This window comes from Trematomus bernacchii, unplaced genomic scaffold (assembly GCF_902827165.1).
Source record: "Trematomus bernacchii unplaced genomic scaffold, fTreBer1.1, whole genome shotgun sequence".
Taxonomy (NCBI): domain Eukaryota; kingdom Metazoa; phylum Chordata; class Actinopteri; order Perciformes; family Nototheniidae; genus Trematomus; species Trematomus bernacchii.
The window spans coordinates 256,242-544,599 of NW_022987402.1; the positions used below are offsets into that span (position 1 = coordinate 256,242).

At 42.2% G+C, this 288,358-nt stretch overlaps 3 protein-coding genes across 5 annotated transcripts; 2 read left to right on the forward strand and 1 right to left on the reverse strand.

The window, feature by feature from the left end:
- Nucleotides 1–47,945: 47,945 nt before the first annotated feature.
- LOC117487004 (protein mono-ADP-ribosyltransferase PARP12-like) lies at nucleotides 47,946–77,363 on the reverse strand. The gene is made up of 12 exons (XM_034135640.1): nucleotides 77,000–77,363; nucleotides 72,237–72,372; nucleotides 70,513–71,233; nucleotides 70,373–70,423; nucleotides 69,816–69,945; nucleotides 69,545–69,710; nucleotides 59,985–60,105; nucleotides 59,434–59,530; nucleotides 59,255–59,327; nucleotides 51,967–52,097; nucleotides 49,380–49,531; nucleotides 47,946–49,006 (listed from the first exon to the last, which is right to left on the reverse strand). The coding sequence occupies exons 1-12, from the start codon at nucleotides 77,275–77,277 to the stop codon at nucleotides 48,531–48,533; spliced, it is 2,532 nt and encodes an 843-aa protein (XP_033991531.1). The 5' UTR covers nucleotides 77,278–77,363; the 3' UTR covers nucleotides 47,946–48,530.
- An 8,928-nt stretch (nucleotides 77,364–86,291) lies between these two features.
- Nucleotides 86,292–118,676, forward strand: etv6 (ETS variant transcription factor 6). Of its 2 annotated transcripts, none has more exons than XM_034135560.1 (8): nucleotides 86,292–86,686; nucleotides 90,277–90,403; nucleotides 105,958–106,122; nucleotides 111,877–112,011; nucleotides 115,335–115,907; nucleotides 116,033–116,175; nucleotides 117,969–118,069; nucleotides 118,167–118,676. In XM_034135560.1, exons 1-8 carry the CDS (start codon nucleotides 86,657–86,659, stop codon nucleotides 118,267–118,269), a joined length of 1,377 nt encoding a protein of 458 aa, XP_033991451.1. In that variant the 5' UTR covers nucleotides 86,292–86,656; the 3' UTR covers nucleotides 118,270–118,676. The 2 variants fall into 2 exon arrangements, with proteins under 2 accessions (XP_033991451.1, XP_033991443.1); XM_034135552.1 differs by having other exon boundaries at nucleotides 86,293–86,686; nucleotides 90,274–90,403.
- A 184-nt stretch (nucleotides 118,677–118,860) lies between these two features.
- On the forward strand, nucleotides 118,861–206,942 carry LOC117486962 (chemokine-like protein TAFA-2). Of its 2 annotated transcripts, XM_034135581.1 has the most exons (6): nucleotides 118,861–119,741; nucleotides 171,431–171,534; nucleotides 193,092–193,247; nucleotides 198,835–198,959; nucleotides 200,304–200,360; nucleotides 206,034–206,942. In XM_034135581.1, exons 2-5 carry the CDS (start codon nucleotides 171,432–171,434, stop codon nucleotides 200,331–200,333), a joined length of 414 nt encoding a protein of 137 aa, XP_033991472.1. In that variant the 5' UTR covers nucleotides 118,861–119,741; nucleotide 171,431; the 3' UTR covers nucleotides 200,334–200,360; nucleotides 206,034–206,942. The 2 variants fall into 2 exon arrangements, with proteins under 2 accessions (XP_033991472.1, XP_033991463.1); XM_034135572.1 differs by lacking the exon at nucleotides 118,861–119,741 and having other exon boundaries at nucleotides 171,398–171,534.
- Nucleotides 206,943–288,358: the final 81,416 nt, after the last annotated feature.

Consider the following 288,358-nt stretch of genomic DNA (forward strand, 5'->3'; position numbering starts at 1 on the left):
CTCTTAACATCCCGATAGCAATGAATATCTTAAGTGCTTTGACAAAAAATCCATACAAAAATATCATCTGTGGAAGCCGTAGTACTGTAAAAAGTACGACCAATCCTTTTAGCCGGCCCGGCTAAAATAACTGGATGGCCTACCTGCCTGTCAGCCTTCCATCTGTGCACAAACTTATCTCGTGCCCTCATTGGTCATGTGCGCGTTCGTGTGTGTTGGAGGAGGAGCTCTATAAGGAAGTGGCAGATTTTCTCCGGTTGTGTATTTTCAAATTCTAGCGATCTCGAGCCGGTTTCTCAAACTTACCTACCCCACCTTTAAACTGGCTTTATTAAATGTCAGGTCTTTAGCAGGTAAATCATTTTTAATCAATGATTTTATCACCAAGGACAACCTGGATTTTATGTTTTTAACTGAAACAAAAGACCAAAACAACAGCACAGCTGTTCTTATAGAATCAACTCCTCCCAACTTTAATTCTATGAGTCAGGCAAGACTACATAAGAAAGGGGGTGGACTAGCTATTTTGTTTAATGACTTATTTCAATGCAAGCAGACTATGTATGGAAACTTTGCTTCTTTTGAATATGTGGCCCTTCAGTTGAAATGCTCCTTTCGAGCTCTTTTCCTAAACATCTATAGACCACCCAAATACTGTGCAAGCTTTTTTGATGATTTTACCGAGTTGTTGTCTATAGTGTGTATTGACTTTGACCGTTTAATCATTGTTGGCGATTTTAATATCCATGTTGACAACCCTGAGGACAGAGGGGCTAAAGAACTGTTTTGTGTTATCGACAATTTTGGACTGACTCAGCATGTCAAGGGTCCGACGCACAATAAGGGGCACACCCTGGACTTAATTGTATCAAAGGGTCTGAATATCTCTAAGCTTGTGGTGACTGATGTTGCGCTCTCCGACCATTCCTGTGTTTTCTTTGAGAGCTCTATTACCGTCCATACAATTGTTAAGAAAGAGGTAACCACAAGACGTCACTTAACTGAAAATGCACAAGAAATGTTTGCTCAGATCTTTACTCCCTCACTTGCCCATGCTAACTTATCAGTAAATGAGCTAGTTGATCATTTTAATTCTAAAATAACAAATGTCATGGATACCATTGCTCCCATTAAAACAAAGGAAGTATCTAGCAAGAAAATATCTCCATGGAGAAAAGTCATGACTGTGAGAACAGCAAAAACTGAGTGCAGAAAAGCTGAACGCAGGTGGAGAAAAACAAATCTCCAGGTTCACTTGGAAATATATAAAGAGAAACTCGGTTTCTATAATCAGGAAATAAAAAAGGCACGACAATCGTTCTTCTCTGACATCATTACCAAAAATAAAAACAACTCACGTGCCTTGTTTGCTACCGTCGACAGACTAACAAACCCCCCAGTGTCAGTAGCTTCAGAATTTCTATCCACCAGGGCCTGCAATGAATTTGCCTTCTTCACTGACAAAATCATGCAAATTAGACAAGCAGTCAATTCGTCTGTATCAGGTACAGCAAATGTACTGTCCCTGTGTCCATCTAAAGCCAATTCAGACATCATGTCACAATTCCGTCTGATAAATGCTAAAGACCTGGAAGACATTATCCAACATCTGAAATCCTCCTCCTGCTGCCTCGACATCATCCCGACAGGATTTTTCAAAACTGTTTTTCATTGCTTGGCCTCAGATATACTACACATAGTAAACACGTCTCTTCAATCAGGTGTATTTCCACAGGCCCTGAAAACTGCAATAATTAAACCGCTCCTAAAAAAGCATAACCTAGACGAAACCATAATGAATAATTACAGGCCCATATCAAACCTTCCCGTTTTAAACAAATTGATTGAAAAAGCAGTTTTTCAACAGTTGAGTAATTTCATGTTTTTAACTGACGGTTTTGATGTGTTTCAGTCGGGCTTTCGACCTAACCACAGCACTGAGACTTCACTTGTTGGATTTTTTGTCAAAGCACTTAAGATATTCATTGCTGCCTATCGGGATGTTAAGAGCATTCCATGGAATATAACAAAAAGTGTATCTCGAGCCGGTTTCTCAAACTTACCTACCCTACCTTTAACTGACCAATAACTGAATGAGTTTGTTTCACTCTTAGACCAGCAGGGGTACCAAATATATGAAGACTGCTGCAATAAGTACATTAATTAACTGTCTCATCGATGTTTGTCTGAATGAATATGATACTATTAACAATCATATTATTCCTATCAGCTGTCAATCACTGTTATGATTCACATATTCATTTATTATTGAATAAACTATTTTTTGGAGGAGTTAATGATGAATGTTCCTCAAGATGCTTGCTCACCCTCCTTCAAATTTGAAAGACAAGTAATTATATCATGTATCAAAATTCAAAAGATTCAAACGAACAGTTCAGCGCCCCACGACTTTACTGCAAACAGTTACAACCTTAACTTTACATCAGAAAGAACAAACATTAAAGAAGTGACTAACTGCATCAGTTAGGGTTAAAAAACGTGTATTCAGCTAAAACATATACATCGCTGCAGTAAGTTATTATCCAGTGGAAATTCCTTACCTACTGGCCTAGTTAAATCAAAGTGGTTACTTTGTTTTTGGCTGGGCAGTGTAGTTTTACACAGGGCCGTCCCTCCCTACAGGCCGATCATGCAGACTGCGTGGGGCCAAAATGCGGCGCAATTAGTGTTGCGCGGCACGGTTTCGCTGCGAGGCTCCACTAGCAACACCCCCCCCCCCCCCCCCCCCCCCCCCCCCCCCCGCCAACGCTCGCAAAACAGAGGGCCTCATCATATAACTTTGTGTGGGGCCTCATGTTGGCCAGGGACGGCCCTGGTTTTACAAACCTTTTGACTTTCTCAGGACTTAAAACTGTTTTTTGGGGGCAGATCCCCACAAAGAAATAATATATACAGCCTACACACATACAAGGTCATCATCTTAACAGTTTTGTATGCTCATCGAGTCATCCGTGAACAGAGCATCAAGTTGGCATGCCTATTACAGCTGAATGCGGCGAGTACCATCTTGTTCAGCAAAACGCCTCACAAACTGATTAAGATCCAAAGCTTTAGTGCGTTTTGATTCAATGCTGAGTACAGCCTAACTTGACAGTCTCTTCTCTGTCATTGTAGACCGCAAATACCTAATTCCTTCCGTCTAATTGAGTCTGAATGCTTCTCGTTTTGCGTCGTCCCAACGTTCAAATGAAATCGCTGCCAATAGAGGCGAAGTCCCTCCCCTTCCGGTGGACCTCCATGGGACCTTATTTCTGAAAAATTATGTATTGAAGTCAATGGCGAGAGAAAGATTATCTTTCGATCCCGTTTTAATTGTGCCACGAATTACACATATGATGTTTGTCAATTTAAAAGATAATTTTGCAAGTCAAAAAAATTAAAATGTGTCGTAAAACTGTGAAGTAACACATTTTGTGTGAAACGCTCAATGAACTACATCTCTGGTCTCGCACACAACAACACACGTCACCAAGATGGCCGTCACTACTGTCTTGACAAAAAAGGGATTGACTACCCTCACTATCAACACAATGAAACACGTCCAGAAGAATGTCATGCAAAGCTGCCTGCCTTCCTTCGATTCTCCCTGAACTGCCTGATCTTTTTAATGTCCAATGTCAACCATTTGTGCAGATAGCATGAAGTAGAAAAGATCGCCGATGCTAATGTAGCGTTAGCGTTAGCATTTCTCCACCGGGGGCATCCGGGCTCAAACGGTGTATGGAGTACTCGAGTCCTGGACTCGGACTCGAGTCGGACTCGCGCACTGATTGACGCGACTCGGACTTGGACTCGTGAATTCTCGCGCACGATGACTTGGACTCGGACTCGGACTCGTGAATTATCGCGTACGCTGACTTGGACTCGGACTCGGACTCGTGAATTTTCCCCCCCACGATGACTCGGACTCGACTTGTACATTGACGCTCCGACTTGGACTCGGACTCGAGCAAGTTTTCTATGGAGTCTGATGTCCTCTATCCTGACGTGTGCACCGGCTGCGAGCAGGGCTGGACTGGCCATCTGGCATACCGGGCATTTTCCCGGTGGGCCGACGTGCCTTTTGGGCCGACACGTCATTTTTTTTCTTTTTCTGAAGTCCCGGCCCATAACACGGGTAGATTGGTCCTCTGTTTAAATGTTTTTAGTAATTGACACTGGGCCGGCCCAATCAAATCTTTAATCACCTCCCCCTTTGGGCCGCTCGGTGTGCATCATTAAATCACGCCCCCAGGAGGTGAGCCGGCCGTTGAAGCCAAACCGCCTTTTTTTTCGAGAAAAAAAAAAGTTCGAGTTAGAAATGGAGAAGGCGAAGGCGAAGACGAAGGCCAAGCGAAAAGGGGGAGCAGAAAAATTGCGGGCAAGAAAAAAGCAGGCCCTTCGTGCTGATGTTGCCGCTTGTGTCAAAATAACCGACATGTTTAGTACAGGACAGGTGCAGGTCCATATTCAGCACCCGTGGCCGATATTGGTGGTGAGAAAGATGATGAGAGCGAGAGAGATCCGCGCGAGTGGGGAGAGGGAGGAGAACTCGCGGTAAGCAGAAGCTAAGAAAATTAGGAAAAGATTATTATTAAGGTTATGATACTCTGTAGTTCTGGAACCCATTAATATCCCCTAGATGAAGCACTAATAAGACAAATATTATAAGAGAAACATTCGTTAGCCTACAAGCTAGTAAGCTGGCTTTTTTAGGTTTTCCCTGGCAAGTTAAAATATAGCTTAATGGGGACTCTGATACGTTGTCTCATTGAAAGAATGTCATTATTTTGTTAACCACCATTCATGAACAATTACTGTCAGCTGGCAGCTTGTTTTGTTTTGTTTATTTACTTATGTGTTTATAAGGGCAACAGTGGTCTTTTGGGACCTGAACAAAATGTTTATAGTCAGCTTTTTGTGGTAGTTTTGATTGACAATATATAGAATGAATAATATAGAAATAGATAAAAAAATGTAGGCACACGTGTAGTTTTGACCATTAACTGTGTGGTATTGTTATGTCAATGCCTGGACCTCTATCAGGGACCAAAGAGGTCACCTGCATCCTTTTTGACTCTCCCAAAGCCCCCCAACTACGCACACACACACACACACACACACACACACACACACACACACACACACACACACACACACACACACACACACACACACACACACACACACACCCCGAGGAATGGACGCTGGACATAGTGCCCCTCTCCACAACAAGCATTCATTTTAGTTATTTCAGTCTAGTATATAAGTTACTTTGTATGTACAGTATATATATTTTGCTAGTTGTGTACTTTTGTAATTTATGTGGGATTTCTGTCAAATGTTGCTTCAACTCTCTTTGTAAATTTAAATCTGTCTCTTTCAAACCTATTCTCAGGAAAAAAAATAAAGACAGTGGATAGTATTTTTGGTTAAACCTGTGTTCCTTCAGTTCTGTGTGCTCTGTGAGGTTCTGAGAAACCAGCCGCCTAAGACTTGCACTATAGCCCCTTGCGTGCGTCAATCAATCAATCACATTTTATTTATATAGCCCAATATCACAAATTACAATTTGTCTCAGAGGGCTTCACAGTGTGTACAGGTACGACATCCTCTGTCCTTAGACCCTTGCAGCGCTCAAGGAAAAACTCCCCAAAACAGACCCCACAATTAACAGTGGGAAGTAGGAAGAAACCTCTGTGAGAGCAACAGAAGAGGGATCCCTCTCTCAGGACGGACAGACGTGCAATAGGTGTCGTGTGTACAGATGAAAAAGGCAATACAATTACAGCGATTAAAAAAAGGATGGAAAAATTAAATGAAAGTGTCAATGTATATAAAAAGATGCCGTCGACTCATCCTGTAGACTCATCTGGTCCTATCTCTATTGTGTTGTCATAGAAAGGGGAGGCAGGGCACTATAGGGTCCCCCCCCCCCCTAAATTCACTAGAAGTCATCATTTAAGGGGTTATTTAAAAAAAAAATCTTCTGTGGGGGGCATACCCCCCCAGACCCCCCTATTAGTGCTCGGTCACTGTTCGCTTTGTGAGGGTTTGAAGGTCTAATTTCTAATGATTGATAGTTACACATACTTGTGGTATGTATTAGTTTTGTTTGCCCCTGGTACGTAAAAAGGATAATAATAGCGTTTTTTTAAATTATACTGAGTTATTCTTCTTGTCAGGAACCGCTACTATTCGTTTGTTTTATGGATTTGGGCCGGTCTGGGTCTAAATGCCAGGGCCGATTTGCTGTCCCAGTCCAGCCCTGGCTGCGAGGCGAGTTCACGTACTGGGCCCCGCTATTCCAGTCTAAAGATGTCTAGAGACACACCCCGCATCGTGCTGTATGCTTTCACACATTCTGCTTCCACATTGGAAAAGAGCAGCGCAAAATGCTCTATGTGGAAACAATATTGAAGAGAAGGCTCCGTAACACATTACTCTAAACATCGAGTTCAGACATATAGGCTGTCTTGAACACTATCATCAGAGTAACGTGATCTAATCAATAAATAAAGATTCAGCGATAACACGAAAGCACATGGCTACTTAACATGCAGAATGACGTCATTTTGCATGCTAAGTAGCCATGTGCTTTCTGGGGCTAAATCTTTATCAGTAAACCGATTTAACCGGTAAAAGTTCCTTCAAAATAAGAGTCCCGATCTTATTACTATCAAAATAAAAGTGCAAAACGAAAACTTTACCATAGAAAAATATTGGCTTACAAATATAATCACTTCTCTAAAAGGTAACTCATTTTAAACATAGTTTATTTATATATAATAATAATAATATTAATATTAGTAATAAGCTTTATATTTGTATAGCACCTATTACAAGAATTGTAGCCAAACTGGCTTCACAGCAGTTCAATAGACAGATTAGTATAACATGACAGGATAAAAGCAATGTAGAGGAGCAGCTACATTTCAACACATATATCCACGAAGATTAATACATGAAGACTTGTGACTCGGACTTGACTTGGACTCTTCTTAGGTGACTCGGACTTGGACTCGGACTCGAACACAGGTAATGATGACTCGGACTCGGACTCGACTCGGACACTCCTTGGGTGACTCGGACTTGGACTCGGACTCGACTACGACTCTCCCTTGGTGACTCGGACTTGGACTCGGACTCGAAGAGTGGTGACTCGAGAGTGACTTGGACTCGTGAATTGGTGACTTGACTACAACACTGTTATAGAATGATCAAACTGGTGTGACAGTACTCTTCAAAGGGTTCACGAAATATGACTACTACTCTTACTGTTTAACATTTTGGGTTACTTAATGTTACTTCATGTTAAGGCTAATAAAAATGACAATGCTAAGGCTGTAATGCTAACTAACGTGCTTGCTACTAGCTAGGTAGCTAACTTGATCCAGCCACTCCTGGTCCTTTCATCAGACGGGAAGCAAAAGAACGAGCAAGACCCATTGCTAGTATGATAACAACCTGGTACTAAGCACACAGGCATCTTGTTAAAGTTATCTTATCTTAGCTATCTCTTATATTTAGTGGAGGAAAACAATTATTGTTAAGGAATAATTCTTCTAGATATCTAACCTTTTACTCTGACATATGTTATCTCCTTTAAGGAAAGGCCTTGGTGCCATATGTGTTGTTGTCACCAGTGTGTGACCGGTCAACTTGACTGGCACGAAGGGTAATGGTTGTGGGAACACTGAGGCACTTCTTTATCGGTGTTTGTGGGCTCTAGGATGTGAAATCCTTGAGGCCATGAGCGTCGGACGCAGGTGACTCAGTGTTTAGTCTACTCCTTCAGAGATGTTGATTTCTCTCTGTGAACCAGTTAAAAGGTCTAGCATAGAGAGAGGCTCTTCAGAATTGACGTGGCAACTCTACCGTGTAGTCAGAACCTCTGACTCTTTGACTTGTGATGTGAATCCTCCGGCCGAATACTCTGAATAAACCCATCAGTGTTTGACATCAAAGCTCCAACTCTCACCGTGTCTCCTTCCTGAGTCGGTGACTCCATGCATTACTACACAGAAGTTTCCTCCACAAATTGGCGTTGTCGGCAGGATACCAACAGATCTTCAGAGACTGGTAAGTGTGATTTCAAATCTACATTTGGACATTGCCTTACCAGAATCTGTGATTGACGGTATCCTAAAATTATCTGTGAAGCTAAGCGGCTGCGTTTCGTTTTGGTTAATGAACATTTGGGGCTAGTAACCCCAGGGGATCATCCAGGGACTCTGTCTTGGCTGATTCCCTCTGTGTGTGCTGCTCGGGACGTATGTGCCGTGCAGGCATACACGGAGATGTTTAAAAAGACCTTAATGAGGGCAGCAGTAAAGTGGAACTTCTGTGTGAAATCAAAATAGAGATTTGTAATGAACAAATCGCCGAGATTCCGGGGGTTTCAGCGGCCAACACTAGCAGTTGACTAAAGCAGCCAGAGATATTACCCCCAGCGCCTCTAAAAAAAACACGGCTCGAGCTGCGGCTCCGGGGAATGTGTGTAAAATACCTCCCCGTATCTGCATGAGCTGGTGAAGTGAACTCAGAGGGAGAAAATCACAGCTTTTGTCTATAACTTTAACTCACACCACCGCCGTCTCTATTAAAAACGAGACGGTTTAAAAGCACTCTCGTGGCTTGTGGCCGTTTACGATGTGCTGGCAGGTGCGAGGTGCGTGCATTACCTGATGCGACAGGCTCCCTACATTGCTGGAGGAGTTGGTGTCGGTCCGGGGTGCATACATAAAATTATAGGCTAATTGATCATGGGTGGGCAGTGGTATGCAAGTGTAGAGCAAAACTGTGTTTCATCGTTGGGATGAACATGATGGGAGGTGTGTAGGCTGGTCGAGTAGGACTACAGTTAACTGTGTGGTTTCGGATAGAAAGGGTAGAGGAAAACAGTCTATGTGCTCCAGATCGGGGGGGCATAGCACCACTAGAGCAGGGATAGTGGGGTCGCAAGAGGATAAGCTAGTTATTGCTCTTGGACGGTCTTCAGGCACCGATCTAAGGACTTGTATACAAGGGTGGAGGCACGAGTCAAGGTGCCCCACTGGATTCCCATTGGGAGAGATCATATAGTCCCTACCCCCTCTGAAACCTCTTTAATCCGGACTAAATTGAGCTGGATGAACTTTGCTGTCGCACTGGTGTTTATTACGAGTTCATCATGTTTGTTTGTCTGATTGTTTGTATCAGGGGTCTATATTGGTTTGTCTAACTGCCGTCTTGTGCATGTTTTGTAACAACTAATAATGAATCAGTCCATAGCCAGGGTAAAATAAACTAAGCTTTAGTTAACTCACCAAAAGTAAATGACTTGAGAAAGATAAATAATATATAGTGTTTTGCAAAATTCTGGTAGTATAGATGTGCTGCAAAATGAAAATAAATAGCAAAAGAGTGTTTTTATGTCCTGCATCTGAGTGTGCAGAGGAAATGTAAACAAGAAGCACACTGTTCAGGGTGTGCGCTGTAGGTGTAAGAAGAAAATAAGATTATATTATTTTAAGAATACATTTTAAATTGTATTGCTGTTATGTTAAGATATGTTTGTGACCTTTTATAAACCCTATGCCCCGTCCTGCACCCTGAGACCCTCAGAGGCATCACTGCTGGTCGTAAAAAACCTGCCTGAGGAGGTCAGGGTGGCAAAATCTGTCTGCTCTTTTAGGTCAATATTGTATTATTTGTTTCATTTATTCTTAAATCTATGTATTGTATGGTAATAATGAAAAAAAACGTAATGTATTGAACACATTCCGAAACAAAGCTGATAAGACAGAACTTGACTCAGACATAATACAAATTATTGTTGAAACCTTTTGCGCTGTTGCTGCAAAATGGAAACTTTGTTGATTATCTGTTCCAACTGGCCACTGGATTCAGATAATTAATATAAGTTGAAGTTTAATTACAGTTTTAAATATAGTTTAACATTCTTTATTAAACTGCTTCAAATGATTTCTCGTATCAACCAATTGGTCTCCATAGACATTACTAAAATTCTAATAGTTGTATAATAGTATACTACTGACAAGTTTTCTGAAACCGAGTTTATGAACAAAAGAGTAAAGGTCGCTGGTTAAGCCAGGATCAATATATTTGTTGACGTTTTCATTACAGTGTGCATAATAAATGTGTTAAATGAATTGAGCAATTATTTAAAAAGTATAATGTTGCAATCTCTTTACAATAAGTAATTACAGTTAACAAAGAAGTAGAGGTTGTTTTCCAAGGGCCTCTCCTTCACAGCCCTACACTTTAAATCATGAGACTTTCAAATCATAACAGACAGAGATCGGTATCACTTTGTGTTGCAAGCCAAATCCATGTAAAGGTTCTACTTGAGCCCAATTTAAATACCATAAAGAAAGTATTGAACCCAGCTCAAGCTAAATGTCAAATGTATTTAATTAATGTACAAGTGTTTTGATTTATTTCAAATGTTCTAATCTCAGCTTCTTTCGAGTTCAGTCTAAGCAACAAATTGTTTCTCATAACATTCTCACTGCTGTCCCAAATGTTTTAACCTTGGGCAGACAAGCTGTTCACACACCCACACACACCCACACACACCCACACACTTTGGATAAGTAGTCACCTTATCCACATTGTAAATTGTTGCCTTCTTTAAAGTTATTAGTAATTTAAGATTAATTATTAAATTAAATGTGGTACATAAGATAAAACAAATAAAATAACTTGACTTGATCATTTTGTTCACAACATTAGACCTGTCCTCTAATCTCTACTAGAATAAGATAAGTGTGCATGTTTGGATGTTTTATCACTCCTGTAATGTACCTAATCTTGATATCCTTTTCATTACAGAGCTGGGAAAATGGTGTATTGATTAGATTCTGATCCGTGCAAGTCCAATTTTGACTGACTTTAGTTCTAATGTTAATGTTAATTTGACTTCAACCCATAAGTAATTATTTAAATTAACTCTAAATGTCACATGATGATGGATTAGTGTTCCACATTTCTTCCACTAATTTGTTTTACAATTAGGCCAAAGGTAAAGAGAGACATTGATGACCTTGTGTCCCTTTTGTTAGTACGTGGTTCCATTTTGTCTATGGCCTTGGACGGCTTCACTAAAAGTCACCCAGTTCTGCCCTGCTGCAGTCCGGCTGAGTGCAGTCACAGAGATGCTATGGCTGCTCTACATGACATTAATGGTCTGGTCTGAATGGACACCATTTCCTGCTCCCAGAGAGAATGACACTCCTCAAACTGAACATTACAGCCGTTGATACTGTCTCACATGGGTCTGCTCCCCCCCACTGAGCCATGAACTGAAAGCATGACATCTGCTATGAACACTTGGAAGCCTCCCTGTCACACCAGCACCAACCCTTGGGTCAGTCAGATGAGACTAACGGCTTCACTTAGGGCATTTGGTTCAGATACATGACTCTCGTTACCGCAGAGTGGGTTGTTTTTAAGGCTATTCATACTGCTATGCAGAGGATACCTGTAAGTTGGCGAGCTGGTAAAAGCCCCTACTATTGTTTCAAATAGGCCTAATGTCAGGGGTCTCTTAATGTCTAGTTCTACATGTATTCACATTATATAGACAATGTTTCCACCTGGTAAAACTAAAGGCTGCACAAAACTCAGGCTACAATACAACCATTATGTTCTGCTCTAACGATTCAATGTATAGATTCTACATCAAAACAATTAGCTTTTATTGTTTCCAATGATAACGTCACCTTAAGTGGAGGAATGCAAACCTGTTTTCAAATGTAAGGTTTTGATTTTGTTTGACATTTCTCAGTAATGACACCCTCAGACACCCAGTATCATTCATGCTATGCCATCAGTAATAACTCAGATGTTAAAGGGATGAAACTTTTCCTCCCAAATCAGATATGCTTTGTTTTTCAACAAATGTATCAATTTCCTGCATAATATATGTTTCTCACAATGTTTTTTTGTAAGCTGCACACAGGTGATACTGAGTCTTCTCGATTAATAGATTATAAACTATACCATGCTTAAATAGACTCCTAAGTTATTATTTCATATGTACCATATGTAAGAAAAGGGAGGGAAGAGTCAATTATATTGAGTAATTGATTTTATATTGGGTAATTTATTTCTCAAACCTATGTTTTATGGAAGAGACTAAATATTTCTGATAAACTAATATTTTATCAAAAGGTAAATGGTGAATTAATATACATTTAGAATCATTGAGAAGGGGTTATATCCACAGGGACAAGCTCACCTTTAACTTACAATAACATGTCTCTGCTATGGACTGATGAGTATATGATTCTTGCATGTTCAATGACTAACACAAACCTTCAAAATGATAATGTGCATGTGTCAGGAAGGCTCCCAAATAATTCTGAGGGGCCTATCCTATTTTTGTAATTAAATGATAATGTGCTAATCCATTACTTTGAGTTGTCTTCACTCAGAAAAACATCCCTATCAAGTGTTAACCCAATAACTAGGACAGCTCTCAAGGCCAAGGGTCAGAGAGAGAGGGTCACACTCTCCGGGTGCAGAGAGCACCCCCAGCCACGTGCAAGGAAGCACGAGGTCGTTCGAGATGGGATGCTTCTCTTCACCTTTCTGCTGAGAGGGGGTTCTTCTTTTCATCTTTCTGCTCGGTGAGCTCTAGCAGACAACCCTGCAGGACGAGCGAGGGTTTCAGAGGCTTCTATAATACAATGTTCCATGTTTCTTGGAGGAGTTTGATGTCTTCCTAACCTCTCCCATCACGGGGGGGACACCTGGATGCATCAGGAATACGCAGTTGTACTCAAGCAGATAGCAGAAGGAATACTGGCAGATGAGCCTCCGTCTCACTGGGGGGATTAACTACAGTGCTCACTGAATGAGCCACACAAAAGCAGAGCAATTGGGGGGTTGAAATATGGCGCTCTGATGAAGAAGAGTTTGAGCCAATCAGCACCTCAGTGCTAATCTACAGTATCAGGATGCCTTTACACACCAGACACTCGGTGTCATAAAGGGAGGAGGAGAACGAAGACTGACGGAAATGTTCTTCCAGCTCTCGTACAAAGATGAACTTTGAATTGAATGTCCAGATGTTTAAAGATGTACAATTAATGAATGTTTTTTATATTTCCAATGACCAGACATGTGTTAAATAGTGGTGATAAATATATTTTGTAAAATCAGATTACACTTTCACACTAAACAAAATTAATAAATAAATATTTTCAGATTATAAAGTATTGAATAATAAGGTATTTCTAATATTATAACAGATAATGTTAATATCCTTAATCATCCAGCAATCAGGCTTAACAACACTACTCTGTAATGTATTGCCCATTCACAGACAGACCTACAATGATGTTTCAAGTACACTGGATTAATTTCAGTTTTGGCCCAAAACAAATATTTATAATAATTCATATAACAATTATGTAGCATATTTGATCCTCAAATTAGAGAAGTATAATTTAAAGAAATTGATATTCTATATTCAACATTAGATAAACACAGAAGAACCCTTTCCAAGTACCATAAGTAGATTTTCAGGTAAGTATGGCTAATAAGAATAATTGATAGACTTCATTTGGTACAGATCAGTTGTAGCATTTACAAATGTATGAATTAAAGTTTTAAGAATGTTTAATCTTTCCTTTCCAGGTTTTTACAAAAGTCTTTGAATATTAGCCTAACTTTTCCTTTTCAGATTTTGAACAATGTACTTGACTAAAATGAATGTATTGATTTTACTAAGACTAAGTGCCTTACTCTTGACTAAAGCGTAATGAAGTAAACGTAAAGTAATCCTAAAATTGAGGACACTGCAACTTTGGCGATTACAGATTGATCAAATCACCACTGTGAATTGTATACCTTAGCTGGATCTCTTATGATCCTAAGTTTTAAATGCTTTTGACTAGTGATTGCCTTAAAGCAAATCTTTAAGCTGTTTCTGGTTTTGATTTTATAGTTTGATAAATGACATTAACTAATGGTTTAAATGATAAAAGATATTAGTTTAAAACAAATATTTTGCTATTATGTATCTGTGTTTTATGTGTGTTTATTATTGTACTTATTGACAAAAGATGCTCCAAACACTGATGAGAGATCATTTTTCCTATTATGATTGGCTGTATCAATCATTGTGATTGAATGTTTCAATCTTATTCTACTTTGTGATGTAATTGAATGTAAGGTGAGACCACACTCGAATCTGAAGACGCCTATTGATTTAAGTATTGACCAGAATTACTAGACTAATGTTTTAAGGTTATCAAAAATGATAAAAAGAGAGGAACTGTTAAGGAATAATTCTTCTAGATATCTAACCTTTTACTCTGACATGTGTTATCTCCTTTAAGGAAAGGCCTTGGTGCCATATGTGTTGTTGTCACCAGTGTGTGACCGGTCAACTTGACTGGCACGAAGGGTAATGGTTGTGGGAACACTGAGGCACTTCTTTATCGGTGTTTGTGGGCTCTAGGATGTGAAATCCTTGAGGCCATGAGCGTCGGACGCAGGTGACTCAGTGTTTAGTCTACTCCTTCAGAGATGTTGATTTCTCTCTGTGAACCAGTTAAAAGGTCTAGCATAGAGAGAGGCTCTTCAGAATTGACGTGGCAACTCTACCGTGTAGTCAGAACCTCTGACTCTTTGACTTGTGATGTGAATCCTCCGGCCGAATACTCTGAATAAACCCATCAGTGTTTGACATCAAAGCTCCAACTCTCACCGTGTCTCCTTCCTGAGTCGGTGACTCCATGCATTACTACACAGAAGTTTCCTCCACAATTATGATTATCAGTTATGACATCACTTACGCGACTCTGGGATTTGTAGTCTTTCTAGTTGCGTATTTATCATAGTCTTATATTTCAACAGTTTTACGACAAACTGTGACTTTTTTGACATGGAAATTATTTTTTAAGATTGACAAACATCATATGATTCATGGCACAATTCAAACGGGATCGAAAGATACGTTTTCTCTCCCCATTGACTTCAATACATAATATTTCCGAAATAAGGTCCCATGGGTTGGAAGTAGATGGGCGGGACTTCGCCTCTCTATCATATTTCCAAGCTCGCGCCAGGGCCGGGGGAGGGGTTACAAGACTCGCATCTTGTGCTGCATTCACTTGCACTCGGACTATCCACATTTTCTCTCATAAATGTCCGATGAGCCACAACTTTTCTTTCAAAACAAAGATGCCAACTGGGGTGGCAAGGCTATTTTTTAGCCTACCCCGGTAGATCCGCCCCGGCAAAGGCGTCTCTGGAGCCTCACACACACTGTCGCCAACTTCTCCCTCCGTGGCATTGGGAACAAAGACCGGCCATCATAATTCCTGCCCCTTTTGTTGCCGTGTTACTGGAAGCGGCATTAATATTTTTTAATAACAGCTCGCTTATCATTAAGAAAAGTAGACTACGCTATTCAAAATAAAACGAATACCCCCTTGGTATTGAACATGTTGTGTTCAAAATTCCAGGAAAGACAGACGAGTTCTAAGTTTAACTATTTATTATGAGAGAGCAAAATATATATATAGTCACTTGGCCAAGGACTCCGTCCCGTCATAGAAATCACAGACAGCAAAGCTGTAATCTGTCAGTCTATTTCCGGACAAGAGCCTCGAACCTCCTGCGTGCATACATTTTTATTACACAGGGCGTTGCCCGTACATTTATGATTGGTCAAGAGTCAAGACTAGCTGAAGAGATACCGTGGTTTAGACTTGGTTCTCTTTGGTAGGTGCGCTGACTTAGAATAAAGTCTCTTGGCAACACGATCCTCCAATCAGCATTCGGCCGGCCTGTGGAAGTCCCTCCCTACTCTGGCACCATCATACGTAATTTTTTCTGAAGCTTTCTGCAGATTTAGTGGAATCTTCATAATGTTGCTTCCTAGCTGCGGGAGCGAAGCTCCCATACAACTCAAGGCCGGAGCGATGTCCTGTTTATGAATAACTCTTTGTATTCTGCCAGTGTCTGCACCTGACCTTGCTACTCTGTTATTGCAGGCTAAAACTTTCTTATGAGACTTTTCCCTTTGTTTTCCTATCCAGTCCATCAAACCTTGGGATTGGTGATCTTGTCTATTTATTTTAGAGTCATAGCAATCTCATGAGCACAATAAGCATATCGTGTAATAATAAGAATCCCTCTTGTAATGTTATATAAAAATAGCCTCCACAAATCCCTCCTTTCACACCTTTTAAGGTGTGAATCTAATCTACGTCTATTTTTTCTTTTTACTGCGTCTCTGGTGTAATTTATGAATCTCTGCTGGTTATAGTAGATATAGTTCACCCCATCCACATTCTTGTTGATTGTGGGACAGAGGAATATGAATTCAAAACCTGCTGATATCTGGTTTCTATCTGTAAACTCATCAGGAGGCAACCTAATGCTGTCTTTAGCTTAAAAACTCCCTCCTGGGACCATTTAGTTCTGCTGTCTGTGGGGTGTTCTGCAAGTATGGTTAATTTAAGATTGAGTTACAGCCCTTTGATTGTTCATTAGATATTCTAGTACCATTTCATACTATCACATGTCAAACACATTGTTACGATCTGTCTGTGTTGGGTTTTGTCTTGTCTTTTTCTGTCTTTGGTTTCCTGTTTTGTTTTGAAAAGTGTTCACCCCTGTCCTGCCTGATTGCCCGATTGTGTTCACCTGGTGCCCCTGTGTTTTCTCCTCCCTCCTCACCTGTGTCTTGTTTGTGTGATTGGTCTTGTGTGTATTTTAGTTCTGGTTTTTCTGTCTGTCATTGTTGGTTCATTGTTTGTAGTTGACTGTGTGTCACAGGGTAGTGTTCTGTGTTTCTACTTTGTACCTTGAAATAAAGGAATATTCTTGGAAATCTGCATTTGGGTCCTGCCTGCTACTCAACCCTGACAGAATGAACCAACCAGAAATGGGCCCAGCAGATCCATTTGAGGTGGAATTACAACATTTTACCTTTTCTTTGGCTTGCTGCTATAGTAGGTGGAGGGGAGCGTCCAGTGTTCAGCAGAGAGAGGCTGCTCTGGCAGAGGCTCACCAGGTGGCAACAGTGGATCCATCTCTAGTTAAGTTCTTACCTGACTGGATTTTGGATTTCCTCTCGACGTGTGATTCCCGGCCTGCTAGCCCCAGGCATGCTAGCCCCCTGCCTCCCAACTCCCAACCTAACACCATACATCTCGGTGTGTTCCGTCTGAAGTCAACCCCTGCTTCTTCCCCATTTCCTGCTCCTGTCCAGGAGCCGTTCGCGGGCACTCGTCTGGCTTTTGGAGGTCCACGGAGCCTCCAAAAGGCTCCTAGGAGAAGGAGTCGCAAGTCCAGGCTGGCAGCCCGACCCCCAGGGGCCATGCTTTGGGCTCCGGTACGGGCCCCAGCGGCCGTGGTTCCGTCTCCAGGGCCGGCCCACACAGCCATGGTTCCAGCCCCAGTTCTGGCCCCAACAGCCATGATTCCGGCTCCAGAACCGGCCCATGCAGCCATGGTTCCAGCCCCAGTTCTGGCCCCGGCAGCCATGGTTCCGCCCTCTGTTCCGTTCCAGCACGCCATTTCTCAGGAACATGAGCAGGCGTGGCGAGACTTTGAGGAAAGCCAGCGGTCCTTGGCTCTATGCTTCCCGGGCCTCGCTGCTCGGGTCTCGACTTTGACGTCTTCTGCTGCATTTCCTGCCTCCTCCAGTCCACCTGTGGATTCCACTCCAGCCCCTCGTGTCCTGTCGGTGGTCCGGCCGACTCCAGCACCCCGTGTCCTGTCGGTGGTCCGGCCGACTCCAGCACCCCGTGTCCTGTCGGTGGTCCGGCCGACTCCAGCACCCCGTGTCCTGTCGGTGGTCCGGCCGACTCCAGCACCCCGTGTCCTGTCGGTGGTCCGGTCGACTCCAGCACCTCGTGTCCTGTCGGTGGTCCGGCCGACTCCAGCACCCCGTCTCCTGTCGGTGGTCCGGCCGACTCCAGCACCTCGTGTCCTGTCGGTGGTCCGGCCGACTCCCGCACCCCGTGTTTTGTCAGTGGTTCGGCCCACTCCAGCCCCTCGTGTCCCGTCGGTGGTCCGGCCGACTCCAGCGCCCCGTCTCCTGTTGGCTCTCCGGCCGACGCCGGCCTCCCGTGTCCTGTTGGCTCTGCGGCCGACGCCTGCCCCGTGTCCTGTACCGTTGGAGGTCCCGCCGACTGCTCTTCTGCCGGGGGTCTTGCCAACCCTGTGTCCTGTGGTGTTGGAGGTCCCGCCGACTGCTCTCCTGCCGGGGGTCCTGCCAGCCCTGTGTCCTGTGCTGTGGGAGGTCCCGCCGACTGCTCTCCTGCCGGGGGTCTTACAAACTCCATGTCCTGTCCCGCCGACTACTCTCCTGCCGGGGGTCCTGCCAACCCTATGTCCTGTGCTGTTGGGGGTCCCGCCGACTGCTCTCCTGCCGGGGGTCTTGCCAACTCCATGTCCTGTCCCGCCGACTGCTCTTCTGCCGGGGGTCCTGCCGGTCCTATGTCCGGTGCCGTTGGAGGTCCCGCCGACTGCTCTTCTGCCGGGGGTCTTGCCAACCCTGTGTCCGGTGCTGTTGGGGGTCCCGCCGACTGCTCTCCTGCCGGGGGTCTTGCCAACTCCGTGTCCTGTCCCGTTGGGGGTCCCGCCGACTACTCTTCTGCCGGGGGTCTTGCCAATCCTATGTCCTGTCCCGTTGGGGGTCCCGCAGACAACTCTTCTGCCGGGGGTCTTGCCAACTCCATGTCCTGTTCCGTTGGGGATCCCGCCGACTACTCTCCTGCCGGGGGTCCTGCCAACCCTATGTCCTGTGCTGTTGGAGGTCCCGCCGACTACTCTCCTGCCGGGGGTCTTGCCAACTCCATGTCCTGTCCCGTTGGGGGTCCCGCCGACAACTCTCTTGCCGAGGGTCCTGCCAACTCCACGTCCAGTATCGTTGGAGATCCTGCCAACACCTGTTCCGCTGTGGGCCCTGCCAACCCCAGATTCTGTCCTGTTGGGGGTCCCGCCGACTGCTGCTCCGCCGGGTTTCCTGTCGACACCTGTTCCGCTGTGGGTCCTGCCAACCCCATGTCCTGTCCTGTTGGGGGCCCCGCCGACACCTGCTCCGCCGGATTTCCTGCCAACACCAGATCCTGTCCTGTTGGGGGTCCCGCCGACACCTGTCCTGCCAACTCTGTGTCCTGTTCCGTTGGGGGTCCAGTCGACACCAGCCCTTGCTCCATCCGGGGTCCCATTGACACCAGCCCTTGTCATGTTCAGGATCCCGTCTACGCCTGTCCCGTCGGCTCCGGTTCCTGTCCGGCCGATACTGGGTCTTGCCCGGCCTCCGGAGCTGTCCCGTCGGCGCCTTCCTGCCCGGCCTCCGGAGCTGTCCCGTCGGCGCCTTCCTGCCCGGCCTCCGGAGCTGTCCCGTCGGCGCCTTCCTGTCCGTCCTCCGGAGCTGTCCCGTCGGCGCCTTCCTGCTCGTCCTCCGGAGCTGTCCCGTCGGCGCCTTCCTGCCCGGCCTCCGGAGCTGTCCCGTCCGCGCCTTCCTGCCCGGCCTCCGGAGTTGTCCCGTCGGCACCTTCCTGCCCGGCCTCCGGAGCTGTCCCGTCAGCGCCTTCCTGCCCGTCCTCCGGAGCTGTCCCGTAGACGCCTTCTTGTTCGCCCTCGAGCCCGGCCCCCTGAGTGCCGCGGTCTTCGCCCTCGAGCCCGGCCTCCTGAGTTCCCCAGCCGTGGTCTTCGCCCTCGAGCCCGGCCCCCTGACTCTCCCAACCACTGCCTTCGCTCTCATGCCTGGGTCCCCGAGTTCGCCCGCTGTGGCCTTCGCCCCTTTTTGGACTCTGCCTTGCTCCCGGGCCCGTCCTCCGGACCCCCTCCACCCACCCTGTTGGTCCTGGTTCTCCTCCCTCCTCACCTGTGTCTTGTTTGTGTGATTGGTCTTGTGTGTATTTTAGTTCTGGTTTTTCTGTCTGTCATTGTTGGTTCATTGTTTGTAGTTGACTGTGTGTCACAGGGTAGTGTTCTGTGTTTCTACTTTGTACCTTGAAATAAAGGAATATTCTTGGAAATCTGCATTTGGGTCCTGCCTGCTACTCAACCCTGACACACATGCTCTTTCATTTACACTTTTCGCTTTAAATCTCCCATTCTCTTCATCTTCATTTTCTGTTTAAACCACATGTATGTCTTTTCTTATCTCTGTAAATTATAAATGGTTTGCTTATTATTTCTAATGTTAATGTTTTCTAAATTAATTTTAGACCTATTTTCCAGTGCAGCCTCAGAATCTTAATACTTGGACTGTGCCAACAAAATAAAACTCCAACATCTTTAGGTGAACTAAATCACATATTTTAATAGCTCTGAATTTCTGATGAGCATCTGTGTTATTCTTAAATCAAATCCTTGAAATCCTATTTCAAATCTAAATATAATAATGAACTGCTCATGTTTCTGGTAAAGAAACACACTCGTGTTGTAGATGAAAAACAACTAAAACTAGAGAATGCAATTCCTGAAGAAATTGCTAGTGGGAATGCTTTATGCTGAAAAGCTGACGCTAAACTGCTATGCTGAAATGTAATGTGTAAGAAGAAAGTGAAGAATTTAGATTGAAATGATACATGAACACTGGGGGCTTGAATGTGTGATGAGTGAAGAAAATAAAGTAAAAAGGCTTGGAAAAGCAGCAGAATATTTGAACTGCAAACTTTTGAACTAACTTGATGGTGAATGATCTGTCGCCATGGCAACGGCATTTGATGACACCCCATAATACGCTTAGATGCGTTGATGGCTGCATCGTTACCAAACCGAGAGAGAGAGACTGTGTGTGAGAGAGAGAGAGAGAGTGTGTGTCTGTGTGTTTGTGAGAGAGAGAGAGAGAGAGAGAGAGAGAGAGAGTGTGAGAGTGTGAGAGAGAGAGAGAGTTTGTGTGTGTGAGTATGAAATGAACAGTTAGAACTGACTGCTGTCAGTTGGAGTGATGACATCATCGTGTTCCATTACACAGGTGTTTATAGTTGAGCTAACGAGCTCTGTAGAGATCAAAGGTTTGCATTGTTCTGAATAAGATAAACCTCTTACATGTGAACGTTTTGTGGAAGAACCATAACAGATATCTGTGAAATTTCAAAACGTGAAGCATGTCAAGGAAGTTGAGTATCTGAAGTGTAATCTTTGTGTACTTTCGGGTTAATAATGTGGCCTTTTTGGCAGTTTAACTAAAGGTGTGCGGCTGCTGCTGTGAGGAAATATCTGCCTGAAATTACAATGGGTTTTAATGGAGACATGTTGAAAGTTTTTGTCACTTCATGCCCTTAAGAGGCATTTTGTTTAATTATTTTTGCTTAATTATTTGTCATCTTTCAAGCTACGAGATGTTTTCCTAAGTTTGTCATGAAAAATTATGTCTCAGGAATGTAGGGTTTGGGAATTATGTCAGTTTAAAAAAAAAATATGAAGGCAAATTTCAAGATTTCCTACCCTCTAGCTGTGACATCTCTAGTTAATGTTAAAATCTGAAGAAAGCCTCTTTACCAAGGTCTGAACAATGTTTAATATCTCTAAAAGTAAGAATCAGATTTAAAAGTTGTGTTACACGAATAATGTCAGAAAGATGTGTAACATTTTAAAGTTGGAATGAGGTTTCTGAGTGAAAGTATGAATGAACAGTTAGCAGTTGAAGTCGCATGAAGATTGTTCAAGTCTGAAGATTTTCTCCATTGACTTCAATGGTTAAAAATGTGATGAATTATGGGATGTATCTCTGGAATTATGAAAGTTATGAATAATCCAAATGATAGCCATCGATTCCCGACCGAGCTGAAAGTTTTGATGTTTGAACGGAGTTTCTGCGATGTTGAATGCAGGAGGAAAATAATCATTTTGTCCGCAGAAGAACATATATGATCATGATGATGATAATCATGATACTGTCAAAGTGAATGATTTCCTGGTGATACTGCTTCTACCTGTCAGTGCTTAAATATTATCAAGCTGAAAATGAATACAGAATTCCAACATACTGTAATCAAATGTCTTTCTATTATGAATTTAAATTGCCCTTGTGAAACTAGTCTTGTGTTCATTTCTATCCCCATAATGACCTAAACAATAAAGTCTATGGCTTTTACTTCTAATTATTTACCAGGCTAGAGACAGGATGTTGTCTAAGTTAAATTATGTCTCATTACATTACTATGTTTTAGCTTAACTTAACTTAACTGTAATATGTTCTTTCTACATTTCAAACCCTCAAAATCTGGTGCCGTGCACTCCCTTTAAAGCGACAAGTAAGATTTTTTTTTTAAACAACTGCAGGGTGGGTTGAGTAACCCATTCTCCCTATTGGTTGTCAATAATATGCACGTTTACAATGGGTGATCCAAGGCCCCACATTTTTTCCAATTATATTGCTTTTTCAAAATTAAATTTGCTGTTTTTTATTTTTATTTAATTTTAAACTCTACATTTTGGACGACAAACAACAGTTATTTCCCCATAATAAGTTCTCATGTGGTAATATATACTACAATGGTGAAACCAATACCTTAAATTGAATTAGTACTAGGTTTCCCTTTAACATGACCTGTACAGTATAAATATATATTTGTCTGATTTTAACTAATTTATATGACAGATTGGGTACTAAAACTCTCCCTTTAAACTGTAGATCAATATTAGCCGCGTTCACACCGGAGTACTTTTCACTGTACTTTTCGCGTTTAGTTCCGTTAGTACCCATTATGTCGCGTTCACACCAAAAAGAGTACTTAATCTCGGGAACTTTTACCCCCATTTTTAGTGCCCGCTGAGAGATCGTACTTTCCTGTGGGAAAAAAAGTGCCCCAGTGCTGATTGGCTGGGCGAATTGCAAACCACGCCCCGTACAACTGTGAAAATGTTGTGTAGAGCCGCCATTGTTTTTCCTCGCTACAAAAATCCAGCGCACCGACGGAGAGTAGTTTGTTTTTGAAAGCAGTTATGGCAAGCATCAAGAAATCGGTGGTGTGATGAGGTGTCGGCGCTTCTGGAGATCTACGCCGAGGACGCGACCCAGGGAATGCTACTGAAGCCAGTTCAGTAGCTTTCACTCGACCTGGGAATCGTGCACTGCCCCACGGCATACCGGCTAAAAATAAATAAACTCAGGCAGGACTACAAACGGCGGATTCAGTGGCCAACGATGACGACCACGACAAAGGTAAAATCAACTACATGCACTGGGGTTTTAATCTGCACAATAATGGTCTCAGATGTACTTTTATTTGCTCAGTAGATCAAGCTAGCCATGCTAGGCTGAAATGGCTAACACCGGCCCCGAGCTAGCTACATCTAGCTAGCTAGATATTCTCGGCCGCTATGAAAACGTTTTGACTTGTGAATAACTGTGCAGTGTTTCTGTAATTTGCTTCACTAACTCATGGCACTAATCGTCTGTTTCAGGCGAGGATGGACAACTCTCGGGATTGGAAACAAGCGAGCTTTGCATTCTAGATCACAGCGCTTGGTCGTCCCCCTTACCAGCAACCAAATGCAAAGGTACACACACTGTAACTTTGTCTTGAAAGAACGTTACGCATCGAACTGATGTTCACAATCATGTTTATTTCCTTCTTGGTACAATTATGAAACAGCGTGAAAACGTATTCGCCTAGACCGGCATTTACAAATGTTCGCGCCTTTTTACTCTCTCACAAACATTGTAAACATCCGGGCTAGAGGTCACATGACTTCCGGTAAGAAAACTTGCCTCAACAACATTAACCAAAGTTCAAGCATACATGAAGCACTCTTCAAAAATACAAAACAATAAAGAAGGGCACTTTGAGCGGCAGCTACACACACACACACACACACTAGTATGTTGTAAAACTACATGGCGACTAAACAGATCTTGTATCTTGCTTATTTTCCCCTCTTAGGAAAGCGGACACGGGATGCGAATTTCTTTGACACCGTCCAGGCGTTGGAGGACCGGCGTGCCGTGGTGAAAGAGTCGATGCACGGGGATCAGATGGTGCTGTTCACCAAGGCCCAGGAAACGGAGGACAAGATGCTCACCAGTTCATTTTATATTATTGTTATTACTGTTATTATATAGTCTTGATACAACTGACACTTTATTTTATATTGATAATGTTAATTTACATGTACAACTTCTATTTTATTTACATTAAAAATGGAAACTTCTATTTACTGTTAAACAGATCCTGTATCTTGCTTATTTCTCCTGACACTTTATCTTTAGTGACCTGTGTAGCATCCTATACATCACATGTAAGTGATTATTCTGATACCATCATGTTTCATCGGTTATAAACTGGCAAAGCTTTATTTGTCATTTATTTATCATCAATGTTGCAACCTTGTGGAGGAATGGCAGGGGCACATACACAAATATGATAATTTATATCATTTTAAATATTATTTGACCTAAAACTAAATGTTTTTATGATTGTCCTCTGAGGAGGACATGGGGATTTGCAAACTTTTAATTCCCCCCCCATTTTACACAACACAAAATGGAGTCCACTATGGGCCGAAACTAACATGTAGGTTTCCATAGTGTTTATGGCAGACGGATGCAGTGGGTCTCAGGAAGATATATAATAAATAATAAAGGTGTGTTTGCTGCTGAGCCTATTTACTGTGCATACAACACACCTGGCACAGTTTATTGTTATTATATTGCCACACTGTACACTATTGTAATGTTGCCTGTCTTGACTGGAAAATAAAAGAGAGAAACAAAAGCACTGTACAAAAGATCAGCTTTATTGTCAAAATGTTTACAATGTACAATTTACACGCTGTTCAGATGCCTCATAAAGCTGGGTCGCCGGTAAGGCAGTCCATTCGTCTCTGTACTCATTACTTTCACAAAGGTTATGTAATATGCAACATGCTGCCACCTGGATTTTGATCTTGTCCATCTTGCAGTCGTTTCTTTTCATCAAGCACCGCCACCTGCCCTTCAGTCTGCCAAAAGCGTTCTCCACCACCACTCGTGCTCGGCTTGTTTTGTTATTGTACGCAAGTTGCTCAGGCTGCATTAACTCAGTTACTGTCACGGTTTTGGATTGTTTTCATTTTCCACCTTTTATTTTGAAATGTTTTCCTCCTTGTGTCTTGTCTGATCCTTCTTCCTGTGTTTGCCTTCCTGTCGTTAGTTTCCCTGGTGTGTCTGATTGTCTGATTGTGTTCACCTGTTGCCCTTGTGTTTCTGCCTCCCTTACCCCAGCTGTGTCTTGTCTTGTGATTACCCCTCTCTGTATTTAGTCTTGTCTTCCCCTGTGTGCCTTGTCGATTCATTGTCTCTCCTGTCTCCCTCCATGTTGGTCACGGTCAGTTTTTGTGCTACCTTTGTGTTTCATGCCATGTTTTTGTTCAGCTTTTAAAATAAAGCTCGCTTTTTGTTTCTAGACCTTTTTACCTTTTTTGTAGTCTGCATTTGGGTCCTACCCTTTCCACGCAACCTAACAGAATGAACTGACCAAATATGGACCCAGCGGATATTGAAGATTTTGAGTTAGATCTGTTCGATCTAGACTTTTCCCTTCAATGTTATTATGCCGAGTGGAGTGGAACCTCGTCAAGAAGGGACAAAGAGGCTATCCTCAAAAAGGCACAAATGGAGGTGTCTAACATGCCATGGCTGAGGAGCTCGTTGCCTGAATGGCTCAGAGTTTTTTCGCGTAGCCCTGAGTGCCAGTCTCCATTCTCTGACCCTTTTTTGGGATCCCGCCTGGCGTTTGGAGGTCCACGGAGCCTCCAAAATACCTCAAAGAAACGCAAGGTCAGGAAGCCAGCTCGTAATCCAGTACCGGCCCACACAGCCATGGATCCGTGCACCAGTACCGGCCCACACAGCCATGCTTCCGTGCTCCATTACCTGGCTCACACAGCCAGGGTCCAGGCTTCTGTTCCGTGCCCAGCAGCCATTGTCACTGCTCCAGAACCGGACCTTACAGTCATGTTTCCGTGTTCCAGTGCCGGCCCACACAGCCATGGTTCCGTGTTCCGGTTCCGTGCCCAGCAGCCATGGTGCCTGCTCCAGTACCGGCCCACACAGTCATGGCTCCGGCTCCAGAACCGGCCCACACAGCCATGGTTCCAGCCCCAGTTCTGTCCCCAGCAGCCATGGTTCCAGCCCCAGTTCCGGCCCCAGCAGCCATGGTTCCGGCTCCAGTTTCGGCTCCAGCACTGGCTCCCCGGCCGACGCCAGCCTCCCGTGTTATGTCAGTGGTTCCGCCCACTCCAGCCCCTCGTGTCCTGTCGGTGGTCCGGCCCACTCCAGCTCCCCATGTCCTGTCGACGTACCGGCCGACTCCAGCACCTCGTCTCCTGTTGGCTCTCCAGCCGACGCCAGCTCCCCGTGTCCTGTCTGCGTACAACCCGACTCCAGCTCCCCGTGTCCTGTCTGCGTACAACCCGACTCCAGCTCCCCGTGTCCTGTCGGCGTACAACCCGACACAAGTCCCACAGGTCCCGCCGACTACTCTTCTGCCGGGGGTCCTGCCAACCCTATGTCCTGTGCCGTTGGAGGTCCCGCCGACTACTCTTCTGCCGGGGGTCTTGCCAACCCTATGTCCTGTCCCGTTGGGGGTCCCGCCGACTACTCTTCTGCCGGGGGTCCTGCCAATCCTATGTCCTGTGCCGTTGGAGGTCCCGCCGACTACTGTTCTGCCGGGGGTCCTGCCAATCCTATGTCCTGTGCCGTTGGAGGTCCCGCCGACTACTGCTCCGCCGGATTTCCTGCCAACACCAGATCCTGTCCTGTTGGGGGTCCCGCCGACACCTGCTCCGCCGGGTTTCCTGCCTACACCATATCCTGTCCTGTTGGGGGTCCCACCGACACGTGTTACGCCGGGGGTCCTGCCAGCTCCATGTTCTGTTCCGTTGGGGGTCCTGCCGACACCTGTCGCGCCGGGGGTCCTGCCAACTCTGTGTCCTGTTGGAGGTCCCGCCGACACCTGTTCTCCCGGGGGTCCTGCCAACTCTGTATCCTGTCCTGTTGGGGGTCCCGCCGACACCTGTTCCGCCGGGGGCCCTGCCAACTCTCTGTCCTGTCCTGTTGGAGGTCCCGCAGACACCTGTTCCACCGGGGGTCCTGCCAACTCATGGCTGCCTTCCTGCCCGTCCTCCAGAGCCTTCTTGTTCGCCCTCGAGCCCGGCCCCCTGAGTGCCGCGGCCTTCGCCCTCGAGCCCGGCCCCCTGACTCTTCCAGCCGCTGCCTTTGCCCTCGAGCCCGGCCCCCTGATTTCCCCAGCCGTGGCCTTCGCTCTCATGCCCGGCCCCCTGAGTTCGCCCGCTGTGGTCTTCGTCCCTTTTTGAACTCTGCCTTTCCCCCGGGCCGTCCGCCCGAGACCCCCTCCTTGATCTCTGCCTTGCCCCCGAGACCCCTTCCGGGTCCTCCGCTGTGCCTCTGGGCTGTCGATCCAGACCCGTCCTCCGGACCCCCTCCACCCACCCTTTTGGAAATGTTGGACTTTGTTTTTTGGGACGTCTGGAATCCGTCCCTTGAGGGGGGGGTTCTGTCACGGTTTTGGATTGTTTTCATTTTCCACCTTTTATTTTGAAAAGTAAGGGAGGCGGTGTGTGTGTAATGACTAACAACAACTGGTGCTCAGATGTGAAGATTATTTCATCGGACTGTTCCGCACAGCTAGAGCACCTCATGATCTCATGTCGGGCCTTCCATCTGCCGAGGGAATTCACATCTGTTGTGATAACAGCAGTGTATATCCCGCCGCAGCCACTCGCCGACAACAACACGGCACTCGATCAGCTGTTTGGGTTTATTGATAAAACCGAGACTTCATGGCCAGATGCGGCGTTCGTTGTGGCCGGAGATTTCAACACCGCCAACATGAAGAAGGTTTTGCCAAAATATTACCAACACATCAACTTCCCGACGCGCGGGGGAAACATACTGGACCATGTTTATTCCCCTTTCCGGAATGGATATAAGGCTCTCCCTCGCCCTCCCTTCGGCAAATCAGACCATATCTCACTACTGTTGTTGCCTGCTTACAAGCAGAAACTTAAAAGGGACAGACCGATAACAAGGACAGTACAACGATGGAGCGAGGAGTCAGATTCAGCACTGCAGGATTGCTTTGCATCTACGGATTGGAGTGTGTTTGAGGACAATAACATCAACACACACACGGACACTGTCATCTGCTACATTGGGAAATGCATCGATGACGTGGTACCGAAGGTTTCTGTACGGACATTCCCAAATCAAAAGCCCTGGGTAAACGGTGAGGTGCGCGGCAAACTGAAAGCGCGCACTCTCGCGCACACAGCGGGAGATTTGGAGGAGTACAGGAAGTCTAGGTATGATCTCCGGAGAGCAATAAAAAATGCAAAGAGACAGTACAAAGACAAGGTGGAATCTGACTTCAAAGGCTGTAACACTAGGAATATGTGGGCGGGACTAAGGACAATGACTGACTACAAAGGAGCAGCGGGGGGTGCTGCGGGAGTGTCTGCGTGCGCATCTCTCCCAGATGAGCTAAACAGTTTTTTTGCACGCTTTGAGAGCAGCCAGGCTGTGGAGGTACAGAGGGACCAGGAGCTACACTGCCCTTTTGTTTTAAATAGGGCAGATGTGTGTAAATCCTTTAAAAGGGTTAACCCACACAAGGCTCCTGGACCTGATGGCATCCCTGGCCGTGTTCTCAGGGTGTGTGCAGTTCAGCTGGCAGAGGTGTTCACAGACATCTTCAACAGGTCCATGCTGCAGTCTGTAGTCCCCACATGTCTTAAACACTCCACCATCATTCCTGTCCCCAAAAAGACAATCATCACCTGCCCCAACGACTACCGCCCAGTAGCACTCACCTCCATCATAATGAAGTGCTTTGAGCGGTTAGTCAAATTATTCATCACCTCCTCCCTCCCTGAATCTCTGGACCCCCTGCAGTTTGCCTACAGAGCAAACAGGTCCACAGACGACGCCATAGCCCTCACCCTCCACACTGCCCTCTCACACCTGGACCCGAAGAACAGGAACACATATGTGAGAATGCTGTTCATTGACTACAGTTCAGCATTCAACACCATTGTGCCCTCCAAGCTGGCCATCAAGCTCAGAGACCTCGGGCTCAACAGCGCCCTCTGTGACTGGATCCTGAACTTCCTGACGGGCAGACCCCAGGCAGTGCGGGTGGGAAATATCACATCCTCCACCCTGATTCTCAACACCGGTGCCCCTCAAGGCTGCGTGCTCAGCCCTCTCCTCTACTCCCTCTTAGGTGCCTTACAAACAATGGACGTCCGCTCTCGGGAGCGTCGGAGTGGTGCGGTCACCCTAAGTGACAGACCTAAAGTATCCGGGATTCAGGCATCTTCCCTGGCTTGTACATTTTTGGTGATGCGCCCTGGAGGTATCAGACTATTTTAAACAACTTTTCCCCGCCTTTCAAACACTTATTCCGAGGTTTTAGCCAGTCATTTTGCACGAAATCATTTAACATTGACGGTCTCCTGAAAAAGCACATATTCTGTGCATTTTCAGGAGAGCGTCTATGTTAAATGATTTCGTGCAAAATGACTGTCTAAAACTCTCTTCCAGACATTTAAAAATACTTTCCCCCGACCATTTAAACATTATTTCTGGCTTGTAAAGTGCAGTTATGCGCCCTGGAGATATTGCACTATTTACAAAATGTAGCACTCTGTTTATTTCACACCTCCAGGAGAGACCAGGGGGAAATCACCTCTCTCTGCCCGCTCACAGAGCCCCGAAGGACGGACTAGAGACCTCCAGCACCAGTCCCTAACAGTGGGACTCTGTTTATTTCACACCTCCAGGGCGGAGACCGGGAAAATCACCTCTCATTGCCCGCTCACAGAGCCCCGAAGGACGGACTAATTACCTCCAGCATGGGCCCCTAACAGTGGGACTCTGCACCTCCAGCAGAGACCAGGGGGAAATCACCTCTCTCTGCCCGCTCACAGAGCCCCAAGGACGGACTAATTACCTCCAGCATGGGGCCCCCTAACAGTGGGACTCTGCACCTCCAGCAGAGACCAGGGGAAAATCACCTCTCTCTGCCCGCTCACAGAGCCCCAAGGACGGACTAATTACCTCCAGCATGGGCCCCTAACAGTGGGACTCTGCACCTCCAGCAGAGACCAGGGGGAAATCACCTCTCTCTGCCCCCTCACAGAGCCCCAAGGACAGACTAATTACCTCCAGCATGTCCCCATAACAGTGGGACTCTGTTTCTTTCACAGCTCCAGCAGAGACCAGGGGAAAATCACCTCTCTCTGCCCGCTCACAGAGCCCCAAGGACGGACTAATTACCTCCAGCATGTCCCCCATAACAGTGGGACTCTGTTTCTTTCACAGCTCCAGCAGAGACCAGGGGAAAATCACCTCTTTCTGCCCGCTCACAGAGCCCCAAGGACGGACTAATTACCTCCAGCATGGGCCCCTAACAGTGGGACTCTGCACCTCCAGCAGAGACCAGGGGGAAATCACCTCTCTCTGCCCGCTCACAGAGCACCGAAGGACGGACTAGAGACCTCCAGCACCAGTCCCTAACAGGGGGACTCTGTTTATTTCACACCTCCAGGGCGGAGACCGGGAAAATCACCTCTCATTGCCCGCTCACAGAGCCCCGAAGGACGGACTAATTACCTCCAGCATGGGCCCCTAACAGTGGGACTCTGCACCTCCAGCAGAGACCAGGGGGAAATCACCTCTTTTTGCCCGCTCACAGAGCCCCAAGGACGGACTAATTACCTCCAGCATGGGCCCCTAACAGTGGGACCTCCATAACCTTGCACACCCTGAGTCCCCGGGCCCCCACAGTTAAGCACTCCCCCACGGACTAAACACAGGTATTCACACCCACCAGAACCTCGTGCCCCTGGTGACCTTACAAGGGGGTGGTTTTATGGTGCTTCTGTGTCCGCCCATCAGCATCCATATTCGGCCTTCTTCACGGCATCACCCCCCCTTCTGTGGAGGGTATTCTCGTGCCCCTGGTGACCTTACAAGGGGGTGGTTTTATGGTGCTTCTGTGTCCGCCCATCAGCATCCATATTCGGCCTTCTTCACGGCATCACCCCCCCTTCTGGGCTGGAGGGTATTCTCGTGCCCCTGGTGACCTTACAAGGGGGTGGTTTTATGGTGCTTCTGTGTCCGCCCATCAGCATCCATATTCGGCCTTCTTCACGGCATCACCCCCCCTTCTGTGGAGGGTATTCTCGTGCCCCTGGTGGTCTTACAAGGGGGTGGTTTTATGGTGCTAATGTGTCCGCCCATCAGCATCCATATTCGGCCTTCTTCACGGCATCACCCCCCCTTCTGAGCTGGAGGTTCAAACACTTTAACTTTTGTTCACCCTCCTCTGGCTTACACCTCCTCCGCCAACACTTGAGCGCTCATCACAGGGTTCAGCGCCAAGGAGAGTGCCTCCCCGGTGCTGATGGAAAGTGGCACTTTTTCTGCCCCTGGTAACCATCAAGGTTATTGTTTTTTTTTTATTTTTTATTTTATTTTAACAAAAAACACAGTACACAGTACACAGAGGCTAAAACATAAACTATTTACACGTACTACTGCTGCTATAACAGTACTACTAAATTTCTTAACCTACGTTTTAAAGTGCAGTTATGCGCCCTGGAGGTGTTGCACTATTAACAAAATGTATGCCCAGGATTCTGGCACCTTTCCTGGCTTGTAAAGTGCAGTTATGCGCCCTGGAGATATTGTACTATTTACAAAATGTATACACAGGATTATAATAATAATTATATACACGGTATACATATTCACAATGTTTAGCGGGATTCAGGGGACCAAATTAGGCGTCTAATTCTTACGGTGCACCAGGGCAAACAGGTTGAGTCCACGGCCCCTGCCCCATCATCAGGAGTGTCAACCAGCCCCGGTCCCGACTTCATTGGCCTCTTTCCCTCCCGCTTCCGCTTCCGCTGCTGCTGCCGCTCCAATGACCCATCAGGTGAAGATGATAGAGCTGTACTGTTATAGCAGCCCTCTTCGGAGGTCTCCCCATCTGACAGCGGTAGACATCCTTCTGATGATGATGCAGCTGTTGCCGCATCTGATGACGCCCTGAACATGGAGCGGATTCTCAATGCCTCCTTTATACCTGGCGCATTCGCGTAGAACCGGTCCGCCGTGGTTACGTCGTGACACATAAACCTGGCGAGAATCGACCGGCTTTCTGGATCTTGGTGATGCTTGATATTGTCAGCCAGGGCAGTGCGCAGGATTGTGAAGGTGACGGCTGTTTCTAGCCCAGCATCAGCCCATGCCCTCTTCAAGTGAGCGTTCAGGTTCTTGGAGGCCCGATTCCCCCTTGTGAAAAGGAAGAATTCATTCTGAGGACCCAGCAATGCCTCTTTAATCCCCATCCACCGCATGACCCAGCTAAACTCCTCTACTGTAAGCGCCAGCTGTGCTTCGCCATATGTCTTGGCCGTCTTGTGATCCTGCACATGGATGATGTAGCCCTCAGCAGTTCCCCTTATGGCTGCCTCTAAGACCTCACTGTTTTTCATGTTTGCGTACACGCCCGTACGGTGGCCATACAGGAGGCTCCAATGGAGGGTGAGATAGCCATAGAGAAGCTTCTGGGTGGTTGAGGTCGGCGTGCCGGCCATCAGGTCGAGGAGCTCCGGGATGCGCTTCTCAGCGGCCGCCATGGCGGCGAGAAGCTCCGCCTGGCTCGGCAGACGATCCAGTTTGTTCCTCTTCACCTTAAACTGATGTAGAGTGACTGCCTTATTCAAGTGTTTCATGTTGGCTTTCACCTCTCTCATTATGTGGGTCATATCAGACTGGGTGAGCTTGCACCCCCGGGGCTTTGACTCAGACATGTACCCCATGAACTGGTGCACATTCTTCAGGAAGAACTCTGATGTTGTGACTGCCCGGCCCGGCTTTACAATATACTCGCTCCAGCCACGGATCATCTTCATGTTTCTTAGGAACAGCCAGTCTGACAGGCGGTTAACACCATGGGCCATGTATACTATGAAGTTCTTTATCCGGCTGATCTTCGACACAACATTGTCTTTCTGTTTTACTGTCGGAGCGACACCCAAACAGTGATCCAAGTATGTCTGAAGGTACGCCTCCATGCTTCTAGGCAACGTGATTTCACACGCATGGTATTCCCCCGTCCACACCCAGTGGACCAGTAATTTGAGGGAGAGGGCAAGTCATTAGCCAGCTTAGAGGCACGGGTCTTCCGGCATACAGGGGTCTCGCTACCGGAGGCTACTGCAAACATGACAGTTTCCACCGGGTCTTCACAGGGGTCTCGCTACCGGAGGCTACTGCAAACATGACAGTTTCCACCGGGGTGTTCACAGGGGTCTCGCTACCGGAGGCTACTGCAAACATGACAGTTTCCACCGGGTCTTCACAGGGGTCTCGCTACCGGAGGCTACTGCAAACATGACAGTTTCCACCGGGGTCTTCACAGGGGTCTCGCTACCGGAGGCTACTGCAAACATGACAGTTTCCACCGGGGTCTTCACAGGGGTCTCGCTACCGGAGGCTACTGCAAACATGACAGTTTCCACCGGGGTCTTCACAGGGGTCTCGCTACCGGAGGCTACTGCAAACATGACAGTTTTCCACCGGGGTCTTCACAGGGGTCTCGCTACCGGAGGCTACTGCAAACATGACAGTTTCCACCGGGGTCTTCACAGGGGGTCTCGCTACCGGAGGCTACTGCAAACATGACAGTCTTCACCGGGGTCTTCACAGGGGTCTCGCTACCGGAGGCTACTGCAAACATGACAGTCTTCACCGGGCTCTTCTCAGGGGTCTCGCTACCGGAGGAAACTGGTAATATGACAGTCTTCACTGGGCTCTTCACAGGGTTCTTGACCGGTCTCTTTCCACCGGAGGCTACTGCAAGCATGACAGTCTTCACTGGGCTCTTCACAGGGTTCTTGACCGGTCTCTTCCCACCGGAGGCTACTGCAAGCATGACAGTCTTCACCGGGCTCCTCACAGGGGTCTCGCTACCGGAGGTTACTGGGGACTGCATGACAGTCTTCACCGGGCTCTTCACAGGGGTATTGCTGCCTGAGGCTACTGTGTTTATGCCGGAGGTATTTGGGATTGCCAGGCCCTTAAATCGTATACATTCGTCCTCTTCCTCAAGAAGAGCAGCACTCTGCTTCCTGGGTTTTAGCTCCTTTTTCAGCCTGGAGCGCAGGGTCTTCACCTCATCATTGAGGGCATCCTTCTGAGCCCTCAATGCCACATTTTCCAGCATCACCTGCCTGCAGTCCTCGTTGTCACACTCGGTATGTGGGGAGAAGGGTGGAGGGTGCCCGGGGTATTCCTCCTCATTGTCTATATCCAATGATGTAGCCATTCCAATGATGGGGTTAGTCTCACGGAGGTCATGGAGCAACTGCAGTGCCACACTATGCTTCAGCCTTGCCATGACCTGATGTGCCTCATGTCGGGACAACTCAGGGTGGTCATGTTTTACATGACGGTCCAGTCTCTTCCCAGCGTACGAACACCCAGCGATGGGACAGGGTTTGGTCCGAACATTTATCCTTCCACTGGCTATTTTCAGGAGGATTCCCCTCTCCTCCAAGTTCCGCACTGCATGCTTGTGCTTAAGGTGTTTGTTCAATGCCAGATAGAAGAGTCTGCACACCGGGCATTCAGATGACATCCTTCCTGAAACACACATAATGAATTTGATCAAAATTATGTTATAGTTCTCCGTTTATATGCGTTAGCGTGAGCGGTGGTTGCGACACTGGGTCCGATGCATCAATTCATGGTGCATGGACGAAGGGAAGTATTGGGTTACCACCGGGTCAGATGGTCCCACTTCCGCACCAACGCGGGGCTGGTGATGGCAACATTGGGTCCGATGCATCAATACATGGTGCCCCGACCATGAGAGGGTTTGGGGTACCCCGGAACCAGGCACCACCCCAGCAGGAAACGGGTTGTATGGTCAAAGGAGGAAAGAGTGATAGAACCGGGGTAAAGCAAAGAAAGTGTCCGACAATAGTGACTTGTGAGGCGGCCAGAGAGTCTGTCATATCTCGGTCCTATCCTCCAGGCAACGCTGTGGCCAAAACTGGGCTAAAAACTAAAAAAACTAAAAAATATTTCATCCAGGGAAATTTGGGTGAAAATGAAAAAAAAGTACCCGGAAGTAGTGCTTCATTAGCCAGCAGCAGTCCCCTGTCGACTCATGTGACATTCCTCCAGGGTTACATAGAACCAGGGTGTGGGCTCCGAGCCATCTCCGAGACATCTCTAGTCCGTGTTGATAATGGGGGAAATGTACCCCAAAATAGTCCTTCATTAGCCAGCAGCAGTCCCCTGTCGACTCATGTGACATTCCTCCAGGGTTACATAGAACCAGGGTGTGGGCTCCAAGCCATCTCCGAGACATCTCTAGTCCGTGTTGATAATGGGGGAAATGTACCCCAAAATAGTCCTTCATTAGCCAGCAGCAGTCCCCTGTCGACTCATGTGACATTCCTCCAGGGTTACATAGAACCAGGGTGTGGGCTCCGAGCCATCTCCGAGACATCTCTAGTCCGTGTTGATAATGGGGGAAATGTACCCCAAAATAGTGCATCATGACTCAGCAATCATCACACTCAACTTTGGTGAGAACCGGGCAAAGGGGTCAAAATCCGTCAATGTGGGGGGTGAAACGGCTGTACGCGAGCCCTGGGGGGGGCACCCGGGACCGGGCAGTGCCCCCGGCAGAAGGAACCGGGTCAAACGGGCCAAAACAGGAAAAAAAATAAAAATAAAAAGAACCAGGCAAAAGGGGGGAAAATGGGAAAAAAGTGTCCGAAAATAGTGCCTCATGACCCCGCAGGAGTCCCCCGCGGACTCCCCTGACATTCCTCCATGGTCGAAATCATCCAACTCAACTTTGGTGAGAACCGGGAAAAGGGGTCAAAATGTAAAAATTGTACCCCAAAATAGTGCCTCATGACCCCGCAGGAGTCCCCCGCGGACTCCCCTGACATTCTTCCATGGTCGAAATCATCCAACTCAACTTTGGTGATAACCGGGCAAAGGGGTCAAAATGTAAAAATTATACCCCAAAATAGTGCCTCAAAATCGGGTAGAGTCACCTGCAAAGTGCCCTCGCATTCCTCCATGGCTCAAAATGTCGAACTTAAACTATTTGGAGAACCAGAGAAATGTAAAAAATACGCCCCAAAATAGTGCCTCAAAATCGGGTAGAGTCACCTGCAAAGTGCCCTCGCATTCCTCCATGGCTCAAAATGTCGAACTTAAACTATTTGGAGAACCAGAGAAATGTAAAAAATACGCCCCAAAATAGTGTCTCATAATCGGGTAGAGTCACCTGCAAAGTGCCCTCGCATTCCTCCATGTCAAACTTTAAGTATTGAGAGAACCAGGCTGGGGGGTCCTTGCGCCACAAAATGAGGCCCACTCAAAGTGCTTGGTGAGCGGATACATTCTTCCATGATTTGCAACAGCCGTTATTTTTCTGAGTGCACCCAAAAACTGGGTTTCCGATTTCGTGCAGACGGTAGTTTGAAAAGTATGGATGAATCTTTTTGACAGAGAAGTGGAAATGAAGCCCAGGGACTTTTTCCCCTTCTCCGTTGTACCAACCATCGGAGAAGGGGAAAAATCGGCCCGAAGCGCCAATAGTCTGGCCCCTTCTCCCGTTGGCACTCTGTCATTTTTTTGACAATTTTTCAAAACTTCATTTTTGATTATTTTAAGTTATAATTAAGCGTTTTCTTCAATTTTTTTTGCTTTCCACGGGTGGGGGCGCCTGGCAGGCCGCCTATGAGCACCCAAATTCGGCCTGGATCATCCAGGATTTGTGGGCTAAGCTCCATAAACTGACTAAATCACCCAGAGAGGTCACCTTTCTAGCCCAAATATATATAATACAAATACATTTAAATAGTAAAAGGTGCACTTGTGCTCTGCATTACCCGGAATTTTATTTTCATAGCCCCATGATAGTGATTAAAAATCATTTTCATGGGAAAAAGTGTTAAAACGCCTGATTAAATTATATGCAGGACCCCAGTGAGCTCCAGACTATGTGCATTGTGTTGGGGAACCATATAAATGATAGAATAAATGCATTTAAATGCAAAAATAATGATTTTAAATCATTTTAGGGGGACAATTGTGGAGAGGAGCCTGAAAATGACTCTGCAGCAGGCTGCCTATGAGCACCCAAATTCGGCCTTCTTCACGGAACCACGACCCCTTCTGTGGAGGGTATTCTCGTGCCCCTGGTGAGCACACGTTGACCCAGGAAAGAGTCTTCAAAACACAGGTAAAAGTGTGTTAAACAGTGGGGTAACATGTTTGAAATGACAGCACACTGCTGCTTGTTGGCAGGCTGACTCACTTGACTTGTCTCACACACACCCAGGGGGGGAGAAAGAGGACACATTGACCCAGGAAAGAGTCTTCAAAACACAGGTAAAAGTGTGTTAAACAGTGGGGTAACATGTTTGAAATGACAGCACACTGCTGCTTGTTGGCAGGCTGACTCACTTGACTTGTCTCACACACACCCAGGGGGGGAGAAAGAGGACACATTGACCCAGGAAAGAGTCTTCAAAACACAGGTAAAAGTGTGTTAAACAGTGGGGTAACATGTTTGAAATGACAGCACACTGCTGCTTGTTGGCAGGCTGACTCACTTGACTTGTCTCACACACACCCAGGGGGGGAGAAAGAGGACACATTGGAGCACAGAATGACCCAGGAAAGAGTCTTCAAAACACAGGTAAAACTGTGTTAAACAGTGGGGTAACATGTTTGAAATGACAGCACACTGCTGCTTGTTGGCAGGCTGACTCACTTGACTTGTCTCACACACACCCAGGGGGGGAGAAAGAGGACACATTGACCCAGGAAAGAGTCTTCAAAACACAGGTAAAACTGTGTTAAACAGTGGGGTAACATGTTTGAAATGACAGCACACTGCTGCTTGTTGGCAGGCCTGACTCACTTGACTTGTCTCACACACACCCAGGGGGGTGAAAGAGGACACATTGGAGCACACAATGACCCAGGAAAGAGTCTTCAAAACACAGGTAAAACTGTGTTAAACAGTGGGGTAACATGTTTGAAATGACAGCACACTGCTGCTTGTTGGCAGGCTGACTCACTTGACTTGTCTCACACACACCCAGGGGGGTGAAAGAGGACACATTGGAGCACACAATGACCCAGGAAAGAGTCTTCAAAACACAGGTAAAACTGTGTTAAACAGTGGGGTAACATGTTTGAAATGACAGCACACTGCTGCTTGTTGGCAGGCTGACTCACTTGACTTGTCTCACACACACCCAGGGGGGGAGAAAGAGGACACATTGACCCAGGAAAGAGTCTTCAAAACACAGGTAAAACTGTGTTAAACAGTGGGGTAACATGTTTGAAATGACAGCACACTGCTGCTTGTTGGCAGGCTGACTCACTTCACTTGTCTCACACACACCCAGGGGGGAGAAAGAGGACACATTGACCCAGGAAAGAGTCTTCAAAACACAGGTAAAAGTGTGTTAAACAGTGGGGTAACATGTTTGAAATGACAGCACACTGCTGCTTGTTGGCAGGTAAACATTGTTTAATTGTTTAAGTGTTTTTAAATGTATGGAACAGTGTTTTGTCTCTTTCAAAACTCTCCCGTCATTGGCCGGATACATGGGGACGATTTTATATTCACTATGACCGTTACTATTCCAGTGAGACGAAGTACGTCCGGTGACGGGAGTGATCCCATGTTAATTTTGTCCAAAAACCAGAGCATTCCCTTATCCCTGTTCACCCACGACTGCGTGGCCACACACAGCTCCAACACCATCGTGAAGTTTGCTGATGACACGACCGTCATCGGCCAGATCACAGACGATGACGAGACGGCGTACAGAGAGGAGGTCGAAAACCTGACATCTTGGTGCCAGGATAACAACCTCCATCTCAACATCAGCAAAACAAAGGAGCTGATTGTGGACTACAGGAAGCAGCAGGGAGAGGGACACGCCCCCATCGCCATCAATGGGACTACGGTGGAGAGAGTCAAAAGCTTCAGGTTCCTTGGGGTCCACATCACTGAGGACCTGACATGGTCTCTTCACACCACCACCATCACCAAGAAAGCTCGACAGCGGCTCTTCTTCCTCCGCAAGTTGAGGAGGTTCAAAATGGATTCCAGGATACTCTGCAACTTCTACAGGTGCACGATAGAGAGTATCCTCACTGGCAGCATGACGGCCTGGTACGGCAGCTGCACCGACCTCGATCGTAAGGCTTTACAGAGGGTGGTGAAAACTGCACAGCACATCACCAGGACGGAGCTGCCATCCATGGAGGACCTTTACTCCCAGCGGCTCAGGAAGAAATCACTACGGATTATCAAAGACCCCCATCACCCCAGCCACAAACTGTTCTTTCTGTTGCCGTCTGGCAGACGTTACCGCAGCATCCTGGCAAGGACAAGAAGATTCGGAGACAGTTTCTTCCCGCGGGCAGTGAGACTGTTAAAAAATTGAACTGTTGAAACAACTTCAAACATTCAACTGCTACTCAGTAGTATGTATCTAATACCTTATATATATATATCATTCCAATAACTTGTATATAGACTCATACTGCACTATTCCACATCATAACTTTATTTCATTTTTATAACTATTATTATTTTTGTATTGCTCTTGCTCTTATTGTTATTATGTTATTATGTTGCATTGTTGGAGAAGCCTGTGACATAAGATTTTCAACTGCATAATTACTCTGTAGCTATGTCAGATTGACAATAAAGAACCTTGAACCTTGAACCTTGAAATGTTTTCCTCCTTGTGTCTTGTCTGATCCTTCTTCCTGTGTTTGCCTTCCTGTCATTAGTTTCCATGGTTTGTCTGATTGTGTTCACCTGTTGCCCTTGTGTTTCTGCCTCCCTTACCCCAGCTGTGTCTTGTCTTGTGATTACCCCTCTCTGTATTTAGTCTTGTCTTCCCCTGTGTGCCTTGTCGGTTCATTGTCTCTCCTGTCTCCCTCCATGTTGGTCACAGTCAGTTTTTGTGCTACCTATGTGTTTCATGCCATGTTTTTGTTCAGCTTTTAAAATAAAGCTCGCTTTTTGTTTCTAGACCTTTTTACCTTTTTTGTAGTCTGCATTTGGGTCCTACCCTTTCCACGCAACCTAACAGTTACAAAGCTGTATCACATGAGCACAAACAGCACAACTTCAGTCAACTCCATCTCCATCATGTCTGAGGTCGGAAGGTAAACAACAGACGCCTAATGTACAGCGAGTGGGTGGGCGTCGCAGTATACGCGGGAAGTTTTTCTTCTTCTTCTCTTGTTTTGTAGCGGATTGCAAACAACTTTAAGGTGCATACCGCCACCTACTGTACTCGCCGTGAAGTGGTTTGTGGCCTGCCAGTAAAGCCAAAGCAGAAGAAGAAGAAGTGACGTCAGCGGCTCATTTGCGTAATCTTCCCTCAGGGAAAAGTACTCCGGTGTGAACGCGATCTGTACTAAAAGCGCCGGGGCTCTGAGTGCCGGAACTAAGTACAGGAAAAGTACTTGGTGTGAACGCGGCTATGGTAACAAATTAAAACACTACCAAATTTACACCTGAATAAAAACACTAAAAGAATCATTTGTAAACATGATGGAAAGATTGAAGAATAGTTTCTACTCTATACTCCTAACTCCAAAACACCCACTGCTTAAAGTGTAGTGAATATTTCCATCATGTCTCCCCCTTTATGCCACAGTACCTTCAGTGTGTTTAGGTTCATTTTCTCATTTTACTTTAATAGTTTCCTCTTTACTGCTATTTTTAATTTACCAATTGATTAATTCATGGGTAATAACTTTTTATCTTTACTTATTTATCAAGTCAATTCAATTTCTTTAAATTTGGTTCTTTTTATGTGCGTTTGTGAATAAGTGTGTTTGTGCAAACTCACTCATTCCGATTGATTCCCTTCCCGTCTCCTATGGTTTATCTCGAGCCGTGACCCCGGCCTCCTCACATTCTGCTCGACCAACTCCTCTGATTCTGACTTCTCCCCAGTCATCAGCTCTTGAATCCATCTGCTGTAACCCTTTCATGCAGCCATCTACCCAGTTACATCTGCAGCCCCCATCATGCCACTGTTCTTGTACTGCTTTGCATTTCATCTCCTCCTTCACAGTCTCTTTGCTGTTTTATGGAGCTTTGGTTCTGGCTGCCACAGGTGGAGATTGTTCTGGCTGCAGTTCTGGATGCAGTCTTGTTGTTGGTTCAGCTCTGGTTCTCTGTCTGTTCGATGGAGAAGGAGGAGTCTCCTGCTTGGGTTAGGTCTTTGTTTGCTCAGGCGGATCGGGGTCTTAGCCGTCTGATTGCAGAGGGACAGTCCAGGTCTCGGGACGCATTACCTATAGAAAGTCTAGCACACTGAGGTTAAATAAATCCAACCCTTTCCACTTTGTCTTTTTCTAATCATACTATCTGTCTTGGTTGTTAAATGCCATCTTAACAAAATGAATGTCTCTTAATGATATAGAGCAAAATTAATTGATAAGTGAGATTTGTATAGATATCAGGGATTTCAATTTATAAAATTATTATTTAAGTTTATTTATTTATTGTTGCAGTTTCTTCATAATTTAATCAGACACACAGGTAATACCTGATTTATATTTCAACTCTATGCTTAAGAGTTTAAAATAGGATCTATATCTTTTCCCACAGATAACACTGATTGGATAATGTTTTAATGCTAATACACTGATAACATCTCTCTTATGTAATATATATAGATATGTTACACATATAACCTAATTGGTTTATTAATTGTGTTTTATTGGATGCCCTCATCAGTCATGCACATCCAAATATTAATTATTTTTACATTTAATTATGAACATCTCTAAAATTGTCATAGCTTTTTATTCATTTCATTTCTGTTTGGCAACATCACTGACAGTAAAGGGTAGCCAGCAAAGACAACTTTTACTTTATTAAGATTATTATTGTTTGAATATTTTTAAATGCATTAGATTATATTTATTTAACTATTATTTTTTGTGAATAATCTTGGTTTTAAAATGTTTTAATTTAGTCAATTAATAAGTTAAGTCTCACTTGTCAATAAATATACGCCATGAGGGAGGATATGACATGCATGTCTATATATTGCTGGTCAATGGGACACATCTTTTTCTTGTATTGGATTACACCGAACACTCCTTTTGAATGTAGGGAAGTTTATGTTGATTGGTTATGTTGGTATGTCTGGATCGCAAAATAAATACTAGAAAATGCATTTCCTGCTGAAAATGCGTGTGAATGCTGTAAATTGTGTACATTTGTCGCTGAATTTAGCTGGAAAAGCTGAATATTTTATTTGTTGAATGGTCTCTGTAGTTGCTTTTAGCTACAATGTATTTTATTTTGTAAAGCACTTTGAATTGCCGTGTGCTGAAAGGTGCTATATAAATATACTTGCCTTGCCTTGCCTTACAGAACTAAAATTATTTCAACCATTTGTAACATTTTTACTCAAAATAGCTCTTTCAGTAAACCATTTTCTCCTATAAATTGAAATACTCACTTGTTACAAACACCATACCTCCACACACTACAAAAAGAACATCTCCATATATTCCCCGTTTAAATCCCACCTTTACTTAGAACAACAGTCAAAACCAGCAGAGAGCATACTAACAGATCACAACAATGTAAATTGACTCAAGAGTAGGCCTATGTTTTCTTTCTATTATAATTATTAATATTATCACTTTTAGTGAACACTTATTCGTATTATCCAGGACATGGTTAAACTGTACACCCCAGCACGTGCACTCTGCTCTGCATCGGCCAAACGGCTCGCTGCACCAGCACTGCGAGGGGTACCCAAGTTCCCATCAGCAAAAACATGTTGGTTTGCTATCCTGGCTCCAAAATGGTGGAATGAGGTCCCCATTGACATCAGGACAGCAGAAAGCCGACACACCTTCCGGCGCAGACTGAAAACTCATCTCTTTCGATTCCACTTCGAGGAATACAATTACTAACAAAGCACTTATATACTAATAAAGGACTGGCTTATCTAAAGCCAGTTGAGTAGCACTTGAAATGTTTTGGCTATATGAAACCTGATGTACTTATATGATTCTGTTTTCTTCAAGTTTGTATCTTCTTGGTCGAATGCACTTATTGTAAGTCGCTTCGGATAAAAGCGTCAGCTAAATGCAATGTAATGTAATGTAATGTAATCTAAATGCCCTGTCCATAATCCAGACATGCAAATTGTTTGAGTGTAAAACTGTGTTTTTCCCTATCTGTTTATACTCTAAAGATTCTTTAAATTATTATGGATTAATTAATTACTAATCCCTTTTGTACTTCTGATCAAAATTATTTATGTGTAATGCTTTAAATATACAAACATGTGTTAAATGTAATAGAGTGGCGAAGTCACGCCCATCTACTTCCGGTCCATGGGACCTTAATTCGGAAAAATTATGTATTGAAGTCAATGGAGAGAGAAAACGTATCTTTCGATCCCGTTTGAATTGTGCCATGAATTACACATATGATGTTTGTCAATCTTAAAAAATAATTTCCATGTCAAAAAAGTCACATATTGTCGTAAAACTGTTGCAATATAAGACTATGAAAAATACGCAACTAGAAAGACTACAAATCCCAGAGTCGCGTAAGTGATGTCACTCATAACTGATGTCACTCATAACTGATGTCACAATTGTTTTCCTCCACTAAAATAGAGATAGCCAAGATAAGATAACTTTAACAAGATGCCTGTGTGCTTAGTACCAGATTGTTATCATACCAGCAATGGGTCTTGCTCGTTCTTTCGCTTCCCGTCTGATGAAAGGACCCTGGTTGCATTCGAATAGTCCATTTAGCTTAGGAACCTTCCTAACGGAGTGAAATGACCCGGAAGTCCCTCAGTGGCAGCCATGATAAGTGCCGTTCGAATTCTCTAAATTAAAAGGAAAGGAGGTTTCAAACTTCCTTTATAACCTCCTTTAGCCTAGGAACCACTGGACCTCCCTAACCGAAAGGAGAGGAGAAAATGCTGCCCCACAATGCCTTGCAGCCGCAGCATTTGCCGTCACACAACAGTCGGCCGTTCACGGAAACAACCGATTATGAACGAGAAATGATATCATGAAAGTTACGGTGCTTATTAAGCATTTTAAAACGTATGTGGTAAGTTGCCAAAGTGCTTTGTTTTGAACGTTCATCAGTATTATAATCAAAAAGAGAAATATGAACGTTAGTTTTTACTGAAATGATCAAATAAAGTCAACATTTCACAGTCTTTACTGAGCTGTGTGGGGTTTGTTCAACTTTTAAAAGATGTTTGAATGGTGATATACACAGTGATAGATGTTAAGGACTAACGTTTATAATAAATACATTTGTATTGATTTTAAGATCTTTTCATACAATCATATGTATTGGGATCATTTGTATTAATGTGGACCGGAGGGAGAGGATGACGAGCATAAGTTTCACTTTCCTTTTTTATTTCAATTTCAACTTTGGTCATGAAGAATATGTTTCTCTGTTGTCCCCGTTCATAAAGCATAAAACAACAGCATCAGAGCACGGTGCAGAGTCTCTAGATGAGTTTACAGTAGTCCCTCGTTCTTATTAAACATCCATGTTGTAGTCCGCTGTATAGAAAACTGTAGTTTCCATAGTTTCCCCACAGCAGCAGGCGCACATTTATGACCTCTGCTGGCGCATCATAAACACGTCGGATAGTGAAAGTGCAGTCGGATTCTCTAAAGTGCCGCAGTCTCTTCTCCTAAATCCTTTTGAATTCTCCTATCCACTATTCCTTAACCCCATGACGTTTCACTCCGAGGTCAAGGAATAGACGATAGGGTTAGAATTTAGGAGCTGTTTTTTTGGAGTATTCGAACGCAACCCAGGAGTGGCTGGATCAAATTAGCTACCTAGCTAGTAGCAAGCACGTTAGTTAGCATTACAGCCGGCTTAGCCTTGTCATTTGTATTAGCCTTAACATGAAGTAACATTAAGTAACCCAAAATGTTAAACAGTAAGAGTAGTAGTCATATTTCGTGAACCCTTTGAAGAGTACTGTCAGACCGGCGTGATCATTCTATAATACACCATTTAAGCCCGGGGGAGAAATGCTAACGCTAACGCTACATTAGCATCGACGATCTTTTCTACTTCATGCTATCTGCACAAATGGTTGACATTAAACATTAAAAAGATCAGACAGTTCAGAGAGAATCAAAGGAAGGCAGGCAGGCAGGCAGCTTTGCATGACATTCTTCTGGACGTGTTTCATTCATAGACTGTATAAATATTTCATTGTGGTGATAGTGAGGGTCGTCAATCACTTTTTTGACAAGACAGTAGTGACGGCCATCTTGGTGACGTGTGTTGTTGTGCAAGAGATGTAGTTCATAGAGCGTTTCACATAAAAAAAAATGTCTTACTTCACAGTTTTACGACACATTTTTTTTTTTTTGTCTTGCAAAATTATCTTTTAAATTGACAAACATCATATGTGTAATTCGCGGCACAATTCAACGGGATCGAAAGGTAATTACTAATCTTTCTCGATCCCGTTTCACTTGTGCCACGAATACATATATGATGTTTGTCAATCTTAAATAATCATTTCCAAAGACAAAAAAAAAAAATGTGTCGTAAAACTGTTGAAATATAAGACTATGAAAAATACGCAACTAGAAAGACTACAAATCCCAGAATCCCGGTCCCGCATGCTGGCTCTTACGGAACCGACTAACTCCCCTTGTGTGTATGTACAGCTCTCAACATGCCCAGACTTGGAGTGATTTTCACCTCGTTTAATACTTTTCGCCTCATTCTGAAAGAAAGAGGTGAAATGTGCCAACGTGACGGCCGTCTTGGTGTGTGGTGCGAGACGGGAGATGTAGTTCATTGAGCGGTTTCACACAAAAAAAAGTGTTACTTCACAGTTTTACGACACATTTTTATTTTTTTGACTTGTAAAATTATCTTTTAAATTGACAAACATCATATGTGTAATTCGTGCCCCGGAAGGGGAGGGACTTCGCCTCTCTATAGAGAGGCGAAGTCCATCCCCTTCCGGTTGAGTTCCATGGGACCTTATTTCGGAAAAGTTATGCATTGAAGTCAATGGAGAGAGAAAGATTATCTTTCGATCCCGTTTGAATTGTGCCACGAATTACACACAAAATGATTAATCGCGATTAACTATGGACAATCATGCGATTAATCGCGATTAAATATTTTAATCGACTGACAGCCCTAGATTCAACACGATGCAAAATAATGATACAATTCAATATGGTACGACAGAGGATTTTAGTTTTATTCCTTATATGCAGCAAATCATAAATTAACAAAAAAGTGCTTTACATATTTGGTTCTCTCTACTAGTACTGCGCATCCCATCATGCTGTTTCTTTTTTACCTTTTTTACCTTAAAAAAACTCTCCAGAGTACAGTACAATTGTATAACACCTCACAGCTAAACAATTTAAGGATGCATTGCCCAGGATTAACAATGTGCAAATAACAACTACCATAGTGCAATGCACATACAACTGCCAGCCTGATGTGCTTAACACTCATTCATAGGCTAACTCACCAGTGAGCAGAAAGCAGTGGTTTCTATATGAACAATAAAGAATACAAATAGCCTTTCACAAACAGGTATTTCATAACTGCTTACAATTGTAAGGAAGACATTTAAACTATTATTGGCAGTCACAGTCTGCTGTAAACTAAACACCACTCTCTCTGACCGAACACCTCACTGAGTGATTGAACTCATATGTCTAACTTTCAGGTTTTTCTTTTCAGCCACAGACCCCAAGTCGCCTCTTTATGTGTGTCGCTAAGTTCCTCGTACTACTTGTGTACTTTAAAGCGGCACGGCATCGTTTACAATTTGCGAGCGATTTTTCAAGTTGACCGTTTTTCTTGAAAAATCCGAAGTGTTGCCAAACGTTTGATTTGTAGGTATTTTTCGGTACGTTGTGTTTCTCTTTCTCCTCGACTTCCATGTGTGTTGATAACTGAGACTCTCAGCCTCCGTAGTGCGAAGCAAAGATCGTCTGAGTGCTGACAGGATGAGGGGATATTATATGAATGAATCGTTTTTTTAACGATGCAAAGACGCTACAATCGATGCATCGCGAGTTCAACCCAAACTGTAGCCGATGTGCACTCTTTCAACCGGTGCACTCGCATCTTGAACGTTTATGCCGGTGCACCGATGCGAATCGGTGAATCTTAACATCCCTAGTATTCACTCTCTGTCCTAAACGGCTTGTTGGAGCTCCTGCCCCCCCCCTCCCTATGAGCCCAGTGTGCTCTGATTGGTCAGCTTGCCCACTCTGTTCTGATGAGTCCACCACCGTTACAGCGGAACATCAGTGATTATGTGTTACAATGGCATTTGTTAGCAACCAGAAAATGACACCAGTAATGACAAACAGATGAGAATGCTGCGTGGGGTCTGGGTGCCGTGTTGGCGGGACGTTGCGGGGCTCGCTGCTGGAGCGGACAGTGTGAGCTGGATTACTGGGGTCGTTTCCTGGTTGCTGCATGGGGTCTGCGAGACAGCGAGACAACGCGAAACTCAGCCTGAGCACACACACAAACTCACAGCCAGGCTACGAGTGTGTGTGTGCTCAGGCTGAGTTCAGGCTGAGTTTCGCTGTGTCTCGCTGTCTCAGGCTGAGAAATCCGCAGAGCTGCGGCTGAGAAAAGATAAGGCTGAGTGAGTGTGTGTGTGTGTGAGGAAGTCCGCGGATTGGTCCATTACGTCACCTAGCCCCTTACGTCACTACGACCCCAGAAGAAAAAAATGGAAAAAGAAAAATCTCCAACGAGGCGTTCTGGGGCAGCATAGACAGGTCTTTTCTGTGTTAGAGTTTTACTCGCTACAGGGTGTACTTTGAGGGTTTGTGACTTTGCAGACCGTTTACATGCAGAAAAAGCTACATAACACACAAGGGGACGGGTAATAACCGGAAAAGCATGACATGGGACCTTTAAGATAACAATAAGCAACGATTCTTGACTCCAATACAATGACTCCAACTATAAAGGTGTCGGACACACATTTAAAACTGAGCATGTCAGTGGCACACAGTGACGGCCTGTTACCTGGCTGCCTTTTAGTTCATCCCTCATCACTAGACCAGTTAAAGACTGATGTACCCATTACTCAGTTAGACAGGAAACATGGGGAAAAGCTGTTTTCCAGGTTCTCTGAAGGGTGCTGTTCAGCTGTCATTACTATATTTAATCTATTCCTCAAATGACTCACAGCCCTCTGTACACACTAAGCTCCATAATCTCATCATGTGCTCACTTCATCCCTGTCCTTAAGAAATTAACTGAGGGGTAGTTTGTGGAGGTGCTGGGTTGGTATGACGATGTGCTGGGTCGCTATGACGATGTACTGGGTTGGTATGACGATGTATTAGTTTGGTATGTTGATGTGCTAGATTGATAACCTGTTACACTGCAATGAAAAAAGGTTTTCGAGCTCTAGTCCCTCCAATTTATAATTGTCCTTCCATTCAATTTAACATTTATTTTCGGTGTCGGTGCTGGTACTGGTGTTGGTGTCGGTGCTGGTACTGGTGTCGGTGCTGGTGTCTGTGCTGGGAATGGTGTCAGTGTTGGTACTAGTATCTGTGCTGGTACTCGTCTTGGTGCTGGTACTGGTGTCAGTGCAGAAGCAGCAACTAAAGAGACCAGTGGGTGCGTGCTCTTGTACTGCAGCAGGTACTCGGGGTAGATCTGGTTTGAATCGAACACAACAAAGATTGAAGGCTTGATTTCATCGTCGACGCAGCTGTCGTACAGGTTGATGACCCCCCCGTCTTTGGAAGGAGGTTTGCGGTAGCTGGAGCTCCCTCTGGTGTAGTCCCCCACCAGCACCCGCGACACGAACATGGATTTTACATGAGAGTCCTCGGTGTAGCTGTGGGAGTATTTTGCGTCCCGGGCAAAGTAACTGCCTACGATTGGACAGAGAAGAGAATCAAAATGTTAGTATCTTTATTAACTTTTTCTCAGAATTAAAAAGAAAATGTTATTTACGCGTGACCCTAATCCTCTTGTGTATACCGGTTTCTCTATATAATGATATTAAATGTACTACCAAACCAATGACAAAAACAAAAACAAAAACTAATGGACAGCTATAACAAGGGATATGGGGTAAAAAAGAGTCTGTGCCTTTAAATGTGTCTGCATGTTGACTGTGATGGTAGGATGTTAGGATAACCTACTGTAAGTTACACTCCCATCCTCTTAAGAGCAAACACTTTTTTATTTAATACAACTGCACGTTATGTTATCAAGTCAGGAATGATTAGTTCTTCATCTCACCTTGGCCAAAAGCAGTTCCATTAACTCCACACACTCTCCAGTCAAAGTTTTTGTGGCAGATGACGGCTACATATTCAGATTTAGTGCCATGAAAAAGCTTCTTTTCTGTCACATTGTGCCCGTTGTTGTTGTCCTTCATCTGTTTGTTCTTCCTTTATTAAAAAAACAAACAAGTTAGACTTTGAATTTAAATCTAGTTGATACATTGAGGAATGCATGCTAACGTAAAAAGCGAGACTGAGTAACGTTGGGGGTGTGGAAAGAATGTGCTATATGTGGACACAGGTCGTTACTCTTTGTACCACGAAACACAGAGGTTGCGGTCGAATAGTCCATTTAGCTTAGGAACCTTCCTAACGGAGTGAAATGACCCGGAAGTCCCTCAGTGGCAGCCATGATAAGTGCCGTTCAAATTCTCGAGATGAAAGGAAAGGAGGTTTCAAACTTCCTTTATAACCTCCTTTAGCTTAGGAACCACTGGACCTCCCTAACCGAAAGGAGAGAAAATGCTGCCCCACAATGCCTTGCAGCCGCAGCATTTGCCGTCACACAACAGTCGGCCGTTCACGGAAACAACCGATTATGACCGAGAAATGATATCATGAAAGTTACGGTGCTTATTAAGCATTTTAAAACGTATGTGGTAATAATAATAATAATAAATTTTATTTTTATAGCGCTTTTTCTAGAACCCAAAGACGCTTTACATTTGGGGAAGGGTAGACAGACAAGGACAGGCAATAAAACAACAACAAAACAAAAACAAAACAGAAAAACAAAAAACAAAACAGAAAAGCAGTCAGGAGGAAGTTGGTTGAGAGGAGGGGGGGTTTATGGGTATACAGACTTGAAGAGATGGGTTTTGAGGCGGGACTGGAACAGGGTTAGGGACTCAGACTCACGGAGGTCTTGGGGGAGGGAGTTCCAGAGCTTCGGGGCTGCCACAGAGAATGCTCTGTCCCCAAAGCTCCGGAGTTTGGCCTTGGGGATGGAAAGGTAAGTTGCCAAAGTGCTTTGTTTTGAACGTTCATCAGTATTATAATCAAAAAGAGAAATATGAACGTTAGTTTTTACTGAAATGATCAAATAAAGTCAACATTTCACAGTCTTTACTGAGCTGTGTGGGGTTTGTTCAACTTTTAAAAGATGTTTGAATGGTGATATACACAGTGATAGATGTTAAGGACTAACGTTTATAATAAATACATTTGTATTGATTTTAAGATCTTTTCATACAATCATACGTATTGGGATCATTTGTATTAATGTAGACCGGAGGGAGAGGGTGACGAGCATAAGTTTCACTTTCCTTTTTTATTTCAATTCCAACTTTGGTCATGAAGAATATGTTTCTCTGTTGTCCCCGTTCATAAAGCATAAAACAACAGCATCAGAGCACGGTGCAGAGTCTCTAGATGAGTTTACAGTAGTCCCTCGTTCTTATTAAACATCCATGTTGTAGTCCGCTGTATAGAAAACTGTAGTTTCCATAGTTTCCCCACCGCAGCAGACGCACATTTATGACCTCTGCTGGCGCATCATAAACACGTCGGATAGTGAAAGTGCAGTCGGATTCTCTAAAGTACCGCAGTCTCTTCTCCTAAATCCTTTTGAATTCTCCTATCGTCTATCCCTTAACCCCGTGACGTTTCACTCAGAGGTCAAGGGATAGACGATAGGGATAGACGTTAGGAGCTGATTTTTGGATTATTCGACTGCAACCAGAAAATCTGTTGTGGCAGCGGGGTGTGGTTGGAGCGCCGGATGCTGGAGTGATGGGAGTGGCTCAGCCGGAGACCAGACAGCTGATCAGAATCAGGTAATTAGGCTCTCAGTAAAAAGCATGCTGGTAACCTGGTTCTGGGCTCTTGCAGTAGACTGGGTCCTGAGAGGAGGACCGTGGGTGTTTCTCAATCTCGAGTACGCTTGCTTGGTAGCACATGTCTTCCGAGCGTCTTGCTTCAGAAACGAGGCAAGAATACTTCCTGGCATTCGGAAAACGAAGAGTGGAACAGGCGAGCAAGTGTGCAGGTGTGCGTCATATGAGAGGCCCCGCCTTACATTTTCCGCCACAGATTTGGGGAAATTGGTCCGTGCGCAAAGCATTGTGGGGATTTTAGGACCGCGGAGTATACACATGTGCAGCCTCGATATTTCTCCAAACGAAGTACGCCGGGCTCGGTAGAATTCCAAGTATGCTGGACATTGGAACAGTACTTCGGCGGCACTCGATGACGTAGTATGCTTGAAATAGTGGCTCTGGAGCAGCTTTACTCGAGATTGAGAAACACCCCGTCACTCTCCAAGCCACGTCCGGAAATAGAGGAGCAGACCGATGTTCCCTTTTGTGTTGACGCCCTCAGTTTGAAATAAACGTTGCTTGTTTTCCAAACCGACCTTTTTCATCCGTAATTTGTATCCCTATCGTGAGCTGGAACGCTCACATCTGTCTTTATTTCTTTATAATGCCTGGCTTTAACAACCAGAGAGCACATACAAAGATAAACCCAGCTATCACACACACAATCACACAGCTGGATAATAAGTTCAGATGCCAAACACAAATCTTCTCAAATCATATACGTACAACTGAAAGGCTTCCCAAAGAGCTTTGTTCTGAATCCTTTCTATTTTCACGATGTCAAAGCCTCTCATGGTGTTACAGAAGAGGGTTTCAATCTCCAAATATTCGTCTGAGGTGCGATGGAGGGAGACTGTCTGTAAACACAAAGGGAAAATAAATGATTATTACCTATGGCAAAAATGTGCATAGACCAGTATAGACCAGTATAGTAGGAGCTATCTTGATGGGCAATACAAAAATGTAAATGTCAAATTTACTCCGGATCCTAATAAATAGCTAAGCCTATCAGTGTCTCAACCCTTTTTGTTCTCTTTCTTGCCTCGTCATTTTTATGGGTCTTCTCGTTTATAACATCCAAAATGAGGGTCCTACCTTTGCTTGCACGTTTCAGTATTTTACCGTGAAATGTTTTGTTACCACCAGTGGCGACTGGTCATTAGGGGCAGGCACAGCCCCACCTAGTGTCAGCAGAAAGTCAGCAGAAAGTATCACAAATAATGATTACAAATAATGCAAAAAAAAAATTAAAAAAAATATAAAATATATTTTAAGATCATGTTTAATCATCTGATTCGTCTGTACCAGCGACGTGCAGTCAGTGGAGGCAGAGCCTCACCTGTCAAAGTCCAATGTAACGGAAAAACAATTAAAGAAAAACTAAATAATAATAATAATAAAATGTCTCCACTGATCTTGTGTAAATGTGATTTCTGTATGATTCCAATCGCTTTTTATAGTCAAAATCAGCAAATTTGCCGAGATCCGCTACGGGAGCGATGAGAAGTGAGGCAGGGACGAGCTCTGCCTAACGTAAGCCCACAGTAACTTGCTGGAGCGCGGGCACTAATTTAGCGCGGCCACTTATTTTGTGAGCGCGCTCAAGCCATTTACTGTGGGGTAAGGTGAGGCACAGATGAGCTCTGCCTCACTTCAGAATGCGTCACCCCACAGAAACTGGCTGGAAAGCGGGCACTAAGCGCATGCCTGTTACCATCTCACTGTAGGTCACCAATGTAATGTTTGTAGATCCGTTTATTACATTTATCCTCGCCATCCATAGTCTCTAAATAACTTATTTCACGTATATATGATATTTAGGCTCGCTGGTCTCATCGTACAACGGCAATGAAAAAAGCACCAGGAGAGGCAGCCATAACCTCTGCCGCACTGAAGGGCGCGCACGTGAGCCCACAGGTTCTTGTTGCTACTGTTATTCTACGCAGAGACGGTAGACGCAAACAACAAACTAGACTTTTGAAACTAGAGGAAGATAAGGAGGACTTTTACAAAACAGTAATAGAGATTGTTGTCCAGAAGGATAGCATGGACTTCATCTTCAAGTCAAGGTAAGACCACAACTGTAATGAAAATGGGATCTTACTAAGAAGAACAATCTAATATTTAGATTTTGGGTATCCTTTTGTTGAACGGTCTGTTAAATTAATCGAAGCATCAGACTAAAAAAGCTTTTGAAAATAACAGAATATTTCGATTAAGGTCAAAATATAATATTTGTAAATCTGACTCTGAAAGAGTCAGTGCCTCACCAGCCATGAACCTCACCACACGTCACTGGTCTGTACATTGCTGTTTTAGTCTGTGTTCTTCTAATTAGTGTCTACAGTGTGTGCCTATTGAGCCGTTTAGAGCCATGTGGGACAAAACCTGATCATGCCCCTCCCTCTCACTGTCTAAGTGAACGGTGACTGTAAAAACTACACTGCGCATGCTCAGAGTATTTTCCTATTTAATGTGTGTGGCAACAAAAATAATGACCATAGGGGCACTGAGCTGCCATCCCCACCATACGTCATCTCACATAATTCAGAGCTGATTGGCTGTAAGTATGTGTGCCGCGAAAAGTGTGGTGTGTGAAGAGGAGACGAGAGAGCTGCAGTGACGCGTCCTAAAACCCGGAAGTAAGCTGCGCATGGCTTCCCTCCACAAAAAACCAATGAGATTTCTCCATAGGATTTTAGAAAATAGCTCGAAATAAGATCTGTGGGAAACGTACCTGTTAGATAAATGCACGTTTTGTTCAGCCGGATAATATCCACATGTCTACCCTACTTTTATAATTTTTTAATCATAAATCTATCGATTAGATTTATGATAGACTTTTGAAACTACAAGAACATAAGGAGGACTTTTACAAAAAAGTAATAGACATTTTTGTCCAGAAGGATAGGCAAATGGACTTCATCTTCAAGTCAAGGTAAGACCGCAATTTTATTGAAAATGGGATCTTACTAAGAGAGAACAATTCAATATTTAAATGATAAAATTACATTTTTTGGGTATCCTTTTGTTGAACTGTCTGTTTAAAATCAATCGAAGCATCAGACAAAAAAAGCTTTTGAAAATAATATTATATTTTGGTTTAGGTCAAAATATAATATTTGTAAACCTGAAGAGTCAGTGCCAGTGCCTCACCAGCCATGAACCTCACTGCACGTCACTGCAGAAGCTTATATATAGACATCTAAGTTTTTTGTGCCCCACCACTTTTGTACATATAAAAACGCCACTGGTTACCACCCGTGTATATCTTAAGAGGCTCTATCATGCTTTTTGGGGTTTTCTTTTTCGTGTAGTGTGTAGCGCTCCAACACATTAGGAGTCCTCAGGTATGAGTTGGGATGTCCTCGTTCACTCCAGCGTCATCATAAACAACGCCCTTTACTTCTGGTGCGCGCAGTTTTATCACCTGTCACTGGACTTCACTCCACATAAATCCCTTCAAACCTGGGATTTAGTTTCACATTGAAATGATTTCGTCCATCTCTTCTATCCATCTCTTTTATTATAGTATTCTATGTATTACTTTCGGTCCTGTATTTGTTTTTCCAGGTATAAAATGTCATTTAAAGTTATAAAAGCAATCATAACAATAATAATAATTGATGGATTCATTTCATTTTTATTTGTTCCATTCATGGTATGCAAAACTTAATGTATAATAATTGTTAACCCTTAGATGCCCGAGTGACTGGACCCTACACTCTTCCATAAGTGGGTCAAAAAGGACCCGTATTAGAATAATATGTGTTTTTATGCCATTTTTGTCATTTTGGTTAAGAAAAAAATCTCTTGTATAATTATATTTTGGTTCACACTAGAAATATTTTATATTTAATTTTTCACTATTTATAATTTTAGACGTTTTTTTTACATTTTGAAAAAAAAACTAAATTCCATAGAAAATGCATGCGGGTCATTTTTTACCCACTTATGGAAGCTTGGGGTAGTAATACAAAAACTACAATTTCTTAAAATGTAAATAAAAAATTTGAATGGCATGATATCCAAAACATGTTTTGAGGAATAGCTGGAATATGAAATGATAAAAAAATATAATTACAAAGATACTTCAAGAATACCACCTCACCGGGTCAAAAAATACCCACTTATGGAAGCTTGGGGTAGTAATACAAAAACTACAATTTCTTAAAATTTAAATTTAAAATTTGAATGGCATGATATCCAAAACATGTTTTTTGAGGAATAGCTGGAATATAAAATGATAAAAACATGTAATTACAAAGATACTTCAAGAATACCACCTCACCGGGTCAAATAATACCAACTTATGCATCTAAGGGTTAACAAAACATGTCTCTGTAAACACACCATTGAGCGAAAAGGACCAGGGATAATTAGAGAGACACAAATCACTAATAGGATTAGTTAGGTATGCTACCCGTATTTGTATATATCCTTAATGTTTGACCTTCTGTTGGTTTTTATCCACACCTGCCTCAAAAACTGCAAGTAAGAACTGTTAGTTATTCTTTTATAATCAAAACATTATTATTGAATTTGTAAGTATATTTCACACACTTTAATGTTTTTATAGAGTATGATCTCCTCATTCGTTTAAGAGATTTATATATTTTACTCTTATTGAAGCACTTTAAACATTTAACTAGAGAATGCAATTCCTGAAGAAATTGCTAGTGGGAATGCTTTATGCTGAAAAGCTGACGCTAAACTGCTATGCTGAAATGTAATGTGTAAGAAGAAAGTGAAGAATTTAGATTGAAATGATACATGAACACTGGGGGCTTGAATGTGTGATGAGAGAAGAAAAGAAAGTAAAAAGGCTTGGAAAAGCAGCAGAATATTTGAACTGCAAACTTTTGAACTAACTTGATGGCGAATGATCTGTCGCCATGCCAACGGCATTTGATGACATCCCATAATGCGCTTAGATGCGTTGATGGCTGCATCGTTACCAAACCTGTGAAGTTTTGGGCCGTTTGGAGCATTTTCACTGAAGTTATGAGAAAACCGCCACCGTTTTATGGCGAGGGATGCGTTTCCATGGAAACGGCATATGGTGAGATGTCAGATTTGACGTAGAGCTGTTGAGGCATGGAGAGGTGATATACAGGTGAAGATTGTGGGACGACCGGACCGTGTCCATTGGAGCTACAGCGACATCGTGTTTTATGGCGAGGGATGCGTTTCCATGGAAACGGCATATGATGACACCCCATAATTGACGTAGAGCTGTGTTAACCATTATCTGAAGTCTGAGCAGAGGCTGTGCAGCTGGGGGCGGAGCTTTGATGCGCGAGTAGTGAAAACACCTCCGCGTAGTCTACACTCATGTATCCTCCCTCTTGTCTCCTCTGGAAGCCTTCTCCCTCCTCTCTCCTCGACTCCTCCGTGTGCATTTAAGCGATTGGGACGTCCTTCAACATGGCGTGTCCCGGTCGATTTCTGGGTCAAGTCACCAAGGAGAGAGGAGAGAGGAGTCGAGGAGGGACATTGGGATGAACCTATTGTATGTGGTAGGCTAAGGGGCGGGACATCTCTAAGCGGTTGACCAATCACAACAGAGCCGGCCAGCTAACCAATCAGAGCAGACTGGGCTCTGGTTTCAGACAGAGGGTGAAAAGAGGTGCTGCAGCACAGGCAGTATGAGAAAAAATAAAGAGCTTTTTGAACATTAAAGCATGGAGACATGTAGAGACACTAAATACTGATATGAAAATTAAAGCATGGAGACATGTCCCAGTAGAGACACTAAATATTGATATAAACCTGAACATCAGCAGGAGAGGACTCTTTAAAGTAGAGACACTACATACTGATATACACCTGAACATCTGCAGGAGAGGACTCTTTAAAGTAGAGACACTACATACTGATATACACCTGAACATCAGCAGGAGAGGACTCTTTAAAGTAGAGACACTACATACTGATATACACCTGAACATCAGCAGGAGAGGACTCTTTAAAGTAGAGACACTACATACTGATATACACCTGAACATCAGCAGGAGAGGACTCTTTAAAGTAGAGACACCACTACATACTAGGGGTGTAACGGTATACGTATTCGGACCGAAAATATTCGGTATGAGCCCTTCGGTTCGGTACACGTGTACCGAACGAATATAACGTTAAATGTAAACAATGGAGAACGTGAACAACTTTTTGGAAGTAATCTCAGGTGCTGCGTCGCAGCATTCGGTATAATTTTCTCACATTGGGTTCATCGCATCATAGAGCGACCAAGTCATTTCATTGGACGAGAGGCATACTATGAGAGCTGGTCACAGGGATGCGTTCAAATTTAGTCAGTAATTTGAGGAACTAGCGAAATGGCGAACGCAGACAAAGTTGAGCTCGAAAATCCTCCAGCATCATTGAAGTCTCTGAACATTTTGGTTTCGCAGTTACGTACAAGGATGACGGACAAAGACAGGTCGACCGAACCAAAGCTGTTTGTCGGCATTGTTTAACTAAAATTGGTTACGCGGCTGGCAATACATCAAACTTGCACACTCATTTGAAAAGGCATCACCCGAACGTGAATATCACCGGTACCAAAAGAAAAATGACTAAAGTGCAAACCCAACTCCCACTAGCATTTAAGCCTCCACCACTCAAAAAAAGTTCAGACCGAGCCAAAGCTATTACAAACGCCAAATATCCTTATGTTGCCATGTTAGCAAAGCGCAACCTGGCTGTATCTGCTACCTTTGTCCCTAGCGAGAGGGTGTTCTCCACAGCAGGAGACATTGTTAGTGCCAGCAGATCTGCCTTTTCGGCAAGCAATGTGGACGAGTTAATTTTTCTTAAAAAAAACATGAAAATACAATGACAAGCAAGCAAGTCCTAATGTCATGCTTAGGGGATTACTAGTACAGTACAGATTATTTCAGTTCATCGAAATGCTGCACCTTAATGTTTATTTTATTATATTTTGTATTTATTTGAGTGAATATTCACAGTTTAATAATAATTAAAAAACCAAAACAAATAGTTTAAGTTTTGTGAGTACTAGTACAGTAAAGTTCAAATACAGATTATTTCAGTTCATCGAAATGCTGCACCTTAATGTTTATTTTATTATATTTTGTATTTATTTGAGTGAATACATTATTTACAATTTAATAATAATTAAAAAACCCCAACAAATATTTTAAGTTTTGTGATAATTTTTCTGCTGTACCGAAAACGTACCGAACCGTGACCTAAAAACCGAGGTACGTACCGAACCGAAATGTTTGTGAACCGTTACACCCCTACTACATACTGATATACACCTGAACATGAGCATGATATGGCCTCTTTAATTCCAACACTAACAGGAAGCAGTTTGTCCACCAGAGGGAGCTGTTTCAGGTGTGGTTCATGTCAGCTGATTTTTCAGCGGGGGCACGTTGGACGGGACCTGTGGCTCTGCAGGGGGGGGGGGGCTTCACATCAGTCCCACTAGGGCTGCTTGATTATGGAAATAATCACAATCCATTTTATTTTGGTCTTTGTAAAAGGTGATAGTACACCAAAGAAATTACAGCCACAAAGCAAGGTAAACAAAATGGGGGTCTATAAAGGCTTTATCATACAGAACTGTGAAATAATAAGTGATTGGCCAGGACGCATCCCTTGGGCATGCAGCATGAAACTTACCAAAATACGATTTCATCTGAGTAACCAGACTGGCTTTTTCTGACTTCTGTTTTGTTGCTGTCTTGGAAGCTTGCTATTTCTAGTGTGATTCGAATTAAACAAGGTGTAACCTGGGGATCTATGTGTCTAAAGGTTTGAAATGAAATGTGTATGAAAGTATTCTTTATGGCCAGTCACCATTGCCTGTAGTACCTGTAGTATTAGATATGCATGTGTAAGTAACTAGAAATAAACTTGTTGGTGTTTTTGTGTCCTTGCATCTCAGATCCTTACCCTTCAAAGACCTGTGACCTACAAGGAGAACTTTTCATATTATTTGATATAGTCCAATATGATTGATGTTGCTGAACATTATGAATACCTTGTATCCTGTTTGAGAAATCTGTGTCTTGTCCCAGTGATCCGGTAAAGTGCCTGATTGAGCGAGAGGCCTTCTGTTGTTATAAAGCAAAGAAGAATAAGGGTTAGTTTCATCTTATGGTGGTTTGAATAACAATGTTCCATAAGTTGGTCCAACATATTTTAGTTTGGATAACGCACCTTGTGTTCTTTGCCCTAACATCAGCTGCAGAGACGAACCGGGGCCGTCTTTTCACAACCCTCTTTGTGCCGTACTGCTTGTTTGTTTGGATCAAGTCTGAGGAACAGTAAAACGATTATTGTACTGCTTTAAAGGTGGGGTAGGTAATTTTGGAGAAACCAGCTCGAGTGCGCTAGAATTTGAAAATACACAGCCGGAAAAAATCTGCCACTTCCTTACAGAGTCCAACACAAACGCGCACATGACCAATGAGGGCACGAGATAAGTTTGTGCACAGATGGAAGGCTGACAGGCAGGTAGGCCATCCAGTTGTTTTAGCCGGGCCGGCTAAAATGACTGGTCGTGCTTTTTACAGTACTGCAGCTTCCACAGATGACGGTTTTTTATGGATTTTTTGTCAAAGCACTTAAGATATTCATTGCTATCGGGATGTTAAGAGCATTCCATGGAATATAACAAAAAGTGTATCTCGAGCCGGTTTCTCAAACTTACCTACCCCAACTTTAATGTATGAAAATTCAAAAAACTCCATTGCACAATATTTGTTTACCCTGGAAACTGAGGGAGTATGGCTGTGAGCCAGCGCTGAACTCCACCACATCTTTGGCGTTGTCCAGAAACTTCTGCTCCAGCTCAGCGCTGCCAGTGTCTGCTGCGCTGTGCCCACCAGACTGAAACACAGAACAGTCCATTCCTCACAACTCTGCTGAAGGGGTAGGTGACCAATCAGGAGCCAGATGGTATGGTATGCAAAGAAGCTACTGCCTAATCGCCAACAACAATTGATCAAATATATACTGTCAACGTGAATATCAGTCAAATTACATTATGAGGTGCAATGGGGGGAGGGAGATAAGGGTGTTTATAAAGAACAGTGTGGGAACATCACTTGTTTGCGTTTTCTCTAAGAATTAAATGACACCAATTTCATGGTTGCTTGCCAACTATAAAAGGTAGTACCAGCAGCCAGTTAGCTTAGCTTAGCATGAGAAGTAGAAACCTTTGATGTATTACACGCAAGGGCCAACCTCAGGGTGTAAAAAGTGAAGCAAATGTTGAAATCTGTGTTGATGAACAGAACCAATCTAATATAAAGTCCAACGACTGTACTTCCTGTCTCCGTGTCAACTCTCTAACCGGAGTGCTGTTTTGGATAAAGCGGCTCCAGCACAAACATCACAACACACATAAGATTCCCCAATATTGGTCCTTCGAGCCGGAGAGCTTCACCCACGACAGCGCCATGGATGCACAGGAAACAGCAGCAGCTACGATTGGAGCTCATGGAGGAAGACAGCGACAGCTTCCAACACACCTGCAAGGCTATAAGGTCAGTTTACCACAGTCTCTCTTGCCTAATCCTACCCCCCTCCAATATGACAGTGCGCGACAGCTGCGGTCACTGCAAACCGGGTTCTGCCAGGAGCAGCAAATAAGGCACATTTGTGGGACATGGCACCATATGCTAGCAGCATGCCTGACCTGCAGAATATGTGTGTGATGCCTCGACTGCCATCTCCCTCAGAGCAGAGCTGCCACAGTCACCAATTGTCAGAATACAGCCTCAGTGAGAACGGATCTGGCCCCCTCTCGTCACATCCACTTCCAACCCACTCACACTGGTTGGACTCACAAGCAGATAACCGCATCTTACAGCAGCAGCCGTTATCCATCCAGCTGGGACAAGCCACCAAGCATCAGGATAAGCTGCCAACGACAACACTGCTGTGGACGACTACAGCGACATTCCAGTCTCAAGCCCTCCCAGCCTTCATGCCGAGTCAGAAGCAGGAGAGAAGCATATTAACTCAGTCTCTACCACCAACAGTCACATCTGCACGGTTGTTGGGAGCTGTTTCTAAGCCAACAGCACTTCTGGCTAGAAGCACGGTTATGTCGTCACCTATCGTCCAAGGGATGCAGGCAGCCGGTCACGTTGGCCAACAACTGCCGACAACTACAAGGTACCAGCCTGCTCACCAGCCATACCAGCCTGTGCCTCCTCCTGTGGCAACCATGTATGGCAGCATGCAGGCGGCCACACAAATCCCATATCAGTCTATGACGACGACATCCGCAGCAAATCAATATGTTCCGGCTGCACCACTTACTCAGTGACCATGTACCGTACCGTGTTCTCAACAACTAGTTCTGGATGAGGCCCAGCTAATAGCCCAGTCCTGCAGGCATTACGCCCAGCCTTACACGGCCGCCATGCAGGCCTTACAGCGGCAATATGGACAGCCACACCAGCTCGTACAAAGCGAGATCGCAACTATACTGAACTCTCCTGACATCAAAGCTGGAGATACCAAAGCATTCCAGAGCTTCGCGCTAAGCGTTGACCTATTAGTAGGTATGTTGACGTCGCTGGAGGGACCCAACGGGATGGAAGTGATGTCGACTGGCCATGTCGATCGGCTCCTTAGCAAGCTCCCTAAGCATTCAAGGGACGGCTTCGTGGAGCATCTACAGGTTCAAGGTCGCCTTAACACAAACAGCCTAAACCCGTACAACCTCCGCGACCTCTCCAACTGGGTAAGGGGGAAGGCCGAAGCTTAACGACTGTCCGAAAGGATGGCACAGCGCCATCGGAGTGAAGGTACACAGCCCCCTAAAAGAGACAATCAATTTCCTGCACCAAGGCCTCGCAACCATCAGGTCTCAGTTTACCATGGCTCTGACAAGTCTGAAGCTGAAAACTGTCATCCTTCAGAGACGACTCGGCCAGAGGCTAAGCAGCAGAAATTCAAGAGGATGTGTCTTTTCTGTAAGAGTGATGAGCATTACCTGTCACAGTGTTCAAACATCATCCAGTGCTCTCAGGAGAAGGTTGAAAAATGGATAGTAGAAGGCAAACGTTGTCGTAACTGCGGTCGCACCAACCACCAGCAAGAAGCTTGTAACTTAAAGAAAGCATGCAGTGAGTGCCAGGAAATACACCTCAGAGTTCTCCATTGTGTTACTAAGCCAAGTCCACGTGTCTACCTCATCACGCAAAAGAATCGTGCTGTGCTCTACAACTCCAAGCAAGGAGGGAAGGTCTACCTCAAGGTGGTGCCAGTCATCATCAGCCATGGGGACAAGTCTCTTGACACCTACGCGATCCTGGACGATGGAGCTGAACGAACGATGATACTGCCAGCTGCAGTTCAACAACTGGGACTCAAAGGTGAAGCTGAGTCTCTCTTTCTGCAGACCATCCGCAAAGATGTGGCCAGCCTCACTGGTGAGTCTGTTGACTTCCATGTGGCCTCTCTGACACAGCCTCTAAGCAGCATCTCATTACGGGTGCCTTTACAGCGGGTCAGATAGCCTTATCAGAGCAGTCCTACCCTGTGACAGCACTCCAGAAGCGTTATCACCACCTGAAGGGGCTTCTGCTGAAGAACTTTAGTAAGGTTCAGCCGCTACTGCTAATTGGCTCGGATTGCACCCACCTGATCACAGCCAGGGAGCCAGTCAGGGTCGGCCCCAAAGGTGGACTCACAGCCATCAATACAGCACTCGGCTGGGCACTTCAGGGTCCAGATGGGCTAACATCTCAGTCAACTTCATGCTACTTCACATCTGTCAAGCCAGCAGCAGATAACCTCAACCAACATGTTGAACGTCTCTGGCAGCTTGATGTACTCCCGTTCAAGAGTGAAGGCTAGTAGTACGGTCCCGATTTGACCAGGAAGCCGTGAGTATCCTGGAAGCCCGCACTGAGAGGGTGAAGGTGGGCGACACACTAAGGTATGCTACACCTCTTCCCCGCGTCAGGGACGCTCCACCCTTAATGGCCACTCCTGAAACAATTATGCCAATGCTTCGCAGCACCGAGCGCAGACTCATTAAAGATCCAGCTAAGGCCAAAGTTCACAAAGCAGAGATCCAAAAGCTCATCGATGGAGGGTGTGTGACCAAGCAGTTCCTTCACGGGGCGGCAACTGACCCTTCCTTGCCTCAGTCTGACCTGCGTGACACTGAAAGCCTCCTGTTGCAGCGCAGCCAAGCAGAATGCTTCCAAGAGGAGATTGAGTGTCTCAAGGCTGGCAAAACAGTAAAACCTGGCAGTAAGCTCAGTATGCTTTCACCGGAGATTGATCCTGCAATGGGTCTGATCCGCGTCGGCGGAAGATTTCGCCGCATGGAGACTTCCTGTGCTATGGAAGTTCACCCCATCGTTCTCGATCCCAGCCATGCAGTCACAAAACTCCTTATTAAGGACATGGACGAGCACTTGCTCCATCCAGGGCCCGACAGGGTCTTTGCTGAGACTAGGCGCCAGTACTGGGTCCTGCGTGGGAGACAGGCCGTCAAGCATCATCAGAGGACTTCCACTGGATGCAGGAAGTGGAAAGGGAAGCCAGTGATACCGATTATGGCCGACTTGCCTTCTGCCCGTCTGCGGCTCCTCAAGCCTCCATTCTTCTCTACTGGGGTCGACTGTTTTGGGCCATATACTGTCAAGGTAGGGCGGCGCAGTGAAAAACGGTGGGGAGTCATCTTTAAATGTCTCACCACTCGCTGTGTCCACCTAGATCTGCTTAATAGCATCGATGCAGATGCTTTCCTCTTGGCCTTGAGGCGATTCATCGCTCGGCGAGGCACCCCCTTCGAGATTCGCTCAGATCAGGGGACAAACTTCCAAGGAGCAGCTAGGGAGCTTGAGGAGGCGTTTGCTGGAATGATGCCCCAACTGCAAGAGGAACTTGCCAAGAAACAGATCAAGTTTCGCTTTAACCCTCCAGCATCTCCCCACTTTGGTGGTGCCTGGGAGCGCGAGATACAATCGGTAAAGAAGGCTCTACAAGTGGTGATCGGCACTCAGTCTCTCCAGGGAGAAGTCCTCCTCACCTTGTTAGTTGAGGTGGAAGGTATCTTAAATGCCAAACCCTTAGGCTATGTGTCATCAGACCTCGCAGATCCAGATCCTGTGACGCCAAGCATGTTGCTGATGGGGCGGCGGGATGCCTCCCTTCAACAAGTGTCATACGCTACAGACACCCTCAGCAAGAGGCGGTGGCGTCATTGTCAAATGATGGTTGACCACTTCTGGGTGCAGTTCATCAGAAGCTACTTGCCATCCCTTCAAGTCCGCCAGAAGTGGTGGCAGCACACTGATGGTCTTCTCCAAGGTACTGTCGTGATGATAGTTGATCCTCAGCTTCCACGTGCCCACTGGCCAGTGGGAAGGGTCGTCAAGCTGAATGCCAGTGCTGATGGATGCATCCGGTCGGCTGAGGTTCAAGTCGGGGACAAGACGTACCTGCGACCCGTGGCACGCCTTGTGCAGCTACCAGCTCTACCGGACGACGATGCTGATCCAGGGACTTCTGCTGCACCTTAGGGAATTTATTCTGTTGTACATAATAGCTATGCTATTCTGGGGGCGGCTGTTGTAAATTCCCCTTGTTTTCCTTGATCTGCGTTATATCGTTCGTGTTTTAGTCAGGCACATTAAGGGACAGCTAAAGTAGCGCAACTGCGGGTCCTCGAGCTGTTTGCACATGTGCGTTCATGACAGGACATTATTGCGGTCGCATCGTCACATGCATAATTACCATCGTCACAGAGAGAATGCGTTCGTGAAGAATAAAACATTCATTCTCTACTCTACGTTGTCATTATAATTATCATCATCCTCATCAAACCCATTCAATATCCTGTATGTGATTCCACATCAAACATGATGTATTCTGTGTTGATGATCAGAACCAATCTAATATAAAGTCCAACGACTGTACTTGCTGTCTCCGTGTCAACTCTCTAACCGGAGTGCTGTTTTGGATAAAGCGGCTCCAGCCAGTGTTAATTTTGGCAGCTGTTTTTGATTTAGTCTTAGTCTTAGTCTTTAGACGAAAATGGTTATTAGTTTTAGTCACATTTTAGTCATTTCTATCCTTCATAGTTTTAGTCTAGTTTTAGTCGACGAAAACTCAAAACGTTTTAGTCTAGTTTTAGTCGACGAAAACTCAAAACGTTTTAGTCTACTTTTAGTCGATGAAAAATTACATTTTAGTCAACTTTTAGTCAAAATGTTTTCTCTTTAAACCAATTCAGTTAGGCAAATACAGGTATCTGAAATTGTAATCAAGGTGACAGCATCAAGTGTTGAAATTCGTAAAGCAACATTTCACTCTCTTAACACTTTACTTGTGTAATATCTAGGGATGGGTATCGTTAAGGTTTTCTACGGTACTACTAGTCTTATCAATACTGCTTATCGATCCGGTACTTTAACGGTATTCTTGTATTTACTTTTTGTTATTTTTTAAAGGAAAAAACTAACAAATTGTTAACCGAATTAATTGCTTTATTTAAATGTGAAATAAATGAAATATATATATAATTATGTTAAAATATTGTACTGTACTTGAGTAAAATGTTGAGGTACTTGTACTTTACTGGAGTATTTAAATGTTTTGCTACTGTGTACTTCTACTCCACTACATGTATTTAATACCTTTAGTTACTTTACAGATGTGGATGAATGATGTGAAATATAATCAAGTGTTAACTCAGACTTTAGTAAATTCACAAGCTACCCTGCAGTATACAAAGTCCTTCAAACTAGCTGCACCTTTACTAGCTTTGAGAACACTTTAATGATCAATCATTATAAAACATATCATATATATTATTCTGAAATGGACCAATCTGCACAATGACTACTTTTACTGTTGCTACTTTAAATATATTTTGATGATCATACTTTGACTTGAGGAACTCTTCCTACACTATGGTATTTTTTTACTTAGCTACAATATCTGAGTACTTCTCCCACCTCTGCATACCTGATGTGATAACGTTACTCGTAATTGGGGCAACAGAGCTACGAGTTAAGGAAGTCAAAAATTGTGCATTTCTCCGACTGAATATGACGCCTTTTGGCCGGCTGTTTGGACAGACTACTCTACTCGTGTCAACGCGCTAACGCGAAAACATGGCAAACGAGCTTTGTCCACATCGAGCCTTGTAGTGTCTCTATACTCTCTGAACGCTCCGTCCCCGGCAGATCTGTGTGCCGCTGCAGCGTGTCTGTTAGGCCCCGCCCCCGCACACAGAGAGAGAGGGAGATCGCTCTTCTGGAGTGAAGAGAGCGGAAATAATGATATTGCAAGTTAGAAATGTAAGATGCATTTTGACAGACAAGACGGACACTTGGGGGGAAATACCCTGCATTTTGAATGTCCGATAGTCCACCATTAACACCTTAGTCCCGTCTCGTCTCGTCAACGAAAACTAAATATACATTTCGTCAAATTTTCGTTATCAAGAATCTATTTTTAGCTCGTCATCGTCTCGTCTTAGTCATGTAAAAAAGGTCGTTGACGAACATTTTTCGTCATAGTTTTCGTTGACGAAATTAACACTGGCTCCAGCACAAACATCACAACACACATAATATTCCCCAATACTAATAACACGTTATAAATGTAACCTTCAGAAACCTCAAATCCCTGTCTCCCTCAGCACTCTCAGCCTGCATTACCTGCAAGATGTCTGCCTCCCCCCCCCCCCCTGACAATCCATGTCAACTGGTGGACTACTACAACACCACCCTCTCCTCCTGTCTTAATAAACTGGCCCCCCAAAACTGTCTCTTTCACACATTCAGCTCCCTGGTACACCCCGAACTCCGCCAAATGAAATCACAAAAACGCCAACTGGAATGCCTTCACAAGAAAACCACTCAAACAGTTCATCTCTATGCCTACACCGACTAACTACATCAGTACAATAACACACTCAAAGCAGCCCGGTCCACCTACTACTCACAACTGATACACTCCGGCTCCAGCAAGGCTCTGTTCTCCACCATCAGCACACTCCTTAAACCCTGTGACAACGCCACCCCATCCTTCACAACCGCACAGTGCAATTCTTTCCTCTCGTTCTTTCAATCCAAAATCTACAGCATTTATAGAAACCTGACCTCCTCAGCAGCCCTCCCCATCTCCCCTCCTGGCTCCCCCCCTTCACCTCACAGCCCCTATCCTGGTTCTCCCCTGTGACCCCAATGCAACTGTCCACCCTCATGGCTGGAATGAACTCCACCTGCACTCTGGACCCCATACCAATACAATTTGTCAGGGAATGCCTCCCTCCCATCTCCCAACTCATAACCACAATCATTAACTCATATTAACTCCTCCCTCTGCTCTGGATCAGTCCCCCCCTCACTCAAACTGGCTGCTGTTACACCCATACTGAAAATACCTGAACTCACACCTGACATCATGTCCAACTTCCGGCCCATCTCGAATCTCCCCCAAAACTACTCTAACGTGTTGTAGCCTCCCAACTAAAATCCCACCTCAGCTCCAATAACCTGTTTGAACCCTTTCAATCAGGATTCCGCACAAAACATAGCACAGAAACAGCCCTCCTCAGAATCACTAACGACCTCCTCCTCTCCTCCGGCAACCTCAACATCCTCATCCTCCTCGACCTCACAGCAGCGTTCGACACCATCCTGCTGTCCCGCCTGGAATCCTCACTCAACATCACCGACACTGCACTCTCCTGGCGGAAATCCTACCTCACCAACAGACACAAGTTCATCCATATCAATAACTGCACTTCCTCCGCTGCTCCTCTGTCCCAAGGCGTCCCCCAGGGTTCGGTGCTTGGTCCCCTCCTCTTCATCCTCTATATGCTCCCCCTTGTAAAAATCATCCGCCACCACAACCTTCAGTATCGCTGCTACGCGGATGACATCCAACTCTACATCTCCACAAAAACCATCACTGCCACAACTCACTCTACACTCACCAACTGTCTCTCAGAAATTAAATCCTGGATGCAAACAAATTACCTTTAACTGAACAACGAGAAATCAGATATTATCTTAATCGGACCCACATCCCGCACCAACACCACCCAGAACTTCAACCTCACCCTCGTCAACGCCACTCCAACCCCCTCTCCTCACATTCGCAAGCTTGGAGTCATTTTTGACAGCCAGCTCAAATTCAATAAACACATAAACCATATCACCAGGAATGCCTTCTTCCACCTAAAAAACATTGCCCACCTCCGCCCTTCACTCTCCTTCCCGGCTGCTAAAACCCTCATCCACGCATTCATCACTTCAAGACTGGACTACTGCAACAGCATCCTGTATGGCTCATCATCCAACATTCTAAATCAACTGCAATATATCCAGAACTGCGCTGCCCGCCTCCTCACCCAAACCCGCTCCAGAGACCACATCACCCCCGTCCTTCAAAACCTGCACTGGCTCTCTGTCCGTCAACGAATACACTTCAAAATCCTTCTGCTAACACACAAAGTTCTCAACAACCAGGACCCCCCTACCTCACCGACCTGATCCACCACCACACCCCTTCCCGCAGCCTTCGCTCATCAGAAGCCAACCTCCTTTCTATCCCCACACGAACCAAGCACCGAACCTGGGGGGACAGAGCCTTCTCCATCGCTGCCCCCACCCTCTGGAACTCCCTTCCACAACACATCAGAGACTGCACCGACCCCCCCCACCTTCAAAACACTGACCAAAATACACCTCTTCAGACTGGCTTTTAATTTGTGAATTATGTTGTGTTGCTGTTTTAATATTTTTATTGGAAAGGGTTGTTGTACGCTTGCAAAATGTCACTGAAATAGAGGTAAAGTGGCAATTCTTTGCCCATATCAGCTTTACTAGCTTAGCTTTCAGAGGCATGTTGTCAGTATGCATATCTTCAGTTAACCATTGGCTTCCTTTTTCCTCTGTTTGCTAACTCACTGTTATCTATGAGGAACTGTTCCTATGTTCACAGGGTTCTTATGACAGAGTACTGACTTTAACCTTTGATCTGCCACATGTAATTATCACATCATTTACACCTCGATTGGCTGCTATCTAATGTTGCTGGCTGGGGAGACTGAACATCCTTATTGTAGAATATTTTCCATATGGAAAAACAAAACAGGCCGAATTTCTGTAAACATACTGATAAGAGGATCTTTAACAGAAATAACAAATGTAAAGCTCATCACTTCGTGTCAATCGACAGCTGCAATGTGTTCTGATGTCACAGTATTTAAATTCCTGTCAGAAACGTATGTCTGAATTATAACCTCTATGTCAAACTAAAAAGGACTCCAGTTACTCACACGTGAAGCGTACATGGTCCAGGATGCATGCTCATCCTCCCAGTACCAAACCCACTCAGTGGTGTGGAGGAAGCTGACATCCACCAGAGAGTTTGAGGTGGAGAGTCGGCGTACTCCGTTCGCTCCTTGGGTCATCGTGTCGAAGTGCACAGACGGGTTGCTGCTACTGGAAACAGCAAAATAATCATTTAATTTCTACGATTTAATTCATTTACACCACGGAATAACATCTCCTAAAACGACAGAAACCATTGATGTCAGTGGAGAGTACCTGTACGTGTTCTTTGGGTCACAGTAGTCCTTCTCAATGGTCTCATTATTAGGCAGGGCCGTCCACTGATCATCCAGCAGCACCTGCCAGCTGTACGGCATCTTGTTGTGGGCTTTATAACATCGCTCGTCTGAGAAGACATGGTCAAGGGTTGGGCAATATGGCCAAAATAATGTTTAACTCTTTGATTTTTTCGTATCATGGTAACAGTATATATCAAGATAGAGTAATTGTTCTGTAACCATAACTGTACTTCCTCACATTGTGTTATTTCCTCACACAAGACGCCACAACTTAAAAGCTAAAGGCTCAAACCAGTCAAACCAAAACTCTTTCAAAATGAAGGTTTTAACATCTCTGGGAACAATGTTTTTGTGTGTTGCAGGTTTAAAAGTGAACATATAAATAATAGCCTTACTTTAGTCAGTGCAATATAAAGTAATACAAAAATATATAATCACAATTTCCGTTAGTACAACAAAAGAAAATTTTCATAATAATCAGTATAATTATTACTGTTTCTGATAATGCTCTATGATGTATCAATGATTACTCACCCTCATGTTTACAGTGTCCTTTGATGAAGAACATGCATATCTCAGTTTTATCTAAAGGAAACAGACAGAGGTGCGTTATAAAGCCGTTCCATTTCACACAGCTCTTTCAAAAACACTCAATGAAAGCGGGCGTAGTTTACCTCTGACAGGCCTCGGTCTTCTTCTGGCTCCATCCTCACTGTTTGCGTCGTCGTTGACTGACTCAGGGTCAGCAGTAGCCCGGCTCCTGTTCAGCGGTTGATGGTCGCCTCTCCCTCGGACAGCGGCTGAGGTTTTATTCAGATTTGGCTTTCTGCTCTTTCCATCGTCGCTGCTGGCATCGGTGTCGTTGGCAGCAGCAGAGACGTACGGGGAGGTAGGTCTCCGATCTTCGCTCAGGCCATCTTCGGTGTACAGATCTAAGATTTCAAAGTCAGCCAAGACTTCATCAGTGGAACGGGTTGGCTGGTTGCCTTGATTTCCTCTGTTGCCCCGGTTGCCCATGTTTCCTCTGTTGCCTCGGTTGCCCATGTTGCCTCGGTTGCCTGAGTTGCCCCGGAAACCAGCTCTCCCTCTCCCTCTTTGCCTCTCTCTCTGTGGTTGAATCAGACCATCGGAGCCTCTGGCATCAGGGTCGCCCTGTCTGTCGGCGTACTTCAGAGCCAGCAGGTTGGCATAGGCAGACATCAACGAGGGAAAGAGTTGGTCCGGCACGCCTCTGTCAGACAGGCTCTTTTGTGGCTGTGGAGCGTTAAAATCATGGTTCTTGATGCAGCTGCAGACGCTGTTCAGGTACTTCTCGCAGATGTGCAATCTTGTGCAATTATCGCCCTCTTGACACAGGCCCAGCGGCCCACCACCTTTGTTGTAATTATGACATATCTGGTGTAAGGAGGAAAGGTTGCATGATTACAAACATGGTTACAAACATGCAAAGAAAAAGGAAAAATGCTGTAAAACAATAACAATACATTTAATATTAAGGATCAAATGTAAGTCTGTAGAAAGCTGATCCAGAATTAGCTTGATGTTAGGGTTGAACCTGATTCTGTTCCTTTTTATTCAAATCAGATTTGGCCTTTCATTATGAATAATTTACAATTTGTTATTTTCTTTTTTCAGCTCAGTGGTCAGTTGGCGTGGATTCCTCCACGATGCTGATTTTCCCCGGCCATTGCATTTCCTAATGCAGCGGTGGAAGATGGGCTTGGGAGGGCCGGGTGGGGGCGGGGTTATAACAGCCTTTCTCTGGACTTTGTCCCTTCCTGGGACTGTGGACTTATTGCTCGCTGCGCCCTCCCCCTTGTTGGGAGGGGCTTGTGTTGTGAATTATTTTAGCGAACACTCCCTCTGCTTGATACTAAACATAAAGCAGTGTATACTGACTTGTTTTGTTTTTTTTAAATGGATGATTCGACTCATGAACCTTTGCGAAGGTGCAGACAGACTAAAGTTAGGGACAATTTCAATGTTGGCACTACATCTTGGGACCTGTTGATCAGTGTTACAAATAACATTTTTTCCACACCTGGCTGGACAAACATTCTGAATCAAAAACAATCTGATCTGAGAAACGTCTCTGGATGAATCTTCTGAATGAAGTCAGACGTACCCAGGGGCGGACTGGGACTGAAAATCAGCCCTGGACTCTGACCCAGCCCACACCAATTGTTAGAGCACGCTCGTGAACTGCCAAGGGGGGGGGGGGAGCCTCGCTGCGGGGAAACTGTGGACCTCTGTCGCCTGTCAGCGCAACTCAAATGATGACGTTTAAAAAACAAAATGGGAGGTGCCGGCCGTCAGCGAGCCGTTTGCGGCCCGCTGACGGCCGGCCGTTCTGTGATTGTCCAGAATTCACAGATGGCCAGTCCGCCCCTGGACGTACCTGAGGCAGGAGCCTGGTGTCGCTCTGCAGCAGCAGGGTGCACAGCTCACTCCGGCTCAGGCTCTCCAGACCATGCTCAGTCAGCTTCGCTGCATTGTGGAAAGAGTCCAGGCAATGGGAGAATCTGCATCCAGTCCTGTCATCAAAAAACACAATACACCTTTCAGTTACATTATTTGTTTAAATATTAAATATAGATTTGTTATGGAAAATAATAAAAATGTAACAACAATGCATTTAATTAGACCAAAAGGACATATTATTGTTGCATTGTCTGACTAGTGCAGAAGGGTCAGAGTTCACATTAAATTGACATTATATCCACTATCTGACAAAATATCACCTGTTTTTCTACAGCCATTTTTGCCGGCGTATTTTCCTTTATGAATCTACTTGTGATAGTCGGACATGACAACCTGTGCAGCCCATGTATTGATTCCATCCGATAGCTGCTATAATACAAAACAACAGGAAAACGTCTGCCTGCTCTTCCCAATGATCAATAACAGCAAACGGATGGTTGGTGGTGGCGCAGTCCATAGGGACTTGGCTTGGGAACCGGAAGGTCACCGGTTCAAGTCCCCGAAAGACCTGGGTTGCGGTCGAATAGTCCATTTAGCTTAGGAACCTTCCTAACGGAGTGAAATGACCCGGAAGTCCCTCAGTGGCAGCCATGATAAGTGCCGTTCGAATTCTCTAAATTAAAAGGAAAGGAGGTTTCAAACTTCCTTTATAACCTCCTTTAGCTTAGGAACCACTGGACCTCCCTAACCTAAAAGGAGAGGAGAAAATGCTGCCCCACAATGCCTTGCGGCCGCGGCATTTGCCGTCACACAACAGTCGGCCGTTCACGGAAACAATCGATTATGACCGAGAAATGATATCATGAAAGTTACGGTGCTTATTAAGCATTTTAAAAGTGGTAAGTTGCCAAAGTGCTTTGTTTTGAACGTTCATCAGTATTATAATCAAAAAGAGAAATATGAACGTTAGTTTTGACTGAAATGATCAAATAAAGTCAACATTTCACAGTCTTTACTGAGCTGTGTGGGGTTTGTTCAACTTTTAAAAGATGTTTGAATGGTGATATACACAGTGATAGATGTTAAGGACTAACGTTTATAATAAATACATTTGTATTGATTTTAACATCTTTTCATACAATCATACGTATTGGGATCATTTGTATTAATGTGGACCGGAGGGAGAGGGAGACGAGCATAAGTTTCACTTTCCTTTTTTATTTCAATTCCAACTTTGGTCATGAAGAATATGTTTCTCTGTTGTCCCCGTTCATAAAGCATAAAACAACAGCATCAGAGCACGGTGCAGAGTCTCTAGATGAGTTTACAGTAGTCCCTCGTTCTTATTAAACATCCATGTTGTAGTCCGCTGTATAGAAAACTGTAGTTTCCATAGTTTCCCCACAGCAGCAGACGCACATTTATGACCTCTGCTGGCGCATCATAAACACGTCGGATAGTGAAAGTGCAGTCGGATTCTCTAAAGTACCGCAGTCTCTTCTCCTAAGTCCTTTTGAATTCTCCTATCCACTATCCCTTAACCCCATGACGTTTCACTCAGAGGTCAAGGGATAGACGATAGGGTTAGAATTTAGGAGCTGTTTTTTTGGAGTATTCGACCGCAACCCAAGTGCTACAAGAGGTGTCCCTGAGCAAGGCACTGTTCCCTACACTGCTCCCTGGGCGCCGTACATAATGGCAGCCCACTACAACTACCACTAGGATGGGTAAAATGCAGAATGTAAATTTCCCCTCTGTGGGACGATTAAGGGTATATCAAATAATAAAATTAAAAAATGGTCATTAAAGTAAGTTAAATATAAACAGAATCACAAGGCCTGGTTAGTGTTGCCTTACTTTATAAAGTGTGTTTTTTTTCTAAGTGTGTGGTCGCGTTCTAGTTTTATTTGCCGTACTCGCCATTAACTGTTATTGCTCAGGTTAATCTCGCCCCCCTCCAACGTAAGCGCGAAGTATTGGTTCTTGCCGGGCAGCCGAGTGGGGCCAGCTAAGAACCGGTTTTCGGTGCTTAGAGCCGGCTCCGCTGCGGTGGAAACAGGAAAAATCAGACCTAAATCGGGCTCTAGCCCGGAACCGGCCCTGGAACAGTCTCTCCAATGACCAACGAACAGAACAAAAAAAGGACCATGGGATTTCGTTTTTATTCTTTTAAACTAACAGCAAGAGATGCTGAATGTGTTGATGTCAGCCGTCTGCTGAACTACTGTAACAAAAACCACTACTCTGGGAATAAGATTTATAACAGGAAATATCGCGGTATACGTACATATTCATGTTTCTGTTCAGAGCTTCTCTTGGTAAGGGCTATTATATATATATCACGCATACTTTATTCATTTCGGACAGATGACCCGGAAATGCTGATATTGATGGCCCCAGAATCAGGGGCGTCGTAGTGGGGGGACAAGTGGGACTGACTACCCAGGGCCCAGATGGGGGGAGGGCCCTTGAAGGGCATGGAATTAGAAGTTTTTTTTTTTTTGCAATTTTTTTGTAGTAGATAGTGTCATAACTAAAATTAAACTAGCTCAATAAAATCGGTTGACTGACTGAATTTTGTATCCAAAAACAAATGGTGAAAGCTGTGTGGGGCCCCTCTCACCCCTCACAAAAGGAGGAAAATTGTTTATTCTTCCCACGCATGATATTCGTCTCATTATCATTAAGCACGGCTTCCCAGCCGCTGCGTCTCAGTGGCTCTCGGCTCTGTCACATGAGCTCAGGAGGGAAAACAACATTCTGGTTTCGGCTTTTAGCACATTTTACAACTTTTAGGATTTAATTATATAAATAAGGGCTATTCAAGTGTCCGTACTGGAAAGTTGATTTACCTCAAAAAACATAAGATTTACGGACGTCTTTTTCCCAATGTAGTTCAATGAGAAAAAGTATTTTTGGGCCCCATGGCATGTAATTCCACCGTTTGGCCACTACGAACATTTGCTTCAGCGACTGGCACACTTCCTGAGGGGCTTGCTCTGATAATTCAAAGAAGAAGCTTGTCAGCTAATGATTTTGCTAACAAGAAGACCCGTCACTGGGCATTTACTGGGGAATGAACTACAATATCATGACTGTCAGCATCAGTTCCATAACATACATTCAAGTTTGAAGTAAGATATTCTTCATATTTGTTCAATAACTTCAAGATCAATCATATTATCCAAAGCATAACTTGTAAAGTTTTTTCAGCTTTCTAAAGTTTTAATTATTGCTTTTTTGCCTATATGCTTTCTGATTTTTTGTGTGTTATTGTTTATGCAAATAAACATGACTAGTGAAGTCTTGTTGAGTTGTCTTTTATTATGCAGTATAGTAAGCACTTTCTCAATGTAGTGGTTAGAAACTAAGATGGTGTTTAGTTTTGTCTTATACCATGGGAATGATAAATACTTAAATAAACATGGATAATGTTCCCTTAAGCATGATACTCCAAGCAAACCTCATTTAACCATAGTCAAGTAATTGTAAGCTACAGTATGTTGAGGAAAGAGGGTCAACATGTGCACAGATTATTATTACCACTATTATTACTACTTATACTTTAGTTCTACTTTAGTTCATTAGTGACTACCCTAATAACCACTTCAGATCAATGTATACAGTTGTTGGCTCAATCATTTGTAAATACATTTCATAAGATGCATGAGAGACATGGATCAAGAGAGGAAGGGAGCCCACAGAGACAGTTTACGTATACAGTAAGGCCCGGAGTTTTGTGCTACGCCCCTGCCCAGAATGCACAGCGCTTCCCATTCCCTATAGATTGCCAATACATCTAAACACTTGATCTTTAATGCTACTTTATTAAAGTATAGATAAGCTGCAATTATTGCTCTTTAGAAGTGCTGGAACATGGATTTGGTTGCCTCAGAGAATAGCTAGCTAGCTTATTCCCCCCTGAAAAAACTTGAGCTAAACTAAACTGCAAAAGGAATTAGCTAGGCACCATATTTAGCTTGTAGACATATCATTAACCTTATAAACTATTTTCACAAAATCTCAGATAAGACTTAAGTTTCAGTATTCTAACTTGATATCAATTCACTATTCTTGAATAAAGGGAAGAAGGGGGGAAAAAAGCGAAGAGTGCCTGAACGCACCACGCCTTTAAAAACAGGTAATTAAATTATGCGAACACATCACATTAATAATAACCCTGAACAACCCTGTGATCGTTTCTCTGTTAGTTGAATCGCTTTAACAACACTGGGAAATAATGTTATTTAGGAAATCAACAATTAAAAACACTGAGACATGTCTGTGGGGGTGCAGGGCAGGCCTCTCCAAGTGTCTGCCCAGCAGTCATATGACACACCCGGCCGACTGTGTTTAGATAATATAAGATAAGATAAGATAGTACTTTATTGATCCCAAATTGGGAAATTGTTTTTGTTACAGCAGCATAATAGACAAGGCATTTTACAATAAAACAAAACTACAAAATAAACAAGAATAGAAAGAAAAATAAAATAAAATAGAAAATATACATGTTGAAATAGAAAATATACATGCAGATATTATATATACAAATATATATATATATTCAAAATATATGACATATGGAATATGGAGTATTAAATATTGAACATGTATGAGTAAAATGTACAACGTGGTTTTATTTCTAGAGAAACTATGGAGCAGAGAGTTCTCTTCCAGCCAGAGGTGATTTATTGTACAGTGTTATTGCAGTGGGCAGGAATGTTTTCCAGTATTTACCTCGTGCGGGTGAACGGACAGGATCCGGTAAGGAGGAACTTTTTACACAGGTGCAGCCCAGTGCACGCGCCCGGACAGTCCTTCATGAGGCACAGCCTCAGCCAGGTCCGCGCCACCACCTTCGACTGACCGAACGGACTACAGAAGGCGAACTTCTCTCGGTTAGTGAAGATGTCAGCCGTAGCGTCGCCTGAGCCGAGGTTACACAGCAGCTCCTCAGTGTTCACTGATCCCTGATTAGCGCAGATAAACTTTAATATTTCTAACTCCAGCTCCATTATTGTTCACCCTCTTCCTGTTGTCCTGCTCCCCAGCTGAACCAGACCAACCAGACAGCAACTGCAGCTCTGAGCAGCTGCTGCGTTCACTGCAGTAGGAAGGCTCGGTATCATTTCTGATGATTGGAAACCGAAACTTAAAGGGGACCTATCATGCAAAATGCACTTTTGTACGTCTTTTATACATGAATATGTGTCCCCGGTGTTCCAGGGAACTCACCAAGTGTCAGAAAACACAACCCTCTCTATTTTCCTCCATACCCAAATCTCTAAAAAAGGGGCTGCAACGGATCTGATAAAAACTGATCCAGATTCGAACACTGTCCTGACGTCAGGACGGTGGCGCTACGGCTATTGGGCCAACTCTCCACCTATCAGGGGAATGTGGGGTTGGGCTCGAAAGCGCTGGAGACGCTGTGGTACATATGCCAGGCCTGTAAGTGGCGCTGTAGTCTGCCACAAAAGCAGCGAAGAAGACTTCCCGCCCATAGTTACCATGGTTACCCTTCTGTTTATTCTCCGCTGTGGCTTTTTTTCTCCCTCCCCGAGGCAAGCGTTTTCTCCCGCTGCTTTAATTCAATGCAATCCCTCCCCGTCGAGGCAAGCACTGTAATTCTCTACGGTTAGTCCACCAGCAGATGACAAACACCCACCTCTCCGTCTCTTCCAAGGAACGAGGGGACCGTGCAGCAGAGTTTCAGTTTCAGTTTCTTTCGCCGGTCAAGATGTCCGTTAAAGTTTAAATCTTCCGGACAAAATTAGAAAAGTGCCGGTCAAAGGTCTTCTTTGTTATTTATTGAGCTTTAAAACAAATGAATAACGACTCTATATAATAAAACAGGAGGACGGAGATCTCTTTTTCTCCCCCTCTTCTGACAGCCCAGCAGCTGATCAGAGCACGGCTCACCTCTCCTGCAGGGGGGCGTGGTCAGCAGAATCAGACCCGTAGACAGCAAACAGCACATAGAGTGAAATGAGGCATGGCTAAAATGCATGATCTGTTTGGTATTTTGAAAACAGAAACGTATAAATATACCTTATATAGGTATGGCCCTACAATATATAATTTAAATATAGCATGATAGGTCCACTTTAACTATTTTCAGCCAGCAGGAATGAATGATGTAATGCTGCCCTCCTCCTCTGGAGGGTGTTGAAGGGTTATATGACCACATGCCATGCTGTTTTCATATCAGTCAGATTCATATGACACAGGGCATTTCCCTCTGCTTCGTGGTGGACCTGTCCTATATTAAACTTGTTGGACATATGTATATTCATCTTGATCTCCTAGCCTTAACAGTAAAGATGTTGATAAGAATGCATTAAAACATATAGTTAATGTTTTGTCAAGGACTCAATCCTATCAAATGTAATTAAAATAAGAAATGAAATAAGAATGAAACTGAAATGACACTGCAAAATCATAGTGCCTTACCAAATTATTGTGCTGCAGTATTTAAAAAAAGAAAGAAACATCTGTATCAAGGCCATAACCTAAAGTATTTGTCTGTTTGCATCTCACAATTTATTTATCAAAATGAGTTATCGCTGCAATAAACAGTATTTAATTTAATTTCACTTTACAATACTTAATTTTACATTCTGTTCTGTATGTCTTATTCTATTTACATGTATATAGACTCTTGCATTTACTTAGTCACTTACAACATTCTCTGCATTATTTGGCTTATTGTCATTATTTATTCTTATGACATGTATATAGTTTACTTAATCTGCATTACTTGCACATTGATCTGCAACATAATCTGCACTATTTGATCACTGTTTCTTCTTGCACTTGTTTTATGTCTTGTATAACTATGTTGCATTGTTGGAGGAGCTCGGGACTTAAGATTCTCATTGCCATTTCTTCAATGTAGCTGCTGTGCATATTACATGAAAGCCTTTGAATAAAAAATGATATCAATGGTTTTCAGCATTTCTTTCTGATTGTTCCAGTTGTTTGAGTGGAAATGACTTAATTGTGCAGCAGTTAATCCATTTAAAGCAGTGTCAATAGATGTTTGGCCACTGGAGGGCAGCGCAACATGCTTTAAATACAACGGTTGAACTTCATCAACCTGACCTACTAAATGTTATAACTCTTAAATAATCACATGAACTTATTTACAGAAGATAAAGAACAACTTAAAAATATATTTGAAGTTGTGTTCCTGGCTAGCCAATGAATGTCATTCTGATTAACCTCTCTGTTTTTTCTTCTTCTGGTGTGTTCATGCACTACATGACGGCCTGTAAGGATGATAAAACAAAGTGGTTTCTTCTTTTTCAGTCTCTTTTGCAAACTCTTAACTCAGAGGCACTAATTGTGGAGCAGTGAATTGAAACAAAAAATGTTGATCAATTTTTATCATTTTGTTTTTGTGAAGATTAAATGTGGTATGCTTTACAGTAAGATAAGATAAGACACAATGATCAGCGAGGTCAAATTACTGTGTCTGACAATGGAGTGTTGTGGCTGTAAGGCGAGTAAATATGTGTTTTTGTTTTGTACGTTAATCAAGTATAAGCTACCAATTGTCCTAATCCCTGTTGATTTTATTTAATATATATTTACTTAAATGCATGTGTGTTACAGCGGAAAAGGGCCAAAAATGATGGTGTCCATGTTTCCATCACAGCCAATAAATACGTGTGATTACTGCAGACTAATTTCTTGTTAAAATGATGACCATAACCATTCTCAGAAAAGACTAAAGAGAGATATGAATGCTTTGGGTAGGTAATAGGCATGATAGGAGCTCACCCTTTAGCTCTGTTTGAGCACCTCTATTCACAGTCATTTAATACATCGTTATTATAAAAGTATTTAGTGCAGTTTCCATTCAGATAGTGTATAGGGTGATGCGGTGATGATGTATTTTTGAAGGCCGACACAGAAGTTAGCTCGCAAGGGCTCCCTCTGCAAAAAAGCAATGGGATTTCCTCATTGGATTTCGGTATATATTTAGTGTGAATGCTGTGCCACAGCATTCCACTATAGTTCTTCGATTTCTTTATTCTTCCCCTTATTATTTCAGCCAATACTTTGGCACTCCATAACTTCAGCTTATTTTCAGCTACAGAAACCATTCAAATATTAAACTATTCAGCCTTTTCAGGAATCGATGGGAAACCTTCAACTTTTAAAAAAATATTTTATACTTTTTGAAATATTCAGCTTTTTAAACTCTTTTTTTAACATGGAAGTCAATGGGAGGAGCCTTCAAATCCTCTTTTCCTACACCTTACACCAAATGCTTCTCCTTCCACATACTTTCAGCTAGACACTTCATTCCAACTTTAAAATGATCACAAGACCTGTTATTGTTGTTATTCAGATTCTTCATATCATTTACACTTTTTGAGATATTTAACTTAGTTTGGAGCTTGGTAGAGAGGCCTTTTTCAGATTTTAACATTAGTGTGGATGGAGGAGCTTGTTAAGGCCCTGACACACCAGGCAGTCACCAGAGAACTCGCCGACACCGACGCCGACGCCGACTGTTGCGTCGGCGAGTTCTCCTGCGTCTTGGCCATGTGTCGCACTGGAACCAAGCCCCCAGGAAGTGCGCCGGACTCAGATGAAAATATTCGTGGTGGCCAAACGGCGGTACTACACTTCCTTTTGGTTGCCAGGCCCGGAAACACTTTTTCCCATTGACTTACATGGGGAAAGAGTGGTCTGTAAATCGTTGGATAATGTTTTTTAAATTAAATAAACTACCCAGTATGAACACTTGTATAGCCCTTATTAAAAACATTCGCTCCTCAAGTTGTAAAAATGTGCTAATAACGTTATTCTGTGAGTTATTTCCCTCTGAATTAAGAACGCGCATCTAACCCACGGGACCGCGCCGCCCGGCACGTTCATGTTACGTGTTCAGCACTTTATACAGTCTATGGTTCAGCACTACATGCGTTTATCTTTACCCATGGATGCACAATAAGAACGGACCCATATCGCCTTACTGCCAGCCCACGGAGCTGTAATAATGGATATATTGTACATGTTTGCTGTAATTCATCATTTGTAAAATATTATACTACATGGGCTGTATGATTAAATCTTGTACCGTAAATGTTGTATTAAATAAAGTTAATATTACCGACGTAGATTAACGTCCCTGTAGCTTCTTATTGCACTAAGAAGCTTATTGCACTGTATATATATATATATATATATATATATATACATATATACATGTATATATATATATATGTGTATATATGTATATGTATATATATGTATATGTATATATATGTATGTATATGTATATATATGTATATATATGTATATATATATATATACATATGTATATATATACATATATATACGGTGCAATAATTCTTTCATGCTAAATGAAGCTCTGTTGCTTGGATATCACTAGATCCTGTTACAGCGTAATATAAAAGTACATAACGATTGATGTGTAAATTAGCATAATTACTAGCTAACCGCTAGCTGCTAACTGCCGCCTCGTTAATATCAAATCTATCATAATAATAATAACAATTACCATGCTGTCATGAACGTGCGGTGCTGTTACGTGTACGCAAATTGACGTGCTTGATGTGAACGAGCATTTTGGGGGGCATGGTTAAAGTTGCGCATGCGCTATGAGCGCACATACGGGTACTTCTCAGGCATGCCGGGTAATCTGTGACGTTTCGCTCTCTCAAAAGTTGGGCCATTTTATCATCATGCGCGAATGAGCAACTCTCATAGGAATGAATGAGGCCCCGCCTCCCACGCTGTATCCAGTTCTTATTATACATCCATGACTGGAACACACCGCAAAGACTTCAGCCGAGCACGTACGAACTGCGCATGCGTGAGTGACAATAACTCTCCTTACCAGCAGGCGGCGGTAGTGTGTATTCGTCATTCAAAATAGGCAACAACCGGAAGACAGAGAGAAGTACACTTTAGACAAACTGCTCCCATCTCCACATTTTACACACAAAACCAAAAAAACAAACATATTGGTTCATTGGGGTTCCCTGATGCTCACGGTCTGGTATTTTTTTTATAGGAGCCATAGTTTTTGAACAGGTGGCAAAATTGTCATATATAATCCTCAATGCATTCTTAATGGGACTCAGTGCTGCAGTTGGTAAATCGTCATAAATCGTCACCATGGTAACCTTTGATCTCTGGGTTTACACACACAGGTGTTTGTAAACATTCATTCACTACGACTTACATTTAATATCTTTATTTAACTCCTTCAGCCTAATTTCAGCTGCAGGAACCATTCAAATATCAAACTATTCAGCCTTTTCAGCACATGATGGGAAACTTTCAACTTTTTCAAAATATGTTATACTTTTTAAAACATTCAGCTTTTTAAAGTCTTTTTTTAACATGGAAGTCATTGCAATGCATTTGAGCTGTAACAATTAACACACACACACACACACACACACACACACACACACACCACACACACACACACACACACACACACACACACACACACACACACACACACACACACACACACTCTCTCTCTCTCTCACAGACAGACAGACAGACACACACTCTCTCTCTCACACACACACACACACACACACACACACACACACACACACACACACACACACACACACACACACACACACACACACACACACTCTCTCTCACACAGACACACACCGGTGATGATGAATGAACAAGAGAAGAGAGAGAGGGTGATAGAAGAGTGAGAGGGTGATCAAGAGAAGAGAGAGAGGGCGATCAAGAGAAGAGAGAGAGGGGGCGAGCAAGAGAAGAGAGAGGGCGATCAAGAGAAGAGAGAGAGGGTGATCAAGAGAAGAGAGAGAGGGGCGATCAAGAGGAGAGAGAGAGGGTGATCAAGAGAAGAGAGAGAGGGCGATCAAGAGAAGAGAGAGAGGGCGATCAAGAGAAGAGAGAGAGAAGAGAGAGAGAAGAGAGAGAGGGCGAGCAAGAGAAGAGAGAGAGAAGAGAGAGAGAAGAGAGAGAGAAGAGAGAGAGAAGAGAGAGAGAAGAGAGAGAGGGCGATAGAAGATTCCGAGGGTGATCAAGAGAAGAGAGAGGGCGATCAAGAGAAGAGAGAGAGTAATGTAACCTCCTAATGTAATGTTTAACTCCTATGAAAATGTTCAAAAAGTGCTCAAACTTCACATGTGTGCTAACAGTCCAGCCGTGAAGACATCTACGGGACAGTTTTGAGATTTCTTCCATTGCCGTTACCATGGCAACACAATGCTCACCATGAAACACGGTTTTCTCATAACTTCAGTGAAAATGCTCGAAATGGCCCAAAACTCCACATGTTTGGTAACGATGCAGCCATCAACACATCTAAGCGTATTATGAGAGAGAGGGGGGGGGGGGGGATATAAGGAAAACACAGACACTCATTACATTACATGTAATTTGTTAGACGCTTTTATCCAAAGCGACTTACATACATTCAGTACTGTGGACAATCCCCACAGGAGCAATTTGGGGTGAAGTGTCTTGCCCAGGGACACAATGACATGCTGACTGCAGTGGGACACAAACTTGCTATCCCCTGATTCGAAGTCCAGCACACTATCCACTGAGCCACAGCCACTCATCACGGAGGTCACAATATCAATCGATCCAGCAGAGCAATAGCCTATAGGCAAAACACAGAAGATCAACAAAATATATGACATAAAATGAACTTACCAAAGCTGCAGTAGATGGTCAACTTCATTCATTTTCTTTCTGTTTTACTGATTTAAATCGCTATACGCTGCTCTCTCTCGTCTCCTCTTCACAAACAACTACTATTTTCGCAGCACACGTACTTACAGCCAATCAGCTCTCTGAATTATGAGATGACGTTTGTATGTCAGCACAGTGCCCCTATGGTGATTATTTTTTTGCCGCACACATTGAATAGAAAAATACTCTGAGCATGCGCAGTGTAGTTTTTACAGCAACCATTCACCTTTACAGTGAGAGAGAGGGGCTAGATCGGGGCTTGACCCACGTCGCTCAAAACGGCTCAATAGGCACACTGTAGACACTAATTAGAAGAACACAGACTAAAACAGCAATGTACAGAGGAATCAGATGATTAAACTTGATCTTAAAAGAAAATGTAGGATGTATTTTTTTTGCATTTATTTGCATTTTTTTGGAATTATTATTTGAATTACTTTCTGCTGACACTAGATGGGGCTGTGCCTAACCAGGTTAATGCGACCAACAACCAATCACATGAATCTCCCGCCCCGGACATACAAAGCATTAAAGCCCGCTTTCCATGCCTGGTTCCTCCGGTTTGTATCCCGGTGTAGAGGGACTGGTCGTATAAGACCGGGTGATTGCCTATACTGCAATTATAACTTTCTCCTCCATTTTTTGGAAAATGACGAAATTACCCGTGCTATGGCTCTCCCAGCATATTTAAATAGACGTGATTTGATTGGCTAGCGCTTACTGGCATATTTGCATAAACGGGATTTGATTGGCTGGCACTTCCGTCGACGCTTGAAAAGTTGAACTTTTCTTAACTTTCACCGCGAGCAACGCAGGCAAAACGAAGCAACGGAACCACAATTCAGTTCGGCAAAGCGTGACGTCACCTCATTCAAAGTGAATGGGAAGCGTCTCCGTTAAAGCTTCCAACGGAACCGTGTGTACGGGGCTTAACCCTTCTAGGAAAACTGGACCAAGCTGCAGGACCTGAGCCGGTCCCTGGACCTTACTTTGACACTTCATACCTAATACCTTCATTTCATAAACAGGCCTTATTTGTTGCCAAATTAATTTACTATTATTGTATATAAAATAAGTTATTTAAAATGTCAACACATGACATAGTGTTTTAATTTCTGGAATCACCATGACAACACACTTTGTAATCATAGAATAGGCCAACACAACACGTTACCTAACATTCATTTCTATTTTCATATAAGCGTAGTATTCCTTTACCTTTTGTTTAATATAAATAAAGGCTAGTTTTTCTATTTGCCTATCTCTTCTTGAGTCAACGATTTACTATATTCTATAAAGGCTATATTGTATATTTAATATGACCATTATAACATTGGCAATATTTCGTAAATGTAACTTGTTTTCCATGGGGATCGTAGGCTACATAATACACTGTACACTTTAGATGCTGCATGCTATGCAGAGCTGGGAGAAGTAGCCTACTCAGATTATTTACTTAAGTGAAAGTATCAATACTACAGTGAAACAATACTACTCTGTAAAAAGTAAAAGTACTGCATTCAAATGTGTACTTAAGTAAAAAGTATGAGCATCATAATAAGATAAAATGTACTTTATTGATACCAATTTGTTATAAACTGTATGTACCTAAAGTAAAAGTAGTTATTATGCACAAAGACACATTTAAACGCCAGTTTTTTAATGATTGTATTAAAATGATTCATTTTACTTTGATCAATCGGATCATCACTTGAACGTTTATTTGAATTACTTTATACACTACCGTAGCTTAGCCTATAATAATGTATGATAATGTGTGTTGATTTATATTTCGTATTAACCTACACCTGCAAAATAACTAGTACAATATGTAAAATAAATGTAGTTGCGTAAAAAGTATGATTTAGGTCAGGATAATTTGAAAATCTCAAGTAAAGTACAAGTACAAGTACCTACAGTTCTTGAGTAAATGTAGGCCTACTTGTATTACACCACTGATGCTACAGTGTGTGATTAAAGCATGGCGGGTTATCCTGTGTGTAACCGCATTTAAAATAAATAGTATAGAAAAGCAGTGTCTCTCTTGTTAGTGTGTGTGTGTGTGTGTGTGTGTGTGTGTGTGTGTGTGTGTGTGTGTGTGTGTGTGTGTGTGTGTGTGTGTGTGTGTGCGCGCGTGTGTGTGTGCGCGCGTGTGTGGGTGTGTGTATGCGCGCGTGTGTGTGTGCGCGTGTGTGAGTGAGTGCGCGCAACTGCGACCTGCCTCGATTTCCTGCTTCGGGTTTCCCTTTAAATGGGGGCAAGGCTCTATGCTGGGAATTCACGTCATTTCGCCGTTTTACACACATCCAGATCAATGAGAGAGAGAGAGAGAGCGCGAGGGGGGGAGAGAGAGACGTGCTCTTCCAGGAAGGGATTATTAACCAGCACGCTGCCGACCCATGAAGGGAAAACACACGCAGACAAAAGAAGTTTTCACACCGACAGCCGCGCTATGGAGCCGGCGTGCAGATAGAGAAGCAGCGGGGTGAATGAGAAGAATAAGTTCTCCGACAGCACCGAGCCAAGAGCGAGCTGCCGCTTCTTCTGTCGCTTTTTCTGCCGCTGCTGCTGCGTGGGTTTCTGTAGGAGAGGGGAGATAAAGAGGAGGACACAGCGGAAAAGTGGCAGGAGAAGGAGAGAAGTTGACGCGAGATAATGTCTGAATCCTCCTCCTCTGTGAACAAGGTAACAGCGTCCTCTTTGTTTCTATTCTCCCTGTTAGGTTTTAATCCCTCATATGACTCGCTGTAGGGATTTATATCTCCTTTAAACGCATATCTCACGAGCACGAGCCGTGGCGCCATTCAGCGGAGGTGCGTTTGTTTTGCTGCTCATCTGTTGCTCGCGGATCCACGCTTTCAGTTCGCCTCCGCTCTGCTGAGGAGAGCAGTCGTGACTGTGTGAGTGTGACACGTTCATACGGTTCATTTACCGCCTCGGATTCGGAAAAGTCACAAAAGCCAGTGGACGACCATGTTGTTACATGATACATATAACACGTCTATGAACGCGAGCTAAAGCATGAGTAATAACGCGTTTCAGAGGGTCCTCGCGCAGTCACAACAGTAGTGTTTGAGTCACTGTTTGATAGGCCCACACTACAGGAGCTTTACCTGTGTTACTCCATCAGAGGTGGGAGAAGTTCTCAGATATTGTACTTAAGTGAGAGTTCAAATACCACAGTCCAAGAATACTCTGTCCTGCATTGCAAATGTTATTCAAGTAACAATACAAAAGTATTAGCATTAAAATATAGTTAAAGAAGCAAAAGTAAAAGTAGTCATTGTGCAGATATTGTTATGTTTTATAATTATTGATCATTAACGTGTTATCAAAGCTGGTAAAGGTGCAGCTAGTTTGAATGACTTTGTATACTGCAGGGTAGCTTGTGAATTTACTCCAGGTGGAACTAAAGTCTGATTTAACACTTGGTTATATTTCACATCATTCATCCAAATCTGCAAAGTGCTAAAGCTATTAAATACATGCAGTGGAATAAAAGAACAAAGTGGAAAAAAAATATATAAATACTAGTATCTCAAAATTGTACTTGAGTAACTTAGTTACACCACTGACTTCCTTTGAAAAACTCTTTCTTATAAAAACTAAAGAATCAAATGAAAGGGTTCCTCTGGTTTAGAGTAGGGACCAACAGATGGACAGCAAAATACTTTTTGATCGATTCATTATAATCTATTGAGCAAAAATGCTAAACAATTGCTAAAATCAAAAAAGTTTGCTGCTTTTCTTTCTTTAATATTATGCAAACCTTTAGAATTGTTTCTATTTTTGGCCCTGTGGCAAATAGTGGTTGGGCATTCTTTGTAGATGAACTGACTTTTTGTCAGAAAATCAAAAACCCAAAAATATTTTAAAAAGGAAAATAAACCTTTGCAGCCTTGCTTTGAAATGAATGTGAATAAAGGATAGTTTGGCTTTTGGGGCTGCTGGTCAGACTGTGTAAACACGTTGAAGACACTTTGTGCTTGTGATGTGTCAGACTGTTTGACATGTTGTAATCTCAAGGATCATTGGTGAATCATTATTGAAAACAATCTATAGTTGCATAGAAAGAGGAAGATTGTTGTCAAATATCCTCTGGTTTTGGCTTGTCAAATGTGGGGAGTTTTTTTTTTATTGAATATATTCGTTTTATGTACTGTGGGTCTGAAAACAGACAGTTGGCACCTTGGTCCTTTAGAGATGTTTTTGTTAATCAAAACATCAGTTCTTAATATAATCGTAAGTTGCTGCATGAATGGAACCATTATGGAATTATTATTTGAGAAGTCATGGTCAGCTTAAATGCAAGCTGTTCAATAACCCATTATGAATATGGGATGCCTTCTCATTGAGGAGTCTGATGTAACTGCACAGTCTCCTGCTGGAGGATCAGCACTCCGCTCCGAGGAGGTTCCCAGCCGGTGGACAGGACTCCCTCTTCCTTTACTGCAGCCTCCATCTGTCACATCGCCCTCCTGCAGGCCCTATCACTGGCTTTGTCCTAACTGCCCATTCCCACTAACCTGACCTTTTTCAAGACAACTGCATTTTCACAAAGTGTGCTGGAGAGAAGCGTTTGCCTCTCAGAGGAGGAAATAGAAGACTGAGAGATTATTGCTGGGCTTCCACAGGAAATTCCTGCTGCATACAGTTGGTGTGCAGGTCTTAGTGTGGCTGGGTGGTGACAGCAGGCTGAAACTGGAGGCAGAAACAGTCAGCTTCATTTCCTCAAGAAACTAACATGGCTTCATGCTCTGCCCTCATTTAAAGGAAGGGAAACCAGTCAACAGATAATGTCACAAACTGGGAAAGCTCAAATACCTCCATACATGAAGTGTACACTAACAGAGCTTAGAAAATCCTGGAAATAGATGCAACTAACAACTGTCGTCATTATGGACACATGTGCTGATTGTTTTCTGAATAATTGATTATTTGTTTAGCCTTGTACAGTGGTCTTAATGAAGGAGTAATGCCTGTCACAACATCTCAGAGGCCAACCCTAACTCATTTATTTAGAAACATGAAATAGAGATGTAGCAAATGTTCACATTTGGGAAGCTGAATTGGGATAAATGCATGAATTATTTAATATCCCAATCTTTCATATACAGAAACACTTTTCAGTTATCCTCTGTTCAAACATGGATGGCTGTTCATGTCTGTGTCTGGAGATGTAACAGGTGTTTCTGTGGCAAAGGAAATTGGGAAAACTGTCACTGACTCATTAAGAGTTGATTCATTCCTAAAATGAATCATCTGGATGAAGAATTTGAAATGAAATCAGAAATCCATGTGGGTCACTCATTAACACTCACCTGTAGGCTAATACTATAGAATATGTGGGTTCTTTCTGAATATGGATCTTAATTGTTTTGGTCTGTCAAGCAGTTGAATACCAAAAGATCTTCAGTTTAATATAATATTACACAACGTAAAGTGGCAAAAGTCTCCGGCTTAAGAAGTTAAAACAAGCTATTGCTTGACATTTGTGCTGAAAAACAACCTATAGGACCAACCCATTATTAAAGTAGTTCCTGAATAATTTAATGTCAATCAACGAAACAATAAAAAGCCTTAGCGTTTTATATGAGTACATTTATCAACAAAAAATAGAATATAAATAATGATGGCATTGTGGATTACTAAGCAAATATAAAAAATGAAACAAGACATTGTCATATTGTTGTAATTGTAACCTAATATCGACAGAGTTTGGACTGTTGGTCATACCAAACAAACCGCCCACAATCATTAACAATAGCTCCTGGAAGTTCTGGGGCGTTATTTCAAACTTTAATCGATTTTTATTCAAACAATAATCAAGATAAAGTAAATCATTGCAGCTCTTATTGTAGATAGCCTTGTGTTTTGAGTGGCTAAATTGCAAAGATAGTGCTGAAATGAGTACATGTATAACAATTAAGCAAAACTCGGATTTTAATTCAAATGTTTAATTTGATCAAACAAGTATTTTACTTATCAAACGACTGTTGATGAAGATCCATGTGTGTTGTTTGTTGACACTGAGATTGGCATCTTCACTGGTTTATGACTCCCCTTCATGTGCTAAAGCATGTGTGGCCTCTGGATCTGTGCATCAGCAGAAAGTGTGTACACAGCATGACAGTGTGTATGAATGTGTATGTGCACGGTGCTGTGGGTGCACGGCGAGGTGAGGCGAGGTTGGCGTGGAGCTGTTTGGGTTCAGGGCCGGTGCGTTGCTGAGCTTTGTGAGCCATGCTTTGTGTCTCTGTGTCTATTCATAGCAGGAGAGGAGCTCTTTCAGTCCTTCCGCGAACACGCTGCCAAACTCCACTTCCTCCCCCGTCCATGCTCCCGCCGCCAGGCCAGCCAGCCGAATGGAGGACGAGCCTGCCAGGCTGCCTGCGCACCTGCGTGAGTCACACACACACACACACACACACACACACACACACACACACACACACACACACACACACACACACACACACACACACACACACACACACACACACACACACACACACACACACACACACACACACACCACACACACACACACACACACACACACACACACACACACACTACACACACACACACACACACACACACACACATTATGAGTGCACAGCCGGGAGGCGTTGAAGCAGATCCAGGGTCAGACACCTGAACCCTTCAGTGGAGCAGAACTGACCGAGCTGCAGCACTGGAACAACGGCAGGTCCAGCAGGCAGGGACACATTATGTGGAGCTGGACACCATAGAAGAAGAATGGAGGACAGACTGATAGGGGAGAGAAGGGTTGAAGAAGTGGAGGGCTGGGGTCAAGGAAACAAGACCCTGGAAAGATTAAGGACATAAACCCAAACATTTAGAACAACTTTAGACAACCCCCCCCCCCCCCCCAGAACTGGAGTGCATGACAGCTCGTCATAGTTAGAAAAGCCAATCAGAAAAACATAACATCAAACCATCATTATATTCATCTATTTCTGCAGGATCTCTACTTTAGGGTTTCTTTAAACACTATCAATACAGTGTATTTAAGGAAACGGCAATACTAATAATTGAATGAGGAAGGAAAACAAGGCATTCACTTGTATCACCATTAATGAAAACATGTTTTTATTGCTTCCAACATCTCAGAAAGTATTCTTTATACATAAAGGTCTGCTGATGAAGCTGTCATACAGAAATAACAACTGCTAAATCAAGAATAACCGTACTCCTTTAAGAAGAAATGATATGTCCTCTTGCAAAGTGAAATTCCTAACAAATCCACTTGTTGTGGTGTGGGTATTGCATATATAAGAAAATACAATATCAGCTTTTTACTTTATTTTCTCTCTTTTTTTCTCTATCTTTGTTCCACTTGTGCTACTGTTGTGTTTCAGCATTTTGTTTTTCTCATAATCACCAACAGAATATTTGGCTTAATGATATATGCTGCAGTGAATTACTCTCACTAAGACCCTTCCCAGTGTACACAGCCTGTACACTGATTGCAAACAAACCACTGCACAGATTCCTGTTTGTCATCAGGTGTGCTTGAGTTAAAGCTGTATGCAAAGCATGATAAGCTGCAGTGGTAGAATCCGATTTGTTTTTGAGATCATTTAATAATAAGCTGATTGTGCGCCCATGTGACTGATGTTCAGAGATTGCTTCAGACCATGATAAACCAGTTGCCGCAGCCTGAACACACTTTCCAGTCTGCAAGTGATTTAGTAAAGATCTATTGAAATATGTTTTAATATTCCAATGAAGCAACACAGTGACACATGGGTTTGGGCGACCAATCCCAGAGCAGGCGGGGCTGGAGCTGTGTCAACAGATAGGCTCCATGTTCAAAGAGTAACCCAGCTTTGTCCATGCACCCGTCAATATTTAACCAGTTTATTCATTTTCTTTTTAAGCTTGTGTGAAGTTCACTGCTGATGGCTGAGGGGGGGGGGGGGGGGGGGGTTGGCTGGATGAGATGCACAGGAAACTCCCTCAGCCCACTTCCTCTTTTGCATTGTTGCAGAAAAAGGAAGAAAGCTCAACAGGTCCGCGTTGAGTTTCCTGTCGAGCTAACCGATGGGTCACTTCACATCCGCAGACATGTGGAAGTCCTACGTGTGTTACAGGGGTTTGAACGCCTCACACAGACAGACATGTGGAAGTCCTACGTGTGTTACAGGGGTTTGAACGCCTCACACAGACAGACATGTGGAAGTCCTACGTGTGTTACAGGGGTTTGAACGCCTCACACAGACAGACATGTGGAAGTCCTACGTGTGTTACAGGGGTTTGAACGCCTCACACAGACAGAGCAGGAACATGTCACCTCCAGCTCTTCTGCTTAGTTTACGGCTGCTGCTGCTCCACGCTCACACACATGTCTTTGTCTCTGAGCTCACTAAAACTCCTCATCATCCTTTCTCCTCCTGCCTATCTAAACACACAAGCCGTCCATTAACCCCCACACTCAGAGAGAGTTCTGTCCTGAGGGGGTAGAGGGAGGAAGAGAACAGGAGGGAGGAGGAGGAGAGGGGGGGGAAAAAGACAGAAAGAAAAAGAATGAGGGAGGAAATTGCAGTGTGGGCAGAAATCCGCCTTCTCCATTTCCTGGGGAGGAAGTGGATTAGATCGGGGAGCTGCAGCCTGCTCCTCACTGAAGAATGCTACCAGGCTACATTTAACCCTTTCAGCTATCACACAAACCCTCTTTCTTCTATTTCCACTGCTCCTATTAGGGGTCAGCTTGAAAACACATTTAGAATATATCATCTTTTTTTGATTAAAGATATTCTTATAATATTCTTCTTTTCACCTTCATGTTTGTTTTTGTAACCTCTTTGGCATTTGAGCAGGTGTTTCTTGTTAATCTCTCTATATGATCCCATTCTTTAAAACACTTCATCTTTTATGACTTATTCTTAATTTTGATCAGAGCAGACCTTTTCAATATTTACACATTGATCCCAGTCAAATGAGCTGCACGGCAGCATATTGGAAAGAAAACGGCATTGCAATTCCCACAATATATATTGCCATTTAGTCACATAGCCTACCAGTTCAAATAAAGACCATTTTGAAATGAGTGTTATCGATATGCTTAAACTCTAAAGCTAAAGGAATAGTTAGACATTTTGAAATGTGCTATTGGTTTGATTAGAAAATCAATACTACCATATATTTCACTTCAATACATATATCTTACAGCCACTTCCAGTTAGCTTAGCACAGTGACTGTACACAGAGGGAAACTGTTAGCCTGGCTGTCCAAAGATCCACCTAGCAGCAACTCTGTATCTTGTTTGTTTTAGGAACTTCCTGGAGTCTTGCGTGAGGTTGCCAGGCAACCAGCGCAGACTCCAGGAAGGCACTACACACAACCAATAAATGGTGAAGAACTTTACCCCCCCTTCCAAATGAAACCAATGGTGATAAAGTGTTAATGTGGTCTTTAGGGTTGCTGCTAGGCACATTTTAACTTCCAGCGTGAGTAACTGTGCTAACCGCTGCTGGCTGCAGGGTTATATTAATGAATAAAGCGAGTCAAACAGAAGTATTGGTCAACAAAAAGTACCGCTTTAAACAGTAAGTGGAGCCCCCCAAATGTTTTGTTTGTTAGTCTGCGTCAAAGTGAGATCAATACCATAAAAGGGAGGGGTTTCATCTGCGCTCGCACAAAGCGTGATGGTGATGCCGACCAACTGGAGTCCTCGGGTTTCATTTCAATTCAGGCAACATCGCTCACCATGGTTACCCTGACGCACCTGAGCGCCTGTCACTGAGCCAACTGCCGATTATTCACAAGTCTAAAACACAACATATTCCACTATTTTCATACAATAAACACAAAATACTAAGAAGAGGGGCTGCAAGGGTAGAAACAAATATGTGTGCGTGTGTGTGTGTACGTACGCGCTAACAGCGGGGTTTTCTCTGTGCGTGTTTGTGAGAGTGGGTGGATGAGTGTGAGGGAATCTGTGTCTTTTATGCAAAGCTTGCCAGAGGTAGTGTAGGTGTATAATGCATGTGTCTGACTGTATAGGAGTAAATGTGTATGTGTGTGTGTGTGTGTGTGTGTGTGTTACCACCAGCTTCCTTTTTCCCTCTCCCTCTCTGTGGTATATTACCCATGTTACTGTTTGGGGGCTTGGTGTAATAAAGAATGTGTGTGTGAGTGTTGGTGGTTCGGAGGGGAAATTTCCTGCCCCTGGAAGCAGCTCTTGTCCTCAGGAATTTCCTGAGTGGGCAGACGGTGCTTCCTGAATAAATGTTGTTGTTGTTGTTGTGTGTGTGCATATGTGTGTGTGTGTGTGTGTGTTTGAACTTACACTCTTTTCTCTTCTGAAAGGGAAACTGTTCTCACATGCCAGCAACTGAGCTCAGCAGCCCCCCCCCCCCTTCCTGTTCGCGACACACTCCACATGCCGTTTGGAAGGGGGGGGGGGTGTGCTTTACTCTTTAACGTCATAATGAACACACACTCGTATAACGGAGTGTTGATTTCAGCCTTTGTCAGGATGTCCTCTTAATAAATAAATGTATTTTTTTTTCTACTTACGATGGAGAGACTTGCTGTGGTAGTGTGCAGTGACTAGGGGTGTAACGGTATTCGTATTCGTCCGAACCGTGAAGGTACTGGACGAATACGGTTCGGTGCATGCAGTCACAAGACGAATACGCCTTTTTGAGTGGGGAAAAAAGTCTGTCACTCAGGGCAGTATCCACTACACACTATATATAATCCAGGGGGCGGTATTGCGCCTAAAAGCGGTTTGCCAGCCGCCCTTAAACAACAAATGAAGAAGAAGAAGAAAACACAACGAAACGAACAAAATACAAGAAGAAGAAAAGTTAGTATTGCGAGTTCAGATAACACACAGGAGCTAGAAGACCCACCTGCTTCTTTTAAATCAGCTGTGTGGGAACATTTCGGGTTCCCTGTGGACTACAACAACGATGGAGTGCGAGTGGTGGATCGGGAGGACTATGGAATGCCGTTTAAGCCGAAATTAAATAAATAAATAAATACACATATATATATATATATATTTTTTTTATATATATATATATTTTTTTTATATATATATATATATTTTTATATATATATATATATATATATATATATATATTTATATATATATATATATATATATATATATAAAGAAATAAAAGTCCCATGAAATAAATAAATGTGTATTTAAATGTACATGTATTGCCTTATTTATTTATTTCAGAATGTATTTCATAACCTTATTTATTTGTTTCATAGGCATATATATATATAGGCATATTTATATATATAAATATATATATATATATATATATATATATAAATATGCCTATATATATATATATATATATAAATATGCCTATATATATATATATGCCTATGAAATAAATAAGGTTATGAAATACATTCTGAAATAAATAAATAAAGTAATAAATGTACATTTAAATACACATTTATTTATTTCATGGGACTTTTATTTCATAATCCCACATTTATTTATTTCAAGAGACTTTTATTTCATAATCCCACATTTATTTATTTCAAGAGACTTGTATTTCATAATGCCACATTTAGTTATTTCAGGGGACTTTTATTTCATAATGCCGCATTACATTTCCATTTCTTATATTCAAATGAGGTTTGAACGGGGCGTGGTTAGCTCACAGATCCAGACCAAAGCAACAGCACCACAACACTGACTCATGGCTCTTGTTTCACACTCCAGTACTCTTAAGTAGTTTGCCAACCGCCAATAAACCAAACCGGTTCCGGTTCAAGAACCGTTCTTGTGCTTTTCTGGTGCTTAACTGGTTCTTCTCTGCCCCTTTTCCACCAAACCGGTTCCAGAGCCAGTTCCGGGCTACAGCCTGATTTAGCTCTGGTTCTTCCTGTTTCAGCCGCAGCGGAGCCGGCTCTAAACACCGAAAACCGGTTCTTAGCTGACCCCACTTGGCTGCCCGGCAAGAACCACGCTCACGTCGGAAGGGGGCGAGATTAACCTGAGCCATAATAACAGTTTATGGCAAGTACGGCAAATGAAAGTTGTAACAAGCAGTAGCGCGCCGCTGAGCAAAGTGACTAGAACGCAACCACACACTTATAAAAAAAACACACTTTATAAAGTCAGGCAACACTAACCAGGCTTCGTGTGATTCTGTTTATTTTTACCTTACTTTGACCATCCGTTCGCTGTTATTGATCATTGTGGAGAGCAGGCAAAAAAACTACTGGATCATACACTTCCCATAATGCAACACCCTTGTCTTCTAAACCAAATGTCCACTAAGTGTAATTATATACAGTATGCACCACCATCTAATATTTCTAGGATGTATTTTGAAAAATGTATATTCTCTCATGTTTTATAAAGCTGAAAATAATACAATATATTTAATATTAAACAGAACATTTACATTTTTAACCTTTAACCAGACAGACCGCTGCACTGACTAGTGGCGCATTGCCATTGCAGGGCCTCGCTCGGCTTAGTACGGTATAGTTAGGCCTTGTTAGGCCAGGCTCACTTTATGCTGCGTTTCCATTACAGTTTAGTAGCTGGGGCAGTAACTATAGTAACGCAGTGTAGGCGGAGCCGTGACGTCATCTTCAATGCGAACCACAGAAAAACAACATCAGCCGTTAGCTGTTAGCACTCAGAGCTCACAGCTCCTCATATCTGTTCAGAAACTCGACAAAAGTTAAACAAGTACAAACCACAGACTGTCTGTGTCATGGTGAATACAGTCGCTGCTTTATTTATGTCTGTATAGGCCGTTGTTGTGAGTGTGGACGGTCGGAGCATATACTGCGTTAGCTTAGCCGATCTCCATTTAGAAAACACGCATTTTAAAAGGTTTTTCCCCTGCCGTCTGTCTGCAGACTTGTCAAAGCATTAATTCATGGTTTTTACTAACCGGTATCAGTATGTTGTTACTTCGGCATCATTTTGAAACGTGTATTACAATTAAATCACGGTCAAATATGTTCATTTTGTTATAGTTGTAGCCCCCTTGCCAGCGATTCTCTCTCTCTAGTTTAGCATACTCAGCCCGACTCAGCCCTGTTTGTTGGCCCGCTAAGAACCTCGATTTTATGGGGCCAGAAAAACTGTGAAATAGTACCCGCTAGCCGGTACTACGCCAAGTGGAAACGCAACCAAAAACGGGCCGTGCACGGCACGCTTAAACCGCGCTCCGCGCTTTAGTGGAAATGCGCCATAACTCTGCAAACCGGCCGTTAGAAGAGCAGGCAGTGGTGTATATCAACTTAAAGCTGGGAGCCTGAGGACTTGTAGAATAGAACTCATTAACATTCAGGTATCTCAAGGAACCCTAAGGAATATGGCCGAGATCTAGGCTTGTCACGATAATTAATTTTGTTGGACGATACATTTTTCCCGAAATTATTACGATAAACGATAATATTGTCGGCACCATTGTAAGACCATTTTAGACCACTGACATAATGATAATATATAATAATAATTCAAGTACATCCTTTCAAACAGAACTTTTTTATTGAACATTCAACATTGAAAATTAAATGTGAAATAATATTCAAATATATAAATTATATATAATAAATAAACAAATAAATTAAATGATAACATATTAATTAAATCTCACACAACCGTAGGTTCGCCTCCTTGATTTGGCTTAAATCCAAAAATATTCCCACACCGGAGATGGAGTTAGGTTTTGCAACCAATTCCATTTAACTTAAAATGCTCCTCAAGTAAGTCACACGTTGTCTCCTGCTTGTCTCTATATTATTAATTTGGCTGCCTGCTACACTGCTGCACGCCGAGTGTCCTGACCTGGCTGTGTGTGAGCCACAGCGCGCCTGGCTAAAATGCTGGTCACATCCTTATGTAAACGGCAATTTATCGAGGTCAGAAAAGTTATCGAGTTCATTTTTATTTATCGTACGATAAGTCAATTAATTGCTTATCGCGACAGGCCTACCGAGATCTGTGGTTTTCAGAAAAGCAATGTTAAATCCATACCATCGAACACTTCCACGAGAGAGGGCGACAATATTCAGATATCAGGATATAGAGTCGTTTCCATTCCTCATTTAAACTCCTTAAGATTTTCAACAATCAGTTTCCCTTTGTCTGGAAAGGAAAGCTAAAAGAAAACAGATTTTCTCCATGTATATGTTTTGTTATGAAAATGATTTGATCTGAAAGTGGTTTTGTTAAAATCCTCTCAGGTTCCATGCACACGTCCACAAGCAGACTTTGTTAGTTGTGAAACTCTGCCATGGAAGCTTTGCAGTAAAAACGATCACCGAAGTGTTACACTGCACAAAATGCTGACTTCACTTTCTCCACATGGAAAGAACAAAAAAGAATATAGTATAAGGGTGTGTGGCTTTCAGACAAGCAGGGGCCTTTTGATTTACTGAACAAATGTCTTTGAAGCTTCTGCATTTCAAATAAAAAAAAAAGGGAGAAAAAAATTGGCTCCTGAACAAAAGGAAGAGTGGCAGTTGACGGTGGATTCAGGAACTAACCTACAAGAGCCGGCTTGCTCCTGCTCTCAACAACAAGCTATCAAAAACAGGTCGCGCTACTTCCTGCCCATAAACGCTCCTGTGATTGATGATCTGTTTTATGTTTGTTTTGACTGGCTGAAGTCCAGATTTGCTGGACGGGGATAGGCACGTGCATGCTGGTGGAGGAAGTGGAGGATAACTATGGGAGGGGGGGGGTTCTCTTGACTGAAAAGTAAAAGTGTGTGCGGAGGTGGATTTTCCCCTGCCGCACCCACATGACAGGGAATGAAGACACAAAGCGAGAGCAGATGAATAGTGTGTGAGCATTGGAAATGTGAAGCCCTCCTACACACATGTCTGTGAGTCAGGGCGTCAGAAGGTCATGGTCAGCCTTCCTCCTTCCTCCTTCCTCCTTCCTCCTTCCTCCTTCCTCCTTCCTCCTTCTACCTCCTCCTCCGTCGGTAGAAATAAAAAACCCAATTTCCGACTACTTCTGCTTCGAGAGAAAAGCCAGAGTCCCAGCCTTACTTTCAGCTCTGTGTTTTTGTTCAGTTTATTCAGTTATAGGTCGTTAAGGTCAGGCTAGGCTGAAATCCTTGGTCTCAGATTTGTGTGTGCATAAGTTGTGGTATTTGTTGATTGTTGAAGGAAAAAATACTTTCAGATTCCAGTATGAATCAAAATACAGCTTTGTTCCAGTTTTTAAATAAATACTTAGAAATGTGTGACGCACAAGAAAAGCTGAACTCAACAAACCTTAGTTGTTACAAAATAGTTTTTTGAAGTTCAATGAATCTTACGTCCTTTTAGTACATTTGAACTTATGTTTTAGATGCCCGTGATTCATTTTCTTATTGGAAATATACCTGCTCTTAGCACTCACACAGTGTCTTTTGGAAAGTCATTTATCAACCAGTGCTGCTGAAAACTTTATAGGCTAAATATCTACCAAACAGAGAAGTAGACTGAGAAAGGTCAACATACAATGTACACCTTCAGATTACCTAGCAACAACATGCTGGCTTCTCTAAAGTTGTCTCAATTCACACACTGATGGTTTTACATTGTTATGATAGCTTCTACTAGAGAGAAACTCCCTCTGGAGGGAACACAGAGATTTTAGCCTTTGGAGACCATTTACATGCATACCTATATAACACACTACTATTAATTAGCCATTTTTCCTTAGTGAAAGTATTATATGTTTAAAACATGGTAAAAATATAGCATATATGTAGTCAGAGCCCAGTGATACATTACCTACTGTGCTTATCAGAACACTTGGATAAGTAGATATTAGAGGTAGCTTGCTAACTATGAACAAATATAATTTTGTTCTTTGGTGTGTTATCTTCTCTGTACCTTTTTTAATGTACCTTTTTAACGCCGTAAATGTCCCAACACATACATTTCTGATTCATAAACAAAAGCCTGGCCTAAAAGCTAGGTTTTAACTTGAACAATGGCTAAAAGCTGAGCCACCAACATGATATTAATGACATCTTTCTGGGCATAAACACAGCATAATGTTTACCCAAAAAACACGAGCATTTTAAAATGGGACCTGGTGTGGTTACAGTGGAGGGGCAGTTGTTACAGTGGGGGGGCAGTTGTTACAGTGGAGGGGGAGTTGTTACAGTGGAGGTGCAGTTGTTACAGTGGAGGGGGCAGTTGTTACAGTGGAGGGGGAGTTGTTACAGTGGGGGTGCAGTGGAGGTGCAGTTGTTACAGTGGAGGGGCAGTTGTTACAGTGGAGGGGGAGTTGTTACAGTGGAGGGGGAGTTGTTACAGTGGAGGGGCAGTTGTTACAGTGGAGGGGGAGTTGTTACAGTGGAGGTGCAGTTGTTACAGTGGAGGGGGAGTTGTTACAGTGGAGGGGGAGTTGTTACAGTGGAGGTGCAGTTGTTACAGTGGGGGGGGCAGTTGTTACAGTGGAGGGGGAGTTGTTACAGTGGAGGTGCAGTTGTTACAGTGGAGGGGGAGTTGTTACAGTGGAGGTGCAGTTGTTACAGTGGGGGGGCAGTTGTTACAGTGGAGGGGGAGTTGTTACAGTGGAGGTGCAGTTGTTACAGTGGAGGGGCAGTTGTTACAGAGGAGGGGCAGTTGTTACAGTGGAGGGCAGTTGTTACAGTGGAGGGGCAGTTGTTACAGTGGAGGGGCAGTTGTTACAGAGGAGGGGCAGTTGTTACAGTGGAGGGGCAGTTGTTACAGTGGGGGGGCAGTTGTTACAGAGGAGGGGCAGTTGTTACAGTGGAGGGGCAGTTGTTACAGAGGAGGGCAGTTGTTACAGTGGAGGGGCAGTTGTTACAGAGGAAGGGCAGTTGTTACAGAGGAGGGGCAGTTGTTACAGTGGAGGGGCAGTTGTTACAGAGGAAGGGCAGTTGTTACAGAGGAGGGGCAGTTGTTACAGTGGGGGGGGCAGTTGTTACAGAGGAAGGGCAGTTGTTACAGAGGAGTTGTTACAGAGGAGGGGCAGTTGTTACAGAGGAGGGGCAGTTGTTACAGTGGAGTTGTTACAGAGGAGGGGCAGTTGTTACAGAGGAGGGGCAGTTGTTACAGAGGAGGGGCAGTTGTTACAGAGGAGGGGCAGTTGTGCAGCAGTGAGTGTTAGCGGGACGTCCACAGCAGGACGGACCTCATTAACTCGTCTGGCTTCTGTACCGCAACAACGAAACAAGATACCAGTGATCTCATCCTCCTCCTCCTCCTCCTCCCTTCATTCATCCCAAGCGCTCATGAGTTGCCTTGGCAACTTGTGCGCTCTGTATGTGCATGAGCGGGGGCCTGAGAAACCCACAAAGTGAAAATTATGTGTCATCAGAGAGGATTAGGAGCCCACGGTTTAGTCAAGGGCTCAGGATCCCGCTGCTGTCGTGCTGGAGGGTTTTATTCAATATAAAGCACACACACACACACACACACACACACACACACACACACACACACACACACACACACACACACACACACACACACCCACCCATATAAATGTGCTTTCATGATCGAATCGATGCCTTCAATACAGGCAGAGACTGACAAGGAAGACTGAAATGGACTTTCTTCCTGTAACCTGTAACACATCTGTAACAAGATTCTTTGACAGAAACCAGAACCAGAAAGAACACATTGCTCAGCTCACAGAGGTGTGTGAGTGTGTGTCAAGGTCTGCTGTTCTCCTCTCAGTGCCTGACCAGGCCATCCATATTTTCTCCACCTCTAAGGAGGTCTGTTCCCCCTGGCTGCAGTGCTTCAGAGAGTTTTCCTTCTTACGATCAGATCTGTTATAGATGGCATTGAAGTAAGATACGAAATAAGATCCAGAAACTCATAACGTGAATGTGACTCAGGTTTAACAGCTGAAATCAGATCGGCTCCGACAATAGAGCTTTGTGATTCACAAACACAACTGTCATAGTCCTGGCAGCCTGAAGAGCAACGTTGGCATGGAGGAGGAAAGAAACCCGTCAATACAGAGAGAAATACTTTCTGTTGCTCACTGTCAATGTAGCTTTGTATGATGCCAGCACATGGAAAAGATTGAAACACCTGAACGGCTGTAGCAACATACGTTTTAGATTTACAAAGCTTCTACTAGGAGTTAACAATGTCTGTTGGAATATTTCATGACTTCATCATCTTAAATAAAATAAGAAATCTTCACACAACATCTTTTATAAATGTTTTGGGGCCAGAATAGGTGAGACAGTCATGAGAGAGGGGCTGAAGTCTCTGTGTGTGTTCTGGCTGAGTATCTGTTTCCTTCCTCTTTCTTTAGTCCTTTAGCAATAGCTGCTTTCCTCTGGTCCTCCCACACTCTGCTCTCCTCACTCTTTCCTTTCTGTTTCTACTCTTCCTCTCCTCTTCTCCGTCCTGCTGTCTGATAATAAACCTCCCGGCGTCGCTCTCTAACCTTCCCGACAGGAAGTTTCCTGTGCTGAAACAGCCCACGCTGGATTGCTTCCTGCCAAAGTGCGTTGTGGGACACGTTTGTTTGGGCCCCCTTCCTCCTCCTCCTCCTCCTCCTCCTCCTCCCTTGTGCTCCCCTTGGTGCTTCCTCCTCTGGGCTCTGTGCAGATGGCTGGGGCCGGCAGACCGGATCTCGGAGGGGTTTTGGCAGAGCAGCACCTCTCTGGCTCTGGAGAGAGCATACCGCAGCCATGACCCCCTGACCCCGGCTGCACTGCTGCCCCCCCCCCCCCCCCGGCCTCAACACTCTCAGTCAGCCACGAGAGAGCAACGTACAGCTGCTGATTCTAAACTGAAAGAAAGCCAGTCATGTAGTCAGGAGGATTCCAGTGCATATGTTCCTGTTAGAAGTCCAGTTATTACGAGAGGTATTTCAATGTGTTCTCTAACTACTGATAAATTGAGCATTTGAAATTGGTAAGGTGCAGACCTTTATTTTGACCGAAGGAATTCATGACAATAACAATCAGGGCAGTTTACATTCCCCCACAAGCTCAGGTTGATTAGCATTGGAAACGCTACATGACAACATCAATAAACCACAGCCCCGCCTCTCAGAGACTGGAACCACATATTGACTATGGTTACTTTTAGCATCTATTCATGACCACACAGATATATTCAAACTTTTGTCACTTTGCATAATCACATTGATAATGAATTGAACTGCTTCTATGTATTGGTGTCTATATCTATTACTGCAGTGAGAGAGGTCAGTGAACGTTGTTATACCAATGTATGATGGCAATAAAGATATTCTGACCTGCTTCAATCATCAATCATACATTTATAAATAGGGATTAGAAGGAGATGTACATACAGCATAGTAAACAGACTATAGGTGCTGTGGTGAACAAGCCAATCATTTGAAAGAAGTAGAAACCTAGCAAAGCAAAAACAAAGACATATAGTTCCCTATGTGCCCTCCACCAGCTCCTGTGGCTGTGGAACACCTTAATCCCGTTCCCTACACTTTCCTGGGGTCGTGTGCTGACAGGCTGAGGGTCAGAGCCTGACGGGCCGTACGCCGTGCTTCAGATAACCCGAGCTTTCCCGCCTTATCGGCAGCACCCCGGCCACTATCTGAGCACAGAGCAGGAGAAGAGAAGAGGAGGAATGGGAATCTACACAGGGTTTCATTTGATATTGATTGCACTCTGTGAAACTTCCTCTGTTTGACGGGTGGGGGGGGGGGGGGGGGGGGTGGGGGGGGGGGGAGAGAATAGGCCTGAAAGCCAGCACAAGGTTCCTATTACTTCTGTAACAGTGACATTGGCGGCCAGAGATAACAGCTGTCAGACTCCCAGAGGAAGTGTTCGAGGCTGTGATAAGTGAGAAGTAAGGAATGAGTGCTTCTGCTGCGTGTGGGTGTCATGGATTCTGAGCGCAGACACACACTGCTGCGAGTCTGCGTGTGTGTGAAAGAGAGAGGGGGGCGGGTCTGAGTCAGGCTGTAAGTCTTTGCACTAAGAGTGCTAAATGATTCCATGAGTCAGCAGTTTCTTTGATATGCCTAATGAGATAAATAAGGGTAGAAAGATGTTTAATGTGATGCTTAAAAATATACTTCCTGTTAGGTCATAACATCACAGTCCCAGTCTCAGTAGTTGTGAATGAACCTCTAGGATCAAAGGTATCAAACCAGGTGAGCTTTTGTTTTACTCAGCCTAGCATTCCAATTAGCATCATCCTGGACCTATCCCAAAAGCAATGAGATGTTTCCACAGGGTTTTGGATCATTGCAGAACATGTGCTCTGTGGCAAACAACAGTTTAGGATATGAATACGTCCTGTTCAGCAAGATGATCTTAACTAATAATCCTGACTTTTCCTTTTCTCGATGAGTACGTCCAAAAGTGTCCCCGACAGCATTTGTAGTCACATTCTTCCGCCTTTTTAAAAAAAGCTTCAAAATGCCCACGTGGGTTATTTACTGACATACTTTATATCATAGAATATTGAGCTCATGGATTGAGCTTGTGTTCATCACAGACCTGACCAAAAGCCAAGACACATGGATATTGAGAGGAACTAGAAGTGCAAACTGCTGACTCACCCTCTGTTGTTTGATACTCCTTCCTTCACTGTTTGCTGATAGGGTGAAGTAAGCCGTATCACTACACTTGCTTTTCTGATAAGATTATTCCTTAGTCCTGAAACCTCTTAGATTAATAGCACACAGTTTCATTTGACATAGAGTTGAGTTTTTTTGATGAACACACAGACATGAGTTTAAAGGATTTCAATTCATTCCAAAACATAACTAAAGTAGAAAGATGATGTGCAGGTAATGCAACACGGACCACTGCAGTACAGCTTACTAGAATCATTGGATCATCAAATACAATCCTTTCATTGAAATGTAGCTGAAATGCTTGTTGGTCAGTAGTATACCCAGTTCCCACGGTGACAGGGAAATAAGAGCTACCGTTTGTGTTTCCTCTCTCCCTCCACGTGTCTTCACCCCTTTATGCTCAGACTAATAGAGAGTGTGTCCTCTGGAGTTCAGAGAGAGCAGCACAGTTCAGGATGGATCAAATAAAAGCACAGTCTTTCTTCTTTTTTGATCCTTCTGATTTATTCTGTATTCTTCCCTTAACCTATCATCTCCTCATCTCTTATTCTCCCCTCCTCTCCCGCTCTGACTCTGTCTTCTCCTTCATCTTTTTCCCTCTCTTTATCTCTGCTTATACGTTCCCGTAATCACTCACTCCTTTTGGCTTTTATCTCCACTTCCTCAATATCCTTTTTACTGCCTCTGCCTCCTTCCTTCCTCCCCCGCGCTTCCCCTCCTCCTTCCCTCCCTCCCTCCCTCCCTTTCACCCTCCCCTCCTTCCTGCCTTTGCTTCTTTTTTTCCTTCCTCAACTCAACCCCCCCCCCCCATCCTTCTGCGTCCCTCCTCTGAGCTCATCCTTTTTTTCTCTTCCTTCCTTCCTTCCTTCCTTCCCCCGTCACCTCCACTTTGTCGCTCCTTATTAAAACCTTCACTCGAAGACATGCTGCTCCAAAAACAAGTTCAAAAAATAATTTAAGAAAAGTGATTTTGCTTGTTATAAGTCAAAGAATCTGCCAGTTGAACAATGGAGAATTAGCTTGGTAAGACTTCTTGAAATAAGATGGGATATTTAGAGAAAGCAGATCTTGTAATCAGCTGGGAAAACTTATTTTGAACTATATTTGACCAGGATCAGGAGATGTTACAAAATAAGCCACACATGCTCAAAAGCTTTCTGTTTTCTGATGTTTTTCAAATATCAAGTAAGATTCTTTTCTTAAAACAAGATGTTTTCAAGAGTCTTTGACTTAAAGAGATACTTAAGATGCATTGTCTAAAAACAAGAACCTATTTCTCACTACATTGTTACGCCCCAAGTTATTATGTCTTATATCAAGTATAGGGACATATTCTGACTAGAAGTTCAACTAATATACTTGTCAAGATTTGGAGTCTTTGTAGTGTGGTCTCACCCCCCTCCTCTGTGTCTCCAGGCCTGCAGCCGGTGTTCTGGAGCAGGGAGGACGTGGCCCAGTGGCTGCGCTGGGCGGAGAAGGAGTTCGCCCTGCGGCCCATCACCAGCGGATCCTTCCAGATGAACGGCAAGGCCCTGCTGCTGCTCACCAAGGAGGACTTCCGCTACCGATCCCCCCACTCCGGTACTGTCCTCTTTCCACCTCTTCCAGAACAGTATGAAGATATGACTCCTGCCTGAAACGCTTTACAAATGAGTCACTCTCATTGGTTGCATTAGATTGTCCAACTGGACCAGGATCCAAACTGGGAAACAGGGTTTACCAACAGAGATAAAGAGTCATTATAGATTATAGAGCATTAAGAAATACATTATAAAATGGCATTTCAAATTGTAATTAAAAAGCAAAGAGAATCAAAATAAACATAAAACAAGATAATATAGAACAACACAGGTATACAATACATGCAGTGCAGTGTGAGATATATATAGTTAAAAAAGAAAAGTCTTCATCTAATTTACAGTATTTTGTTAAAAAAAGAAACACTTATTCCAGAACACTTGAAAAAACGTGGTGCATTTACTGCATACATAGAAGCTTCTTTTTCACATTCGGACTGTTAGGACTAAATCATGTTGGGAAATGATAGCTTGGGTTCCTCGAGGATGAATAAACATCTGACCCCTGATCAGCTTTGCCATTTGTAGTTGAGGCCAATATTATAGTTTATTTCTACATAAAGAGCTGTGCCAATGTAGCTTTAAAATCAATGTGTTTACAGCAATACTACACCCTTTTAAATCAATAGAGTGCAGAGCAGGGGGTGGGGGGGGGGGCGTGTGACAGTAGGGAGGCAGCTGTCACAGCCGGGTGCTAGGGGAGGAAGTAGGGGACGGTTGATCAGGAAGTACAAACCAACCTCAACTGTAGCCATAGCAACGCTAACGGGCTGCAAATAATGCTGAAGTGTTTTCCTTTGCAGAGTTTTAGATTCCCGTTTTAAAATGAAATGGGATTCAGTGTGTGAGTGTGTGTGTGTAGTGTGTGAGGGCTGAAGTCAGCGCTGTGAGGCTCAGGGTGATGTGATGTTGATATAGTCATCATAAGAGAAAGTGACCAGCATTGTGATATATCAATATAGACATTGGATAAACACTACACAGTATGGGATTTACGCATTTGAGGTCATTTACAGTCCAAAAGAAGTGAGGGAATGAGGATTAAAAATCAACACATAATTAATGCTTTAAAAAAAATGAATTGATGAAATAAAGAATCCACAAACAAAAGCATAGTCAATCAATCAATCAAACTTTATTTATATTGCACCTTTTGAGATAATCAAGTACAATTAAGAGTTTTTCACAAATTATTGTTAAAGGTCATAATGATCATCAGTTAAGTGTAAACTAAACAAAGTGAAATAAATGATAAAAACGCTGATATAATTATTAGGGATGCTCCGATCGACAATTTTGGGGCCGATCCGATCGAGTGGGCGGGGCCTATGGGGATCTTCCATCTAAAGTGATGTTTAAAACTCAGTTAATGGGGCTCATTCAATGGCGCTTCCACAAACAACAACCAACATAATTATTACATTCAAATGAAGACATTATTCAAGTTGACATTAACTTTGGATAACACGGGAGAAATGAGCGGAAGCGCTCTCTTTTCCTCTTTCTTTCTCTCCCTCTCCTGACAGCCCGTCAGTATCGTCTCATGCAGCTCACTGATCTAGTAATGAGCGACCCGACAGTGAAGAATAAACATATTTATAACTAGTTTAGCTTGTTCCAGAGGTAGATCAAATAGCTAAGTGTGTTAGGTCTAACTCTTGTGTGTGTGTTGCTCCGCTCACCGGTCCGTCACATCGGGCGGAGCTGCAGGATTTCTGCTTCACACGCGTTCCATACCGCTATTTTATTGTCTTTTTCGGACACCTTAAAATACTGCGCGGCAAAACAAGCTCGCCAAAATGGCTTCACCAGTGTCATGTATTTTACGTCATGTGATCGGCTCTCACGATCGGCATTTATAGAGAGCACCGATCGATCGGCAGAGAGTGAATATCGGCCGATATCTATCGGCGGCCGATCGATCGGAGCATCCCTAATAATTAGTATAAAATAAATAATGAAACCAGAGAAATAAAACACGACATAAAAGCTCAACGGAACACATAACAAAAGTAATGCATACATGATGCATAAATCAATGTTGCTCAATTATCAATATATGAATCATTCATCTATTTCTATGACTTTATTAATGCAACCGACTTCACTGTGATAGCAGAGCTTTCTGCTGCTCTTCATTTTAGCAAGCGGCAAGATCTTTTATCTAAAGAAATATATATACAAGACGTTTATTTTGCAGTTTCTTACCAACATCTATTTATTTATTAATTTGATAATGCATTTGTATTTATATATTACAATTAAACTTTTAAGTCATTTTAAATCCTCCCTGAAATGGGAAGTAAACAGGAAGTGAGTTAACATGATGTTGTGAGGATGATGTGTCCAGCTGTCAGCTGCTGCTGTTTCCATCCCAGCTCTGTAGTTCACATCCTGCTGCAGCTCTGTGGGGACACACCATCACATCTCTTAGTATCTGTCTTCACTCGTCATGATGTCAAACAGAGCATTTGGTGGTAGAATGCATCAGCACCTGTAGAAGCTCGGACACAGTGATGTCCTGAAGCTGAGGAGAGAGGAAGCTGAACACACTGACCCCTAGATTCCACCGGGTCCGTCTGCGGCGCGTTACGGGCGCGTTACGGCTGCGCCGCGGTGCTCACAGCGATCGCGGCCACTCTAGTCAATGGGTGCTATTCCACCACACGCGGCGCGTTACGGCTCAGAAGCGTCCCAGAAGCGTCTCGGCCAAATCAACAAAAACTGCGAGCCGGCAGGCAAGACTCTCCGCTTCTGAAATGCTTCTGAAACGCGCCTGGTAGGGTTTGACGCCGGAGGAGGCCGGACCAAAACCGCGGCGCAGCCGGACCCGGTGGAATCTAGGGGTGAGGAGAGAGGAAGCTGAACACAGAGAGGAGAGAGGAAGCTGAACACACTGAGGAGAGAGGAAGCTGAACACAGTGAGGAGAGAGGAAGCTGAACACACTGAGGAGAGAGGAAGCTGAACACACTGAGGAGAGAGGAAGCTGAACACACTGAGGAGAGAGGAAGCTGAACACAGTGAGGAGAGAGGAAGCTGAACACACTGAGGAGAGAGGAAGCTGAACACAGTGAGGAGAGAGGAAGCTGAACACACTGAGGAGAGAGGAAGCTGAACACACTGAGGAGAGAGGAAGCTGAACACAGTGAGGAGAGAGGAAGCTGAACACACTGAGGAGAGAGGAAGCTGAACACACTGAGGAGAGAGGAAGCTGAACACACTGAGGAGAGAGGAAGCTGAACACAGTGAGGAGAGAGGAAGCTGAACACACTGAGGAGAGAGGAAGCTGAACACAGTGAGGAGAGAGGAAGCTGAACACACTGAGGAGAGAGGAAGCTGAACATAGTGAGGAGAGAGGAAGCTGAACACAGTGAGGAGAGAGGAAGCTGAACACACTGAGGAGAGAGGAAGCTGAACACAGAGAGGAGAGAGGAAGCTGAACACACTGAGGAGAGAGGAAGCTGAACATAGTGAGGAGAGAGGAAGCTGAACACAGTGAGGAGAGAGGAAGCTGAACACACTGAGGAGAGAGGAAGCTGAACACACTGAGGAGAGAGGAAGCTGAACACACTGAGGAGAGAGGAAGCTGAACACAGTGAGGAGAGAGGAAGCTGAACACACTGAGGAGAGAGGAAGCTGAACATAGTGAGGAGAGAGGAAGCTGAACACAGTGAGGAGAGAGGAAGCTGAACACACTGAGGAGAGAGGAAGCTGAACATAGTGAGGAGAGAGGAAGCTGAACACAGTGAGGAGAGAGGAAGCTGAACACAGAGAGGAGAGGAACTGAACACTGAGGGAGAGAAGGAAGCTGAACACAGAGAGGAGAGAGGAAGCTGAACACAGAGAGGAGAGGAAGCTGAACACAGAGAGGAGAGAGGAAGCTGAACACAGTGAGGAGAGAGGAAGCTGAACACAGTGAGGAGAGAGGAAGCTGAACATAGTGAGGAGAGAGGAAGCTGAACACAGAGAGGAGAGAGGAAGCTGAACACAGAGAGGAGAGAGGAAGCTGAACACAGTGAGGAGAGAGGAAGCTGAACACAGAGAGGAGAGAGGAAGCTGAACACAGTGAGGAGAGAGGAAGCTGAACACACTGAGGAGAGAGGAAGCTGAACACAGAGAGGAGAGAGGAAGCTGAACACACTGAGGAGAGAGGAAGCTGAACATAGTGAGGAGAGAGGAAGCTGAACACACTGAGGAGAGAGGAAGCTGAACACACTGAGGAGAGAGGAAGCTGAACACACTGAGGAGAGAGGAAGCTGAACACACTGAGGAGAGAGGAAGCTGAACACAGTGAGGAGAGAGGAAGCTGAACACACTGAGGAGAGAGGAAGCTGAACACAGAGAGGAGAGAGGAAGCTGAACATAGTGAGGAGAGAGGAAGCTGAACACACTGAGGAGAGAGGAAGCTGAACACACTGAGGAGAGAGGAAGCTGAACACACTGAGGGGAGAGGAAGCTGAACACACTGAGGAGAGAGGAAGCTGTGAGGCTAGCTGAAGCTGACAGCTGTTTTGACGATTTCATACTGCTGGCTGTTGGCTCTGTTGCCGGTGACATCAGTGAAAGCGTCATTTTGCGGAACAGAGCAAAACCTTTGGCATGTGTTTCCTCCTTTTGGGGAGTGTAAGGGTGCACTTCCCATCAGCCCCTGCTGTGAGACATATTTACTTTATAGAAGCTCTGAGAATGAAACGTTTACTTTATGGAATGTTTTGACTTCACTGTGTCGCAGGCTAAATCCCAGCAGAACGTTCACACATGAGAATGTTTAATGTGAGAAATGTAGAGGCTAAAGGGTGTTCCATAGATCAGTCTGACTAACTAACCTCATTTCCTAGCAATTGTGATTCATACTGATAAACATTTCATAAGCCCATTGGACACATGTGAACATTAACCCTAGCATTTTCAATCCAGAATCAAAGCAAACTTTAAATAATAAAGTTCAAACCTTGTTCCACACATGCAGCATATACAAATATAATGTAACAATTCAAGGAACACAAGTATGCAAAAAAGGGATGGTAATAACATAAGTACAGTCAAATAAAGAATCATCCAAAAGTTCATGACAGTTAACCCTCTCAGTAAAATGAACACATACGACGAAAAGAATAAATACAATAAAATATAAAAAACTATAAAATAAATATATAATTAAAACAATATAATAAAGAAAGCATCAGGAGGTGGAATCTTTCCCAATAATGGAACGCCACAGGACAAGGAAGTGAGAACTGAAAGGAAGGTGTGTGTGTGTGTGTGTGTGTGAGATCACTTTCTTCATGAGATTCATTTCCTTGTTATTGTAAGATCACGGCCTCTGTACCTGGGCTATGTGTTGACTGTGTAAATGTTTGTGTGTGCGAGGCCACACTTCTGTTAATCATCGGCTCCACTTCCTGCTCTGTGTCTGCGCTCTGCTACTGTCCAACACTTAAAGGACAGCTCATACACAGCCACGGCCCATCTACCTGTGTCAACATCCACTTCCTGTTGGCCACTAATGTGCAATGCCTCAGCTCTACAGGTGTTGGATTATCTAAGACATGTTTTTCTAATATAAAGTGTTGCCATGGCTCCCTGTCCAGTAAAGTCCCTGTAATGTGTGTCTGTCCCTCAGAGGCTCTTCCATTATTGCTCAAGCCCCCTGCTGCCTGGAAAGCAGGAGCAGAAGAAGGGGAAGTTGTGGATGACGCTGCTTTCCATTTTCTAGCTACATGCTAGTGATGCTAACCTGTGAGCTTTCCTCTGCAGGGGACGTCCTGTACGAGCTGCTGCAGCACATCCTGAAGCAGAGGAAGCCCCACGTCTTCTACCCCTCCGCATACTTCCCCGGGAACTCCTTCCACTCGCTGCCGGAGGGCGCCGCGCAGCACCTCAAGCTGGAAGGTCAGTCCCATAGACGCTGCTCTAATGCATACATTTCATATTTTTATATTAGCCTCTACAATCAATAATTATAAAATATATTCCATGACAACTGTTGTAATCAAATCATTAAATCAAACAATAAATGAAGAATAAAAAACACTTCAGTTAAAGCCAGGGTCTTGAGTTTGCTCTTAACGTACAGTTATGATGCCTCTTGTGTTTTTGCCTCTCTTAGTGTTCCCTGATAGGTCTGACATTAAGCTCACAGTTACTCCATGATATTGATGTTATTTGAATGTGTTTGTCCTCCCTCTCTATATACACAAGGTAGTCTCAATATGAAAAACTCTTCACTGTTGTAAAGCTCAGTTGGTAGAGCTGGGGCCCATGGTCTGGTGTTAGGACCCCGACCGGAGGACAGGCTCCAGGCTGCTCTGGGACCAGTTCCTGCGTCTCATTCCCTCCGTCTCCCCGTCAACACTGTGTCTTGAATAAAAGCACTCGTTGCCTGAAAAAGTATTTAAAAAAACACCTCAACGATTGCATTCCAGTACCCCACCACTGCGAAACATCCCCTCAATAATAAACATATCATTACATTTACACATAACAATATCAACCAAATCTGATTATTATTTTATATCATATATTCCTCAAGGTAGAATTGATGGCAGAGCTGATTAATTGTACAGGTGTACCTCTGAGTGTATATAAAGTAAGCTTCCATCTTCATAATAGCAGACACTGTTAGATTCATATCAGTTTTATGGAGTTAACTATAGTTTCTAGTTTGGTAAATATGGATTTGTGTCCACAAATAGAAAGACGTTATTTGTAATCAACAGTACTTCCCCATCAGCAGTGATGCTGCTCAGAGGTAATATGAGCCAGCTATAGCTAGGCCTATTTGATCATATAATAGCAGATATTGTCTTACATCATTCCATAGTCATCAGTCACTTGTTCAACATTGTAATTACATGTATAAAATGAATCAAATTGTATGTGAGTATTTATAATAATGGCAATTGCAATACCAGATAAGGTTGAATGTTCTGCAGATGTCCATAGGAACTGCATACGGCTTCTTTTTGAACCACTTATGGAAAGTTGGGGATAAGGAACAACAACATTTTGAATGAAGGTAAATGGTAAATGAAACATTACGTTCAAGGAAGTAAAGACAATGCTCAGCGGGTTGTTTTGGCTCTGGTGTGAGGAAACATGATACATCAACCATCTGATGGGTTGGAGCAGTATCTCCATCTGTTGGCAGTAAAACCTGCTCCACAAGGAAGTGCAGCGCTGTTTAAAGGAGCTCCGAACACCACCAACTATTTCTCACTGCCGTCTTCTTGCTTTGAGTGCCTCTCTGCAGACGAGTTTTTACAGTGCCTGTGATTCAAGGAATCACTGCCAACTCAACCCTAACCCTTCCTGATGCTCTCCACAGATAATGTGATCCGGTTCTCACACTAACCTGCAGAGTATTAGTGACACCCAGGCTGCAGTCGAATTGTCCAAAAATCAGCTCCTATCGTCTTTCCCTATCCACTATTCCTTGACCTCTGTGTGAAACGTCACAGGGTTAAGGAATAGTGGATAGGAGAATTCAAAAGGACTTAGGAAAAGACGACTGGGCTTCAAGAGAATCTGACTGCACTGACACTATCAGACGTATTAATGACGCACCAGAGGATGTTCTTAATGTGCGTCTGCTGGGAGGAAACTACAGTTCTCTGTACAGAGGACTACTGGAAGACATCTAGAGACTTTGCACCGTGCTCTGATGGTGTTGATATGCTTTATGAACGTGGACAACAGAGACAAATATTATCTTCATTAGGAGGCAACTGAAATAAAAAAGTAAAGTCAAACGTATTGTTGTCACCATCCCCAACAGTTTAAGAAACCCCACACAGCTCAGTAAACTCTGTGAAATGTTGACTTTATTTTATCAGTGATAAAGTAACGTTCATATTTCTCCTTCTGATTATTATAGTGTTGAATGTAAAAAAAAAAGCACTTTGGCATGTTATGGTATATGTTGTAAAATGCTTAATAAGCACCGTGATCCATTTAATCATACATTTGACATTGTTTGACTACAGTTATTGACAAATCAATGTCTTCATTACTTCAATGTGGCTCTTAGTTCAAGTTGGGAATATTTGCCTACAAAATGTGGTGGAATAAAAATATAAAGTAGCATAATGTGAAAGTACCTACATTTGTACTTATGCACAGTACTTGAGTAAATGTACTCAAATGTACTTGAGTAACATTCCACCACTGCTGACAGCCAGCATGTGATCACTGTGGGCACACCTGCAGAGCAAACACAGAGAACCCTATACACCCACAAATCATCATTTCCTAGAGCAGAGGTGACGTCCAAAAGAAAAAAAGTTAATTTCACTGAAAAGAAGACTAGAGACGGTGAAGGTGGGGGGGATGTCTTTTCAGAGGGGGGAGGCAGTGCTACCTGAACTTAGGTTCAAGAGGCAGGCCTGTAGCACTCTGAAGGCCCAGCTCTCTGCTGCCCCCTTCTGCCCTGCCTCTTTCATCACACAGTGGGTGTTTCTCAATCTCGAGTAAAGCTGCTTCAGAGCCACTATTTCAAGCATACTACGTCATCGAGTGCCGCCGAAGTACTGTTCCAATCTCCAGCATACTTGGAAATCTACCGAGCCCGGCGTACTCCGTTTGGAGAAATATTGAGGCTGCACATGAGTAGACTTCGCGGTCTTAAAATCCCCACAATGCTTTGCGCACGGACCAATTTCCCCAAATCTGTGGCGGAAAATGTAATGTGGGGCCTCTCATATGACGCACACCTGCACACTTGCTAGCCTGTTCCACTCTTTGTTTTCCAAATGTCAGGAAGTATTCTTGACTCGCTTCTGAAGCAAGATGCTCGGCAGACATGTGCTACCAAGCAAGCGTACTCGCGATTGAGAAACACCCACTGTCTAATATAATGCCAGGCACAAAACATCATGGCTTTATATATTCACCATAAACTAAAAGGACAAATCAAAAAGCAAACACGAAATTCACATATCAAATGTATAATTCAAAAATAAAGTAAAAGCATCAAAGAGTTAGGGTTTCACTTTTTAACTATTTTTAAATGATATTTGTTGGTGCATTCCTATTTATCATTTACCTATAGGCTGCTCATTATGAAATACACAACAGTAATGAATCACTTTGCCAATCTTGGACTGTGTATCAAATAAACCAAGAATAAGAATATTGCTCAACAGAAACTCTTAACCCCTGACTGTCGGTGTGTGAGCTGCTGCTGTATTAACCTCATGTTGTGATTCTCTCCTCAGACACGGTACGACGGGCGCCTCGTGGCTCAGAGCCCCTCCCCCAGCACCCCCCAACCATCGAGCTGCGCCACCGCGCACGCTCCCCCCACCTTCAGACCAGGCTGTCCCCTCCGGAGCCCCACCGCACACCCACAGATGACCACCTGCAGACCTTCTCTCAGCTGCCCGACAGCAACCACCACCCCAAGGAGGACATGTACCCCCTGTCAGTGTCCCCCGCTGCCCCCAACGGCCGCTGCGTCGCGCCCCGAGACCCCTGCCCAGGCAGCCCCGGGGGCCAGGAGGCAGGCCCTCCTCGCATCATCCAGCTCATTCCCAGCGCCATCATGAACCCCCTGCTGCTCAGCCCCAGCAGGAGCGGCGGGGGGGCCGCCATGGACTTCAGGCACAGCCACGGACCCCCGTCTCATGCGGCGCTGGAGAACGGGCGGGAGCTGAAGGGGCACAGCCTCCACCCTCAGATGTCTCTGTCCCAGCAGCAGTTCAAGCAGGAGGAGGCGCTCTACAGGAACCACGTCATCATGCCCGTGTCCCCCCCCGAGGAGCAGCAGATCCCCATCGGACGCATCGCAGGTGAGATTTACCTGTCAAAGGTCAAAGCTGCTGTTTCTTCAGACACGTGTGAGGAGACACTTCAGACCTCATTCACTTATCACTTACCGCAAAGCATGGTGGGTAAAGACGTTGTGTGTCCTCAGACTGCAGGCTGCTGTGGGACTACGTCTACCAGCTCCTGTCAAACAGCCGGTACGAGAACTACATCCGCTGGGAGGACACGGAGAGCAAGGTGTTCCGCATCATGGACCCCAACGGCCTTGCCAGGCTGTGGGGGAACCACAAGGTACACACACACACACACACACACACACACACACACACACACACACACACACACACACACACACACACACACACACACACACACACACACACACACACACACACAGTGAGGCTTTTAGCAGGATAGAGGGGGGGTCGAGTTTAAAGAGTTTTGATGATTGTTCTGGTGATTGTTCTGCAGAACTTACCTGGCTGGAGCGGGTTATTTTCAGATCTTTTCAGAGCCGTATAATATATATAATAATTAGGGCTGTCAGTCGATTAAAATATTTAATCGCGATTAATCGCATGATGTCCATAGTTAATCGCGATTAATCGCACATTTTTTATCTGTTCTAAATTAGAGGGATATTTGTAAAACAAATATGCTTTATGCAAATGTTTGTTTATTATCATTGGAACAATGACAAATATTCTCCTGAATATTCTCAATACAACAACCTGGAACCTCTCTCTCTCTTTCTCTCTCTCCCAAACCTGTGTACTTCTCTGCACTGAGCCAGTTGCTCAAACAGACAAGCCTGTTTACATTTGTCGGTGAAATGCCGCTCCTCTGTCTTCATACCAGTCAAAGCATGAGACGCTAATAATGCGCTGTGATGTGCAGTCGAGACGTTGGATGCGATCCGAATTATCTAACGCAGCCCCTCGTCCCCCAAAATGTTAAGCTGTAGCCACCCATTTAGTTATCGCTGTTGAAAGCTTGCTGCTCGTAGACGCCGTGTCCAGGCATCTCCCCGGCAAACTTTCAAGCGTGGTCTGCCGCAAGCGAGCGGCAGGAGCGGGCTGTCAGCATCAGCTGTGTGCTTGGCTTGCTGTTTAAAACACCTTTTTTTGTATCCATATCTCTCGCTAGAATCTCCCACCATCCAACTAACAACAACAACGTCAAGCCTTTGGGCTCTGAAACTACGGGGCGGGCCGAGGACAAATACACATGCGTTAATCGCACGTTAAAATAATTAGTGGCGTTAAAAAAAATGTGCGTTATTAACGCGTTAACTTGACAGCCCTAATAATAATATAATATAATATGAATGTTGCCACTGGATGAGGCCATGCATTGACAGGAGCACAGACTGTATGCTTGAGCTGAACAATATATGGCTTTTATTATCGCCGTCATGATGTAAGTCTTCCTGATAAACACCTTGGAAGAAGACTGTGACGTTGCTTTTTAGGGAATTTGTTGAAACTAGTATCGGTAGAACACACTTCAAAATGACTTTAACCGTAATAAAAGGCTGCACTGATCAAACTGTCCTGTATTTAACGGACAGTTCACCCCAAAATAAACAAAAAATAGTTTTCATTTATCTAGGTTGTTTTGGTGTGAGGCGACTGGTGGTGGAGATATTGACTCCTCTCTCATATAATGGAGTCAGCCATGACCCTGTTATTCAAGATATTCCACAGACATTGTTGGGAGCAGTTTATGTACAAACTATTTTCTTTCTACCACATCAATGCGCAGAAAGAAAATATCTTTGGTAACTGGTCTCTGGAAAGAGGTTAAATGTATTTTGATCTAGTACCATCAGCTCCTCAAGCCCAGTGCTATCCTTTCCCATAGTTTTAGAGAGAAGACTGACTGATGAATGTCACTGCAGGTGAGAGGTATTTCTGGGTGAGCAGAATTGATCTACCATGTCAAATGAAAGGTCTGCCCCCATGTGACAGCTTTAAATGACAGAAAGCTCATTAAGATGTAGAAAAATCGAATTTTGCATCTCATTATTATTATTATTATTATTATTATTATGAATAACACTGCTGTTGTCTTCCCCCTAACAGAACAGGACCAACATGACGTACGAGAAGATGTCGCGAGCACTGAGACACTACTACAAACTGAACATCATCAGGAAAGAGCCCGGACAAAGACTTCTGTTCAGGTAAAGCCTCTTAAAGACAGAACGACATCATCAGTTTGTCTAGTTTACAGCATCAATGTGGATAAATGAGCCGTCGTTTCTGTGTGGCGCCCCTCAGGTTCATGAAGACCCCCGATGAGATCATGAACGGACAGACGGAGCGGCTGGAGCACCTGGAGTCAGACACAGACGAACAAATCTACATCAAAGAGGAGTGCTGAGGAACTAAGTTTATGAACTTATTACTACTACAGCCGCTGATGCCTTTCAGAAGCAGCGTGAACAATCGCCGCTGAACCTGCAGCGCGTAGACGCTCGCTCTATCAGTCACACTCAGAAAGACTGTTTCTCATCATTGCCTTAGGAGAATATCTTCCAGAGTTCAAAAATAAAACGGCATCATGTGTTGTGATTTCCTGATGGACAGAGCTGAAAGACTTTCTACGTGTTCCCCTTTATTTCCAAATGAACTGCAAAAGCCAATCACTCTGAGCTTCTGTCACTTTGATGATTTTAATGTCTCCTCACCTGCATTATAAAGGAATTCTTGCTGTTTGTAAAAAGACAATTGGGTGTGTGCGTGTGTGACAGGAATGTTTTCACAATGGAATAAACATTTTTGATTAAACTATGTTCTCTTAGAGTGGAGTATGTTTAAATGTTACTGAAGGTTAATGACCAGCCTTTTCCAGTGTTTCCTGTTCCTCTGCAGGAAGGTGTCAGGAACAGGCTGGTGTAATACCGGAAGTGTCCACAGGGAGGCAGTACTGCGCTGTGTCAGTGAGAGGAGTCTGCTGTCATCATCATGCTGCTGCTCTAAACACTGGAAGATGTAAACAAGTCATTTTGTGAATGACTTGCTTCAGGTAGAATTGTTCATCCTATGTCAAATGATCGCTTAATTGCAATTTCAGATAAATAATTCACTGATTGTATCCCAGCAGCTGGACTTTAATACAACATGTTGCTGTACCACTTCCTGAATGAGGGATTGTGTCTCTGGTATTATTGTGTTTTGTGATTTATTAATTTTTTCTTAAAACAGAGCCTTAAAGTCTTATGATTATGTAGTTTGTGAACACCATAACATCACTCGTTTTTTTGTAGTCTCTTTATCATATCAAATGTCATTATGATTGATCTTCATTCATTTGCAGGGGATAACGGAAACAACGCAAACTTATTTCAGTGTCAGTCCTTGTGAAAACATGTTATACCCTAACTCACAGGAGTCCTTGACAGTAATCAGATTACTTTAAGGCGGGAGTGACTGCGTAGCGGCGCTGCGCTCCGGAGTCTCATAAAGTTAGCGCGCGAGACTTGGAGCGGGCAGACGGAGCGAGGCGGCGGAGCGCGCGCTGCACAGAGAGGAGCGTCTCTGAGACATTCATATTTCATCTCCGGCTGACCACACACTGAAGCTGAGGTACAGAGAGTCAGCAGCTGTCGGGGGACACACCGGTAGACAGGCGCGAGGTGTGGATGCACGAGACCCGCGGACATGTCCACGCTGTTTCTCGTGTCTGATTCTGACAGAGCCCTTTGATTTCCTCCTCAAAGAAAGAGGCACCACTCCCGAATTTCCCCACAAATCCAGGACCAAATGTCTCCCGGACACCCCCCGTGGATTGTAGCAGCCCCCCCGATGCTGTGAGAGGCGTTCAGGTGCGGGACGGGAGTGGGACAATTACAGGTAAGAGACATGCACGCGACCCCGGCGCGAGGGTATTCTCTGTTAGGAGTTCCTGAAAGAAACTCATTCCTTGCACGTGCTTTATTTCGCAGCGCATCAGTCTCCATCAGGAGGGAAACACCTGACAATTAGAGCAGATTTCCCTCTGTCACTCACATTGACCTGGGTAAAGCACACATATATTTTTCATTTTCATTCTATCATTTTGTTGTAACGGATTGTTATTAAAACAGTTGAACTTATTACATATAAATGCACTCTCTTCCACTGACAGACAGCTGCAGTCTCTGATGCTGTGCTGGTCTGCAGGTGATTTCAGACTTTACTTGATATCATTATTTATAAATGTGCTAAATTTCCCCTCTTAGAAACATTACCATCCATCATCCTGTGTGACACCAAAAGTATTTTAGTTCACAGTTTTTCAGTAAGACAACCAGTTAAATTGACTTTATTTCACCAAATCATGAAGTCCTCAGACTGTTTTAATGAAGTCCTTGGAGGCTAACAGTAAGATATTCACTGAAAGCCCGCACCTCCAGATTCACAAACAGTTTCTTCCCATGGGCCATTAGGACATTAAACACACAAAAATAACTCCCCATATCCCCACTGTGCAATAATCATGGTCTGTCTCTATGTATGTATACACTAATATTTATCATATATATTTTATCATAATTCTATTTTATTCATTTATTCATTTATTTATTAATCCTGCTCATCTCCATGACGATCCGAAACTGTGTGCACTACTTGCTGGTCGTAACTGTCAGACCTTTTAATCTGTGTTTTAATATGTCTGTTTTTAAAGCACTCGCTGGAGCAGTAACTATAAATCTCGTTGTATTCTGTACAATAACAATAAAAGCTTTTGAATTTGAATTTTGAATTTGAATAAACACCCACTGTGTGTGGTGTTTTGTATTCAAATATTTCTCTTTTGGTTAAACTCAGCAGAAGTACAGTGAGTAGCAGACTGCTGTCAGGAAGTGTTCTCCGGTAATATTCGACCTCTGAGAATGAACTCTGAGGACTGGTACTCTTCTTCGTCACAAAAAAACAAGAGATGTAAAAAGATAAAAACTTCCCCCTCTGATTTATTTTCCCCTTATGTCTGGCCATAATCGTCTTCCATATAGTTTGCTTTTAAGATTAGCTAAAATGTTACAAAGACTTTAATTATTTTCCCATTATACAGAAAATAAGAAGATATTTAGTTCCCATTCATGTTGACATCATATTGACCGTGACTCTGGTTTTTACTTATAATGAATAATTGTACATTTGTACTGGATGAATGTGTGTGTGTGTGTGTGTGTGTGTGTGTGTGTGTGTGTGTGTGTGTGTGTGTGTGTGTGTGTGTGTGTGTGTGTGTGTGTGTGTGTGTGTGTGTGTGTGTGTGTGTGTGTGTGTGTGTGTGTGTGTGTGTGTGTGTGTGTGTGTGTGTGTGTTTTTAGATGTGACGGGTGTTTAGTGATTGTTCTGTGTGTTCCTGCCCGCTGCAGATGAAATTGAACTAAATACTGGCATAAATCATGTGTTCTCATTTTAAGATGTTTGTGTTGCGTGTCTTGTTTAATAAAGACTAGAAAGCTATACAAAAAAAGAATCACTTACACAGAGAACGGTGGCCCCTCAGACAAATCAAAATATAGTTTAGATCCATTTCTAAGTACGTAGTTTTCCATCTCTCGTAATTTATATTTTTATATGATATCCTGTGTATCCTCTCATGGGCCCTCAGACATATCTTGCGAACCTTTAGAGGACCGGAGTACTGTACATAAAAAGCTTAAAACCAAAAAAAGCTGGTTGTAATATCAGTCACTCAGGGATTTTTTTCTGCATAATTAGAACCTTACATTTTTATGATTTAAGATCAGAACTGCTAATAACTTAAATATATTATGAAAGCAATTACGCATGCATGGAAATGATATATTATTGAATTAGGGTGAAGAGCGAGCGACAACCCTGCCAAACACACATAAACACACATTACAACACGCACACACACGCGCAAATTGTGTGACGTGGGTGCAATGTCACACAATTCATTATTGATATCGATAGGATTTTTATTATTTAGGACTCTTATTTTAAAACATTACGCGCACTTTTTACCCCCTGAACATATATTAAAACTCACCAAACTTTGCACGCGCATCAGGACAGGACTTGATATATATATATATGTATGTATACAGATGTAAAAAATGAATGTAGAAAAAGTGTATACATAACAAGAAATAAAAAATATAGACATAGAAATATGAATAGAAGTAATGAATATAAACTTATATTTATAGAAATATGGTTTCAGTAGCTGAAAGTAGGCTGAATTATACATATTTACGACAAAAACATGAATAGAAAAATATTTATGGTTTAAAATCTAATATCATGTTTTTTTAAATAGCCTGTATAAAAAATATAAAAAAACGTACAGGAAGTCGGTCATTTTGAATTTCACCCTCCATACTTCAGAGATCTTCTCCTCGGGATTTTATCCGATCGACTCCAAATTCGGCGGGTAGCGTCTCAAGACATGGGGGATGGAAAGTTATCCAAATCGTAATTTTTCACCGCACAGTGTAGTCGTTATGTGGCGCCCATTTTCACGTTCGCTCGATGCTAGGCAATCCCTCGCCATGGAACATGATGATGTCATAACTCCAACTGACATACTCCGAACACCGCCAAACGTCACATGATGGTTAACACTGCGGCCCTGAACAGCTCTAAGTCAAATCTGAGGTTTCATCATGCAAACGCATCCCTCGCCATAAAACATGATATTGTCGCAACTCAAAGGAAAATCTTCCAAATGGCACCAGAGCTCAGAGGATGGTTAATGGTCACTTGTGAGTTTTCCTCAAAAGCCGTTGCCATGACAACGCATCCCTCGCCGTTAAACACGATATTGCTATAACTCCTAGGAAAATGGTCATAAACTGGTCAAACTTCACATATTTTCTAACGATGCAGATCTCAAGTAATCTAAGCCTATTATGGGGTGTCATCATATGCCGTTGCCATGGCGACAGATCACTCGCCATCAAACACAATGTTTATGTTACTGCTGTACCTCCCATGTACATTGTCCGATCGGCCTGAAACTTCCCACGTTTGCTAACGGCCGAGTCCGGAAAGCATCTGCGCGACGTCGACATGCGGACAACAGCGAACCTGCGCGGAGCGTCGAAGACCCGCTCATCGCTGCAGATTTAATTATAATTACTATTGCGATCATTTTTATCACTCTAACCTTGCAGCTGGTAAAGTAGGAGCTATGATTTAACTTTATACCGTATACTGCTGCTAGCTTGTGTTTTTATACATAATTTTAACCTATGATAATACATGATCATTTTTTTGTTGATTGTATTTGGTTTTATTAATCAGAATCTTCAAAGTAACTAACGCTATGTAATAAATGTAGTTACGTAATACGTGCCTCTGAATTGTAGTGGAGAAGTACAGCACTTTATTAAAGTACTTGTAAATGTACTTAGGTTTTTACTATACTACAACAGAGTAGGCAATTACTAGAGATGGCAAATCCGGATCCTTTTACGGACTCAGGGAAGGGAGGAAACCGGGAGAGGGCAATGAAATCGGGAGGGTTAGCAAGTATGCCCCATGAGTCTGCAGGAAGTGAAGGAAGTTCCCTTGATTCAGTGAGTCAGGATTTGCGAATCTGTGTCTGCTGTTGACTCGTGCATGATGAGTCTGGATCTCTGGATCTGCTACGGTTACGGCTCTGAGTCCGCCCGAGCCTGCAGGAAGTTTCACTGATCCGCCTCCCCTGAGCCAAACGATAACTTCTGGCAGCTCCTACTTGTTAAAGGCTAGGCAGATGGACTGGGGTACGTTGTAATGTGATTTTACATGTTATAAGGAGAGTAGCGAGTGAGGCAATTTATAGTTTACATTTGTACGTCACCAGGTGTAGGACTCAAAGGACTCGGGTTAATGGAGAGGGGAGACTCGTCATGACCAGCTCATTACTAGGATCCGGGTTAATGATCCGGATGAATCAGGACTCGCCCATCTCTAGCAATTACTACATGAGGTCACACGGCTCAGAACTGAAGCTTTAGTTCCTCCACCATTCATGATCAGGCCAGACCTCCCCCCTCCAGCTGGGAGACCTGGTGCCGGCTGTCTGGCCAGCAGCGACGGTTCAGCCAATGTCACCTTTTCTCCCAAGGGTCACATGACCTTGCTCTCCGGCTGCCTCGCATTGATCTGCAGCGATGTCCTGAGGCATTTTGTTCGTGTAGCATAGCAGCAGGTACACAGATCTATTTAATAGACATGCTGCACAGAATCTAATGTTTATTTAAAATGTGAATGTTAGAAATGAAGTTCAAACCTACAAAATACTCTGTACGGCCCTAATTCAACAGAATCTGAATCTATGAAAGTCACACACACATCCATCACACACACTCCACCAATAGAAACAAATATATAGATAGAATGGGAGGGATGAAACCCTCTTTAATGGTCACACATGCAGAGCACACAGCACACACAGTGACATGTGTTCTCTGCTTTTAACCCATCCTAGTACAGTACCAACAGAGTGGTCCAACAAACTGGTTCCATACCATTCCCAAAAGATAACCCAGGCTCAAATACATTTAATACTTCTTTCACCAATGAGAGGAAACATTGCTCTAAACATTTGACATGGAGTTCTGCTTTCTTAGCAAATGCTTTGGAGGTCTACATTTCTTGCTGTCTCAGAATCCTCCTCTGCAGGGACACCCCAGTCTGTGTAGTACGTGATCACGCTGTACTCCACCCTCATCCACACTTCAGTCAGCTGAGATACTGATTGAATGCAGAGGGAAGGAAAGGAGAAGAGAGAACAGGAGAGAAACTGCACTGAAAAAAGCATTAATACAAGTTGAAAAAAATAAATTAGGTTCAACTTACAACTAACATTAAACAGTTATGTGAAATCTGTTAACAACATACATTTAATTAAAATCACAATTCAGTGTTTTCAGTGTGGATAAAACATTGAGAGAGATTACCCCCCCCCCCCCATTTTATCTCTCCTGCAGCTTCTTCCTGTGTGTGGCCATGCGCCGTCACGGAGGATAAGTCCAGTCTCCAAAAGCCGCCGAACAAACACACCAACACACACTTCGCAGAAACATCTCTCTTCCGCACTCTCCCCCCCCCCCCCCCCTCCTCTCACACCCATCCCCTCCCCCTCCATATCATTTCGATGGCTGTCGGTTTGTGCAGAGCTGTGGGCCGTCAGTTCTTTCATGATTCGAGCCAAACCCATCTGGGACTCAATATCCCGTTTACCAGCTCTCAGCACTCTGAAAACCACAACAGAACTGAGCCCGGCAAAGTTCACAAGTCATTACAGTTTGTTCAGGTGGCGCCAAGGTCGCAGGGTTCTCCGTTACTGCGTCTTCACACAGCACACTGTGCCTCTCACACACACATGAATCATGATGTCATGTCATGCTTTGTCAGCACAACCCTCAGAAACCAAACTGCCATGCTGCTCCAAAGATCATCCACTGAGCTCAAGAAAAACAAGTGAAAAACAAATGTATTTGATGTGCCGGATTGATTTCAAAATGTACTTAAGATAAGGTAAGATAAGATGGAGCTTCATTTATCCCTGTGGGGAAATGAAGGCGTTTATAGCAGCAACAGGTCAGAGTGAAAAACAGGATTCAAACTAAAATAGTTATGATTTAGGAAATCATTACCTGCATTTCACAAGAGAAGATATGCTTTATGATCCCACATTTTGGTTACAGCAGGATGTTAAAACAAGACATTGTACATCATTTGAAAAATAAAGAAACATCAAATATAAACATCTTAGAATATAAAATAAAACAGAAATAAAAGGTTGACTTGAAAGATAAAATCTAACAGATCTGACAAAGAAATGACAGCTCACACAATTTAATTAGATTTGAGTGTGCAAGGAATGGCATATTAAATTAAATATAAATGTAAAACGTACTTTGTGACGAAGAGTCCAGTTATAAATTATTAAATGAGAAACTATGGAGAGAGAGGTCTCTAAATGATACCTACCGATTTCTTCATCTTACTGAGGCGATTGTCAGCTGCTGTTTTTATATGATGAAGATCAATCTTTATTAATCCCAGATGGGAAATGCAGTTCTTCACTGTGCTGTAATTCTACAACTACACACAGGCCCGACACACACACTAAACAGCTCCTATAGACATGCACTAATGCAGAGGTTAAAGACGTGTTACTGGGACACAGAGCATCTTAAGAAAAGACTTTGCTAAGTCAACCTAAAACAAGTCATTCTAAGTAGCCTTTAGGCTTATGTAGCAACATGATGATAAGAGGGCTAGGCTAGCTTCTAAGCACGCTTTTCCTTTCACTGCCTGTGGCACTCAGCACAGAGCTTCTGCTTTTATACTGAAGACAGTATATAATAACATTCCCTCTAACAGCTCTGCACTGAGGCTTTTAACAAGCATTATTCACAGTACAGGAGTTCAAAGTCAGTGTGGCAGAATATTTAGTTGGCTGTTCTGTGAGTATCTCTGGCACCACCCTCTCTGCCCTGCTCATCACAGACTGACACCATGCACGGTATCTGTTAGACCTTTTGAGATCACATTGGAACATGGTTAACACAACGTAACATCACATCTGTGACATAAGTGTAACAACTCGGTTAGTTTGAGGAAAACAGCAGGGTTAGGAATGTAACAGTATGCAAGAAGTACCTACGTACGTGATGTAGTATGTTATTGATTTTGTATTTACCTACAGGAGCAATTTGGAGGTAGTGATCTTGCCCAATGACTTTTAGACATGTTGACTGCAGGGGGAGGGATCGAACCACTGACCTTCTGATTGGTAGATCAGGAATCAACCCCTGAGCTATAGCGGCTTTCTTACGCTAGTATAGGTTTACGATAAGATCTGGACTAGTTTAAAACAGTATGTTTACTTTTTATTAATTCATTAATTCATTAATTATTATTATTATTATTCCACAGATAGGGATGCAAAATAAGGAGCTTACAAACCTTACGTCTGTTAAGTAGCTAATGTATGTAAATGAATACATGTCACATTGCACACAATAAGTTGGGTTCCCCGGGACACATACTGTGGTCCTAAGAGAGTCCTGGTTCTGTTTGAACCCTGACCTCCTCCCAGTGCAGACCTGCTGTTCTTCACTCTCCACCCTCTGATCCTTACTTGACCCCCGTCAGTAGGGGCTGACTAAGGCTGCTCGCGGTGTCCCTGACACACTGACACAGGGAGCGTAGACGTTCAGAGGGCCGCTTACCATGCTGCTGTATTCTGGATGAGTGGTGATTCAGAATCCCAAACAGAATCCCCTTATTTGTCCGGCAACGGGACATTCACATTATTACAACAGCAGTAAATATAGTGCAGATCAAATATAAAACATACCTTAGTAGCACACGTAATTGATAATACAAAAAAAAACAAATAGCAGATAAGTACACCATGGTAAAAAAGTAGCAGTATGTGACCATATCAAATGAAAGAGGTAGTGTTGTAATGTGAGGTGCAGGTGATAACACATCGCAAGGAGAGAGGGTTTTCTTTAAAAAGAAAAACAGGCATTTTATTTCTTAGCCTTCCACAAAAACATTATTTTACAGAAACTGTTTTCTCAACGAAATGCCTGGTGCTGCGTTCACCAGCAAGGGGGACAAATGCCCCTCCTCCCCTGTCTTCCCAGTCACATTTATAGTGGATTGCCCGCCTTCCCAATTGAACCAATCAGGTCATCAGGTCATCACTCTGAAAAGGGGAGTGAAGAGTTAAACCGAAAATTGTTTTCTACATCAAAACATTTCCTAAAGGCCTAAGTAAATTCATCATTTTACTAACAAAACTATTGTACATTCCAAAACAACAAGATCTGCTCAAAACTGATAGTTTTGAAGTTAACTGACACACATCACATCACACCTGACCAATCACATCCAAGACTCCGCCTACTCACACAGCACATATAAGGAGCATTTTGGAGCACTGGCACAAGATGGCTTCCAGGTATGAATAAAGGAAATTCATTTCTTGATTGACATTTTAAGAAGTTGAATTCATGTAATGTTTATCTTAGTGAATGTGTCACTAAATGCATCAATGCAGCTCTGTTTTTGGTCTATCAGGAACTAGCTATATTAGGCTTTGGCAACACAGATAACTCTTCCTCAATAGTATGGCTTCATAGGTGGTTTTTAGTGTTTATTGACAATAAGAAAAATATAAAATATTGAAAGAAAATGAATCCCGCACTCATCATACTCCTCACATAATAAACACTCAGCAGTTAATAAGTAAATGTAGATGTTGGCCACTGGTACATCAGCATCATCCCTAACATGTAGGTTGCATACAGCATGCATCAAATGAACATCACTGCACTGTGGGGACATAAGCAAATATTCTAGGGACGCTACATTTGTTATTCCAGTCATGTGATTTTTCAAGGGCAGATATTCAAACTGAAGCACAGGTGCACACTACACGACAGGACAACATATATGTAAGTAACAAATCAGCAAACAGGAAGTGAAGGCTGCAGGAGGGATTAGTCTTATTGTAACATTGAAGCAAGTTATTCCTATACACTGTACAGTATTTCATGACTGAGTACAGTATGATCAGATCATATGCACCTGTCAGCCTGTCAGGAGTCAGATGTGGGAACAGGCTCTGATGCACACAGAGGAATGACTTCACAGAGAATCATTCTGGTTCATTTGACATGGAGGTATAATATAAATATATTACGTTCTATCTGTGCGCGGCTGCTTTAATATAACAGCTTGTGATCACAGAACGGTGTCCTTTCTATATTCATGATGAGGGTTAAATATGAATCCATGGTGTATGTTGGTTTTGTGGAAAACATAAAGATTGTGTTGTGTGTGTGTTTCCCTCTGGCAGAGTTTCAGCCCCACACACACACACACACACACACAGTGAGCTGCACGCCTGGTTTGGCTCACTCTGCCCCCCCCGGCTATTTGACCCGGGGGCTGTAACCTAAAGACCTGATACTGGCAGCCTGTGGCTTTCAATCTGACCGCTCTCCCCCACTTATCTGGCAAATAAGCTCTTTTAATTGCTTACACACAGAGCCCTATCAGGCCATGTCGTGAGCGTGGAGATAAGGGTTACACACACTCAGGCATTAGTAACAGGATGAGAGGACCGCAGAAAAACAGAGCTGCGGGCTCCCAGGAGGACCAGGAGTCAGGAAATAGCTGTGGCCATCCTATTAATTTCAAACTCACAGAGCCGTCCCTGCAGCTCTGGGATCAGCCAGGCAGTTGTTCCCCAAATCCAAGCTCATTGGAGTTATCTCCTTAAAATGCTAGTGTGCAGTGCACTGTGGTTCTCAATGAGCAGACTGGGAGTGTGTACAATCACACAGGTTGTTGTGCAAAGCTTAATTTTCATGCAGATAAAACTAAAACTGTGAAGCATTCAGAATCCTTATGCTGTCCTTTCCGTGCTAACAATGACAACTGACAGATGTACACAGCAAGGACACACTAAATCACAAATTAGACAACAGGTGATTTAGAAAGGAATGTGTATGGATTAAGTCATTCAGGCTTTTCCCAGACTCTGGCGACCTTCCTTTCCAAAGAGATGTGGGCTGTTGGAGGTTCATTGTGTATTGTTTTGACCCATGTGGCCCGCATGAAGAGCCAGTCAACACAGCGGCTGGTAAATGTCAGCTACAGTAGCTTCTAATGAGAGCGCAGAGAGGAGAGGCTGACACCAGCAGAGGCTGAGACGCTCATTTACATTCCGCCAGGCGACAGCTGGATATATGAGGGAGAGAAGGAAACAGATTGGGAGGGGGCTGGAGAAAACTTGTTAGTATTGCAAACAATTCTCAGAAGCAGAAATGATGTCATTGGTTAAGTTGAACCTCAGAGGGTGGAGCCTTTTTTCACAGCACAATTCAATATTTTTATATAAAAATACAATATTTTTGCAAAGAAAAATAATGTTTACCTCAGCACTCAGCAATTTAGGGTATTTCAGCTGGTTGTTGAGTTTTTTCATTCACAATTTGGTTTGGTTCAGTCTCACGGTTCTCATCACAGACAATGTTAGCAACAAGCTAATTAGCATGATGGAGCATTGAGCAGCTAAAGAGTTAGACATTTCCCAAAGAGGGGTTGGTGCACGGAGAAAAGTGAAATGTTGACTTAAATGATTTAAATGTACTATGTCAACAGATTTCACATAACTGTATGAGGTTAGTTGAATAATATTAAATTGAACCTATTTAAACGTAATATTATTGCTTTCAGTTAAGCGATAATATATCGATGTTGTGTTTACAGCCTCTTGTGCTGTGAAATAATCTGTAAATGTAACTTCAGACTGAATTCAGGGTACGTGTTACCAAAGACATTTAATCTGTGAAACAGGTAAAAAAAACAGTTTTTATGATCATTTTGGAAAGATACCTTTTTTCAGTCAAAATGTGGAAAACAGTTCTACAACAAGCCTGAAGCTTCTTGGTGCTTTTATGAACATGACAACAATAAACACAGACAAAAAACCAAGCTAAACTTTTCCCCTCAACCTGTTTCACAGATACAAATATATAAATAAACTTCATAAGATGTTCCCCAAACCTTTTGTTCCCCTTGTATTCATTCATGAACACAGGAGAGAAAACTATTTGAACGGACTTGAAAAGATTGATCATCACAAGCAAGAACGTAGCTCCATTTTTGTATCAGTCCTGCAGGATATGCTCAAAACAAGACCTGGTATTGATAGTATTGATGCTTCAGGTATTGATCCACCCAACCTTTCAATAGAAGGTCTGACTCACATGAGCAGAGAGAGGATTTGAAGCCTGGAGCTCGGTGGCTAAAAACAACTCAGCTTTAAGTTCAGGGCCGGCCCTTTCAGCTCAGCTGTCTGGGTAAAGTTGACTTGGTTGGTGACATTTCATCTACATGAGTAGCATAATTATCTACAAATAATGATAAAATAAGTCAGCTGCCAGTCTCGCAGTCTGATGGGATGTAGCAGTGGAGGCCGTGATGAATATATATTTCTCCCGTCCTTGCCTCTGCAGCTCCCTATCAGCTACTTCACACTAGCTGGAGAGAAACAGAGGTGATGCACTCACAGTATGGATTGAGAGTGCAGTAACGTGGCAGAATGAGTGCCAGCGAGACTCCAGGACCCTCTGCGCTGCCCTCTCAGGACTCGGCTCTGCTGATTGGTTGATGTTCATGCCAGATGCTCCAGGTGCTTCATGGGATGGCTGCCTATCTGTTACAGTAGCCGGGAAGATTCAACTTCCGGTTATTCCTTTCACAGAACAGCCGTCAGCGAGAGTTAGTCTTATGGGTTTTATAGAGATTTAGGGGAATATATGAAGTTGTAGGATAAGCATTACTAAGCTTTAGAGGTGTTGCAGTACGGTGTTGTTGTCTTTGGAGTGAGTCGGGTTAGCTGTAATCTGTTTCCAGTCTTTGTGCTAAGCTAGCTGCTAGTGGCAGAGGTTTCTTCATCAAACATTTTCCGACATTTTGAAAGATGCCAAAAAAATCTGCCTGTTTTACAGATGAGAGTACTGAGAGCGATCTACCATTACGTTACGTCATATACAGCGTGTTGAGAAGCTTCAGACTGTAGGCCTTCAGACTTTAGATCAAATCAAAAGCCCCCCCCCCCCCAGGTAATGGATAACAAGGAACACATCATGTGATTGATAAAAACACTGAACACCAACAGAAGTCAATAAACACAGGACTGAGTACAACAAGGATTCAACTCTATTAAAAGACAAATTAAAAAGCACATCTTCTCTACTTGCTGTCATCCACACACTCCTGAATCCGCAACTTTTACAACGGCAACCGAACCACGTTACAACTGAAGGTGGGAGACCTTGAATCACAGTACTAAGACTGCATGTTAATAGTGACTTAAAGCACTTCTTTGATGATCCCATTTCCAGAGTTAGGAAGTCATTCTTCAGATTGTTCAAGAGATTCAAGTTGTACTGTGGAAACAACATGGAACAAAACACGTGTTGACATTTATTTATCAGAGAAACAACATTCGTATATACGCACACATCCTGAAACTAGAGGATTCCGCTGTCTGTGTGGAAGCTTTTAGCAAAGGAAATGGACATGTGAGACATTGATATGAACAACTTCGTCTTATCATTTGATGACTCCATGAGTGCAGCATGTGTCCTGTAGAACTGAGGTCAGTAACATCACTTAGAGCTGTTAGAGAGAAGTGTAGTAGGTCGGACAGCACTATCAATCCTGCATGTACAGTCACATAGAATCTATGTTTCTATGTCATAACTCTTAGTGTTATTTTGATGTATCAAACTCTAAGGAGTGATTCTGTAAAGAGGCCGTCTGAACATCACTGGGTGCGTCTCACTTCGGTTATTTTTCATTTCCTCGCTCCTCGGGCTCGGTCTCACCGGAAGTTGATTTGTCTGCGCCATCTTGAGTAGCGTCCCAGTGGCCTTATTTTTGCCGGAGGAGCGAGGAGCGAGGAGCGAGGAGCGATAACGGAGGAGCGATAATCGAGGAACTACCAGACCATCCTCCGGTGAAATCCTCAGACACTCGCCCCGCCCCCTTACACTGATTGGACGATGCAGCGCATGCACTGATCTGGCTGCTGTCAGACGATCAGCTGTGCGGCGTCATCACAAACGGACGTCGCTTCACGTGACGCTCCGGAGGAAAGGACGTCCCATTGCTCTTAAAACTCATTTCCCTGCTTCTCGTGGTTTCCTTGCGTCTCTCCATGCTTCCCTGGTGGGAGGGACTAGTCGCAGGGAAACGGCGCAAGTGAGGGACGCAAGGATTCCATTTAACCAAAGTGAGATGCAGCCACTGAATCCAGTCTCTAATGCAGCAGCACAGTGCAGGGTTCTGCCTTCAGACCAAAATTAAACGGCCATGAAAAATCACCTCTCCATGGCCAATATGCACAAACTAATGATGAAAATGTATGTTTCTTAAGTTGCCTGTTGAGGCACAATGTCAGTTTTCAGTGCTGTCCCTGGGGAAGGATATTACTCTTCTGCTTCATTTCATGTGGAAAGTGACGGCCGCTGTTCATCTTTTCTCTCCACACCCTTATCACTAAGCTTCTTCTGTATATGAATTATTAGTAAAGGAAAACACATGAATTGAAATGCAATTAAGTAGGTCCAATCATCATTTAATACAACTAAAGATGAAAAACTAAAGACTAATCTAACGCTGCCCCTGGTTGGCAGTACTTTCATATTCAGCTCACAGATATGAGTGTGTTGTATTCTCACTTAACTAAACTGTTTTTATTCAGTCTCATCACTGTCATCAATCTGTTTCAGATGTGTCTCTGCCTGCTGTTTATCAGAGATGTCCCTATCCAGCACCTTTACAGATACTTATAGCAAAAAGGTATTGAATCAAAGAAGTATACTTCTTAGCTAATAAGCCAGATCTCTTCCCCAGGAGTCACAGGAGACCAAAACAGAGAATAAGTGAGTCATATCCAACTTTCCCATTGGTTTCAAAACAATGATGCAATGGTTCAATCATTGAACCATACGCTCATGTTTAAGTTGAAACATGCAAAGCCTTTTTTCTAGACAGAAGAACACATCTACAGATGTAAGCTGGCTTTTACTAATGACATTTCTTATTCTCAGCGTCAAACACCAGCAGCCATCTCTGGACAGGCTGTGGTGCTGTTCTGAAATAATTGATATTCTGCACTGATGGAAGGTGTCACATTTGTCAGTAAGAAATGAAAGCAGTGCCACAATAACCTGGAGACAGCACTGGATGTGACTGTACGCTTCTCAGCTGTCTCTTCTTCTTCTCCTTCTTCTTCTTCTTCTTCTTCTCCTTCTTCGCTGCGGGATTGGTTCTCCTGATGAACTGGATGTTTCCTTTTCAGTCAGTCTGAAGGACACAGCGCAAATCAAATTCTCAACTTTAATGAGTTTAAAGCAGCACGGGAACCAATTACATCATGACGCTCAAGGTGCTGATAGCTCATTACACAGAGAGGATACACTCATGAGCAGAGGCTTCTCCTCAGACAGCACACCTGACTGAGGAGCATCATACTCACACCGATGGTAAATACACCCGTCAGAGGAAACAGGGAGACCTTTGAGACCTAAAGATTCACTGCGTTAGCAAAAACTAATACTCCTAACTCTGAAACACACACACATTGCAGCAGCTGCATAGCCCTGTCTGTATCTGTAATGAGGAGTAAAGCTGTGTGTGTATTAGTTTCAAAACCCTGTAATAAGAACACACTGCTATTCAAAGCTACACTGAAACGTTGACATTAATTAAACGTATTGTGTCAACATATTTCACATAACTGTACTACATGTAGGTTAGTTGAAGAAATATTACGTTTAAATAAAAAATATTAGGTTCAACTTAATATTATTGCTTTCTACTAACCTAAAAAAGTTATGTGAAATCTGTTGACATAATACATTTAATTAAAGTCAACGTTTCCCGTTTTTTCAGTGTTTGGATTGATAAACATGTGACAAACATCTGCTCAAATGTGTAATAAGTTATTATTTTGAGCATGTAATTGAATGTTATATCATATACTGCCAAATAATTGTTCCTCTGTTGAAACTTTAAGAGTCTATCAGATGATTTACACCATGAATAACTAGCTCCATGGTAACCAAGTTAGCATTGCTAGCCATTCTTAATGGGAACTATTAGGAAGGTTAGCCCACATCTATGATCCAACAGTTAGACTGCTAACTTGTACCTGGAACGGTACATGGGACAAATTATTCTTAGGTCTGCTTGAATAGCTCAAAGCCTGATGTAGGAAGTTTGTTAGGTCATTAATGTTGAAAGTGTGTGCTCCTTATTTAAGACAGATCAGCTTGAGACCTAAGTGATGGAATGCAGCTACCTTATTCAGAGAAAATATGCCCGTTAAAAAGTGTCTTTGTACTCCAAAGTGCGGGGCAAAAAACCCCAACGTGGCTCATCTTTTGGTGCACGTCTCTAAACAGCGCTGAAACTGAGGAACTAGCACAGAAGGCTCTGGGGAAAAATACAATTGTATGCACACCTCCATACCAGGGAGAACACGTGGTAATGTGTAGCTCATTTTACAATTAACATCACAAGCATCTACAAGGAAAACTTTATTGCTCACTGTGTTAATATAATGTAAATGTATGCAGTATATTGATGTCTGGCATCCTTTAAACTGGACTCTGGTTCGGTTTTTGCTCAAGGGCACCACGGCAGGGCCCAGGTGAACTGGGACCTCTCCAAGTATAGTCCACACTCCATATTTAGGTCTGTTCGGGGACTTGAACCAGCAACCCTACGGCTCCCAGTCCAAGCCCCTACTGACTTTATATACCCAACTATTTCTTCATATTTATTAAAGCCCAAAATGCCACAAAAGGAAGTAGAATAGACAGACAGCCCAGACCTCCTTGCCCTACCTCGCCGTGTTCACAGAAGTGAAAAAATAATGAGTACATCCGTGCTTCTGATGTCAGGCTTCCTAGACAGAACCCAAGAGCAGACACTGGGACAAGCAGATGGTTGAAAATGTAAGTGGATTTATTGAAACAATCGGCTGAGGTAGTGGTGATGGGGAAAATGGATCCGGGGAGGAGTGGGCTGGCAGGCTGGAGGAGATTCTCCTGGAGACAACAGAGAGTTGGTGTTATAAGGCAGGCAGGCAAAAATGTACTTTTAACAGACTGGCAAAAATGCTAGTTTCTAAAGCTGGAAGCGTGGCACACAACAAACCATGTATAGCAACGATCCGGCAGGGACAGCAGGCTTAAATACTGGAGCTGGCTTGATTGCAGGGCAGGTGTGTTGATTGCTGATTTGGTCCAGGTGAGTACAAGCAGGAGAGAAGACAGGAGGGGGAAGGGGGAAAACAGACACAACCAAAACCACACCAAGCACCCGTCATTCATACTGAAAGCAGAAAGATCAAATAAAACACACTCATACCATGCATACATGAGTCAAGGAGGAGGACCCATGACATCTGATCCCTGATTGGTTCTTCCTTGTCCCATGCTACACACTTCAATACATTACATTTAATTTAGCTGACGCTTTTATCCAAAGCGACTTACAATGACAGGGACATCCTCCCTGGAGTAACTAATGGCTAAGTGCCTTACTCAAGGGCACACTAGTGGTGGTGTTCCTGACGGGATTTGAACTCACAACCTTCCGATCTTCAGCCCACCTCACTATCCATTAGACCACCACTATCCCTTCGCCCAAGTTACAGAGAATACTGGCCAGTTTTTTGTTTTGTTACTAACAAACAAACCAACACATAACCTCCTTGTCAGAGGTAAGGAGCAAGCCTAACTGATTGCCAATAACTCTTACAGTATTAATAATAGCAAAAGGGTGGCTTTAAACACAAACTACAAATGTACGGAAAGTGAACGTATTGTTTGCTGCCTGAAGCGGATTAACAACCCTGTTAACTCTTCCCAATCTGCTCTGCAATAATGCAGCACCACTCCATTGATTGGACCTTATTATGAGTGTGTATTGGCGTGCAGTTGAACCTGTGTGTAACCTCTGCTCTCCACGCTCCCTCATGCTGAGCACAGTCATTTACCCGTCCAAACAACACGTCCAGGCTCTATAATGGGCTTTTAGCCGTTGGTCTACAAAAAACGTTGAGTCACGTGGCTGTGGAGGGTTTAAGGGGAACTTCTGAGTGATAGTAATGAGCTTGAGGAGACAGCGGCGCTGCGCTTTGTTGCCGGCAAGACGTCCAATTATCAGTCTGCACCTGTCGAAGTGGGTCGCAGCGCCTTCAGATGGAGCGCTGCAGTCCCACCTCTGCTTCCTGTACGTCCTCCACTCTGTGAGAGGCTACAAAGAGCTCAATGAAAGGCTTCATTCACTCCCTCTGAGTTGTTGACACTCGGACTTCTTCCTTAATGCTTCTGTTCACTAGAGAATGAGTGAAATCAGTTTGCACTGAAAGAAACTGATTTCACTGAAAAAACTGTAATAAATGTATTATGTCATGTATGAGGTTAGTTGAAAGCAATAATATTAGATTTAAATGACAAATAATAGGTTCAACTCATTATTATTGCTTTCAACTAACCTAATACAGTTATTTGGAATCTGTTGACATAACACATTTAATTACAGTCATTGTTACATTTTCAGTGTAATGGTGGAACCCTAACAACGTACTTTAGGTTCTGTGGACTATGATTTGATTTTGAATGGCACTGATGGAACATATTCCCTTGTCTTTAGGATATGAATACCTTGTATACTCTGGAATGAATCATTTTCATAACATGGCTAAATAAATGTGTCCCCTGTCCGTAAATGGATTCACGTCAAATATGTAACTCTGTAATTTGAATCCAACACACACACACACACACACACACACACACACACACACACACACACACACACACACACACACACACACACACACACACACACACACACACACACACACACACACACACACACACACACACACACACACACACACACACACACACACACACACACACACACACACACACACACACACACAGCTCTCCCCTTATTGTGTTGATAGATGATGTAATAACTTGGAAGAATGTAATAAATTGTGTCTTTACATGGCTTACAAATGCAATAAAGTTTGAAGAGGCAATCAGTTCTCGACTAACATAACATTGAGTATTACATTATCTGCCATCACAGGCACGATGTAATGTTAAATGATGAGCCAGTTATACTAACATTATTAAAGGGCCACCGGTGCCATGGAATCTTTCTTTGCTTACAGACATGTCACATTTTATGTAATATTATTGGTGCTAAAACACCGACATAATTAGCAACATTAATCATTAAACCATTTTGTGTTGCCTAAAACACATTAAAAGTATTATTTTTCATCTTTAAAGGACAAAATGAATAACTTCTTAACGATGCAAAACTGTCAACAATGAGTTTCACCAATAATTAGTCACTTTCATATTTGAAGCAATTTTGTTTCAAAATGAGTGTGAATAAGGTTCTTGAAAAAAGTTAAATGTATTAAAGTGAGTTACTCTGGTGTGCTCCTGATGTTCAGGTGCATATCAGTATGTAGTGTCTCTACTTTAAAGAGTTCTCTCCTGCTGATGTTCAGGTGTATATCAGTATGTAGTGTCTCTACTTTAAAGAGTTCTCTCCTGCTGATGTTCAGGTGTATATCAGTGTGTAGTGTCTCTACTTTAAAGAGTCCTCTCCTGCTGATGTTCAGGTGTATATCAGTATGTAGTGTCTCTACTTTAAAGAGTCCTCTCCTGCTGATGTTCAGGTGTATATCAGTATGTAGTGTCTCTACTTTAAAGAGTCCTCTCCTGCTGATGTTCAGGTGTATATCAGTATGTCTCTACTTTAAAGAGTCCTCTCCTGCTGATGTTCAGGTGTATATCAGTATGTAGTGTCTCTACTTTAAAGAGTTCTCTCCTGCTGATGTTCAGGTGCATATCAGTATGTAGTGTCTCTACTTTAAAGAGTCCTCTCCTGCTGATGTTCAGGTTTATATCAGTATGTAGTGTCTCTACTTTAAAGAGTCCTCTCCTGCTGATGTTCAGGTGTATATCAGTATGTAGTGTCTCTACTTTAAAGAGTCCTCTCCTGCTGATGTTCAGGTGTATATCAGTATGTAGTGTCTCTACTTTAAAGAGTCCTTTCCTGCTGATGTTCAGGTGCATATCAGTATGTAGTGTCTCTACTTTAAAGAGTCCTCTCCTGCTGATGTTCAGGTGTATATCAGTATGTAGTGTCTCTACTTTAAAGAGTCCTCTCCTGCTGATGTTCAGATGTATATCAGTATGTAGTGTCTCTACTTTAAAGAGTCCTCTCCTGCTGATGTTCAGGTGTATATCAGTATGTAGTGTCTCTACTTTAAAGAGTCCTCTCCTGCTGATGTTCAGGTGTATATCAGTATGTAGTGTCTCTACTTTAAAGAGTCCTCTCCTGCTGATGTTCAGGTGTATCTCAGTATGTAGTGTCTCTACTTTAAAGAGTCCTCTCCTGCTGATGTTCAGATGTATATCAGTATGTAGTGTCTCTACTTTAAAGAGTCCTCTCCTGCTGATGTTCAGGTGTATATCAGTATGTAGTGTCTCTACTTTAAAGAGTCCTCTCCTGCTGATGTTCAGGTGTATATCAGTATGTAGTGTCTCTACTTTAAAGAGTCCTCTCCTGCTGATGTTCAGGTGTATATCAGTATGTAGTGTCTCTACTTTAAAGAGTCCTCTCCTGCTGATGTTCAGGTGTATATCAGTATGTAGTGTCTCTACTTTAAAGAGTCCTCTCCTGCTGATGTTCAGGTGTATCTCAGTATGTAGTGTCTCTACGTCGGAGAGAAACTCAGGATTTTAGCCTTTGCAGACCATTTACATGCACACAAACCTGTCTAACACACTAAAGGGAAGGGTAAACACCACAAAACATACTAGGGCCTCTGTAAGACTACATGATACCTGTTTCTTAAAGCTACAACTGAACAGATTCAGGGACATTTTCAGACTGCTGTCCCCCCCACCGGACCTCTGCACCCTGTCAGTCCCAGCACCATATGCATACAAATAGCATCCTGTATAATTTCCTAATCTCGGGCAGGATTGTGCCCTGGATTCTGTGCCACCGCGATGGATTCTTTAAATGAATTTCATATTTTTCCATTCATTGTCATACATTACATTTTCTCTGATAAAGAAGATGGACCGGGGGCCACCATGTTCTTAATCACTTAAATCCACATGCAATCTGGCTCAGCCATCTTAGCCAGGGCCGCGGAGCCATTAGTCTCTTCTCATTTCAGGGGAGAGCTGCCAACCCATTTGTTCCGCCGTGCTCCGCCAGATTTCCATTTCAGCAGTTTCTGCAAGAAAATGGGAAAAGTTGCAGATTAATTCAAACTAATCCTCATTTATTCCCTTTAATTACTTGTTCTGGCCTCTGACACTCTGAATGGTCGTCAGCAATAAGTTGACTTGGTATGAGTCCCATCCAATTGTTAAAGAAAATGCTCCTTTAACACACACACACACACACACACACACACACACACACACACACACACACACACACACACACACACACACACACACCACACACACACACACAGACAGACAACAGACACACACACACACTTTACCACTACACTCTCTCTTGATGGACTTTCTCTCCTGCAGAAAGCCTATTTTCTCATTCTGTGGACCATTAGTATAATTGAACTCTTACTGCTCATTATAAACAGACTAAACTAGAATGAACAGTCAGCTGATCTCACTTGACTCTCGTACAAACGTCTCAATCCTTCTTACTTGCTCTCTATCTGCAGTGAAAATATTGAACACGACAGAGGAAATATGGCCTCTGAGAGACACTGAAACCCCCCCCCCCCTCTCTGTTCCACACCCCTGCAGTCACACAGCATACAGTACAAGTCAATGTGACCGCTGAGGCAGAGCATTTTTTTTTCATAGCGCTAACGTTCAAAGCAGCCCAAACGGCCCAATGAAAGCAATCTAATACCACAAATTAGCCTGTCACTTAGCCCGGATTATAAGCCTCACGAGGGCCACGGCTAAAATAACTTGAGCCTCGTTGTTCCGTGATGTAAAACAGCTGAGAGAAAAACAGTTACATTTTAAAGCCAGTGTGCCTTGTGTAATTAAATAGATCTTTTTCTCCCTCCCTTTCCTGTGGCCATATTCAGGGGCTGCCTGGACCCCTGTCCGCTCTGAGTGTGGGAGAGGGCGACAGGGCGACAGGGTGATTTATGGCACGATGCATTCAGGACCACCGTAGTGTTGAGACACAAAGAGCGTAAACAGCCTGTGTGTGAGGATCAGGCTGCCCTCTGCAATGTGTCCTGCAGCATTTATTGGATATACTTACACCACCTGCCTCAGTCGTAGTTGGATCTGACCCTGAATCAGTGTTTCACTGCCCTCGCTGGTTGACATATTCCAGGCTATTTAACCTCTCCGTGTTTGGTGCTGTCAGAAACCTCTGACACACCTGATATCACATTACACACATATACGTCCCTTTAGTTAAGTTCTAATGATCTTAGCTATTAGCTCTTAGCATCTTAGCCTCTCCTCTCACTCTCCTGTGTCCTGCAGGCTAACAGCTTTAAAAACAATTCCCCCATGGATGTGTATTGGTATGACCCAGATAGTTGATGTGGTGTGACCAAAACATTCATAAAACAATCTCTTCCTTTTATGACAACAGGACAAGCTGACACACAGTGTCATAGAGCAGTGAGGACATCCGGAGTCCATCTTATCAAGGGAGATAGGAGCAGAGCTTTCTTTGAGCGGTTATTGAATGTTGACTATTCTCTTAGAACTAGCTAAATACTTGGGACTGGGTGAGAGAGCTTCAGAATTGATGGGAGGGAGTGGTATCACCTTGTTGTTGCAAATGTCTTCAATAAATCTTCAGTGTCTGACATCAGTTGGAGCTCTCCAGTTCTCTCCTTTTGTTCCAAATCCTTCATCCAAAGTGATGTCACAGTGTGCTGAGACATCATGTAGTTCACGTATACATCCCTACAGCGAGGTGCTTCAGATGAAGGCTGCAGCTCCTGGTGAGGGAAACACACTCTTTGTAGTTTAACACACCTCCATAGCTTGTCGTTTTGACATCATTTATATTGATACTAAAGTAACTGTGAGATTTGGAAACAAAGCAACAAGTGACTCAATGGTCCGACAAGTTGTGAACAGGATATCTGTACAGTCAGATTATCTTCACCACTTCATTTGGAGTGAAATTGAATGGAACCAATGTCAGTAACAATCCTTCAAATGTGGGAGCTGAAACAGGAAGTTGGTCTTCACACTGTGGTAGATATGTCCAATGAACAGTTTGGTTATTAAGGCTACAAGTCTGTTTTCTCTTCCAAAGAAGATTTAGTCAAACTCTGGGTCGGTTCCAGACTTCCTGTGGGAGGTCCGTCATGGGCCGTTTCCGAGCAGATCCATTGCAGTTCCAACTAAATCAGACCCAATTGCAGGAAGTGAACAAAACGAAGGGATTACAGGATGCATGTGTCGATTTGTGCTGACAGGTGGATGACAGGTTAACATTAGTGGTACAGGATTTACAAACATTTCAGCAGAAGTCCGATGTTTGCTTAAGATCTCGGACAAACGTAACACAGAATATGCTAAAGGGGTCCAATGACGTTTATAAAGTCAAAGGAGACAGGCTGCAGGAGAAGGGACGTGTGCACAAAGTGAAAACACTCCTCATGGTGGCAGCTCTCAAGACAAAAGCTCCCTTCTAACATGCCCCTCAGCAGATACTTCTTTCTATTTGGTCTGATTTAATTTGTGTAATTTAAACTGAACCAAACTAGATCAAACAGGAACTGAAGTATTCATTTCACTCTACTTCGAATGAGCAAACTGGATTATGGCTAATAAAAGCGATCTTTTCTTTTCTGTGCTCCCCTGGGATTCATTAAAGACCTTTTCAATCATCTCACCTTTTACGTTAGCGATTGGACTTCTTTGGAGCAAAGTGTTTTCAGACGCCACTAGTGTCACATACACTACCATTGTATTCAAACACTGTCCAACATTTATTGTTTTTCTGGGGAGGGGGTATGAAGTGTTCAGCTGCAGGTGAAGAAGAGATTTCTCAACGGACCCCGACTCACAACCCAACCTGCCTCTTTGCTGCAATGCATGCTGGTATTTTTCTTCTTCTGTGGGTGTATTCATTGGCCTCTGGCTCTTCTTCAGTTGATTCCTCTCAGTCTATCTGTACAGTTGATGTTTGAGATCACAGGTCCATGTGTTTCTGGAGCTCTGACGCCTGCACAGAGGTCACAGTGCAGTCTGTCACATGTTGATGAGGGTGATGAAAGAACATTGCCGATCGTTCAGTGTGTGAAGAAGAAACGTTGTCATGAGGTCAACTGTTAAACATGTGGATGCATTTAAACTGGGTCGTGGCCTTTTCACATTGTTGCAGTGCGAACATTAGCCAGTAGAATTTGTATCAAAAGATAACAGTCTCTGGCACATATAAATGAATGGGTTACTGTGGGGGTCTGTGTTCTAGTCTCAATGGTGGAAGAGACGTGATGCCCTTGCTGCAACATGTTTGTGTCACTTTATTGGATCATCAGACTTTTCGAGGACAGCTCTTTATCAGGAACTGCTTCACACTGTGAGTCTGTGAGCACGTTATCAGAGATGTGGAGTTGAGATCAAACTGAAGGTCAAGTTTGTAAACATATCTGTGGTCTGAGTTAGGGGAAGTAAGGTCCATTGCCCCCCCCCCTCCAACGTTAGGCCTCTGGCCCGATTTGACATTGCGCTGCTGTGATCTGATCTCTATAGTTACTCAGTCAAACTGGTGATAAGAGTTTGTGATCATTTCTGGTTTTTATTTCCTGATATATTACATTTGATTTGCGTGTTTTTGTAAATACAAAGATCAGATTCAGGATTGTATCTGTTAAATGTAGCTTCATCTCCAATGAAGAGAACCATGATTTTAACCATATGACAACCAACTAGTGCTGCCAAAATGTATTGATCATGATTAATGACAAGATAAATGCTAGTATTTTTGAGGAAGATAAAACTAATACAGGTGTGGTGTTGTAATAAAGAAATGCATGACACACTGTAACAGAAATCAGAGTTTACTTTTTTATTACATGATTTATAAATGATTGGCATGAACCCCTAACAAACCTTTCCAGATGAATCGCGAGCGTTAACGTTGACAGCCCTAAATCAGACATGAGACAGTTGTCAGAAAACATTTTTTGGGGACCCGATGGTATGACCATCAGGGGGGTCCTGCTCACAGTGGTGCGTCTGTCAGAATGAACCCTGAGGTCCTCGGCTCTGTGATGCTCAGTGATGATAATTATCTAACAGACATACGAGAGCCAGGGAGCTAATTAAAGAGTATCACAGTCGCCTGTCAGCTGTCCTCCTGTCGACGGTGAGGTGCTGAAAGTTTCATTAGACGTCTAAAAATAGATCCCCCCCCCCCATGCTCCGACACCTCACTGCCTCACCTTCTCCTCATCAGAGCCGGCTCTTCATGTTCCTCCACTCTCATGGGCTGCATCTAATCCGCCATGGGAATGTTGGGGGTCCGATCACACGGACAGGAGGGGGTCTCCCGGGCCTGTCACCGGGGAGAGCATTTAGAGTGAGGGGTCGCTGGGCAGAAGAAACTAAAACTGGAGAACTCCCAATCAATGTGTTCAGATCACACTGTCTCTGCAGCAGTGCACATCACATCTGGAGTTAGACACACACTCTGTCCTGGTTCAGAACCCCTCGCTCTGTCCTGGTTCCTCGCTCCGTCCTGGTTCAGAACCCCTCGCTCCGTCCTGGTTCAGAACCCCTCGCTCCGTCCTGGTTCAGAACCCCTCGCTCTGTTTAGCTTCACAGAGAGCAGCCTCCTCCACAGCTTCATCACACGGAGCCTGTGAACATCACCGTGTTTTGATTGACACTTCTCTGTTGCTAAGTGTTTGTATACTTTCCATTTCGCTTCAGCTCCATGTTGAACCTCAATATAAAATAACCTCTCTGTAAGGCAAGGATATGAAGCTAAATATCCCAGTTTTTTTCTGTAGCTTATTTCTGAACTTGTAATCGAAGTAGCACAAATAAGCTAGCACATGTGTGCAGTGCTCCTTATACCGCAGTATGCTCAATGTAACCATCAAACACAACAGGCAATAGAAGGAAGGTTCATGATGCCCACAACTAAATCAAATCTGAAACAGAAGACATATTCAGAGCCATGGTCAGCTGGGATTCAGTGCCAGTCCATATCATTCAGGAAAAGTCCCAAGTACATTTCAAAGGTTTGCAAAAAAATCCTCTCTGTATCATAAACTATAATTGAACTGTGTCTGTGGGTATGTACAGTTATTTGTATTTTCTTTTGTTTGGCTGAATGATGGTTAAAATAGAATGATCATTTTGGTTTTCACTTTTTCACTTCACCAATTGTGAATTGCATGAAGTGATGAGCTGTTTTCTGTATGTTTGACTGTGTGTGTGTGGACCCCAGGAAGAATAGCCAATGCTAGTGCTAATGGGGATCCTAATAAGAATAAGAATAAATGATCACCTCCTCTTTGAAGGATAGGTAACTGGGCAGCAGGCACGTCCAGCCTCCCTCACACTGTGTTTGTTTTACACTGATGCTAGATGGCTGCCCTCCTCAGAGTGTAACGTGAATCCATTTTATCGGATGTGTTTTGCTGATAGCTGTCCTTCTTTATTTTGTAAAGAGTCGGCCCGCTGTGTATTTGAAAGGAATAGCTGGACAGTGAACAGGCACTGTCGTCCAGATTCAGCTGAGTGTTTGTGTTGTTCCTATAAATCAAATGAACCAATTGTAAAGCTGCCCCTAAACATCATCAGGTTCTTTGAATGTTCTCTGTGCAGAGGAACACGTCTCCCCACAGAGGAACACGTCTCCCCACAGAGGAACACGTCTCCCCACAGAGGAACACGTCTCCCCACAGAGGAACACGTCTCCCCACAGAGGAACACGTCTCCCCACAGAGGAACACGTCTCCCCACAGAGGAACACTCAGCAGAGTGAAGGATTTAGTAGAATAAGCATCCAGCGTCTCACTGGGACCGATGGGGGTCCTCCATGAACTCACAGTAATCTGCCCGGTTACACACAGAGTTGTTTTCACATGACGGATTCAAGTTTTTTTAGAAGTTTGAAAAGGCTAAAAGTGAAAAAAAGGTTGGCTAACATATTCTATGATGCCCATGTCTATAATCACAAACACACAGAATATTACAATCTATATAGCGACTTGTAACTATAGTTATAATCACTCACAGATATTCAAAGTGCTGTATATTTATAATAGTTATAACATATATTTAATATTAAAAGGGACTTTTCTAGGAAAATTGTGTATTATAATTCCCCATAGATGTGATCAATTATTATATTTTAATAATGCATTATCATGTTCTTTGGGGGCTTATAGTAACATAAAACAAATATCATTACATATTTAACAAGAACAAAACAGAAACATTTCATGTGTTTGGGCACATATCACAGTTAAGCCACATTTCAATCACGTTTTGTCCGTGCTGTCAATCAACACTGATCAATCATTACAGTGCTGATGACTGAGAAGAGCCGGCTCACTCAGTGTTAAACTCTTAATGAAGAAAAACAGAAAATGCATTCTGTCACTGCAAACAGTACAAAACCTCTTAATGATGAACTGAATGAAATAACAGAAAGAAAACTACCTTTGAAGGCATACTCTATTAACCTATAACTATATTCCCTCGTGAGAATAGGCTAACTCCATTATTTCACAGTGTGTATCTAATGTTGTTTTTCAGTTTGGCCTCATTTTGTGGTACTGATAAATTATTGCAGACCAGGAATATCACAATAGGCGCTTTCACACCGCAGTACTTTTCCCACTTTAGTTCGGATATAGTTCCGAAATGTTGCGTTCATACCAAAAAAATCCGGAACAAAAATGAGTTAATGAGAACCTTTTTACCCCCTTTTCCGTCCCTGCTAGAGAGAAAAAGGTTCCTATGTCTGATTGGCTGGGCGGATTGCAAACCACGCCCCGTAAAACTCCCAAAAAGTTTTGTGAAGCCGCCATTTTATTATCCTCGCATTAGCATTATTATCATTAGCATTAGCTCAGCGCACAAACGCAGAGAGACTAAGGCCTCCTTCACACGGGAACGTTTGCGTTTATGCACAGTATGCGTATTCAAAAAAGTCTTCCGTTCACATGCATTCGTTTCATTTAACGTGTCTGTTCAAACGAGACCGCTGGAAACGATGTAGTACATATGCCGGGACTGTAAGTGGCGCTGTAACTTCCGCCAAAATACACCAAAAGCCGCGAAGAAGAGCAGCCTGGAGCAGCCCCGCAGCAATGTTGCCATGGCTACCCTTCTGTTTATGCCCCGCGGTGGATTTAGCAACATGTAGTTCATGTAATTCTCCATGTCCACTTGTTGCTGATGGTTGTGGTAGAGGAGCTGTAGATGTTGCACTAATATCTGTAGCATGGTCAGTAGCAGTAGCACTAGCAGTAGCTACTGACAGGAGGAAGTGTGTGTGGCAATTGCTGGTATTCAGCGGGATATAGTAATTTCCTCAGCATATGGATAAATGCAACGGGGAAGTTAACTGAAAGAAACCGAATCTGTGGATATTGCATCGACCGACCAAGAAGCACGTCTCCGTGGAGAGGACGCGCTCAGAAAGAGAGATATTCTCTACAAACACCGGGTGAGATCGCTCCTCTGGGACACGCCGGTCCTCTGCCTACAAACATTTCTCTTTTTGCCGCCGACGGGCGCAGGAGCAATGAACAATAATGGCCTGGATTAGGCAGTAAAGACAAGTTTGGTGTATCGCAGAGCGGACTGTTTAATTTTGTTTGTGTTGTTTGGCTGGAAAATTGTCAATATAATGGATCAATGCATGAAATCTGACTCTGTTTATTTTGTTTAAGGAGTATATTGGGCGTTAACAATTCTGGTTTGCCTTTTATAATATTATTTCATTCAAGAACCCCTTGTGCATTTAATTAACACAGCTATTTTTGATAGTTGCTACAGCAGTGAGCAGGAGAGGTGGGGAGAGGCGGGGCTATCGTTATTTTTTCAGGAAATATTCGTATAGAGGTGATTACACGGACTCGGTTGACCCCCCAGAGCGTTTCGTTTGCAAATCTATCCACCTTGGGACCCGTTATCGTTTGTGGGGTCAGTTTCTATCGGCCTCGTGTAAATAATAGGGCTATACGCACGCGAAACTATGCAGATACAAGCAGTTTTCTCCTCATGTAAACGGCGCCTAACTTATGGCAACACAAAAGAAAACATGGGAGCGGTGGAGATGAGGAGGTGTCGGCGTTCTGGCGATTTACTCGGAAGGCTTCAGTAGAAGCTGCTGGGAGTCCCAGCAGCTTCTACTGAAGCCAGTACCCAACTCCGGGGACTTCCGGCCGGGGACTTCGGGTGGCAGTATACACCGTGAAGTGGTTTGCAGCCTGCCAGTAAACCCAAAGCAGAAGAAGAAGAAGTGACGTCAGCGGCTTCATTTGCCTAATCCTCCCCCAGGGACTTATTCCGGTGTGAACACTAACAATTGAGCGGCCCGACCGAGCAAGGAGGCAGAGGCAGAACGTCCAAATACAACCCGTTGTGGGCATTTATTCATCCTTGACACATGATTCACAGCCTCAATATTGCTGTCCACCTGAACACAGTCAGCAGCCACAAGGATCTCACACACCCTTCACAAACAGGAAACACAGAGCCTAAATACCCACAGACTAATCAATCAACAAGACACAGGTGAGGGGGGAGGAGACAACACAGGGCACCAGGTGCACACAATCAGCAGCAACAGACATGGGTGAGTGATATGTCAACTTTACACAGTAGTAACTTGTACAATTAATGCAACTTAACGTCATGAGTTATACACCCTCAACATATTATTTGCACCCTGATTATTCTCAACCGCTGTCATTTTTACACCAGCATAAACACTTTTGGCGCTCTCGCTAACTCCCCTATCTTTTCAGGCCGGGCCGAGGACCCAACCAGCACCGGCCAGACGACATTCCAATTAATACGGTTTAATCAGTTAATGAATACTACCTCAATAATTAGTATAAATTATGTAAAATGTGCAAATATGCAATGCCAAACTGTACTGTGCAATCACGCTAATAAAGTGCAAACTGTTCACTAAAGTGCTGAGTGACTTTATCAAAGGGAAGTTGTTTCATGAAGTGCAAACCCACATGTGCAATATTACAAGGCCCGAAGCCGTCAGTCCACAGTGACGAAGTTACCTTCGTCACATTTCCTCCTTCCTCTCCCCAAAGAGAACAGTTCATGAGAACTAAAGAGTTCTCATGAACCTTTGTGGGAAAAGTACTGCGGTGTGAAAGCGACACCTGCAACACACACGAACGCGCACATGACCAATGAGGGCACGAGATAAGTTTGTGCACAGATGGAAGGCTGACAGGCAGGTAGGCCATCCAGTTATTTTAGCCGGGCCGGCTAAAATGATTGGTCGTGCTTTTTACAGTACTACGGCTTCCACAGATGAAATTTCTTTATGGATTTTTTGTCAAAGCACTTAAGATATTCATTGCTATCGGGATGTTAAGAGCATTCCATGGAATATAACAAAAAGTGTATCTCGAGCCGGTTTCTCAAACTTACCTACCCCACCTTTAAATATTTAAACAGTACATTACCTTTATACATAAAATGGGGGGAGGGGGTATTGCATAGTGTTAATGACATATATTCAAATAATAGATAAAACCTCATAAAAAGCACGTAACGTGAACACCTGTCTGCTCTCTGATATCAAATGCTATTTCTCTCCTGCTATCAAACTGGGACAAAGGAAAGTGGCATTTAATATTCTGATACATGTGAGGGAATCAGAACGCTGTGATTCAGCTCCGGCTGATCACATGACTGACAGCCGAGCCGGGGGACTGCAGGGAAAGAAAAAAAACTCAGGTTGCCATGTCCTGTCATCCCCTTTTTTATCCACAGGAACGACTGCCACGAATAATAATGATTGGTCATATTTTCTTTGAGGCGTTAGTGAGGAAGACGCAAGAAAACAAACATCCTGACTGTTAGTCCCTCAGAGTGAGACAGTGCAGACTGAGAGCGTCCCGCTGACCTACACACTCCTCACTGGCTCAGGGAGAAATATACATTTCACTCACATGTATTCATTTAGGATTGAACCATCTCGCTTTCATGGTGGTCCTCGCATATGTTACAAACAGCAAGACAGAAATAAGAAAACAAAAACAACAACAACAAATCACGTCACAATCCAACCACAGGCAATTTAAATCATCCTTTATTTATCATCTTCCATGTAGCTGTGCAGTTATGGAGCTCAGAGGACTGACTCAGGGACAGAGGACTGACTCTGGGACAGAGGACTGTCTCGGGGACAGAGGACTGTCTCAGGGACAGAGGACTGTCTCGGGGACAGAGGACTGACGCGGGGACAGAGGACTGACTCTGGGACAGAGGACTGACTCAGGGACAGAGGACTGACTCAGGGACAGAGGACTGTCTCAGGGACAGAGGACTGACTCAGGGACAGAGGACTGTCTCAGGGACAGATGACTGTCTCAGGGACAGAGGACTGTCTCTGGGACAGAGGACTGTCTCAGGGACAGACGACTGTCTCAGGGACAGACGACTGTCTCTGGGACAGAGGACTGTCTCAGGGACAGACGACTGTCTCAGGGACAGACGACTGACTCTGGGACAGAGGACTGACTCAGGGACAGACGACTGTCTCAGGGACAGACGACTGTCTCAGGGACAGAGGACTGACTCTGGGACAGAGGACTGTCTCAGGGACAGACGACTGTCTCAGGGACAGACGACTGACTCTGGGACAGAGGACTGACTCAGGGACAGACGACTGTCTCAGGGACAGACGACTGTCTCAGGGACAGAGGACTGACTCTGGGACAGAGGACTGTCTCAGGGACAGACGACTGTCTCAGGGACAGAGGACTGACTCTGGGACAGAGGACTGTCTCAGGGACAGACGACTGACTCTGGGACAGAGGACTGACTCAGGGACAGACGACTGTCTCAGGGACAGAGGACTGACTCTGGGACAGAGGACTGTCTCAGGGACAGACGACTGTCTCAGGGACAGAGGACTGACTCTGGGACAGAGGACTGTCTCAGGGACAGACGACTGACTCTGGGACAGAGGACTGACTCAGGGACAGACGACTGTCTCAGGGACAGAGGACTGACTCAGGGACAGAGGACTGACTCTGGGACAGAGGACTGTCTCAGGGACAGACGACTGTCTCAGGGACAGAGGACTGACTCAGGGACAGACGACTGTCTCTGGGACAGAGGACTGTCTCAGGGACAGAGGACTGACTCTGGGACAGAGGACTGACTCAGGGACAGACGACTGTCTCAGGGACAGAGGACTGACTCAGGGACAGAGGACTGACTCAGGGACAGAGGACTGACTCAGGGACAGAGGACTGACTCTGGGACAGAGGACTGACTCAGGGACAGACGACTGTCTCAGGGACAGAGGACTGACTCAGGGACAGAGGACTGACTCAGGGACAGAGGACTGACTCTGGGACAGAGGACTGACTCAGGGACAGAGGACTGTCTCAGGGACAGAGGACTGACTCTGGGACAGAGGACTGACTCTGGGACAGAGGACTGACTCTGGGACAGAGGACTGACTCTGGGACAGAGGACTGTCTCAGGGACAGAGGACTGTCTCAGGGACAGAGGACTGACTCAGGGACAGAGGACTGACTCAGGGACAGACGACTGTCTCAGGGACAGAGGACTGTCTCAGGGACAGAGGACTGACTCTGGGACAGAGGACTGTCTCAGGGACAGAGGACTGTCTCAGGGACAGAGGACTGACTCAGGGACAGAGGACTGACTCAGGGACAGACGACTGTCTCAGGGACAGAGGACTGACTCGGGACAGAGGACTGACTCTGGGACAGAGGACTGTCTCTGGGACAGAGGACTGACTCGGGACAGAGGACTGACTCTGGGACAGAGGACTGACTCAGGGACAGAGGACTGACTCAGGGACAGACGACTGTCTCTGGGACAGAGGACTGACTCGGGACAGAGGACTGACTCGGGGACAGAGGACTGACTCGGGGACAGAGGACTGTATCGTGGACAGAGGACTGTCTCGGGGACAGAGGACTGTCACGGGGACAGACGACTGACTCGGGGACTGAGGACTGACTCAAGGACGGAGGACTGTCACAGGGACAGAGGACAGACTCGGGGACAGAGGACAGAGCGTCCTTCAGTGACAGGCGGACGGAGGACACACTGACACATCAATGTGACACTGATATCATTTTAAAGAGCTGACAAAAATGCCACTTGGGGATTTAACCTTCTGTGGACCTTGATGCAGTTTTGACAGTGTGACTCCGTTCCCTGCACGTCTGTTATATATATATATATATATATATATATATATATATATATATATATATATATAAACTGGTACTGTACTCTGAATGCATCTGCTAGAAGTACTTCTCTTTGGAGAATGTGACGGTTGTTTTCCCATTTCCTTTGTATGAACATGACACTGACTCAGATATTTATTTGAATGGTCAAAATATACTCAGAGTAGGAAAAAGTATTAAGATCCTTTACTTAGAAAAAGTACCATTAGAATAATTAAAAAATACTCCATTACAAATAAAAGTCCTGAATTCCTAATATTCCTTTAGTAAAGTAGAGAAGTATTATTAGCACTTAACATATTACAGTAAAAGTAAAAGTAATAATTCTGTAGAAAAATTGCAAATATGTGATATTATGTAAATTACATAATAATATTTTAATATTTTTGTGTCAAGTAGCATTTTAATGTTGCTGACAACAGTCTTAATACTCAAATTATTTATGTTTATATATTTTTCTTTGTTAAATGTTTTTTTATATATTGGAACTTTTTTTGACCTCAAACAGTTTGACCGTTTTGACTTCAGAGACGCATTGTGTTTCTCATAATAGAGTAACTAAAGCTTTAAGGTTAAATGAAATGTAGGGGAGTAATTATTTCCTCTTTAAATGTAGAGGAGAATGTATAAAGAAGTATTTAACGGAAACAATACATAATGTACTAAGTCATTATACAGTACATCACGGAGCATACCACAGTGTACACATTTTCCAGGACTTATTTTAAAGACTGTTTGAATCTTTCTGATTGGGAAAATGACGAGTGGTATTTTCTCTTTCAAGTTGAAGCTGTCAAAGAGTTGTGGTTTTCATCATGTTCAAACTCTCACTGTCTCAGAGACAGCTGATATTCTTTGTTGTTGTATATTTTTTGGTTTTGTTCTGGTGAAAGGTTCATTTAGATCCATTACTCGAGTACAGTAGCCAGGCTAGCTGTCCCCATTGTGTCCAGTCTGTGTGACATGCTAAGCTAACTGGCTGTTAGCTCTAGGTCAATATGTCATACGAAAGTAAATAGATGTATTTCACCAAATCTCCAAATATTTTGCCAGAAATTCCGAAAAATGCTCCCTCTGTGTGTTGGTAATACTTGGATAAGCAGCATTTTAATATTGTATTGATCAATAATAATTTGAACTTTTTTTATATATTATTAGGGAGATTATTACCATCACATTTTGTACATGAATCTTTGTATATAAAAATGTTTAATCAGAAATGTAATTAGTAACTATAGCTGTAGATTTTTCTCTCTCAATGTGCTAATTTTTACTAAAATGTTTAAACTGTACTTATTAATAATTCATACAGCCTCAGCGAAGAGAGCAATTACACGCAGGCAAACAATAGGCTGGAGTGTGATGAGATATTAAATATAAAAAGAAAGTAGAGAAGACTCCGGCTTCACAGAGGAACACGGTGATCTGTGTGGAGCCAGGCAGTATCTTAGGGGGGGTGGGGGGGGGGGGGGGGGGGGGCTGAAATAGCACACTGCATCATGAGACGGTGATGCATGGACGTTCTGATCAAAAGAAAACTAAGGTTGAGACCATTTGGCTGTTGTGGTTTTGATGAGCGCGGCCTCTCAGATAGCATCTGGACGTGTCGTTACGGAAGGTCGTTCTGGTGGTTAACTCTCTGAAAGGGCACTCAGCCTCAGTGTCGGGTAACAGCGCTGATAATTGCTCTGCCTGCTTCTTTGCTGGGATTGAAATAAATAACTTTCCTTCGCTCATACTGCTCTCTCGCTGCAGCTGGAAGTGACCCAATCAGCTTCCCCCTCACATGAGATTTACAGAGAACATTTTATAATCAGCGTGAGCAGTTAAACACTGCATGGCGTCACTTTTATTTGCTCAAGATCTTACAAATCATTTCTGAGGAACATTAGCACTGAGGACAACTACACACTGCAATTACATCAACTGCAGAAATGCAACGCCTGATTGGTGATTGGCGGGGAAAGACTGGCGAGAAATGCTCAGGAAGAAAGTTCACAATAATATTTGTCTATACACCCCGAGTGTTGTTCTGCACACTACAAGTCTTGATAAGGAGTTCTGACATCGTTCAGACTTTTCACTTCTCCCTGCAGAGCCAGAAATCCCCACTCTGCTCCGACGGAAAACTGAAATCTGTTCAGAAAAAAGTCCAACTACACATTTCCAAAAGCTTTCAGGTCGTTGTTTGTGATATGGATTACATCCTAGAATTGAACAGTCATCCACAACTAATCACATATAAGCAGCGAATCAGAAGTGAGCATGCAGCACAGAGAGTCTCTTCTGACAGAATTTGGATGGGTCCCTTGGCGCAGGAGCTCTGCTGGATCTTATTAGCACGTCGTCAGGACAATGTGCTAAAGCGCGCCTCTTTTTATAGCACTAAGTTCACATTAACACAGGCCTGACAGCTGTCTGTGGTGTTTATGAAGTGAACTGAGCAGGATTTGGGGCTCACAGAGCGACAAAGAGTGGGCAGACTCCTTGTTTGGCGTGACATGGCTGAGAGCCCCCCCCCCCAGCTGTCAGAAGGGAACAGCGTTTTGGAGAATGAGCATGTTTGTTCTGTGGCGGAGCAATCGGCTCCCTGCAGCCGTCCGAGGTGACAGTCTTTGTCACGGTCCAAGTGAAGAGTGAGATAGAGATGGAAGGGAATCAGGGGTAATCCCTGTATCAAATCCAGCTGCAGGAACAGGAAGTCCAGCTCTGCCTTAGTGACACTCTCCACCACCATCTCTGTGATACTGAGGATTACACACTTGCGTTGTGCATTTCAACGCAGCATCTTCCTACAATTGAGGGCAAATTAAATTGAACACTTTTTAATATGATTACTGGCACAAGAGTTAAAGACATCATGGTTTACAACGAAAGCTGCTTTACAGGCGAGATATTTATTTTGGAATTGGGAAGTGAGTGTCAGTCCAGTATTAAACGTACACTAGTGTGAGGTGGAACTCTAAAGCATCCTTTGCCTACAGGCTGAAGGTGTTTTCAGTGAAGTGGGAGACATCTTGTGTCCAGCAACAAACATGTCTGCAGGGGGTCTTCAACCTCCTCCTGTACCTGACCTACACTGTGCTCTTACAGAAACACTTCTGACCAATACTGAGCTCTGTCCACAGGAAGCTGAACTCCCCCCCCCCCCCAGCACTCTGAGAGGATGTCACTGATGTTACTGTGCTTCTGGCTAATGAAGATGAGGTTAGCCTTCATCTAAAGTGGACTAAAAATCCTTTAAGAGGGTTGTAAAGTTAAAACACGTTCTTATTTAGTATAAAATATGTAGTATAGTAATATACTTTCTTGCACACACAAGAATCGACATGTCATCCGTGAATGTAATCACTGAATGATATCATGATGTAATACTTATTCTCCAGCTGTTTCTTTTAAAGTATCTGATCAAGCATTGTGTACTTCACCTCCTGTGTTCATCATCAGCTCATTAAAGGCGTTATAGGTTGTTTATCTCACTGCAATGCTTCAGATAGGGCAACATGGGCCAATTGGACCCACCCCAACTACTTAAGAATAGTATTAAGGTGCTTGAGTATTTAACACATTACTTGATTAGGTTTAATGAAAGGTCATGGTTTTGGTTAACAGAAGTCTGTTTGTTACATTTACGAGTATTTAACGTGACTTAACACAACTCTATTTCTATCAAGCGGTTAACACCCATTCTGTCTGCAATGAGAACATTTTGCACAAGTAACCATTTCACCAGAATTACGTTTTTTTTATGAATACATTTAGACAAAGAAGGCAAATATTGCCAAAAATTCACTTGAAACTATTGGCTTTTTCATTAAACATAATCGATTTGTTTTGTAAATTGTATAATAGGAGGTTTGCATGCTGCAGAAATGATTAGCATTTTAGTAACAGCAACCTTCCCTTCCTAACAGGCAGGAGCATGTGTTCCCTCACTTGTTGTTCTCTTTGAAAACAACATTTATTATTCATAGGTCAAAGACATTGGAGTCTTTTACTTGCCAATATAAAATAAAGTGGCGTTGTGTTTGCCCAGCAGAGTAGGGAAATAAGCGACACAAATTTAACAACAAAAAGAAAATAAGTAATTGTTCTGACAAATCAGGTACACCTTTGTGTTCAACCTTCATCTCACTTCTTTTGTATAATACATTTGTTATTGATGGACAGAAACAATCAAACCGTGATCTGAAGTAACCTTCCCCACACCCCACCCATCCCCTCATCACTACGTGGACAATCCATACAAATATGAATTTAACTCAAAATGACTTTGGTTCCATAAAGAAGAAAAATATATATATATATATATATATATATATATATATATAATAATTAAAATGAGACAAAAAGATTAAAAAGTATTCCAATATTCCCCTGGTATACACGGGGGAATATTGCTATATTGCTATATCAGCCTGTATAGTTGAAGTAGCGATGTCTTCTGGAACCTAGACAGTGTAGAGGTGCAGGGCTTCAAATCCAGTCCTCAAACCATTGATCAAATTCCAAAAACAAAAGCCCAGTAGTCCTTTAGTTTGGAACTGGTGTTGCTGCAGCAGTCACATCTACTGATAACTTTAAGATGGATCTTTGCAAGTCAAGTCTTGCCCATTTGCAGGACCTTAAATTGAATAAGCCTGAGGCGTGCGCACGATGTCGATGAATATATCCTCTGAAGAGCTGCATCCCAGAACTCATTGTAACATTTGACCCCAATTCAGCCTCCCAAGATAGTTGTGTTTGAGGATATGAGCATCTAGTATCATAACAAGAGGATACAGTTCTGAAAGGATAGCTGGCAGTAATGATGATGAGCAGGAGTTGTCCTCATGTACGCAGCAGTTGTAGATGCATTCAAAGGTCAGCCTCAATACTTCTTGCCCCAAAAGAACAAAACAAATAGGAATGGAAAGCCATCCTAGAGACTGCTTCCCATGCAGCATGTTCTTCCAATCCTAAGAACCGTAATGCCCTATATAAAGGCTGTGATGCTGTTATGAATCAATCACAAAAAAGAGACCAAATCCAGAGTCTGGGTTTTATAAATTCAGAGGGATTTGAATCCATATCTAGACAAAGTGAAAGGTATACTAGTTTGTTGGATCTGTAGAGCAGAGGCGCTGACAGGAAACTCACTTTTCTGACAGTCTGTAGTTTAAAATGGGACTTAAAGAATAGAGAAGATCCCTGGGATACTAACAGCAGGATCAGTAACATAAAGTAAAATATCAGCGTATACAGACGCTCTGCTCTGTTCCTTCACATTTAATACCACACAGAGCAGAAACAGTATACCGCTGTGACACAGGAAGAGAACAGCAGATGTGCAGAACCTCCTACTTAAACCACATTTTTGTAACACTGTGAATAAATATCTCCATTCAACTTTGTCAAATGCCTTCTCCCCATCTGAAGAGATGACAACTTCAGCCATATGTCATATGTATTTAGAGTTAATAATATACAAGAGCATGTGTCTTGAACTACTTCTTAAAGATATTTGGGGTCTAAAGTGCAGGCGCAGTTTCCAGGATGATGATGGCATCTAATTAGCAAAACATGTATCCATGTCTAAGGTGAGGGTTAGGATTTAAACAAAAGAAGATGAAATATCAGAAAGCTAAACTGATATGATTTGGGGTTAAACAGTTAATTGTTTCAAGGGACTTGAATTAAGCTGGAGGCTGCTTTGTGCTTTGACTGGTGGTCCAGTAACCTGCTTCATCACCATATTCATATACAGACCACCGTGTGTGCAGTGTAGGGATGTGCATCTCCATCACTGAGGCCGATGCGATGCGCATCTCGATACGTTGCCAACGATACGATACATTAACGATACATTTGAAGCACTGGGCGATGCGATACGATACGATTCACCCCTGTTGCGATACAGTTTGATACGATTTGATTCAACATTATGCGATTCGGGGCGATACGATGCGATTCAACACGATGCAAAATAATGATACAATTCATTATGGTACGACAGAGGAATTTGTTGTATTCCTTATATGCAGCAAATTATACATTAACAAAAAAGTGCTTCACATATTTGGTTCTCTCTAATAGTACTGCGCATCCCATTACGCTGTTTATTTTTTACCTTAAAAAAAACAAAATACTTGGACCTTTCACAAACTGGCCTTTTCACAAGTCCTTTGTAGTGTTCTCTGTCTCCAGAGTACAGTACCATGTTATAACACCTCACAGTTAAACAATTTAAGGATGCATTGCCCGTGATTAACAATGTGCAAATAACAACTACCACAGTGCAATGCCCAGACAGCTGCTGACTGATGTGCTTAGCACTCATTCATAGGCTAACTCACCAGTGAGCAGAAAGCAGTGGTTTCTATATGAACAATAAAGAATACAAATAACCTTTCACAAACAGGTATTTCATAACTGCTTACAATTGTAAGGAAGACATTTAAACTATTATTGGCAGTCACAGGCTGCTGTAAACTAAACACCACTCTCTATAACACCTCACTGAGTGATTGAACTCATATGTCTAACTTTCAGGTTTCTCTTTTCAGCCGCAGACCCCAAGACGCTACAATAGATGCACCGCGAGTTCAACCCAAACTGTAGCCAAAATGCACTTTTTGATGTCTTTTATACATAAATATGTGTCCCCGGTGTGTCAGGAGACTCTCAAAGTGTCAGAAAATAAAACCCTCTCTCTTTTCCTCCCTACCCACATCTCTAAAAACGGGGGTACAACGGAGCTGATCCAGATTTGCGTCCGATATGACGTAATATCAGAAATGTGGGCTGGCTTTACGCCCACGGGCCTATCAGAAACGCCGCTATCAGAAACAATGCGCAACGTGTTTTGGACGTAATATGCTCTGTCTTTACATTAGCAAGCATCGCTAACACTCAGAGCTAACCTGTACTGGAGAGAGTATGTGTAAAAAAGCAGGAAATAAAAAGGTATTCACCTTGTGGTTAACCAGAGAGAGAAAAAGCATTTGGTAGAGTTCTCCTGCATAAGCTCCCCCTGCTTTTTTTATTGGTTTTTTATATCAGCACTTCTGAAATAGGGGGTGTGAGGCATGGCTAGAATGGATGATCTGTTTGGTATTTTGAGCAAAACACTTCATAGACATGTTTTGTATATATCTGAGACCTATAATATATGCCTAAAAATAGTATATTAGGAGACCTTTAATAGAACCGCCAGAGGTCGCTGTGTACCTAAAACCGCCAACGGGTCAAATTGACCCGCTATTGATTTTCAAGGTACAATGTTCTTTTATTTATCATGTAGGACAGTGAGTTTTGATCGCACAGGGATGAAACTTATACCAATAGAATCTGTGGACTCTCAGCTTTTCATATGATATAATTTGTGCAGATAGCATGAAGTATAAAATATCGCTACCAGTGCTGATTTAAACGCTTGGTGTTAGACTGTTCTGTTCTATGGACATATAATTGTCTACATCAGGGGCACCGTGTTGGCTACCCCTGATGTAGACAATTATATGTCCATAGAACAGAACATTACAGATAGATCGATAGATAGTTATAGATAGATAGAGAGAGAGATAGAGAGATTTGTACCTAAACAAAACACAAGTCTAACACCAAGCGTTTCAATCAGCACTGGTAGCGATATTTTATACTTCATGCTATCTGCACAAACTATATGTTGTGTGCCTACATGTTCTAAAAATAGCTCGCCAAGCAAATCCAAAATGTAAAAAATACACAAAACAAAAAAGGAAATGTAATTAAAAGAATCTACCCTATGCATAAACGAAACCTAAATCATAGCGAACTCTATCTACTTACTACAACTCTATATCTATCTAACACCCCTCCTCCCCCCACCCCCATCGACCAATCACGTTCTTGCTTGATTTGCGGGACCAGCGTTGCAGTCAGGAAGAAAAGCAATGTGGCACCTCCCCGCTTCATAAGGAGTTTGACCGTGATTTTCCTTCTGGCAGAATCTACACAACACATCAGCCCCATTGAGCAGCCTATCATGCAGCCTATACATGAGGGGCAGAGTTTTACTCTGTGTGTGTTGCAACTTGCATATATATTTATTGCACTTGACGCACACACACGCATGGCGTAATTTCCACTGGGGACAGGGGGGACATGTCCCCCCCACTTTTCGAAATCCCGTTTGTGTCCCCCCACTTTACAAATATGTTTATTATTATTTTTAACGCAAGCCGTCATCGCCACGGAGGAGCACACAGCCTCTGAGAGAGAGAGAGAGAGAGAGAGAGAGAGAGAGAGAGAGAGAGAGAGAGAGAGAGAGAGAGAGGAGAGAGAGAGAGAGAGAGAGAGAGAGAGAGAGAGAGAGAGAGAGAGAGAGAGAGAGAGCACACCTTTATCTATTTAATATAGATAAAGAAATCATTCCAATGTGTATAAAAAGAAACAAAAAACAGTTTGAAAGGGGAGTGATTAGTAAAATATGCATAAATAAAAAGAAAGAAGCTAACTAGGTAACATAAGATAAGAATAAACCAGTTTAAATGATTTGTTATTGGTTGTGATCATATTCTAAAGATGTTTGGATTATTGAAAAGTCTACAGCTCTCTTTCATCTGAGTGTTGAGAGCTGTTTCCATCAATTCATGCTGTGCTCAAAGTGCTCCAGATTGATGCATTTCACTTCAACATTTAAAAATAATCTTCCCGGGGGTGCATGCCCCCGGACCCCCCTAGAGGAGGTGAGGACCCCCCTAGAGGAGGTGAGGACCCCCCTAAGGGTTGTGAGGTCCACCCCCAAATAAAGCAGGTTAAAATAATTAGTTTGCATACATGTTCTTTTAGTAAACACTGCAAACGGGTCCCACAGACCCAAACAGCACACAAAGGTTAAAGGTCAGCATATAATAATGTTAAAATGTGCTAAATATATACACTGCAAAAAACAAAAAAAAGAGGAGTAAAAGTAGCCCCCGACTTGTTTTATTTTTTGAAAGTAGCCCTCACCCTAAAAAAGGTTGGAGACCCCTGGTCTACATCAACAGACGACGCGGACTGCTTCTCTCATTCCGAGTGTCCATCTTTATTCAACTGGCACGTATCCTGCACACATGCATTACGTCATCAACGTGAGCTCAGTCATCCAAGATCTTGTATTCTCCAAGATGTTACACTATCTATAAGTGAACTATCTATCTGTCTATCTCTATCTATCTATCTATCTATCTATCAATATATCTATCTATCTATCTATCTATCTATCAATATATCTATCTATCTATCTATCTATCTATCTATCTATCTATCTATCTATCTCTCTATCTGTCTATCTCTCTCTCTCTCTATCTATCTATCAATATATCTATCTATCTATCTATCTATCTATCTATCTCTCTATCTGTCTATCTCTCTCTCTCTCTATCTATCTATCAATATATCTATCTATCTATCTATCTCTCTCTCTCTCTCAATCTATCTCTCTATCTATAAGGAACTGCAGTAGACAAAAGGCGTTGCTATAGCAACACGTCATGTTTACGCTGCATTTTCTACGAGGTAAATATTGCCCGATTTTTTCAATCTGACTTCATATTGACAATTTTTTACAACAGAGGGTGCTACATTACACACTTTCAGGAAAAGTCATGGACTGGGAGACTTGAATATTTTATTGAAAAAAAGGTTACATACAATCAAAAAACATCTGCGGGTAAAATTGACCCGTTGGCGGTTCTAGTGTTAACACAATTCTAAAGCATGGCTGTAATACTGGAGATGCTTATCTTCCCCCTCACTGAGGAGTCTTAGCTGGCAGACTTCAGCTCCTGTCAAACAGAATACAGTACTCTGAATCTGTGTTAAGCTCTCACCTGCCTGTGCATACAATCACAGCATTTGTAAAGACATCAGAAGTCTGCCACCAGATTAAGTCTGTGTCGTGGAAAATCATTTAGAAAGGGCTGTTAGTGAATTATATCAGACAACTGAAACAGAGAGTTTGCTTGCAGTGTGTTATAGCTTTTAATTAGCTGCTTTTACAGTGAAGGTGAGAGAAAAGTGCTACAGAATTAATACTTCTCAAATAAACTTAATTTTAAAAGATATCGTTACAGACGGCAACAATTTTAAAAGAGTATTTTTTTTTGTAAAAATGTGGATTAAATTCAGTAGGATTTGATTTTGAACTGACATCATGCATCGTTACTCTAAACTCTTTCATTCGAGACAAATATAACACAAAGGTATGAACTCAAACAGTCCACTGTATTCTTCTTTTTAGTTATAAAGGTTGACAACATACATGTTAGTACTGTAAGTAACTTCAAATACAGTACACTATATGAACAGTTGCATATGCAGAATGGACCAAAGTTCACCTGGAGGAAACAGGCTGTAAAGAGTATACACATGTTGAAACAATATTGAGTGATTGACTTACTACGGAAGAGGATAAGGGTTCATTCTTTTCTTTTTTATTTGACCTTTTTTTGTTGCCTTGATTAAAATCAGAATTCTGACTTTAATCTCAGATATTTGTACACTTGGCCCTTATCCTCTTCCGTCATTTACAGTGTCCCAGGTTTTCTGTGTAAAACACTGTATTGTGTATACCTGATTTCAGAGGTTTTGGTAGAAGCTGACATGGCATATCTGACTCATGCTCTCTGCTAAATCCTATGATAAGTCGTCTTCAACCTAATTAAAACTCATAAAAAGCTAACATGACTACCTGGCCAACAGAACAGTTCAGCTGTAAAACAAAGCCTAATGTGCGGGCTAACCTATTACTTGCTGTTTCCTGGTTTTGACTAAGTATATTCAAAAATAATATTAATTAAAGTACACCGTGTATTGTGTAATAGATTGTACTAAATGTTCTATTTGTTGTCAGATGTCAGTGCTTTAGTCCAGAGAGATAAAATACAGAACATTAATAGAGTCACTAATCAATAATTCAAATATTTCACTTTTGAGTTATTAAATGTGAGCACAGAAGATTTGACTACATCAGTTTCCTTTTTACCTTGTGCCAAACCGTTCATGCTGCTCCCACCACTGCTGCGTTCTGCACTTCCTAACATTTAAGTTGGTAATTGGACGAGTTGATAGGCCGTGGACGAGTCAGGTAGCATGCTAATGAGCTGTCAAGAGAAGAGAGCCCAATATGGCCGCCAGGAGCAGAGAAAAGGGAACAAGACAGAGGGGAACATAACCTGGAACCTTTTTGATGTATTGCTCATTCTTACTGTGAGTCAAAGCAAATAAAAAATATCCAGTCAAGTCTCAAGATTGGGGTTGTTCACTGTGTCTCTAGGCAACAGTAAACCACATGTTATTATTTCTCCATTGACAGCAGTAATAAAGTGAAACTCTGGGCAGAGCTACACTTTGGCCTCGTCAAAACCTTTCCTTTCAGCAGTTAAAAAATCTTTAGTAATAAACTGAACCGCCTCATAATCTATATACTGTTACCGTAATCTTATAGAAAACGTGGTTATGCATTTGCAGCAGCAGTATTACCAGAAAAACTACAAGTAGGAAACCTAATTTGCTTTGTTCAGAATGTATTATTGGGAGTGTGCATTGAGCTGGTTGCAGTGCAGTATCTCCGTGAGAGTAGGAATGTTCTAAAAGTGGCGGCTCACCGGATCCAACATGTCGGCGTAGAGAATGGACGCAGTGAAATCAGTTAGCTTTTAACTCTCATTTTGATCTTTTTAACACTAGAACCGACATTTTACCCGCAGCTGTTTCTTGATTGTATGTAACTTTTTTTCAATAAAATATTCAAGTCTCCCAGTCTGTGACTTTTCCTGAAAGTGTGTTATGTAGCACCCTCTGTTGTTAACAATTGTCAATATGAAGTCAGATTGAAAAAATGGCCAAAAACATTGCCATTTATACCCATCAGCGCCAGCGGGTCATATTTACCTTATAGAAAATGCAGTGATTTTTGCGTTATTGATTTCGCGCGTAAACATAAACATGACGCGTTGCTATAGCAACACCTGTTGTCTACTGCGGTTCCTTATAGATAGAGAGATAGAGAGATAGATAGATAGATAGATAGATAGATAGATAGATAGATAGATAGAGAGATAGAGAGATAGAGAGATAGATAGAGAGATAGAGAGAGAGATAGAGAGATAGAGAGATAGATAGATAGATAGATCGATAGATCGATAGATAGTTACTGATCTAGCAGCCAGGAAAGACAACACACAACTTCACCTTATGGGGCAGAAACGGAAAATACGTCTTACCTTTGCTGTTTTCTGATCAGAAGTTGTGTTCAAGGCATTCAAACGCATAAAAACGCTGCTGAAGGTTAATCCAATGTATCTGTGTCACTTTGAAATGACTACAACTATAGCATTTTATTAAAGACGAGAACCCTGTGTTCTAGTATGATAAATAAAAGAACATTGTACCTTGAAAATCAATGCATTCTAATAGCGGGTACATTTTACCCGTTGGTGGTTTTAGGTATACAGCGACCCCTGGCGGTTCTAGTGTTAAGGGACAACCTTATTTGCCCTGTGAGACTAAACACCAAACTGGAAATGCCTTTAAACTAGGGACGATAAAAGTAAGAAAATAAGTGTACCGCCTACAGCTAGCAATAGCATTAGCCCGGTCTAGGCTTACACTGAAGTTCTGCCTTCATGGTTTCTTGAAGAAATGGCGAAGGGGTCGGACAAAATCCAAACCCTGTTGGACCACAATATAACCGTCTCTATGGAAACTCTGCCGTGTGAAAGAAGTTGAAGACAAGCAGGCTAACCACACAGATAGCCTCCGCTTTTTACACAAAGACCTCGCTGACAAACAGAGGAAGAAATCATTGGACTAAAAGAAGAACTCGATGATATGGAGAACAGGCACAGTTTAAGGCTGGTTGGCTTCCGTGAGGGTGAGGAGTAGAATAATGCCATCCCCTTCCTACAGGAATGGCCCAAAATACCAGGGCTAGACACCCGGGACTCAATCGAGATCCGCTTCACCCACGTAAGAAGTGAAAACTCAGTCTGTCCACTCACCAAGGTCGAGCCTCCAGATCTGTCACTGAAAGCGTGTTGATTGGTCCGCTGTCAATCAGTTTGTTTCCTCGCAGGAAACGACATATTCAGATTATTTTGTCATAGACGGGGATTTCCTGCAAATGTACTTTGTACTCTTGAAAGGAGATCCAATGATCTACACCAGCGGCTTATACAGAGCCGACTCATAACAAAGGGATGAAAGTCCAATCTCTGGATAAAGTTGAGCACACAAATCCAGAATAACACTGAGGTGGCACCAGTGGAAAGGATGTGCATTATTCCTCACTAAAGGGCTTCATTTGCATTTGAAAGTGTCCTCAAGTGCAGCTCAATATACTGAAGATAGGAAAGCGTTCTGTCTGCACATTTCATTTAGGCTCCCGTATTAGTATTTGTTTTTATTCTGCTATCCTCCAAACCTCCATCTGCAGTTCATGTTTCATGGGCCTATTCTGTGAGATATAATATAGATTCAGTCCGCCCCTGATTACAACCCATTTCAATCTTTGTTAAAACTGCAATAAAAGGTCCTCAGTGTAAATAAAACACCACTATTCAAAGTATAAAATGAACAAATAATACCTGAGATAACATACAGCAAAGTAATTATTAACAAGATACATATATCTTTTGGACTGGCCTTATGAAATCTCAAGGCTTATTCAAAGAAAATCTACAGCTGATCATAATTCAACATTTGGGCAAAATCTGCATTTTATGAGTTGTATGTTGGATGGATTCAAGTATTTGGCTGTTGTATTTTTGGGATCAAGTTAATTACAGAATTCATTTAAGTAGTATTCATTCATTTAATTTCATTCGATTTTTTTAAAACTTTGACACATTGTATAAAGTTGTTATGCAGAGCATGTTGCCAATTAGTTACACATCCAGTAGACTCAAAGCAAAATTAGCATCCAATTGATGTCATGTTTCCGCCCACCAAACAAATGTTACTCCATTAGCCACTCGCTTTGAGCTCCATTTAGTTTGGGTTTGACTAATTACTGAGGGAAATATCTGCCTGCTAAATGCTCTAATACAGGGGTCGGCAACCTTTTTGATATGAAGTGCCATTTAAAAAAAGAATTGTGATCAGTATGCCGACGATCGTGAACTGTCAACAGGGGGGGGGGGGCCTCGCTGTGGACCTCTTTCACCTGTCAGCGCAACTTACATGATGCGGTTTAAACAAATTTAAATAATTGGTTTAAACGGCATAATAATAATGGCGACCGTCCGTTCTGTGATTCTCCAGAACACACAGATGGCCAGTCCGCCCCTGTGTAGCATATTATTTTCGATGAGAGATGAGCAGATCGCCACTGGGCTTTCAACTAAAGACACAGCCACGCACAAACTGTGGCATGTGTACAGCTCCTTATGGGTAGCCTACTGCAATTTGTGAAGTGCGGGCGCGCTCCGGCAGCACTACACCCCTGATCGTTTCACCACGGAGGAAAGCGGCAGAAAGTCGCCTGGAGTTAAAGAGAGCGGGGCTGCGTTGTGTGCATGGCTTCCTTCTGCAGGTAACGGGGAGACGCGCTCTGGCGGCGGTCTCGTTCAGGATCCGAAAATAAAATTTAAATATTTTGCACACTTATTCCACTTATTCCTAGTGTGCCACTAGTTACGGTGCCGCGTGCCAATGGTGGCACGCGTGCCAGGGGTTGCCGACCCCTGCTCTAATATGTTAATGAGTGCACCTGTTGAACATTACACACGTTTATTTATTCCATAGATAACATAAGCTGCATTGTTTTAGCTTTAAATGATGGGAACAGGATTATATTGTCTCAAAAGTTGAAATTTCCAAGAGGATCAAAAGTTGGTTCCTTTTCTTTTAAGCATGAGCAAGTGAAAGATCAGAAAACTGTACCATGAAGCTTTTTTATTATATGAATCATACTGATGTACTAGTTCAATGTATCACCTCCTGAACAGCAGGAAGTAGCTAACAGACCTCGTTAACTGAGGGGATCACACTGTTGTGTGCAGCTCAGCAGACACATTCTTATCAAATATGATAATCATTTCAATAGAAGGTGGTTTGGATTCATGCAGCAGTTTTGTTGCATTACTTTTAAGTTTCTAAAGTCTTCCAACTCAAGGTTGAGATCTAAAACAGCTTCAAACTGTGACAAATCTTTAGCGAGACGCTCAGTCGAGCACCAATGACAACACAGCACATTCAGGGACAATGAGCTGTCTTTATAGAACTGCTCATAGACAGCACCAACACATGATGCTGTAGTGCTCTACCATGCTCTCTGTCATCAATGACCCTTTCACACACTCTCACACACACACTGGCAAACATTTCAACCCAGCCGGTCTCCATGGAGGTGAACATTAGCTCCGATACAAGTGTACATAGGTGAACAATTTGAGGTCCATTTGAGCAAATATATAACAGTACCATTTTGTTGCTATAAGACTCAACAGTTGAATCTCTTTCCACACTACCTTTCAATATCCTGCTAAGAGTTGAGAATTAAGCAATCTTGGTCATTGTGAAGGTTGATGGGACATCCCCCATGAAACCATTTAAAGACCAGTTACTGATAAGTGGCTAAAGGACATGGTGTTCAGATAATTCCAGCATGACCAGCAAGCATTCTGGGAAAGAATATCACAAAGCAGTTAAGGCACGTTAGGGAGAGCACGTTCACAGTAATATCAATCTTGAAACCTATTGGCTGTTGGTTTGGTGACAGGAGCCTCTGGGGGCAGGGTCAGGTGTATCACCAAGATTCCCCTTTACATTTGACGGTCAATTGTTAACTTATCTCTATAAACAGATTTTAGCATTTGATATTCAAATCTGTAGGCAAGGTGACAAGATGTTGGGATAGGAGGAGATGGTGTTTTCAGTTGTAGTCCGAGTAGTATTAGCCAATCACAAAATAGACAAAATTGGCTATTTGTTAAACAATATGGTCATAGACATCGCTCAACTTAAACTCCATTCTCGCATTTCAAGTTGTTTCTCAGACTGTTTACAATTGATCTTAGGGTGGAAAAGGAAGTCCTTAATAAATATGGCCCCCTTGACCAACATTTCAATAATTTACTGAACAGACCTGATCATACAGCTGACAGCTTTGCTTTGTTGCTGTTTAGCTATAACTTCACACACTGATAACTTCAAATCCCTCTCCGCCCTGAAACTGGAATTTCTCGATTCAAAACTTGATTTCATTACAATGATGATCATAAGCCTAAAAGTTTAACTGGGAGATTTAGAAGACATTTACATCCGTTAAATGCTGAATTACATGCTAGTTTGAAGTCGATAACTTTAAAGAGTCCTCTCCTGCTGATGTTCAGGTGTATATCAGTATGTAGTGTCTCTACTTTAAAGAGTCCTCTCCTGCTGATGTTCAGGTGTATATCAGTATGTAGTGTCTCTACTTTAAAGAGTCCTCTCCTGCTGATGTTCCAGGTGTATATCATTATGTAGTGTCTCTATTTTAAAGAGTCCTCTCCTGCTGATGTTCAGGTGTATATCAGTATGTAGTGTCTCTACTTTAAAGAGTCCTCTCCTGCTGATGTTCAGGTGTATATCAGTATGTAGTGTCTCTACTTTAAAGAGTCCTCTCCTGCAGATGTTCAGGTCTATATCAGTATGTAGTGTCTCTACTTTAAAGAGTCCTCTCCTGCTGATGTTCAGATGTATATCAGTATGTAGTGTCTCTACTTTAAAGAGTCCTCTCCTGCTGATGTTCAGGTGTATATCATTATGTAGTGTCTCTACTTTAAAGAGTCCTCTCCTGCTGATGTTCAGGTGTATATCATTATGTAGTGTCTCTACTTTAAAGAGTCCTCTCCTGCTGATGTTCAGGTGTATATCAGTATGTAGTGTCTCTACTTTAAAGAGTCCTCTCCTGCTGATGTTCAGGTGTATATCAGTATGTAGTGTCTCTACTTTAAAGAGTCCTCTCCTGCTGATGTTCAGGTGTATATCAGTATGTAGTGTCTCTACTTTAAAGAGTCCTCTCCTGCTGATGTTCAGGTGTATATCAGTATGTAGTGGTGTCTCTACTTTAAAGAGTCCTCTCCTGCTGATGTTCAGGTGTATATCAGTATGTAGTGTCTCTACTTTAAAGAGTCCTCTCCTGCTGATGTTCAGGTGTATATCAGTATGTAGTGTCTCTACTTTAAAGAGTCCTCTCCTGCTGATGTTCAGGTGTATATCAGTGTGTAGTGTCTCTACTTTAAAGAGTCCTCTCCTGCTGATGTTCAGGTGTATATCAGTATGTAGTGTCTCTACTTTAAAGAGTCCTCTCCTGCTGATGTTCAGGTGTATATCAGTATGTAGTGTCTCTACTTTAAAGAGTCCTCTCCTGCTGATGTTCAGGTGTATATCAGTGTGTAGTGTCTCTACTTTAAAGAGTCCTCTCCTGCTGATGTTCAGGTGTATATCAGTATGTAGTGTCTCTACTTTAAAGAGTCCTCTCCTGCTGATGTTCAGGTGTATATCAGTATGTAGTGGTGTCTCTACTTTAAAGAGTCCTCTCCTGCTGATGTTCCGGTGTATATCAGTATGTAGTGTCTCTACTTTAAAGAGTCCTCTCCTGCTGATGTTCAGGTGTATATCAGTATGTAGTGTCTCTACTTTAAAGAGTCCTCTCCTGCTGATGTTCAGGTGTATATCAGTATGTAGTGTCTCTACTTTAAAGAGTCCTCTCCTGCTGATGTTCAGGTGTATATCAGTGTGTAGTGTCTCTACTTTAAAGAGTCCTCTCCTGCTGATGTGCAGGTGTATATCAGTATGTAGTGTCTCTACTTTAAAGAGTCCTCTCCTGCTGATGTTCAGGTGTATATCAGTATGTAGTGTCTCTACTTTAAAGAGTCCTCTCCTGCTGATGTTCAGGTGTATATCAATATGTAGTGTCTCTACTTTAAAGAGTCCTCTCCTGCTGATGTTCAGGTGTATATCAGTATGTAGTGTCTCTACTTTAAAGAGTCCTCTCCTGCTGATGTTCAGGTGTATATCAGTATGTAGTGTCTCTACTTTAAAGAGTCCTCTCCTGCTGATGTTCAGGTGTAGGAGAGAAACTCCCTCTGGAGGGAACACAGGCAGACCATTTATATGCAAACACACCTATATAACACACTATGGTGATAACAGTGTTTTAAAGCTATAGAATGTGGGTGATGCGGAAAAGAACCATTGAGAGGAAAATATCTATGCTGCATTACTTGATGGGAAGCTTCTGGTAAACCTGAGTTTTTCTGAATGGAATTGTATTACAATAATCAAGGGTCACCTAAATGTTTAATGTAGAAAAAATACTTTTAGTTTTTTTTTTAGCAGTATGGTTTTTACGGTTTTAACTCAAGAAAAGATCAAATGAATGTACACTATTTACAAGTGATCTATTCTGGGAAGGAGAATGAAGCACAACATATCAGTAAATGTTAACAAGCACATCTTCTATAAACATTTTTAACTCAAACTGTTGGTACGCACAAAGACATATATTCTCAGCACACATTTTGTCATGCCTGATTCTGTTTTGAAGTCCCTATTATTGATGAGCTGGGTGCTTATATTCAGTTTCCTCATGTGCTATCTGCATAGTGCATTCTTCCTTTAGAAACACCAGTTTATGAGAGGGAAAATGCTTTACATGTAAATCTGGCATCTAGTGTTACAATAATTCAAAAGAGTTCAAAGACACTAATTGTTTGCAAGCTGTTTTGATATGTGACCATAATCAGGGTATTTAGATGTCATTACCTGTATGTCTATATTTTAGAAACATTATTACTTATGTCATGAGTCTCCTGTCTGTTCTATGTCATCACATCCCTTCATTCCTATTCCCTGTGAATAGGGTGCCAAAATAAACTTAATTACACAAATAATATGAGAATCCCAACGCGGTTTGGCCAATCTAAACGTCAATGAGGCAGAAAGATAAGAGGCGGTAAATAAGGCGTAAACGCAGCTTGTAACATTGTCCGCTCACGCCATACGATACCATGCCTCTTCCAGTAATTACCGTAGCGCTGCTGCATCTGAAATGTGATCGCTGTCAGTCGATGATAACAGACTGAGCCAGATGGTGTGTGCAGTGTGACACTTCATCAGGGAGAGGAGAGCAGAGGAGAGCTGGATGAGCCACTGCAAGCTCTTCCTCTGCGCTGCAGAGCTGACTGAAGCCTGGGGGGAAGCGGAGGGTCTCCACCTTCTGTTCATGGTCCTCTCTAAGAGCCTTGTGTCGGGGGGGGGAGAGGGAGGAAGTGCAGGGGAAGAGAGAAAGGATTTGGAGTGATCTCGGGCACATTCACAGTTTGTTTTGAAAAGCACAAAGAAATACAGAAGCAAAGAGAAGAGAATCTACTAAGGAGTTAAAGTGCAAACAAGTGGAGCAGCCCCCTCTTCCTCTTCCTCTTCCTCTTCCTCTTCCTGTTCCATTGGATAATGTTGTTCTGAAAGTCACAATAGGCTGAAACTCCTGCTGAATGACCCTCTCTGTAACTGTCCTCAGGATGAGTGAGCGCTACACGCAGACCGGATGTAAAGGAGCTCTACTTGTAATGGTGCTCGTGATCAGCGTCTGGGAGATGACTGAACCAACAGAAGGAGCATCAGGTGAGCACACCAACACACACACACACACACACACACACACACACACACACACACACACACACACACACACACACACACACACACACACACACACACACACACACACACACACACACACACACACACACACACACACACCTGTTTCCATCATGATTACACTGTAGGCTTCTTTTGATTGTTCATTCTCTAAATTCTCAAATATACCAACTGAGTTGTCTCTGCTCATTGCCCTGACATAACCTTCAAAAACATGAAACCTCTCATCACCTGTTTCTGTGTTTAGCGATGTGTGCCACATCAGAACCTGAATATCTTCATTATAACTCTTGTTTGCCTAAAAAAACAAAATGCATATTTTCCCTGTAATCTTTACTGTTATTTATTCATTTAGATGGTTTGGTGTTTTGGTGGAGTTGCCGAGTGTTGGAGATATAAACAATCAAAATCAATTCTCTTTGTTTGGATTGGTTTTCACACACACAATCTACTCGTGTCAGTCGGCCATTTTCAGAAAGAATAACGCGTTTGCCGCCTTTCACGGTAACTCTTTTTGCACATGTGGAAGGTGTTTTAAGTCAAAGTCAACTTTATTGTCAATCTTTCAGTTTGTGTGTACAGACAGAGAGATCGAAATGCCGTTTCCCACAATCCCGAATACAAAAATACAAATATATATAAAAAAGATGTATATCCTATACACAATCAACAGACACATTTAAACATATGCACACAGTAAGACATAAATAAAAGCACAACAATCAATATATACAAAATAACATTACATTTAGAGATAACACATTGATGTGTTCACACAAATAATATTATAGACTAATCTACCTCCATACATCTCGCGCTCTCCCCAGCATGAGGGTGAGAGATGCACGCTTCTCTCTGCACAGTGAGACAGCAGGATTTCTGAATTGGCATTTATGTTTTACAAACAAATGAATGGTGTGGTGGCTTCTTCCACCGGCTGGGTGAAAGCAAAACCATTTTTACTATTTAAAACATTTGAAAAAGTAATCAATGATTTATTACCACTCACTTTCTCTTTGGTATCTCTCCTGATATATATACATGTATGTGAGCATATTCCCCCACACCTGACTGCCCCCGGTCAGTTTCAGAGTTTATTTGAAGGATTTACTATTGTTGTTAACTGTAACAAGTCCTATAAAGTTCTCCATGGATTGACTCCCTCCTACCGATCTCACCCTTTAATTCCCCACACCCACCGAGGTCACTCCGGTTTATTAGTTTCTGTATTACTTTTAGATGTGGTCCTGGTGTGTGCTTGTTGCCTGCCCCTCTGTTGACCTGCTGTATTCGTCCTCTGAAAAAAGTCTCACGACAACTTCTGTGGATTATCTGGAGTAACCGGGTCATTCTGGACAGACACATTGATGCTTCAAAAAACCAGGTTCCCATCTAGTTCCATTTTAAGCAAAAAGAGGCAGACAACTCTACGGCAAACATTTCCAACACGGAGCAACTCACACAATATAAACTGATGAACAGTATTAGAGGTGAGAGCGAACTGGTCATCTTGATATCGGGTGAACTCTACTTTGAACATCTCACTGAGCTGCTGCAGTTACATGTTTGTTGAGAGGCATTATTAGCAGGTAGTCTTGCAAAATACCTTGTGTGTGTGTGTGTGTGTGTGTGTGTGTGTGTGTGTGTGTGTGTGTGTGTGTGTGTGTCAAAATGACTGTAGGGGATCCCAACAGACAGATAACACATGATGGTAGAGGATTGATGCAGCAGAGCAGAGGCACTGACTGTTAGTCCCTAAAGTGAGTCATATAGCATATTACATTCTGATTGTCCTCAAACGCAACATTTGTTTCCACAGAGAGTATAATGCAGGGGTGTCATTGAGGGCCACACACAGGAAAACATACGAAGGGCTGGGCCCTCATAGAGGGGAGGTATATGGCCTCATAAGTTAAGTTATAAGTTAGCAAAATCAATCAAATGTAGTTAAATGATGCTTGATACTTGAATGCTTTAAGAAAACAAACAGCCTACATCACAGCCCTCCATGAATAGGGTTGAATTATTTTCATTTAGTTACAGAAAGGTTTGACTGCTCATCCCTGAAACAGAAGCCTCAGATTGTCTCCCTTCACAGCCCTTTGTAAAGGGGAGACAATAAGGGGAAACAGGGAAGCTTGTTATGCAAATAGTTATTGGGCTTTTTTTGTATCAACTAAGATGTGTTAGGAAATGTCATCAATTCGTATACAGGTTATTTTGTACATATATTTAAGAAATACAATGTAGAAGATAAGCACAAGTTTCAGGTGTGGGCCATATTCCATTATACTTTTAGAATTAATTAAATTAGAGGGGCAATTCAAAATGGACCAAGGGCCACAGTTTGGTCGCCCCTGGTATAATGCGTGCCATTAGAATATAGATACATTGCACATTACTCTCCATCACAACATAAAGAGCTCAACACTCAGTGTACTATTCAGCAGAGCTGCACAGAGGAGGCTTCATAGAAACACCGTCTGTTCTCCTCTCTGGTAAATACTGATGTCTGTCAAACTCCACAATATGCATTGTTTAGCTCTAGTTTACTATATCATTGAAAGTATTATCTACAGTCTGGGATTCCTGATGACATCATCAAGGCTCCTTTTATTAGGCCAGACAGAGCTCCTCCAGAGCCGCTGCATCACTCTGTGGTTCCTCTGTTTGTTCCAGAGGATAACAGGAGCAGGAAGTCACCCCAGGGGAACTGCTGTTCACACAACAAGGAGAGCAAGGAGCAGCTAAACACCATGCACAGTTCAGCTACATCCCATTATAAAAATTGTTTTAAAATTGAGCGGCACCCAATGAATATATTCCTGTCAAGTAATCAAAACATTTATTTTCTATTAGTGGAAATAATCTCAGTTATTATTTATAATATATCTCTGTAACTAACGTGAGTAAATATTGAATGTGTCCCACAGAGAGGAATTGAACATGGGACAGTATAGATCGAGACAAAAAATACAACACGATTAAATACTGTATATAGGCATGCACAAAATAACAGTAGCGGTGTTTTAAACAATGATCTAACATGTAGAAAGTAGTGTGGTAGCAGCTAGATAACAGCAGTAAAAGTAATAATGATCATAAAGACATTTTGCATGTGTGTTATTGAGCAGTGGTGTCGTAGTGTCGTAGTGTGTGATGGTGGTCGTAGAGTCTGACCGCTGCAGGATGGAAGGACCTGCGCTTTCAAATGATGGGAATGTTAGATGATGATAATCAGGGGTGTCCAAGCTTTTTTCACCGAGGGCCACATACAGAAAAAGCTACGAAGGGCTGGGCCGCTCACTAGAGGTATACTGCCTCATAAGTTCAGTTATAAGTTAGCAAAATCAATCAAATGTAGGTAAATGATGCTTGATACTTGCTTTAAGAAACAGCCTAAATCCCAGCTCTCCAGAAAGTTTACTTTATTTAGTTATAAGACGTGTTAGCAGCTCATTCCTTAAAACAGAAGCTTCAGATTGCTTATCATGAAGGGAAATATGAAGGGTAGATTTCAAGCTTGTTATGGCAAGCAACTAATCAACTAAGATTTGTTTGACATTTTTCCAAACTTTAATTGACAGAATTTATTTGAAAAGTGGGCTTTTTAACACATGAATACTGTATAATATATTTGTACATATATATTTAAGAAGTACAATATATGACAAGCACAACTTCATTTGTGGGCCATATTTCATTATACTTTTTTAATTAGCTGAGGGCCGATTCAAAATGGACTGCGGGCCGCATTTGGCCCTCGGGCCGTATTTTGGACACCCCTGATGTACAGTGTAACTGATGTTAATATAACAGCAGTGTTGCAGAAATGACTTTCACAAAGGGGCGATTTAGAGACATTGATAAATCATTTTGTGTGACCAGAAACATGTTGCACCTTTGTTCCCTATATCGGGCTTTGGTGCAGACACTGAGGAAAGAGGTTTTCAACCTGGATGCGTTTGTTTCAAGTGTTCCTGCCCAGCCGCTGTGATAATAAGATATTACTCATTAGCAGAGCTTGCACAGTTAGGTCTCTGTCTAAATGTGTTTACATACTGCTAGTTCTCGGGGAACCCTAATTTGACCAGGCAGCGTCAGTCGTTTTCCCAACCCTGTTTAGATTTAACGTATAAAGAGAATAATGCTCAAGCAATTAGGGATGCCAGCGATTATTCGATTATTCGAATATTCGTTACAGTCTCCATAATCGACGATTATTTTTAAAATTCGATTTTATTTATATATTTTTTTATTAATATTTATGTATGGGTCGAATAATCGATTAATATTCGCCAGGGCTGTCCGATTTTCGATTTTGATCATGGTCAGTTTCTGGCATCCCTACAAGCAATATCTACAGTACTCTAGCTTGGGGGAAAAACGATATGCTGCTAAGAGACAGCTTGACTGGGCCATATGTTGACTGCAGGTCCAGAGACACCTTCTATAGCCACTGGAGCAACTCACTCTGCAGTCAGTCTGAATCATGCTACAAAGTGTTACAGCAGAATATTTAATATAAGCTGACAGTGTTGTAAAGTTCCAAAGTATACATTTCTCAAACACTGTACATGTTATAAATATTGTTGTTATACTTGTTCGATAATTTATTCTTCTTAAATCCATGGTGAATGGAATTTAAAAAGGTAACTAACGTTACCTCAATCTACTTCGAAAAAGATGTTCTATGAAGCGAAGGTAGCTGTCATATTCACATTTGGCTGGATGCAAACCCATCGGGGGAGGCTCTGATGCTGCGTCCATGCTTTCGTCATGTGGAAGTGGTTCAATCTAAACTGGGCTGGATAAATGACAGAAACGACCAGGCACCTCCAAGTTAAAACTCAAGTTTTTAAATAAAGAAAAACACATCAAGAGAAAGACATTTTGACTTCCAGTCCGATCACGTTGCCCCAAAGAGGCTCAGAATAAGATCAGAGTTCACCTGCACTCCGTCCTCAAGTAGAGTCCACTCCATCCATCTGTCAGATCTGCTCTGGAGAACCCATTGAGCTTGTTTGATTTCATAGTGGGAGTCCTCAGAACTGATGCCCTGCTGCAGGACAGACACTCACAGCCCACTCCAGAATGAGAATCAGATTCCTTTATTAGTCCCACAGCGAGGACATTGTCAGTGTTACAGTGGCATATACAAGAAGGCATGAATGAATGAAAAAGAGAAGCAAACATTAGTAATACAAATATAAATAAAGACCAACAAGTACACACCCGTGGCTAAACATTTTAGTATTAGCAATTTAAGTAAAACTAAGTGACTTAAATAGCATATCAAAGTATTGTGAATTAAAAAAATATATGTTTTGGGACAATTATAAAAATATGGATTTTATACATTAAAGTGATTATAGCGCTGTACAATTTCAAATAAGTATTTATATTACACATTGCAGGTTTATTGCAGTCTGTATTGTGTGTGTGTGTGTGTGTGTGTGTGTGGGGGGGGTTATAGAACCTGACTGCTGCAGGAAGGAAGGACCTTGTAATATAAGGTGTTTGGAAAGTCATTTCTCAGCATGCAGCCTCACAGATGAAATGTCACGGTAGTAAATGGGGGAGGAATTATATTGAAACGGCTATTTTGGCCGTATGAGTCAAAGCCGTCTCCCCCTGCCTCATTAAAAGTGTTGTCCAGTCGTCAGAGGTAAACCCGGGGAGATCAATTATGGCGACTCAGCACGATTACAGGAGAGCCGGCCCACATGTTTCATCCCTGGGAGTCCCAGGCCTCAGCCGCAGGTAATTGGGGGTGCAGGCAGTGCTGCTTGTGGACAGGATGTGTATTTGTGTGCTCACACCTCTCTGCACCAATTAAATGGGAGTGTGGCGCTTTGATGTGCCGGGCTTTGATTGGCAGCGATTCCAACTGGAGGCGCTCATCATTTTCAGCAGGAAGTGGATCAGAATAATCTCACACACATTCAATTTCATTCATTCAATAGCCACCGCAGCCCCCTAATTTCCCATGGGTGTTATTTCTGCTGCTGTAAACCGGTTATCATTCAAGGGATGATGTGAACCCAGAACACGTCGCGAGAGGAGAAAATGTATTTCTGCCCAGAGAACACAAGAAGAGCTAGGCTTCTCTCTGACAGATTTCATTTATTTCTGTCAGGAGACAAGTTGATGTTCAAATGCACACATGAGCTTTCACTTCTTTAAATAGCCGGTTTGTGTCAGCATAGACGTGATTATAATTGCACATGTACAGCATGCTTTTCCACTTCCTGACAGTTATGTAAATCCAGTTTATTTTCCTCTAGTATGTGGAAAAAATAAGGTTTGCTTTGTAATCAGAAGGTCAGTCACTGCTGTGGATGTTGACAACAACCGAAGCTATCAGTGGTTCTTCTGTTTGCCTCTGTGTGGTCCTGTGTTGCGCCGGGACCACCCAGAGGGTCACACAGGTTTAGTCCCAGCTTGGCCAAGTTGTGGAGACGTCTGATTTATTTTCATTAGCATCTATTGTAATGGATTAGTTGATCGATTGTTACCTGCCTTCCTGTGATTGCACATGCCTCCTCACAACTTTTTTGCTGGTTGCATTCACACCAGCCTTGTATAGTCCGGTTGAATCGAACCCTGGTGCGTTTAGCCGCTTGGTGCGGTTCGTTTGGGTCGGTGTGAACACAGTCCGAGACCTCTGAAGTGAACTAAACAACCGGACTCTGGTCCGCTAAAAAGAGGTGGTGTCGGAACGCTTGCTAGTGAACTCTGGAGCGGTTCATCGCTGGTGTGAATGCAGTCCGCACCAAAACACAGGAAGTGTCGTATTTTACGAGTCACAAGAACACAGATGTCTTCAAAATCTTTAGCGAAAGAGTGAAGCAGAATGAAATGTTGAACAGTGTTGTGTAAAGTAAAAATGCTCCGTCAACTATACATAAAAGTCAGAGCCACCTGTCGTCGGTGAAACGTTACTGCAGAACCTCTCTCATTATATGTGTTATAATTAAGCAATAGCTCACGACAGGCCGTGGTATATGCTCATTATATCACAGCTAAGGGGCGTGGTTCGGCCCGACGCGAAGCGGAGGGTCGACAACCCCCTTAGCTGTGATATAATGAGCATATATCACGGCCTGAAGTGAGCTATTGCTTTTATAAAACGGTTACCAAGTGTGGCAATATGAAAGAAAAATACACACTCTAATTTAAATAGTTTTTATTAGTAAATAATGATGTTCAAAATAAAATAGTCCCTCTGTTGCCTTCTGCACAAACATAGTGCGAGGTGGTTGCTATGCAACAACACTAACAACAGCTAGCGAACATATTAGACGGAGAGCGTTGATCCATTATTTGGCTATTTATTTACATTAATGTGTATGTTGCCGTTTATTGTGCACTCACTGAAAAACTGTCCAGCATCAGTAGCATGGCTTACGTGGTTACTTGTATAGGCTGAGGTTGTTCTAGGCTGTTGCTTGGCGTGGCGAGAATATTGCTCCACTTTCTCCGGTCCCCGAGATTCGGCTTCCAGTAGCTCTGGAGAGAGCTTTCGCACCTGTGGCCACTAACGGTCATCATTTCTCTGCTTTGTTTCAAGACCCGCATCAGAAAGCTTTTGAATGGTGATACTTTTCCAGTTGGTCTACCTGCTCTTCACGTAGCTCTACATGTCGTCGTTTAGGTGCTTTTTGTTCTGGAGATAGGCACTCCTCAATCCACTCCTCCATAGTAAGACCCCCCCCCCCCCCCCCCCCCCCGGAGGTCGAAGTTAATCTTAAATGTTTTTGCGGACCTTTTTGATTACAGATTTGAAAACATCGTTGCTTGCACAATTCATTATGTCAAACCTTGGAACGTATCTAAATATCCCTGCCCTAATGCCACAGGAACTGCACACTGAATATGTTTTTGCCGTTTGATGTCTATGTCTGGACCGCTGCGTAAAAAGGAGGGTTTCTGCTCCGTTACTTCTCCGCTGCTTTCTTGTTCCAGTTTGAAAAGCAAACTGCAGGCAGTTTGCTTTTCAGCCCAACTGTATACTGTTTATCTCAGACGCGGAGGGATACTGACTTGTTGTGAAAAGTAACTTACAATTCTACCCGTGGTATACGCTCAGTATACCACGGCTAAGAACCAATCAGATTGCTTGATTTTACTTGTCCGTTTTATAATGTTTTTTAACGCATGTCGTCTGATTGTATAATCATATGTGCGGGCCACTAGAGTCTGTTGATGATATGCTCCCCAGATTAACAGCAGTATGAAAATAACCTGCCGATGCTCCATGGCGGAGGCTACGGTAGAAATTGCCGGGATTTGCGTTTTTACCCCCTTAATGTCTGACCAATTGTTGAACAGCATTTTGAGTTTTGCCCGTGTGAACGCAAACTGAAACTTCTGAAAAATGAAACATGTAACAAACTGTCGTCTGGTGCGCACCAGGGAAGCGGACTATTACTGTAGGTGTGAATGCGACCAAACTCATTCTTCCTTTCCTTGTTTTTTATTTGCTTGTTTTTTAAGCCTGCTTACTCTTTCAAAGGTGGTTTTAAGGCGATGCCTAAATCACTGTCCCAAGTTCCAGTCTTGACGTTGTACCTTTAAGGCAACTTTAATGGCCTGCATACAGGATGTGCTGGTGATGAATCGAAGTAAACCTTGCAAAATATTATGTTTGAGACTGTATTTATCTCAGATGAAAGAGGACCTGTCATGCTTTTTGTAGTGTTCCCTTTCGTGTAGTTTGTTACGTTTTTGTGCATGCAAATGGTCTACAAAGGTTAACATCCCTGTGAGTTTCCCCCCTCCCCCCTGTCTGAAATACCTCTATTACCTCCATTGTTTACTACAATGGGTCTTACACAGGCCAGGCAGGACTACCTAGCATACTGTATGGAGAACATTGAAGACTAGAAAGTGTTCCGCCGTGTGGAAGAAATGGACGTGTTTTCTTTGTTTGTCCTTCATTACATTTTGAATGTGATAGATTACGGTTTCTAGAAGGAAAATGTATGTTGCATATCTCAAAATATATATTCAAAACAGCAAGGGTATATTAATAGCAAGAACTGTAATACAATCAACAGGGATTTCAACCATTATTTATTAACATACAAAATGCTTAAAATGCTTTTAATAATATAGTCTCTTCAGTCTGTTGATGAGCCTAGTATTAAGTCTTGTAGAACTCAAACGAGTAAAGATTCAGCCACTATGTTGCATATTTCTTGCCACAGATTTGTTCTAAAACAGATTTTGGCAGACTGCTGAGGTCAAATAACGTGATAAGTAAATTAAATTGGTGAAATTCAGCCCTTTAAGGATGCTTCATTGGTTGGCGAAACACCAATAAGCTTCATGGCTGAGTTAAAATGCAACAATGTCGACATGTGCAGATAAAATGTATGTTTGATATATAAGGGTGAAGTGAGGTATGTGTATTAGCTCACATGAACAGAAATAGCAGCAGCTATCCTCCTGGCTTTAATAACGCAGCATGTCTCTGGCCTTCAGATTTGATGGTTACCCAAATGGGTGTTAAAAGTTTAAACTGTGACCTTCACATTGTGCTAGCATGATCCCTGCACACACACTCAGCCTTGGGTTTCAGAGTCCACAATGGGAAAGCACTTAGCCAGAATCACAGCACAGGCTGCTCAGGGGAAGCTGGACCTGAGCAGAATGAAATATATCTCATGGTCCGTTCTTTTAAACACGCAGGAGGTATAAATGCTGCGTTGACGTATGACCTCCATGTCTGACTCGTCTTGTGTACATGAATCACAGATTGTTGCTTGCTCTGCACCTGACACTTTCTGCACTTTGTAATAAAAAAGACTTATATGATGCAAAAGCTGCATCTTGCCAAGAAAGGAAAACACTGCTTTCTCCCTTGAGAGAATAGTCAGAGACTCTGCAGGATGTTAAAAAACACAATGACTCCACAGCCTCAGTGTTTTACATTGATCCTGACTCTGATCTGTTATTGGCTGAAAGATGTGTCACTCTGCTGCGTACAAAGTTTAAGAGAATATGTGCCACTTATAATAAAACCGTTATCCAGTACAGTCAGCTCATCTATAGAGAGACATTCATAACTTCCTGAATGATACAAAGAATCATTTGCAGTTTCTCCACTGTCTCCAGAGACAACAAGCTTCTGAAGCAACATTTTTTCTACATGCACTCTCAGTGAAACAGCTCTGGTTCAGAGGAACCTCTGAGAGGCAGCCTGGTGGAACAGTGCTGTGATATGGTGAGCATCAGGGGAGGGTCTCAGGATAGAATCACATTTGAGTCCAAGCTGTATTTGGAGTTCACCCTTTCACAGCATGTGGTGGATTAATAATTGTCTCTGGAATAATCCTTGGCCTGGACCAGTAACTTTGTAAAATATCTGCTAGTTGCCTGGCAACCTCACAGGGATGTGGTGTTTTTACATTTTGGTTATGGTACAGATTGAAAAAACACTTGTTGCAGAACAGGGATTTTTGGACCTTTGGACAGAGACAGGCTAGCTGTGTAGCGCTGTTTCCAGTCTTAATGTTAAACTTAAGTTAAACAAGTACAAACCACAGACTGTCTGTGTCATGGCGAATTGTACTTTCTTGATTATTTCTAGTCTTTGAATTTGTATTGTATTGTATTGTACATTGCCTTGTCTTCTTATGCTGCTGTAACACAAACATTTCCCAAATTGGGATCAATAAGGGAGAGGGATCCCTCCTCTGTTGCTCTCCCCGAGGTTTCTCCCATTTTTCCCTTTGAAATGTGGGTTTTTCTCTGGAAGTTTTTCCTTGTACAATGTGAGGGTCTAAGGACAGAGGGTGTCGTTTTTCTCATACTGATATTCTGAACAAACTGTGCTGTTGTATTTGCTGTAAAGTGTCTTTACTGTAGGGTATTTTATTATATGTACAGCACTTTGGCTTGACCAAAAATCGTTTAAAAATGTGCTATATAAATAAAACTTGATTTGATTTGATTTGATTTGAATAAAGTACCATCTTATCTTATCTTATCTTACAGTCGCTGGTTTATTTATGTCAGTAGGCCGTTGTTGTGAGTGTGGACGGTCGGAGCATATACAACGTTAGCTTAGCCAATCTCCATTCAGAAAACACGCATTTTAAAAGGTTTTTCGCCTGCCGTCTGTCTGCAGACTTGTCAAAGCATTAATTCATGGTTTTTACTAACCGGTATCAGTATGTTGTTACTTCGGCATCATTTTGAAACGTGTATTACAATTAAATCACAGTAAAATATGTTCATTGTGTTGTAGTTGTAGCCCCCTTGCCGTCACTAGTTTAGCATATTCAGCCCGGTTGTTGGCCCGGTAAGAACCTTGATTTTGGAGGGCCAGAAAAAAGGTGAAAAAGTAGCCCTGAGCCGGAACTACCCCTAGTGGAAAAGCAAAAAGAATCGGGTCGGGTTTGGCACGGCACGCTTAAACCGTGCTACGCGCTGCAGTGGAAATGCGCCATTAGTTAATTTTCCCTACTGAACTGAAAATAGAAAACTTCAGAACCACGCTTGAGGTTCGTCTGAACTTGACATGCATATATATTTATTTATATATTATACAGAGAGAGCTGCGGTACGCCTTTTCTCTGTTCTCAGCACACCCAAAGAATGAGTTTATAACATTAGTTATGGATCAGGTGTTCTGTTACAGAGAGGTAAAGTAGGGATGGTTCTTACTGATCTCCAGTCAGTGCAGTCATGGAGCTGGTATTCCTCCACCTTGCCTTTTCACCGCCATGCATGGTGAATATCTGCGCTGGTATTCGAGAGCAACTTTGGTTGAAAGTTGGTCAATTGATTAATCACGACAGAACGCATTAACTTTGACTTCCCTAATATGTATATTTTGGCTTCAGAGCAGGTTAAGAATTGTACGTTTTTAGAAAATTGGGTTTTGTTAAATAACAGTGTTTTGGACGGAGTCATTTAGAGACCAACTGGACTAATTTTAAAAGTTGTTGTCCCCATTAGTCACTTCAACACAAACAAAGAGGAAAATAGAGTCCTGGTAGAGAAATACTGATTCCCTTTTATTTAGCACCTCTTCAAGAAATCATTTATATTTATGTACACACTGAAAACAGCAGCAGATATAACTTAGTCAACCTTAATTATGTCAGCTTTAACAGAGGTATAACAGGGAAGAAATTAGCACAACATTATTATGGTGATTGGCCATTTAAAAGACCACATCATTTGAGTCTATAGCAGGGGTGGGCAATTCATTTTTACAAGGGGCCACATCAGAAACGCGAGCTGTGTTGGGGGACCGAATCAAAATAAGTTGAACTTAATTCTGCTCAATATATATTTTCTCCCATTGTAGAATGCAGTACATTACATATTTGTATGAGCTGTTACTGGTAATCAAAAGAAAAAGATTGTTCCCTTTCAATAAATATATGAAATTGTGGAGTGGGTCAAATAGGAAAATACTCCTATCGAAGTAATAAACAGTAAAAACAATAATTGAATCAGTATTTAATTACATTTTTAACACGTTCATCTTCACAAACCAATACTGAAAAGGTGTTTTACAGTATGTTAAAGATAAGAAATTAATCAACTTCATACAAAAAGAAATGAGTGCTTTTGATGTTTTTCAGTTCATTTTACTTGTTCAGTGAGAAAAATCCAGTCTGTCTTGGGCTTGAACAAGTGCACGGAAATCTGGTTCAATGTCTGAGGTGGATATGCAAAGGACAGCTGAGAGGTGATCATCAGTGATAGTAAAGTATTTTCCAGTCACATCTATAGATGTAGCACTCTAGAATGGACTCCACCCAGCGGATTCCAACCAAAAACCCAGCGGATCCCAGTGGCTGGGATTTTAAAGCCCTCCCACTATTTCCTGAGAGGGCGTTGCCAGATTTCCCCATTTGTTCAATTTCAGGGTTTAACCATGAGATGGCGCTTCATTCACAAATACACAAAGACAACTTGGTGAACTTTGGTCTTCAGTTTGTTTGCAATGTTTGCAGCTCTGCAGTTGTGTTTGCTGAATACTGTAGCATTTAATCACTTATTTGTTATGGTTTTCACAGGCTACTATAATGAAAAAACATCAATATTTTAGATCAAATAAAGTATATCTAATCTTATTATCTTAATTGTAATTCAATAATATATAGTCTTTATATATTAAATAATCATAATAATAACGTAAATTTACACTTCTTTATTTTTTATGCTCATACTTTTACCTTTACAATAGTTTGCTTTAATATGCAGTATATTTGTTGTAATATTGTTGTGGTGTTTTTACACAGTACAGTAGATAGAAGTAAATCAATTTATACATTATCATGTATTATATTGTGTTGTATTATTAAGTAATATCATACATTAACCCCATTATAGCAGATGCCACATTGAATGGATGAACACATTTATGCATCAATAATTACAACGGAGTATTTCTAAATATAAGTTGTAAAAATACTTATATGTAAAATATATACAAAAACAAATATATTTTAGTAGTTGTAAACTCACGTGGATCAAACCACATTTATTTCGTTAAATAGAAACGAAATATGATTTTTTTTTTTTTAAATGTATCTTATTCAATGCAGAATATGATTATATCCGTGACAGTGGGAATAAAAAACGATATGCTACAGTATAGTAATAAAAGATAAATCCCACTTGTTGTACCTGGCAGAGCAAGAAACACTCCAGCCTTTTATTTAAAAACAATATATATGTGTGTCCCTGGCCATAAATGTAATTATGCTGTCAGTTTTCAGATAAAGCCACGGCATCACAATTCTTCTGTATTCTACAATATAGTTCTTTTCACCTCCCGTATTGCTTTCAACCCACCAGCTTTTATGGAGAAAATAAGTTATATAATTATTAACCAGAGGCCTGTTTCTCACTATTTTATGCATAGAAACAACAGGCTACTGTGTGTGTGAGGAATCAGCCGTTTATTTCATATGAGTTCCATTGTGGCAGCGTCCATCACTGCTCTCCCTGGTTGCAATACACAAATGCCCCTTTCACACCAACGCGGTTCCCGTTCTAGCTCCGTGCTAGAGCTTTTCTGGTTCGGAACCGGTTTTTCTTTTCAGCCCCCGTTTTGTTCACACCGCCCAGAGCCCGACTGGTGCTGCCGCTGCTGCGTCATGACGTCACCGTTTACGTTGCTGATTTTCTCCCCAACGGCGTCAGGTCGATGATCGTGTTGCTTTTAATCATACGAAGCCAGATTAAATTAAATAACTACTTCTCAACCCTTGTATCTTTCTCCAGAGTGCCGTGGTTCATTGTTTATTAATGTCTTTCAGCAGCATTTACCGACCGCTGCAGTGCTGCCCGCTGTTTGGCATCACAACGCTGTTATGAAAGTTTCTCTGGTATAAAATGGGTGATGTTAGCATAGCAACCGAAGCTAAACTGACTATCTTGACTACTTGTTGCTATCCTATTGTGGCATTTACCGGCGTATTTTTCATTATGATTCTACTTGTGATAGTCGGACATGACAACCTCTGCAGCCCATGTATTGATTCCATCCGATAGCTGCTATAATAACAAACAAAACGTCTGCCTGCTCTCCACAATGATCAATAACAGCGAACGGATGGTCAAAGTAAGGTACAAATAAACAGAATCACACGAAGCCTGGTTAGTGTTGCCTGACTTTATAAAGTGTGTTTTTTTTAATAAATGTGTGTGGCGTTCTAGTCACTTTGCTCAGCACTACTGCTTGTTACAACTTTCATTTGCCGTACTCGCCATAAACTGTTATTGGTCAGGTTGATCCAGCCCCTGCCCCCGCCTCCGACGTAAGCGGTTCTTGCTTCTAGACCGACAATTTTTTGGTGCTTGAAAAGGAGGGGGCCTCACCTCGCGGAGGGGTCCGCATCTCGCGGAGGGAGCCTCAACTAAGCCGTAAATGCAGCGCAATTAGTGTAGGCACGGCACAGTTTCCCCGTAGCCAATTCACCGCACCCCCTAAGTAAAATTACTTCCTGCGGCTATGCTGACAGCAGCCAGCAGGGCAGGACAGCAGCAGTCAGCGACTCGCGAGTGCGACACACACACGCGCATGATGGCTGAGAGAAAGAGGAGCGTTGTGTGGAGCTATTTCACAAATGTCAATGAAAACTTAGCGAACTGTGATGTGTGCAAGAAGGCAGTTCGCTACTGTGGCCAGTTTGTATTGTTATTTTTCATGTTTGCACTTTAAATTTGCAAAAGTAAAACGTTTATTTGTCTATAAAAACTGTCCTGTCTTTAATCATGAAAATGAATTTAGATTTAGTCTATTTATGATGTATTCAGCTCAAAAATCATGTCATCCTATACGATCATTTCCTGAAGCCCCGCCTCTCCCCACCTCTGCTGCTCACTGCTGTAGCTGCTGTACAGATGTTAGTGCAAAATCTACAGCTCCTCTACCACAACCATCAGCAACAAGTGGACATGGAGAACTACATGAACTACATGTTGCTAAATCCACCGCGGAGAATAAACAGAAGGGCAACCAGGCAACCATGGCTTCAACTTGTACAATTTTGAATATTTTTGAATATGGATCTTAAGTTGGCGTAACGTTGAAGTCGTCCGACCCTGCTGTACTCGGCTGTAGTTAGTTTATAGCATAACGTTAGCATTTTGCTTCTGGTGATTAGGTTTATGATTAGAAAATAAAAAAAGTAGGGTTGACAAAAAAAATCATCAATAAACTCCAATACATCCAGAACTCCGCCGGCCGTCTACTCACCCACACCCAAATCCGTGAACACATCACCCACGTCCTCATCAAGCTCCACTGGCTCCCCATCCCCCAGAGAATTCAGTACAAGATCCTCCTCCTGACATACAAAGCCCTCCATAACCTGGCCCCATCCTACCTGACTGACCTCCTCCACAGACACACTCCCACCCGCTCCCTCCACTCTGCTGCTGCCAACCTCCTGTCCCCCCCAATCCGGACCAACTTCAGGTCCTAGGGCGACAGAGGTTTCTCCGTTGCTGCTCCCACCCTCTGGAACTCACTACCCCAATCCATCAGAGACTCTTCCTCCCTCATCGAATGAAAAAATCACTCAAAACCCACCTGTTCAACACTGCATTCAACCTCTGACCATCCCCCCCCCTCCCTCTTTTCTGTTTTTGTTTATCTGTTTTTGTATTTTTCTTAGTTTTGTTGTTGTTCTATTCTCTATCAAAGCGTCTTTGAGTTTTTAGAAAAGCGCTATATAAGTGTCATGTATTATTATTATTATTATTATTATTATTAGACATGTGGATATGATCCGGCTGAACAAAACGGATTCCAAAATTCTATGGAGAAATCCCATTGCTTTTTTGTAGAGGGAACCCTTGCACAGCGAACTTCCGGGTCGGCCTACAAAAATACGTCATTACTGCACAACTCTATTTGAGACTAATTTAACTTTTCTGTGGGACAATGTTTCGGTTTTATCAGAGCTAGTTAAACATCTTGCAAGAAACAGCGTCTGAGGGCTTCTTAAGATTTAACAAACTATGAATGTGTCATACCCACTTAACGGGAAGAAACTCAGCTATCAGACAATATTAACAATTTTTAGCTAACGAAACACAAGGGTAATAACAAAGGCTCTGAATTAGCCCTGAGCGAAAAAATGCTAACGCGCTTAGCACAGAACTCACATTAAAATACCCTTATTACTTATCGGATTTGCACAAACAAGATATCGATTAGCAAGCTGAGATTCCACAGATTCCAGAAATATAAGTATCACCACTGAGTGATCAGAACTCGTGACAGGGGAAGCAAACACAGACATCACACAACGTAGCTTTATGGAGCAAACACGGCCAATTTGTCTTACCTTTTGCTGTTTCTGATCAAAAGTTGTGTTCAATGGCATTAAAACGATAAATACGCTGCTGAAGGTTAATCCATAGGTTCATCCAATGTGTCTGAAATGATGACTGATAATCCATCTTCATATTTATGTCAATAACGGAGTTTTCATATATAGCTGCTATGATAGCTACCAGAGTGTATGACAGCTTCCGGTTTTGGGCTTTCTGGCTGTGCATCACTCTATTCACCAATGGGTAATGTTTAGATGGATTTTAGGAACTTCCTCTCGATTCCATTGGCTCTAACGGTTAGAAAGAGGTGTCAATAATCAAAATCGACCGAGGGGGGCCAGAGATATTGAAAATCCACCCAAATGACCCCAGAAGTGTTTTTTTTTTGCTAAATCTCTCTAAAAAGGTCAAATGTCACTTGTTTTGCATCAATCTTACTTATTATATGTTATAGTTTGGATTCCTAAAGCTTTTAGTCTACTATCCCATCCTTCAAGGGTGGTTTTCACTATAAGTAATGTTTTTTTTTTGGACGGACACTATAATTTAATTTCTTTTACTATGTTCAATCTGAATTTACTTTAAAATAAAACAATTCTATATTGATTCTGACTTTTCTACATCCAACTCACAGGTTTATCATTGCTTTGAGAAAAAAGATTATTAATTTACCCCTTTTAGAAGTGAAGTTATAGTAATTTGTTCTGGGAATGTCATTTTCGAGCCTGAGGCCTGAAAAACAGGCTCGGGGCTTAACAGGTTAATGTGGACCCTTGGCCGTGGGGCAGCAACAGTCTCTTGAACTTTAATTGACTGAATAACAAGAGAAGTCGATTCCAGATGCACCAAACAATTCAAAACTGCAGTGGTAAAATCAAGGTACTGGTAAATAAACCTAACCAAAAATAAACCTGGGATTTTCCACAGCGTCAGTTCTGGTGTTACTAAAAGCATCAACGAGCAGAATGTGAGCCTTTCACAAGCTGAACATGCCAATATCATACAACAGCTGGTATAATCTTTTTAAAATTAAGAGAGGAGCTGAATAACGTCCAAGAAAGAGATGGGTACTTACAAATTAAGATTGTTCTTTTATCACGTCCTGCATAAAGCCCATGTGTCCACTTACAACGAGAGCAATGTATGCTTAGTTACAGGGTCATGTGATTATTGTTCAGTGTGAGGCTGGGCTGTGGATGGAGACCCGGGAGTTGTCAGGTGTTTTGGTTACTTTTCTTAGTGCTGTGACACACTGGATGTGGGTTTCTGAAACTCACACACCTCAGGGAAACTCTATTCAAACAATCTGATGATGAGTCATCAAAACAGGAAGATGGGACCTGTCCACCTTTACAAAACAATGAGTTGATCTACAGCAAGTCTGTGTGGAGGGGATCCAGGGAATACTGTCCACATGGGATGCTCTCAACTGATGTCTCGTTTACTAATGTCTTTATATGTTTTTTATTAAATGACATCCTCTCTGTCACAGTCACAGCGCAGCAGGTTTAAAGCCGGTGTGCAGGACAGACTGATTCCTGAGTGAAATGCTTTCCTCTGTATCTGCGGGCAGGGGCCGCTGGGTGGGAATGCATGTAGTACTCCAAATCCAGTCAGAAAAACCCCAGCCTCTCAGTGTGAAGCTCTCCTTCAGAGAGAGACCAGCAACATGGGTTACATCTGAAGCAGCTCAGCCTGTTGTCTCTCATATGGTTTCTTGTTTTGGCCATGAGTAAGAATTCAGCTGCTTTTGGGAAACTACCTGCTTTATTTTGTATATATGAGGTGCACGTCAGAGGGATAGATAGAGCACACAGGTATCAACATTGAGTGCACACTCAAAACCAAAATTATTCTGTTCTGTATTGCTCTATTTGCCTTTTAAATTCATGAGTCTTATGGTGCGTTTACACCGGACGCGATGCAACTATTTTGCATGTCACGATTACATGTAAAGGAAATGCAAAGACGCGACTTGCATGTTGGGGAGAGCTTCAAATGTGCGCTACGCTCGCTCCCCGTAGCCAATCAGCGGTGAGGATCTCAGCCTGCCGTCACTGACGTTGAATCAGAAAACCAAAACAGCAGCAGTTAGCACACAGAGCTAACATCTCCTCATATCTGTTCAGAGACTGGAGAACAGTTATAATGTACAAACCACAGACTCACTGCTTTATTTTTGTCTGTGTGACCGCGTTGTGCCTGTGGACGGAGCAGCTACATGTTAGCCTGATCGATCAGATCTCCATTCAGAAAACACGCATTTTAAAAGTGTTTCCCCTGCCATCTGTATATTCTCCAGATCATGAATTCATGGTTTTTACAAACTGGTATCAGTAGTTACTTCGGCAATATTTGAAAACATGTATTACAATTAAATCATTGTAAAATATGTTCATTTTGTTGTTGGCGGTATCTACCATAGTATCTACATGGAGATAAGCCCCGCCTCCTCGCCAGTGTGTCTTGTTTGAATGACGCGAGTAAACACAGTTGACATCCGCGGTCAAACTCGAGCGATTAGAGCGATGTGAATTGTCGCATTAGTCCTTTTGCGCCTGCTGTTATCTAAATGTGTAAGAGCAGCCATTAGGTCAATGCAATGCAATTGGAGGGAAGGAGCATATGGTGCAAGTATATAACACTCCGACTTAAAGAGGCCCTATTCTGCTTTTTGGGGTATTCCCTGTCCCTTAGTGTGTTATATAAAATAAAATCCCTGTGATCCTTCCAGAGGGAGTTTCTCTCCCATACAACCCCCCCCCTGCCTGAAACGCCTCCATTGGACTCCTTTGTTTACTTCTGTAACAAAGTGACCTCACTATGTAACACTTGGGCTTCTATTGGCAGTGCACATGATAGGCTAAGGGGCGGGACATCCCTAAGCGGTTGACCAATCACAACAGAGCCGGCCAGCTTACCAATCAGAGCAGACTGGGCTCTGGTTTCAGACGGAGGGTGAAAAGAGGTGCTGCAGCACAGGCAGTATGAGAAAAATAAAGAGCTTTCTGAACATTAAAGCATGGAGACATGTCCCAGTAGAGACACTTAATACTACTATGAACCTGAAAATGAGCAGAATAGGGACCCTTTAATTTATTGAAAGTGCTGTGTTGCCTGAGTTCTTAATTGAAAAGGTTGCAGTAGGTGATTCTCAGGGATATAGTGAAGCTCACCGGTTGCAGAACATCTTTGTGAGGTTTTCTCAGCCTCAGCAGAGCGGCTGACTGTTGTCTCAGTATTGATGTTTCAGCAGCTGGAAAGCACTGCTGTCCACCGATGTAACACACTGAAGTGAGAACATAATTAACTGGTTTAGCTGAGCGGCGGTCCGCAAAAGTACACACAGTCTGGACCAGTTTCACGCAATCATTTCACATTTACTGTTTGCTGCAGCAGTGAGCCTCTCAGCAGAAGGACACCTCAAGAAAATGTCACATGCAATTAAAAGTGAAAGGAGTAGCTCAGGCTCTAAATAATTCAGACAATGGAGCGTGATCTGGAAATTGGCTCCAAATACTGCAGCGCTGCACTTTCCCCTTCACATACCTGGATATTTTAAAGGCTGTTGTGGGAAACTAGAACGGTATCAGTTCCAATCATTACCATATCATACTTTATTATTTATTCAAAGGTATCTTTGCATTCATCAAATGTGAGCAAAACTGAGCAGGGTGAAAATACTGTTCTTAATGATGTGGGTACAGCCATATCAGTTCTTGGATTTTGACTTATACTTTTAGAGAGGAAAATTCTGAGGGGCTCCCAACAGACACTACTCCCCCTTTGAAAACTGTTTTATTATGTCTTCTGTGAGAAAGTGTGTCCAATAAAACAAAACAGCCGTGATGAACTGATGTCATCAGTCATAGTATAGATGGGATACACAGGCGTATGAATGCAACTAGCATTCTCCCTCAAAAATAAAATAAACATTGTTTTTTCATGGAGTTTGGGCCATTTTGCTTCCATAACATGTCCTTTTAAACTAGTGTACAGAAAATAGCTACATTTGAATATTTTTGTATGTATATTTTCTTAAAAGTAAGCATTAAATAATGCATGATTTGCCTATTTAAACATAATTATTCAAAAAACTAGACTGAAAGTAATCAACTTGAGGAGTTTCACTGTGTTATCCAATATTAGTTTGACCCTGTTCACCTGTAGTCAAATCTCAACTTCAGTAGCAATAATGTCAAACATGCAAATGTATTTCTATCTATATTCTAACATTTGTTTACTGAGAGGTTTCTCCATATATCCTTCATAGCCTGATTCATGGAACATGTTATTCCTAAAAGATAACTTATATATTTGTTCTCATTTATGGAGTGTTCATAGACATATCCAATATTCCTTCTAGAATATTCCTTCTAGAGAAACATTTTACTGTAATTTTAACAAACTGTTCTGTTCAGAAATATATTCAAATGAAGATAATGCCAAATTATCCTAATTTGAAACACCTTTCAGAAGACACAGAAGGTTGAGTGCTGTGATAAAGAGTTCCTTTTAAAGGGAAGTGTAGTGTGCCTCCCTGGTCATCTGTGCATTATTGAGACAGAGGAGCGGATGCAGGGCAGACAATGGAGACCCCAGTGAGGGGCTTCTGGGACTCAGTCCAGAACCACCAGTGTGTCTGTGTAAATGAAGATAATAACCACTGAATGCTCCCTGACTTCTCCTCTGTGTTCCTCCAGCAGCGCACCAGGTCCGGACCGGCACCTGCGAGGTGGTGGCGCTGCACCGCTGCTGCAACAAGAACAAGATCGAGGAGCGCTCCCAAACTGTGAAGTGCTCCTGCTTCCCCGGGCAGGTGGCCGGGACCACCCGAGCAGCCCCCTCCTGCGTCGACGGTACGCTGCAGAGCAATGCATCATGGGCCGTGATCAGCTTCTAACCAGTCATCAGGATACACTTCTGTCAGGGTTTAGAGCAGAGCAGGGTGGACCCTAATGCAGACTGACTAATACCTTTAATCAGTAGAGCAGGACAAGGCAAGGCCAAACAAAAGTAACAAAGCCCTCCATAGAATAATCCAGAACAATTCCTCAAACAACATACAAGGATCTGACAACAGCTAACAGAACCAGAACTCAAACACATGCAGGACTAATCACAAGGACAAGACACAGCTGGGGTTAGGGGGGGACAACACAAGGTGAACAGAATCAGTAATCCACAGGAGGGAAACACAGAGACAGGAAGTAACAACAGACATAACACAGAGGGGGGGGGGGGGGGGGGAGAGACACATAGACAGACTGGACACCTTTACTTGGATCATCCATAGGTGTTTTAGCAATAAGTAGATTATCATTACAGTGTATCAAAGGAAATGCACATGCCTTCAGTCATGAAGCAGAATGTTCTGTACACACATTTCAGTTATTATCTCCAGTGCAGAGCATGTGTGTGTCCCAGACAATAGGTCATGCTCCAGGACACTGTCGTCAAATTTCATGGAATTTTTTCATAAACAATAGTCACCAAGCAAATATTCATATGAACCACATTTCATAATTCAAGCCCAGCGTTAAGGTGAGCAATTATCCCAAACAATTATTACACTTTCAGTCCAGATTTCTAATGTTCTTTGCTTGAATTGGATAAAAGCAGTCAACCATGTTAAGCTGATACACTAAATAGATTTCCGCTCTTATAAACAATAATACAACAAACCCGACAAATAATAACATTTTGAGATGAGCAAGGTCTGTTAGAACTTCGGCTAGGGCGGGGCCATCTTCAGTATTCTGATACAGTACATCACAGCCCTAACCCTAACCCTAACCCTAACCCTAACCCTGTTGGTTCAACCACAAAGTGAGGGGCCACAGGACAGACAAAGAGCGAGGAAGGCCACCAATGTATGGCTATTGCTCCTAGATGTACAAAATAGCTTCAGAGGTTTTAATCCAAGTGGAACAGTCCAATTTGTATAAACTGCCAGCCTAACCACATGACAAACTCCAGTACTGAAAAGTGTCAATGCAGAAGTTCCTATGCTTAAATGATTTATTGTAGCTCCTCTGTCCAATTGTATAGACATCTATGAAGAAACGACCATACTTCTCAGCCTCGTAGAGATGAGTTAATGGTCTTATTTAATTATTTCCAATAATTGCACCACAATGTTTTCTATATTACCTCCCAAAAAAGCTTTCAGAGCCAACAAAATACATATTTTTGAAGAATATATTACTTTACCAAACCCCAAAATATGAACATTATTGCAACTCTAGAGAGCTTTTGAAGGTACAAATGTACACACTTTTTCAGATTTGATAAATGTTTTTCCAATTTACTTTTTTATTCAATTTGGCCACCAACAGTACCGAAACATGCACGTTTTTATGTGCACACCGTGAAATATGAGCGAAGAGAAGAAATGGGGATAGCTGGGAAAATGACATCAGTCTCAAGTATGTGTTTCGGCGGGGGGGGGGGAATTAATGACAGTAATTCTTTAGTACGTTTTTCCAAAGTCAAGCTTGTTCAGTCTTCTCTTTAAGGTTCCTTATATAAGACTGTACAGGACAGTTGTTGGTAGATAGTATGAGCTGCTGCAATAATGTCGTAGTAATAACAGTAGTATTGGGGTGGTCTATCTTTTTTATTCTGTGAAATGGTTAGGGGTCTTAATTTGACGTTTCATCATGTTACAACATTTTATTGATTCTTTGGACAACAAAACAACATTTTCTGATATGACATGTCTGCAATGATTTGTATTCAATGAAATGCAGGGTCTTTAAAACAAGCATATTATCATTTTCCCATTCAACACAGTCAGTTACATTCACATCAACTCGCAAAGAGCAACTCAAATATGATTGGGACAATCTGATTACGTGTGTTTCCATATATTAAAACAATAAATAAGATCTCCAAAGAAAATAACCAACAACTAAAACAAATATACCCCCTGCAGTTCATTATAAATTGCCACATTTGTTTAATATCTGTTTGAATGTTTAGGAAGGTGGTGGACACGTAAATGGGGAATTAGAAAATAAAGGTGTTTCTAATTCTAATGTGTATCTTTAGTTTTTGGTAGCAGCAGTGCTTCCATTTGATTCAGATCAGATCAGATCAGAATACCTTTATTAGTCCCGCGGAGGGGACATGTGCGTCGTTACAGCAGGAAAAAGAGCCACAGACAGCTTAATGTTACATATGTTAAATATGTGACATGCATTAGTACTAAGTTATGATATAATAAAAGATATAATAACAAATAAGAAGTTACATCATTTAAAAAAATACACATCCTGTAACAGTTCTTAGAATTTAGCAGCCAGGTATATATTACACAGTTATTAACGGCATCTATATATATATTGCACATCTAGCACATATTGCACATAGGTGGTTGGTATTTAACAGCAGCAAGTTACACAATTTACAAAATACAAAATACACACCTTGTAACAGTTCTAAGGATTTAGCAGCCAGGTATATATTACAGAGTTATTAACGGCATTTATATATTGCACATATTGCACATAGTTTGTTGGTATTTAGCAGCAAGGGGTGATATGGTCTGTGTTGTGGTGTGTGTGGGGGGGGGGTCAACTAGGGGTTGTGCTGGTTGTATAGTCTGACCGCTGCAGGAAGGAAAGACCTGCGGTATCTCTCCGTGAGACAGCGGGAGTGCAGCAGCCTATCGCTGAAGGAGCTGCACAGTGAGGACAGGGTGTCCTGGAGGGGGTGGGACACATTGTCCTGCAGGGAGGACAGCTTGGCTGCCATACTCCTGTCTCCCACCACCTCCACAGTGTCCAGAGGACTCCCCAGGACAGAGCTGGCCTTCCATTGGTCATTATTATCCTGTCTAATCCAATGCAATTAGACTGGAGTAATGTTGTTATATCAGAATGAGCGCTCCCAGTGAATAGTGTCTGCTGCCGGGCCTCACCATCCTATACTCACCTGTGAACGGTGTGTAGCGCCCGCTGCCTGTTAATGGCCCCCAGAGATTCTGAGCATGCTAATGAGGGAGCCCGGACTCTGCTCAAGTTCCTTCTTCTCTGTAGTCTGAGAAGCCTGATTTCAGGCTAAACTCCGGACCCAATCGTGTTTGACCTATTCCTTGACATTTTAGTATTGACATTTTCTGCAAATTAGCGCTGTGAGCCACTGGCCTCGGTTTAAAGCTCCATGGATGATCTCAGAAGAAAATGTTCAGCACTTAACCTTTTAATTATTCTTTCTTCTACAACCAGGGATTACCTTTAGCTGCGCGCTGTGTGAGACACACTCCTCTTAAAGGAAGACAAATGGACCTCCAGACAGCTGGACTTCAATGGATTGGAATGTGTAACTTAGAAAGGTACTTCAGATACCAATACCTTTTGACCTAAATACATTTAGTTGTTTATGGTGACTTTGGAAAAAGCGATAAAAGTAAAGAAATCTTTAAAAGATGATTGTATGACTAAACTACAGATCTACGTGTTTGTAGTTGAAGTAGTTTACAGGTAGTGGATGGATTTGTGATGTAGTATCTGACAAATAAACACTATGAAGAGCTACACATTTTAAAAGTAGGATATTATTTATTTACAAGTGTGCAAGGAATGGCATATTGAATTAAATATAAATGTAGATTTAACAGTGTGAAGAAAAGAAGAAAAGAAAAGATCCTGAAGATTATAAAATACCAATTTCCTTAGATCTGTGTGGTATTTCCCTGCACTAGTTGGCTTTTTGTTAAGACTGTAAATGTATATTGTAGAGAGAGAAAAATCCATCCAAATCCATAGTTAACTAAATGTGTTTGGTTTGAACAACAATGTAAGTGTAAAAAGGTTCATGTGATATTTATTATTCAGTTTAAATGTAATATGCCACAGTAATTCTGGTCTGTCACTAATAACTGTCCCCTGGCTGCCTGACTCACCCAACGGTCATGTGACCCACCATGGCAGAAACTATGAAGAGATTGTGATTCGATTAACTAATAAAGATGCACATAAATTGAAAAATGTGTGTGGGAGAGAAACTCCCTCTGGAGGGAACACAGGGATGTTATCCTTTGCAGACCATTTACATGCACTAAAACCTATAGAACACACTACAGGAGGGGAACACCCCAAACAGCATAACAGGCAAGAGAACTCTCTATCTTCTGTACTGTTTGTGAGTGCGCTGATGTGATACTAATGCTTGCAAATGATTGCAATTAAGCAATTCTAGCTTTAATATAAGATGCAAACACACTACTGATCGTAAACAAGCAGAGCTCAAGGTTAAAAGCAAACCGTTGTTTCTAACAGCGACAATAAAGAAAATGAAATCAACAGATCTATTTCCTGCTCCCAGATGTTGTCAGTTTGAGCGGCCCTCGTGTTTTTACAGCATCATTAACTGTTAAATGAAACATATCCCATGCACTTAATGTATGTTTGCTTATCAATACTCCCATAAAATGTTATGAGAAACCTTTGTGGCTTTTAAGTAGCTGTTGTTATAAAACCACCACCTGCTTGCAGTTGACCTGATGCTCACTGCTGCTATAACCTCATGTCATAAAGTATCCATTCTGAGCCGATCACTGTGCGAGGCTCAGGTGCTCTGTGTGGATTATGATAGCAGTCCTCTTCATTAGCAGAGAACACTAATGCTGCTAGAGTGGCATGTGCAGTGTAGATAATGACTTCTGTAATATGGCAAATTGAAATGGTGTCTGGTACAATGGAGTAGCAGAAGCCTAATGCACTCGTTATGGAGGCAGCTTCCCCTCAGACGGCTCCAGTTCTTTTTCACCCGGTGAACACGTAGATATGTTTGACAAGGATCTCACTGAAGTGTTCGAATACTCAAAATAGATTTACCAAGTGTTGCCAGTCACAAAGCAAACCTTACATCATTTACCTGACAGCTGTCAGAATGTGACGTGTTGAGAAACAGCTATTTGAGGGTTGCTTTATCTCAGGCTGCTGACGCATGGAGCACGCTTCATTCAGACTCTGGGTTTCAATAAAGTTGCAGCAAAACAGTTAGGGCAAAAAGTCATCTTCATTCAAAAAAATATAGAATAACAATAAAAGCTGTATTCCTGTAGCAAACATCTAGGGGTAGAACTCTATAGTTTGCACCTGCAGTAATCCTGCACCCATCTAACTGCAACCACCTCCGTGATGTCACGCTAGCTTACTCTTTCGTAAAGGTGTCTGGTCTGCATGTTTGTGTAATTTAGAACTATAGGACATGTTTTATCTTATTTATTATTACATAATTAACGTATTATTTGTTACAGCTGTCAGCACTTTTATATAACACTTGTTGATCCAGATGAAACATCATTTTGGTTTGGGTTTACTTGCCCTATGAATAGATTCCCATAAAGTTGACCAGAGTCTTTGAAAGGCAGTGGGCAGGCCACCTGAATAAAGAGGTTCTGAATATGTTCTCTTTGGCGTGTCCCCCCCCCCCCAGCCTCCATAGTGGAGCAGAAGTGGTGGTGTCAGATGCATCCGTGCCTTGACGGGGAGGAATGCAAAGTCCTTCCTGATCTGAAGGGCTGGAGCTGTGCTACAGGGAACAAGATCAAAACCACCAAGGTAAGTTTAATTAACAAACACTTTCATCTAACAATCTGACCTCGACCAATAGGTTGCAGAAAAAAAGTAGATATAGCCACTGTGACTTTTATAGAATACTGTTATAAACTTTCAGTTTGGAGTTGCCATCGTATTTGTATTTTGGCCAGATGGGGCCAGGGACCATTAGCATAGTAAATGCTAAGTCACTAGCTAACGCAGGCTTGGTTTGCAAACTGGGATGTTAATCTAAAAACAAGCTCAAATCAAGATGTACTTACCGTAAAAGTGTAAGAGTATCTTTAGTATACAAATGCTGAAAAACGCCGTACTAGATATGTCATGATCAGTATCGGGGTAATGCTGCCCGTTTCCACGGTGGAATCACCATCTTTCAGAAACATATTGAGCAAGATACAGGTAACGGGGGGGCAGCCTCCATCCAACAGGAACACCTTTGAAGCTACCTGGACCACAGTTCTGTGTTCAGTACTGTCCTGATTGGATTAAGGATTGGTGCTGATCAGGGATAAATGAGGTTTCACTTGATATTGTTATTTTTCATTTGATTTATGGTGCATCTCAGGTGATGTTTAAGAGTTATCCAAAATGATTGTAACTTATGACTTTCAGCAGTGACTTATTTAGTAAAGTAAGGCATTTCTTTCTTTCAAAAGTAACTAGGATGTGTAATGCATTTCTTTTTTTAAGTAACAACCCCACCACTGGTCGTGATAGCGACCTGTACTGAGGTAATATAGAAAGTTGGCGTAGGCTTCTACACCACCTGTTAGCTGCTGGCCTGCCGGACAGGATGGGGGTATTTCTCGTGGCTCCTCTCAGATCTGGAGGCTGCTCACACATCGACTCTTCAAAGTCAACCGGTTGTCGTCTGGCACTGCCTTCACCTAAAAACAGCTAATGTTCGCAGTTGGTGTTGGGACCCCCGGGGGCCTGTAATCAATGGGCTGCCATGTCTCCTTAGCACTTTCAGGCCACTTTGAGCACCCAACCTGGCCAATTACTCACTCCAATTACCTGCTTTTAGCGTTGTAACGTGATGCCGTATCCTTCAGTGTGTTATGACGACCCGTAGACTTCTGCCTCACTCCATGTACTTAATTATTTAAACTGCCGCACCACACCTGCCTGGAGCCGGGAGCCTGGAGCCGGGGGCTATTGATCCAGGGACTGGTCGGGACCTCAACATTGGATACCATATATTTATATATATAAATGTTTTCTTGTTTTTTTTAGTGGCCACGTTTCTGAGAAAGGTCCGTCTAATATCTGTAATTGGAATTTCGGTGAAAGTATGAAAATTAAAAATATTTTCTTTTGTTGTCTTCTTTAACGCCGTGGAAGATTTCCGGAGACAACGAGCAGCTGTGGTAACGTCAGATGCTTCACAGCGGAGTCCAGGTAATAAACCTTTTAAATATATATTTATATCTTCATTTGCTGTGGTCGTATCTTCCAAATGAAAAACTCAGAGAGATTCCCAACTGGGATTATTAATGTCTCATTATTGCTTCATCGTACAAAAAGAATGGATGCATATCAATTACTGTGTAGTGTCAGATTTTCATTAAAACAGACGAGGCACATGGTATTATTAACCCGTGTCCCGGTAGTGTGACTACACCACAGATAGTGAGGAGACAGACAGGTGATCCACTAAGACAACAACAACATGTTCGAAGCCTCAGCTTCACCCTCAGATTCCTCTCACACCTTTGAACTCAGCTGGAGGAACACATTTCTAGAAAACTTTCAGCAGGGGGTCGGGCTTTCTTCTTCACCTCTGCAGAGATTTAGGAAAAACAGCCCAACATAAAGATGGAATCTTTAGCTACACTGAGCTCTGCTGCGTATCATACATTCATTTACACACACAGGAAAAACAGTGAGGGTTCACAGAGTAAACAAAGCTCTCACTGGACAGGACGTAGCAGGGAGAGAGTGGCTGAGGTCGAATTGTCCAATAATCGGCTCCTATCGTCTTTCCCTATCCACTATTCCTTGACCTCTGTGTGAAACGTCACAGGGTTAAGGAATAGTGGATAGGAGAATTCAAAAGGGCTTAGGAAAAGACGACTGGGCTTCAAGAGAATCTGACTGCACTGACACTATCAGACGTATTAATGACGCACCAGAGGATGTTCTTAATGTGCGTCTGCTGGGAGGAAACTACAGTTCTCTGTACAGAGGACTACTGGAAGACATCTAGAGACTTTGCACCGTGCTCTGATGGTGTTGATATGCTTTATGAACGTGGACAACAGAGATATATTCTTCATTAGGTTGGAAAAGAAACTCGGTCAGTGACAGAGCCCAAGAAACACAAGTTACAGCGGCACAGCGACACCAAACATGGAGCAAAGTACGCTGACCTCAGCCATCAAAAGTCAAAGAACCAAAAGGCAGCCGCTTCCTCAACAGAATATCTCCCGCTCTGTCAAAACCAGGTATTGCTATGGCAAATTTTGAGATACACATGGATTTATGTTTAAAGTACTCGCGTTACGGTCATTTCAACGTTAAAAACAATAAACCGGCAAATGAGTTGCTACGTCGCATTATCTAGATCCTCTGTCTCGAGCCTACCGGGCCTTCTAGAGTACCGAGGGAAACTCTGAAAGAATGTGCCTATTGGCTAGAAATCATTATATGATTGGTTGATCAAACTGTTAATCCAAACGTACGCTCTCAGGGCCACGCCATTCTATCAAGGATATAGAATACCTTGTTAAAGGATATTCTACCCAGAGACCCAGAACAAGATCTGATTAGTTGCATTTTATTTCTAACACAAAACCACTGAAATGCGAAGTGCATGGACCGAGAAAGACAAACAAATCAACGTACCACTGTAATATTACAGATTAACAACACAGATACCATTCTCATTTATTCATTTTATTTACATTTTATTTATATAATTAAATCGATGTTTTGTTTGTTTTATCTGAGTGTTCCAGGGTATTCTCTGAATACCCTTAAGGCCCTGACGGTTCACCACTGAATGTATGTAATATAATACATTTGATATATGGATATTTATATAGTGTTAAAGTTTCAACCAGCCCTTGGAGGGCAACCATAACACTAATTTGGCCCACAACTAAATTGAGTTTGACACCCCTGATCTAGAGAGTCTGAACAGCTCTTATCATGGCTGCCACTGATGTTCTTCTGGGTCATTTCACTCCGTTAGTAACCTTCCTAAGCTGAACTCACAACTCCATTCGTCTCTCAGTTTGAAAGGCTAGCCGCTAGCACAACCAGCTCTACTTGTACATGGTAGTGAGAGGTTACCATCTTTTGGACTTTAAAAAAAACGATATCATTAAGACAACAATCTCTGAATCTTTAATAAATTCCTTTCATGCACAAATGAAAGACCCAATGTGATCACTTAAATGGATGGAAATAAAATAATAAGTGAGACATAATTCAATTGTAACGGAAGTGTCGAGGAAGACAAACAAAAAAACGAACCATCAAGAAGAACCACAATCATGATCCTTTACCATTGGCTGTAATATCACAGCAGCCTTTGTTTTTATGCAACAGAACTATGTTGCCTTTACAAAAAATGTGTGGCTGGCATGTTTCAAATAAAGTCTTGTTCCAATGAACACATTCAGTCCACCTTGAAAATGTATGTGTTCATTTTTCTTGGAGAGGCAGCATGTACATTTCTTCAAGATAGATGTATTTGATGATCTCTATCAATGGTAAAGGGAGCCTCAGGTTTGACACATTTCGAGTAATGTCTGACAGCAGATTTGCCATAAGCGTTTTATCTTCATCACTTGTGAGATATTGACTAGGTATGGAAAGTCCAATAAAACAGGATAATGAGTTTCTGATTGCCTCTTCTAAAGTGGTGGGACCTTTTCCAATAAGAGATCAATGTAGACAATGGGACCTAAAAAACTATGAATATTTCTAAAAGACCGAATAATTCTTCCCTCTGGCACGAACGTCAGTGAATCTCTGGCATAAACTTATATTCATCAGTTTCCATTCATTATATATCTTAGACTCTGTGCACTTACTGGCCTCTCAATGGAAAATAGCATGCCTCTTCCTTCAAACATTGAAGTTCAAATGAGAATTCTTCTTTCCATGGTGTCTGAAAGTGTCTATTGAGTATATGAGTATTTCCATCCATTAAGTACTTTCCATTTCCCTCTCTGCCTCCCACTGAGGAGGAAGCACGAGTCCTGATGGGAACACTCACTGCACAGTGCCAGAAACAGGTTGAGTTACAGAAGAAGGTGTTACAAATATTCATAGATGGGGAGAATTGTGACCCCAGGAGGAAACTGGGAGAGGAAAAGGAAAAACAAGAGTCCCCCAGGAAAGATCGCAGGGTTGGTGATCACAACAGGGCGGAACCAGAACATACGGCGGTGATTTACACTATTCATCTGGCACTGCTTTCAGGAGTAGAAGATCTTTGTCACTTTTGCCAAACTTTTAAAAAGTGTTATCCCTTATTGTCACCTGGATCAGTGCAGCGTCACTGTGACTACTCAATGAGTGAAACACTCTTTGCCCTGTGAGTTTCTAACAGATACACACCGTAGTATCAGGTGAGTGTGTCATATTATTATTGAACGACGTCTCCTACTACTATCCTGTGTTCGCCCTGAGGCAAATCCCCGTGCTACCATTCAAATGAACGCAGAGACAACTTCACATTTCCTTCACAAGCAGTCAGTTCAAGTGATGCTGAGAAAGTTAAATCTGCAGCTCAAGCCTTCCTTTCTGTTTTACGGATAACCCAAGCAGTTTCTCAATAACAAATATTGGATATTGCAGCTTTAGACTTGCCATACCATGAAAACCCCAGCTTCCGTTGTTACAACACAAACATACTGCAGAGAAGGACTCTGCGGTGTGCCAATTACACGCTGAAATGCACAAGCACGAGCTGTGCACCTGCTGTGTGAAGTCTGTCAGACAGCCTTACTCCAGGCACTAAATGGAAATACATCTTTTGCCAGTTAAATTAGCACTTGTCAGCCACCAATTAAACAAACGCAACACCCACAGAAGACTTGGTTTTCCTCTCGGTATTTTTAGCATTGTGTCAGTCACTCAAATACTGTTAATGAAGCCCCCCCCATCCCGAAGTGAGACACAGTGTAGATCCATCTCTGAAGACATGTTCTCTTCTGACAGGAAGCGTCTCCGCTCTTTGTCTTTCAGCGAGGAGTTACTCTCAAATGAGTAGCACATTAATCATGGCGACAGCTGAGAATGTAAATGACTGTTAAGGGAAGAATTTATGACAGGCTGTTCAGAGAGCGCTGCGCCATCTTAGATGTATGGAAACTCTTTACCCAGGCTTTAATATGGTTATGCAGGCTATTCTGTCGAGTGATGGCCTGATGGTTTTTGGATTGTTTTGCTTTTCTGCACAATGGGGGGTGATTTATATGACACAGTGCAGAGTGGCGCTGCTGATCCGGCCTGTTCTGTGTCAAACGATCCATTTGTGAATCAATATAACCAGGCTGTCAGAACTGTCTGTTTCCTATCAAAAGTTCAGCTTCCATAATGGAGCCGGACAAGTTCGGGGAAGGCTTCCCTCAGTCCGTCAAACAGAGGTGGCAGCTGACGGACGCTGGGAATCGATCGGACGTTGTTATAAAGGCTGTGATGTTATGTTCCTCGGAGTCTTCTCCTGAATGTGCTTTTGGAGGAGCAGAGGAGCTGCCAGTCACCGCTGGTCTTCATGACAGGCAATTTCATCTCAAGGAGAGTGGAGGTCTTCAGAGTATCTGACAGCCTCAAACTAAGAGAGAAAAACCCTAGTTTGGAGTACAAACCCAACTCACCAGCTTCCTTCATTCTGGATCCTGACTCTAACAGATGGATCGATGTGCTCATCGTGAAGACAATATAAGTCTTTTATTAGATACTGGGGGATTTCCACAACCTGACCTTGGAACATGTCCTTCATCCTGTCAGGAGGACGCTCTGTGTGACCAGGTGGATGGTGTGGAAGAGCTGAAGGCGCTGGTGTTGTCAGTCTTGATTTATTTTTAACCAAACCGCCGGTTAAGATGATGCTTTTCCCATGAACCCATATCTTTCAGAATAACTTCACAAACAAGATATGTTATAGGAAGATTGTCAATGCAAGGCACATTCATTAGTTTACCTTGTTTTGTGTTTGTGTCCGAACTGGACCGATCCTCGTCACGTGAGATCTTTTGGCAATGGCAACGTATGGCTGTGGTTTATGTGTGTTACGACTCAAAGAGATGATTGTTTGTTCAAAAGAACAATGTCTGCTCCTAAAGAAGTTAGAGTAGATGTTGAAATATCTCAGTTATATCCCTGAAAGAGTATGACTTTATTAAAAAAAAGAGCAAACTGAGCACTGAAGGCCTTTCTCACTGGAACATTTTTTTTTGATTGACAGATGTCCATCCAATCACCTGCCAGGTGTTTTTCAAAGGGCCTGAAATGAAAGCTTCTGGGATGATTCTGTGTTAACAAACCATTTGGAGCATCAGGTTATAGTCATGCTCCCAATGGGATAAACCACTCTGATTTGAGTGAGCCCATGGCCTATACCTGTAGAACCGCCCCATGATAAAGTATTACTAAGCCTCAAAGGAAATCTGTGAGCATGAAGTCTGATTCATCCTCCCACCACCAGGGTTTAAAAAGGTTTTATTATTTCCTCCCTGAATTTAATGAAGTTCTCTCACAGTGGAACATATAAAAAAGAATGAAAGAAAGGCTTCAGCGATGAATAATGCATTTGATTTTGCAACAGCTTTACCAACATGTTTGACATGTCAATCAACGTGGGCTGGAGTCACAACTCTTCTTTGTTGGATTTCCTGTTAATAAAGTTATTTTTACCGTAGGTGCTTTTCTTTCACCCTCAGCCATGGCGTCAGCCTCACAGTGGTCCATTGTGTTATAATACGTGTAGACAAGCTGGCATTTATGTACAAGTACCATTCAAACACACTACAAAACAAAGGGTCAAACCGCCCAGAAACTGTTTTAGATGGAGTTTTATTGATGTCTTATTTTTGACACTGTTTCTTTGTTTGACAGGTGAGCCGACAGCTCTGCTCCCAGTCGGACGATCACAAGAGAAGTCATGCAAAGGACCGTTCTGTAAATAGAGACTTCCTCTCCTCTGGACTGCAAATCATCTTTGGAAAACTCTGGATGCTTCTTCTCTATGGACGTCGAGGACTGATCATTCAACACTTCTTTTTGAAGGACTCCAGATGATCAGCCTAATGGACAACAGGATTCATCCTCTGACATTTTACTGCTTTTAGAGGATACAACGGGAACCCTCCCAATATGGTATTTCTAGAGCCCAATGGGGGAGCTGTATCACAAGTTGACCAGGATGAACAGCAGGTCAGTTTGTAGTAAGCATCGCAAATATTCAATACAAAATATCATTATGTTTTATCAGTCAAATAATGGCTTCCTTGTATAACAACGTGTAGTTTCAAAGTTTCACATACAGAGGAAAATATGTGGCATGGCAGCAGATATTCAGGGGGATTGTCAAAGAAAAACACAAACACATTTATCATGGTTTCATACTGTTTTCCATGGCACAGAGGGGGACATCCTGGAATTAAATCTGAAGCTACTACACATTATGAGCACAGCCTAATGGAACCAGTGCTGTAAGAAGGTATAACCTGATCAAACCCAGCAGCTCTTAACAGACAGGAAGTTGGATCCAGTCGTGGTTAACTTCTGTTTGGAAAATGGTTCCGTTGCTGTTTCCCTCGCTCCTGCCAGGTTCGGTTCTGTATCAGCTCTGCAGATGAACGGTTAGCTGACAGCATCTCAAATGAAACACAAAGCATCTGGTCCAGAGTGTGTGATGACCACAAACTGTTTTCCACTAGTTACTCAAGTATGATTTTTCAGTAGGTACCGCTGACACTTCCTCTGTCTGTGTAAGTGATGACATCAGTAATAAAGTATGGTTGTGTAACTAACGCTTGTGTATAAAAACAATGACTATAGTTTGTATCTCGTTGTAATGCAATGCCGGTCTGTCGGCCTGTCCTTCACTTCGGACCAACAACTTTTGGATTTATTGTCAGAAAATGGAGCACTGTTGATTCAAATATGATAACATCTAATACATTTGGAGACATTTGCCTGTAGTGTCACCTTAAGGTACACATTTGTGGTCCAGAGTAAAATATCCCCTTGGCGTCTGATAAGGGCGCACAGGGCACCCTTTAGGATCTGTATGACATACATCAAGTTTTAATTATCGACAATGGAAACCAATCCACGCCAATATTCGACCATACAGCAAGAACAAGTGCTCTGGAAATCGGGACATGTGCTATGTAAGTAAGTAAGTGGGAAAAGTGTGTGTATGTAATAAGTGGGAGGGATAGATACATGCAACAATGGGACTTTCACCAAGGAGGCTAGTGTGTACGTCCAGTGTGAAGCTAAAACTCATAAAAGAATCATTTAAAGTTAGGTGAGGGTGACGCGTAATACGGAAACATACTGTATTTGTTTTGACCCAAACCATGATATTTGATTAGTTGATTAGTTAGTAATCTAAATCAACAAGTAGAGAGAAAAAATGAAAGTAAATAGAGATTTTTTGCTGATTGTGTCTCTTGCGTTTGATCAACTGATCCCATCCAACATCTGTCAAATGTAAATGTACATTTACTTCATTTTTATAGAGCTTTTCCAGACATTACAACACCTCAAACACTTTTAAAAACGTCAGTCAGCATTCACCCATTTACACACATCATGGGCTGCCATACAAGGCGCACCTGATCATGGTTACTAACATTCACACGCACTCCGTTGGTCCTCAGGGGCTGCTTGGGGGCTGGCATAAGGCTGGGATAAAGATGTGTAAGCCTGCTTGTGAATGGTGATGTCGGTGTGTTTAACGAAACTACAGTTTTAGACCCTGAATGTTGCTGAAAACATGTTAGATGCCTGATGGATAATTGTGAGTTCAGTTCAAATCTATCAGCTGTATTTGAAGTGACTTCCAACCCCCAGTAACATCAAGGGTACTCGTCGCCTCAGAAGTGGTGATAAAGTTATTAAATCACCAGCCAGAGTTGGTTTTCAGTGATTCTGTATAAACCCTGTAATGACTCCTGGAGTCATGCAGTGTAGAGGAGTGAAGCATTTTGTTGTCAATCAGCCGGTGAAACGGTCTCATTATTCTGAAATGCACAGATGTATCCCTGCTTTGTTATTTCTTGTTAAATTGTTTCAAATGATATCGCAGCCTGCTCTACGCAACAAGAGCACCATCTGTTGACCTGTCCAATCATTCTGCCGCTAACAAATGAAACAATCCTGTGAATGATCACTGTGTTTTTATCCTTTGAGAGCAGTCCTTACAACTTGGTTCTTCTGAAAGTGTTCCACAATTACAAGTGGATGCTTCATCACAGAAACACATTGTTGCATTTGGCAACAATCTCTGGCTGGATATGAGACAACAGCACCATCACGTTGAGCCAAATTGAGCGTCAAAATGTTTGCTACTCAGAATCATAACTCATATCTGAACACACAGACATGATGTAGCTTTAATGAGTTGACTTCCAAAGACAGCATGGCCCACAAATCTGCTCAGAAATCACAGAAAAAGATTCTCCTCTTGAATTCAGAACCTGCCTAATAACGTTTGGTTTACCACTGTTATACATGTCCTCACAGCCTGCTAATAAATCCTGTCCATATACAAACAAACCCTCCCATAAATGAATACATTGTTCATTACATATAATTGTGCTGTAGATGAGAGCTTCTTAAATGTTTCAGCCGAGGACCCCGGTGAGATATTAGCCTCCCTTGCTCTGGGAAACAGGCTTATTAAAAATGTTCATATTGGTGCCATAAAGGGACCAACCAGCAGACAGCCTGAGAGTCAATCTGCATCTCAACCCACAGCTCAGGAAGCCCATCACTGGTGAGGATTTTCCATGCTTTTTGTTGCATTGCACATTTCTAAATGCTTTTCTTCAGGGAAATTACAGGAGAAGAAATGTCTCCAGAACAAAGACATCAGTGTAATCAGTGAGCGCTGCAGATGCTCCACAGACTCTCTGCTCTGGGTCTGCCTTCAGTATCGTACCCTGCTCTGAACACGGCTGCCTGTCTGTCAAACACAGTCACGCTGAATGGCTCTGTTTGCTTTTCCAAAGCGTGTGAAATGCGATGCAGAGAGAACAGAAGACGAGCGCTGCCTGAAGCGGTGCATGTTTCAGGAGGAGCGAGCGCTTCCTTCAAACATCCAGCCTCCTTCTTCTCTGCTGAAGGCGTCCTTTGAAAACACGACAAACATTCTCAAAAGGGCGTTGACACCGCTGGCCTCTGCGTGCCAAAACACTTTGACGTATGCAGGGTCAGTGCCAGACTCCCGGCCGGTATCTGAGTCCCTTCAGAGGAGTCAGGGGAGGGTCTGGGGGAGGGGCGCTGGAAATACAGAAACCCTCGCTTTGATTTCTCTCAACAGAATCAAACGAAGTAACGGCAGGCAATCCTCGCTCTTCTTCTTTTACTGCAGTCATTACAAGAGCACTTCAAAGGCCTCTCCTCCTCTCACCATATGTTGTATAGTTTCATAATCTAATGAGGGTTTTGTAATTACACAGTCCACCAGGGGAATGGAGCTCATTGATTCTCTGGGAGAATAATTCTCCTTTAATTGATTTGAATGGTTTTACAAAAGGTCTTGTCAGAATGACATGTTGGGGAAAGGATTAAAGATGTGAATGTAAATCAGGTTATATAGTCTTCCAAAACTTCCCAGGCCACAGCAGATTATGTAGCAAATGTTCAAAAACGAAGGACATATCTAATCTCATCATGTTATTTGTTTTCCCGCTGCATGACATTTCGATGCGATTCCTCTGGTGCGTTCATCAAGCCATCAGATAGAGGAATAGCTCTGTGTCTGTCGTATGGTAAAGGCTGCAGCTGTGAGAAGTGTTGACTCACAGTAGCCTTCTCACTTCGCTGTGTTACAATCCTTTAAGCCCAGCCTGGGAACGCCGGTCTGAAACTTTGCTACGTCTCAGCTGAAGAACTCCATCCCATCCAGGCGTGACCAGAATGGAAAACACTCTGCAGCTTATAGAAACGTCTTTATTCCACCCATCTCACAGTGAGGGAATGAAACAGCACAATGTCAGCATAGATTTGTATAAACATCTGTTGCATTACCTGTCATAACGGATCAAAGTGTGTGATACGTTCACATTTTTGTGACAGTAGTTATGTGAAAATGGTGGAGTAAAGCCTTGGAACAAAAGTCTCTCTTCTCGCTAAATCATACCAGCCTGAAGGCCATGTGAAGGGAGACCCTAACCAAATGACCAAAGCACTAAAGTGGTGGTCCTTAAAAAAGAAAATAAATGAGAAAAGAAGAAGAGCAGAGGGGAACTGCACTGTTGTGATCATTTGATGTTATTTAAACATAATTGTATTGTTTTGTGCATCTATGGAATTGTGTATTGAAGTGTCCTAGCTGCCATTTAGATCTTAAATGTATCAGTCTAAAGAACATTATATTTAGAATATTTTCACCGCTTTACCCAATGGTTGTTTTAAGCTCATACCTTACACACTTTAAAACAATCTGCCTTTAAGACGTCTCTCAGACTATTCCCTGATATCTTAAAAGGCCTCGTCCTAACACTTTGGATTTCAGTAGTATAAATAAATGTGATATAAATGTCTGCTTTATTATGTATTTTAATATACAAATAATGATTATATTATATGACAGGTTTGGTAATGCATTTTTAATATAATACATCATCCATCTGGCAAATTAGCACAAATAAATGCCCTCTTATTGTACAGTGGGTTCATGTGGGTCCAACACAAATGGAACTATTCTTCAATAGGGTTTTCTAAATCAGAGTCATAACTGTGTGAGTGTTTGCTGTCATTTATTATTTAAAGTGTAGCCTTCTGATTTGAGTCTGTTCCAATTCTTGGGTGTCGGGCACTTTTTATTGGATTTCCCAGAATACATCTGTGAAGCCAACTGTATGTGGGGATATGATACGACGATGAAGACTTTCATTAACTTCTGGGGAAGTTAGAATGTCTGTACATTTGTCATAAGAAAAAGGACCACAATATTCAGAACAGGAAGTAGAAACAACTCCATCCTTTAAAGGATCTGTAATCCCTGGTATGGAGGAGGACAGTAAACGTATGGAATAAATATGAGGCCTCACTCTATTACTCTTAGCATGTAATTGGCATGTTTGGTGGACTGATGATTGCCAAGCACAAAGAAGACATTTTATTCAGACCATAATGCACTTGTACGTGCTTGATACGTGCTGAACACCCCCCACCCCCTGAGGATATACATTAGTGTCATCATACAGTAGGTCGCTGCAGTAATGCATCACAGTTGTGGCCATTAGTGTTGTTTAGACGGCCCTCAGGGGGGCTATCTTTATATTCAGTTATGGGATATTTGATGAGAATAGATCTCTGAGCACGTACACAGACCAGCTGACGTCACGTCCGCTCATCTCACGCCAATTAACTCACGCCTATCTAATTAGCACTAAGATGGATCGCTCCTGTTCCCCTGAGCTCTGAACCCCCCCCCGGCAGCAGCTTAGATTACTTATGGAGGAGGTAAAGGAAGCAGGAGTCATCCTGTCCACGCTGAAAACACTGAAATGTTGGCTATAATGATGTCAACAAATATCATATAACTTTATTAGGTTATTAGAAAGCAATAATATTAAGTGTGAGTTCTGAGAGCGCCCTGGGTAACAGGTATATCATTCCTCTTGTTTGGAATAACATTGTATTACTGTCTGAGATGGATGTCAGTGGATCCTTATGGAACCCCAGTTTATCGACAATTTTCTTTCGTATTATACATTTTCTTAAATGTGTAATACAAGAAATGTAAATTAGGCAATATGTTATTAATATGTGCTAAATTGCATACAAAATGAATATTCCATTGGATAAAGCCAGGTTTTATTTTGATGACGAAGGGAATTTTTGATATTTCTTTGTATCATTTCATTATTCAGGATAAATAACTTGAACTGACAAAAATAAATTAACAAACCCAAAGAGAAAAAGGACAAAAGTTATTCCATGCTTTTAGAAAAATAACATTTGATAAATTAGGCTATACATGATAAAAGAACAGATCTACTCAGTCTTAATATGGTTATGAAAAAAACTCATTTTGAGTAAACAGTCTTTAAATTGTGCAAGACACAGGTGAACAGTGTAAGATCTAAACCAGGGGTGTCAAACTCAATTTCATCCCGGGCCACATCAGCATTATGGTTGCACTCAAAGGGCCGATTGTAATTTTAATTATATATAAATATACATATGTAAATATATAATATATATTAAATAATGTATTATATTACATTGTTGGCCCTGCATTGGATTATTATCAGTTCTGGTAATATCTTCCTAAATAACTACGCCTGAAAGCAAAAGTCTAGGGCAAATAATTGAAAGTAAATATTCAACAATTACACCAATTGTATTGTATATTATATTCTTTGCAAGCTCTTGCGGGCCACATAAAATTAGGTCGCGGGCCGGATTTGGCCCCCGGGCCTTGAGTTTGACACCCCTGATCTAAACTAATAACGAAATCAGCATAACTGTTCCCCAGTGCATTACTGACATCAGGACACATTGTTGTCTAAAGCACTCGTGTACAATCCTCACTGTACAGTTTTTTTACATTAATTATTTTACCTTCTATGTTTCTTGTAGTTATTTTTTAACTGCACTGTTAGTGTAAAGTTGTATTATTATAATTGTTACTATTATTATTATGCTGCAGTGTTTATTGTATCTTTTGTAACTCTGGCACAAGTCTTATCTTGTCTTATGTAAAAAGATAACAGAAACAGGGTCAGCCGAGGTCGGCCGCCCGCTCATGAGAGAGCTTTCCACTTCTCCATTCCCTGACAACAGCAACTCACACAGAACCAATGGAACCGCCAGTGATACTTCTATTTGAAGAAACAGAATCATTTGACCCTATTACTGGTGGGAAAGAAATATAAACAAAGTCTGTGAAGCATGGAGTTTCAAAGTTTGGCCAATAAACATTTACTGAACATGTTGTATGAAATTGCTAACCAATCCTTTGTTAAACAAAGAGCTGAAGATGTCACAACATTAATGGTCATTTTTGACCACAATGATTTATATGAGCACACGTTTCGTTGAGGAAAGCATTATTGTGCTCCAGCCAGATTAAAGAGGACGTATCTGCATAATGTCTGTAGAAATCGGTTTTCCTCACAGCTGCCTCTTCATTGTCTGCCCGCTGACACACATTTCTCATTCTATTGGGAAGCTAATAACTGGTTGAAAAGTGTAAAAGCAGAAGAGAATGACATCTACAACAGAGCAGAGCAATGGAGGCTGAGAGAGCCATCAGAGTCCTCTACCTGAGCAGCAGATGCAGCCTGGTTCCAGTCCTCTGCTCTCACATTGTGTCTGCCACTGCTCAGCTGCTCTATCTGTGCAGCCGGGATGGATTGGCTCTCATAAAACCAGCTGAACAACAATGGTGCGAGGAGATTGGCATTAACCAAATAACACTGCAGGGAGAAGTCACAAGCTTTTCATGAAAGCAAGTCATTTTAATAACTGTCAGATGTTTGGTGGCAATCAGAAGCCAACAAATGTGTCTTTTGTCTGTTTTGTCAGCGTCTTTGTTTCCTGACAGTGTCTTTATCTGCCTGATACAACATGTCTGGAGGTATGCCTCTGTGTTCAGGAAGGCACGGCGGACACATTTCCTCCCAGTGTGACTTGCTGCTCTACAGTATATCGCAAGCTGCACAATCATAATAGTTTTCCTTTGTATTGCCTTGTGGCAGCGATTCTTATTTAACTCTTTGCACAATCCATTTTATTCCTTGCAATTTCATGCTTTGTGGATTTTCCCAGCCACAAGTGAATGAATCAGGTATATGTGGTCAGCTTACTCCCCTCCAGACTAAATGAGTCATATTTAGCACAAAGAGAAACTGTGAGGTGTGTGCCAGGCCTTTAGTGTTCAGCAGCAATAGTCCTGTTTCATCTCAGGGCTTTTAACAAGATAAACCTCCACTGACAGTGACCCCGGATGAAAGGAGAAGAAACAAAGCCGGGAAGAGTTCAGGGAAAGTTCTCCAACGCCGCACTTACCCACCCGCTCACCCCGCCTAAATCTCAACCCAGGCCTGGTGCTGCTGGGAGGGGGAGAGTGTAGGGCGGCAGAGTGCGGCAGTGGACTAGAAAAAGTTATTTCGCCTCGATTACAACTTTATGGTTGATCCCATAAGGAGGCCTCGATGCCGGGATTGACGGCTCTAATCTCGCTGACTCTCTCGAACTTGGCCTCTTCTTTTGTTCTTTAAGCCCTGGATTCTCGTGTTTCTACAACTCTATTTGGAGGCAGCGCTGGTTTATGCTGTGGGGGGTGGGGGCTCTAAGGAGACACACTGGTGCGTCAGACATGCTCACACATGTACATGATTCAGAGTTTCATCAGAAGTTTTCACCTGGCAATACAGTGATGACTTTTGGTATATTGCAGAAAATAATCTCTGTGGCAAACACACTTTTATGATACTTACATGTTTAGTTCAGCAGGATAATCTCCACATATTAAAACCACTTTATTCTTTCTTAAGTAAAGCTAATGTTTGTCTATAAAGGAACTACAGCACGGTCACATGACTACATGTTCCTATGGCTAAGCTAACTGCTGACTCGTGTTGACATGACAACGTTTAGTCGTCTCATGACACATAGAAGCTACCGTATGTTATCCCACCGAAACGTAACAACTTATGTTTTGTCCAGATGTTCATCTTGCTTATAACTTCAACTTGTTGCACTTTTATATCTTGTCTTAATGCCTTTGTGTCTTACATAAATAACTTAGAATATCCATTTAGTTTAATACTTTAACGTTTTAAACACAGTTTGCTTCATGTATTCATGTCATTTAGCTTAAAGCACGTACATAAATCATATCATGGATTGTCCAAGAGACACAATTTAATTGAGCACTGTTGTCTGGAGGAATATGCATTTCAGTGAAACCCTGTACAACATGACAGCAGCTAATTAACGGTAAATCCCACCCCCACACACTAACCCTTTGTACACTATCTCTTCAGATTATGAGGCTGTGGGGGAGCCTCTCTGATGCTCCAAGCAGCCTGTTTGTTCATCAGCAGAGTGTTGTCAGCCAGCTGCCGCTCTGAAACATTAATGACCCTGATTTCCACGGCACGCCGGCTCTCATATGGGGCGCTGCATGGTAAGCACCTGTAAGCATGACAGCACACCCCTCTTTCTCACAAACACCAACACACAGTGGCAGCTCGGCTGAACACAGAAAGCAAAACGAGTCACTGGAAAAGCCGCTCATGGTTTACTGTCTCCGAATTGCCAACGCCTGGCTCAACAGGATGTGTCCCAGGAATCACAATAATGAACCAACACAGAAAAGCAAACAAACCGCAGCTTCTCTCCATGTTTTGGATATGCGGTCCACAGCATGCAGTGTGCTGTGCTAAGAGCCCGGAACCAAACAACTATTATCAATCCCATTATTATATATAAACGCTTGTATACTTGTAGTGGCCCATGGTGACTTCTTAAAGGAAGTAGGTTTCAATATACCTGGCAAACATGCAACACCTTTCCCATTATAGTACTATTATGTAACAAATTGGACAATTTGTATTCCAATTGATAACTTAGCAAATTAAGGTAAATGATGGTGCTTGTTTGTGTGTTGCCGTGCTTCTGCATTTTATTAATAAATTCGTTTTCAGTCCTTCCATGCTCTAGGGATGGCAAGGTTGGTCAGTCAGTCAGTCAGTCTGTCAGTCCACCACTTCTATGCAGACTAAAATAGTTCAACAGCTGTTCTCATGGGAATTTATAATAAGTCAATACATATAGGTTTCCTAACTACTAAATGTTCTCTGAGTATTTATTCCATATCCTTGATATCAGACGGCAGCTGCCTACACTAGTTTAACTTGTTAGACAAACAGATGTATGGTCAAACTAGTTTGGCACTCTGCTTTACTAGTTAAATAAAACATTATACTAGTCACTCTTTTTCAGCAACTAGTGGCCCTTTCGTCTGACTAGTTAGCCCATAAGCCTTACTAGTGACGCCAAGAGCAGCACTAGTAGCACCAAAGTCCCAAGTAGGCTTTTTGATGAACTAGTGACCCTCTGACCGTACTAGTGACACTAAAAGTCTTACAAGTTAACTAGTGCGCTGCAAAAGCAGGGTTCACTAGTAAGCATGTCTGAAAATGAGCTGATCAGATTTTGGCCGCTTTATGATGTCATAACGATTTTTTGTCTTGTGTAACCATTAGCCAATCAGCAACCAAGGTAACCCCCCCCCCACCTTATCACCTGAATCTCCTTATTTTCATCTAAAGTAACAGACAGAGAATCAGCACTTTGGAAACAGGGCTGAAACAGAGGGGTTTATGGGATGCTGCAATGATCTGTTTGGTGTTTCAGCCAATCAGAGACAGGCTCTGTATATATCTGACCTATATATTGATGAAAAACAGTATAAAAGGGGACCTTTAGACTGTAATGTAAATTACCTAGCTGAATGAATCCTCTTCCTGCGTCTCTTTCCTGTATAAAGTCATTGCTTTTCTGTGTAACTTGTTCAGATCTTGGTACTATTTGCTAGAGCAGGACTCTGCCCTTTCAAGCTGGAAATAAGATTGATTCTGTTAAATGCTATAACTCTTTATTAAATAACACAACTTTGGTTTAAGCTTGTATATTTGTTGTTTTCTTACCAGAAGGTGATTAAGTGTGGAATTTCCACCACAGCTGTTAGCTGTATTTCCAGGGAGTTGTATAAGACATGCATGGTCATGTTCCAAGATGAACTGTTATATCTCTGGTGATCCTTCAGTTAGTCATCAGATCAAAATCTTAATTAGTCAAATACTCTAGAACAAATCTGCTCAGGTGCGCTCTCAGGTAGCCCACCAAAATCCAACAGAGATGTATTTAACATTTACTCAGTAGCAGTCTAGCAATGTATTTCAGTTGGTAAGCTGCTTTTACAAGTATTCTTCCAAGCCTTCCAAGCAAGCAGAACCAAGACGTGAACTTGGTAAACAAATCGTCGTCCTTGTAAGCATGTTAGCATGCTGATGTTAGCATTTAGCTCAAACTGCCTGCTTCACAGAGCTGCTTGTGTGACTTGAAACTTTTGTAAAGTCTTTATTGCACCTTTGTGAATACAGTTGATTTGTTTTTAAATTAGCCTCTCAATTTCAATGCAAATCTAAAAACCAATTTATTCTGATATATGACCAGTCTTTAGCTTCTGATTCTGATATACTTATTCTTTCATTTGCAGTTATTTCCTGATTTGTACAATACTTTGTCATTAATAACCTTAATGTTGTGTTAAATTGACAGCACTTATTTTTAAGTCCTATGTCAAAGTTGACCTTGTTCTTAGTTTTGGTGGACTGAAAGGCTGGGCATTTTAGGTTAAACTGAGTCAAAGAATAGTACCTATTCTAGTATTTTCAAAAACCTGTGGTTGTCATTTATAAGTTACCTTCAGTCCTCCTGGCTGCGCTCAGGCTGTAGGGCAGGTGCAGTCAATAACTGTCTCCTCTTTTCTGTTTTCAGTTTTTTAAATATGTTTTATTCTTTATTTAACTCTTCATGTTTGTATAGTCTAATTATAGCTTAACTATATATTTGCCATCTCTTCACCATCTTGTCCTTGCCAATAAGAAGAAGGTAATTACAGAACATTAAAGTCATAATATTTGTTTAAAAAGTGAATTCGGCAGGTCCGGTTGGTTCAGAGTGCAGTCCTAATGGTCGCTGATGGGCACCTGTCTGTCAGAATGAGAGGAGAGGATGCTCTATTGGCTGCAGAAGCTGATGCTGCTGTCTGAAGGAGCAGATGCCACGGTACATTGAGACCCTCTCTCATCTCCACAGCTCTGTTAAACCTGAAGGCAGGCTCAGTCTCCCCCTCCTCGGCACTCTGAGGGAGGAAGGAAGGGGCCCGCTGCTGGCTGGAGATGACTGTCGGATCTCAACTGGAAGTGTGTCTGCAGCGGTGCTGTGTGTGTCAGCTGTGTGAGGGTGCCAGGCAACAGGAAGTGTCTGGCCAAAGTCACAGATGGTGTTCGGAGCCAGGGGCGCTTTGCAGTCGCCGAAGATCAAGAAACTCTAACGCGTCTTTATTGTGATTAAAAGTACACACACACACACAAACACACACACACACACACACAAACAAACTTTTTATGCTGCAGTCGTAGCAAGGTCTCCCTTGCAAAAAGTTTCCAAACTCAGTTGAACCGACCCAATTAACTAAGGGTTGAATAAGATACTGATTTTGTCTTTTTATGCGTTTTGGGGGATTTTCTCTCTTACTTACTACAACCTTGCTTCTTTAAGCTACACTCATCAGTATCCTTATTATACCAGTGTTTCAATGTGTAATGTGTAAATGCAGAGAATTGATCTGTGAGGAGGAGGGTTGTTCTCTGGAGTTGGTGGGGATTATTCATAGTGTAAGGTACAATATTTTATTCACAGTTCTGAACATATAGGCTGATCAGAAGAGCCCCTTTCTGATTGAATCTCCTCTGCTGTGTTCAAAAGGATGACGTGTGAATTCATGTTTCTAAAACAGTTGAAGGGATGAGAGCAAATGAAAAGCTTGTAATTCAGTGAGTGTTGGCTTCCATGTCCTCTCGCAGTCGTCATGACCTCTGTGTCTGCAGGGGGGTTCTTTTCTCCTTATCATACTTGTGCTAGGGACAGAAAGTCAAGAGGGTTCAAAAGAGATGGTGGCACTTCATGCAAACCAATTATACACGGGCTCCGATCCTTCATTTATGTGCTGGAGCTTTGAATGGCTTTGATATTCCATGATGAATTATCACAACCAAATGAGAAGGAGAGGGACAGGGAGGGGGGGGGGGCTGACAAGAAAGCGAGAGAGCAAGAGAACGAAAGAGAAAATCCAGAAGGAATTCTTTGCCTTAACTCCCTCGGGGCGTGCAGTGTTGGAGGAGTGCTGTACGTTTCTCTGGCAGGCCTATCTCCTCTCCTCCGCCCACGCAGGCTCTCAAACCAAGGAATCCCAGCGGAGGGTTCCTCCATCCAGCCGGAGTGTGTTGCACACCTCCTCTTAATTAAACAATGGCAAGCACTGAAAACGTGGATTGACAGAGACTGTGGAAATTAAAGGTGGAGTAGGTAATTTTGGAGAAACCAGCTCGAATGCGCTAGAATTTGAAAATACACAGCCGGAACAAATCTGCCACTTCCTTACAGAGCCCCTCCTCCAACACACACGAACGCGCACATGACCAATGAGGGCACGAGATAAGTTTGTGCACAGATGGAAGGCTGACAGGCAGGTAGGCCATCCAGTTATTTTAGCCGGGCCGGCTAAAATGATTGGTCGTGCTTTTTACAGTATTACGGCTTCCACAGATGACATTTTTTTATGGATTTTTTGTCAAAGCACTTCAGATATTCATTGCTATCGGGATGTTAAGAGCATTCCATGGAATATAACAAAAAGTGTATCTCGAGCCGGTTTCTCAAACTTACCTACCCCACCTTTAACTTTGTCTGAAATGTAAACAAGTCAAATCTAAGTATGTGAGTTCATTATAAAGGAAACACTTCTGTTTTTAACTCCACATGTCGCCTCTCATTGATTGATAAGTATTACTTTGATTACATTTCGAGTCACTATTAGACATCATTTCAACATGATGTATTTTCTTAAGCTTTCATGTATCCTGGGATCCCTCTGTCTTTGTACTGTATACCCCCGTGTACTGGAAGCAGCAAAGACATCATTACTCCAACAATGCGTAGAAATCTGTACATGAAGTCCTCTAGAGACAGTTACCATCCCAACCACTGCCAGCAAACATCCTTTATGTCTGAATAATCTTGAAGAACTCGTGTTTAGCTGCATATCTCTTTACACACATACTCTATACTCTGATCACAACAGTAACTGCTTAAGGCAATGCTTTGTTTAAAGTGTTTGAACTCTGCACAGTTCAAAGTGATGAGCTTTTTCTAATGACACACTATTTATTGAAATTATGCAATAATCCCTTTAGCATTGCCCCTCAGCAAAGTGCCATGTAGTTAGTTTGATTCTACTTCATGTATTTTATACACAAACATGTGTCCCTTCTGTGTTAAGAGACTCTGAAAGTTTCAGGAAAAAAGATTAGCTCCCTTTTTGTCCTGATCCATATATATAAAAACCTGTTTGAAAATGAGCTGATCAGAGTTTGGCCACTTTGTGATGTCAACCAATGTAACGCCCGTCTACCATATCACCTGAATCTCCAACTAGAGGGGGCGTGGCCAGCAGTAGCTCATTAGCATTTAAAGCAGGGATGGGCAAATGGCGGCCAGGGGGCCGCATGCGGCCCTCAGATACATTTATAAACAATGTAATTAATTTAAAAAAATAATTGTTTAATTTTTTTTACTTGTAGTACTGATACCGTCCACTAGACTCCTAGTTACGTCGCAAGCTGCGTACATGATTTAAAATACCGCAAAATAATCTGTGACGCGTTTGTGTGTATTGTGTTTGTTTCCCGGGGAAACACTCACAAGAAACACCGGCTGTTGTTATGCCTGCTGTGACGTTAAGTTGCCGCTTGTAATTATGCCTTTACAAGCTTCAAAGTTGTATTTATCATCTGAATTTGGCGAAACAAGTTTAATATTCTAAAAACCAAGACTTTGTTTATTTGAAATCAGATGAAAACAAACTGTCACGGACCCTGCCGTGTTATCTATGATTACTATATGCTTTTCATTCATAATTTCAGCGGGAGGGAGGGGGAGCAGCGCTGAGGAACAGCAGAGTGCGGGTTGACAGGTGTCTGTGTTGACATTCCCCTTATTGTGCGTCAGCAGAGACAGGCTACAAGTGTCTTAGGTTCAAGTTAGACAACTAATGTCTGGGTTAGTGTTCATGACTTCATGGTTAATCTTAATGTACACACATTTTCCGTGCTTTCCAATAGTTTAAAATAGTTTTATTCCACTGTTAAATAACCTATTCAATACAAACATGCCACTTGTAAAAATTAAATAACATTTCTGTGAACTGATATTTGTTTAGTGAGCTTATAAGAGGATGTTCCCTGAAAGATTGTAAAATGTTAATGAAGATGTCAGACTTAGTATATTTGTTAATAATTACATACAACACATGGAATTTGTGTGTGTGTGTGTGTGTTACACGTGAATCAATCAGCCCCCTGGTGGCCAGTACATCAATTATGTGGCCCCCACCATCATCCAAGTTGCCCATCCCTGATTTAAAGCTACAGAATCAGCACTTTGAAACAGAGGGGTTTATGGGATGCTACAATGATCTGTTTGGTGTTTCATCTAAAACACTCCAGAGACAGGTTCTGTATATATCTGAGACCTGTAATATATTTTTGATAAATAGTATCATAGGAGACCTTTAACATTCAGCCAAGGCATATAGAAACATTTCAAACTGAGTGACTGGGTAACATCAATACAATAACAACCATTCCTCAAATACACACATTGACCAGATCAGGATTCAATCAAAATGGGTATTGATACCTAATACTTGTATTCAAACCAACTTCATCATTTATTTTAGTGCAACTTAAATGTAGAGATACAGGTGCGGCCAGTCTGGCATTTTCCTTCCCTTTGTCTTTATGCTCATGGAATACCGGCTCTATATTTCAAATAGCAAAAGAACATTCTCCGAATATATAGATATATATATTAAAAACACAGCAAACCCAACTGAAAATCAAGTAATTTGTTCAAAAATATATGCACGTTTTTAGTACAAGAAGGACTGCAAAAACAACGTTTCAGTTGTCAATCTGCATACATTAGGGGATTATTCTTTTTATATAATTCAATTCCCTTTCACTGTAAACCCCTACCACTTTTTTGGTGGTATTACGACTTAACAGTATTATTTGCCACACTGTCCCATGTGTTGTTATCCCATTTTTATCAGGTATTACTTTATCTTAAGTGATTCACCTTAAGTAATTTCAGAGAATTCTCAAAAGTGAGGGAGGAACTTTATTTGTCAAAAAGCTGAAAAACACCAGATAAGATTTATGCTCAAGAACTTTGGTTCTTTTAAAAACAGGCAAATCTTTTCCAATATGATGTTTTTGAGCTTGTTGGCTGACAACCCTAAAGGTTTTTGAGAACCAGGGGGTCTTCAGTGTCAAAATCAGAAGAATAATCAATAGTTTTTTATTTGTATGTCACGTGAAAAAAACACAAGTGGATATATAAAGTAATGAGGTAGCAGCAGGAGACCACATGAAAAGTGTGTTAAAGTGTGTGTTAAAGTATTTGTTTTGAAATAACTTCCGACAGTTTCGCCCCGCTCCTCACTCCAATGATCATTTGACCATAGTCAGACAAAAAGCAAAAAACATAAAGCATTGCAGGCGCTTTTCCGTCTACTGGTTTAAAAAAGAGAAACGATTTTATAGCTTTTCCGTTTACTCGTTCAAGAAAGAAAAACAATTGAAACGAAGGTACACAGACTTTTGACTCAGTTATTAAGATTTCTACTGAGATGTTTGATGTAAACCTTCCCATGAATTGCAATGTGGAACATTTCTACTGCCGGTAAACGTGTTAGCTTGAAGAAAAGTCTTTGTGATAAAGGTTTAAGTTGAAACAACTCCTCGGCTGTATTGAGGGGGGGTGCTTCGTAGATTCTGGCTGATGTCTTTGCAAATGTGATTTATGCTCACGGCACAGCGAGGAGCTGAAATCTTTAATTACCGTGCATATCATTGGCCACTGTAATTCATCAGTACACAACCACAGGAACCTCATTTCCACACTCATTTAATGAATAATTGCCTTCTTGGGAAACCTGCCTCCTCGAGTATAATGACAAAGGCCTCTGAGGATAGGGCCACTAATGTGGAGCGTCTCTCACACGTTCAGCCGGACCACCGACTGCTACTTGTTTTAAATGAAACGTGTGACGGGCCGGCGCCAGGAGGATGACCTGGCTTTAATTGCATTGATGTTCACATCTTCATACTCAGGGATGCAAACACACGTATAGTGAAAAAAGAGAGAACTATTCGAAGCAGAAAAAAAACAGCGTAATATACCATCTGACAAAGGCCTGTGCTATAATGCTTCAATTAACTGGCTATTCTTTATAATATACTCAGATCAATAGGAGACAGAGATGTTAAGTTATAAATCAAGGGTTTTTATTATTATTTACACCAGGGGTGGGGAACCTTTTTCCTTTCAATTTTTACAACATCCTCCGAGGGCCGTACAAATTATTGAACTCAACCTCTGCTTAAAAATACTAAAATCACAGCCCATTCATTCATTTCATTTCATTTCAATCTTTATTTCGAACAGATTTAAAAAATAACAAATAACAAATGTGAAAAACAGAATACCGTATTGTTAAAATACAGTATTTATCCACATTCACGATAATATTTATATATTCAACAAAAAAAGTCTTCATATTAATAATAATAATAATAATTTAAAAAAATCATGTGTCCGAAAGGGAGTAGGAGGAAGCAAATGCTTATTAACTCCCACCCCTTACTTGATCAATGATTTTCCTTTAAGTCATTATGCAAGTTATTCCTACTTACATTTATACATACATATACAATAATTTCTCATCTTCAACCACCTCTCTTCATTCTCATAGTTTTCCAAAAAAGTGTTTCTGTACATCCTTTTAAACTGAATTATGCTTGTGCTTTGTTTTAACTCCTGCTCCAAACCATTCCATAAAATCACCCCACAGATTTTTATACTCATACTTCTCAGAGTTGTTCTGACCTTGAGTTGTTTAAAATGTAGATTTCCTCTCAAATGATACCCACCCTCTCGGTCTATGAACAATGTTTTTAATTTCCTAGGAAGTAGATTATGTCTTGCTCTGTACATGATTTGTGCCGTTTTAAATTTAACCAGATCAGTGAACTTCAATATGTGTGACTTCAAAAATAATACATTAGTGTGTTCAAGGTATCCAACATTATTGATAACTCTTATAGCCCTTTTTTGTAATGTGCATAAGGTATGTATTCATTTCGCCTTTCTTTAATGCTGTGCAAAGAAAAAGCAACCTCTTAATCCAGATATCTTACCATGACTCGCGTATGCAATGCATGCATGTGCACAGTTGTGGCATGACCACCAAAACAGAAAGATATGGACACAAGATGTGTGCAAATGTATTTAGTATCCTATCCATGTGGACATGATTTAAGTGTGGGGAGGGGACCTAACCTCCTCTAGGGGGGTCCGGGGGCATGCTCCCCCGGGAAGATTTTTTTTTAAATATTGAAGTTAAAAGCATCAATCTGGTGCACTTTGAGAGCAAAAAGAAGAGATCTATGGATACATATTTCAACACCCATATGAAACAGAACTGTAATCAGATTTTTCTTTTTGGACATTTTACAAATCACTCACCTTTTAAACTCTATTCTTGTTATTGTTAACAACTTTTTTGTTACTGTCATATAGTATTTTATACCTGGTTTTCATTTAGTCTCTAATGTCTCATTAATAACTATAATGACAATATCAAGGTGTGCCTTAACCTCACTGAGCTGAGGTTATTTGAGCCTCTAAGGAGAGAGCTCTCTTCCACCTGGTTGTAGAAAAGCTCTTTAAATTCGTTAGCATAGCTAGCTAACCAGATGCTAATAACAACAGATCGCCACCAGTGTTAATTTCGTCAACGAAAACTATGACGAAAAATGTTCGTCAACGACCTTTTTTATATGACTAAGACGAGACGATGACGAGCTAAAAATAGATTCTTGATAACGAAAACTATGACGAAATGTATATTTAGTTTTCGTTGACGAGACGAGACGGGACTAAGGTGTTAATGGTGGACTATCGGACATTCAAAATGCAGCATATTTTCCCCGTCAAAGTGCATCTTACGTTTCTAACTTGCAATATCATTATTTCCGCTCTCTTCACTCCAGAAGAGCGATCTCCTCTCTGTGTGCGGGGGCTGGGCCTAACAGACATGCTGCAGCGGACACAGAGATCTGCCGGGGTCCGGGGACGGTGCGTTCAGAGAGTATAGAGACACTCTACAAGGCTCGATGTGGGAAAAGCTCGTTTGCCATTAGTGTTATGGCGTAAGCGCGTTGACACGAGTAGAGTAGTCTGTCCAAACAGCCGGCCAAAAGGCGTCATATTCAATCGGAGAAATGCACAATTTTCGACTTCCTTAACTCGTAGCTCTGTTGCGCCAATTACGAGTAACGTTATCACATCAGGTGCGCAGAGGTGGGAGAAGTACTCAGATCTTGTAGTTAAAGCTCCCATGTCATGCTTTTCCGGTTATTACCCATCCCCTTGTGTGTTATGAAGGTTTTTATGCATGTAAACGGTGTGCAGAGTCAAAACCCTCAAAGTACACCCTGAAGCGAGTAAAACTCTAACACAGAAAATACCTCCCCAAAACGCCTCGTTGGAGATACGTTACTGCCCATTTAATTCTTCCGGGTACCGCATGATGTCATGCGGTACCCGGAACGAAATGGAACAATCCCGAAGAGCTATGGCCACACCCAGCGGCGCTGGCCGCACCCTCTGCCAGCCTAACATTTACTGTTGGAAGCTCTGGTTCAGTTCACAATCGATCCAGTCATGCCACTGCCAAGGACCTGTTTCCTGAAATGTGAGGAGAAATCTGAGCTGTTTGTCCTACCGACGGAAGAACCACGACGAAGTCAGTGGTTGAAATTTCTTTTCAACACTGTTCCTTCAGAGGTTCGAAGAACCGGCATTTCACAGACGAAAGCTTCCAAAACATTGCCCAGTTTGAGGCCGGATATGCACAGCATTTGAAACTGAAGGACGATGCTATTCCTAGTTTGTTTGGACCGTTTGGAGCAGGGGAAGATTCGGGTACACAACCTGTAAGTTTGCATTGTTATTTGTGTATTTATCAAACAAGACTGTTTAAATGTGTAAACTGTGTCGGACTGCTAAGCCATTGACACAGTGCTAACTGTGCTAACTAAGTTGCTAACGTTTCTATATATCAACTCTAATATCAGCAGATGGCCTTGCATACATGTATCTCATAGCAGGAGAATGTCTGCATTCACACACAAAATACCTATTGACAGTATACTCCGGGTGATTTGCCATGCGGTCAGTCGCGAAACGTAATTACATTATAGCTGGCGTAGCGTGTATGCTACCGATCTAACCAACGGAGCTAGACATGGGTTTGCTCGGAAAAACACTTGTGTTATGCTACGTTGCTAGCGTTTAAATATATCAACTACAATGTCAGCAGATGGCCTTACATGTTTGTCATGGCAGGAGAATGTCTGCAGTCACACACACGGAATACTCATACAGTATACTCCGGGTGATTTTCCGTACATTGTGACAGTACATGTACATACTGCATGTATAGCTAACGAGGCTAGCTATACATGCTAGCGCAAAACAATGTATTCATGCAAGTTACAATGTATGACCGAACGTAGCAGAATACCCGTATAAGATTGCAATTATAAACACGTTATTGCTAGCCTAATATGAACCACTAGCTTTTGTTCATAGTAGTTTTATTACACTACATTATAGTTGCCGTTCCTCCGAGCTAGCGTTCATATCGTGTTAGCTACCAAAGTAAACAAGAAAGCTAGGTTAGCATATTAGCTGGCAAGCTGTTCATTAGATGGATTAGATAGATCCACACTCCTACCACAACTACTACTAACGAATCTAAAACAACTAAGTTTCTCTAATATTTTGTGATTTGCATTTGATTTCGTCCAGCCAGATCCTGGCGGACAATACATGACGGGGACGGGACTACCACACTGAGGCCTCGTCCTAAAAAGCACCGGCTGCGCCCAGGCAAGATGCGGGGAGGAATGGATGATATACCGTGTATATATGTATATTTATGTTCATTTTGTACATTTCTAAAAATAAAGTTTAATGGAAATACTTAGTAGGCCTATCCTTTCTTCCCTGAATTATTTGCTCCTATAACATATCATTCATATATAGCAAACCATGATTTGATTTCTCATCAAACAGTAGTAGTTTATTACAGGTAAAAATAACTTACTCTTTGTTATGACCGGCTCGTAGGCCACAACGGAAAGACAAGGAGACATACACGAGTTTACAAAACCACGGCACATTTATTGTGGTAAATGCAGAGATAGGTGGTCGAGGGGAGAGGATCGCCGAGCCGCTTTGGAGAAAGACGGGCCGCCGTGTGACTCCGAGCAGCTGGGCTTAATAGCACCTCGGCTCCGGAGGTGTCCGTGATTGCGCTGATTAGCCTATTCAGCTCCACCCCATCGTAAGACCTGCAACACACCTGCACAAAGGCCCTGGGGCCGTCACACTCTTCTATAACAACAGTTGTAGGTACAGTTCGGTTAGTTAGCGTATAAAATATACGGCTGTACCGACGCCATTATAAGACTGATGTTCCGCTGAGAGTGAGCCGAAAAAAGCGGGCGGAGCCTCTCTGGTGGTTGACTAATCAGAACAGAGTGGCCGAGCTGACCAATCGGAGCACACTAGGCTCACAGGGAGGGGGGGGGCAAGAGCTCCAACGAGTCGTTTAGTTGAGAGAGTGAATACTGCTGAATACACATACTTGACAGAGATGCTGTATGCGAAACCAATGTGAGTTTGGAAAATTGCACAGTATAAATCTATTTTAGTATACCTCAACAATGTAATTATGATCAGTGGAAATGGCCATGACATGGGCCCTTTAAGTAAAAATACCATAGTGTATGAATACTCTGTTACAGTACTACATTCAAAATGTTCCTCAAGTAAAAGTATAAAAGTAGCGATAGTAAAAGTAGTCATTGTGCAGATTAATCCATTCCAGAATAATATATATGATATATTTTATAATTATTGATCATTAAAGTGTTATCTAAGCTGGTAAAGGTGCAGCTAGTTTTAATGACTTTGTATACTGCAGGGTAGCTTGTGAATTTATTCCAGGTGGAAATAAAGTCTGATTTAAGACTTGTTTATATTTCACATCATTAATCCAAATCTGTAAAGTAACTAAAGTTATTAAATAAATGTAGTGGAGTAAAAGTACATAATTTACCTCTGCACTGTAGTGGAGTAGCAAAACATTTAAATGTAAAGTACAAGTACCTCAACATTTTACTCAAGTACAGTACAATATAATAACATAATTATACATATTTTATTTATTTATTTCACATGTAAATAAAGCAATGTTAATTCGGTTAACAATTTGTTTAGTTTTTCCCTTTAAAAAATAACAAAAAGTACCTACAAGAATACCGTGAAAGTACCGGATCGATAAGCAGTTTCGATAAGAGTAGTAGTACCGTTAAAAACCTTAGCGATACCCATCCCTATATATTACCAGTGGCGGCCGGCCCATAGGGGCGCTAGGGGCGCTGCCCCCCCTCTTCCCACATTAAAAAAAAAAATAATAATAATACAAAAAATATATATATTTAAAAAATATCTTTTAATTTTTAATTTACATTTTTAATAAACAAGGTAAATATTATATAATTGGTATCAGTAAAATGTATAATCTACAATAAAATCTCGTTTAAAATTGTGTTACGATGTCTAAAGTTACTGATAAGTCACATGTTTCCTGCCCGGCCTTGCCCGTGTATCATTACCCTCTCTCGTCTGGGCCCTATGCACAGCGCCCAGACGAGAGTGCAGCAAGTGCAGCAGAAGCCAACTGTTGCTATCTTTAAACTATGCCGCCGAAACATAATTTCAGCCAATCAGCGTCGTCAAATCTGATGGTCACAGGGCTCCTACGTCAGCGCCCGGTGCAGTCTGTGAGTTGTTTGGATTCATATCCAAGGAGACAAAACAGGAAGCTGTCATACACTCTGGAAGCTACCATTAGCAGCTAATAAAAACTCAGTTTTTGACATAAAAATGGAATTATGGATCATCAATCATTTTTCAAAGTGACAGACACATTGGATTAACCTATGGATTAACCTTCAACTGCGTTTTTCTCGTTTTTGATCAGAATTGTTATTCTGCAAAAGGTGAGCATATCTCCGTGTTTTGCTACCTAAAGCTACGTCGTGTGATGTCTGTATTTGCTTCCCCTGTCGCTAGTTCTGATCGCTCAGTGATGATACTTATATTTCTAGAATCTGTGGAATCTCAGCTTGTTAGCATAAGCTTGTTTGTGCATATCCGATAAGTATATTGATTGATTTATACCTAGAGTGCGTTAGCATTTTTTCGCTCAGGGCTCATTTAGACACTTCTTGTGAGACTTGTGATTTGTTTCGGTAAACATGGTTCATATCATCAGTTAGCTGCGTTTCCTCTGAGTTTTCCACATGAATAGTTTATTACATTTTAAGAAGCCCTGAGACACAGTTTCGTGAGAAAAAAAACGGGGTAAAAAAGCCCCTTAACAGGTTAAATGGGAATTAAATCATTTAAAGTAATTTTGAGTGTTCCCAAAGCCCCGGTGTTCTGCAGTTTGTGTGGGCCTACTGTACTGTTGCACAGTTTATGCTGTAGAAACTATGTCCAGGACAAGGTGTTTGGAAGTTTTGGAAGATTCATAGCTAACCACACTGAAGTTATGGAGGTATTGATCAGTCTTCTCATATTTTTAAGCCTCAAATTGTCCTTCCCCCCCCCCCCCCCCTCTAACATCACCAGAAGTCATAATTTAGGGGGTCTTTTCTCCAAAAAAAATGTGGACCCTCCTAGTATTGTTTGATCACCATTTCCACAGCCTCACCTGAAATATTTTCCACCAGCCGCCACTGTATATTACACAAGTAAAGTGTTAAGAGAATGAAATGTTGCTTTACGAATTTCAACACTTGATGCTGTCACATTGATTCCAATTTCAGATACCTTTGCCTAACTGAATTAGTTTAAAGAGAGAAAACATTTGGACTAAAAGTTGACTAAAATGTAATTTTTCATCGACTAAAAGTTGACTAAAACGTTTTGAGTTTTCGTCGACTAAAACTAGACTAAAACTACGAAGGATAGGAATGACTAAAATGTGACTAAAACTAATAACCATTTTCGTCTAAAGACTAAGACTAAATCAAAAACAGCTGCCAAAATTAACACTGATCGCCACTGTGCTTACAATTTAAGACACAGCCACGCAAACACTGCGGCATGTGTACGGCTCCTTATGGGTACTGCAATATTTGAAGCGCTGGAGCGGCGTTCCGGTGCTCTCCGTCAGCACTCTAGTCTACACTCCTTTCAGACGAGACATATACCACGTGAAGACACGTTACGCTCGTGTTGTGTTCAAGGAACCTGTCCTTGGCCAGGAAAAACAGGCACTCGCTTGTTTAATTATTTTGCGGTCTAGATTTCTTCTTCTTTTTTGAAGTGAGAAGTTGTCCATCAGTCGGACTGACGGACGGACTCCCCCCCCCCCACCCCCAAAACGAAAACTCTTCGGTTCTCCACGAATTACACAAGTCACCCAAATCAGCGTTAAAAAAGCGGGAGGCGGGAGTGTCCTTTCCTTGTGATTAGTCTGGTGTGCATTTAACATTAGAGGCCTGTACTACGAAGCCGGATTATCGCTTAGCGAGGTAACTTCAGGGTTAACTCTGGGTTTCCGGTCCTACTGTTGTGGAGATCCAGCATAACACAACAGGAAAGAATGAAACAGAGAGGAATCAATAAAACACAAACACAGATATAGCTGATAAGTAATTATTATTTAGTTGTTGCAACAAACAAACAATAATGGGAAGTACATCACCTGCTGCCACAGCAGCCAATCGCGGAAATGCCCCCCAAGAACAGAAGAAACACAGGGCTAGATATACTTTTCTAAATGACACACGAACATGTTCCCCAAACATGTTTAACACACACACATTTTATCATGCAGCCAACCACACAAATGTCACATGTTTTTCTCTCTGAAAGCTATACCTGTATATGTTTAAACGTCATCATCTCATGACATCTTTAGGATTAGTTAACTAACAAAGGTTAACTGTTTTTATAACCCGAGGCCTTCTCTGAACTTCCTTTCCCTCGGTGTCAGCTCACTTAAAATGAATACATCTATTGATAATTCAGAACGACCATTGTCTCTCTAACTGTGTGTGACCCAACTCAGTAACACACATCATATGGAATACCATGTGATCATTAATGAATATCAGAAATACGCTGTATTAAACATTCTGCCATAACACTACGACGCTGGTTCTCTTCTTACCAGGGTAGATCTCCATGGTAACTTTTGCTGAACGGCAAACCTGCTCCGGTTCCAGATAAGAGATCAAGTCAGTGAAAGCACCGCCTGCTGACCAATCAGAGCTCAGTGTGCGGAGTTTAAACTATCAAGTCATATTACAGGAGAAAGGAAATAGAGTTTAAACTGCCGTTGCAGGAAAGACGGCCGGCAAAAATCACCTCCCATCTTCAGAGCCATCTGCCTAATATAACATAGCGTTAAGAAAGCTTAGCCTCCTTAAATATCTGCCACAACATAAGTAACCGGATCAAAGTAACATTATCATTCATATCACATCATAATGTATCATATATTTCCTTATCTGTCAGCTATCGAGCCGTATCTGGCCTTGTAACACTTACAGTGTGACATACTGTATGCAGAAGTATTATTTTAAGCAACACATTAAGTTGACGAAACACTCGAGTCAAATTATCCTGGATAAAGTGTTTAAGTCATGGATGTTTAAAGTTGAACTTCTTCATATTTGTCTAATATTATAGTTTACTTTTCATTCAGGAAGTATGATGCTGCGCTGTCAGTACGCTTGTCCATGTTTGTGATTGGTCAAATGTTGCTAACCCCGCCCCTTTCATGTGAACGCGGACCCAGCCCGACAGAGAAACCCTGGGTTGATTTACCGAGTTGATAACCAGCGTCGTAGGACCGCTTAGCGAGATCGCGTTTGTTAGGGTTAGTTAAGCCAGATAACTCAAACATATCCAGGGTATGTTGAACTGGATTCGTAGTACAGGCCTCTGCTTTTTCTTTAAGTTGTTGTCAGATTCCAACCCAGTCTCACAGCATTTCGTGTTATTAGTCACGAAATTAATTTAATCTATTGATTCGTGTTCACCAACATGATTTTCACCTTTTTTTTGTGTCACACAGAACGATTTTAAATACAATGTATTTCTATTGGTAGTATGTTTCGTGCCTGCAACACGTCTTTTTGTCCGGTCGGGTCTTGGAAGACCAGAAGCTGTGTGGTTCATAAAAACATGTTCTTACTCAATATCTTACCCTAAGCCTAACCCTATCCCTTTTATTTTAAATTGTATAATGTCTGAGTTTTTTTGCCGTCAGTGAGGAAAAGAAATGGCTCAGAATACTGAAATCTGTATTTTATGTCATCTTTTTTTCCTTCTAATTTGTTATTATTTGGTGCAGGCACGAAACATACTACCAATATAAATACATTGCTTCTAATTTGTTATTATTTACATTGCTTTTAAAATCGTTCTGTGTGACACGAAAAAAATAGCGAAATCGTGTTGGTGAACACGAATCAATAGATTAATTTCGTGACTATAACACGAAATGCCGTGAGACTGTGTTGCAGATTCTTGATGTTAAAAGTTTATTTAGAGAAAGTTTGGGTGTTTTGCCCAGCTCTGTGACATCTGTGTCAATCGACAATAGAGTGCCACAGTGACGCATCCTAAAACCCGGAAGTAAGCTGCACATGGGTTCCTTCGACAAAAAAGCAATGCAATTTCTCCATAGGATTTTAGAAAATAGCTCGAAATAAGGTCTGTGGTTAACACACATTTAAGAGACGGATCACGTTTTGTTCAGTCGGATAATCTCCACATGTCTACCCTACTTTTATAATTTTCTAATCGTAAATCTAATCGATAGATTTATGATCGATAGAGTTATGATTAGAAAATTAGAAAAGTACTCTATAAAGGAATTGTATTTAGAGTAAAACTGTCTTCTGCACTTGGTCCCATCTACTCTTTCCCAGCCGGATGGTATAGTCAAGCTTTGGCATATTTCATGAATGTCTGCCTTGAGCTCTTTATAGGAAGCTTTACTATAGATCATATGGATGAGTTTTATCATGTGCATGGCAGGTATTACAAAGTTAGGTCAAACTTTCCAAAAACTATATTTAAAAAAAATAATAATTATGCTTCTATCCCTGTGTAAATATTTAACAAACTCCGATTTTTTGTTTGACTCAGATGGCTGTTGGGTAAGACAGAACAAACTGCTCTTTTGTTTTTTTTAACAGCATAATATTGAATGACATGTTCTCAGTACAGAAAACTCACTGCGATGTTAATCTGTGCAGGAATGTTTAAAGTGTGATTACTGTTTACAGCATCACAATCTATTCCTTTACCCACAGAGACCCTAAAACATAAATCCAATCCCTTCTCTATTGATTCAACTCACCATGTTAAGTCTACTTCCTTCAATAAAAGAGAGGAATCCAAAGAAAAGCTTGTACGATAACACTGACCTTCACTCGCTCCGAAAGCACCAGATCCTGGAGCAGCGGACTCGTATCCAATCAATTACTCTGTGGCTTAATTGATTTGCAAAGGTAATCACTGGGCACATCCAGCAGGGCAGAGTACTTGATGTTTTAATAAATGGTTTTACAGCAGAACTGGACGACCGGATCGATTCAAGCCTCTGCAACCTTGATTACAGCACGAGTCCAGAGAAAAACAGCACTGTAGCAGCTCACTGAATGAGCGAGGCCACCGGTCGGGGGGCTTACCTTCAGCCTGGCTAAAGTGTTGCACAGTGGTAGTCACAGCTGACCACATTACTTCATTTAGATGCTGAAAAGACAATACTGTAGTGACCACTATTTAACTAGGGTACATAATTCACGCATGGAACTACAGGTTGGGGGTATTGTTTCCGCCCGGACATATATTGTTAGAGCCACAATGAAGTCAAAGTTATTATTTAGATTCATAATTTGATAAATGAATTAATGATGTAAAATGATTTATATTGCCATGGTGAATATCTTTTGATGAAATGATTGTTTATTTCAAATCGTAAATATGATCGGTTTCCTTGTACCTTCCGGTGTTTATTTAAGTGAGGTAATTGAGGACAGCCGCGGTGCTCTGAGACCTGATGAGACGGGGAGCGGAACAGTTTTTCGACCGCAAATTGTAAATGAAATTAGTGTTGCAAATTGGACTGCAAAGTATAGTTTATATAGGAAAGTATATCGCCGAAATTATTAGTTAGATTTGTTATTTTGAGACTATTTAAGTCAATACCTTTTTTGTTAATAATTTACATTTTTTGACTGAAAACCTTCGGCTGCTTATTGCTCTGGATTGCGTGTCGTCAACCCCGCTCTATAGTGGCATCAAAGGAAACCTTGGATGCCATTACATCAAGTCGAAAAACTCCGTAAGGAAGAGACACACACCTGTGGACACACCGGAGCTGACAGACTGGGCCGGTCGTGAGTAAATAAATGGAATAAATCCGTATACGCATTGAATGGAATGTCGGATGTGTTAAAGTCTAAGAGGAAATCATAACGGCGATGCACACATTGGAGGAGGAATGTAAATACCTGTGGATCGTCTGTGAAAAGAATGTGATTTAATTTGTTTGTGCAACAAAGGAAGCCAGTGGCGTGCTCTGTGAGACTCATTAAAGGAGCGCACGGCCTAAAAACAAATAAATAAATCATGTCGGACAATCCCAGGACTTCTGCTGACGCAGAAACATTGTTAAAATCACTCAAAGCCTCCCGCAGTGGGAAATTAGGAGCATGCACAAGGAAAATGAACGAAATGAAGGCCTTGCTTGTGGATGATGGGAATGTGGAGCATGTGAATGAAGCTTTGGAGATGTTTAAACAAAATATAAATGACTTGTGCAGTGTTCATGAATCCGTACAACAGCTTTTATCGGAGGAAGAGAGAGAGGAGGATCATGTGGACTGGTTTGAGCCAAAAATGACACATTTTGAATATTGTATGAAAGATGTAGATGTGTGGAAAAGAGAAAACTTTGCACAATCAAAGATTCATCCCCATGACAGCATCTCGAATGTTTCACACAAGTCAAAGAGCTCAAAAACCTCTTCAGTCTCCTCAGCATGTATAAGAGCGTCTGCTGAAAAGGCCGCCCTGCTAGCCAGAGCAGCTGGATTAAAGGAGAAACATGCACTGCTATTACAACAAGCAACACTAAAAGCTGAACTGGAACAAATGGAACTGGACACAGAAATTGCAGCATCTGCTGCTAAAATAAAGGTTCTGCAAAGCATTGGCGTGGAGGAAAAAATTGATGATCAAATTCAAGATGGAATGAATGCTTATCTGGAGGAAAGAAAAGAAAGAAGCACAGACACGTTGGATCCTGAAATCTCAGCCATGGAGTTCATGCCATTGGGTGCAGTGCCTAAAACACCACTTCAGAGGACTGTCATTAATCTCCGCAGCCCTCAGCAACCCACAACACAGTTTAGACCTTTTCAACACAATGCATAGCTCCACCCAACGCAATAAAACCCATGATAACCTCGACACTGTTATACAGAGACAGAGAGATATTGCTGACCTCATCATTATGCAGCAAAAACTTACCTTGTTACCAACAATGGAGATAAAAGTGTTTGATGGTGATCCACTTGAATATCAGTCCTTTATGCGAGCATTCGAACACCTTATTGAGGATAAAACAGCTGGCAGTCATGACAGGCTCTACTTTCTCGACCAGTACACTTCCGGCCAGCCCAAAGATCTCGTTCGCAGCTGCGTGCATATGGAAACCCAAAGAGGCTACACAGAAGCCAAACGGCTATTAAAGGAGCACTTTGGGGACGAGATCAAAGTAAGCGCCTATTTGGAAAAGGCAATGAACTGGACATCAATTAGACCGGATGATGGCAAAGCGCTTCAGGCATATGCAATGTATTTAAGAGGATGCTGCAATGCTATGCAAGATTTACAGTACATGGATGAACTAGATATTCCTTCCAATCTAAGATCAATAATATCTAAACTCCCTTACAAACTGCGAGAAAAATGGCGGACAGTGGCGTATGACATATTACAGAGAACAAAGAGGAGAGCTAGATTTTGTGACCTTGTGGAGCTTATGGAAAAACAAGCTAAAATACTCCTGGACCCATTATTTGGGGATATACAGGATCGCCACATCTCTAGCCCAAAGATGGCCACTAGGAGCCAACCCATGAGCCACAGAACACCTAAAAGTAGAGGCAGCAGCTTCGCCACCATCATCGCAGCAGCATGTGATCAGGAGAGCAGCGCCGCACCATCAAACACAGAGCAGCGTGGCACCTTCAAACAGCCACAAGGGGGCAGTCCTGCCTCTTTTTGCTACTTTTGTAAAGGCAAGCACGTGCTGACTGATTGCCATCAGTTCAAAAATCATCCACACAAGGAAAAGGTTGACTTTTTGAAGATAAATGGTTATTGTTTTGGATGTTTGATGAGGGGTCATATGAGCAGGAACTGTAGGAAAAGGCTGACATGTCAAACGTGTCAAAAAAGTCACCCAACAATACTTCACATTGACAGTCCACTTCTACAAAAGCCTCCCCCTACTGAAACAAAAGGAGCTTGGGTCAACAGTGCACTTGTCTCGGCTGGTGAAGCTACTGGGGCCGGTAGGGATTGTGCCCTAGCCATAGTGCCTGTTCGAGTCAAGGTTCACAAAGGAGATAAGTTTATCTCAACCTATGCTTTTCTTGATCCCGGCAGTTCAGCGTCATTCTGCACAGAGAATCTAATGAGACAGCTGAATCCCAAATCACGAAAAACGACAGTCGTTCTACGAACAATGGGTCAGGAAAGACTTGTAAAGAGTTACGAACTTAAAGGATTGGAGATAGGACATTTAGATGGCAGTACTTACCTTGACCTACCTCAGGTGTACACACAGAGTAAGATTCCTGTCTCAAAAGAAAATGTACCTACCCAAAAGGATCTGGAAAGATGGCCTTATCTAAGTGACATACAGCTGAAAGAAATTGATGCTGACATAGAGCTTCTAATAGGAGTTGATGTTCCTAAGGCAATGGAACCTTGGGACATAATAAGAAGTCAAGGAAATGGACCATATGCAGTCAGGACAGTGTTTGGATGGGTGGTAAATGGACCACTCAACGCTTGTACTGCTGTGGAATCCGGACCTGTGGTCACAATGGTCAACGGATACATCAGCAACCAGACTAAACGATATCACACATTTGTGGCAAACAGAGTTTCAGTGATCAAGGACCTGTCTCAGGAGAAGCAGTGGAGGCATGTGAGCTCCATGGACAACCCTGCCGACGACGCATCCCGTGGGCTGCATGTAGAAGACTTTCTAAAGACATCAAGGTGGATAACAGGACCTAAGTATCTGGAAAAGGAATATTGGCCAAAAACACCTAAGAACCTGGGCCTTATTCCATCAGAGGACCCAGAGGTTAGAAAGGACGTAGCAGTTAACAGTTTGAGTGTCCACGAAACCAACCCAACCAGCAAACTGTTTGAGTATTACTCATCATGGAGCAGACTGCAGAGAGGGGTTGCTTGGATACTTAAATTAAGGGGAATCCTTCTTCTGCTAAATCAAAGAAGGAAATCTGCTAAAGCTGACCTTGCCCCAGATTGGACTCTTTTGAAATCCTTAAAGGACAAAATGAACAAGCTAAAATTGACATTTGGATCACAACATCTGTCTGTGGAGGACATTAGAGAAGCTGAAAAGTCAATAATTCACTTTGAGCAAAGACGTCACTTCTCTCAGGAACTTGCACTTTTGGAGAAAGGAAGGCAAGTAAGAGCAAGCAGCTCTATCAGGAAGCTGGACCCAATCTTAGTTGAAGGCATGTTAAGAGTGGGAGGACGAATAAGCAAATCGGCAATGCCAATGGATCTGAAGAACCCCATTATCTTGCCCAAAGGCTCTACTATATCCAAACTGATCCTGGGCCACATCCATCAGCAGATTGGACACTCGGGGAGAAGGCACATGCTCTCAAGACTAAATCAAAGATTCTGGTTGCCTCGTGCTAACTCGGCAGCCAGAAAAATAATCAAAGCCTGTGTTTTCTGCCGAAGAATGCTAGCCACAGTTGGAGAGCAGAAAATGGCTGACCTCCCAGAGGATCGGGTGTCTCCAGATCTACCACCCTTTACTCATGTTGGTATTGACTTCTTTGGACCCTGGAGGTTAAACGAGGCAGAGCAAATGTAAAACGTTGGGGAGTGATCTTCACCTGCCTTGTGAGTCGTGCCATACATCTGGAAGTTTCGAGCTCATTGGACACTGACTCCTGCATCAATGCTTTGCGCAGATTCATATGTCGCAGAGGGCAAGTGACAAGCATCAGGAGAGACAACGGCACAAACTTTGTGGGAGCACAGAAAGAGCTAAGAGCTGCTCTAAAAGACCTGAATCAACACAAGATTCAAAATGCATTACTCGGGGACGGAGTAAAATGGACTTTTAATCCGCCATATGGAGCCCACCATGGTGGAGTTTGGGAGAGGCTCATCAGACCTGTAAAAAAGATTCTGTGTTCCGTTCTAAAAGAACAGAGATTGGATGATGAGACTCTACAGACAGCTTTGTGCGAAGTTGAGAGCATCATGAATGACAGACCATTGACTACAGTTTCAAGTGACCCAAACGATCTCGAACCCCTCACGCCAAATCACCTCCTTCTGCTAAAGACAAAACCGATTATGCCACCTGGACTCTTTCACAAGGAGGACTTGTACTCACGGAGGAGATGGAGACAGGCACAATACCTCGCAGATCTCTTCTGGAGGAGATGGATAAGAGAATATCTCCCAATCATGCAACAGCGAGTCAAATGGCACAACCCCAAACGGAACCTTCGCCCCAATGATCTCGTCGTCATCGTGGATAATACAGCACCAAGAAATTCCTGGCAAATGGGCCGGGTGATAAAGACGTTGTCAGGGTCGAAAGGGCTTGTCCGAAGTGTCTTGGTGAAAACCAAGAGTAGCACCTTACAGCGGCCAATTGACAAGCTCTGTCTGCTTCTGGAAGCAGTTGATTGAACACAAGGTGTCATGTGCTAGTAACCTCTGACACCCAGTATCACACACACACATGCCGCCCCCCTTTTCTCTTGAACTCATGCAAACACACCTAACACAAACATTGGACTATGAACTATGACAATGATTGTATATTGATGATAGTTACAGTTGAGTAACTGCTTGTTTTTTGGCTCTATTATAATCTATTAATTGTTCTGCTACTGCGTCAACAATTAGGGGCCGGTATGTTAGAGCCACAATGAAGTCAAAGTTATTATTTAGATTCATAATTTGATAAATGAATTAATGATGTAAAATGATTTATATTGCCATGGTGAATATCTTTTGATGAAATGATTGTTTATTTCAAATCGTAAATATGATCTGTTTCCTTGTACCTTCCGGTGTTTATTTAAGTGAGGTAATTGAGGACAGCTGGGGTGCTCTGATGAGACTGGGAGCGGAACAGTTTTTCGACCGCAAATTGTAAATGAAATTAGTGTTGCAAATTGGACTGCAAAGTATAGTTTATATAGGAAAGTATATCGCCGAAATTATTAGTTAGATTTGTTATTTTGAGACTATTTAAGTCAATACCTTTTTTGTTAATAAATTACATTTTTTGACTGAAAACCTTCGGCTGCTTATTGCTCTGTATTGCGTGTCGTCAACCCCGCTCTATAGTGGCATCAAAGGAAACCTTGGATGCCATTACATATATGTTGACGGTACCTCCGGGGTACCTACAGTGTGTGTGTCCCTTTCACTTTCTCTTGTCTCCTGTGCCTTCGACCCGACAGCATGTCGATTTCTGCTCCCCAATAAAGAGAGATTTGCACCTCCGATGCACCGCCTCCGTCTCCCTTCTCTCGGCACTACAATACAATGTAAGCAAGATAACTGTTACATTTTTACCATTACTGCAGCACATAACACCGTTAGTTCTCAAGTGCTACTAAAACTTTTTTGTATGATGTATCACACTGAGTCTGAACTATAGACTGTATATATAAATAGACGTAGTGTCCGTGACGTCACCCATAGGAGTCTGCAGAGTTGCCGAGAAGCCCCTTACGGCCCGTCCACACAGCAGCGTTAAAAAAATCTTGGAGGTGGGCGTATCTGAAGCTTGGGGATTTTTTGCGAGCAAGGCACCAACAACCAATCACATGAATCTCCCGCCCCCGACATACGAAGCAAAAAAGCCCGTAGTAAACTGGATATAAACTCCCCAAACAGGCAAAAACCTACCACTGTCTCTGCCACCTCCCTCCATGCCTGGCTCCTCCAGTTTATATCCCGGTAGGTAAATAGGGACTGGTCATAAAGCACCGGGTGATTCCCTACCGCTAATTTCTCCTCCATTTTTTGGAATATGAGGAAATGACCTGCGGTATGTCTCTCCCAGCATACACGCGGTTTGATTGGCTAGCGCTTGAACTGTCAGATTTGCATACACGGGATTTGATTGGCTGACGCTTCCACCTCAGCTGAAAATCCTGAAAATCTCCGCTCTGCTGCCCACAATGCAGTTCGGCGAAAAGTGAGGCAAAGTGACGTCACCCCTTTCAAAGTGAATGGGCAGAAGCGTTCCAAGATTTTTAAACGCTGCTGTGTGGACGGGCCGTTAGTAGGCGGAGTCGGCTACTAACAGTCACTAACAGTGACGTCAGAGTCTAACTCCCGCCTGCTACAGCCTGATCCAAATAAGGGCAAAGAAAAAGGCAAACCTGCTGCCAACGGGCGTGAAGTTCCAGACCTAGCTCAGGCTAAGAAGCTAAGCTAACATGCTCCCAGTATTAAGCTAACAACCTAGCTTGTGGTCACTGCTCCTCGTTCCCGGCATATTCTGAAGGTAAGATACCCTGTAACTTTACAAAACTTGTCCTTTTGATTGAAATGTTCTTGAACCTACACTATACAAGTGCTTCACCGTTTTTCAAATATAAATGTCATTTGTAACTAAACTTTGTAAACTAGCAGAGATATGGCCAGTGTTGCGTGAATTAGCCTATGGAATTAGCCATAGACTGTGGCCTGTATACAGTATGTAAAGGAATTAGCGTATTGTGAATTAAACAAAGCTTTTCCCTATGATTTAACTGTTCTTGATATTACACTATACAAGTTTAAAAACGCTTCTCCATGATTCAAATATAAACAGTGTAATATGCATGGGCTAACAAATGCAAAATGTGCATATTTATACTTTTTGACCATCAATTGTATATACATTTAATCCAACGTTACTGTTTCAACAGCGCTGTGAGAGTATACTGTAAATTAAATATGACTGTATCACTGAAAGGCGCTTTTATATTGATTAAACCATTTTTATTTCTTTCAGCATTAAAGCTCCCATGTCATGCTTTTCCGGTTATTACCCGTCCCCTTGTGTGTTATGAAGGTTTTTATGCATGTAAACGGTGTGCAGAGTCAAAACCCTCAAAGTACACCCTGTAGCGAGTAAAACTCTAACACAGAAAATACCTCCCCAAAACGCCTCGTTGGAGATACGTCACTGCCCATTTGAGTCTTCCATTTAGTTCCGGGTACCGCCTGATGTCATGCGGTACCCGGAACGAAATGGACCAATCCCGAAGAGCTATGGCCACACCAGCAGCGGCGTGTTCCTCCTCCAGAGGTTCGAAGAACCGGCATTTCACAGACGAAAGCTTCCAAAAACATTGCCCAGTTTGAGGCCGGATATGCACAGCTTGTTTGGACCGTTTGGAGCAGGGGAAGATCTGGGTATTGAAGTAAGAAGATATGATTCTACACTGTATTGAAGTAAACATGTATTGTTTGAACTGTTGTATGTATAATCACTTAGAAAAAGAATGTTATTCTCACTTTTAAATTCACTGGCCCAGAGATTCTGTGTTTCATACACCAACATTGATCCTTATCACCACTAAGAGCCAGATGCTGTTTCTAAGTCGTTAAAGACATCGTAAAATAAGAAAAGATCCCCTGGAAAAGGTAGGGAGGGGAGATCGGGACGGAGATAACATTGACTTTTGACCTAGTGTGGTTTGGGGTCTCACTCTGTTCGAAACTCTGATTGACCTCGGCCAGAAGCGAATCCAGCCAATCAGGACACTTGGGGGAGGTTAGCAGTCTAAACAGCTCCTCCCCAGGCGTTCTCTGGTTCGCTTGGGAGAAAAGTGGGAAGGAAGAATCGACAAATCTCCGCCCCAAAAGTAGATAGAAATACTGTTGTTTGTGTGTGTAAAAATGCTTTTTGGGTTTGGTGAGTTGGTTGACTCCGTTAATCTGTATCCGCATCGCACCATTGACAGAAGGCACTCTCTTCTCGTTCGATGGGTGGTTTGATCCCGATACATTTTGGCCGCATCGCATCACGAATCTAAAAAGTCCGGGGTACTCGAGTACTCTGTATAACTTGTATATGTGTTTGGTTTCCTACTAGAAGTAAACTCAGATAATTTGTTATAACTTTGATTCCGGTGTTTTCAATTCCTTTCTTAATTTAATAGAGATCCAGCCTCATCCAACGAACGGCGCGTAGCAGAGGTATTCTACTCCTACAAGTGGTGACTCCCGACGTTTGTGAGCTGATCTCTAGAAAGGAACACCGACAGCCAGGGGACAGAATCCAGTCCAGGGGGAGGACAAAGACACTGTTGACAACTGCAAGCGCGCTATAACACAAAAGGTGAGCAGACACCTGTTTTGAATATCAAAAATCTGTGATTGATTATACTAAAACTTTAGAGTTGTCAGCAGCGTTCTCAGTGTTTTTAGTCACGGTGGGAAATACAATACATATTCTAGTTAAATTAGATTATTAGTGCTTAGAGAAGGGTATTCAGTCCTGGATCTAGAGCAAAAATAGTGTTTGAGTGTGGCGGGTAGATCCCAGCCCTTCACTCACTAAATACGAAGGCTGCAAGGCTAGAAAAAGAGGGTTAAATTCCCCGCAGATCATGATAAGATTGATTAATGCGGTTACCTTGCAAGCGCTTTAATTAAAGACTACAAAAGGTGTAAAAAAGGGTTGCATTCCCCGCAGGTCATGATCAGATTGATTAATGCGGTTACCTTTCGTGGTGCTTTAAATGTATAAAATGTCTGTAATTGTTATATGGTGGGTGATAGAGGAGGAGAGAGACGCGACCTCCAACTAATTATTTGGAACGACCGTATCTCATCACAAAACTGTTGTGGGGATAATCAGGCTCATTAAACGTGACGATAAAGAGATTTTGTTGACTGAGTTTTTAACTCTTGACCTGAAGTCGCAATCACCGTGAGGAGATTGTAGAAGCCTACTTCTGGAAGTCACGCTATCTGTTGAAATAAACATCGCACAATAAAAATTTGCCTGAATGTGATATGATAAGGTATGAAAAGCTCTGTGTGATTTTTTTTAAAGTCAAATCTGTGTAATACTTGAGAGACAGAGAGCAACGAGAAGGTGGTATAATGTCTGAGACCCTACCTCCACCCTAAGGAGATAAGGGCTCACAAATGCCACTTATGAGTATCCCATCTAATACTCCTAAAGGAAAACACATTGTTAGACCTGATATTCAGGGATAAGGAATGTTGGAAATAGTAATGGAAGATATTGAAAATCTTAAACTGGATCAACCAACCATGTTAGTGAACCCTGCTAATATGGAGCTAATACATGTAGAAAGACTAGCAGCAGCTCTGGCAAAGACAATAGGTCCTAGCATGCAAGCACAGAGCGGTAATATGATAAGGGCTATTGAACTGACCCTTTTTGGAAATGGGATTTTCCGTTACACAACAGAAGACTCAATTCAGGCCTTAAAGAACGCTTTACAAACAAGTCAGGGAGTGTTAAATGTGGAGCTATGTTGCTCAAAAGGGAACTTACACTTTTGGGAAGAGATCTCACACTTTCTCTGTCGTGAGGTGCTGCTGACTCAAAGCAGCATACAGGGTCAAAGACAGGCGTGACCTCTGGAGAGGAAGAAAATCTAAATCTGAACAGACCACAGAGCCCATTAAAAGGTTTTATGGCCTCTACACTGAGAGGAAGATCTGGAGATTGTAAGGAACTCTCCCTGAATATCCACCCCCACACCATTGAGGGGAAGAGTGTTCCTTTCACCAATAAACAAATCATCTCTTAACCAAGTCAGATTTCAAAATAGCCATACCTCAAGTTGTTAAGAAAAGAGGGAGATTCAAAAAGTTATCAATAATTGCCCAGTATATTAAATAAATACAAACGGACACGTATCAATATAAGTCAGATAATGTAGACGAGGTCAATCATGGAAGAAGGCTGACATTTAATGCCTGATATATAAGTAATAGTAATAATAAATATATAGCTGATATTAAATAACTGATGTATAAGGCTCGATATTTCTGAAAATAAGAACACCGTTAACGGCGTTCTATTTCAGTAAAAGGGGGAAAAGGATGGGATATACATCAGACAATATGTATGTGAGATTATTACGTTTTTAGGAGAAATTTATCAATTTAGAAATACTAGTTACTGTATGGTATTTTTTGTTTTGTTTTATTTGTTGCTTTTAAGAGAAATTGATACATTTAAAATAATCTAGCTTTGGTTATTTTTTGTTTTGTTAGTTTGTTCCTTTTTTGTTTTATTTTTATTTTTGTTCTATTTTTAATTTTTATTTTGATTTTTGATTTTGATTTTTGATTTTTATTTTTTGAGATGATTTCAAAACCATATTTCCAGCAACTTAAGGGCTTGGTATGAGACTTCTCCACACAGGCTGCTGACGTCAAAAGGGGGACCCGAGAAACACAAGGCCAACACAGCAGATTACGTCTGGTTGGAGGGGACCTCCCATGCCGTCCGCTCAGATGGAAAGGGAGACAACTGGTACCACTGGAGCCAGTGTGCGGTCGGGAAAAACACCTGCGAGGACCCTGGACGACATCAGGACAGAGTTGGCCCTCGTCGCGAGGACCCTGGACGACATCAGAACAGATCTGGCTCTCGTCAAGGCAGTCGACCCAGGAGGCGCCATCAGCAGACCGGAGGAGGAGGATCAGGACATCTCTCCAACAGTCGACCCAGGAGGCGCCATCAGCAGACCGGAGGAGGAGGATCAGGACATCTCTCCAACAGTCGACCCAGGAGGCGCCATCAGCGGGCCGGAGGAGGAGGATCAGGACATCTCTCCAGCATCGACCCGGAAGCCGCCATCAGCGGGCCGGGGGAGGACAATCAGGCCACATCTCTCTAGCAGGCACCCCAGAAGCCGCCGTCAGCGGGCTGGGGGGACGAAGACATGGCAAACCAAGACGGCACAGGGAACTCCATTTCCCGCTGAAACAGGTTGATATAGCCGGTGTGGAACTTTGTCTGAACAATCCATTTTTTTTGAGGAACTTTCAACTTTATTTTTATATCCCATAATGTAAGGGATTTGTATTTTTTATTCTACAGAACTATGTGTTACCAAAAGAGGGAAAAGTATGATAATGTCTTTTCTGATTTCTGTGGCTACTTTTATTGCCATTTTGGTGACATGTGGTTGTTGTTGTGTGCCTTGTATCTGCTCACTGTGTGTTAGACTCATCAGTTCCACCATTGAGGGAAGAGTAAAGATGACTCAGCTGACAAGGACTTTGCTTTTTAGACATATTTTATTCTCCCTCCACTGTCATAATAAGTTGTTGTTGTGGACTGTTCCTAAAGGTTTAAAGTGCTCTATATCCCAACTTCTGATGGGTTTATATAAATGTTGGAACAGACACAGTAAGAAGAAAATTGACAGTGGTAATGTTTCAAATGCTATATGTTGATCTCGTGAGGTGAGATCAAAAGAGGGATTGAAGTAAGAAGATATGATTCTACACTGTATTGAAGTAAACATGTATTGTTTGAACTGTTGTATGTATAATCACTTAGAAAAAGAATGTTATTCTCACTTTTAAATTCACTGGCCCAGAGATTCTGTGTTTCATACACCAACATTGATCCTTATCACCACTAAGAGCCAGATGCTGTTTCTAAGTCGTTAAAGACATCGTAAAATAAGAAAAGATCCCCTGGAAAAGGTAGGGAGGGGAGATCGGGACGGAGATAACATTGACTTTTGACCTAGTGTGGTTTGGGGTCTCACTCTGTTCGAAACTCTGATTGACCTCGGCCAGAAGCGAATCCAGCCAATCAGGACACTTGGGGGAGGTTAGCAGTCTAAACAGCTCCTCCCCAGGCGTTCTCTGGTTCGCTTGGGAGAAAAGTGGGAAGGAAGAATCGACAAATCTCCGCCCCAAAAGTAGATAGAAATACTGTTGTTTGTGTGTGTAAAAATGCTTTTTGGGTTTGGTGAGTTGGTTGACTCCGTTAATCTGTATCCGCATCGCACCATTGACAGAAGGCACTCTCTTCTCGTTCGATGGGTGGTTTGATCCCGATACATTTTGGCCGCATCGCATCACGAATCTAAAAAGTCCGGGGTACTCGAGTACTCTGTATAACTTGTATATGTGTTTGGTTTCCTACTAGAAGTAAACTCAGATAATTTGTTATAACTTTGATTCCGGTGTTTTCAATTCCTTTCTTAATTTAATAGAGATCCAGCCTCATCCAACGAACGGCGCGTAGCAGAGGTATTCTACTCCTACAGTATACAACCTGTAAGTTTGCATTGTTATTTGTGTATTTATCAAACAAGACTGTTTAAATGTGTAAACTGTGTTGGACTGCTAAGCCATTGACACAGTGCTAACTGTGCTAACTAAGTTGCTAGAGTTTCCATATATCAACTCTAATATCAGCAGATGGCCTTGCATACATGTATCTCATAGCAGGAGAATGTCTGCATTCACACACAAAATACCTATTGACAGTATACTGCGGGTGATTTGCCGGTCAGTCGCGAAACGTAATTACATTATAGCTGGCGTAGCGATCTAACACACGGAGCTTGAGCTAGTTTTGGTCAGAAAAACATTTTTGTGATGCTACGTTGCTAGCGTTTAAATATATCAACTACAATGTCAGCAGATGGCCTTACATGTTTGTCATGGCAGGAGAATGTCTGCAGTCACACACACGGAATACTCATACAGTATACTCCGGTTTACCGTACATTGTGACCGTACATATACTGCATGTAGCTAACGAGGCTAGCTGTATGCTAGCGCAAAACAATGTATTCATGCAAGTTACATTGTATGACCGAACGTAGCAGAATACCCGTATACGATTGCAATTATAAACACGTTATTGCTAGCCTAATATGAACCACTAGCTTTTGTTCATAGTAGTTTTATTACACTGCATTATAGTTGCCTTTCCTCCAAGCTAACGTTCATATCGTGTTAGCTACCAAGGTAAACAAAGCTAGGTTAGCATATTAGCAGGCAAGCTGTTCATTACACAACTACTACTAACGAGTCTAAAACAACTAAGTTTCTCTAATATTTTGTGATTTGCATTTGATTTCGTCCAGCCAGATCCTGGCGGACAATCCATGACGGGGAAGGGATTCTACTACTACTGAGGGTGCTAAAAGGCACCGCACCGACTGTGCGCAGGCAAGATGCGAGGAGGAGGAATGGATGATATACCGTGTATATATGTATATTTATGTTCATTTTGTACATTTCTAAAAATAAAGTTTAATGGAAATACTTAGTAGGCCTATCCTTTCTTCCCTGAATTCATATATAGCAAACCATGATTTGATTTCTCATCAAACAGTAGTAGTTTATAACGGGTAAAAATAACTTACTCTTTGTTATGAGAGTAGCTCGTAGGCCACAACGGAAAGACAAGGAGAGATACACGAGTTTACAAAACCACGGCACATTTATTGTGGTAAATGCAAAGATAGGTGGTTGAGAGGATCGCAGAGTTAGTCTTCCTGCAGCCGCTTTGGAGAGAGACTGTGTCCGGAGGTGTCCGTGATCGTGCGGATTAGCTTCTTCAGCTCCACCCCATCGTAAGACAAAGGCCCTGGGGCCGTCACACTCTTCTATAACAACAGTTAAAAATATATATGTATATAAAATATACCGCTGTACCGACGCCATGATAAGACTGATGTTACGCTGAGAGCAGCCGGGAAAAGCACTGACATGGGCGCAGCCTCTCTGGTGGTTGACTAATCAGAACGAGTGGCCGAGCTGACCAATCGGAGCACACTAGGCTCACAGGTAGGGGGGGGGCAAGAGCTCCAACGAGTCGTTTAGTGGAGAAAGTGAATACTGCTGAATACACATGCTTGACAGAGATGCTGTATGCGAAACCAATGTGAGTTTGGAAAATTGCACAGTATAAATCTATTTTAGTATACCTCAACAATGTAATTATGATCAGTGGAAATGGCCATGACATGGGCCCTTTAAGAAAAAAGAAGATGGCAAACTCCTCCACAACCTGTAAGTTGATGGTCCTGGCTTACTTTACATGACTTCAGATGGTTGACATTACACACAAACATACTATACATATATGTATCTATATACATATGTGCATAATTGGAGATAAACAGCACACAGTATATAAATATATATATATAAACTGTGTGCTGTTAATCTGTTTTTTGAGGTGTTGCTCTCTTGTTACTTTTAACCATACAGGTGTGATTTCATAGTTATGTTGTATGTTATTGTCAAAGGAACAAAATGAGCAACCCTTAATACTTAATTTGATATTCCTCATTATCTGAAGCATTTGTTACTCATTTATTTTCCTCCCATAGTGACTGTATGGATAATCGGAGACAGCTATGTCCGGCGTGGAGCCCAGAGAGCTACAGAGACCATCGGCAGCAACCTTGGCCTCGACCTTCGCGTCTGCTGGTTCGGTTGGGGTGGACTGCGCTGGAGAGGTCTCCTCCCCTTCTTTTCCAACTCCCTGCGAGGAAGAGCAGCCCCGGATGTCCTCCTCATCCACTGTGGCGGCAATGACTTGGGGGATGTGCCCAGTGTTCAGTTGCTGAACAAGATGGAGGACCTGCACCAGCTTCACCATCGGCACCCTGGCATGAAGATCATGCTCTCCCAGATCAACCAGAGGTGCCTTTAGAGCAGTGGTTCTCAACTGGTGGGTCGCGACCCAAAAGTGGGTCGCGGACCCGTTTCAAGTGGGTCGCGGATGTGTGAGTGAAGAAAAAAAAGTTGAGAAAAAAAATTGGATTTTTTTTTTTTTTTTTTTTTTTGGGGGGAAAAATGCAAACTTTTATTTTGAAGGACCGATTTTCTAACGCTGTGCATGCAGTAGGCGTTGGACTGGAAGTACCGGAGACCATAAATGGTTTTGAAAACTTCTGTCACGTAGTGATCATCTTCTCAATAAAACATCTCTGCTGATGTTTTTTCGAGTCTTCTGGCCAATCAGAATCAAGATTGTTGCCGGAAGTCCCCACGGAGAATAACTGAGGTAGAACTATTCTTTATACATCCATAGGTACAACTTCAGATAAAAATGAACACATAATGAAATATGACCCCCGGTTTGATGATTGACAGGTCACAGAACAATGGGAGCTATCTACCCTTACCCACAATTTAAAGTAAGTCACACAGAATCTCCTCTTTACTCTTCTCTCAGCAAGCTGTCAGAACTAAGTGAAAAACAAACAATGGCATAAAATATTATTAATATGTCGGGTAGTAATAGATTTATTTATTTTCTTCTCAGAGTGTACCAGAATGCGTAGTTTGTTAGTATTTCTAAAAATCTCCTGGGGGAGAATCCCCCCAGACCCCCCTGCTGGGGTTGGGTTTTCAGCATGTGTGCCTTTTTATAGTTCAGCTTTGATTCCATTATCTCATTAAACCTTTTTTAAAAGCATACTTTAGTTCTGTGAAGGGATATATGCACTGTACTTCACTTTTATTAATATTGTATTCTGAAAAGCGTATATTACAGCAAGATTTTTTGTTGAATAGATTTGAGTGCTTCAAAATGTTGGGTCACGATGTATTGACCAAGTAAAAAGTGGGTCCCGAGGCCTAACCAGTTGAGAACCACTGCTTTAGAGTATGTATTCTAAGGCCCTTGCTAAGCCCAGACTGTCATGGCTAATGTTGAGTTAGATATTACATCTGTAGCCATAACACTGTTAATATGGCTGCTCTTCCTCATCCCCACATCCCACCCCCCCTCTTCCCCCAATGGACTCTGTAGCTCTCCAGGCCCATGCTGGGCATGGCTGTCTGTCAAACCTTTTATTTTTATTTGTTATGATGTTTTTTGTTATTTTATTTGTTCAAATAATTCTGTATTTATGTAAATATTTAAAATAAATTACATTCATATTTTTACTTCTTTTGTCTAATGCTTACTGAAAATGTTAGCCATCACATCCAAATCTGACTATCAAATGAAAGGATAAGCTAACCATACAATACAGAAAACATTGCACATTAAGGCTCAAATCCTTTCCCAAGCCGTAGCAGTCTGAAAAGAGTCCTAAGTTTAAAAACACAAAATCTTGACAATGAATACTATAGAATGTAATTATGAAGTGCAATACCCACAATCCCTACAGGGTCGTAACATCACAGAAAATAATACCTTTTAGAGAGTTTCTAAATTGTTCAGTATGCAGATAATTATTTGTTTTACAATAGAAACATTTTTCTCAATAAATGTTCCCACATGTTGTGAGCATCAACTTTAAATGTGTTGTCAACAAATAAAAAACATCTTAATTTCCTTTACGACAACATTTTGTTTATAACACCACTACATTAACAATAAGCATAGGAAAATTATAAATGTCAACATTTAAGATTGTGCTTTTACTCTTTATTTAATCAGATCTATTTCACATTGAAAATGTACGACTTAAGTACACTAGAAAATAAATTAAAGATGTGCAACAACTGTATCAGTAATTAAAATGATATAACTTATGTACAGGGTTGACAATGAATACTATAGAATGTAATTATGAAGTTTTGGCTACTTGCCAAAAACGCAACCAGTAACTTAATGCGAGTATCAAGATATAAAAGTAATGTAACCTGATAACTTTATTTTTCTTTTGGATTACCTCAATATCAAATGCAATGCAAATAAACACAGGAGAGAAGAAATATTAATATGATTTTTTTGTACTTAATGTATAATATAATACCATAAAGCTGATTCAGGCAGTAGGTGTATAGATTCACAATTAAAGTATTAGCCTACAGAACAGTACCGCTTCCAGAGAAGAGAGAACATCTGATCATTTTACAACAAACACTATATGCTCTTTTTAGGTTTTGAATAAGATTGTAATCCTGAGTTTCCCTATTATTAAAAAAAGTAAAACTAATCCGATTACATATTTTCCCATGTAACTAAGGATTACACTTTCCTTTTTTTCTATACGAACTTGATTCGTGTTAGATGTAATCCATTACTACCTAAGCCAATAAAAGTCATAACTTTTGGAAAATTGTCTCAAGTTATAAGTTATGTCTTCAATCTCTTTCACGTGGGGAAGACATCACATTGGCCGAGGCGTTGCAACTTCCCTCAAGCGTCCTACATGAAAGAAAGATCACATGTTAAAAATGTGTGCACAAACTATTCAGTATGACCCGTCTTAGTTTATAAGACGTATGCAAGAACAAAATGTAAAGATAAATATTGTATAGTAAGATGAAATTAAATCCTTTTTTTTTTACAGTGATAGCTATTAAGATAAATAAGTTATAAGATGACAACAGATGAATGAATGTTGCTATTAAATTAATGTAAAAAAAGGTAATATAATTAATCTGTTTTTAACATAGAGTATGTGGGGGGGAAATGGCAATTCTCTATCTATGATAAAGAGTCTTTGCATAAATTGAAGAGAAATGTGATGGTTTGCAAAATAATTCGATTTCTATGTTTCTGACAAAATCTTAATTTGGCCTTTAATCAAAAGAACATTACTCATCACTGATGTGCAAGCTGTGCCATAACAATTATTTAGCATTGTATGATGTATAAAATGTATTTAATTAGTAACAACAATTTACACCTACAAATTGAACCATATAAGTTATTTTTTTTACAAAGGATCTGTACCCATGAGTCAGTGCTGAAGTGATGACTCTCAAAGTGTTCACTGCACAGGCGAGAAGAAAATTTGGGGGTCCATTTATTTCTCCGGATGTTCAGCACCCACTGGTCCAGCCTGTCTGGATCACCTAAAGGAAACCTTTATACAAAAATACATTAAAAGTTATATGCTAGGTGTGTAGGACTACAGACTGCTTAACAAGCAAAACATAGAACTTCAATTAGTGATGCAATGCTGAAATGTAAAAATGTAATAGTCAAAACACATAGGTGTTTTAACCCTCCTATTGTCTTCGTTTCCCCCCCCCTTACTTTGGTGTTCGCGGTCAAATTTGACCGGTCCTGTTTTAACTGCTATTACATTAACACAAAAAACATTAATCATCACCACATTTCATTTAACACTCTTTCAAACTGTGGGGGGATGGGCACATAAGAGCGGGAAATGTATCAAATTGTTCTGTGTGTTTGTGTGTGGCAGGTGTGATTCACATGGGGGGATGGGCACATAATGGGGGGGAAACACATCTAGTGTGTGTGTGTGTGTGTGTGTGTGTGTGTCAACGTGGTATACCCTACCATTTTACCTGACTACCCACTGTCATTACGCGAACCTTGGTGGTATATGTGGACTATGCCGAAGTCTGCTTACAACTTTGAGTGTATCCATGTTTTTGAGTGTCTAACTAACATAAATCCTCATTTCTGACAAAGTCCTTTTGTACCTATGCCGAAGTCCGCTGAAACCTTAACGGTACGTCTACACAGCAGCGTTAAAAAAATCTTGGAGGTGGGCGTATCTGAAGCTTGAGGATTTTTTGCGAGCAACCAATCACATGAATCTCCCGCCCGCGACATACGAAGCAAAAAAGCCCGAAGTAAACTGGATATAAACTCCCCAAAACAGGCGAAAACCTACCACTGTCTCTGCCACCTCCCTCCATGCCTGGCTCCTCCGGTTTATATCCCGGTAGGTCTGGTCATAAAGCACCGGGTGATTGATTCGCTACCGCTAATTTCTCCTCCATTTTTTGGAATATGAGGAAATGACCTGCGGTGTCTCTCCCAGCATACACGCCGTTTGATTGGCTAGAGCTTGAACTGTCAGATTTGCGTACACGGGATTTGATTGGCTGACGCTTCCACCTCAGCCTCAAAAGTTGAACATTGTTCAACTTTGAATCCTCAAAATCCTGAAAATCTCCGCTCGCCTGCCCACAATCCATTTCGGCGAAAAGTGAGGGAAAGTGACGTCACCCCATTCAAAGTGAATGGGCAGAAGCGTTTCAAGATTTTTTTAACGCTGCTGTGTAGACGTTCCGTAAGAGTGTATCCATGTTTGTTGTTGGATAATTAACTTAAATCCTCATTTTATGAAAAGTCCTTTTATACCACTAAACGTGTTTTTTGAGTGTATCCCAGTGTATAGAACAGCGCCACTCAGGTGGTTTTTAGATTGCAGTTCCATACACATTTTTGTAGTTCCATACACAATTTGGTGATTGGCTGGTTTTTATGGGCTCAGAACAGTCTCATAATACACACATGCACACAGAAGGATTCACACTTGTATTTCATGATCCGCAAAAGGATCCACACTTGTGTTTTTCAATGCACACACAAATGTGTTCCGTTTCATATACATGTAAATAAAATCTAAATACAGAAAAAAGTTTTACATATGTATTTTTGATCCACACATATTTGTTTTCCGTTTAAAACCACTGCACCTGCAAACACAACCCGCTCTCTGTGCATGGATCGCTGTGCATTCGTGTGTGGGTTTTTTGAGACTCCCCTGACGGTCACCCGATTCGTACTTGCAATTTTCACTATCTATAGCCAATCAGATGTCTCCTCAAATCTAAGCCAATCACATAAGCACCCCCCCACGAGGGTATGATTTCTTGCGTTCATGACGTAGCACTTCATGTACGCATTTTGTACTGTCCGTTGTCCATTCTTGTTCTTTTTTCTGTGACTATCTTCCTCACCATGCTGAACACCTTCTCAGACTTTCAGTTGCGTGCGCTACTAAAGAGACGCGCTACCATGGAAACCAAACAATTGTGTACCTGTGAGGGCCCATGTCATGCTTTTCCAGTTATTACCCGTCCCCTTGTGTGTTATGAAGGTTTTTATGCATGTAAACGGTCTGCAGAGTCAAAAACCCTCAAAGTACACCCTGTAGGGAGTAAAACCAAGCCCCCAGGAAGTGCACCGGACTCAGATGAAAATATTCGTGGTGGCCAAACGGGGGTACTACACTTCCGTTTGGTTGCCAGGCCCGGAAACACTTTTTCCCATTGACTTACATGGGGAAAGAGTGGTCTGTAAATCGTTGGATAATTTTTTTTAAACTCAATAAACTACCCAGTATGAACACTTGTATAGCCCTTATTAAAAACATTCGTTCCTGAAGTTGTAAAAATGTGCTAATAACGTTATTCTGAGAGTTATTTCCCTCTGCATTATGAACGTGCATCTAACCCACGGGACCGCGCCGCCCGGCACGTTCATGTTACGTGTTCAGCACTACATGCGTTTATCTTTACCCATGGATGCACAATAAGAACGGACCCATATCGCCTTACTGCCAGCCCACGGAGCTGTAATAATGGATATATTGCACATGTTTGCTGTAATTCATAATTTGTAAAATATTATACTACATGGGCTGTATTATTAAATCGTGTACCGTAAATGTTGTATTAAATAAAGTTAATATTACCGACGTAGATTAACGTCCCTGCTTCTTATTGCACTAAGAAGCTTATTGCACTGTATATATATATATATGTATATATATACATATATATATATATATACGTATATATACATATATATATATACATATGTATATGTATATACACATATATACATATACATATATACACATATGTATATGTATATACACATATATACATATACATATATACATGTATATATATATACACATATATACATGTGTATATATATATACACATATATACATATATATATATATATATACACATGTATATATATACACATATATACATATACATATATATATATACATGTATATATATACACATATATACATATACATATATACATACATATACATATATATATATACGGTGCAATAATTCTTTCATGCTAAATGAAGCTCTGTTGCTTGGATATCACTAGATCCTGTTACAGCGTAATATAAAAGTACATAACGATTGATGTGTAAATTAGCATAATTACTAGCTAGCCGCTAGCTGCTAACTGCCACCTCGTTAATATCAAATCCATCATAACAACCATTACCATGCTGTCATGAACGTGCGGTGCTGTTACGTGTACCTAAATGGACGTGCTTGATGTGAACGAGCATTTTGGGGGGCATGGTTAAAGTTGCGCATGCGCTATGAGCGCACATACGGGTACTTCTCAGGCATGCCGGGTAATCTGTGACGTTTCGCTCTCTCAAAAGTTGGGCCATTTTATCATCATGCGCGAATGAGCAACTCTCATAGGAATGAACTGTATCCAGTTCTTATTATACATCCATGAGTAAAACTCTAACACAGAAAAGACCTCCCCAAAACGCCTCGTTGGAGATTTCTCATTTTCCATTGTTTACTTCCTGGGTAACGCTACGTAGGGATACCCAGTAGCCACGCCCAGAGCTATGGCCGCACCCTCTGCCAGCCTTTCACGAAACAAAGCTTCCCAAACGAGGGTGTGTGCGAGGGGGTGGGGTAGTTTGCACACATACGGCTGCTGCATGCAACACACACACACACACACACACACACACACACACACACACACACACTACTCCTACTTTGTTTGGACCAGCGGGAGATTCGGGTACACAACCTGTAAGTATTCATTGTTGTTTGTGTATTTATGATGTTTAAAACAAACAAGGTATCTTCCACGACTGTTATCTTTCTTACAGTGCAGACGCTTTTCTGCTTGCTCTTGCCTCTGCTTACTTTTTATGCTGATTTTCCTATTCTTATTCTCTGAAAACTTCGAGCAGCGGCTCCTGGACATTAACTTATCACTGGGACAGTTATTCATCGTAAATAGACGGAGGGTTTCAGCCATATTTCAACATTTTTACGACGACCTCAGTCTTACAGTAGCGTGGCCTAGCAACAGCTAAAGCCTGGTAGGCTACTGCATGCTATTTAGCTTAAGCTAGTTGGTAGCAAAATGCCTCCGTTCTCTACAGATGACTTCCACAAACTTCAACAGAAGATGGCTGTGTTGGAAATGAAAATGCAACGGTTGGAAGTTAACGTGGAAGTGAATGGACTATGTTGTGGGAATAACACCACTTTACCAGTGTTGCAAGATAATGGAAAAGGGTATGCTAACTCACAGCTAGTTAGCAGCTACAAGGTTTGCAAGGAACAGGAGGGCTGTGTACTGGGTAATAAATCTACAAGTGGTAGTCCTCCCTGGAACTCTCTGGGTGCAAAGCCTAAGAGTAAATCATTTCCATGGGATTTGGGAGGACGAATAACAGGCAGAGCCCAGCGCTCTGAAATCTGTGATGCGACCGGCTGGCCTGCATTGTTATCACCCAGGAAGAGTGCCTCTTCAACCCCTATTCATACTAGGAAACAGCCGTGGACAGCTGCTAAAGGGAGAACTACAAACAATCCTCCTAAACCACCAAGTGTGCCAATCCAGAACAGATACGCTCCGCTGACCGAGAACCGGAGATCTCTTTCTGATGACCTGGATAACCCGTCCTCTTCACACAGCAGGGTAAGGACCAATAGCTACTCCAAAAGTAAAAGGCTAGAGGGAAAGCTAACGGCTGGGCCTGAAACTCTGATTGTGGGTGATTCTGCTGTAAGAGATGTAAAAGGTCTGTGTAGTAAGAACAACACCAAAGTACTCTGTTTTCCCAAGGATATGGTCTCCGACTTGGCTGAGAAGATCCTGCATATTGGGGCTGAACATCCGACTGTGAAGAATGTGGTACTACATATTGGAACAAATGATGTTGTGAAACAACAGTCAGAAGCGCTGAAAGAAGACTTTAAATGTCTGTTGGAAACTGTCAGCTCTCTAAATGCGGAGGTATTCATCAGTGGCCCTCTACCGCCAGTCAGAAGAGGAGTGGAGAGATTCAGCAGACTGTTTGCATTGAACATGTGGCTTTCAGCTGCCTGCACTGACCATTCTGTCCATTTTATTGACAATTTTAACTTTTTCTGGGATCGCAGACATCTTTTTAAGGCAGATGGAGTTTGCCTGAACAAGTCAGGAGTGAAATTGTTTATCTCTAACATATTCAACTGCCTGCGTCAGCAATCTGTTCCCTCTGCCAAGGACAAGCGGCAAGAGGAATCAAAACAGGAGAAAGACACAACACATTGCGCAGAAAACCCTGAAGAAGTATCACTGCACCCGCCTGAGGAATGTTCTGATTATGGGAGACCTATGACACAAATGGAGGAGTCTCCACTGCCCGTCACCCCCCCTGTCAACGCCTTGGAGGATACTCTTCATTCATCTCCCAGCTCTCTCTACTCTCCGCTCACCCTTTCACCCTCGCCCTCCCCCCTGGAGTTCGATGACCGCATGAAGGCGAGATGCAGGGTTGGCAGCATGTCCTTTACCCCCGCCCCTCAACGACGCCCACCAAAATCACCGAAGCAGAGACGCGCACCATCTCCCCCGTCTTCATCACTGTGCCTATGTCAACCACCTCCCATCCCTTCAAGAAAGCATCTGCAGTCTCCGAAGCCTGATAAGGATGTGTGTGTACAAAACGCAACAAACTTTTACTGATATGTGCTGGGTCCAGGCTCAAGGGCATATGGCACTCTCAACTCTTTCCAGCACATGCCGGGGCCCTGCCTGCCAGTAGCTTTGCCGATATCTGTGTTGATAGGTAATAGATTAAGAGCGGTAAATCAGCTTAGAAACAGGAAGTGCTCAAACGTTTGTGTGAGGTTATCAAATTTAGCAGTGATTCCATGTCAGCCACAGCTTGTCACAAAATGTTTTACTGATAGTGTATTTAACAAACTTAAACTAGCTTTATTAAATGTCAGGTCTTTGGCAGGAAAAACATTTTTAATCAATGATTTTATCACTGAGCACAATCTCGATTTTATGTTTTTAACGGAAACTTGGATTGAACAAAATAACAGTGCAGCTGTTCTTATCGAATCAACCCCTCCCAACTTTAGTTTTATGAGTCAGGAAAGAATGCATAAGAAAGGGGGTGGAGTTGCTATTTTGTTCAATGATTCCATTCAATGCAGGAAGACATCTTATGGGGACTTTGCTTCTTTTGAATATGTGGCCCTTCAGCTGAAATGCTCCTCTCGAGCTCTGTTCCTAAATATCTATAGACCACCCAAATACTGTGCAAGCTTTTTTGATGATTTTACTGAACTGCTGTCTATAGTGTGTATTGACTTTGACCGTTTAGTCATTGTTGGTGATTTTAACATCCATGTTGACAACCCCCAGGACAGAGGGGCTAAAGAACTGTTTTGTGTTCTTGATAACTATGGACTGACTCAGCATGTGGCGGAGCCCACGCACAATAAGGGGCACACTCTGGACTTAATTATCTCAAAGGGTCTGAATATCTCAAAGGTTGTGGTGACTGATGTTGCACTCTCTGATCATTCCTGTGTTTTCTTTGAGAGCTCTATTTCTGTTCACAAAAATGTTCAGAAAGAGGTAACCACAAAGCGATATTTAACTGAAAATACTAGGGAAATGTTTACTCATAATTTCTCATCCACACTTGCCCCTGCTAACATCTCAGTAAATGAGCTAGTAGATCATTTTAATTCAAAAATTAAAAATGTTATAGATACCATTGCTCCAACTAAGGTAAAGGAAGTGATTAGCAAGAAAATATCTCCATGGAGAAAGGCCATGACCGTGAGAACAGAAAAAAGAGAGTGTCGAAAAGCTGAACGTAGGTGGCGAAAAACAAATCTCCAGGTTCACTTTGAAATCTATAAAGAGAGACTTGGCCTTTATAATTTGGAATTGAAAAACGCACGACAGTCTTTCTTCTCTGACATCATTACCAAAAACAAAAACAACGCACGTGCCTTGTTTGCTACCGTCGACAGACTAACTAACCCCCCAGTGTCAGTAGCCTCTGAATTTCTATCCACCAGGGCGTGCAATGATTTTGCCTCCTTCTTCACTGACAAAATTCAGAAAATTAGACAAGCAGTCAGTGCCTCTACATCAGGTACAGCAAATGTTTTGTCCCTATGTCCACCTAATATCAATTCAAACACCATGACACAATTCCATCAGATTAATGGTAAAAACTTAGAGGACATTATTCAACTTCTGAAATCCTCCTCCTGCTGCCTTGATATTATTCCAACAGGATTTTTCAAAGATGTTTTTCCTTGCATGGCCTCAGATCTACTTCATATAGTAAACACATCTCTTCACTCAGGTATTTTTCCAGAGGCCCTGAAAACTGCAGTCATTAAACCGCTCTTAAAAAAGAATAATCTAGATGCCTCAGTAATGAACAATTACAGGCCAATATCAAACCTGCCATTTCTAGGTAAAATCATTGAAAAAGTAGTATTTCAACAGTTGAGTAACTTCTTGCATTTAAATAACTGTTTGGATGTGTTCCAGTCAGGATTTCGTCCAAACCACAGCACTGAGACTGCTCTTGTAAAGGTCTTCAATGACATCCACTTAAACACAGACAGTGGCAGAACTTCAGTGTTAGTATTATTAGATCTCAGTGCTGCATTTGACACTGTTGACCACAACATATTACTAGACCGACTAGAAAACTGGGTGGGACTTTCGGCAACAGTTCTAAATTGGTTTGAGTCCTACTTAAAGGACAGAAAAAACTTTATTTCTATAGGTAAATACACATCTGAGTTGACAAATATGACATGTGGGGTACCTCAAGGCTCCATCTTGGGGCCTCTTCTCTTTAACATCTACATGCTACCACTGGCTCAGATAATGAAAAACAACAAAATAAGTTACCATAGCTATGCGGATGACACACAAATTTACGTAACAATTTCACCAGGAGATTATGCTCCAATTCAAACACTGAGTAAGTGCATTGAACAAATCAATGACTGGATGTGTCAGAACTTTCTCCAATTAAACAAAGATAAAACTGAGGTAATGGTTTTTGGAGCCAAGGCAGAACGTATAAAAGTTAGCGCTGAGCTTCAGTCTGCAATGTTCAAAACAACAGATAAAGCCAGAAATCTAGGTGTAGTCATGGACTCTGACCTGAGTTTCAACAGTCACATTAAAACAGTTACTAAATCAGCCTACTATCACCTAAAGAACATATCTAGGATTAAAGGACTAATGTCACAGCAGGATTTGGAAAAACTTGTCCATGCTTTTATCTTCAGTAGACTCGACTACTGCAATGGTGTCTTTACAGGCCTCACTAAAAAATCTATTAGAAAGCTGCAGCTAATTCAGAACGCCGCTGCTCGAGTCCTCACTAACACTAAGAAAGTGGATCACATCACTCCTGTTCTGAAGTCTTTACACTGGCTTCCTGTGTGTCAAAGAATAGATTTCAAAAATATTGTTGCTGGTTTATAAAGCTTTGAATGGTTTAGGCCCAAAATACATGTCTGACCTACTGCTAAATTATGAACCATCCAGAACCCTCAGGTCTTCAGGGACTGGTCAACTTTCTGTCCCCAGAGTCAGAACTAAACATGGTAAAGCAGCATTCAGTTATTATGCTCCGAATATCTGGAACAAACTCCCAGAAACCTGCAGGTCCGCTGCAACTCTTACTACTTTTAAATCCAGGCTGAAGACTTTTCTTTTTGCCGCTGCTTTTAATTGAACTATTCACATCTTAAACTGCACTGTAACTTTTAACTTTTATCCATGTATTTTTTCTTTTAATGTTTATTTTATTATCTTTCCTTTTTAATGACTGATTTTAAATGCCATTTTTAAAATGTCTTCCATTTTTGTAAAGCACTTTGAATTACCTTGTGTTGAAAGGTGCTATATAAATAAACTTGCCTTGCCTTGCCTTGCCTTTAAATGGGTAAACGTTTTCCGGACTACTACGTTGGGATCGCGGAGAAATGCTCTCCGCAGACCCATGCTCACAGCGTTATAAACCTTTTTCTTACTCAATATCAAGCCACACTTATTGTTTTTACTTCGGCTGTGAGTGTTTGTGTGTGCTCAGGATGAGTTTTGCTTGTTCTCGCTGTATTTGTTTCGCCGACACGGAAGCCCTGTCTACTCCTCACAGCAGCTCCTCACGAGCAGCTGCACGTCGCATGACCAGAGCACACTGGGCTCACAAATTAATATTTAATAAACTATGAATGTTTTATATCCATGTAACGGGAAGAAACTCAGCTAACTGATCATGTTTATTATTTTTTTGCAACAAAAAAACACAAAGCTAACGCCGAGCCTCTGAATTAGCTACGAGCGAAAAAATCTTAAGGTCGTTAGCACAGAACTCTGCACAAACAAGCTTAGATAACATCCTGAGAGTCCACAGATAATAGAAATATAAGGATCATCACTGAGCGATCAGAACTCGTGACAGGGGAAGCAAACACAGACAACACACGGGTAGCTTTAGGTAGCAAAACACGGAGATATGCTCACCTTAGCTGTTATTCTGATCAAAAGTCGTGTTCAATGGCATTAAAACGAGAAAAAACGCGGCTGAAGGTTAATCCATAGGTTATAGCAATGTGTCTGTCGCTTTAAAAAAATTATTGATAATCCATAATTCCATTTTTATGCAAAAATCGGAGAGAAGAAAAATTAGCTGCTAATGGTAGCCACCAGAGGTTAGCGCAGCTTCCGGTTTTTCTACGCGTCTCTCTCACTCCTTATTTGGTAACCTGTATGTGGATTTTTCCCTCGATTCCATTGGTTCTAGTGGTTAAAAAGAGATTGACCAAGGGGGACCAGAGATATGGAAAATCCACCGAAATGACCCCAGAAGTGTTTTTTTTTGCTAAACCTCTCTATAAAGGTCATATGTCACTTGTTTTGCATCAATCTTGATACAGGGTACTTATATGTTGTACTTTGGATTCCTAAAGCTTTTAGTCTACTAACCCATCATCCAAGGGTGGTTTTCACTATTAGTAAAAAAGAATTTTTGGACGGACACTATAATTTACAGTTTTTTTACTATGTTCAATCTGAATTGTCTTTAAAATAAAAAACATCTATATTGATTCTGACTTTTCTACATCCAACTCACAGGTTTATCATTACTTTGAGAAAAAAGATTATTAATTTTCCCCTTTTAGAAGTGTAGTTATGGTCATTTGTTCTGAAAATGTCATTTTCGAGCCTGAGACCTGAAAAACAGGCTTGGGGTCTAACAGGTTAAGGTGTTAACATTGCAACCCAGTCTCACGGCATTTCGTGTTATAGTCACGACATTTAATCTATTTATTCGTGTTCACCAACACGATTTTCCCCTTTTTTTCGTGTCTCACAGAACGATTTTAAAAGCAATGTATTTCTATTGGTAGTATGTTTCGTGCCTGCAACACGTCTTTTTGTCCGGTCGGGTCTTGGAAGACCGGAAGCTGTGGGGTTCATTAAAACATCTTCTTACTCAATATCAAGCCACGATTATTGTTTTTATTTTAAATCGTATAATGTCGGACTTTTTGTTGCCGTATGTGAGGATAATAAATGGGGCTCAGAACCTCAGGATACTGAAATTTGTATTTTTTAAATATTTGTTTCCTTCTAATTTGTTATTCTTTTCTAAATAACACACTGTTATTTACTCAACAATAACACACAATTATCCATGTTTTTATTTATTAGTTTGATTCCATAATCTCTGGCTTTTTTGGCGTCCGTCAGGAACTGAATTTCAAAATAAAAATAACCGGAAACAGACGTAGGCCTATATGGGACATTTCGAGCATCATTGCGATACACAGCTACTGAACTGATTACCCAAGATCCTCAGCTATGGTTTAAGCTCGGTTATTGGATGTTTTAGCCGCAATGCACGTTGGGATATGGTGTTAATGCGATATGAAATCCGAAAAACACATATATATTTGATAGTTGGTGCTTGAGAAGACTAAACATTTATCTGCAGATCCCTATAAAGTATATTCATTACTCATTATTCTTTAATAATAGTTAATTAAAGACTGTATATAATGGCTATTTTGCACATCCCTTTCAAGATTTCAAGATTTTCTAAGGTTTATTTTCATTTCATTTAATCGTTTATTTGGCAGGGACAATGCACAGTAATGAACACTTGAAACATTCAAATGTGTCAAGCGTAACAGTGCCAGATTTAGCTTTGAGCTAACTTCCCTCACATAAAACATTACATTACACATTAACATTACAAAAGAAAATTACATTTTACAAACATAGCAAAAACAAAATACATGATATGCAAAAAGTGCAAAAGAGCAAGAGCAGCATACACAAGTATTTACCACATGGCAGTACAATATAGCAGCAACGACATATAAAGTGCAAGAAAAGATAAAAGTGCTACATAAAGTGCAAGAGGAGATACCCCTGTGTTAAAATGCATTTAGCGGTGATTGCACGTCTGTTTGTTTCTCAACCATTCTTTTAGTTGACCTTTAAAGCTATTGAGAGTGGGACAATCCCGTATCTCAGTTGGGAGGCTATTCCAGAATGAGCTGCCTTTAACGGAGAGGACATTTTGTCCAAAAGTGGTCCGTCTATGGTGGACTTCACAGTCTCCTCTGGTTTCTGACCTAGTGCAGCGACCAGTGTGTTTTTTGTGGATGAATTCCCCTAAGGGAGGGGGGGGGCAGTCCATGTAAACATTTATAAAAAAAACACATACTTTTAAAAGACTTTAAATTGTCAAAACTCAAGAAATTGTGTTTTTCAAGGATGGTACAGTGGTGGTATGAATTTGGCTTTCTGTCAAACACCTTGATAGCTAAAACAGTATTCAATGTGGGATAGAATCTTATTTTATTGACATATCATATACACAACTACGGTGTGGTTATGCAATGAATGAAAAACTTGGGTCGCCGGTTCCTCAACAGTGACATCAAGACATCTATCAATATGTGTGTATACCTCCACCATTAAACTGTCATATTCTGCACATTTCTTATACTATCTACATACATCTTATAAGAGTATAATTCATATGTATAATATCAGTTAAAATAAGTGCTTCAACATAGTTAACATTGCAGGAAAGCAATATATTAGACGTTAAGTACTTTGTCAGGCTTAATATTTATCTGTAGATACCCCCAAAGCTTTTTTCTTATTTAAAAGAAGACCTTAATCTAAAGTATTATTTAATGTTTAAATAAAGGTTAATTCGTTTTTCTGTTTTGCACATCCTCCTATTAATATCTTTGGACGTCCTGCTCTAAACTGTTTTATTGTAGAGATCACTTACAGTATCTTCTTGATTTTTTTATATTCTATATTTCTATCATTGACCTTCTACATTCTCCCTATGAAAGTATGTACTCTTAATATTTGTTTCATCGAATATAACACATTAAAACAATAATTCAATAACGTGCTTTAACCACTAGGCAGTGCACACAAGGTATAGCATACAATGCGATAATAACTTTGTATTATTAGTGTAGGACACTTATGTATGTATAACATCTGAAGATGTGTAGTTTTATTCATGTTTTCACATAATTTTACAGCATATTGCTATTTTATTTCACATGTTTTACTTCTACACATTAATATCTGATTTGTAAAACAGACAGAAACGTATATCCGTCATTTAATGGTAAGCTATTGAAATTCTAAATCCATAGATGTGTCTCCCATCACCCAAAAACCCCTGACTATTATTTCAGACTCAGTATTTACATTCTTATATTCAAAGAAAATCAGTAATATCTTTCAAAACTACAAGTCCTTTTATATCAGCTGTGCACCGTTATGGTGTAAATATAGCCTATCTACGAATTGGATCAAATATAAAAGTCAGCCAAATTAGTGTTGATACTGCAAGGAGACGTATTGTGTGAAGAGAAATTGAAGATGTTGTTTAATTGCTGATATATTTATGATCCACGTCACGTATTCAGTTTCCGTGACAGTTCTTCCAGTTTGTCTAGAAGTCTTCTAATAAGGGCTCTATACATAAAGAACTACGGCAGATGTGTCATATTTAATGCAGCCGAACCGTGTATTACAATGCCATTATGTGATGACTTTCAAAGAGAAAAGCAATTACACTCGGAATAAAGTATTATTTTCTTTTTTTTATAAAATGTTTTTCGGATTTCATATCGCATAAACACCATATCCCAACGTGCATTGCGGCTAAACAATCCAATCACAGAGTTTAAACCATAGCTGAGGATCTTGGGTAATCAGTTCAGTGGCTGTGTATCTGTTTCCGGTTATTTTATTTTGAAATTAAGTTCCTGACGGACACCAAAAAAGCCAGAGATTATGGAATTAAACAAATAAATAAAAACAAGGATAATTGTGTGTTATTGTTGAGTAAATAACAGTGTGTTATTTAGAAAAGAATAACAAATTAGAAGGAAAAAAAGATTACAAAAAATACAGATTTCAGTATCCTGAGGCTCTGAGCCCCATTTATTTTCCTCACTGACGGCAAAAAAAGTCCGACATTATACGATTTAAAATTAAAAACAATAATCGTGGCTTGATATTGAGTAAGAACCATAGACTGTATATATAAAAAACATGTTTTTATGAACCACACAGCTTCCGGTCTTCCAAGACCCGACCGGACAAAAAGACGTGTTGCAGGCACGAAACACCCTACCAATAGAAATACATTGCTTTTAAAATCGTTTTGTGTGACACGAAAAAAATGGGAAAATCGCGTTGGTGAACACGAATCAATAGATTAAATGTCGTGACTATAACACGAAATGCCGTGAGACTGGGTTGAACATTGACAGTCCTACCTAATGCCATTTTCCAACCACAGTAGTCTCCAGCGTTGGAAAGCCTCGCTAATGTTTACTGTTGTTTTGCAAACTCTGTACCTCTCAATGTGAAGGACAAGCCTTTGGTGAAAACTATAACTTCTTTGTCCTCTCATGTTGGACTGACAGTGAATCACTAATCACCCCCTAACTACCACTAACTACCATTAGAAGACAGGATGGGCCGGGGCAAGCTGGTTAGCATGCTCATGTGTCTTTGAGATAACTTGCTTTGTAATTTGTTTTCAATAAGTTTGGTAAGAAACTTGGTTCCCATGAGTTTTATTTGAGAAAAAAAGGATCATTTAAATGCTAGAAGTTGAACTTCACAGTTTGAAGGCTCATCAGAGGATTCTCTCTGTACACAGCTCTCCACCTTCACAGTCTGCACAGTGCGGAGGACATAGTGCCCCGGAGAGGCATTTCTCCAGTTTAACATTTATCTGGGTTTACTAGTCTAAAGTCTGCCAACCAGCCACTTTTAATTGCTTATGTTATTAATCGGGGGTGATGAGGGCAGGTCGTCCATCACTGCAGAACAGGAGTGCATCTGCTCGCCTCTCTGATGGATCAAAGCATCACTTCTGAACCATGGCCCTCCAACATGAGGCAGACAAGGAAGGTTTCTCAATTCTCTAATTTCCCCTCCTCGACTCCTCGGTCCTCCGGCAGTGACCCGGAAATGGATTTCAGTGCGCCATGTTGAAGGACATCTCATCTCATCTCCGAGGATCGAGCATCGAGGAGGCTCTCTGGAGGAGCTATAATCGAGGATACACTGATGGTTCCTCCGCGGATGCATTTCCGGCAACGGTGGAGTATAAAAGAGGCATGACACACCGCTGGAATCATTTCAAAACCATGGCGGGAGCAAATGTAACTGTTGATAATGATACGTTGTATTAGTTATTTAAGAAGTGAAATGCGAGATCAAACTCCGCCCGTCTGTATGCAGTTAGAGCCTTCTAACCGCATTCCTTATTGACATTTCACCTGATATTCTAAATGTTTTTATCCACATTTTAACTACACCCAATCCTGCTACAGCATGCCATGATGTTTAAAAGTGCAAACGTTTATTTATTTTTAAGAGTATTAAATCAACACGAACTTTGTTTAGCATTCAGCACTATCATTTGATTTGGGCTATGTTGTTATATATACACACTAGAATCAATCGCTCATTACAGAGTTTGTAAATCTTCCAACAGATTTAAGCTACACCTTTTACTTTGTCTATTGAAGATGTATTCTTTGATTCGCAGCCAGGAGAGAGTTAAAAAGAGACTAACGGCCCGTCCACACAGCGGCGTGCGTTGAAAGCTTCACCATTCACTTTGAATGGGGTGACGTCACTTTTCGCCGAACTGCATTGTGGGAAGCGAAGCGGAGCTTTGCTGGCGTGGGAAGCGAAGCGGAGCTTTGCTGGCGTGGGAAGCGAAGCGGAGCTTTGCTGGCGTGGGACGCGAAGCGGAGCTTTGCTGGCGTGGCTCGCTGCAAAAGTTAAGCAATGTTCAACTTTTGAAGCCTCGTGGAAGCGTCAGCCAATCGAATCATATGCCAGTACAAGCTCTAGCCAATCAAACCGCTGCTTGTGTGTCAGGGGCGGGAGATTCATGTGATTGGTTGTTGGTCGAGTTTCAGACACGCCCGCCGGCAAGCTTCAACGCACGCCGCTGTGTGGACGGGCCGTAATGGAGTCTCTGAAGGTTCAAATGAGTAATTTAATAAAGTATCGTTGGTTTTGGAACAAACAGAGCAAGTCAAACACAGCACCGTGTCGAGAGGAAGAGAAGAGGACGAGTCCCCGTGCTGTGTGTCAATAGAGTGGCGAAGTCCCGCCCATCTACTTCCGACCCATGGGACCTTATTTCGGAAAAATTATGTATTGAAGTCAATGGAGAGAGAAAACGTATCTTTCGATCCCGTTTGAATTGTGCCATGAATTACACATATGATGTTTGTCAATCTTAAAAAATCATTTCCATGTCAAAAAAGTCACAGTTTGTCGTAAAACTGTTGAAATATAAGACTACGAAAAATACGCAACTAGAAAGACTACAAATCCCAGAGTCGCGTAAGTGATGTCACAATTGTTTTCCTCCACTAAGAGATAGCTAAGATCAGCGCCATATAGATATAATCTATCTATATGGCGCTGGCTAAGATAAGATAACTTTAACAAGATGCCTGTGTGTTTAGTACCAGGTTGTTATCATACCAGCAATGGGTCTTGCTCGTTATTTCGCTTCCCGTCTGATGAAAGGACCAGGAGTGTCTGGATCAAGCTAGCTAGTAGCTAGCACGTTAGTTAGCATTAGAGCCTTGTGATTTTTATTAGCCTTAACATGAAGTAACATTAAGTAACCCAAAATGTTAAACAGTAAGAGTAGTAGTCATATTTCGTGAACCCTTTGAATAGTACTGTCACCGGTGTGATCATTCTATAATACACAATTTAAGCCCGGGGGAGAAATGCTAACGCTAACGCTAGCATCGGCGATCTTCTCTACTTCATGCTATCTGCACAAATGGTTGACATTAAACATTTAAACGACCAGGCAGTTCAGAGAGAATCAAAGGAAGGCAGGCAGGCAGCTTTGCATGACATTCTTCAGGACGTGTTTCATTGTGGTGATAGTGAGGGTAGTCAATCGTTTTGTTGACAAGACAGTAGTGACGGCCATCTTGGTGACGTGTGTTGCTCTGTGAGACCAGAGATGTAGTTCATTGAGCGTTTCACACAAACAAATGTGTTACTTCACAGTTTTACGACACATTTTTATTTTTTTGACTTGCAAAATTATCTTTTAAATTGACAAACATCATATGTGTAATTCGTGGCACAATTCAAACGGGATCGAAAGATAATCTTTCTCTCTCCATTGACTTCAATACATAATTTTTCCGAAATAAGGTCCCATGGAGGTCCACCGGAAGGGGAGGGACTTCGTCACTCTATATCCGATTCCTGGCTCCTCTTCTCATTGGCTGCTTCGACGATGGGCGGGTCTTCCTCCCCTTCGTTCCTCTGGATTCATTTTGAAATAAATAAGATCTAGCCGTTGTGTGTTTAATGTGTAACCCCACAACCCTTTTCTCCTCATATTGTCATTCATGACTTTTGGTTTGATACATTCTAAAAGGCTGAAAACATAGATAACGTGAAGCCAGAAGTAACACGTAACACCGGAAGTGACATCATGTAAACGACGGGGTTGTCCTTCAATAAAGCTTTATTAAATAAAACGGTACATTTATTTAATATTCAGCAATAATAACATCTCAGCGTCAATAAGTGTAGTGTTTAAGTCATTTTCACCTTAAATTAACTTTTTCTTAAAACCGTAACATTAGCCACATGCTAATGCTAACCGGAAATGAAGAATTTTGAGAATAAAACAGTTTTAAGTTAAAAGAGTGTATGTGAACTTCCGGTTTTTCAGAATAAAACAGCTTTAATTAAAAGAGTATATTTAATCTAAATTACGCCATATAAACATTGATTTTAATTTCTTACACTTTTCACAGGGACAGATGAGGAAACACTGACCCTCATCAAAGTGAGTGCAGAAAAAGACAAGCTTTTTACAGGCCGAAGGCACACTGCCAAGAAAGCCTGGGAGTGAGTGACATTTTCCTGGTTGGGAACATATGATCCGCAATTTACGTATTGGTGGTTACAATTGGTATTTTAATATTGTCTGCTGAACCTGTGAATTTAAATATCGATTGCTTTGTTAGATGACACCTGTTGCTGCAGACCTTATTAATTGCTGACCAGCTTGAAACATCTCTTGTATCACTCAGGGAAATTCTAAAGGCCCTTGGCTTATTCGGTTCTGTAACCCCCACACAGATCGGCAAAAAGTGGGACAACCTGAAACGAAAATACAAGGTAATATGTTATCATTTTTTTTTTTTCATTTATTTTACGGCCATGCATGAGGCCATTCGGTGGGAGGCCATCCATCGACACTCCCACCCTGATGGACTCGGCCACTGCTGCTGTGGCTTCTGGCAGTTGCTCAACATCCACTGAGGCTGTCCAGAGTCAGGCCACTGTGGAGGATGAGGAGGCCACCGAGTCTGCCTTGGACAGCCAGGAGGATGTTGAGCCATCCACCTATGCCGGTCCCCCTCCCCGTAAAAAAAAGCGCAAGTCGCAGTTACTGCAGTTCATGGAGGCGGAGGCGGCCAAGGAGGATAAACGCTTCAACCGCCAGCAGGCAGCCACCGCGGAAACCTCCAAACAATTCCTTGACCTCTTTCAAGAATTAGTGCGAAAATAATAGATTCCGTTAGCTTTTTTTCATTTGGTTTGGATTTCTTCTATTGTTTTGTGTTAAGTTTAGGAAAAATATTTAAGTTTGTAATAAATATTTAAGTTTGACGTTAAATCAAGCATGTAGCCTTCTTTACAGTTCGAAATACAGAAAAAAAAAAAACACATGTTTACTGAAAAGATACACGGTGATCTTTATTTTATACAAAGCTGAATATACATGTTATGATTGTGACATGACTAAAAAGCCAATGTTTTTAAACTCATTGTGCAACCCAAGGTATAACTGTCTATAGTCATACTGAAACTCATAATGACCACTTTAATTTTAGAATTTTAAATCTCCACCTCAAATAATTCTGCGCATAAACCAACCATGTGTAAAGTATCCAAATGCAATATCAGGGATGTTATATTAATTAAATAATATATCAATACAAATTGAGTCAAGTTACTGCATAGCTCAAGCCCTACATAAGTAAAATTACTAACACATGTATCTTCTTTCTTTTAAAGTTCAGTCAAAGCATACCAATATTTTATCACTGAACATGACTCAATTTCAACACTAAACGTAACACTTTCAGACAAAATTGTGTGATAGCTTATTTGACATCCCATACAATTTGTAATAAAGACATGTGTCTGTAAAGTCCTTTGCTCTAAATAAACTTGAGCAAGGTGAAATTAGAAATAAGGCTTATAAATGACAAAAGGACAGAGTAATGCTGGCCAGTAAATACATTTTTAACCTGTCAACAAAACAAACAGGTTACATAAAAACTGGCCATAAATAAAAATCCTCTTAGCAGTAATCGTGGTCGTGCAGCTGAACCGGGTTGTGGCCAGGAGCTGAGATTTGGTCTGCCAGTCTGTGGCCATTTCTCAATGTCACCTGCTGCAGAGCCACTATTTCAAGTATACTACGTCATCGAGTGGCACCGAATGCTGGGCATTCAAACAGCATTTAAACAGTCCTTCGGCGCCACTCGATGACGTCGTATACTTGAAATAGTGGCTCTGCAGCAGCTCTACTCGACATTGAGAAACGGCCTGTCTCTCCGGCCCTGTCCACCTCGCTCCCCCTCACAGGACGAGGTGGAGACCCCCTCCTGCTCCTCCTCCAACAGTTCAATCATGTCTCCTGCAGTAAGGCAGATGTTGTGTAGAACACAGCAGGCAGTGACCACAGCAGGGACAAAGTTATGGTTCACCTCCAAGGCCTTTGACAGGAGGCACCTCCATCGCCCCTTCAGTTTCCCGAAAGCGCGCTCTATTATGCAGGTAGCCACCATCCCCCACAACGAAGTACCCTGGAGGAGGCTAAAGAGCCCGTAAATCCTACGAATGTTTGTAGAAAAGGGCCCTTCCCATCGCATACAGCCTGCAGCTGTATGGATGGGAAGAGCTTCCTATTAACATAATCCTGGCCACTGGGTCCGGATGGGGCCCTGATCCTTATGTGGCAACCGTCAATTGCACCCACACATGCACGGAATGCCGGGCTGTTGGCCAACTGCTGGAAGCCCTGCCCGACCTCCTCCAGCTCTGGACCAGCAGGCAGCCTGATCAAAGAATGCCGGAGAGCAGCGATGTCCTCCACTCCCAGGTGGACCAATCTGTGGACCGTAGAGAGGGGTACCTGAAAGGCCCGGGACACCACACTGTATGACAAACCGTGTGCCAGCCAGTACACGGTCGTCAAGACAGTAATATGGTGTCCCCAAGCCTGTCTCCTCTCAGGCCTCAGACACCGCATCAAGGCCTCCAAGGACTTTCGGCTGATCCTGTAGTCCTTCAGCAGGCACCCATCACCCTCGAAGTACAGCTTTAGCAGGGGGACACTGCTGTTCAAACGTCTGTACGGAGATCGAGAGTGTGGGTGTTGAACCTACAAGAAGAATAACATGTACAGAGGTCAATACCTTTATCCAGCAAACTAAACTCCTTTATCCCACAATTTAAACTGCACATACATATTCTGTCATAAGAAATTAAGCCATGGCTAAATCTGGTAGGCTACATTTGATGGTCTCAAGTGCTCGTGTTAACTAATGTGCATGGTCCCTTTTTGAATAAATACAACTACATAATCAAAAACACAACTTTCTCTTTGACAAACATCCTTTTTCTCTGACTCTAAGGCTTAGGCCTATGTGTCGTGATTTTCCTGCTACAAGTAGTTGGTCATTTTTGTATTCCAATGAAAAAAGCCAGCTGTTTTTCAACCATTTAAAACATTTTTAAACAAACACTCATAAATACCTCAAGATGAAGCAGAATGGCATTGCGCATTCTCGCTTTCCAGCGCTGGAAACGGCGTCTTTCCTCACGGGATTGGTTGGTCTGCAGCTGGTGCCACTGCCATAAGGCACACGCTATTGCGGTCTTCATAGTATAAATTGTTCTCAATATCTCCTTTGTGTTTGAGATATAAATCAGAGGTGTGCCTGGACCTTATATAGCCTGTCAGGTCCCTCATGATTCGGTAATTGATTAGAAATTCGGAACAGGTGTTTTGTCAAAGAGGTGTGACTTGATGACTTATCATGTCATTAAGCCTACTAGTTTAAAAAGGTAAACATACTGTGTATAGTGTATATAGACAGTCATTGGGTTTTTTAGGTGTTTGTGTGTGTGCATGTGTGAATATATCCTATAAGCCTAATGTATATGTCTCCCTTTATTTGTAGGGTACTTTTCATACTAATGTTTTAGTGCTGCACAATACAGAAGAGATGTTAGTAGGCCTATGTGTTGAAAATATTCATACATTCTTGTCATACTATGCCTTGTTGCAAATTGAATTAAAAGTAAATATGTGGGGGAACAATGTTCAGCTGATCTAACAGAGATTGTAAAATACAGCGCTATGACAGAACACTCGACAGCTGATGCAGCTGTTGCCACGTAATAATTAACGGACGTCGCTTTAATATGACCGCTCAGAGGAGAGGATTTCTCATTTCTGTAAACGCCTGCTGCTTCCCCTCCTCTCTCCTCGGTTCCCCTCCTCGACTCCTCTGCTCGCATCTCCTGTGGGCGGGACTAAGACACGAGGATAGGAGTCGAGGAGGGGAATTCGAGAATTGAGAAACCTTCAAGGAGTTTTTATAAGATAAACATGTTTGTTCCTCTATTGCTCATATCAGTTAAGAACAAATTACAAAATTAGTTTAGAATATCCACATTTAATCTCGTTCCCCTCAGTTTTCACAGTGGAACCATGCATGTCGGTACTGTTGTTTTTGTATTTGTTGTTAATAGGGCATAATTCTTAATTTCATTGGATGGAAAAAAGACGGTTGATAGAGATTTCAATCCATGGTTTTGATTTAGTCATGAAACACAGATAGCCCGTCAGGTTGAAGTGCTACCATGGCCGAATGGAACCCGGGCACCAAAAATGATAAATAATAAATATTTTCAAACAACGAGAGATGAATCTAATCATCAGAAAAGACAAAATCCCTCTAACTATTAAATGTTGTACCATAAAGATGCAAAAGGAACTAGTGCAGAAACATACCTTGCCGTCTTAAACGCTATCCCTAACATTCACACTTGCAAAGGTCGCAGACTGAGATGTAAGAAATGATTTATAGGAATAATCAAATCTGCTAAGAGCAAACATGAAACAAGGCGAGGCAGTGCTAAATCAGAAGAGGCATAAAAGCTAATAAACAAAAACGGCTGAACTGTGAGGGAGCTAATGAGAGCTGACTGAAGGTAAAACAAGTGGTTTCTAAGGAGAAGCTGATTACACGGTGCTGCGGCCCTCAGAGAGCCCGCCATCACCTGATTATGTTTCACCTTGTTTACAACGGCACTCCTTCATAGCACTGCCTCCCTCTCCCTCCCTGCATGGACCTGTCACATTACGTCCATCTGAACTAGTCACTCAGCCGAGAGGAGCAGGGGAGGTGAGGGAGGGAACAGGTAATACAAAGACAGGTGAGGTAGGACGATTAGAGAGAAATAAATGCAGGTTGGAGGAAAATGTGTAAATCCGTCCTGACATGAGATGAGAAAGTGTTTACTGTGGAAATCACTCCGAGCGTGAACATTCATCTGAAGCAGGAAGGACAAAGTAGAACCTAACATGGTGCGGGCTCTGCTTTATATCATATTTTGGATAACCGATGTTTAACCACATGTCCGCGTGCAGAGCGTCCTGTAGCACTTCCTGTTTCTCATCAGTCTTTCCTCACGCTGGCATTCACGTGATACACTATTTGCTCTTTGCTCACTGTGAGGTTGGGCGCAGAGCCTTATGATTAAAACGGCTAGTTAAGGTCTGTTTCTATTCTTACGTGTCAGTATGTGTGCTTGTGTGTGTCTCTCCCCTCTTCCCCTGACTGTCTCCCTGCAGGTGCAGCCTCTCCTTCAGGTGATTCCCATCCCCTAATCAAGGCCTGCTTTAAAAGGCCTGAGGAAGGCTGCAGTCTCCCTCTTCCACCTCCACACCATGACATATGGCCCTGTTTTTGTGTGCCCAAGTTTCCTTTGATGAAGAACAATACAAATGTAGTTTATCCACTCTAACCCTGCATTTTGCTCCTCATTGTTGTAATAGTCCTTTATGCTATATAGTTGACCGCAGGTCATGGAGAGTAATAAGGTATCCGTAGACCTTTGTATGAGGCATCTTTATTTACTTAACAGATCTTCCGCCATGATACATACATGCGTCCTTGATGCGGGCTTGCATACACCCCAGTATCACTCCGCAGCCGCACCCCATCAGTAACGTCCTGATAGTATATGTGCGCGGCACTATATACAGATGTAGCACTTCATTTCAGACGCCTACCCGTGCGGGTCCGTGATCTGCACGGGGTGGGCCCCTGCTGAAAAGGAAAACCCCCCGCAGGACTTGATACGCCCCCTTGATAAATACATTTAATTATAATGAAACCAGCTGCAATGGATCATGGATCCACCAGGGGGAGCAGTGATTAAAAAGCTGCCACAGTGTAACTCATGTGAAATAAAACATAAACAGCTGATAGATCTACAGTAGAGGTATCTGATATAGCGGATATTTGTTAAGATCCATATGTCACGGATAGGATCATATTCTGTGCTAAATAAGAGACATGTAATCATTTACAAAACATCACCATGTTTTTATTTAACAAAATAATGTTGTTTAATCCATGTTGGTGTAAATACAAAACCATCGCTATGTTTTTTTGTCAGGAAATGCAGACCGGCTCATACAAACGATTTGTAATCATCATCCTCACGATCATTTAATGTATCATATGTTCGCCGAATTGAAATTAATGCACTAATACATGTAGTTTAATCCACGTGAGTTAACTACAAAAATAATCGGTTTGTTTTTATATCACATCCGACCAGAGGAAAATGCAGCACGGCTCTCACTGCCGATAATCCTAATCCCACGGGCAAACAATAATATGTACAGTGTTAATAGTTTACTGTATTATTAGTGTCTAATATTACTGCTATAACAATCACACATTGAGTTGTTAAAATCTGACCGTTTTTTTTTTTTTAAACAGTCTGAATGAAACGGCAGCTCTCAGGTGATCATATATCATCAGCTGTGTGTTTACACACCTAATGGCTCATCAGCCACAGCTCTCTCACCCGACCCCCCCTGATCTTTCTTCTCCAGCAGTTAAGTTAACTGTAGGTTACTCTGGGTGACAAGCTTACAGTTAGTGAAGTAACACTTTTTTTTTGTGAGTCACGACCTGGCTGTTTCATTCTAACATAACGCTCCAAATATTACTGTTTCCACTCGGACTTCAATACAGCTACACCATTGTTTGGTTTCCATGGTAACGCGTCTCTTTAGTACAACTCTACCCTCTGCTCACTCCTTTCCTGTAAATTAAACTATACAGGTCCAGCCCACACATATGACAGCGCAGTTGCTCCATCATTCCATCTCTTATTTATTCCTGCTCAATAATATGTCTACCATTTCTTTTATGAGGGTAATATCTGCATTTTGTCTTTTGGTTTGATTAGGACACATCCTGGGGATTTCAGAATGGTACTGGATTTTGATTTATTGTATCGGCTTCATACTGCAATATATTCCAGAAGTCTGAAATGCAAAAAATGTCCCACCCTATTCACCCTACATTTAATCATTCAAACAAAATCATATTTCGTTTATTTTTAACGAAATAAATGTGGTTTAATCCACATAATTGACTGTGTTAATTGTTTACTGTATTATTGTTTAACTTGAAGGTGCCTGATGTGAACATTTCCAGTAGAACGTCTAGCTTGAATGGCCTTTGTATGTATACAGTACAGTATAGCCCAACCATTTACACATTTTTTCCCGTCAAGAGTTTGAATTGGGCAATGGTTATCTGCATTTTCTCTTTTGAAAAACTAAGTCTTAGTTTGGCCACTCATTTTTAATCACACACGTCTCCCCATCCCATTCAAATTCAAATTCTTGACTGGAAGAGCGGTGTAGCCTACATGTAAATGGGTGGCATAGCCTATATGCATTTGAAAATAAATAGTACCCCCCTCTGAGTGACTATCTGTTGACTTCACATCTTGTCACAAACCAGGGGACTTTACTTCCTGATTTTTGGAATACAAAATAATTTATCTGTGTATGTGTTTTACTGAACGAGCATAGTGTACTGTGATCTGCATGCACTTATCAAACATTTAATTAAAGAAGTGAAAACAAATAGTGAGGGGGTCCAAAATCAGCCAACGTGCTTTGTTTTTAATGTTCATCACTATAATAATAAGTACATTATTCAAAAGTTTACATTAACTTTGGATAATAACACTAAGAGTACTGATATGTCGACCATTTCTTTTATGAGTGTATATTATAATACTATATATTATTGAATTACAATTAAAGGGGACCTATCATGCAAAATGCACTTTTGTACGTCTTTTATACATGAATATGTGTCCCCGGTGTTCCAGGGAACTCACCAAGTGTCAGAAAACACAACCCTCTCTATTTTCCTCCATACCCAAATCTCTAAAAAAGGGGCTGCAACGGATCTGATAAAAACTGATCCAGATTTGAACACTGTCCTGACGTCAGGACGGTGGCGCTACGGCTATTGGGCCAACTCCACCAATCAGGAGGAGACAGCCATGGCCATTGCCGTTCGAAAGCGCTGGAGACGCTGTAGTACATATGCCAGGTGTTGTAGCAAACACTGTGGTGGTGGCTTAAAGCCCACCTCCGCTACGCGCCGTTCGTTAGATGAGCCTGGTTATATTTAATAAAGAAGGAATTCAAAACACCGGAATAAAGGTTATAACAATAATCTGATTTTACTGGTAAAAAACAAAACACTTATACAAGTTTACAGAGTACTCTGGACTTCAAGTTCTACTGCCGTGCGATACAGGCATTTTGCATGAATAAACGACAGTATTCATAGACATTTTTGGGGCGGAGATGTGTTGACTCTTCCTTCCCATTTTACTCCGAAGCTAATCAGAGAGTCCGTGGGGAGGAGCTGTGTGAGCTGCTCGCTCCCCCAGGTGTTTTTACTGGTTGGATTCACTTCTGGTCGGGTCCAATACAGCGAATCAGAGTTCTGGGAAAAAGTATGTTTTCTTCTGAGCAGAGCGTGAGATTCGGAAGTACACAAGAGCCGCGTTCACACCGGAGTACTTTTCACCGTACTTTTCGCGTTTAGTTCCGTTAGTACCCCTTATGTCGCGTTCACACCAAAAATCGTACTTAATCTCGGGAACTTTTACCCCCATTTTTAGAGCCCGCTGAGAGATCGTATTTTCCTGTGGGTGAAAAGTGCCCCAGTGCTGATTGGCTGGGCGAATTGCAAACCACGCCCCGTACAACTGTGAAAATGTTTTGTAGAGCCGCCATTGTTTTTCCTCGCTACAAAACCCCAGCGCACCGACGGAGTTGTTTTTGAAAGCAGTTATGGCAAGCATCAAGAAATTATGAGGTGTCGGCGCTTCTGGAGATCTACGCCGAGGACGCGACCCAGGGAATGCTACTGAAGCCAGTTCAGTAGCTTTCACTCGACCTGGGAATCGTGCACAGCTCCACGGCACACCGGCTAAAAATAAAGAAACTCAGGCAGGACTACAAACGGCGGATTCAGTGGCCAACGATGACGACCACGACGAAGGTAAAATCAACTACATGCACTGGGGTTTTAATCTGCACAATAATGGTCTCAGATGTACTTTTATTTGCTCAGTAGATCAAGCTAGCCATGCTAGGCTGAATAGGCTAACACCGGCCCCGAGCTAGCTACATCTAGCTAGCTAGATATTGTCGGCCGCTATGAAAACGTTTTGACTTGTGAATAACTGTGTAGTGTTTCTGTAATTTGCTTCACTAACTCATGGCACTAATCGTCTGTTTCAGGCGAGGATGGACAACTCTCGGGATTGGAAACAAGCGAGCTTTGCATTCTAGATCACAGCGCTTGCTCGTCCCCCTTACCAGCAACCAAACGCAAAGGTACACACACTGTAACTTTGTCTTGAAAGAACGTTGCGCATCGAACTGATGTTCACAATCATGTTTATTTCCTTCTTGGTACAATTATGAAACAGCGTGAAAACGTATTCGCCTAGACCGGCATTTACAAATGTTCGCGCCTTTTTACTCTCTCACAAACATTGTAAACATCCGGGCTAGAGGTCACATGACTTCCGGTACGAAAACTTGCCTCAACAACATTAAACAAAGTTCAAGCATACATGAAGCACAATCCTCCGTGTTTGAACCTCTTAAATCGCTGCATAGCCGATTTATTTGGACTGGATTATCCCAGAGAGGCTAAACATTCTTTATAACACAGTTTCAGATTTGTGAAACCTTAATTCTATTTGTGAAAATACAAAAAACACATTCCTAGTATGTTGTAAAACTACATGGTGACTAAACAGATTTTGTATCTTGCTTATTTTCCCCTCTTAGGAAAGCGGACACGGGATGCAAATTTCTTTGACACCGTCCAGGCGTTGGAGGACTGGCGTGCCGTGGTGAAAGAGTCGATGCACGGGGATCAGATGGTGCTGTTCACCAAGGCCCAGGAAACGGAGGACAAGATGCTCACCAGTTCATTTTATATTATTGTTATTACTGTTATTATATAGTCTTGATACAACTGACACTTTATTTTATATTGATAATGTTAATTTACATGTACAACTTCTATTTTATTTACATTAAAAATGTGAACTTCTATTTACTGTTAAACAGATCCTGTAGCTTGCTTATTTCTCCTGACACTGTATCTTTAGTGACCGTAGCATCCTATACATCACATGTAAGTGATTATTCTGATACCATCATGTTTCATCGGTTATAAACTGGCAAAGCTTTATTTGTCATTTATTTATCATCAATGTTGCAACCTTGTGGAGGAATGGCAGGGGCACATACACAAATATGACAATTTATATAATTTTAAATATTATTTGACCTAAAACTAAATGTTTTTATGATTGTCCTCTGAGGAGGACATGGGGATTTGCAAACCTTTAATTCCCCCCCCCCCATTTTACACAACACAAAATGGAGTCCACTATGGGCCGAAACTAACATGTATGTTTCCATAGTGTTTATGGCAGACGGATGCAGTGGGTCTCAGGAAGATATATAATAAATAATAACGGTGGGTTTGCTGCTGAGCCTATTTACTGTGCATACAACACACCTGGCACAGTTTATTGTTATTATATTGCCACACTGTACACTATTGTAATGTTGCCTGTCTTGACTGGAAAATAAAAGAGAAACAAAAGCACTGTACAAAAGATCAGCTTTATTGTCAAAATGTTTACAATTTACACGCTGTTCAGATGCCTCATGAAGCTGGGTCGCCGGTAAGGCAGTCCATTCGTCCCTGTACTCATTACTTTCACAAAGGTTATGTAATATGCAACATGCTGCCACCTGGATTTTGATCTTGTCCATCTTGCAGTCGTTTCTTTTCATCAAGCACCGCCACCTGCCCTTCAGTCTGCCAAAAGCGTTCTCCACCACCACTCGTGCTCGGCTTGTTTTGTTATTGTACGCAAGTTGCTCAGGCTGCATTAACTCAGTTACAAAGCTGTATAACATGAGCACAAACAGCACAACTTCAGTCGACTCCATCTCCATCATGTCTGAGGTCGGAAGGTAAACAACAGACGCCTAATGTACAGCGAGTGGGTGGGCATCGCAGTATACGCGGGAAGTTTTTCTTCTTCTTCTCTTGTTTTGCAGCGGATTGCAAACAACTTTAAGGTGCATACCGCCACCTACTGTACTCGCTGTGAAGTGGTTTGTGGCCTGCCAGTAAAGCCAAAGCAGAAGAAGAAGAAGTGACGTCAGCGGCTCATTTGCGTAATCTTCCCTCAGGGAAAAGTACTCCGGTGTGAACGCGATCTGTACTAAGTGCCCTGGGGTTAAAAGCGCCGGGGCTCTTAGTGCCGGAACTAAGTACAGGAAAGTACTTGGTGTGAACGCGGCTAAGGACAGAGTCAATCTTTATCTCTGCACCTGTATCCACTCCTTTACTTTCCCAAGGAATATTTCACACAAACTATTCTTTCCCAGACAACCAAACATTGTACACAGATATATTGATGCCCAGAAAGGACCTTGAAAAGAATATGTGTGTGTGCTGGTGGGAGGAGGTGTATGTGTGTGTGTAACAGGATCTCTGGGTCAGTGAGTTGAAAGTGAGAAGACAAAAAATATGGGATTACTTAAAACAGTTCAAACAATACATGTTTACTTCAATACAGTTTAGAACCATATCTGTTTACTTTACAGGCCAGTAGATGGTGCTGTTCTCACTGAATCTGCCCTTGCAAATCCAGAGCTAAAACATGTCAAATTGAGCAAAATGAGGCATGGCTAAAATGCATGATCTGTTTGGTATTTTGAAAAAAAAAAAGTATAAATATGCCTTATATAGGTATGGTCCTACACTATATTATTCAAATATAGCATGATAGGTCCACTTTAACGGTTCCTAAACGCCGTAGACCAGGGGTGGGCAATTATTTTTTCCATGGGGCCACATGAGAAACTGAAAATATTGTGGAGGGCCGGGCCAAAAGGCTGAACTCAATTCTGCATAATATTAATTGTATTTCTTTATAAAAAGCAGTAAATAGCATTGTTTTGACAAGCTGGTAAGAGTATATGTTATAGTTAAGCAATGAAAAAGTGAGGTTGCCTTACAAAAAAATGTCATTTATTAAATCAAATTTCCCAAAACAATGGTAAACAAAATGAACGTTTTTCACCATTTGTGACTCATATTAGTGAACATTTTCAGTCACATTCACTCAAACACATTTTGAGTTTCATTTACTGTTGGAAAGAGGTTCTTAGCATTCTAAAGACATCACAATATTGTCTTTGTACTCCAAATATTAAGCAAGATACATCATATTGAACTGTCACTAAACATCACTGAACTGTGATTTTGAGAAAAAGGCTTCCAAAGAAAGTGTCCCAGTTCACTGCTAGTTGGTGCCTTTACATGCCAACATTTGTAGTCTAACCACCTCATTTGGTGTTTTTAAGTTCTCTTTTCTTGTTCAGTGAGAGAAATCTAGTCTCTGCTGGGCTTTAACGAGTGCATCAAAGTCAGGTTGAATGTCTGAGGTGGAGATGCGAAGCACAGCTGACAGATGATCATCAGTGAGAGAGGATCTATACCTGGATTTCGTAAACTTCATAATTGAAAATGTTTGTTCACATATGTATGCGTGTCCATGCACTCGTTTACCTCCGTGAACAGATCGCTCCCTGTCGTCGTCCCTTTCATCGACCGCATTGCTGCCAGCTCCTCCGTAATCTTGAAGTCCGGTGTTATCCCGCGGACGAATACGAGTAACTGGGCTGTGTCGCGGACATCACAGCTCTCGTCCAAAGCCAAGGAGAAAAAGTCGTAACTTGCCACTTCACGTTGCAGCTGAAGCTCCAGATTCCCCGCAATGTCCTCGATCCTTCTAGTCACGGTTCGCCTGGACAGCGGGACTTGCTCAAATGCGGCTTTTTTTTCAGGGCATATTAGTGCTGCAGAGTCCACCAAGCACTCTTTGACAAACTCCCCCTCCGAGAACGGCTTACTGTTTTTAGCAATTTTGTGAGATATCACAAAGCTGGTCATGGTTGCTGCATCACTGGATGTGTGAAGCTTGGTAAAAAAGCCTTGCTGCTTTTGCAGCTTAGCTAGCAAAGCTTCCGATGTCCGCGCCCTTTCAGCGTCAGTCAAGTTTTTATATTTCTCCGCGTGTTTTGTCTCGTAATGTCGACTCACATTGTACTCCTTAAACACGGCGATCTGCTCCCCGCAAACTAAACACACGGTTTTACCTCCGACTTCAGTAAATAAATACTTAGCAGTCCAATTTTTGTTGAAAACCCTGCATTCAGCATCTACCTTTCTTTTTTTAGCGGACATTTTTTTGAGGGCTAAAGTCGTCTTGTGACAAGGATCCAATAATGTGCACGTCTTGATATACGTATTGCGTCATTATGCACGTGAATAAAAAACAACTTCAAAATAAAAGCAATGCAGCTTTAGTCCATGCATGAGGTAAAGTTAGAAAATATGTTTATTTTGTCATTTCCAATTAGCCTTACACGGGCCGGTCAGAGTCAACCAAAGGGCCGTATGTGGCCCGGGGGCCGTACGATGCCCAGGTCTGCCGTAGACCCTGTATTCCACCGGGTCCGTCTGCGCCGCGGCGACCCGGTGGAATTCAGCTGCGGACTGGCCATCTGTGTGTTCTGGAGAATCACAGAACGGCCGGTCGTCAGCGGGCCGTTGACGGCCGGCTCGGTTCGCTGACGGCCGGCACCGCCCTTAATGTTTTTTAACGGCATCATGTAAGTTGTGCTGACAGGCGACAGAGGTCCACAGTTGCCCCACAGCGGGGATCCCCCCGCCCTCCCGTAGACAGTTCACGAGCTCAGTCACTTCATAGCACCAAAGATGGATCGCGGTAAACGCTCTTAAGTGAGGCTCCACTACACTAAAAAATAAAAAGACAAGGTACAGTGTAATGCCTGTTAATAGCTTGCCACAGGCATAGCTCAGTTAAAATAAAGCACAGCTATTGTGCAATACATTTGTATTGCATGTATATTTTTTATTTGTAAAAATGTCAGTTAAAGCTTAAATGAATAAAGATATTTTTGTTATCTAAACGTTTGACCTCTTTCTTTTACAATTTTGGAATCGAAACGGGGAATCGATAAGAACCGGAATCGATAAGCAGAACCGGAATCGGAATCGATACATTTCAAACGATAGTTCACACTATGTATATTTTCTGCTATTTTATTTCTATTTAAGATGTTTACATTTTCGATTGTTTAATTCTAGTCTTTTAACTGTCTAATGTACAATGCCTTGTCTTTTGCTGCTGCAAAGCAAACATTTCCCAAATTGGTATCAATAAAGTACTTATTTTATCTTAATCCTCAAATATTAGCGAATTTTAAACATATTGATGTAACTACATACACATATCAATATGTTGTATAAATATTGCAAATCAAAACCTTTATTGACTACTAATTACCAAAAATCGCAGTTCTATCTCTTGTTATTAATGCATTCAAACGGCCCGCCACGAACTTCCGGGAACAATCTGAGTCTCCATGAACCACGTGACGATCAAGCATTTTGGACTTCCGCTGTCGTAACTCTCTCTCTATATGGCGCTGGCATGCATGTAGCAGCTGCGTGTTGTTGTAGCAAACACTGTGGATGGTGGTTTAAAGCCCACCTCCGCTACGCGCCGTTCGTTTGTGAGCCTGGTTATATTTAATAAAAGAAGGAATTCAAAACACCGGAATAAAGGTTATAACAATAATCTGATTTTACTGGTAAAAAACAAAACACGTATACAAGTTTACAGAGCACTCCGGACTTCCAGTTCTACCGCCGTGCAATACAGGTATTGGGACCAGCCAGTCAGAAACAGGAAGCATTTTACATGCATAAACAACAGTATTCATATCCATATTTTGGGGCGGAGATGTGTCGACTCTTCCTTCCCATTTTACTCCGAAGCGAATCAGAGAGTCCGTGGGGAGGAGCTGTGTGAGCTGCTCACTCCCCCAGGTGTTTTTACTGGTTGGATTCACTTCTGGTCGGGTCCAATACAGCGAATCAGAGTTCTGGGAAAAAGTATGTTTTCTTCTGAGCAGAGCGTGAGATTCGGAAGTACACAAGGACAGAGTCAATCTTATCTCTGCACCTATATTCACTCCTTTACTTTCCCAAGGAATATTTCACACAAACTATTCTTTCCCAGACAACCAAACATTGTACACAGATATATTGATGCCCAGAAAGAACCTTGAAAAGAATATGTGTGTGTGCTGGTGGGAGGAGGTGTATGTGTGTGTAGGGATACCTGGGTCAGTGAGTTGTAAGTGAGAAAGACAATATATATATGGGATTACTTAAAACAGTTCAAACAATACATGTTCACTAAAATACAATTCAAAATAATACATGTTTACTTCAATACAGTTTAGAACCATATCTGTTTACTTTAGTGTGTGTAAACTGCCCCGCCCCCTCGCACACAGACAGGACAGGAGAGAGAGATCTCTCGTCTGGATTGGAAAGATCGAAAATACTAAAAATAATCAGACGCATTTTGCAGTCTTTTTGCATATTAGAAACGGAGTTGGCGACACTAAAACTGCAATATAATGTTTGTGTAGCATAATATATATGACATATTTTTTTAGATGTCTCCAGTACAGAGAAAAAAGGCCGATAACGTCGGAGCTTAACGGTACCACGGTCTTTAATAATTCTGCCCCGGGGCCCGTTTAATACCGGGGCTCAGTACCCATCCCTAGGCTGCAGTTGAATAGTCCAAAAATCAGCTACTATCGTCTATTCCTTGACCTCTGTGTGAAACGTCACGGGGTTAAGGGATAGTGTATAGGAGAATTCAAATGCAACTTTACATTTTTATCCGGACGATACCGTGATGTATTGTGCAGGTCCCTCCATTAAGGAGGCTGTTGTTAAATTGCAGGCTGTTTTTAATATTATTCAGACTCAGCTCTCTGAACTAAAGCTTCTTTTAAATGTTGATAAAAAGGTAATGCTATTTTCAAAAGCTAAAAAGACACCAGAGACCACTTCGGACATTAGGCACGTTCACACCGGAGTACTTTGAAGTACTTTTCCCACAATAGTTCATCAGAACTACGATATATTTGCGTTCACACCAAAAAGCCCCAGGAACTAAAGTAGTTCAAATTAGTTCGTCTGACCCGCTTTTCAGTCCCTGCTAGAGAGCAGGGACTGTCGTGGGAGAAAATAGTTCGTACGTCTGATTGGCTGTGCGGAATGCAAACCACGCCCGTTTGACTCTGAATTTTTTTTTGTAAGCGGCCATTGTATTTGCTCGGTTCGGGCCAGCGCACCCAAAGAGATTACTTTTGTGAAAGCAGTTATTATAGCAACAGTAAATAAATCATCGGAGCGGTGGAGTGATGAGGATGTGTCGGCGCTTCTGGCTATTTACTCGGAGGACGCGAAGCGCCGCATTCAGAAGCTTTTACTGAATGCAGTTTCCGTGGCTCAGCAAAGTTAGCAGACCTGGCAAAGTCATGTCGGGACGACTACGAAGGTAAAATAAAATACATGCACTGCACTGTTTTAATCTGCACAATACTGGTCTTAGATGTACTTTTATTTGCTCAGTAGATCGAGCTAGCCATGCTAGAACTTGCTATCATAGGTCCAAGCCGGCTAACAACATCTAGCTAGCTAGCTAGCTATTCTCAGCCGTGCCCGCTATATGAACACGTTTTGACTTGTGAATAAGTGTGCAATGTTCTGTAATTTGCTTCACTAACTCATGGCACTAATCGTGTGTTTCAGGCGAGGTGTTTCTCTCAGGATTAGAAACTAGTTTTCCCCTCCGGGATAAAACGATAATATAACGTTAGCAATTAGCATGCTAGCTGGACATAATGCTACCTCTAACAATACATTGTAGTTGCTATAATTTCAAGTCATTTGCAACATTCATTCTACATGTTAATGGTAAAAGCTTAAACAGTTGATTACCTGCATGCCACAAAGACTGATGTTCTAATATTTTTGCACATTTAAGTAGAAATGTAATTGAAATTCTATTTATTTTTCCTTTTTTTTATTGATTGTTATAATTGTACTCAGCCATGTTATGTTAGATGTAAATCCACTTACACTGTAACTACTCTGGCCTTGAAAGAAGGTTACACATCTAACTGATGTCCACTAATCCCTATAAAACAAAGTTCAAGCATACATTAAGCACAAAACAATAAATAAGGGCACTTTGATATTTATTTTGTATTTGATATTATTTGATCCTATCTATCTATCTATCTTATCTTCTACTTTACACCTGCATTTTGTACACTGTCCCTGCCTGCACCATGTCCAATGTTGGACAATGTTGTCTCGTTGTTGCGATTAAACTGATCTTGTATCTTGCATATTTCACCTTAGGAAAGTGGGCACGCGATGACAGCTTCCTTGACACCATCATGGCGATGGACCGCCGTGCCATGGTCAGCAAGGAGAATGAGGACCTGCGTGCCAAGGAGATGCACGACGAACGGCTGCTGCATTCACACAAGGCCCAGGAATCGGACGACCAGCAACAAAATACCTTTCAGGCTGGGCTTCTGGCAGTGCTAAGCGAGCTGATTAAATCCAACAGGCCTTCAATACAAAAATTAAGAAAAACTTGTCGTCGTTGATAAACTGTACAATGACTTGTTGGGAGGCGTGTGGTGCAGTGGTCTGGTACGTTGGTGTTCGGATCAGGGGAGCACAGGTTCAAACCCCACTGCAGTCAGGATGTCGTTGTGTCCCTGGGCAAGACACTTCACCCCAAATTGCCTACACCTGGGACAGTTAATTTTTTATTATTGTGATTATATATATATGCCACTGTTATTAATACTGACACCTAACTTTGCACTAAGGTGTGTCTGCTGCTGAGCCTACCTATTGTTATTATATATATATATATATATATATATATATATATATATTGCCACTGTTATTATATTGTTTTGATACTGACACTTATTGATCTGCTGCTGATAAATAAAAGAGAACCTACATGCACGGCACTAGCATCATGACTGTCTTTGTTTAAACCAGCAGCAGTGCAGCGGTACACAGACTAACCTGTGTGTGTGTAACGTAGTTCTTCAGGTGTGTATGCTTAACATGTATGTATTTATCACAGTAAAGATGGTATACAAAAGCTTTTTAAAGAGCTTTCAACCTCATCCCATTGTCTTTAACACACATTTAACATAATAATATACTCATATTAATATACAAATATACAGTATGAGCACTGTTTTGATACTGACATTTAATCTTTGCACTAAGGTGTGTCTGCACTATTGTAATTGTGTCTGTTGACTGTGGTAAATAAAAGAGAGAACCAAATGCACTGTACAAAAGATCAGCTTTATTGTCAATTTACAATTTCCATGCTGTTCAGATGCCTCATAAGGGCTGTGCGCGTGTCTTGCCCCGCGGCGATTTTTTTAGGTTGCGTCTCCCCAACGTTGCTTCCAGACGAATACAGAGGAGTTGAAAAGAGCCCTTGGACATTCGGAAATCTTTGATCCACTGCACATTGGTGTACGTTGGCACCACCTTCTCCCACTAGGCCGATGTTCTATTGTTCACCCAGAGAGAGTGCGGGACACGACGCGTTCCGTAGTATTCGCATATCTGGAACACATACAAAGACACAAATTAGCCCTACATAACTCCATAAATCCTACATTAGATAGTATTAATGTGATTTAATGAACGCACCATTGCTGTTCTTTGGGCGTGATAACGGCCATCATCCTCAGCTGTCCTACGGCGAAACATGTCCATAGTGTGTGCTTTCGTCGTCCAATCCTTTTGTTAAGGCTTCTTAACCG

Bases quoted from the DNA above. Each gene is read 5' to 3' on its own strand.
- LOC117486962 (XM_034135572.1), top strand. From the start codon at position 171,405: ATGACCCTCTCTGTAACTGTCCTCAGGATGAGTGAGCGCTACACGCAG. The intron at 171,535-193,091 runs GTGAGCACACCA...GTGTTCCTCCAG, and splicing joins ACCAACAGAAGGAGCATCAG to CAGCGCACCAGGTCCGGACC. The intron at 198,960-200,303 runs GTAAGTTTAATT...ACGCCGTGGAAG, and splicing joins ACAAGATCAAAACCACCAAG to ATTTCCGGAGACAACGAGCA.
- LOC117487004 (XM_034135640.1), bottom strand. From the start codon at position 77,277: ATGGAGCTGGAGTTAGAAATATTAAAGTTTATCTGCGCTAATCAGGGA. The intron at 60,106-69,544 runs GTGAGTAACTGG...TCTGTGTTTCAG, and splicing joins GGACCATGTACGCTTCACGT to TCTGGTGGGCACAGCGCAGC. The intron at 59,328-59,433 runs GTGCGTTATCCA...TTATAACAACAG, and splicing joins GTTAGGGCAAAGAACACAAG to AAGGCCTCTCGCTCAATCAG.
- etv6 (XM_034135552.1), top strand. From the start codon at position 86,657: ATGTCTGAATCCTCCTCCTCTGTGAACAAG. The intron at 86,687-90,273 runs GTAACAGCGTCC...GTCTATTCATAG, and splicing joins CCTCCTCCTCTGTGAACAAG to CAGGAGAGGAGCTCTTTCAG. The intron at 116,176-117,968 runs GTACACACACAC...TCCCCCTAACAG, and splicing joins GGCTGTGGGGGAACCACAAG to AACAGGACCAACATGACGTA.